This window comes from Anopheles marshallii, chromosome 3 (genome assembly GCF_943734725.1).
Source record: "Anopheles marshallii chromosome 3, idAnoMarsDA_429_01, whole genome shotgun sequence".
Classification (NCBI taxonomy): Eukaryota; Metazoa; Arthropoda; class Insecta; order Diptera; family Culicidae; genus Anopheles; species Anopheles marshallii.
Genome location: NC_071327.1, coordinates 21,491,809 through 21,726,155, shown reverse-complemented (window position 1 = coordinate 21,726,155; position 234,347 = coordinate 21,491,809). Strand labels below are relative to the sequence as shown.

General features: G+C 44.7%; 9 protein-coding genes across 9 annotated transcripts; 5 read left to right on the top strand and 4 right to left on the bottom strand.

The window, feature by feature from the left end:
* Positions 1 to 14,009: 14,009 nt before the first annotated feature.
* Positions 14,010 to 148,464, top strand: LOC128715667 (protein madd-4). The gene is made up of 19 exons (XM_053810576.1): positions 14,010 to 14,068; positions 93,809 to 93,878; positions 116,506 to 116,628; positions 117,248 to 117,400; positions 117,509 to 117,636; positions 120,334 to 120,505; positions 131,778 to 131,922; positions 133,261 to 133,390; positions 133,481 to 133,679; positions 136,695 to 137,152; positions 140,339 to 140,554; positions 140,703 to 141,164; positions 141,234 to 141,815; positions 142,380 to 142,476; positions 142,817 to 142,948; positions 146,463 to 146,759; positions 146,842 to 147,174; positions 148,118 to 148,268; positions 148,346 to 148,464. Exons 2-19 carry the CDS (start codon positions 93,849 to 93,851, stop codon positions 148,462 to 148,464), a joined length of 3,927 nt encoding a protein of 1,308 aa, XP_053666551.1. The 5' UTR covers positions 14,010 to 14,068; positions 93,809 to 93,848.
* Positions 148,465 to 161,852: 13,388 nt separating this feature from the next.
* Positions 161,853 to 173,580, top strand: LOC128715602 (sodium/potassium-transporting ATPase subunit beta-2-like). Its single transcript, XM_053810511.1, has 6 exons — positions 161,853 to 162,003; positions 167,988 to 168,128; positions 171,490 to 171,609; positions 172,585 to 172,877; positions 172,954 to 173,122; positions 173,477 to 173,580. Exons 1-6 carry the CDS (start codon positions 161,853 to 161,855, stop codon positions 173,578 to 173,580), a joined length of 978 nt encoding a protein of 325 aa, XP_053666486.1.
* Positions 173,581 to 182,933: 9,353 nt separating this feature from the next.
* On the top strand, positions 182,934 to 190,183 carry LOC128713356 (sodium/potassium-transporting ATPase subunit beta-1). The gene is made up of 5 exons (XM_053808215.1): positions 182,934 to 183,075; positions 189,146 to 189,403; positions 189,471 to 189,652; positions 189,725 to 189,995; positions 190,074 to 190,183. The coding sequence occupies exons 1-5, from the start codon at positions 182,934 to 182,936 to the stop codon at positions 190,181 to 190,183; spliced, it is 963 nt and encodes a 320-aa protein (XP_053664190.1).
* Positions 190,184 to 191,779: 1,596 nt separating this feature from the next.
* On the bottom strand, positions 191,780 to 201,019 carry LOC128713393 (uncharacterized protein KIAA0513). Its single transcript, XM_053808251.1, has 9 exons — positions 200,693 to 201,019; positions 195,683 to 195,803; positions 195,472 to 195,582; positions 195,039 to 195,398; positions 192,818 to 193,071; positions 192,554 to 192,743; positions 192,086 to 192,488; positions 191,923 to 192,017; positions 191,780 to 191,850 (listed from the first exon to the last, which is right to left on the bottom strand). The coding sequence occupies exons 1-9, from the start codon at positions 201,017 to 201,019 to the stop codon at positions 191,780 to 191,782; spliced, it is 1,932 nt and encodes a 643-aa protein (XP_053664226.1).
* A 5,982-nt stretch (positions 201,020 to 207,001) lies between these two features.
* LOC128715765 (E3 ubiquitin-protein ligase lubel) lies at positions 207,002 to 223,099 on the top strand. Its single transcript, XM_053810679.1, has 21 exons — positions 207,002 to 207,058; positions 207,129 to 207,264; positions 207,384 to 207,532; positions 207,912 to 208,082; positions 208,695 to 208,869; positions 208,944 to 209,164; positions 209,416 to 209,826; positions 209,909 to 210,119; positions 210,187 to 211,626; positions 212,293 to 212,618; positions 212,707 to 212,904; positions 213,791 to 214,141; positions 214,230 to 214,355; positions 214,426 to 214,906; positions 215,212 to 215,624; positions 219,708 to 220,340; positions 220,631 to 221,203; positions 221,271 to 221,618; positions 221,683 to 221,855; positions 222,421 to 222,589; positions 223,067 to 223,099. The coding sequence occupies exons 1-21, from the start codon at positions 207,002 to 207,004 to the stop codon at positions 223,097 to 223,099; spliced, it is 6,795 nt and encodes a 2,264-aa protein (XP_053666654.1).
* Positions 223,100 to 223,278: 179 nt separating this feature from the next.
* On the bottom strand, positions 223,279 to 224,119 carry LOC128714999 (uncharacterized). Its single transcript, XM_053809881.1, has 3 exons — positions 224,040 to 224,119; positions 223,755 to 223,971; positions 223,279 to 223,680 (listed from the first exon to the last, which is right to left on the bottom strand). The coding sequence occupies exons 1-3, from the start codon at positions 224,117 to 224,119 to the stop codon at positions 223,279 to 223,281; spliced, it is 699 nt and encodes a 232-aa protein (XP_053665856.1).
* A 523-nt stretch (positions 224,120 to 224,642) lies between these two features.
* LOC128711814 (isocitrate dehydrogenase [NAD] subunit beta, mitochondrial) lies at positions 224,643 to 226,123 on the top strand. Its single transcript, XM_053806701.1, has 5 exons — positions 224,643 to 224,684; positions 224,839 to 224,883; positions 224,961 to 225,545; positions 225,619 to 225,828; positions 225,893 to 226,123. Exons 1-5 carry the CDS (start codon positions 224,643 to 224,645, stop codon positions 226,121 to 226,123), a joined length of 1,113 nt encoding a protein of 370 aa, XP_053662676.1.
* Positions 226,124 to 226,877: 754 nt separating this feature from the next.
* Positions 226,878 to 227,822, bottom strand: LOC128714705 (uncharacterized). Its single transcript, XM_053809583.1, has one exon. The coding sequence runs from the start codon at positions 227,820 to 227,822 to the stop codon at positions 226,878 to 226,880; it is 945 nt and encodes a 314-aa protein (XP_053665558.1).
* Positions 227,823 to 228,447: 625 nt separating this feature from the next.
* LOC128711362 (trifunctional enzyme subunit alpha, mitochondrial) lies at positions 228,448 to 231,325 on the bottom strand. The gene is made up of 3 exons (XM_053806233.1): positions 231,253 to 231,325; positions 229,147 to 230,767; positions 228,448 to 229,069 (listed from the first exon to the last, which is right to left on the bottom strand). The coding sequence occupies exons 1-3, from the start codon at positions 231,323 to 231,325 to the stop codon at positions 228,448 to 228,450; spliced, it is 2,316 nt and encodes a 771-aa protein (XP_053662208.1).
* Positions 231,326 to 234,347: the final 3,022 nt, after the last annotated feature.

The following is a 234,347-nucleotide window of genomic DNA, read 5'->3' as shown; positions in this document are numbered from 1 at the left end:
TTCGGCCCGGTGACCACAAAGATCAATCGAGTGCATTTTCTGAATTGGAATTTGTCTTGCCATTGAAATAATGATAAACAAAGGATGTTTGCTAGATGGGAACGTATTTGCCTAGATTGGAATTTACGCATTGCTCTTTTGGAATTTCTTAACATCTTGAAATGACTAGTACACTAGTGACTTGAAGTCGTATTAAAGGATCTCTCTTGTCATTTCTTGTTGATAAATGTTTTATTTGCAGTGTTGTAAACTACCCTAAATAAACAGAGACTCCCACAAAACTCATCAAATATTTCTTTTTTATTCTTAATAATTTACAGAATTAGGGTTAAAACAAAACATGTTTAATGACCATATCTTTAAAAGTTCGATTTATTCGAAAAGTGGCAATCAATCAGCATCATAGCATCATGGTCTACTTGGTGCACTGATATCACACCGAAAGCCCCTTCACTATCAGTAATGGCGCCTTAAACCCAACGACGGTCTGAGAATAAATCTTTCAATTCGTTCGATTCGGACCTCTAATAATAATGATAGATCCGTGCGTCAGAAGGGACACCATCATCCACGCAACAGCTACACCGGGGACAAATAATGTTGGCATTAGCGTATCTTGTGGGATAGCAGTAAAACACACCGAACCCGTGATGAGCAGTTTAGTTTTGGGATTTTTCAACAAAGCCGTCCAATTTTTCCGACCAAACCAGGCGGACCTGATGGATTCACCATGAAAAAAAAAAACAACGAAAATACAAAAACCGGCAACCGGTAACATTGTAAAGTTCGGAATCGAAGTTTTCCCGCTCACGGGGTCACCAAACGCGCCGGATCTAATCCATGTTCCCTCGGGGGGGGAGAGCGCGAAACTCTAGTCAGCCTAGGCTCAGTTTTACCATAATTCGGCAATCAATCATCCGTGCTTAAACCATAAACCCCGGTTTTCACCTCCCCCCATCGGATGTTGTTTGATGCGTGTCGTGGGTTTTGTGAGGGCGAGTTTTCCGGTCGCTGCAAAACGGTGACGGACGATGTGTGGTTCGGTAGGTAATAAAAACCCGCTACGGCACATCATAAAATCCCGATTGACCAGATCTTGAACTCACGGTTGAGCGAGCGCGGCTTAGACGGTGATAAAAACTGTGCGCAAAGGTCGAACAGGAATACCCCGCAAAGTATGCAAACTTTGGGGAAAAAAGTGATGTTCCAAACAGCTAAAAAAACAAGTAAAAAGATCATGAAAGTTGTTTGTTGTAAATTGGAATGTAGCTAAATAGCTTACAATCATAATGTTGTTCATTTTTATGCAATACCACATTTGACATGGTACCGTGTTTGGGAAAGCTGCAACGGCCATTCGTTGGAAGAACGCCTAGAAAAGCATACTCGTGAAGATTGAGTCACTTAGCCAGCCGTCACGAATTGCCACCAGGCTTCCTGACACAACTTACTGTCCACGAGGCCACAATCAATCATCTTAATGGGCACCATTAATAGGTTAAATGAGCAATTACGGAGAGTGCATTGTTGAGCCATGCAGATATATTTTGTTGGCCGGACGCTTGTCCAAGCGGACAGTTTGCCGGACAATCTGGTAAAGGCTTTTTGGGTGGGCAACTTTTTGGACGCAACGCGTGTGGGTTTTGTTTTTTAAGTTCAATAATCCAATTTAAACGTTGATGAATGCACCAAAGGACAGTAATGGCGTATGGTGAGTGATACTGCAAAAAATAAAGAACTCCCGGAACAAAATCGGCACCAATTTATCGGACAAAAGGGATGTTTGTGATAAATGAACTGGCGGGGAAAAAAAGTCTTTTAATTTATTTTTGCCGGACAATTGCACTGCAAATCATCAGAGGATTTTGTCTTGGTGTATGTTTTGCGAAGAGCAAAGACACATTTTGAAGCCGTTTGTCATTCTCACATAAAGGCTTCATAAATAAGGCAACGTAATGAGTGCGGGTTGGCCATTCCGATTTATTTCCCGATGAGTGTTTTAAAATGGAAGGATAGAAACTGAGATCCAGTTGCATGGAACGTCATAGCATCCGATAGGGATTCTATACATCGAGGTGTTTGAAATGTCATTCGATATGCTTATAGTTGCACAAACGATTTCATTAACCTTATCTTAACAGATTCTTAGCTGCGCAGCATCGTAGAGAGAGAGGGATAAAAAACAGGAATTCTTTGTCTTGGAAGGCATTTTGCCTGCCGAGTCGAGAAACAACCAAAGCTCACTCAACCACCTCAACATTCCCGTTGACAGTGAACAATGTTAACGAATAACGAACAACTTTGTCATGCATTCTTTTCGATCCCGGGGCTCTCATGCCACAGCGCGGATAAGATCTACATCGTTGCACCTGAGCGCTGGTTGGTGTGTTTGCAGCAAGAACACGACCGAACGTCATCGCCGTGTCTTAACGCACGAACTGCATCTCCGGTGGATTTAAAACGAATGCTCATCAACGGGCACCTTTAGCCCGAGGGGTATCCGTTGCGCCGTCCGGAATTAAAAGACTTTTGGGAAGGGGCCGGGCTAAGCGTGAAATAGATCGTACCCCGTTCGTACCTATTCCTGTCCCGGTTGATGAGGAAATCTCGTTGACATCGGGTTTTGATGGTACGAGCAGCACCGGCACAAACTAGACTAAATATGGAGACAATCCAGCTGACAGATATTGATTGTAATCCAGATTCTGGGTGTGTGTGTGTGCGGCGGATGAAGGTGGTATTATTTTCGTAGCAAACCATGGCGAAGGTGGACCGTATCGGGGAACAGTGACACACAACCCGGGGGGTTCGGGCGGTATGGGATTGCATGCGATCGTAAAGTTTGATCGTAAAATTATACGGAAATGACTTTCGACAGTTAATTAAATACAACGTCCTATCCCTGATGTGGGTACATGTGTGTGGCGAATGGACAAGGTTTCCTATTTAGCAGTTACTCTCGGAAGGTTTGTTAAAGAGACTGTTAAGATGGATCGTGTTTAAGATGGTTCTAATTTTGATTTTAGACAACAACATCAATGAAATGTGTATGTGGTGAAAATTCTTTTATACCATAACATTCTTTACCTTCTTTATTCAACTTCTTTTCTACAATCTTGACTGTTTCTCCGAACAATCGTTACAGTCGATCAAAAGAAGCGACCAAGACAATTGATTATTCAATTCGACCAACTCCTCGAAAAGTGCAACATTCCGTTGATGGTAATGCTCACCGTTTCTCGTGATGATTACAACCGATGTCAACGCACCCGAACGCATCCACAAAACCGGTCCACCAGGGGTTTGTGGACCGGGAACTGAAGTTGTAATGTGTTTTTTTTTTTGCGCTTCACTTCTTCGCCAAATTGTACTGGCCAATTGTCGGGGCGCTCGCCGCTCGAACATGGATGAAGTTTTTCCGACTGAATTTTCTCCCTCACTTGCGTTGTAATTATTCAATTTCTGTGTGTCCGGCATCGTTGGTTAGGCCATCACGGTGGAGTGTACTAAATTTCCATAATCCCCCACCGTGGGGCCATTTCGTGCGGGTTCCTTTCCCTTTAGCCAGCGCCAGCGCACGGAGTGGGGGAAATAAAAGTCTCCCGGTGTCTTACACTGATGACATAGTTAACAAGATGGCGATATCCTTTGCGAGTGGCTGTGTTTGGGTGTGTGTGTGAATGATGTGAGGGTTTTGGCTTTCGGTTTAGCCGGCCAGCGAGCCCCAGAGCTTGGCAGAGCAGCGTAAAGACAAGAATATTCATTTATTTTCATTACCATTACACCTCATAATGACTGTTATCGCGTGAAATAATTATCCTAATTAGCATAATTCAGTGCCATTTTTGGTGTTTTTTTTTTGGGGGGGAAAAAGACAGACAAAGGGGAACAAAGGGAGGTTCGCCGAAATGAGATTAGGTTAGTGTATTTTTTTTTGAGGTTTTGTTCCCTACCCGAGCGAAGATTTGGTAGCTGGACAGTGTAATGTAAATTTGTGGGTTGTTATGCTTTATGGGAATGTAGCTAGCGCTTTAAAGCTGTTTTTGCGTTTAATTTAAAGGCCCAGGTAGCAGCGTTACGCGCGAATCTATTTTCCTTTCATTATGAAATCGAATGGAAACATAATTGATATTTGTTTGTTGTAATCATCGTTCATTGATTTTTCTTTGGTACAATGCTGGGTGAACATGATTTAAATTGAAGATTGATTCCGATGAATCTGAACCCCGAATAAGAAGAATATTTCAACAGATTTAATATTTTTAAAGCTCGAATTTTTGAATAAATGATGAACTGATAAATCATTAACTAGTTACATTGCGACTTATCAAATTTTTACTCAAGAACGTTATGTTTTAAAAACTGTAACAGTGTCACAACAAAATACAGTGTCCATCTTGCATCAATTTTTTTCAATCATACAATTTGAATAAAATAATATTTAAGTCAAACAATTGTAAAATATCATATAGGTTTCATTGTATTTCTTCTGTAAAAAGCTTTATCTATCGAAGTAAGATTGACATTTTGTTTTAAATCTACTAGAGTCATTAACACTTCGAGAAATCTAATTTGGTCGATATTGGATATAGTCGGTAAAATGGTCATAAATGCCTGAAGATTGACGACGTTCTGTTGGTTGGTTCACGAATCTCCAATGGAACTTTGTATGTACATGGAATTACCCAAGTTCTGATATAATCTACGAAAGTCGATGAAAATCCATGCAATTGTTGGCTTTACTTAGGATTTTCCATCAGTGATCACACACCATTTAGGATTTTATTGATCTTCAATACTTCAACTTCAACTTCACTTCAATACTTCCATGAGTCTAGAGATTTAACAATGCTTAGAGGTTCACTAGGCTTGTCAGGACTTTTAAGATATTCACGAATCTATTGAGATCCAATTCAAAATTCCTGCTCATGATTTAACTCTGGACTGAAGATTAATGTTTTCAAAAGAATCTTTAAGCTAAACCGTCGTGTCAAATGTTCCTAATTTATTTGTGATTGGTTGTCCAACAGAAAGTAATTACTACGCCCTGCCACGAATGCAGCTGAACGATTTGCTATGCTGACATAATGTGTTTGCTCTGCAAATAGCCCAACCATTGTCGTCCGTTGATGCTTCAACAAAAGCTGCTGTGCGCTGGAATTGCAACCGGTACGAACCGCAAATTCCTCCAGCAGCTAAAATAAACACATTGCCAGCTGAAGGGAAGCCATTCTGTGGGGGCTTGAAATCGAAAACAGGACACTTCATTAATCTAAAAATAACGCTTAAGCGAACCACGGAAGCGGTCAATGTGTCATGCCGCTAGGTGTCCGACCGGTCGAAAGCGATGGTAAGAAGGCAACCGTTTTGCGCTGAATTACTCCTGTCCCAGGACCGGTCGGACGGAAGCTGCAGTGTTTCGGCTGCCATTGCATCGTTGCACGGACCGACATCGACGCGCATTCCGGCACAATCTAGAACATCTGCAGAGCGTGTCGTCCCGGTCCGCTGTTGGCAGCATGTTGTCGAAAGGCGTACCGGCTGGTGCGGTGGCACACCCTGCGTGCAGTTCCTTACCCGCGTTTGCAGTTCGGAAGGCGAAGGAAACGTTCTATTTATGCCGCACCGTGACGATTGTGGAGGAGGCACTTTTCCGAGAAGCTTTCTCGATTTTTTTGTGCCTTGTTGCTGTAGTCTTGAATATTTTTCCCTTTTTTCACTCGGGGAGGCACTATTGATAGAGACACACGATATAAGCGGTGCAATGAGGCCATATATGAAGCCATGATTTAGTTTTATCGCATCGAGCTGTAGGTTGGCGGCGGTGGTTTAGTGATGGTGTGGTCGCGGCAAGAAAATAAAGGCTGTGAAAAATCGACCTAAATTTCCACTCAAACCCCCTTCCCCACCCCAAATGTTGGCACAATCAGCCCTTTTCGGCGACTTTACTTTCTTGGTGTGTGCTATTGAAGGGGTTTTTTTTCCTTTTCTTTTGTATCTGTTCTTGCTTGCTTAAACCAATTTCACCTTTTTCGTAGAAGCTGCTACAGCTGAAGACAGTTTCGGTTCGACTGCTTCGGTGGTGTGCGAAGTTTGTGCACATTTTTCTTTTCAGCCGCCATCGCCGTTGCTAAAAGAAAAGAAAGTACTCGTGAAAACCCACATCCACCGGGCAGGGGTTCCATTCGTCTGCCACTCATCTCGGGCGGGTTCCATTTTTCATCTCACCAATCAAGCAATTCACGGCTTTTCACCAGCTTCGTTTCGGGAGGGGCAGTTTTTAGTCGGGACCGTAGTTGCGTCATGCAAAAAAAAAACCCCGGCTGACTCCGTGTGGAGGTACGGGATTGTTTGGATTTGTGTTGGTGGTTATCGTTTATCATTGTGCCTAGCGTGTGCGGATTGGGACGGGATCGGGAACGAAAGGGAAGTGTATAAAAATTTCGTCCTTTTCTCTGTGCACAAGTGAATGAAAGCCCTCCGCTTTGCCGGGGTTTTTTTTGTGGGTTGAAAGGAATTTTTCTTAGACTGGGGTTTGCCCACCGATCGGTGCCCGCCCGGAAGACTTCATATTTAATGCTCGCGTTCCGGACGTGGCGTAAAGTGGCAAATTAAATCGCTTTCCATCGTTCTTCTGTTGCATTTCAGACAGCGTCCTCTACGAGATCTGCAAAAGGGAGAAAGCGGGTGCAAATAGAGCCCATATGCATTGGGCTACAATTGATAGAAATGATTAAGGAAGTTTTGTGGAAAAGTTTGCCTCCGCAATAAATTGCCTCAGGCGTGTGAACGGTGTTTTCAATTTCGTTCCCTTCGGTTTGTGTTGGAACCGGTGCAGCTCTGGTATCCTGCCGCGTAGCCGTGGTTTTTCCCCCCCGCGTTATGACAATCGATATTAGTTTCTTGAAGAAAACAGTGGAAAATCCCGTCGATTCGTTTGTTTGCCTGCATCACAGCATCACAAAAAAACGGGGCAATAGCAATTTTCACTATTCGATGGAATGCGGGAAAGGGCAAACGAAATTTCCTATAAAGTATCCTTTAACAGGGGCCAATTTATCTGGAGCGAACATTGTTACACACGGGAGATGCGTCCCAACGTGCCCCGGTTTGCGTCCCCGCAACGCTGTTAGTAAAATATATTTCCCACTTGCCGGTGGTGCTGCAATTGGTCGGTGCCGTTAAGGAGAATAATTTCCAAAGTTTGTAAACGTTAAAAACAAACAAAAGTAAGCGAGTGTGAATTCTTATCGGAAAATGGGCAAAACCAGTGCAGCGCGCCGTTCCAAAAAAAACTCCAGCACCCGAACAGAGCAGCGCAGCAAAGAACTTCGGTTGGGTGGGAAAGTTTCAAACATGTTTGTCTTGTCGGCAAACCTTCACCGCAGCAAGTGCGGGTTGTGGGAAAGTGATGTAAAATGTGAGAAAACAGGGGGCGAATACCCAACCATATGGTCGCCATACCCGATCGGAAGTGCATGTGATTTTGACAAAAGAAAGGTTGGCGAAATAAATGTATCTTCCCGGAACAGCCAATTATTGTTTGCTGCTCGTTAACTTTTGCGGAAGTTTTGGTACGGTTTCTTCGGGTGGCGAAGTTCAGGTGCGACAAAGTTTTGCTTTTTCCTTTCTTTCGCCCAATCTGTTTAAGGCGGATGTCATTGTTTGGGAAGGAAATTCAATCATTTACTTACGAGACAAGCGATGATGAATAGGAAAATCGATTGGAAAGATATTTTTAGAACAAAAAAAAAACGGATGTTTTTTTCCCAACAATGTTTTCTGGGCAAGTTTAACGATAGGTGTTTTGAAGAAATAGTTGAACTACGGCAAACACCTTGCATCCCATCCGTGGTAAATCACAAATGGCAGCGCTAGTAGTATGTAGATGATTTAAAAACTTCTGTTCCTGCTGGTTCTTGAGAACGACCAAGTGAACTTCATTGAAAGTATCACTTAACAAAACTTGCCCGAACCACAATCATTTACACACCAGCCTTCATCGTACCGCTCCTTAATTCCCCTGTTCGGTCTGTGCCACCCAACCGTCTCCATCCCTCGGCACAGCATCACAGCCACAGCGACACACTGTCATCCTCGCACCAGCAACCTGTAATGGTCCACGCCGGTCGCATACGTAGGTGAAGTTCTTCGTGCGCAAACTGATTGCACCATTATTTATGAGTGTAATAAAAATTAACTTTCCATCCGTCGAAAAGTTCCCAGCGTGCAACGGGCGCATCGGGGGGCCCGGGGTTCGGAGAGGCCAGGGTCGCGGACGAGTCGTGCTCTAGTTATGCTGCCAAAGCGCCACGAATATGCACGCCTCCTACCTGGTGGTTGCTGGTGCAGAGGGAACGGGGAAGATGGGTAATGCCTTTTTTCTGCTTACACAGCCCAACTTAAGATGTGAACCGCTATCAAAATGGTGGTAGTAATGGTGATGGTGGTGGTGGTGGTGGTAGCTATTTAAATGGTCGCCATTAATTTTGCTACAACCTCTTTTTTATTGATTTTAAATCCTTACCGGAGGCTTCGTTTCTCCAGATCGCACACGGGAAGAGACTCGTTTCATACGGATAGGTGTGGAACATGCCATATTACTTTCAGTTAGGGAATTTATTAACATGTAATATGTTTGTTCGGAGGTAGTCTAAGAGTTAAAGAAGCATTAGTATCACATCTTTATTTATGCAATTAAAGACCCTAACTGCAAAAGGGTTTGTGCGATGAGAATCTACATTTTAATCATCATAAATCTTACTTTTATTTAACCCAACACCTTGAAGCTGGAACAAACAGATGACTAAAGCTAGAAGCTAAATTATTTGAAGTAACGTACTCCAGGGCTTTTATACACTTTATTAACATTTGGACGACAGACGCTCCAATTAAAGAGACACATACCCACACATACTCATGTGTGTGAAGATTGGTTCAATTGCGAGATTTTAAGCACTTCTAGTCATCGTGACACAGTACGCAATCTCATTAGCCGCGTTTCATTAGCTAGGAATATTAAATTTTATGCATCTCGTTGAATTGCACCACATGAAACGGTGGTCACACATTGGATGATCTGGACGAGATTCTTGAAAGGTGGTCTCGGTGGTGTAAAAAAAGTGTTGAAAGGTCTCTTGATCTGTACTTTAAAATTCTTCACTATGTGATGCAGTTTCGTTCAGCCATTATTAAATGCCGCATAAAAACACACCACGATGTAAGCGTTTTTCGTAGTACAAAGTAATTGCAAGAGGCTGTATAGACAATCGAATACAAATTGTACGATCCTTCCATTTGCACCAATTAAAATCACGCAATCAAATTGCCATCATGAAACTGCCATCAAATCGTCACCATAATGTTTGCCCCACGATAACAAAACAAACTTGCAGTTTCAATCGATCCAGAACAGCGGATTGAAATTGGCTTTTCGGATGTGGCACAATTTTCCCAATACTCTGCAGCAGCTAGTTGTTTTTCAACCCAACCCAGCGTCCTACGCGGGTGGCGCATGTTTGGATTAATTAGTCGTTTGTGCGTGAAATATGTTCCCCTTTTTTGCGTACCGTGTCTGCTCTCCCACTAGACAAAAGGATGGGAAATCGCGAGAAAACCTCCAACTGGTTGGCGAGATATTTCCGGCGCGGTATGTGCCGGTCGAAATATGGAAGATAATTAATGAATGTGATAAATTATCCCTTGACCTCCATTCTTGCTCACATGATCTTGGTGATCCGAGCCTTACCTAGGGCGTCGTTTGGGTAATATTGGTGGGCCTTTTGACATGCCGCGATGCGTGAACGGTGACGCACTGCTGACGACAACGATGACGTGGCCGTTTGACATAGGGGGGGGAGAAAAAAACTCGTCAACTTGGTGCATCATGCAGGATGCGCCGCTCCGATGCTGGCACGTAACGAATGCAATAAATTTCGGGACTCCCAACCCAGCGAGCCGCATCGTTGGTAGTGATTATGCATTTGTTGCATCGACTGTTCCATTCAGCCCGGGGGCCTGATGACGCTGAGGTTGAACGTGAGGGGTCGGATACATTTATTGGGGCCAGCAGTTTAGTTTTTCCCGAGCACCCGGACGGCTTAAAGGACGGGCGCACAGGTCTAATCGCATCCAGATCGCACCGGGCCGATGCCGATCGTAACAATTTATTGCAAGCATGGGAGTATTAAAATTATCCGACATCATTATCGTGCCGATTGTTTATGTGCCATTTGCAATGAGCGTCAACGGGGCAGTGGCACACGTGCGCCCCCGAACAGAGGACTGGGTAACAGATGCCAATAAGGGCTGTGCGCTGCTGGTTTGATGAATTTATGATGCGATGCTGTTTGTTAGTCGATTTGTTTTGACGAACGTGAATGGATGGTTGGCTGGATGTGAAGGGGGAAACGGCTTCATAATCGTGGCAGGTTGACAAATTAGAGTTGGAATCTTCTACAATGGGAAGTAATGCACGATATTTTTAGGTGGCTTAGTGGCAGCCAATCAAAATGATGTGACAACTGGAAAAGAATGACTAGGGCAGTGACTTGCTTTAGGTTCGTGGAAGGCTTAGGTATTTTATAGACGAGCTAAGCATTACGCTGAGTATCAAAATGTTAGCCTCACCCAATTTTTACGATCAGGGTCCAAGACGGATCCATCGAATATTTTTTTTTTGCTTAAAAGCAATACTTTGCATTAAAGAAATGAAAATAGAGCAACAATAACCGTAGGAATAGAAAAAAAAGATAAAACATGATGTACCATAATGATTGCTCTCACTTAGGTTTGTGCAAAACCGCATGAAAACAGTACGAATCAATACAAATTCTTTGATTTTGTTTGAAGGATGAAATTTTCTTTATGCTTTCTCTAGAAATATAAGGAGAAAATTGTTCACAATACAGTGGTTTAGCATACATTCAACCGCAAATCGTTCTTAATCAGCCGACAATTTTTTTTGTTAAGTGCGTTACAGCTCTAACTATCTTCCGATCATCTCGAGGGAAAAGATTTTTTGGGCGGCCAGTTGTCTTTCGAGTTCAATATGTGTTTGGATCTTTTACATAATTGTTGATAACCTTCCTGGATCGCTTCAGAATGGCGGAAATTTCACAGTATTGACTTGCCATTGGCAATGTGTGAATCAATTTGGCCTTTTTGGTCGCTCTGTTAATGTTTCTGATCCCATTTGCTTAATTTTAGTCTTTTTTTACAAATAAAATTTAAACTGCTTTCTTAACGTAAAACAAGCATATATTTAATTTTTGGATTAGAGTAAATCTTAACAAAAAATTGGTGAGTCTATCATTTTGGTATGCAGTGTAGTCCTCTATTCTTGCATCGATTTATAATTTCATTCTTTCGCTTGCTTTACAAACAGTTCAACAGTTTATAGTGTTAGACTTAGCCTGCCCAAAAGTTCCGAAAAACGGCAGTGATTAATCGCCACACGCTTTATTGTAAGATCTTTTTTCCAAATAAAACATAAATTCGCATTTTATACAATTTTAATACGCTGAGTGTTTTAAACGCGTGGAACACATCTGTCGGTAACTCATCTTCTCCTTCACGTTTCCCCTTTCAAAGTAGCTCAACTCTCAATTCGCTCCCGTTTATGCTGGCTCTCGTCCCCTACATAAATCTATGCTGCGCTCAGTTCTCGCGCGTTCTAGCGGATTCTGTGAGCGAAACGGTCACTGTTCGGACTGCTTTTTCTGATGCTCGCAGCCAATCGATGCAGTAGTGTGAAAGAGCGTGTGTGTATGCAGTAATTAATTTTAATCTTGTTGTTATGATAAATAAAATAAAATCGCAATTGATGCACTGGAAAATGTGTATCAAATAATATACAAAAATGTTGCATAGTGCGTTTTGTATTCACATCCCAAAACAGCTGAGGTAGAAGCACAGCGGTTGTGCGAGACCGCTGTCACGAGAGAGCTTTTTGGGAGAGAACGAACATCGGAAACCCGAACGGCCGCTTTCTCACCACCTTCCGTTCACATCCCCTCGGTGGACCGGACAATCCTGCTATCCGGCCGATTATCCGGCCCTAAAACGGCCAATCTTCGCTTCGTGCCTGGTTCGGCAATCGCACCCTGGTTTCGGCCCCAACGCTCGGCACGGAACGCGCCATTCGTACGCGGGACACCGTGCCATCGGTATCGGGATTTTTCGCAGCTCCGTTCACGTGCCGTGTCACCGTGTGTGTTGTGCATGCGTGGGTGGGTGCATGTCGATCGGTGTATGTGTGTACTGTGGAGGAAAGGTATGTGCGTCAGTGAGTTTGACAGTGGCGCCCATTTGCGTTGGCAATCAATTGGTGTGCGGATCGAATTGGCTTGACGACGAAACATCAAGCGGGCAATCAATTATGCTCCAAGAACGTTCGCTGGCTGAGGTACTGGTAGGCAAAGTGAGTGCAAGCCTTGCTACAATGCAAATGCAACGTGTTTGTGATCGGTAGGCAGTGATTGTGCAACGGTCAAAGTCAGCAGAGGCAAACAAATATTCAAAGCAAACACGTGAAAGGAAGCCAGTTGCCTGCGAAGATACACCACGACTCGAGCTCATTAATTATTAAACACAGTTGCAGGTGGTACGGCACCAACACCCAGTGTCTTTCGGGATGATCTTGTGGACGTTGCTTCCCGCACAAACAATGTGACGCGCAGTGTATCAGTGTCTCGTTAAAGGATAATGCAGGTCACCGTAATCATTTGCATCGAAATAATGAAGCACTTTGGCCGTACCGTTGGGGCCGCACACCGATTTCCACCAATCTGTGCGTGGCCAGTGACCATAAAATAAACAGCAGCCCTGCCTAACGTGCACGCGCTGATGGTTGTCCAATTCCGCTAAGTGGTTCGTTTCTCTTTTTCCAGCGCCTTTATTACAGGTTCGCAATTGGTGTGCTTTTTTGTCAGTGAAAGTGAAAAACCGGTGCGGTGAAGTTTAAGTGAAGTTCCGCGTGTGCCGAGCGAGGCTAAACGCGTGGCTTTACGCTAGCGCCATCAGGTGCCGGTGATCCGGTTGATCGATACAGGCGCGCAAAGCCCGCCAATTAACAGGATAATCTGGTGCGTCGCAGGTGATTTGAATGAATTTCCCGGTGCTGAAGGATTCAGTTGGCCAGGAGCGGTTGTAGCTTGGTTTGTTTGTTTGCATAAGCATTTCACCGGTGGAGTGGTTTTAGTGGTGTGTTGCTTTGCGCACTAATTTAATTAGTGAGTGTGCAGCGGAGGAGAATCCGAAACCGAAATCGAAAAGGCTGCCGATTGAACCAGTAAAAAGCTGGAAGCAATAGTTTTTGATTTGTGGTTTGCAATAGAAAATTGTGGTATTGTGAAAAGTGTATAGAGTCAGCCCTTGTACAAGGTTTGTTTGAAACGCTTAAACTGCGCAGAAAGTTTCCAGTGATCCATCTTGAAGAATATCGAAAGCAAATAGAATTTCTAAGCGAAAGTGTTAGATAAGTGAAAAAAAGTGTTGGGAAAAGCTGTTCGGTATATTAAAAAAAAAACATAAAACCTGAGAAATTAATACACAACTGTTTAAAAAATAACGATTATAGTGAACAGCCTAAGAGCAAATTCGTAAAAGCACCCGGAAGTCTAAGCGAAACCGAACCAGCAAAACGTAAAGCGAAACAATTACACAAAAACGGGAACCGTTCAGCAGTAGCGGCAACGAAAAGAAAAGGATTACTTGAAAATATTATTCTTTCATCAGCCGGGCAAATTGTAGCAACAGCAGCAGTAGCAGCAGCAGCATCAGCCAAGGATAATAAATCTCTTCCATTTTTCCGACACAAAGCTTGTCGGTCGGTGGTTTAACGGTTCCAACGGTTACTGGCCACTTGGCTCAGTGGTGATTTTTTTGTTTCTCTCTCGCTTCTTCGTCCGGTGTCTGAGTGTTTTGTGTCCATCCGTACGGAAGTGAGACAGAGGAGAGAGAGAAAAAAACCCCTCCACCGGCGAACGGCTAGCGGCTGGATCTGATTTTCTTCGCTTGGGATTAAAGCAAACACCGCGCAGGCTAACAAGGCCTCTATAATGATTGTGTAAGTAGAATGCATAAAATATTGTAACGAAACGGTTCTGGTTTTATTTTTTATTTTTGGCTTGCATAATGGGGTTCGGAAAAATCGGTGTTTTGCACTTCCGAAACAGACTCGGTTTCAGATGCTGGTTATCGGAAATAATCTTTAAAATGGGTCATTGTGGAAGTAAAGAGTATTCTACTAGCGAAACACTCTGATAACATTGTATATTTAGTTCGAAGTAACAGAAAATTAGATATTGCAAGAATCTACACCACGCACGGGTTAGGTTTAAAACTTAGCTAAGAATGGGCATTGAGTTACTTTAAGTAATTTATGTATAAGAATTCACAGCGTATTCAATCTCGAAATTTAACAATTGTTATCAGTTGAATAAAAATATTGACTTTCTTTTTCTGAAACGTGGCTATCCAAAGTTTTTAAAATCAATGTCAGAGCACTCAAGCTGTAAGGGTGCTTCAATTCGCACTATCATCCGTTCAGCTCGACATGTAAAACTCGGCTCCAGCGATTGTCTACTAAAGAATGAAGTTGCAATATAGCAACCAATAAAAGACTCCTTCTGCTGCATCTCAGCAGGATGGAGTCGCTTCATTTCACATCGTTGAAACCTGCTTTTTCCCGGGCACAACCATCCCGAACGACCCTTAATGGGACATTGAGAGATGTACTCAAACGAAATGGGAATTCAGTCGACCACTTGGCTTCCTGTAGCGCGCATAACCAGCCAAGATAGTAGGTGAAGATTTGGTCCAATTAACGGCAAGAAACCCACCCCCGTTCGACGCGAGTCACCGCTCTTGTTGGCGTGCCTGTCAAGTGTTACGCTATTCCCCAAAGCTGCCATTGAACAACGAGCTGTCGATGGAGGACTTCATCTGCTTCGGCTGTCCCGTCCTGGGCAGGTACGATCGAGCAAGTGCGAAACACATGGCACCGAAAGCTCCCATAGGAGTACACGTTGGCCGGTTGCAGTGGCACTGTACGCTGGTTTGCCTTTTTTCTTTCTATCCATTTCTATCAGCACTTGAAACAGAAGTGATGTTTTCACTTCATTGCGAAAGCGCCACCCGGGAATGAGCGTCCGCTCCCTCTCGGGAATGTGTTTCACGAACGATTCGGGGCTTTGGATTCATTTGCTAGCGACAACTTTTGGGCTTTCGAGCATTTGTCGAGGACAAGACAATAATATAATAGTGGCAAAGAAATTGATAATCTACCAGCCAAAAAAACATAGGAGGCCGTTGGGATGCAATGTGCACAATGGGAACAACTCTTCTTCAATGGACAAAAAAAAACAAATCCTTTAGTACCAGCATTATTGCAACATGCCTCACCCATAAAAGAACAAAGATTCCCGTTTTGAGGATGATGTTTTTTTTTGTCGCTGGGAAAATATCGGGAAACATTCAGCAGACGAGTCCATTCCACTGGGTATAGAGTTCGGTTGCCAAAAAAAAAAAGCTGGGATACAGTACCGGTCAACCTGTCCGGAGCGGACCATCATCCGGAAGGGACTTGCAGCAATTGAATTTTTCGCTATCACAAACCGGTAAAAGTCCACTGCCGAGTCTACCGCAACCCATTTTGGGCACTAATGTGCGACTCAAATTTATTACTCGGTAATTGATATTACCGGGCCCGACAGATAGCTACAACCCCCGGGAACGTGGTTGCGCCCTGGAATGGGAGTGAAGCGTGCCACGAAAAATTTGTAGCGCTTTGTGTGCTGCGCGCAAACACCGGTAGCGTCGGAGAGCATCGCCGGTGCAAATCGGGCTCAGATTGTGGGACAAAGTTTTTGTTTCCCAATTTAAAGAACAAAAAACAAACCCAGTCTCACAATCCTCGAGTACGATGATAATCCACCAGTGTGATCGGCATTGGGAAGATGTTCCTTTTTTTTGTGTTCCGGTAGTGCTCGTTTGTTTTCCACGGTGAGTCGACGAAGGACAGTGATAAAATGAGCGTGCGGTAATCGAGGCAAAACCGAGTTCACGTGCTTCCACTGTGAGCGATGGGCGCGGCAGTAGGCAAGCCTTGAGGAAGGACTTGAAAGCACGTAGCGGTCCGAAATGGAGCGCTTTGGGGTAATAGTGAGGCATGACATAAATTTGCTACTTGTTCATGGCCAACATTAGCTCGGGAAACGTTTGGAGAATGTTAAGTGATGGTGAAAATAATATAAGGGTAAGTAGTGAAGCATGAGCATAGCAATCAAAGAGTACAGCAGGAGGATTTTTTTGTTTTTTTTAGCGACGAATTGAATCGTGAGAACAGAGGCTACAGTTCTCGCTCAATTAGTTGTCTTTGTACTTCTGTTTATTATATATTCACGGTACTTCGAGAAATTCTAGCAAGAACTTTAAGTTATTCTAGGCGTTTTCTGTAGGTACTCCGGAATCGATTCATGGGTATTAATTAACGAAACAAGCCGGATTATTACACTCTGCACAGGAGTCCGCTTGATAAGTAGAGCCTTAATGGCAGATCAAGATCCTAGACCGATAAATTAACCGCTCGACAAGATGCAATCATCCAGCAAAAGTGCACAAAGGTACGATCGTGTGTGTTGTGCGGGTGAATATAGACAACAAACCGCCGCGAAAGGCAATTTATCAGTTCATTATTGTACTCACACTTGGAAACTGTGATGGGGCAATTACATTTAAATTCATTGCATCTAAATAATTGAGCAGCCGGGCAAGCGCCCTGCCAGCCGAACCAGAGCCCTAGTCTTTTAGATCATTTATTTTGCAGCACTAACCAGCACTTAGCAGTGGACGGTCCAGCACCGACGGGATCCGAGCTGCAAACGGGAGGTAACTTTCTTCGCTGTTCCGTTCGATCCCGGGTCCCAGCTGGAAGATTGAGGTGGTGGTGGTCGTTAGGTCGAGTTGAAAATGAGTCGAAAGGCACTCGGTGAGTTATGGGCAGTCCGGCATTCGCTGGGGCTACATGCAACGCTGGTGCAAACAATGCACCGAGGACTTCACTTTCACGATTCCACCAAACAACGGCGGTCAGTGTGCAACTGTTTCGATGCAGGCGCGAGACCCAAGGCGAAAAGTTGCTCCATTTCGGATCGTGAATAGCGCCGTGCGCCCCCTTCAAAATGGGTTCGTCCTTTCCGCCAAAGTGCAAGAATTCGCCACTGCCGGTGCGAACTAGCCAAACGGCGGACTATTAGCAAACGTTTTGTTTCTGCTTACCGGTGGTGTGTGTGTGTGTTTTTGAGCGCTTTTCCCGGTCTGGGTGGTAGTTTATTAGATCGTTTATTAAATGGCTAAAACGGCCGGTTTGCTAGCCGTGACCATTCCGCGAGAAAACAACCAAATGAAAAGCTTGCTGGAAGTGGAAGTGTGCCAGCTTTTGGGGTTGGAGGCTGAAAATTGAATTCTCACCTTTGTTCCGATGGAGAAAATTCTGGCAGTGAATTTTACAGCACGGTGAAAGAAAAGTTTGGCAAGTGATGGCGATGGGAGGCGGTGGAGAAGATGCGAAACGGGGAAAAGAATTTGCCAACGTCTAACCACAAACGGACGCTTTTTCCGCCCGCTCGTTGATGGGGAGGTGGAGTTGGTTCGGGACCTGGGACGATTCAATAGGAGGCGTTTTTTATGGCACGCCAGCTTAGGGGGGGAGAATGGAATTTCGGGCTGATGATTTGAACAACGCCAGCGCCACTTAATTATTAAATGGCCGGAATCATTCTTCGAGGCGCCTCAGAGTGGCAGGATATTATTTGAGTTTAATTTCAATTAAACGATGCTGCCGAATGTTGCAGATGGAAATAGCGGCAAACCTTTCTAAATGATTGATTTTAGCAAATATTTCTTCGAACAAAATTCAATAATTAAATTACACACCAACTTCGCTCGGCTTGTACACACAAAAGAATGATTTGTACTGCTTCATGCCAGATAAAGTTCTCCTTTGCTCGTCTTGTTGGCTCACTAACGCAAGAATGGTTGTATCTTTCGTGATTTGAAATTTATTGACCGTAGCCAACCGGTGGCCAATTTGTGGGATGGGCCCACCGAAAAGCCTTCCCTTGTAATTCCGTTTAAATTTCAAAATAACGATCGAATTACTACGCGAAACCAGCCCGACTACAACCAGTCCCAACTGGCTCGGTACGACCAGTGCACAGTCGTAAACTATCAGCTGAGCTTGGTACCTTTTAGCAAGGGTATTTCGCTAAACCATAACCTCACTTACCGGCGACTAAACAAACCCTCGGCGCGTCCTTGGTGGCTATGTTCGCACAAAAACCCGGGCGTCTGTAGCTCTCATTTCGGTACGTGCAACCGTTCCTCGGTGCAGAGGTTTCACCATGGAATCTGGCAAACTCTTCCTTTGCTCGGTTCGGGTTTCCGTGCCTACCAAAGCCTAGACACACGTACCAACGAACCAACCGCACGGTTCACGTTTTTGATGCGCTAGCCGTGTAGCACGGTAGGGTTACAGCGTGCCACTGCGGGAGGTTCTCGATACGAATCGGACAGACAGCCAGCACCGGAGCACACTTTTGTGGCGCAACGAAATGGGATGTCGGAAGTCCAAAAGTACACGTTTATGACATGCGGAAAATCAATATTTGCCCGCTCATCATGTCATGATGGTCGGAGGGCGATGGCTGGCATTCAACCTCCGCGCGGGTTACGGTTGGGTTTGTGATGCAGGCACGGGTGTAGACTGTTTTGATTTCGGTTCTGTCTAAAGCGGCAAAAACGCGCGTTCACCATTCGGGCGGGTACTTCCAGGTGTACCACAGATCGTGGTCGTGGTGGTTTCGTCTATCATCACACGGTGGATGGGAACAGACATTCGGCAAAACGGTACGGATTTGCAATCGAATCCCGTCGACGACGTAACAATCTTCCTCCCCCGTTACTCCGAGCGATACGGGGCGGACAGCCAACAGGGGGGCTTAAGTAAATTTATAGTCACAGGTTAATTGGCACGAATAAAGTTTGCCAGCGGCGGCGATATCCTTCGGCAGTGTGGCGGCTGGGTGGGTGAGTGTGTTGTTCCATGTTTTCTCTTTTTGGTGTGTGTATTAGTATTCCTTCGTCGCTTTTCCCTGTTCGATAAGAAGCGTTGTGCCGGTCGGTAAGGGAACGGCAATCGTAAATCGGTAATGTAAATGGGTACGGGAGCGCGAGGCAACAAAAAAAAAAGACTACAATATTGCTTCCGCTGCAGTAATGGCTGATTGCTTTTTCCGGTCGAACTGGTTCGGTTTTGATCGCGGCTCGTTCGACGCAGGACGTGAAATACGTTGTAGAATATTCCGCCCGGCTAATGTTTGCTGGAAATGGAACATTATGCCTGAAAAGTACCTGATTTAAGTGTGTACTTTAAGGAGATACCATTTGGTGCCGCGCGTTGGTATTGAATGATGTGCTCGATTGGTTCAACTAGAGAGAGAATATTACGTTAGTTATGTTTGAATAGGTGGCGTTTTATGCACGAATGATAATTTATCATTTAATTTGTTTCAATTAGTTGCAGAAGTACAACGATGCTATTCTCTTCTTCGATCATACATTTAAATATCGATCATACCAAGACAATGTATCGATGCGATAAATTATTGCGATAAAAGTATAAATTGATTGTTCAAAAATGATACAAAAGTTGAAGAAAATAAAACCTTATTCAACCTTATTAAAAGTTGTACATAAATGGTTGTTATCTGCCAGAGGAACAAGGTGTGTGAAGCGAGGATCAAATTAGTGCAACGTGTGATATTTGTCTTGATGGTCTTGATAAATTTACAGACTGATAACCAATTCTTGGGTAGCCCGGTGGTGTATTAGAAGCGGTGCCAGTTTTTTTGCATGACAGGACCGGGACAAAATCCCACTATAGTGGGATTTCATTATATATAGTAAATAAAGACAAAGAAAAGCAGAAATGGTAGGCCTTAATTCCACTTGAGGTTGTTGTACCAATAAAGACGATAGGCTAAATCTAAGAGAAGATTCATAATACCTCAGAATGCTTCAGTACTTTATGAAATAATTATTCATTTCTAGTAAAATTCATACTCTTTTTAAAATTCTTATTCCGATATCTAATTTCATTAGTTTTTATATTCATCCAAGAAAAAATATAATGTAGAATGTCTATTTTGAGGAACATTGAAATTGCAGAGTTGATCTTCTAAGAATGAAGACTTTTAGTCAATAGAAAGTAACTGAGGTAATATTTGTGTGGCAAATAAACTTCAACTCCAACAAGACAATTGAATTAATTTATTCTATATGGCTGTATTGTTTTGAAAAATAATTGAGCATCCAACTAAGCACCTTAATATTTAGCTCTTAAGAATGCCTAAAAGTCATTTCCAAGTTGTTGAAAGCCGCTAAAAAAAGCAACAAATCCTCGAGGCTCAATTTCAGATAAAGTTTTAATTCTCTAGAAATACTCTTCGTGAATGAAATCCACCCATCTAGCATGCGATTAGTGAATTCCTGCAATACCCCAATGATGCAGCTTACGCAAATACGGTTAAACAGCATTTTCCAGCAGGCCCCTTTGTCCAGTAGGTCTGAAATCGAATTCGGTGGAACCTATTGAAGCCGAAAGCTATCCTTCCGGATGTTGTTGATCTAACCTCGGCTCGGTCAAAGAGCACCGAATGATGCCGGATGTATCGCGCCCGGCCATGTTTGTTTTGTGATGCCTGCGAGTCCACCAGCTCTGACGCTTAAAGTTCTTATAGCGTGGTCGCGGAGCATCATCGTCCGCTAGGGCCGCGATGATGGGATGCGAAGCAAAAAAAAAAACCTCAAAATTGTCTCGCGTGCAAAATCCCGAAAAGCGAATAATGACTACCCAACAACTTCATCGTCCAACGGAGTTCAGCGTATGAGCCCGGCTTGCATCGTCGAGTCGGGCGCGACCTGCGACAACCGTGCACCAACCGGTCACGATCATCAGCGCCGGAAGTTTACGATGATTTACGCTGAATGCATTTTTCTGCCACCACCCATTTTGCACTCGATCAACTCGCACGCTGAAGCACTTTGTGCAGTGAAGTTTCAATTTTACTTGTTAGCGAGCGCGCGCGCGTGTGTGTGTGTTTCAGGTTTTTGTTTCGGTGGCCCGCCATGTCACGAAACGATTTCCACAGTTTCTCACACACGCTCCAAGTCGTTTGGAGTATTTCCTGTGTGCGATGTGTACGAAAGTTCAAACTCAAAGATGGATGGAGATGGTGAGGGGGAAAAATAAACAAAAACAAATACAAAAAAAAAAATGAAAATCACCTCCCCGAACTACAATCAACAAACGTTCGAGCGGAAGCCAAACCCGAAAAAGAGCTTCGTTGCCAACAACGACACATGCACACTAGCGTACAACGTAGTACAAGACTTCACTTCCGGCAAAGTCACTGCCAAACTGTTAGTTTACCACTATTTCCCGCGCACCTCGCCCTAATCCCCCCGTTACCGGGGGTGTGGTATCGAAGGGAAAATTGCTGACCACCGGCAATGAACGCCAGTTCGACTGGAACGTTGTGGAAAAGCCGAAATTTGTTTAGTTAAAGTGGTCGAAACAGACGGAGACGGATGACGACGGCTGCCAGACGCGCGATGCTGCGGCTGCAATGCGCTTTTCCATTTTCCCCGACAAAACCCCATGTCACGCCCTGTGCCCACTCGTGATGAATGTGATCTCCGGGGTTTGTATGTTGTTTTTCCCCTTTGCCATTCCCGTGGGTAAGTTTCTAGTATTTTTTTTTCTTGTTCGGCCAAAAACCCCAAACGTAAACAGCGTACCTCCCCGCCCTGGGATGTGATTTTTGCCATAGCTCGACAACCCTCGAACCCCCCAGTCCCCCAAAAGCTCTCGGTCAGTTCGCTGACCAGAATCCAAACCATGCCGCCACCTCGCCGTGTGCCGGTGCGGGATTTCCCTTCGCCATGGTTTGGTCGCGTGATACCCGGTAATGGTTGTCATGTCGTGCAACGATTCGTTTTTTTTTTGTTCCTTGGCAGCCCTCCAAGCGCCAAAGAAAACGACGCCTTTTTTTAATCATCTCCAACTTTTATCAAGCGCTTTGGTGGTGCGTTTGTGTGTGTGTGTGTGTGTGCGTCTCCTGCTTCTTCCGGGCCTTAGCTCTCGAAAGCTCCTTGTTCTACCCTCCGTTTTTTCCCTCCTAACCGCAACACTCCGCTATTGTTTCCTGTCTCAGTTTCAACTTCTTTTACAAGCTTCAATTGTTCGCGCTGGCTTACACTGCCTTCATTTACTCACTTTCGTTCCGCTGTGCATCATCGTTCGCGCCCGCTCGCATTGCTAGGGTTCTGCGGGGAAAAGTTCCCAATTCGTAAGCGGAAGAGGCACCCCAAGGGTTAGGAGCAGCGCAAGCGGTGCTTTTGTGACTTGTTCCTCGCCTGGAGCACAGTTTTGCTTGCTGCTCGTAACTCAATTGAATTTCTATTGGTTATGTATGTATTTCGCACTCTGCCAAGCCCCTCCTTGCCACGCTCGTTTGCTACAATAGCACGAAGTTTTCTTTTATCCACTCGCGAAGCGGTTTTTTTTTTGCTGTTGTTGCCGGCGCAGTTTCAGTTTCTATTTTTTTCAATGCTTCTATGAGACGTAATAAGAAGAACAGTAAGGGAACGAAGCATTGCCGGCGTTGGAAAATCGTCGTTGACAGTGGGCGCGCACACCACGCGCGGACAAAACTGGAAAATAGTGTGTGAGTGTGTCCTTCTCCTCTTCAACCCCAAAAAAAGCACTGGGGGGGGGGGGGGGGGGGGGGGGCAAGGGAGAGAACGAGAGAGCGAGACATGCTTTTGGAAGTGAGTGAGAAGAGTTGCATGTGTGTGTGTGGCCATAGGGGAAAGAGGAGTACAAAGGGGGCCGAATATGAGGCAAGGACGCCGAGTAGTAGCCTTTTGGCGTGCCGTGGCGCCACGGCGTCCCGGAGACATAAAGTAGATCGTTACAGACGCGCGTTCGCCCAATCCATGTGAGTGAACTTTTCGCCACCGCGGCCGTACTCCACGGCGCGCGACACATTCCCACTGCAGTGATCCGCGAACAGAGAGAGAGAGAGAAAGAGAGTGAGTGAGTAGAAAAAAAAGGTTTATACAAACCCCATCCGAAGCTGAATCCTATCGGTCGTCAAAGAGGACGGGAATGGAAGGGGAGGGAGGAAAATTTTCCCGTGGCGCGTCACCCAAAGGGGGATGGAAAATGGCAAACGGGTGGTGGAATGTTGCCGCCGTTGCGGAGATGCAGCAAGCATAAATTTACTCTAGTCGCTCGACTGGAGCTTCCGATGGCTTTTCTGTCTGCGGCGGCGATGGCTGTGAAGGCACCGAACACACCGCACATACAACCGTAGACGACATCGTACACACACACACACACACCCCAAACCGGGCAATCGAAGCATGGTGGCGCACGGCAAGAAGTTTGGCAATTGGGCAAGCGTTGATTTATCCGATAAGGAACCCGGCGGAGGCAAAGAACGCCAGAACCGATTTGCGTTTCGGGGAGGGTTTTTTTTTCGCAACCAATTGCACCCGTGATGGTAACGCACACACACACCCAAAAAATAAAGGAGTTGAAGATGTCGAAAGGTAAGACGTCGGGGAAGACGGGGTGGGCAGAACTTACCGACAAACCCATCTGACCTCCATTCCGGGGATTGGAAAATGGAGAGGATTTTTTGTATTTTTTTTTTCGGGACTCCTTCACGACACCAGGAGGATCGATCGTGGAGGACGATTACAGCGTTTTATCCTTCCTCTGCGCGTAAAGTAAGTTGCCCGAAGAGTCCGGGTGAGATCTCTTCCTTCCGTTAACGCTTAACCCCATTGTTGTGTTTTATCTAAGGGTGATCGAGATTGTTTTCTGGCTTATCTCCTTATCAGTAGATGTGTAGCCACTGGTTTATGCTGCTTAAAAAAGGGGTCTTGAGTTTCACTTTGCATATCCTTCCTCCATCCCTTTTCACTGCTTCGGTAAGACCCAACCCCAAGCTGGAACTACAGTCGTACGGCGGAACGGAAAGGATTCGCCTCCCATCGAGAGACAGTCGCAGCGTGGTACCATCGTAAACATAAAATATCAGTGCGGGATTATGTTTCGCTTTATGACTCAATTGTACAATAAATTTTCGAGCATGATTCTCTTCGGCCCCGGTTGATGGCGTGTGGACGGGTGCTTTATCAAGCGGATGGTTGGGAAAAGTCGCAACAAAACAAAAAAAAAAAACGCAAACACACAAAACGACCCGAAAGCAGAGAATCACTTGCAAACGGAGATGTACAACGAACGCGTTTGTATGAAAATGGATACAAATGGTAATACGGCAGCAAAAAAAAGCTTGTCCGATGATGTTGAGGACGTTTTGTCGTTGGGAGCGGGTGCTTTTTTGCGTTGTGCTACAACAGATAGTGCGTTTTTGCTTGGAAAAGCTGGAATCAAACGGTACTGGAATGGAAACACAAACACACGGCCGTGTGCACTGGACGGGGAAGAACAAATTAAAATATACATACGAGCAAACGAATAAATAATTTAATGGCAGAGTGTGATGAATTTTACTGCGGTACGAAGCGTAACGTATTAAGTGAAACTTTTCACAGTCCCGGCGAGGTGTGTGCGTGTGCGGAAGGATGGGTTTCGCCACATTGAATGTGCTGGTCGTCGACATAAAATATGTGTCACCGCGACGGAAGCAATGGGGCGAGGGTGCGGCGGGACAAACCGGGTAACCACAAACGAGAAGAAAATGGGCTGGGAATCAGTCTCAGTCGAGAACTCCGCTGTAAAAGAGGGGCCCGTAAAAGCCTGATGGTAGGGCGGGTTGATTGGAGCTTGAATTCAAAAATCAATCCAGAAGTGATGAAACAACAGTTTTGGCCAATTTTTATTACGTCGACGATCTTGGTGACGATCGTCGGGCGGGGGGGAACTGGATAAATTGCACAACGTGTGCTATTAAAGATGAAGCGGTAAAGGGATTAGATCGTTAAGGTTGGAATTGGGTTAGCTTCTGAATGGCTTTTTGATTGGCGGACCGTTGTTGCTGGACTTTTCATTGAGCAGATATAAACAGCAAACTTTGTAGGTATTTTAGATGCAGTACAAAGCAGATGTACAGGAACTATTCGGTTACTAACATAATAAGATTGTTTACTAATAATTTTACTAGAAACATTGTTGTACTCTAGTTTGGATCCATCAAAATTTGGTTTAGCTACTGGACTATGGCGAGAAGCTTTGAGGCATTCTACTCGAGAAGAGAATTTTATGCGTCAACAACTACTATTGGTGAGCTTTACTTACCTTACTTTACTTTACTTTACTTACTTACCTTTACTTAGCTTACCTATAAGACACGGACTTTATCCAAAACTAACGAAACCCTCTTAGCCGCGTTCGAGAAAAAGATGCTCAGAAGGATTTTTGACACCCGTATGTGTGGAAGGACAATTGAGGAGCTGCTATAGTGACGAGCACAACGGATTAGACTCGCCAGTCTTCGGTCTATTGGTCACGTTATGAGAATTACACCGGACGACCTAGTCCATAAAGTCCTTTTAGGCCGTCCACATGGACAGAGAGGGCGTGGTAGGCCCAAATTGTGATGGAGTGATGGCGTTGTTGCATCCGCCAGAAAGACCAAGATAATGGATTGAATAGCTGAGATAGAGGATTCCTGCAACAAGCCAAATAAACAGGACACAGGACAAATAAAAAAGTAGGTTCTATTAAGCCATTTTAAGGAAATCATCGAAATGGTTTGTTATAGTCATTATATCATTTTGTAAGACACAAAGCATGCGGAGAGCACTAATTAGAAAACAGGTTAAGAGTATTTGGGGATGGGTTTTGAACAAGAAAGACATAGAGGATCAAATATTTCCCCATCAGCGGCGTTCATTAGAAAGCAATCTTAAGGCCATTTAAAGTAAAAAAAGCACATTTTCGGCATTTAAGACCCAAAAATTGCTAGTGAAAGTGTCTAAATCTTGAAGTGTCTAAAGTGTCTGGAACTAAAACTCAATCTATCGAACTTTACTTCAAGAGTATCCTCTCTAAGGTAACCTCTTCAGATTCTTCAGATCGACAGTCCAATTGAATATCCTGCTTTATTCTGACTGATTCCACAACAGTTGAGTCCTCCTGGCCCGTATAAAATAACCAACAAGCGAGATGGGAAATATTTTCACTATCGTTCGCAATTGACTTCTTCCATTTATTTGTTAGCTGGTTAACTGTGATTTCATCTCAGAACAAAAACCTTAACCCGCAGGAAGTTAATGCACGAAAAACTAGTTTTAAAACACGAATCTCCCGAACGCGTAATAACTTGAGATGAAAGTGGGCAACTTTTAAGTGCAATCACTCCCACCAATTGAGCGAAATCACTTATTTCTCATTTCACCAGGCACAAGCGGTGCAATATAATATGCTAATGCTTATGCTTTGACTGTGCTCGAACTCCAACGCAACAATCGTATCCACTTTGTAAACGATGCAAAACCGCTTTGCATCTGATTCAAAATTCGTTTAAAACTTTCATCATGCACCGAACAGTACCAGTGTCGACACCGGGGCAAATGTAATCAGACAAAACTTTCCCCGTGCACTGTTTAGGGGAGCGGGCAAACATAATAATTTTCTCGAAAAGCAATTTTCTCTGCGGCGGCTAGGTGTCAATAGCCGTTTGATGGGGGGAGGGAGAGAAAATTGGTCCTTTGATTTTCAGTTGCACCGTTTGCAACGCTGGACATTGCCCTGCATCGTGAGTTAGGGGTGTGTTGGCCATTGTTTTTTGTTGTTATTTCACGCCAAAACACAAACCAATTGCACTTTTTCCTGTCAACTTTTTTATTCCCCGTCCCTTATTGGGAGTTCTGTTGAAAGGGATGTTGGAAATGGATGTAAAATTTGCATTAACGATCAGCCACTGGTAGTTGTCCGGTGCGGAACAGAGAAAGAGTGGAAGCAAAAGCTTTAAAGCTGCATCGAGCTGCAGCCGGCAAGCAATCTGGGCCGGGATGAATGGATGGGAGGATTACGATTGCGACTTTCGGTTGACTACGATTGGAGGAATAAGTAATCAGTAAAACGTGGTCTAATGGACGTGTAAATTACATTTTCATGTTCCTTCCGCCCATTCTCTACTCGCCGTTGGGTTCGGTAACATGCCGGAAGATCTATTTCCCAGACAGGTTTGACAGAAGTCGGAAAACGGACTCGGTAGTTCGGTCTCGACCAATCCTCTCGTCGTCCTCTCACACCGTCCGGATTGTCAACTCGACCCCGACCCGAACCGCGTGGAATTGGATTGTCGTACAATAAACTGTAATTGAAACCATTTTACGGGTCGCTTTCACAAACCCTTGTTTCAAATTGTCCCTCAATGTCCCCAGGTTTACGACTAAACGGTTCGAGTGTCTGTGTTCGAGGGCCTTTATTCCTGCTTTACTTCCAGGTACATCCTATAGCCTATTTTAACAACCACCCGGTCTGTGGTGGAAAGTGTTTGAAAAGTTAACGTGCTGTTGGCAAACGTTTGTTTAAGCATCACACATCGTCACCTTACCCGCTGATGAAGTACGCGAGCGCAGTGACGATCAAGTCAAGCAGTCAAGAAGGAGCTCATAAAAGGAAATAATCACACCTTCCCGTGCAGGTGTCATCCAGGCCAGTCCCAGACCAGTGGAACGGTAGTAAAAAAAAGGGATCCTTTGCATAGCGTTCAAGAATCACAGCAGCCTTGGCGAAGGTTTATGATCTTGCGTATCGTTGCGCATAAAGCTACCGAAAAAGTGCCATCCCGCGCGTTACACGCCAACACTTTAATGTGCCATCCGGAAGCCGTTCGGCAGGAATTCGTTGTGGAATTTTACGGGTGGCAGCAGTGGCAGTTGCGAAACGAAGCAACAGAAAAAAAAAACAGCCAACAAAACCCCACGGAAGACGCAAAGCATCTTGTGGAACATCCATCTTCACAAGCGTTGGTGAAACGATTTGTCAAGCAGCCACAAGGGAGCAAGCCAGCCATAAGAGGAGACACACCATCAATGGTCACTAACTAACGAGCTTTGGGTTGGGGGTGGTAGCACGCTGTAAAGATTTAAACGTAAGATGGATCGTTTCGGTGTACTCTAAAGTTGTGCTAACCGTTCTCCGTATTTTTTTTTTGTTCTGCCGGTGCATGTGTCTATAGATCATTTCGGTCCCGAACCGGGCGCTTGTTTGTCCATGAAAATGGGCCTTTCGAGATCCTTTCAGTGCGTACCCCGTGGTGGGCGTTCCGATGGTAAGCATAAAACATGAGGTGTTGTACTACCAGGCCACATGAATTGTGTTGTGGATGATGATGAAAATTTCATCCCCTTGCGAGAGAATGCTTTGCATAATCACGGTACCGCCCGGTGGTGGCCCGTGCTGGGGCCATTCTGCTTGCCATTCAGGGAGCGTCGTCGTCGTCGGTTGGGTCGCCCTCGACGCATGATACGGCGATGATGAGCCCGTGCCGATATACAGTGTGATATATATTTATTTTTATTATGTTTCCTGCCTTGCGCATACACCGGCTCCTTACACGCGTGTGACAAGTTTATTTTCTGTACGGGGCGACGGCACAAAAGGCTGGCCAGAGCGCTATGCCCGCGGCTATTTGTCAATCGTCTCAAGTCGTTCGCTTGGTGACTTGGTGGTTTTGTAGAACGTTGGGCGCACTGTGAGGGCGCCCCCGGGCAGGTGCGTCGGTGTGTACTTTTTTGTTTGCACTTTCAGCATGCAAGGCAATCGTGCATCGACAAGCTCAAAGAAGCATGAGGGCCCATGAGGACCGCCGAAATGGTGGCGAAGGAGAAAGAGTATCAAAACGGCAACAAACAATCTACCAACCTGCAATCCTGGTGCCGCATAAAACGCAGCCTATTCTGGGTTTTACAGAAAGGTTGGTTCCTGAATTACGGAAGGATGAGGATGTTGTGCTGTGGCTATATCCCAAAAACCGCCCCCGGGGGGAAACTCTTGTGAAAGCTTTCGGAAATTGTCTTCGGGTTCGACAAATCCGCAAGATAAGCTTCGACCTCGAGTGTATCCTGGGTTTTGACGGGCCCGTCCGTTGCCTGCTCGTCTAGACAGGCTTCCCGCGGTGAGGTGGAAGAAACAGTGGAATTCGGGGGTTGCATGTTTGGATGCCGATTTTTGTGTGCTTTTTTTCTTGTGCTTTATTGCCCACGAACGAACACAACGCTACCGGGAACAGGGATCCGGTGCTGATGGATGAATGGGTCCTTCTTTGAACTGCTGAAGGCGGTCGCCGGTGCGGGGATGTATGATTTTGTTTCACTTTGTATGCTGCTCCCATGGCAAGGGATGTGGCGTTGGTACCGGCGGAAGGGGGTGCAGATGTACGATGACGATAAGAACGCTTTAGGAAACAATTTAATAGCGATAACGTTTGATGGGTGCTAGCCTTTGGGTGTGGAATTTGTAGTGGAGCCGAAAATTTTCGTAATTTCTGTTTCTGGTTGCTGATGGGTTTTCTTTGATGGGCTTCAAAACAGTCTTGTGTTTTGTCGCACAAATTGCCATTTTGTTTGGACCTTTCATTGGATATTATGAGGGATGATTACCTGTTGCAAGTGGCAACATAAGACTTGGAGTTTTTAAAGATATTCGAATTTTTTATTGTTGTGTTATTTTTGATATGATAATTTGATATTTTTTAAATGTATTGTAATGTCATGTTGCAAACAAAGTCTACACATCATAAGATTTTATATTTTTTTTAAAGAACTAAATGATCTGGATCTGAATCTAGACCCATTACAACTGGTTAAACGTTAGAATAGATAATTATATGAATAAGCAACAATAAAAGAACAAGGATTGGTCGTAAAAAGAACTTTCTAAAACAATATCTGAGTTGAGTCATGTGGAAATCAACTTCAGATCCTAAAATCTACATTACAACATTGCTTAAAAGCGTTATAAGAGCACATCATATGCCCCGAATGGCTGGATTGCTAGTACAATATTTGGAGTTACTAAAGTCTGGTCATAGCAATTGTCCTGCTCTTAAAGTATTGAACCTGGATTTAAGATAGTTATGAAATTGAAAATAGACGAGCAATATACAATTGTGAAACAGAGAGGGTCGTTAAAGTATCTCGTCGATCTAAGCATGAAGCCTTATACAACTGTCAGAACAACATTAGATGGAATCGTTAACGTCTTGTCAAGGATCACACCGAGATTGCGAGCTTTTTTTATGAGAGACACCGTTGATCCTGCTCTTTTCTGGTCATAAACTATTGAACTCTGTTTTGTTAAGGTTTTGTCGCTTCATCGTGTAAAATTCAGGGAATTCCAGCAATTCTCAACATGTTGAAGTTCATTGAATAATTGAAGTTGATTTACTGAGGTGAATTGTGTGAATCTGGGTTTGATTAAAACATCTTAATGATGTTATGACTTAAAAATTTACTGTAAATATTAGATTTATTTCTTGGAATTAAGTTGAAGACGCGCAATCCTATAGAGATCAAGATATCCCCAAAACCGCTTAAATCCTTAAAACCCTTTAGCGAGTTGCCTCTTGATTTAAATGACTCTTTAGTAAATTCATACGAGTCCCAAAAAAAATATTAATCTCTGAAAATTGAATCTTTGCACAATCTTGACCATGCATTTCCAATCATCTTAATTTTCAAATGATTTTTTTAATACTCGATTCATAATTCGAGTTTTATATGAACTGATTTTTCATAAAAGATTGATCTCCAAAAAAATCTTTTTGGTGAATCTTCAGCAATTCTCTAAAATTGAATCTGAAGAGTCTAGTTAGTAACACATGACTAGCCTGTATTTCTAACATCAAGTACTGGAACTAATTAAAAAACTTTCATGAGCAAAAACTCGGTAAACACCAAGCAACCATTGAAATATTTGGCAGCTGCTCATCTCACCAGACAACAAAACAAAACGCATCGAGTGTACATTCAGTTTGTAACGTTTTGAATTAAACTTTTGCTTAGTGTAAACAGACATTTCATGGCTTTTCGGTGCTGTTTTCCCCCGCTCGCAACAAGAAAAGCCTTCTCGCGCTTCCGGTGTGTGCTGCCATATTGGCCATGTTATAATTTGTGGCGCCGTTTTTTGTAGATGGAACAAAGGCGGGCGTTGAGGATGTGCTGCCATCGTTTGCCTTTTCACGGTTGGTATTATTTTTCCACCCTCTCTTCCTCTTCCCTCTCCACTGGCACGACCGCGCGCTATTCATTAGAATCATCTTCAACCATTCAATGGTCGGCAAACCCGAAAAGCCGGAAACAACTTTTCGCTACAATTTTCAGCCATGCAAAATGGGCACAGGAGGTATACCGGAGTGAAATGAGTACAAGTGCCAGGCCAGCTCCGTACCGCGAAGGGTGCTTTTAATCATTGCTTATGGATCACTTGTCAGCAACGTTTTAATTGAATCACCCATCACCATCATCATCATCATCATCGTTGCACGGATTGGCGCTCATCATTCACAGAAGGATGAGCTTTTCCACGACCCTACAGCACACTCGCGGACGAAGCAGACAAAAGTGCAACTTGTTGTGTATTTTTTGGCGGCCTTCTCATCACCGTTGCTTTGAATCTTTCGGGCTCGTTTGGCATTTCAGACTGTGGTTTCGTGCTTTTTTTTGTGTTGTTGCTGCAAACAGAGCAAAGAGTTCCTCGCGAGGATGGAAAGTTTTGCAGGTGGAAATTACATTTCCTTCCAGTTTCAGCGGCAACTTAAAAATCGTATCATAACAAAACGGACAACTTTTGCTACGCTTGCGGGCAGCTCTTTTAGTTGCGGCAAAGTATTCACGGCTGCGGTTTTCAGAATTTCACATTTCTGTTCCCACGTGATAAAACAAACAAATCTTGTTGAAACAAAAAAAACAGAATCGTGGCACGCAAGGTACTCCTTTTCGTTCAAATGATGTTGTGAATCAAATCGTATCATAGTAATATATCTGCACGGAGGCAGTAATACAATCTTCAGCTCAAAAGTATACTGTACCCATTACAGTGGGCAATTAGTAGTTAAAACATCAAGCACATTTTCGCCCGCATTTCATAAAATATTGCCTGATTTAATGCGAACGGCCCCAAAGTACCGCATTGATTGCCCTCTATTTCTGGTGCAATAAACCCACGTCCGTCCCCACAACAACCGAAAGCCCCACGAAAACTCTAATCTGTGATGCAAAAGCCCGAAAACAATAACTTCAAAACATTGGATGCCATTTTCGTTAGCCCTGGCCCCAATTTACGGTATGCGAAAACCCGGCCCCGGTCTAGATCTACTGGCGTGTGTACGTTTCGTTCCAGGCATTATTGCAACCACTTGATGGAAAACAAATTCAGTACAAATATGCCACCGTCGACCGTATGTACCATCCTTCCGCCCCCTTTTTGCTAGCCCCCCACACGGAGGTCATGAATCCAATCACGAAAAGTATTTGATTAGTTTCGGATTCGGGGCCATTGCCAGGCGCAGTCCACCAATTTCTCGGCGCCTCGTACCGGCCAACCGTGCGTTCGTTTGGCCCCGTTCTGGTCGGTCCGGCGTGCCTTGCCGGTGGTGCTCGACTGGACGACTATCGATTTAAATATTGACGAGCGAAGGTTCATTTATCATACACGCCAAAGTTAACCACGTCGGAAGGGGGCAGGAGCGCGCAGCTAGGCGAGACGAAATCCTTAAACCAATTTCTAGCAATTTAGCCTTTTGCTCGAACGATACCGTTCAACCGTACACGAGCTATGCGAAGAAAATGTACAGACAGAAATAAGCTGCACCAAAGGCAAAAAAAAAATACCAAAAGTGATAAATCTCATAGCGATAAAATCATCCGGCAAAGAAAGAATGTACTGGAAAAAGTTTTTCCTTACGATTACTTCTTTTTTTGTGAGTGGGAAAAATTTTCCACAAGAATATTGGAAAAGCTAAACGATAAGGAATGACAACGAACGGTGCATCGGCACAGGAAACCGGTTTTGCCGGAAGTACATCCAAACGGTGTTTCGTTTCAATAATTGAGCAGCCGTTGGAAACTGGAAGGAAAATTGGATAAATGAATGATGGCGCCGGCCTTCGGCAGGGCGATTGAATATGGAATGGCAGTTGGGGGTGGAAAGAAAAAAAAAGTAATGAAAATGAATATTGTACCGGTTAATAAGGAGCGGATAATAAATTGAGTGTATTTGCCTTGATGGGGTGCCATGAACAGTGAGTGACTCGCGATTGAATTAAATTTATGACTATTTGTTGGACAAGAGTGAAAGAATTCAGCAAAAAGCGGTATTTTTATTGAGTTTCCAGCAAAAATTGCTCTATTTAAAGACACATTACAGTATCATTTAGCTAAAAAAACATCAATAAAACATTAAAGCATCAATAAACGATTCACTAAAGCATATTTCTCTGCTTGGTAGACGCCCGCAACAAATCAAAATCTCATTTCCGAGGAAATTACGTGCATGTCTAATATTTTCGACAGCACACAAATAGGAAATGACTGTTTTCCTGCATCGCTGGCTGGCGGGGACGATTGGCGAGCTGTCCCGACGACTTTAAGGGCATTAAGGAAAGCGATTGGAGATAGCTCGGCTCCGCCTCGGTCGAAAATCCTTCCGAGAAAACTAGCTTCCCACTAGCGGCAGCCGAGGCACGTTCGCGTTCGTCGGCGAAATTGGGAGAGCGCATGATTATTCTTCCTGTCGGTTGGCTCCATTTTTAAGGCACGGAAAAGCATTTTCGCAAAGAAACCTCCCAAACACTATTCCGCTCGAGACGGTACGGAAACCATCGGCGAAGACGGTGGAGGAGGCACCGAAGAACATTGATTCGCTAACTACTGCTGACAGTGATTTTGTAGCAATCCACGTCCCGGTCTAGCCAAACAGTGCTTGTTTGAAGAACGCGCCGCGCTGTCTTCGGGTAAACGTAACGGAGAACTCGCTAAACAACGTCGGAAAAACAACCATTTTTGGTCGGTGGTTTGCTGTTGGTAGGCTCAGGACGTCAGGAGACGGCCACTAATGTGAAGCTCGATGGAAACAAAATCGATCTGTGTTGCGTTGGGTAAATGGTGTGCTTTAGGAGGCGCTACTAGCTACGCTTCTGAGATTGGAAGATTATCTTCAAGCGCATCGAGCTGGTGTGGAGACTGATGTAAGGGGTGAAATGGGACAGGTAAAGGAATCTTACTGATCATGAACGAGAAGGGAGATTTGTTATATAAGTTCAATTAGTAGGGTAATTATCATCCAAATCCTTCCGATTAGGTACTCTTGAATAATCTTCTTCATTTACTGAGGTATAAAAACAAATATTATTGTATATCGTTGCTATATGCTTTAACATAATCTTTTACAAGCTAACGAAGCAGTACCAATTGTTAGCAAACAGTGTGAAACATAAGCGCACGGCTCGATTATTGTGGCTTCTTCAGCATCCCGGGTGAGAAAACACATTGTAGCCCTTGGACAGACACGTTGGGACACGTTCTCTTTCCTCATTACAAGATTTATCTACTGTGAAATGTACGGTTGAGTAGTATTTCCGTTGCTTACTTACCAGCTTACCAGCAAACCTTGTCCCGTTCGCCGTTCTTCGCAATGCGTTATGGTGTGGCTTAGTAGTGTTCGCAATGTTGTCTCCCTTTGGTGGAGCGAGTCCGATCCTGCCACCAGCGTGGTCGGAACCGGGCAGAAAGGTACTGGTGGCAGTGTGCGATAAGCAAACAAGTCAACGTCAAAGTACATATCTTCTCATTCAAGTCGGTGCGCGCAATGAAAAGCACACACATCACACAAACTGCTCCTAAGAGCGTAATGAGAAAATCCGTGCCACTGCCGCTTACTGTTCTTCACGTGCGACATCCACCCGTCCCCATTGCGGTCCCGTCCTCAGATGGCGTAATTTTGATCCTCCCAGCCCGTCTCCGGTCCGATTTGTTTTCCGTGCCCATCCCCGAAGATATGTTCCGTTAAAGCGAAAACGGAGTGTATCTTCATCAGTTCGTCGTTCATTTGACAGGGTGACAGCTTGCGAAACAGAACTGTTCCCCGGCCTTCCGGGCGGGAGGGGGAAAAGGCGGATGCGTGTAGCGCCGGCATGAGGCCCGGATTTGCTACCATTTAGCATTAATCCATTATCCGGATAAAAGCTTTAAACGGGAACGGGAAATGGATCCGTCCACCAGCCCAAACGGATGACTGCACGGCGGCTTCAGCTCGTACAGATTGGACTGTCAAGAGGCGTTAGATGACGGGTGTAAGGGAGCGTACCAGGGGCGGTGGTGATTTAGGGGACGAGCTGTGATACTTTTTACTGATGTCGGTTAAGTGGAGCAAAAGCAGGTCGAAAGGCATTTACAGTGTCGCGTTGGCTTTCGTTTGCAGTTAGTTCTGAAGTCTTCACAGCGTTTGTAAAGAACAACCCTCCAAAAAGGACAATAAAAAACAATAAAACAAAAAAAAGTGCAGAAACTCCATTAACCGTCAAACGGAAAATAAATCCAGCTGTCATAAACAGCTGTGTTTGAGTTCAAATGTTCCTGTACCAAGCGAAACAAACATCGGTAGAGCAGAAATCAAAATATAAAAGAGTTTTTATTGAGAAGTTTTGTCTGTGACATTTATTGTTAAGGGTGTGTTCAATATAATTTAAATTATATTTTATTATTCGTTCAGTTTTGCTTGATTTTAGTGCAAAATGTTGTTGGCTTTTGTTACTAGAATATAACTTTAACCCTCTTTAAATGATGCCTGCTCATCGTCACACTTACCATATCATAAAGATTCCTTCTCACCGTCGGGTTTAAAGCGAATTTTAAATGATACCCAACACTTTCCGTTAATGAAATATTAAACTACTAACTGGTGATGGCGATGTTTCAAAAGGTCCGCAGAGCCCGCAAGACATGAGCAAAAAAAATGCCAAACGCTAATGGACAGTACCGAAAATGGAAGATGGCCTCGCAAAACCCTTGAGGCGGTTTGCCACCGGGAAAATGGCATTCCAATTTTAGCCCACACTAAGTGGCTGATTCTCGATTAGTGGAAGAATTGGACAGTTTGTACCTCACTGCTTGCCGTGGTTACGCTTATGCCGTAATGATTTATCGCTCATTGATTTCGGTCTTACAGGGCACGTTCATGTTGCTGCAGTAGAAACATTTTGGTTTGGTGAGCAAAATTTAAATGCTGAACAATAGCAAATCACAAAAGCTGTTAAATACCTGAAGGTGGTTAATATTTTACCACGACCGGTACCGTCCAAAAAAGGATTTCAATACACAGCGGGAAGGATTTTCGTCGTAAAGCACTTTTAAACCATGGATTTACAGGCACGCGTTTTGTGTATTTTGGGGACGGGGCTTAAGCGAATATGCATGAGTGTTGAATGGTAGATTTGGTGTGAACCTTTTTTTTCGAACGGCCAGTACCATAAACTAGTGATGTGTTGTATCAGCTATGGGAAATTCTGGGTCGCTAATCCTGCTTCAACCGGGTGAAACACTACGCCGTAAACGTGGATTTAGTATGTTGAATAATTTACTAGAATAAACAATATTTTAACTTAGGAAGTGTTTTTTCAGGTGAATAAGCTTACATTGATAAGCATTATTAGAAAGAAGAATGAAAAAGTGGAGCTTAGTTGTTGCTTGATGAGAGCTTGAAATAGTTGCTTAGATATTTCCCGACGGAAGCTTACTTCCACAGTCGGTTGTTTTACCGCTGGTGATTAATTTTGGGTAAAGTCCAGCATCAAAAGTAACCGATTCTCAGACTCATAAATCAAACCATCACTGCGGTCTATTTCTAGATTCCCCCGTTCGATCTCACAAATTGTTGTGATAAATTGAGCTCGTTTTACATTTCCTCCTAGAAGGGAAAAGCTCGTCCATTCTTACCTTTTGTCGACAGCTTCCTTGGCTCGATAAAACTCTAGCAACAAAAAAAAAAAATGGGCCGTCCTATCGGGGATGAGAGACTTAAATAAAATCATAAAACCCTTTAGCCCATTTAGCACCTTTCAGCTTTACCCAAAACCCGACGCGTCTTATTAGCGGGCATCAGTATAATTTTGGGCAGCTTAAAACCTTCCACCGCAGCTTTTTTATTTGTCAGGTTCTCGGTGTGTGTTGTTTTGGTTTCTTTTCGATGTTTTTTAATCGAAGAGCGCTTTCCCGTTGCAGAAATAAAAAAAAAGTGGACTACAAGAAAATAAAACTGACCCAGTCCGGTGTGAATGTTGGACCGCCACCGTGCTGTTACCCCAGTAGATGGAGGGTTAAGAAGCTTTCTTTACAGCACAACAACAAGGGTCGTTGGGTTGCTGCTTGCTGCGGTGGGAAGTTTGTTGCTCGAAACACCTTTTCTGGGAATGTGTCTTCCGGTGGCGGTCAGTAGCACAAAGTAGGTTTTCTTAACCACCTGCCACCCATGCCCTTCCTCGACCACGTCGGTCCGATCCTGCATAAATTATGACTGCTCTAGTTCAATTTATTGACGGGGTATCTCTCCCGGGATGATAAGCCCAGAAATTGTCGAATTGAGCACCGGGTCCCCGAGTTAAGGTAGACGAAAGAGGAGAAACAGGGTAGAGAAAAGGGGGGGAGGAAAAACCCGAACTCCTTATGAAAGGTAGCAGCTTTGTTTTTTGCTCTCCTTTCGGCTTCGTGCAACACACGAGATTGGCCACCGTGGGCCAATAAGTTTTATCTCGGGGGCCAGAATTCCGGCGGACGCATCCCTCCTGGCGGTCCGGCCTGATCGGAGGGCGCTTTTTTCCTTGGGACTGTTTAGGGGTTTTATGGTCGTCGCTCCACCGTAAAACAATTCTCCCGAGGAATGAGTTCATAAAGCAGGAACAAACACCGGCTATGCTACCACGCTTTTTTTTCGGGTGTTCGGCAGCCGTCCTATTACTTCTACCTTTTTTTTACCCGTTCCAACATCAGTCGGCTGAGGTGAACCGTCCACACTCATCCGCTTTAGCGTGCGGGACGAGCAAGCAAAAAAAAAGAACTCCCCCTGAGAAGTACTATCATAGGCTCACATGCGGCACCCGAATCTGCTCAATTCCTGGGGCCAAAGTCTGCATAATCAATCGTTAGTCGATTGATTGACTTTACGCATACGGATTTGGATGCCCGGGTGGAAAGGTCCGTTGGCCTTTTTTCCCAGCGTCCAAAGTTCGGACAGCATTCGTACATCAGGGATGGTGATGTTTTAAACATAAAACACGGTTCAACTGAAGGATCGTAATAGATTCCAGGATTTTATCCTTCTCAAAATGGACGAATGGACGAACCAGGATTCGGCTGCAGTGATCCGTACCGGGAGCGCAACTCGGCACGGTTAGTGGTGGTGAATCGGACATGAGAAACTGATTTTGGGTCCTGATCAACTTAACCTTCTTTGACCATTACCATGAGTTTGAGTTGATATACGCTTTGATCCGGCCTCAATGAGGGTTGCGAGATTGATTAATCTGATGTCTGATACTTGCGATCTTGCGAATTTAGTAGACGGGAAATAATGTTTTCATTAATGCCTCTCATTCCCCCTGCCAGGAAAAGCATCAACTCAGCACCCATTTTAAAGTTGCCCATTTAGCCTTGAAATTGTAATTTTAAAGCTTCTTTCCCGAATGACTCGTTAAACCCCAACAAAACATCCACATCGAAATGCATGACTTTTCCGCGATAACGATGGCATCGTAGCACGCGAATGTACGCTCTCAGTCCTATCCGTTGGCCTCACGGTGTTGTGTCATGTTTGAGCGAGCCGGTTCTCCCCGAAAAGCGGCCAAAAACGGCTAACGAGTGAGCGCGGAAAAATCACCCCGAAAAACCTCGGGTGGGTTTGCCGATGCTAATTCGAAAACATTTCCCAAGCCCTGCGGGCCTCGGGCTTACGGTTGCTGCAGTGAGTGGCCACAACGGCGTGAATGTTTATGTTGCGGTTAGTATTTGAGCACGGTGCCGGCGCAGGTGTGTGTTCGTGTGCAAAAGGTGACAATTTTCACTGTTCCGTTCATTTTTTGTTATTGGGAGCCATTTTTTTGTGTCGCTGCTGTGTTAGGGCAACTTGTCCTTTCGGCTGTACATTCGAACACGGAACGATGTTGATTTGCGTTAGGCTTGGTGTGGTACGATAGGATCAGTCGATAGGTATTTTTTCCCTCCCGGTTCTACTGGGTCGGGTATCTCTCAAGGACGAGCGTATGGAGCGAACGCGACGCTTGCATTCGAATTCATTTCCTGTGACTAACAAACCGTCAAACCGTCAAATGTCATTCGAATAATCAAAAGCGAAAACCACAAGAGGCCGGGAGCCGGGTGGTGGATGGCATTGATTTGATAATTGGATTTCCCATTGGCAGGTTTTGGTTTGCTGCAGGAGGGGGAGGATGAGTTTGTTGGTTTTATCGTATGATTTTGAGGCTCGTTAAAGTAAGGGATGGTAATGAGCTTTTAAACAAGTATCACAACAACAAAAAAGTTCGTTAATTGGCTATAAACTGCGTAATTCAAACAAATCGTGTAATAAAATACACTGATTGCTTACCCGTTTAGTTATTTATAGAAAAAATGGCTCTATAATTGCGTCTTACTTTACTACCAGGGAAGAATTTTTGTGTCAAAATGCCCTAAATTTTTTTCTTAAACATACTTTATACAATGAAACATATATATATATATATTCTAAGCATACAACTGATATCGATTTGGTTTCGTATTCTTCATGGCTAAATTTAATTTGCGCTACGATAATACGATTTGATGTCTGTTTACGCACGGAATTACAGGGCCTTAGTTACGTCTGATCCAGTCAATTGCTTTGGTGTTCCATATGAACAATTTCACAAGACGTAAGCTGAGCACAAAGAGTCTTTAGAAGGATATTCTACATTACTGTTTAAAGGATATCAGTTGTTTGTGTTGGCTTCACTAAGAAGAGGTTTTTTGGGGAACCATTCAGGAATACTGCGAATTCCAGGAAATGGAAAATTCAAACGCCATCCCGATAGCCAGATGTCATGCCGGGAATTCTATCGGGAGTTTTTCCCGCTGCTGCGGGGTCAAAATCCAAACCTTCAACCCAACACGCACGCACCGGCACGTTTTGATGAAGGTTGCTCCGGTCCGCTCAAGTCCGAGCTGTCTTGTCAGTGTCAATTTCCGTTTTCATTCACCGGGAAATGGGAGCGATTCTGCGAGCGAAACCAAGCTGATCCAGAGCAGCCCGTTCGGGCGCTCTTCTCTGATCCTTCTGGACACTCTTCGAATGGAGAACAGCGGACGCAAACGGTACTAAATTTCCACGCCGACCCAAGGTCTGCCGGAAGTTCATGCAAAACTTAAAATCCCAAAACCGCATTTACGGTGGCTTTGTGTATTATAGTGGCCTAACATACGCGTTTTGTTTTCTATCGGACAATGATCCGTTTCGGGGAAGCGATGAAACTTCCCGTGGTTTCGCTTTCGAGTGGATAGTGGATATCAAAAATACATTCACTTTCACGCAGTGGGAGTTCATTTTGTATCGATAGGGGGAAAACTATGCGCCGGATCGGTTGTGGTTGGAGGAATTCCTGCAGGAAATCGTGCAGGATGGGAAACTTGAGCAACAAACTTTACCGGGCCGGAATGCTGCGGAAGGAATGAAATCGTCTGCACATAGCACGAGGAAAGCCATATTGTTTGCCAACCATTTTCCATCCTTTCAGCTGTGTAGTGCAGGTGAACGTTGCACGAAATAGTCATTGTGTAGAAGTACAATTTATTACGAATATCCTGCAGTGAAATATAGCATTCGACCCACTGCATCGGATGCAACAAATCGTTTCCAGGTTAGTACATTCAGGAGAATTAACAGCTTGGGGTGTTTCTGTTCCATGTAGCGTTCAGGATATATTTCACTAAAGACAAAATGGAGCTACAGCTATGTTGCAAATGTTTGCATCCATCTTTCGATGCCTCACTTTTATTGCCTATAGCTGCCATTGGTCTTGTCAAGCTTTCCTCTGGGGAGCTGGGCATCTCTTGATCGAGTGACATGGTGATAGATGGTTTTTTACATCGAAATAAAGCTTGAAATAGGAGTCTTTTTCATGTACCCTTGCTTGAGTTAATCTTTCCTGGTGACGTTGTCCAATGCCGTTCAATGGCGTTAGCAATTTATGGTGAACATGAAGCTGGTGAAGACGTGGCATTAGATGTCTAAAGCCGCCGATCGAAATGGTTGTAATAGTCTGTAATGGATTTAGAAATGGCGTTACATGATTCTTGCAGCAAAGTTACACCTTTAACTTCAATCCGGGTTCTTCCTTTCAACGTTAATAGTAGACGATTTAAAAGAAAACTCTGTGTTTTAGAAGTTAATCTATAGCTTCCAACAAAACGATCAGCGTCCTCGTGCGCTCAGTGTCCCAAATTGACCATCGGGTGCCCTCCCGGTGGGCCAATCAAAGTCAATTACATTCGTCAGGCACGACTGCGCCGCCTGGGGGGAAAAGTCAACCCACGACCGTCCGGGAATGGCACACCGAGAACGACCGCAGCCGGATGTCGTAACCAATTGAGTGCGCCGCACATTAGCAGCTGGCGAACGTGGCACAACGATTTCCGATTCCATGCTGCACCGGAACGCGAATTCCAGTAACGGACCGTCCGCAGCAGCGTGTCACGAGAAAGAAAACCGTTTTGCGACTGCAACGCCGTACTTCATCGTTTTGACTGCAACATCATCATCATCATCAGCCGTCGTACATGCACCTAGCTACGGTGGCTCCGTGTGCCAAGAACTCACCCACAGCATTCGAAGCACGTGCGCACCAACTAGAGCATTATTTCACGTTCATCATCTCGCTACGTAATAATCGTGGTCGCACGACGAGTGTGACACGCTGCAGTGTACGTAGCTGAAATGAGGTTCCTGTGAACTCTCGGCACCGCAATTCAGTCACTGAACTGAAAGGACACCAATTCGCCCTGGTGTGGCATTCTTTGTTGCAGTGATTTTTCCACTGCCTCGCTTGCCAGGGCATTTGATTCCGTGCTGCTTTATTTAACCAGCCACCTGCCATTTAGTTGTGGAGCTGCTTGATGTTGATAGTGCGAGTGGCCCAAAATGGGTGATTAGTAATGCAGTCTGCAATTTCGGTGCATCATTGCTGCAGTGTGTGATCACGGTGTTTGGAGGATGAGTTTGGTTACGGTTTGAGTGTTGGCGATGCAGGATATCAATAAATTATGAATTGCTGTTAATGTGAAAATCCTCATAAAAAATCCTTTATGAGCACTTGAATTCTGAACTTTCAAGTTGCTTATCCCTTGGTTTTACCTTCATTCGTCTCTATAAACGGCGACTCTTTAATACGCATTTATGAGCAGTTCAACATGTTATTCCTAATTCTATTCCCACCCACAAACATGGCACGTAGCTCACAAGTCAAGTAATCGTCCTCAGTGTGTCAATTGAAGGGCAGAAGTGACTCTTCAGCTCTGTTCAAACTAAGCAGCAAAGGCGATGAGTAACTGCTAATGACAGGGGCTTTTGAAGTATCCACCCGGCTAAAGTGTGGTCCCGTTTAGAGTTGCACAAGCCGCAGTCGTGCACCGTGAGCCAGGTAATTTACGACCATCGACATTGGATCCGCTGATCGATTGTTGTCTGCACCGGTAAATTAAGCCAATGCTCGAGGCACCGAAGTGCAACGCAGGCATCCGGACGTCATGTCGGTAACTTGATTGGCTTTGATTGATCTGCTAAAGGGCGGAAAAGTCATCTGACAGCCGTTATTCATTTTCTAATGATTGCATTAATTCTGGCCCATGCTGGTGGTGGGATGATGTTGTGTGAGCCTGGCAAGTGGTACGCATTGGATCCTTAATGGACTGGAGCTTTTGGATCGGTTGAGCAGAATTATGAAGGGAAATTGCTTCCGTTCGCAGTTAATATGCCCTTTATCTCTTCAGTTAACGATATCTAGATGGGATAATGGCACAGAGTTAATAACGGACATATTGGAGGACTTCTTGTGTGACTTTTGCTACTTTATTTTAATTTGTTTCTTATAACATTTATTTATATATTTATTTACTCCATAATGACGACACTTGCCGTATTATCATTCTTATATAAACGCATGTTTCTCTTTTTATATTTCCAGGTAAGCATTAATATTTTCTCTAAAACGGAACGTTTACTAGACAATCGCTAATGTTCTTCAACTTCACACGTACGTACATAAAGGTTTAAGTGTCATTAAGTGCCACAATTCGAAGGATTGTAAATTAAGCAAAGATTGATTTGAACGTTTTCCTCAAATAAATTTCTTTTCTCTAATTCTAAACGACACCAGCTGTTTCGGTGGAAAAGAATTCTTTAATAGCTCGAATCTCGCCCAACGATAAACTCCCAAACTCGCAACCAAAAAAAAACCGTGCAAAAGTTGCGTCACGCAATGGCATCACAGATCCGCACAGGATACCAGCAGGATTCGGTACATTTAATTAGTGCCTCAACGATTATGTGTGTTGAAGAGGAAATGTGAGAAAGTTAAAGAGAGAAAAGGAGAGAGAAGAGCGAGTAACGAGGATAAAACCGCCAAGACAAACTGCATCGTACTGAGTGAAGCGTGTAAATCAACAGCACTAGAGCCCACGCCGGACCTAGAAGCTCGGACGCGCCGCCACTGCGCCGAATGGTCCGGGCCGAGATGGTTGTGATAAATAATCAAAGCGAAGTGGGCAGCTCCAGCGACGCGGTGGCTGTGCATGAATTAATTACTTCCCGCAACGCACCCACTAGCTTCCCGGGGACGGCCCAGTGAAGCCGCCCCCCGGGAGCGGTGTGGATAACTTTCAAGCAGCTAATGAACGAGCCGGATAGAAGTTTCAGTTTCAGCGTGCATAAGTTTGGGTTTTCCGGTGGGAGCTCTCACCGTGTTGCGGCGTTGCAGGGCGAGTTTCGTTCGAAGGCGAAACTTTGTACGCCCGTGTTGGATCCCACTGGATAGGGGTGGCGCATAGATCTTTCGGACATCGTTCGAAGGGCGCAGCATCAATGGGAGCATAAGTGTGGAAAGTAACAGGCAAAAGGCGTCAGTAATTAATAGGAATGGTCATGTAGGCTAAACTTTTGGGCTCTGTTATCCTACCGACGTCTTTGGAGATGTGCGGGTACTACGTGAGCCATACGGCAAATGGAACCTGCAGGGCTGTTTTGGTTGTTTGTGGCTCGTGCTGCATTTAATTTTTCGTTTATTGTTTGGATTTATTTAAAAGCTTCGGGTAAATGTTATTGTGGGTCGTGTGGTGAATATAAAGACATTCAACAGTTACCCCTGAGTGCATGATAATAGCATCCAGGCGTTCCGGCACTGTGTGGATGCCAGACATCTTACGGACTAGAATTAAATGTTATTGAACGATTGGAACGTGTGCTCTAGCGAGAATGACACTACCGTTGCGAGCAAAATCGAAAAAAAAGGAAAGCGAAATGGCACAGAAAATGAGCCAATCCCACCAAACGATGGTCTCGGGCAAAATTGGTATTGATTTTAACGGTCTACCTCACCGAACAATACCAATCCCATGATCTTAATCTTAATTGTATGTTTGCTTCTGAGTCGCCCATTAGTGCGACCATTTTGCTAAAACCCAATCGCCTTGAGGGGGCAGAGTTTGGCTAATTTGGTTCGCTTTGTGGTTTCGGGCGGCGGTCTGTTTCGCACGCCGGAAGTGTCACTAAGTGAGGCACTAAAGCCAGAGCGTAGCAGTGTAACTACCTACCGAAGCTGCAACAGACGATGGCAATGTCTTGGCCGGCACCGAAACCCGGGCCAGTCAGTTAAATATTTCATCAGCTCAATCACATAAGTACGTACTTCAATATTTATAGCAAAGTTTAATGTACGTTGGACACCGGGTCTGTCGTGTGTTTGCGCCGAGTTCCGAAAAATCTGTACCATGCGAGAAGTTCACATGAAGAACAAAACACACACACACAAACAACGGGTTGAATCCTTTTTTTTTCGTCGCGGATAAGCCAAGCCTCTGCGGAAAGTCCTTAGGTCATCGTTTTGTTGCCTGGTCAGCCGCTACCGATATAATCTGCACACAGTTTCTTCCGAACGGCGAGAACCAAAAAAGGCCATGCATGTCGCGACAAACGGATACCGTTTGCTGGTCGGGATTGCACGTGACCGTACGTGTGATAGGCAGCCCTGGATGGTGTGTCCGCGCGCGGTCACAAGCGCTATGATGTAAACACATTTCTAGCCCGACGCCACAAAGTCCCCTTTTGCCGGGGCCCGGGAAGTAGTAAATTATTTTCACCGAGCCCATTTCGTCCTGAGACCATTTTTTTTGTTTTCGTTTTCGCCTTCCCAGCGGTCCTTTTTTTTCTTTGCCCGGAGAGATCGGATTGGCCCCGAGGAGACTGAGCCGTCCGTTTATCCTCGATAGTGTTTTGTGCTGTTTGTCTCAGCACGGTACTCTGCACTTCCTGTTTCGTCTCGTGTTTTGCCACCTCCATCCTGTCGGGAGCGTGTGGCACTGTGTTTTACATGCGGAAAGTCGATCCGGTTCAGCCTATCTATGTGTGTCCCTTCGTTAAACTACCCATTGTGGCGAAGCGCCTCGGTGGGAACACGGCCGAGCTGAGTCAGACGGGTTTCCAACATCCCCCGTCGTCTACCCGCAACCAAAACAAACCAAAAAAATAGGAATGCTTCACGAAAAAACAGAACTCGCCCGAAGTTGGCTTCCTGGGAAAGCCTAGCGAAAACAAAACTGGAGAAAAAAAACATCACCTGCAAACAAAACAAAAAAAAAGTGGCAAACAACGACATGATCTTTTTTGTTGATATCGTCCGTTTTGTGGCACTACTTTCCACCATTTTCCTTTCCCCCATAACGGCACCCTTTTTTTTTTTGCTCGCCGGGCTCCTCGTTTACGGTGCCGTTTGTAGAGTCCTGCGGCACTATGTTAGTGTGTCCTTTCTATTTTTTTTTTGTTCCACTATTCACTACACTAGACGACCCGCTTTGGTGTGACTTTGGTGCCCTCTTGGGTGTAAATCTCACTACGTTTTCCACCCCAATCTGCTCCCTCCCACACCCACCTTGCTTGCGGTCGTCCGAATTTCGTGCAGGCAAACAGCGATCGGGAAGGAACGAAACAGAAACCAAAATAATAAAAAAGCGAACTCCTCCCCCTCCCCCACCTCGTTTTGGCCAACGCCAAAAACTCAGGGCTGTGCAGCGATTCGGCTGCTAGCTCCCCGTTTTGCACCATGGCCATGCAGTCACCTAAATTTGTGAACTGTTATTGTAGCTTACGCAATTGATTGCGAATGGTACCCTCGGGACGAGGCCACGAGACGAGTGCGAAGGTGCTAAAACTTTATGTACGCTTCTAGTGCTGGTAGTGCAGGCGAACACACACACGGTGTCGCTTTACGTTCCGGGAGGTGATTTCGTTTCGATGTGGCTTTTTTTTTGCTTTGCTTTGCTGGAATGCACTGCTCCCCACTACAAAACCGATGCCAGCGTCTGTCAGCGACTAAATTAACGAGTTGTTGCAGGGGGTGGTAGGGGGGGTGGGGGGAGAGGGAGAGAAAGGTTTGTAGGGATGCTGCTGTGGCTCGCTGTTCGACAAGCGTTCGGCGACAAACGGTCGCTGATGAACGGGTTCCGATTTCCGGCCATTGCATGCAACCTGCCGAATCGGTTTGCGAATGCATGTTTGCCAGTGGGACTATGGTGGCGCATGAAGATTTGAATTAATAGCCATCGTTTTTCGGCGCATTAAAGCTCGGTTGGAATTTGCCATGTGTCCATCGCCTTCTAGGAAGCGAATGGCTATCATTTAGTTTTTCTTTTCTTTGTTTTGCGTTAGAAACTTTGAAGTACATTTTGTTGCCGTATAACGTTTCCATCCTATTCTTCTTCTTATTTTTCTTCTTCTTCGCTGATTTCTTTGCTGTATTTTAAGCAGGGTTTTTCAAGTATAGTTGAGAATGTTGGATTTCTTGATTAGTTGCGCATGTTGATTTGAAATATTTAGAGGCAAATGTGAAACCTTTTTCGCTATTGATTTAAATTAAATTAGTTTTAGTTAATTAATCAATTAGATAATTTAGATTTGGTGTTAATTTTACAATAACACTTAAAATACGCTGTAAGAATTAAACAAATTTGATGTTGAAAAGGAAGAACTCGAAGGGAGAATCATGTCTGGAATCTTTTGAACTGAACTGAAATGTGTTGCAATCGCAATGACTTAGTTCTAGTTTTTCCAGAATCGATACAAAGCTGACATAACCCTAATGATCCTACATTATCTGTGTTAATTAAGAAAACTTTGCACAGAATCGATTTCTCCATGCCAATTATCGAAAACTGAAAAATATTCTTTACTTTAATGCACAAATCTTACTCCAGCTAAAAATTTATCAATCAAACTCAACTAGTAAAAATGGAGATTTTAAAATCGAATTGAAATATATTGAAATAGCTGTGAAATCTTTCCTTTTGACTAATTAAATTGAATTTGCCCAGAGCTTCCTCGACCGATGCATCCATCATGTCAGAGAGCTTTTCAAATGAGTGATATGAGAATGATTTCACCTTGAAAAGGAATTGTGGATACTGTTCACATCTACTTGCACCAATTCCACTTCTACTTGAAAGACCCTTTATGTATCATTCAGTATAGAAGAAAATTTAAAATTGTTTTGTTGTAAAATTGTTAAATTGCTATTTAAATAACTTTCAATACAAAAGCGTCCAAAAAGGTTGTTGTTGATTTTTCAAGGTCAGAATTGGTAGCTTCAAGGACAAATGAGAGTATTTCTTCTGAATACAATGTTCAAGAACACAGTAATTCTCGTACCACCGACAAAGCACCAACCTAAACCGGATCAGCACAGGCACGAGTGCAGTGAAGTTTGGCGTTCCATGTCGTTGTTCGTCATGAGGGAATCATTTCAGCGCACGCAACATCGCACAATCTATCTCCCGTTTCGTCGGGACAGATCAGGCCGTATTGATCCCTGTAGCTCGTAATCATGTTTTTGACGCAAGGCCGCTGGCAGAACGAATCTGTTCACAATCCGGGCGCAGAAATCACTGTGGCTTGACGCCTAATGAGATTAACGTGACGAAGCATCGCTGAGCGTCTCGACGGGCGTCTCATGAATCCGGGACGACGCATCCCTACCAGCGAACGGGACCTGAATGTGAGGGTTTTTTTTTTGTTGTGCAGAGTGGGTTGGGGCATTGGACGGAAGCCTCGGCTGCCACTGGCACAAATAATAGATGAAGAAAAATTGCTCTCGGGGCCACTTAATTTGGCTCGTTGTCGTTCACCTATATTTTCGTTAATTTATATCTACGGCTCCATCGGTTCGGTGGTTTCTTATCGTTAGCCAACGACCGGGTGGAACGATTCGAAGATTGAAGCTGGGCAGGCAGGCAGGAGCTAACGGTTCAGCTCGCAGGACAATGAAAAAGGGCAGAACGCCCAAGGAGACGATGAGCTGTAGGGCGCATTGATTCCGCTCTCGCCTTTACCCGAGTTTTATCTTCTCCAGTGCGTCTAGCTATCAGGGAAACCCCCGGAAAATGGTCGTAATTTCTGGAGCTTCGGTTTCGGTACTACGGGATACCACTCGCGGGGAATCTGATGGTGATGATCGCAACGATAACAATGATTATGGCTTCGTTTCCAAGGTGGTTCAAAGATATTTGTCACGATAGTAATTTCTGTGCGCTGAATCGTGATATTTTCAGTGGAAAACGAGGGCAAAACGAAGCTTTTCACAGTTTTTTGGAGCTTTTGATAATTTTCGACGACTGGAATAATACCGAAGACCGTCGCCTATTGAACGAAATACCACGAATGATATGATTCGAATTTTTCATCGTCTTCCAGTTAGAGGTTTGTATTTCAAAACAGTATTGTACGCATAAATAAGGCGCAATCTATTAAGCATCTGATAGACAGACGAGATATTCCCACGACGGTGAGCTTCCAGGAAGGTCCAACTGCTGGTCATTCGTGGTATTTTGTGCGCTTCCAAAATTTCTACTGCTCGCAGAATGTACTCCTTGACCTGATGTGCAAATGAAAAGCAAGAAGCGATGCGCCTTTTCCCTTCTGATTCCCACGCTGAACCAACTCAACATCAACGTGGTATCGAGAACGTCACACGCCAGGTTTGAAGTCTTGGCGAGAGGAATGCATCCTTTCCATGTGGCCAACATCAAACGTGGCCGGGATGTCATCGAACCACTAAGGTGTGAAAGTATGTGAACACATTCGAACGATCGAATGCGATGGTATTTACCATTCGTAGGAGCATCGTACAGCGGACGACATCGAAGCCACGTGGGCTGAGACTTCTCGCTGCGTAGTTGCTTCACCAGGGAAAAAGCGGACACTCGTCACCCGGTGCCACACGACCGATGTCTTTGATCACATTTCGCACCACGGGTGCCGAGCTCGAAACCCGCTGATTAGTTAGTGGTGAAATGCTTTTATGTCGATATTTTCCATTTACGCTCGGGCGAGTTCCAGCCAGCAAGGGTTTTAAATTTATTACGTACGTACGGTGTTCCAGTTTCTCGCAAATAAGATTTGAATTGTAACTTTTCGAAAGAAAACCTGGAAGGAAAACTCGGGTTTGCCACGCTGGCAGTGCTGCATCCTTGTTGGGAAATTATTTGTCTTTCTAGTATCGCATTTGCTTACGGTGATCGATCGCTTACACTGGCGTGACGCGAAGTGCACATTTTCACTTTTCCATTTCAACATACACCGTGGGTATCGTCGAGTTGACAAATTTCTAGTTTCATTGGGACGCTTTCGGATGAGCTTCCCGAAATGCATCGTCAATGCAATTGGTCTTCAGGGGGTGGTGAAAAAAAAAAAACCCGGAAACCAATAACCGTCGATTTGTCCTCCGTCGGATGTGTGTTGAACTTTGGTTCCATCGCACTATTCCTCACTTCCCTCAGCAAACGGACGAACGGTAACAAATTGTGACAAGGATATATTTCATCGCCATGTCACCAGCATCGATGGAGCATCGCTTTTTTGTTCCTTGTTGTTGCTTTGCTGCTCCACTCAACAAACCTTCACAGCTTTATTTTCTACCAGACCACTTGCCCACCGCGGAGGTTGTGTTACTTCATCCGTACCGTGCCAGGGACACATACACACGCTGTCAAAAGTTGCCGTCTGCTTACCATCCCCGGTGGGGTTTCTGTCCACCGCACAGCGCTTCTGGTCCCGATTGCTGAAGTTTATCCTGCCAGCGATGCACGTTTGACGCGAGAGGATGTGCATTGTTCGTTGTCGGTGGTGCAGCAGCATAACGATCCTGTTAGTTTGATTAGGAAAGTTCGTTCACACGTAACGGGGTTTGACTTATTGGTGCACGGCAAGTGGATGGATTGGTATGGTTTCTTTTTTATGTTGGTGGGTGTGTTTTGATAGTAAAGTATGCACCACGGGAAGGTTACTGATGAGATTGTGAAAGCTTTGCGACATCCATTTTAACTGGAGAAGTTTTAGCATTCATCGTTACTGATCGGTTTGTGTGCATCTCACAGTTCCCTGCCGTACATGGTGGTGCATTTTATCTAAATATTTTTATTGAAGCTTAATCTGTTTAGCAGCGATGGATGATTGTTTTGGACTTCAAGCCAAAAACCAGATGAAATTTTTATTTTTGTTGAATGTGTAACTTTTCAATAGTATTGGGAAATCTGATTCAGATTTATGAATTGGGATGAATCTTTGAGTTAAATGAATCTGAAATCTGAATTTCAATGAAATTTCATAGATTGAGGAATCGCTCTGGAATCCTTGTTGGAATTTTAGGATTTTTTCCTTTTTGTTTCAGAAGTCAGAATTTTCGATTCATACATTTCAATCGATTCAATTTTAAGGGGATCATGAATCTTTATGAGTTCATGAGTCCTAGAGCGTTCATGAATCTTGAGGATGAATGAATCTTTCTTGGTTCTTGCATCTTTTGAAAAAGCAACTCCTAATTTGAATGACTTCTCACTAAAGATTCCTATGAATGACTCTTCTCAAAAGATTCATAAGGCACACCACTGCTGTTTCTTGCAGTTACCTAACAGTTGATTGTTTAATATTCCAATACGAAGCAGCATTCTCCATGAAATTGAACGATCGGTTTGAAAATACTGTCAACACATTCCGCTAATATCGTCCGACATGGTACACACCGAAAACATTCTCCACCCTCAAAGCAAGTTCGATGTGCTGCAGTGAAATTTTGCGTGATCGAATGATATTTGCCCGCGTTCGGTCGCCGGATCCATCCCGGGGGCCACTTAAAGCAACAATCAATTTTATCGATCGTCCCGCGCCTTCGTGCACCATCCATCTTCACCATCGGCACGCCGGCATCCCATCCGCTCATGTTGTTTTGATGGTCTCATCAAAATTTCATTTCCATCCCGAAGCCACAGGTTGCCCGACGACCGGCACGACGGGGCACGGTGCAGTTGCGAACAGAAAGAGCATCAACCAAACGAGCCGTGGCAGCAAAACATTCAAAAAAATAAAACCTAAACCATCGTACTGGAGTTCTGGATAGAAGCGCACCAGCTGGCCCTGCTCTGGACGAAGGATGGCCATTTCCAACCGAATGTCTTGACCTCCGGGAACGGACAAGAAACGCTTTTTTTCTGTTCCTCGGGAATCACTTGAGCGGTGAGTCAGTACAGGACTTCGGCATTCGCGGACCGGGCGGTTATTTTGCTTCTTCTGTCTGTGATGGTCCTTCTGGTGGTTGTTGTACCGTGCCGTACCCTGGCCGGGTGGTTGCAAATAAAAAATAACTGATTTTCCACCTCACGACGCTAAACATCGATTACCGGGAAATCGATTTTCTGCTGCGTACACGCCCTTGCGTTTCTGCGTCCTTCCCGAAAGGAAGGACCCCCCTGCTCGTTCTACCATCGACCCCAGCCACAAGGTCAATGCAATGGAAATGCTGGAAGCGGTCCACCTGCGAGGTATTGCGTCCGATGTTTGCAGTTTTGTCTTTAAACTCCAACTCCGGTTCAGTGAATGGTGGGCGCGCTGGCTTCTTATGGCCGGAGCCGTCAATATGGGCGAACAGCCAACACATTCCTACTGCAGACTGCACTCCTCAAAATCTGAAAGCTCCGCAGATACTGTTGGAAGGGTCAAAATGAGTCGGAAAATGAATTGCAAACACGACGACCCTTATGATGAGAAGCGCACGTGCAAAGGGTGACGTGTGCCAATCCGGTGGATGCCTTTTAGTTTTAATGACAAAATATTCTAATGAACCATCTCGGTGCTAAGATATTGTAGACGCCGTAAAATAGTACCTTGGAACTCTTCGCTTCTTCACTTCGAGGTATTCCGTCTGATATTCGTTGTTACATTCTTTAATTCAATAACTAACTCCATAAGAATCGAAATCCGGATTGCGGGAAAATGCGGCAACAGTCGCTGAAGATGCGATACGACGAACACTAGTCCCGATGATCGTACTAATTGGTGTTCGATCCGCTGCTCATTATGCGACGCTCGTTCTTCATTACCATCCGGCGTGCGGCGGCGCGATAATGACTATCTTTGCGCTCTGTTTGCTGCTAACCGTTTTTCTGCTACCGTCAGAGTTCATGGAAATTGTTTAATTAGCTTTTCGCCCACGGTAGTATTTTTAGCTGTTAGCCACGGTTGGTGAAACATTGACGACATCAGCCCGCCACAGGGCCAATCACATGCTTTGCCGTGGTGTAAGAGCCGAACGACACTAATTGCTAAGATTTGTTTATCTTCGCTCGCGGAACAAAAAAACATAATCCGACGTGTGGTGGCACGCTGCTATTGACGTGTTCGGTTGAAGGCTGTCTTCGAGCGGAAAGTAATTGACTGTCAAATAAATTGATGCTGTCGAAATGTGAGCTTGCGAATGCTTTTCACTTTTCCACCAACCGGGATGATACTTTCTTCGAAAAGTGGTATGCAATAAGCATGCAAAGTGGGTGGGTGTGTGTGTGCGTGATCCCAGCCCGCATCGTGGTACATTGTTCATTGTTCCTTAAGAATGTGCTCCCGGTTTCTATCGAACGCGAAGGCATCGTTCACGGAAGGGACGTGACGACACGGTGGTACAGTATTTACTCAACCAACCAAACGATGCAATTCAGCAAGTGTTATCTAGAGGTGGATGTGGAATAAAATACCAGAGCAATGCTTGCATCCCGACAGGCCACCCACAGGATCTCGGGTCTCCCGCTAGAGGTTGCACTTCCCTGTGCAAACTGGTAAGATATTTCGATTCCCGTCTGATTCGCCACTGTGCTTAAGCACAGTTGAACGGGGAAAGCACTGCATCTGCTGATGTCGCCGTACCGCACGTACTTCACAAACGCGACCGTAAGGAACCGCGTGTACGCGCGTACACGCCGGCTTGGTACGCCGGAAAGAAATCAAGAATTGCATACAGTTGAGCGGGACGATCCCCAACAAACCCCTAATGCAGCCGGGATGGCAAGAAAAAAGTGAATGCGAGAAACGCTTAACCGAGATTGCCTTCATCCATTCGGCAGTAGACTTTGTACGCCCGTAAGCCTGCAGACTGTTTCTGGAGGTTAAATTTTATTTAAATATTTTTATAATGGAAAATAGTTTATCCCAGATTTGCTAACCTCCTCACTCGGCACACAGTTCCAGTTTCTCTACCATCTTCCGGCTAGAATCCGTGAATACGCTGTGGTGTATTTATTTTCCCGCTGGAGCAAAGCTGCGCTTCATCCTTTCGCGCGCGGGATGTGAAAGAAGGCATGAAACAAAAAACGAAACAAACCACGACACAGCACAACGAATGAAATGCAAGTGCTGTTTCCAGTTTTGCATTTCACATCGTTGTACTGTGGATAAAGCTGGGCGGCCTCGAATGCTGGAGGGCCTGGTGCTGTGTGTTTTTTTTTAAACACTATTTGCGTTTTGTCTAGCGGAATTTGTTTCGCATTTCTTCGCTTTCTCGTGGTGTTGTGTGCTTTTCCCTATGCTAAGTGTTTGCACAATCAATTTTCCTTTCGTGGAGCATGTGTTGATCGAGTCGTTATTGAAAGTGTTTGCCTGCCAAAGGTTTTGAAACATCTTTTCGCTTGTATTAGGTGGTATCTAGTAGTGGGTACTTACATATACTTACTTACTTACCGAATAAAAGAAGAGTGCCGTCGTCAGTTAATGTCCTATCCTGGCATATATCGTGGATGTATCAACACTATCGCTCCATCTCCATATACGTATTACATGTCTCCTATGGCCATGTCTAAAACTTTGCTAGGGGTAGTCCGGTATCATTCTAATGACAGGATCACAATGACCAACAGTGTCTGGCGAGTTCGATTCATTACACGGTTGGGAGTTTAACATAAAACTCATAGAGTAACTCATGGTCCATATCGCGGAGGCGCAGATGAGTACTGGTATGAAGGATCTATTATATATTCAATCTCAATAAACGACATAAGGGTATTCAGTGAAAAAGTTTCTGGATCTGGAGTCTGGGTGGACCAGTTGGCAGTCATAGAAGTGGTTACTCACTTACTTATCTGGTACTGCAACTGCTTCGTGGTCTTGGTCTGCTGCAGAATTCCTTTAACCGCTCATAGTCGGTTGTAATTGTTTGTCATGTCAATAGTCGGGACTCTATACATCTACATCGATTCCATCACTCCATCTCGATTTCCATCTCCATCACAATCTCAAGGCCTACTATGCCTCTTCTGACCATGTACGACTTCACGACTCTCCTGAGCATGTGAACGACTTAAAGTGTCATTCTCATTACGTGACCAGCCCTCAAACCTTAAACAGCAGACCGTTGATCCAAGATAGGTGAAATTCTTGATGACTTCAAAGAGGCGCCCATCTAGCTGTACGTCCTATACAAGTGAATGTTTCTACAAGTAATTAAGACACAGATAAACGAAATATTTTCGTTGCGCAATGTTCTTGGAAATTTCAACAAGATTTCTTTTTACTTTCAAAGTAGATAACACACGGATCTGCAAATTTTTAAAATGCTTCCAAACACTGTAATTATGCCACACAGCTTATCCAGCTATGCAGCCGTTCAGCAAATGCAATAATAAGCTATCTTCTACCATCTGCAGTTTCAACCAGAGGCTCATGTAAAATTTAATGTGTCCAGGTTTACCTTCCCTCAATGCATTAAATGCTGACAAACATACAGCGAAGCCCCGTCCAATCTTCATATCTCGTGCTGTCCGCCTTCAAATGGGCAAAGGAAAAGGTTCACAAGGTCAATTCAAGTGTAAACACGGTACCAGCTTTTACCGAGGATCAACTTTACGGTGGTCATAATTTTCCCCAAAAATTCACTCCACGGTGGTAGCTTTGGTGAATTTTCTCCACCCCTTTTGGGGGTTTTACAATATAAAAATGTAAAAACTCATATTTCCTTGACATGTCTCCCAGCTGCCCTCACAATATTCTGCTCGGCGCACCCGGAGTTACAGGGTTTGGGGTCGATCGGCCAGTTAGGTTACCGGGTAATGGCTTCGGTCCTTCCATTTCCGTCACATTCCATCATAAAGGCTTCCGTAAATCCTATTAGCACTGCTTAGAACGCTGTCATTCTGTAATGACACCCATCATACCGGCGACACACGAACCTCTTCCGGACGGGGTGACAAAGTTTATCCGGCAGGGAGAGAGAGAGCACAGAAAAAAAGACGGGTGAAGCAAGTTATGGGAGCGTTATGAATAATTTTCCACTTCAACAGACCGACCGGGAAGGAGGCTTTGCCGCCGTTGCCGGAATGCGAAGGTTAGCTAACGTTTCGTTTCCATGGGCCCGAAGTCTTTGCCGGTGGGTAGTGCGGGAAAAAGGCGCATTTAAAAATGCAAAAGACGCACCGTTGTATGGCTTCGTAAATGAACAATCCTTCTGTCGACGGACCCAATCTCCAGCGCTCGTACATTTGGGGCGTATGCTCTGGCACGTACGATAAATCAGCAGACCACGGGTACTCACCGTACTTGCAAATGGAGTACGAGTAAAACGTCCACTCGACAGAAATTCCAATTCACGTCAGCCGTTGGGGACGGTTGGGGGCACACCAACCAGCTTTCGGGGTTGGTGGAGAAGGTTATTAGAAAAAAAATGTCGGGGCAGCATGTCGGGGAATGAATTTGCATAAGAGTACATCAGTTTTGTATGGACTGATGTGTCATGCGTTTTGCAACAACACTGTGTCTTTCTTTCTTTTTTTGCTGCTCTGGCCCCATCAAAGGGGTAGTAAAGGGTTGCCAGTTTGACGCCATTTGTCTCTTTGAATGAGGTCTCATTAGTCGCAAAGACATGGAATGTTCTTACATTATGAGATCATTCTTGTCGATTGTTTCACTTTTTTTTAAGGAAATGAAGAATGATTGCAGAAAAAATGTTTACATGTTATATTGTTTTCGATGTTTTGAAGTTTTGGACTTATCATCAAATTTAAAGAGAAATATTTAGCCGACATATTCTAGGTTAGGGTTTTTTTTTTGCTACAGTTGTTGAAGGTTTTCTGCGATAGACTAATAGTTTTCAAAACCATTTATCCACCCTATAATGAAGGCAAAATAAAAATTCTAGACATTCTTCAACTCTTTAGAACTTTGAGACGACATGTGATCCAATTGCCAATGTTTCACCAGGTGTCCTTTTTAAAAATACCTTATCTCGTGTCCTTTTGTTAAGTGAGTTTTGGGTGTTGTGAGTGGATGTTTAGACAAAATACTTACAGATTTCGGACGATTACCGAAAAATACCCATCCTCCATTTGTCGGTCAACCATATTGATGTTTAAATATCGCTCCCTGCAATGGAAGACATTTAAAATTTCTATTTAAAGGGTTTCTTTTAATACATCTTTATTCATTTTGTTTAAAATATGTGTTAATTTTCGTGAAATAGCTTCCAATCGACTGTTTTACACAATTTGTCTGTTAATAAATCACGAAAAGGCCATGTTTTAAAACTACTGTCTGGAAGAAGAAGCTTTGGAGTAGAAATTATAAAGTTACTTACTTAATTAAATGAATACAAAATTACTTCGATACTTGGTTTTCTTGTTTCATTTCAAATACCTACATTGTTTATTTCCTTTTTTCGCACTACTTTGTGTATTTCTACTGCTGCTGTCCAACACAAGAGTGTTTTATAATTATGTTACAACCTCTATTACGTTCTTCTGTTACACTTTAAAAACTTTCAGCCCGTTTCATATTCGTGTGTTTCTACACCGAGCGGATTTTTTTTTTTGCTTCGCCGTCACATTCTTCTGTCGAAGCTAACCCCGCGCAAACAGGGGAACTCGTTGGGGCTTTGCTAAAATTGTGTTTTTCCCTTGGAAAAAGTTAGTCAAAACATGCCCATCGCAAAGCATAGTGCCGTGCTTGTCATACGAGCTGTACCAATTTACCTTTGCCTTCTCCACCAGGGACCAGAGTGGTGGCTACCAGAGTGACCCCGCACATGAAGCGGGATCTCAATTTCCGAACGACCAGTGAAAAGTTTTGTTCCCCGCTCGATGTCACGTGCAGCTTCTGGCCGGTTTTTTTTTTTTTAGCGTTGCAGTGTTCCGGTAGGAATGCTAGCAAGGATGTGTAAAAATTAGTACACAAGTGGCAGAAAGAATGGAAACAAACAGCAAAAAAAGCTCTGCAAACCCTAGTTCTAGTTGCTCGATGGATGGGAAAGACAGAACAAAACTAAATAAAAAAAAACGCTCCGTTCCAGCGTGCTTCCTGTTGTGTGGAGGTTTTTCACAAAACATTTTTTAATTCTATTACAATGCCCCGGCACCGTTGGGGTTGGCGTGTGTGTTGCAAGCTAAACCAATAAAAAGGCAAGCGAGCCAGCGAGAGAAAATGAGCGAAAATCATCAACCGGGGGAACGAGGCAAAGCTGGACGCAAACAGGCAGCCATATATAATACTGACGTTCTCCTGTACGCCAACGCCAGTATCGTTTCCTCCGGGGAAAAGTCAAACTTTTGCCTAGTTTTTTTTGTTTTATTTCCAGACCCCGATGCGGCATGCGCCATCACCGCATCACCAAGGGTGTGTGTGTGTATGCACACACGTCGGGATCGAAATAAAGATGGAACAACACACCGCCTCTCACCGTCAATGATGCGGTTTGGGAAGTTTTGACAGTTATTTTTCCATTCCTTTAATGCCGGACAGAAATACGCAATGGTAGGTGGAGTCGTTGATAACAAGAAGAATAGAAAAAAAACGCACACTCCTACACACACCCATACATACGGACCCCACGTACAGTGGTGTCCATGGGCAAAGCTGTACTCCAAATCAACCCCGGCAGGTAGCGCCGGAAGTTTGAAACATTCCGACCGGCCGCTAGAGACATTACCGTTGCTTGCGATGAAAAATTACCTCAAAAAACACACTCACAAATACGATGATGTCAGGAACTGGGTCGTGGAGCAAAATGATGCCGAGACCGAAGGAGGACCCCAAAGAAAAAAAATCAAGAAAAAAAGACAGAAGCGAACTCCTGGTGGTCATCCGTCGGACTACGAGATCAGCCTTTAAATATGTGCTGGCTTAACTCCAGCAACTCTCCAGTTGCAGATAAGAAGCTGATTTATGATGACAGTTTTTGTTAGGTCGGTGGCGTATTTTTTTTGCCTGCCTTTGTGGCGGCTCGTGTGCGAGACAGGTTCCTCCTGCAGTGCGTGACGTCTTGTGCTTTTTTTCTCCCACAAGCCAGCAAGCCTCCAGAATGTCTCATAGAACCTGGCCTAACCTGTAACCGTGTGGTGTGTCGTGCGTTTGGGCTGACTCACGTTCAGAATTCGGTGGCACCTTACCATTGGGATGGGAGTTCTCGCCAAGAGTGAACGGGGAGGGGAAAAAAAAAACTTTGGTCAAGTCAGATGCTGGATGCTGAGGTCAGGTGTTCTGGAAGCTCCGAACACCAGCGATGGGGGGTAGGGTGTCTGAGTGGCGTTGTAAATGTAAATAGCTTTCTTTGGTTTGGGTGGTCGCCTGGGGTTTTTATTTTTTGGGCTACTGCTGCTGAATCATTCTCTGCCCACTACACGCTGCTCGGTCGGCATCGTTATGTGCACTGAATGTTAATAAAAACATTTCACTCCCAAGCCCTCTCGTGGGGTGCACGATATGTACGCCGTGGTGTGTATCCGTGCCAGGGTCCGGACGACGTTCAAGAGGTGAGATTGTTGACCAGCGGTCGGCGGAAAGCTCATGAACTGCTAAAATGTGCATGTAACCGAGACGGTAGCGGTTTTCGGATGCCGTGAGCGATGAAGTTGTGTAATTTATCCCACACGCAGGTGTGGGCGTTTAAAGCGTTTGCTGCAAGGCAAACATTCTACGCTCGTGTAGTTTTGCGTCCCTGCGCCTGCCAAAGGAATGCAACGTTCAGCATAATCATTAGTGGCGATGCCCCACGGGAAGGACGGTTTTTTTTTTGGGGGGGGGGGGGGGGGAGTGTCTACAGCTGAATAATTTGAGCTTTGTTTAGCTTAAAAAATGCAAGTGTTCTAAACATATTTTTTACTTAACGTTAATAATGATAATGAAGTAGATAGTTTACGGCAGTAAAATAAAAGATTGTGCTCACAGGGAATTTTAAGACCTCAAAGTAAGTATGCAAGAACTTTGATAACACTTTCAACAATTTTTGCTCATAATAATGAAATAATATGGCTTTTTCCTGCCAAAAAAGAGCAAAACGATACCTAATTATGAAAACACTTCCGGGAGTCGTTTGCTATAATTCCACTACACGTTCTGATTTAAAAATTCCAACTCCATTCTGACGTACCTTCACTCATCAGTTGAAATTGTCCAGTTTTTTCGTTGCCTTCATTAAGCATTGATTCGATTTCGAACGAGCTGTAAAGATATCCCATCGGCCCAACCGGTGGCTTATCCGAAAGGGTGTACCTTACCTCACTGTGAAAACAAAAAAGGCATTCCATCTTCTCATTCAACGGTAAACAATAGAGCCCCGTCCTTCGTTACAAAGCCACGCTTCCACGTCTCGAGTGGACCCCGTGTGCAACAAGAGAACCGGAAAGTGTCTGCTACAAAAGCCTTACCCCCGTGAAGAGCTGCCAGTCGGATTGGGTGCCTGTAAAAGGTGAGCCTCACTTACTGGGAGGGGGCGAGCGAAAAGAACAAACAAAAAAAACAACCCTTATCTCCGTTGGACTACTTCATTCGGACTACGGTGGAATGCGATGTCCTTGGCCGGACACGGTGCACTTGAAGTGGAGCTTACCGGCAAAGAGGTCCTTTTCAGGAATTTTTCCATTGGAGCGAACCTATGAAAAAAAAATATCGTCGAATGGATGGAATTTCTTTAGGCCCTTGCTGAGGTGGGGTCGTAAAAGAACTTTCCCATTGCGCACGACCCCACGGCACGGAGTGTTCTGCTTTACAGTCGACACCCTTTAAGTATGGACGTTGTCGTGGGTCAGAACCGTGTTTGCCATTTCGAACGAAAGTCAATCCTCTTAGTGTGTTGTACACGGCAAAGGTAGGGTAAAGCATAAGAGTGACAGCGCTGGAAAGCCAGATAGTCTTTTATTCCAGTTCAATAGTTATAGGTTGCTCTGTGTGTGTCGTGCCCTTGCCATCAGCCGGAATCTGGCCGAGGGATATCTTTTCGTACCGAGTTCCGGTTGTGGGGAACTGATCGTTGCTCAATACGGTTGAAGCCTGTCTAATGAATGAGCTCTTTCGGAGAACAAAACCAACGCCTAAATGGGTTCGATGGTAGGGCAGTCGACAGTAATGGCGGTGGTTCCAAAAAACGAGGTGCAAAACTGATCTCACACACAAAAGGAACTTCATCGGTACGTCTTTTGTTAAGCCAAAGTTCATCAATTCCATCATGCGGAATGGAATTGGGTGTTAAGGGGTCTTTTTTCGTTGTCCTAATGCAAGGAGTGTAATAATGCTAAATGGAAACCTCATTCAGTTTCGCCTAATCACTATCATGGCGTGATCGTTTTCGAGTTCATTATCACAAATCACGAATTACTCAAAAATCTGACACTGGGGGTGCTTTTAATGATTCATTTAATCACAATAATGTCTAAAAGAGTTGTTTAAGTTATATGCTGATAAAATTATTTTTTTACTATTTGTCCCCTTTTTTTTGACACCCATCAACCAGCTACATCATTAATTTCGTCGTACGTTTTACTACAAATTTCCCGTCGGCCGTGTTCCGTGTTCTACCGTTCGAACAGCAAACACAACTATCCACCAACCTGTCGCGGGTGGACTTTATCGAATTCCACCACCACCAGCACACGACAAACCGATGGGAAATTGATTGATCCTGGTCCGGTCTCCCAGTCGCTGGTGACTTTTTTTTTTCCTTTTTGCACCACACCCCCATTCGCGTTCACTTCGCAAAACTTTCGATTTTCCCTGCACCATATCTCTTATCGGGGCGCATCTTTTCCGCGTGGAGAAGGAGGAAACTGTGCCGAAGTTTTGGTGCGCTTCGGGTGAGATTGGTAAACAAAATTAATGTTGTCATAAAAGTTGGCAAGACAAAGCCCCCGCGGAAGATTAATTGATATTTTATTTCGTCTGGCCAGGTCCGGGTTTCCTGGTAGGAAAGCTTGCCACGGCAACGTAAACCGTGATATGTTTTTATTTTCTTGCAGTGCTTTTTTTATTCTGCTATGCTTTCGTTGCTCAGTTTTTTCCCATCCATCCACCATCCCGACCGTGGGGAAAATTTCTCGTAGCGAATAAGCCGTACGTCCCTAAGTGAGCGAAACCGTTTTTGGCAATCGCTTCGCAGTCCGATAAAGCGTGGGACAAAAGTTGGAAAATGAGCACCGATTTTGATTTATTACGACCTTCATTAACATCTTTCCAGCAAAGTGTGCAGCCCGGTACGTTTGTTCCTTCTTTTTTTTTTGTTTGCAAACGTAGCATTGGATTCGGTGTGCTCTGGTGTCCCATTGCCACGTGATGACGATCAGCGTAAATGACTAACAGGTGACCGGATTTCGGGGTCGTGTCGAGGTGGGCAAGCAAACCGGCGGCAAACTTTCACACACAACCCCAAAAACCTGAAGGCATCGGGGGTTCCGGTCGTTGGCACAGGATGGTGCCGCGATCGATGCAAATGTCGTTATCGTGGCAATCGTGGCCGGGCGCGCAAACTCATTGTGCTGTTTTGGGCTGCCCCGGATGAACGGCAACTTTGTAAGTCAATTATTTCCTTTCCATTTTTGCCGTGGCTCACTTTTAATGATATTTTTTCGACAGCGTGCAATCATTCAATTAGCTTGATTTAATAACGGCCGCTCATCGGGACACGGCATGACGATTGGGCGGTGCGAAACGGTGCTACAGTTGATGGTCTTAACGTTGCCGACGGTAGGTGATTCCGGGGAAAATGGTGTGAATTAAAAGATCGTTTGGAAGGGAAATCATTGGCCGGCACAATAGAACTACAGCGCCCAACAAATGATTTGCAAAAAAGTTTTTTTTTTTACACTTTCAATAATCCTTAGAGAAGCTAAAATACTTTACATCTTACCCAAAGTTGTTCCAATGGTCTAACAAGATACACATTTTCAATCGTTAATGGATGTGGAGGATATTCTGACAATTCCAAGGGTAACTCCTCCGTGTCGGTTGCTAAGATACAAAAGAAACCCCTCGTTTTCTAGAGCAAAATCCCGATCTCTTCGAACCCAAAATTGGGAAAACCCTTAGAAATCAATGGCCCAAAGCTTCATCCGTAAAGGTTTGGCTGGAATTTGTGAAGAACTCCCTAATGTTGGGAAGCGGGCCAGTAAGAACTCGTACCCAAACCGCATCACAGTAATCACCATCACCATCAACGGATCGTTTGCACTGCGGAGCAAAAAGGGTTTTCGCACGATTTCCTTCAGCTAACCGAAAAGCTAGCAATTGTGTGGGAATTTTCGCCATTCCATTCTTCACACTTCTTGGACGTAGACAATCGATGGCTGGCTTCAATGTTAGGTTTCAATAGCGAAGACAGTATCTTACATACTGGGAGCAGTAGTATGGTAGAAGTGAAAGAAAATTTCTTCTGTTAGATCACTCAAAACATTACTGTGAAGACTAACCGAGACAAAATGGCAGGACCCAAGATGATTTAAGAACTCATCAGTCTAATAGACAAATCGATTACCACGTGAAGGATTTGATTGAGGATTGAAGATTCTTTAAGAATTCGCGTCGGTTTTTAGCCAGATTTTCGAATCTCTCATCATTTCGCTATCCGAATATTCCGCTTTCGTGCAGAGTTATATGGCGTGTTCAAACTCATCACAATCTCATCACTGCTCGCCCTAGTTGTCCCATCCATTTGAAGGCTTCAAGGTCTGGGAATTCTACCTTGGCGCTGATTAAGTTTAACCGATGCCAGAAGACAAACGACGTCCTAGTGGATACCCATATTTCCCCCCGGAAAGTGAGCACTGAAACACTCGTTTCCCATGTACGCCGCGAAGAGGGTGCCATATGATCTCGAGTGTCAAACGACACGCTGCCCGACAAGAAGCTAATCTTGTTATCGTATGATAATAACTCAGCTTACAGCCCCAAAACCCTGTCCTCAGGCAAGCAGTTTCCTTGGTCAGCCAATGTGTTAAGCTACCGGCAACGGTAACGCCGGAAGACGCCCATTAGATACCGGGGCAACACATTCGCCCAACCACATCCGACGAAAGCTGGCAAACGGAAGGACGAAAAAGGCGGGATGACACTGGTTGGCGCAAAAAGGAGCGGGGGGTTGGCTGTTTCGTTTGGTGCGCAACGTTCAACAATCGACTTGTTAACAGGTTGTAGTGGAACAAAGAAGCACGTTTGGTGCTTTGCAGGGTTGACTCGAAATCAGGACACTTGATCAGTGACACCTTCCGCTCGGCAGGCGAGTAGCGGCGGTGGTTGGGACATTTGTTCACCGTGCACCTTTTCCGCCCAGCAGCTTTAATTGCTTTGATGTTGGGATCATCAATTAAGGCGCTCAGGTTCGTTAATTTTGACCGAGTGGAACTTTTACTTTCATTGTCAACGCAGGTGTCATGTGGTGATAGGACATTAGGTATGCGAGGAACTTTCTGGAATCTTCATATATGAGGAAATATCTCGCCAAATAGGAATTTTCGATTATTCAATTCAAAATATTACACATCAACTACACATTATATTTATATATACTTCAGTTAAGTAGCTACTTATAAATCCTCTGATGCATTGAAGTTTAATATTCCGTAATAGTTTCCAACAATACAGAAGTTTGCACCTCGAATTACCTAACTTCTGCTAATGGACTTGATCCGGCACCCTACCTTCTTGTCGAAACGCTGCAACAAAGGACAAAACTCACACACGACTTCTGCACTGCTTGGATGAAACATCCGGCATCCATGCATAAAAGATGAACGAAGTAAATTCGGCATCCATTCGGGTGGCTTCTCGCTCAACCGTAACGTCCGCGGCAAGCAGGCACCGTATTTAGGTCAGATGCGGGTGCACTCACCCAGCTACCGCTCACAGCACCCCATCCGCACGCCTCTTGTCACATTAATGCCACTCGAGCAAACGCCACTGTTTGCTTTCGAAATCTCCGTACGTCCATCATCGAGTGCGTTTCAATAATCAGACAACCAAAGTGTCGTTAGCATAACAGTCGCGGTTGGCGTGTACGTAGCGAGGTGGAGTTAGCGCACCAGCGCAGCTAATCTTGTCCGATACCGGGCATCCAGCCGGGCCTGGCGGAGACACACACAAACAATCGGCCATTCAGTTGTCTAAACAATTTACCTTTTGCCTGCGCATCGAAAGCACACACCAGAAGCATCGGTCACCTTCCAATCTGAAAAGCCGTCAAACACTTGACTGACTGTTTGGCTTTGCGACTGTTAAATATCACTCACGACCAGGGCGACGGTCCGACACGGTCCGTCTTTGTTCGTTTACATTTCGTTAATTAAACTTCACTCGCGGACAGTTGGGATTTCGTGTGCATCGCCCAAACCCAAACCGGGGGGGTTGTATGGGAGAGGCATCATCAATGATAACGAGCCCAGAAAACATTCAACCGAAGCGCCAGAGTGTGTTCCGCCTAACGACCAAAACCGTTGAAGGTCTTGCCCTCATTACCAGCCATCGTTCAAGGCGTTTCCACGACGCAATACGGTTCCTGCCAGCAAAGAGCACTTAATCTCCGAGTTCTAAACCCACCGAAGCAACCCGTTTCCGGGGATTATTATATCTACATCACCTTCATAGAGTTAATTCTCGGTGCGGGAGGGGTTTCCATTACATTCTTGCTTACCGTGCGGCATCATGCATCATGACGGTGTTGAAAACTTCCACCAGCGGCCACAGACCAATGTCAGTGTCTCCGGTCCTTTGCACATCGTCAGAGGTTGGGTCTTTGAATTAATTCCACCGCTGAAAGAACGTGCTTCAACTTTATTCTCTCCGAACAACAAATTAAATTTTCACCTGACAGCGTACCGTCCTTCAGGTTCTTCTTCGCTGCTGGCCGCCAGAGTTAAAATAGTTTCCTGAAGGCGGCACGATAGGCACGGGATGAGCCCATTCCGTATGCATCGTCTGGCATCTCGAACATCTCTCTTACAATTCAGTAAAGCATCATCGCAACGGATGATTACGAGCTTCTGGTGCTACTGACAGAAGGTTCTGTGGGTTCGGTTTTAGAAGGTGTGTACCCGTGACCCAGCCTCTTTGCTGTGTCTCGAGTGCATTGTTTCGCTCCGGAGACATGCCAATGCCCATGCTACATTGCACTCCATTTTCTTGGTAATTTCCATGACATTTCCCACTCGGCTGCGTGCAGCACCCAGTTTGGACGGATGTAATGAAGCATAATTTAGAGACAGTTGCCGCCTGACTGGGACTCGCACCGGCCACAGCATGACGCCTTTAATAATGATGCTACCCAGTGCTGAAGATCAGATTTGAGGCAAAAACAAAACGTCAAAGGCAACAAACCGATGCATCTGATTGTGTCGTTCGCTGGAACGATGCTTTTGCACTGTAAAATCGTAAAGGCATGATGATGATTGCGCAAGGAACAGAAGCTCTTAGCGACTTCCATCGAAATGCTACTTGTTTCGAGACGTGTACGAACCATCCAGCGGCGGTATTTGGATAAGCAAGGATTGAGCTGGTCTGTTTGGTGCCCAGTGAAAGGTAAACAACTTCAAGCACTGGTGTTTAAAGCGTTTTCCATTCCTTTGATATTCGGAGAAGCTCATCAGCATAGTCCGGCCCTAGTTTGAGTAGAAAATAATAACTTAATGCGATTACAATGATCGATCATCGTGATTGCAGTCGGCGTAGAGCAATGTTGGGCGTAAGGCAGCTCAGAACGAGAACCTTCTTGCGGAGGTTGATTTTTCACTTGAACCTGATAGTGTTTTCCAAGAACCATTGGAATAATATTATCTGAATCGGTGAAGCTTCTGGGAAAGCTTCTGTTACTGTTGGTGGAATACCTACATTTGTTTGGTATATTTAACTTTGTGAGAGCATCAATACTGAACGCATGCAGGTATTTACATTTCAATCGTAGGTTTGGTATTGAATACTTTGAAATATTCAACGAAGATATTGTAGTTATGCTTGATATAATATTTCATAACGATTATTTTTCCTGATATTCCTTCCTTTTCTCATTCATCAATCAGCTATTAATCTATGCACCTGCTCTATTAAACCATAAAAAATGGTCAAATTACAGCCTTTTTATTAGAGCGTTAACCAGACCCAACTCTTAAACGTTCCCCAGAACATCCACTTTGCTTCCAAAGTCCAAATCTTAAAGCCTCCTTCGCTTACGACACTCAAAAATAATGCCTCTCGGTTCGGAGGTATCTAGTTTAACGGCATTAATTGGTCACCGGCCGCATTCTCCGAAGGGCTATTTTCCTCCCTTTGCCCATCCGATGCGATAATGAGATAAACATTATATGACTCATCGGAAGGCATCTTTCAAACGGCGTCCAAAATCTTCGCATCGGCAGAAGAAAGCACTCCTCCGCGCAGGGGGTTTTTTCCATTAGCGACGGCACTTGGCTGTAAGTTGTAATCTTCGTCCCTTTTCAACCAATCTCCAGCCGACCGACGGCACGAAAGGCACTGGTACAACTGCAGGCAGCAAGATAAATACGCCCGGTGGTCCTTGTGGCGTTCGTCGTTCGCTGCAGAGATTCCTGCCCGGACCGGACCCCGGTGTGCCCTGGTGGGAAAGGATCGGTTTCAGTCTCAACACTGTCACGCTTCATTAAAATTTACCAACAAACGCTCGGCAGTCCATTAGAGGAGAGAGAGAGAGTGAAAGAGCGAGTGTTGCGCGTTCGGGCCGGGACCTCTTGAGCAAGCGTGCGGTGTACTGAAGTACCGGGTGGAATTGTGGGAAAGCGAATGGTTGTCTCAAGGTGGGTTGCCTACCTGCGCCACTATTTGACACCTTTCCGGCATTCCACGGTTTTCGACCATCGACACCGCAACAAAACGTCAGGTTGAAGCGTGCAGATTGCGTTATTCAAGTCGTTCGCCGTTGAAACTCACCGAGTCAGCTGACCCGCCGGGAAGGAATCGCCCACATCGTGCCCATCCACAAATCCTATTGTACACAGCATTAACCACGTGTAACAATGGTTGTCTGGTTGTCGAGGTAACGAAAAAAAAAACGAAAGAACCAATATTAGCTTGTAACGCTGGCCAACGAATGCTTTGAAACCGTTTTTAAAGCTGGGAAAACCGGAGCGTTGACGCGCACAGAGCAGAACGTGACAATGTGTAGGAGTATGTGTTACGTTTGTTTTAACACTTGAAATTAATTACTATCATCAGGCTTAACCGCACACCGGCCATACCACGATACGCTGTGCACCAGCGTATCATCGTGGTAGACCACCGACCGCGCGGTCCGAAGGAAGTCTGCGCTCGCAGAAGGTCCGACTCGAGTGGTGCCTCGTGGTATGCCGGTGTTGTTTGGCGTTTATGTTAGTCCACACGTTAGTTCGTCCGGTTGGTTCGTCTACTCGCCTGGCGGTCGGTCCGTAGCATGCTCCGGTTTGTGTAGGCAACAGGGCGTACAGCCGGTCCGACAAGCTGGCAAACCGAGCAAAATGTTGTACGCATATGGTCGGGATTTTGTTGTTAGCCGTGTTAAAAGTATTGTTTTACCACTGGTAATGGCCCTGTGTTGGTTACAGGTACATACTACGAGCAAACAGGACGCTTACCCCAAAGACATGGAGCTCATGTGAGAACAAGTGCTGTATGGTCCGGAATAAGTAGTTCTTTCAAAGCTTACCAACAAGTTGATTGAATTGTTTTAAAGAATTGTTGTAGTGTTATTCAGCAAAAAATTTGGGCTGTTAAATTGTGGTTCTATTAGACGTTCAAGCACGTGTCTTTCTGCCTGTTTTGAAATTTTGAAAAGAGTTCTCATATGTGCAACTTATGTGCTTCAATAATGTTTATATGATCACCCTTGTTTTTGTTCAATTTAGTTCAAAGTTCCTTCTCACCCACTTCCAAGCGCCATATGTTCGCCCTGCCCTGCTGAAACACCAGCTGCAATCGGTAGAACCCTGCCAATATGAACCGGACCGTCCCTTCTCAAAAGCGTTATGAAACAAGGATTTGTTACCGAAAGCGTTTAGTCATCATCACCACACATATACGCACATTAATCTTTCCCCCTTTGTTTGACGCCACTCCCCGATGGCGGGCAAGGATCCTAAGACGTCGCGTAGTTTGTCTCCGGCCGATAGTATGAGGGGCAGTTCCAACGAACCCTACGATCGCTTCACGGTCCTTCGAGAACGCTCGGAACCAGAGAAGAAGTGCTGCCCTGTCCTAACGCTTGGTGCGTGAGGTTAGGAATCTCATTAAAGTGTGTAAACACCAATCAAATTTATCTCAACGGTTATCGTGGACTCACTCGGGCCAACGAAGGCGTTTCGGATGGAGGCGAGTTTGGAAAAGCTCTCAGTAGCTTTTAGACGCCGTCGTAGGCATTTTGGTGGGCTCGGTTGTTCGCAGTGTCAGCCTGACCGAGGGAAGAGGTCATTTTTCACCGCACAAAACAAGAAGGTACGGTAACGGCTGCAGGGGTTTTGGTTCGATCCCGGCGTGAAGGGATCATAATTCATCGTCCTGTCGGTGTCGGGCTGCTTTCTGCTGGGTCTGCCGATGGTGTGGATATTAGAATGCGCGAACAGAAAGAGAAAAGGTGCTAAGCATTAAATCATACGCTGTTTTGGCTTTGTTCAACGCTTGTTGCTCGGTGGAGTGCTGTGCTACAAACGAGCTCTAAAACACTCAACAAAAGAAACACAGCGGGGTCGTGCAGCTAGTGGATCTTTTCAACAGATCATTTGTCGTGCGTTAATTTCAACTTGCAGTAGGCTCTGACGTTAGGCATCAACAGGCCTACTTGGAGAAGAATTAATTTGATAAAATATTTGACAACACTTGAACCATCTTTACTGAACAATTTTATCTTTCTTTTTACTTTCAGGTGAGTACATCTCATCAGGAAATTGTACGAATCTTTACCGTCTTATCGTGCCCTTATAGCGAGAAGGTATTGTGCATCACAACAATCTTTATAAATTGCAATTGATAAGCGCCGAAACGGCAGGAAAACAAAAAAGCAAACAGCAATAATGTGATGGATTAAGTAACACTGTTTAGCTGAGCATCGCGGTAATGATCACGTTCGTCTTTGGAGCAGTGAACAAAAGCTGCCCAAACGAACCACCCTGCAGAAAACAATCCCCCGTCGCAAACGTCCCACTCCGGGGGGATTTTTTTTTCGGGGTCAAACGTAACACAAGTAAGCAGATACATTTACTGTTGGCGCGTTGGCATCATTTCACTTCCAATCTATTTCGCCCGGCGTGTGCCCGCGTACAGCTTAGTCCATGGAGGGTGCCCCACCCTCGCCACACGGATTAAGGTCATTTTTCGGTAATCCGGGAAATGCTTCTCCCTCATTCGGTGCTTTTGCACAGCTGTTCATTTGTTGCAAACGCTTGTTTTATTGGTTGCCTCTTAAACGCACGTGTTTTGGCAGTATTTGAGATACTTTTGATGTGCTGCTTGACACGTGTTTAGCGGGTATGGTTCGAGACTAATGAGTTGTGATGTTGGATGGGAAGAAGAATATTATTATGGTATAAAACAACGGCGATAGAATTGTTTCCGGGATGCTTGTCTGAAAGGAAGCATTTTATCATTGTTGAAGAGTTTTGATAATCATTTCATAATAAACAACGAAAATTGATTGCTCTCTGTTTCTTATATATCGCCCGCTGTACCGATCGTCCCCTTGGTTTAAGCATATGACGTAGTACGATAAACGATGAAGGATAAAATCTGTCCAAAGTGAGCAGTTTTTATGTCATTTCCCCCCATTGCCATCACACGCTCGCGTGCACCAGTAAGCTTATGACGACGAAAAATGGCTGGTATTTGGTGAGAACTTCGACCCACCATAAACAAACGTCAACGTTGTCCAGCGCCGCTATCGGTCGGTTACGGTTAGAATCCGGCAGGACGTACTGCACCGGACCAATAGTAATCCATTTCCCAGCTATAAATCCGCACAATTTCGCTTCCCACCCCCAACCCCCGGCCCGTTCTAGACGAATGTTGGGCGTGAGGAGTGCAAAACAGAAGGAAAAAGCCGAGCAGATTAAGGCTTGGAGAAGCCTTATGCACGGGACCCTGAAAATGACGTTCAGATGGACAATGCAAAGAAAAATGAACCACCCAAAGACCGAGGGATCATGACCCTGCGGTATTGTGGTGGGGTTTGCCGGTCCGCCATGATGAACGCCACAAAACGGCATAGATAAGTATGCGTGCCTTCGTAATAAATTTGCTCCGATTTAACGGATTTCGGTGGGATCACAGCAAAGGGCACACCGTCGTACAACGGTTTTCTGGGCACTTTTGTTCCGCACCAATCAATTGCGAGCCGCACACGTTTATCCCTAATAGCTGGCCGGCCAATTTTCATCGTGGGTGATCGATTGGTCCCGCAAGTTTCGCCAAGCGGACAAGCTTAACCCGTGCAGCAAATTGAATGGTGGATTGAATCTGCGGAGTCTTTGGGAGTCTTTTTAAAGACTTTTCGATACACTCGGAGTGTGTCGGGAGTGGCCCCGAATGGGGTTTGATTGTTCGTTGAACAACGACCGATTCCCTGTGGGTGGCATGCGATGCACCGCTGTAAACATCAACCGGCGCACGTACACAAACGGGCACGGTTCCGTCTGCTCGGTGTTTTATCCGACCCAGACTTAAATGTTGGGTATCATTTTTGTCCCAATTTAATCGGCTCGCTGAGTGATTTGGGTGAAGTGGATCGAGTGCGGAGATTGGGGAAATTTCATCGACCTTGCCGGCGTACAGCACGAGGCAAACGAATGTACGTTGTCCGCAATTGCACACTGCACTCCTGAACAGCAGTCGAAGCGTAAAGCTTCATTGTTTGCACCTACATTTTTTGCCTTCTTTTTGTGCCTCATTTTTGCAAAGCACCCGTAACACTTCCCCCAAAACCCCTCCCCCATAATGGGCTGTGCGTTTGTGCACGCGCTTCGAATAGTTGCAGTGGAGCATGTTGCCATACCGATCTACCATAACTCCCTGATATGCCCGGTAGACTATTAAGCGATTAAAATGCATTATCGAGGCTCGTTGATGTTTGGAGGCCTATATTTTTTTGTCGTTGTTTTTATTTTTCAACCCTTAAAAATGAGGAGGTGCTGAAGTGCATAATTTCCGTGCATATGGGCAGGAATGGTTCGTGTGAATATACACATTTTTTTTTGGGGGAAAACATTATCACCATCACCTCGCAGCCACCCTAGACCAATCATACCGTCGATAGAACAATAAAATAAGCGATATTGGTGGTGGCTTGTTTTAATTTCCGCTATTGTGTCGGTGCATATCGTAGGCGCAAAGAGATGATCATTGAATTTACGCGAAACGTGTTCCGGTGGCTTCCGCTGGTGGATGGTTTTCTATGAGCGGTGTAATTAATTTTAATTACTTGCACCTGAAGGATTTTGCAGCACACGAAATATGGCCTTTTTTGTGCAGTTTTATGCACCTGAATGGGTGTTTGTACGTGTATGTGTGCGGTGATGATGGTGCAATTGGAATGTAATTGGTCATCAAGTGTAATAGTCATAATTGTTTAAGTTTAAGTTACATATTTCAAGCGATTGTTCCCTGCGGTTTAAATCGTGTTCGATGTTATAAAAACGATACAATCTATATTATTGTTGTGTTTACAATTAACCCGCTTACAGCGAATGAATTTCGTTGCGCGATTGAGTCTTTACATGAAAAACTCGGGAAATTCTATTTCATATAATTTATATGTACTATAAAACATTTAATTCCACGCTAAAATGCAGAGAGTTTGAAATTAAGCGAAGAAGTTGGATTCATTTCTGATTTCATTCCGTTTCTATTTTAGTGAGAAGGAATTCTTCTCACTTTTCACTAAAATCGGGTCTGTTAAAAGTTCCTTCGATTGACATCCCAGTCATGTTGGAAAGCTTTTCGAGCGTTAAAATTGTGAAAGCTTTGCGTTATATTGAATTCATCTTGCAAACATTCTGGAGGTAAAGGTAGTTCAACTTAGATTTCAACTTCAGAGATGTCTCCAATTTGTCCACATTTCACACCTCCTGTAATTGTGAGGGGGTGCCAAATGCCAAACAAATACCTCTTCGATGGCATTGTTGTCTCTTTTCTAAAGTTTTCGTTGGTCAGTCTTAAAAGATCTGAATTTTTCACCTTTCAATACTTGACAATTGGTCAGTGTCTCAAGTGTCTTTGCGTCGGCAAGACATATATGAAAATTGGAACGATACAGAGAAGATTGAGCATGATCCTCAATAGCTCTTTTCTAAAGTTTTCGTTGGTCAGTCTTAAAAGATCTGAATTTTTCACCTTTCAATACTTGACAATTGGTCAGTGTCTCAAGTGTCTTTGCGTCGGCAAGACATATATGAAAATTGGAACGATACAGAGAAGATTGAGCATGATCCTCAATAAGATCATGATATTCCAAATATTCTAAACGTATAACTATAACGGTCAACAACCATTTTTTATATCGAATTCCACACCGACCATCTAAACTAAAGTACGATATAAGACTTTGGAAAGATTAGTTTCACCTACAAATTGAAAACATTCTGAATGTGGTCATTGACGAAGCTTTACGAATGATCCATTGCACCTATCTAAAGTCCCAGAAATTGAAAAGGATTGCTGATCTACCTTGAAGAGTTCTAATTATATATAAAAAGAATTCAAATGCCACAAGAACTTGAAAATTCTTTTAAGATGAACACGTTAAAAAAACTAATGTCTTTTATTTAAAATGTAATCTTTCCCTCTGTTTGCAGTGTACATTTGTCCATTTTATAATCCGTTCGCCATGAGAAGCAAAAAGCGGACTCCACATAAGACATTTCTATTAAATAAGGTATGCAGTAGACGTACGACCTCGATTTATAGTTGCTTTCAGTTTTTACTATCCCCCGTACAAAAAAGCACCTCTTTTTCCGTACGGGGTACGAAGAAAAGTCACATTCCGAGCCGAGTTCACGATTATCCGCTCACAGTTGGTCATAAACTCACACGTCATCGTCGTCGTCTGCTATTAGCGTTGATTGTTGGAACAAAATGTACATTCCCGTTCGCTTTCGCTAGGTTCTCGCTATGAGGTAAGCGCGGTAAGGTCAAGTGAACCGTACAAAAGAAACACTCAAGTCCTACCGCAAGCAATAATCAAGGCTCGCGGTACTTAAAGGGCACCAGGGTTTTGCACAGGACCAATCTCCGTCCGGCTCGGAGTCGAAGGAATGTTCGCCGCGTACTATCGTTGGCGCACTTTTGCGTGATGCTTATGATTAATGTTGTGTAATTTCTGGCAAATTAATTCCAGATTACGATAACTGTGGGCAATGGTGCATGCAGCACGACGCCCTGCCATTCGGACATGGGGTAACGCATGTCCGAGTCAAAGGTTTCGGTTCGGCTTCTTGCTTTGCTGATTTCGGCCGAGATCGTTGGCGAAGCCTTTAAGCCTCTGTCTACGACTGAGAAAACAAACAAAAACGCATTAGATTGATTTAATCGTTTGTCGGTGACCATTAATTTCCGCTTTACCGGGCACCGGGCAGCAGGAAGACGCTTGTCCCTAGTATTAAGGTGAAGGACGTTTTCCGCGTCGGGTTGAAAAAAAAAACTACATTCACAATCACACGCACGGAAGCAGTCTACCTGAATAAACGATTATTTTCTCGCACAAAATGACACCATTTTCTGCCACCGTGGTGGGATTTCCTTCGGGTGGTAAATTTCTGGCCACAGTTTGTTAAAGCTCGCTCGGTACGAAATCTCCACTGCGTGCCCGTGCATGGCACGTCGTGGCAACAGGAGAAGAAGCAGCAGCAGGAAGAAAACATATAACAACACAATCAAAGCACCACCTGCCCGTGAGCAATTTTCTCATCACCAGCAGCAGCGAAAAAGCCGCCGTCACCCGTCCCGTCGGTTTCGGTTTTGTGTTTTCTAAAATAGACTGCTGTGCCTTTTTGTCTCCTATTATGTCGCTCTTTTGGTTTTCGGGGTCGTCTTTCCGTTTCCATTCTTTGCCCGCTCAACCATCAAGCCTCTCCATTCGCGACGAGTGAACTTTTCCCATTTTCCTATTATGCTAATTTAGGTCCCTGTGGCGTAAAATCAATTCCTGCTCCCGAAATTAACTCACCCGGCTCGATGTCAGGCTTCCCGGGTCGACGGTGTCTCGGGGACGAGCTGCTCGAGACGATGGGCGTGAAGGAGTGGGGCCCAGGGTTAAAATGGTTGAACAGGTCGGTAATGGAAAAGGCAGAGATGGGCCCAGCGAGTGGTGTGAGCATGTTTAACGAAAGGTCTCATGAAAGAGCTCCCGGTGAATCCGCAAAGGGAAAAAGCTACGAAAGAGTACTTGAGGGTTGCTTTTCCATTTCCCAGCAAACACACATTGAAAATATCTTAAAACAGATTAAATGGAGGAAATATGTATCAAACGAGAGTTGTTAATTTTGAAGAATGATTATTATAGGAAGATTTGTAGTGTTCGAAAAAAGCGAATGAAGGAGTTTCCCTATTTGCAGTACGAGGTATTAGTAATATCTTGTCAAAAAGGTTTTTATCATGATACCAAATATCGGGGTTACAGTTCAAAGAGTTGACTTTTCCAATTGCGTACATCTTCAATGTTTGAAATTGCCTTCTTTACATAATTATTTTATAGGTGTTCTTTAACCCTTGTACTCGTACTTTTGGAGTTAGTTTTTGAAAAAAATAATATCTGTTTATGCTATCACATATTTTTGTTACGTGTAACCAAGCATGCCCCGTATAAGGCAATAGACTGGGAGAAAATACGTTGAGAAAATTGTATTTTCCAATCATAAACGTCTGAAAATATAGTAAAGAGCCGCCATTATAAAAAAATAAAATAGAAAAATTTCTTTTTGTTAAGTGTCCTATTCTGACTGAACGAATTTTGTTCATAAACTAGGATCACTTAAGTGGCACAACCTTGTGAATTTCACATAATCTTTTGAAAACGTTGCATTTATAAGGAATATTGTCTACTAGAAAATTCATTACGATAAGGTTTCTTTTATGTCGGTGAGTAAATCTTCCCTTAAACTTAACTTTTAAGTCTATTTCGAACGTGTTCTCGAAGCCTCTGTTGACCCGCGGGCTTGCGTGTTTTATACAAAATTTCGTGAATTCGAGCATCAGAGTGGGGCGAATAAAATCTTTTCCACACCCAATTTAGTAAAACGATTATGCTAAGGAATGTTTGCGTCTCCCAATGGAATAACGAAAATTATAGCTCATAAGGACTGAGTTGGCAACGTAATTAGTGTAATGTAAAGCCAAACATTTACACACATTTCCACTGGTGATAATCTTCGAGAATTTTCCTTAATGGCTAGAAAAATAAATTATTACAACCCATAATGGGGTACATACATTTGTTCAAACATTTCCTCCCATCCAATGTGCACGTCACATATCACTTTTAATTGACCGAAGTATTTGAATACAGAATTTGTTACTCAATCAAATGGACCTTACTGTACTTCAATCACCATTACGCGCATGTAAGCCATAAAATACGTTACATGGTACCAGCAACATTCCTGAGGCAATAAGTGCACGGTAATAATAACGATAGAGCAACAACAACAAAAAAACCCAATCCCACTTTTGCTTCGCCCAAAATCGTTCCATTTTCCATAATTGCCTGCATCAGCTGTACCAGCGCCGGCTACCGTTTTGCCGATGTAAATAAACATATTAATTGCACCGAGCAGAAACGATCGATTACCGTACACGGGACACCTTTTCGGTAGCATATTCACCCACAAATCGTTTTGTTTCCATGATTGATTTATTGCTTATATTGACCCATTGTGCGCTGATAAAAGCTCCCGCGAACGTCGTGAACCGGGGGGCATTCTGCGTACGAAATTACGTACGACAGCGAAGCCCATTGCGCTTTTCCCGACTCCACCATGGCGCGGGACCAATGTGCAGGGTCGTATGTTGGCGTTTATTGCGATGCTGAGATTGTGGGACCGGTTCGACAGTTAATGGTGTACCACTGGTGTACGGTACACGGTATATTAGGTCAGGTCGCACAGCGCACCGTTGCGTACGGTAACATTTTCATAATTAATTATATCAATTTATATTTACATACTGTTAACCGCAGCCATACAAACCTGCACCACACACACACACACACACACACGAATCGGGAAGCTTTTTTCCGCTAAACGGAACAGCGAACAAACGATCCCCAGGTTCCGATCTTCTTGGCAAGTGGCGCACACACCCTGCTGCATTGAGGGTGGTAAAACTTTGGGACGATGAAAATGTTAACCGATTGCTGTCGTGAGTGTGCGTGGAGGTTGCCACCGTATTTTGTGCTGCGCAGCAGAAGGAGAACAGCACTTCGCCTGGTGCAGTCACCGTTTTCCACTCGAGCTGAAACCTCAACGCCACCGGGGGTTGTTCTTTTCAATGCCCACACATGCACCGCGGGTCGTGACAGTGGCAAGGACAAAATGGCACTCGACAGCAGTTCCAACTCATAAACACTCTAATCTGACTACATGCGCATTATGGATTATTATAAGTGTATTAACGAAGCATGTGAGATCAATTTACGAAAATGCTAAACATGTAACCATACGTGTAGCGTGCTCGGTGGCAGAACCGGTACGCTAGCGACTTGGGAAAAAAGGGATAAACGAATCGCTTCACTGCTTGGAGTAATAATGAATCCATAACATGCAACAAGCTTCTCTTATGCGACGAATAGTGGTTCAAAAAAACGGGCATCCGATGAAGGCGCTTCATACGGGGGGAGAATAATGGCACTTGAGCGCGTACTAAATTGCTCTGTTTTTTTGCTATAGCACCAAGCATCCTTAGCGTGAAGGAGCTACTGAGTGGAGATTTAAATTAATCTCATTAGAATAAAATGTGTACGGGTGTGGAGAATAGAGGGTTTAATTATTAATATAAAATAATTGAAATTGCTTGTTACAGTTAGGGCGAATGTGTTCTATAGTGATTCGAATATTAGAGTACAACGTTCTAATATTAATTAAAACAATTGAAAATAGGATATCCTAATGAAACATATTTTCTTTATATCCTGCATTCATAAAATCATTAAGAAAATACATCAATTTCAATAAATTTAAAAAAAATTTTTTACTGCAATCCCCAGAGAAGTTGCAGGACTAATTCGGTGATATCACGGACATTGAGGAGGCTTATAAACTGAAACATCTAGCTTTACCATTCCGTGCGACATCAGCTGCAGTGTTCTCACGATATCAATGAAAGAGGTGTATAAAACGAAAGATCCTTTTCTTAATCCTATTTCGACCTCTTACTTGATACAACCATCAAACCTGGCGACACTTTATGATCATGACTCAATTAGCCGCAAGTCTTGAAAGGAAGAAAATTTCCTCTCCTCTGATGTCAAAGTACCGGAATACCTTCAAGAGTATGGTGCAGCAGCTGATCTACGCTTATGTAATAAGTGGAGGACCTAATGTTATTCACCCACTAAGAAGTAGCGCTTCGTGGAAAAGACAGAATCAAAGTGCAAATTCAATCAGATCACTAATCAGATGCAGTTCGCCTCGATTGACTTTTATAAATAACAAAGTCTATCTGATTCTAGGATATTATCAGACAATGTCTATCCTGAGCCCTCCTTGTCCAGGTAGCATTTGTTCGATATCTCCGATTCCTCGTGGAAACCAAAGGAATACTTTACCAAAGATCATCGCCATTAGCTTCTGCTCAATCTGCTCATGACATGACATGACATCTGCTCAATGTCAATCTTCAGAATTCCAGAACTAGCCTTTTGTTCAACGTTCTGGCTAGAACTTCAGTAGAAATTTAATGAACACCAGAACGACTACATTTACGTGGACTCATAGTGCCTCTAGGAAGATAAAATTTAATTCTTAACTTGGAGAAGATGTTTGGATTTCGAACAAAACTTCAAAAGTAATTACCTAAGGCTTTCCGTATTGGATGTTACAAGGTAGCTCAAAACGTTATCAAGCTTAGCCTTAACATAATAGAACAATTATAATAGAATATGAATATAATAAACTCTAGTGGAAAGTAGCAAAAACTATTGTGTTGTTGGTTAAAAATTACTTTCCTAAGTGTTTATCCACCGCCCGACACATGACCCGTGTAATAAAAATCAATTCCCTGTGCATTCCGTATGCTGATCTGCGGTTGACATGGTTGTTGGAAAAAAAAGTACCAAAGTAGCATGCAAAATAAAATAAATTTAAAGTTCACAATATGCTCCCCGTATGCAATGGTGGCCAGCCCTGGGAGACCCCATCTGTCAGCGTAACATCCCAGCGTCATCACCCGAACACGTTGTCATCGTGCCGTGATCGTCGTCGGTCCCGCACCATCATCGGTAGCCATTTGTTTTGCTGCGGTCACCATAAAATGCCACAATTTATGCCGAAAACATTTACATGGCATCAATCAAACTGGCAAATAGTTGGATATCGATCAAGCAAACCCACAACGCGAAGCGTAATGCTTTTTTCGTACATTTCCTCGTCCGCACCGTTCGGTCCCGGCGTTCTCGGGGGTTCGAAAACGGTGTAGCTTCCGGTTTCTCGGCATCGGTTCGTTTTACGATTGTGCCGCAAAAGGTTTCGGGCTCGTCGCACCGACATATCGGCACCATAAACAGAACGTAAACATCCATCACGAGCTCTCGGCACACATCCGCTCGACGCCATTGCACGTTGCAAAATCGTGCCAGGTGGAATTGGGCGGGCATTTCTTCGGGCCTGCGGTTTTTAGTAGGCTGCTTGCTCCGATGCTATCGAGCTGCGGTTTCGATCGGTGGCTTGTGGCGCTGGTCGGCGTAGGTCAGTGTGCTGCTGATCGGTAGGGCGGACAGATAAAACGATGTAAAACTACAGGGTCGATGAAAGCAAACCCATAAAGCTGGAATAATAAATCATATGCAGAACTCGGTAGAAACGCAAGTGAGAAACGTCGCACCTTTTGCTACACTGCTGTACTTTGTATCTATTCGTTTGGTGTTGAATATTTTTACTAAACCTTTTAATATTCTTATAAATACAACTCAAGCCGACGATTTTGCCGAGACTTTGCTACACAAAAAAATTCAAATCACGCTTTCGGTCAGCGCGTCTAATCTGTCTAATGAACTTTTCATCTAATGCATTTGTGCCTTTCGGACTACGGAAAAGTTTTTGCTACTTGAAATAAAAAAATCGAATTAAAATAAAATGTGAGCGAAGCGACGTGCTTCACGAGCTTCATGTGCTATAAAATATGCTGCTGCTAAACAAAGAGGATTTCTTTTTTTTGTGCTACTACTATTTAAGCTTTCTTTCTTTTCTATTTCCCATTGCATTTAAAGTTTGTTGCCACGCTTCATAAATCTGTCGCAACGTGAATTTTGAAGGGGGCCCAAGCGGTGCATTGAAAAACAATTTTGCTAATGCAAATTTCGGACAGAAGTCACGTTTTATCTGCTGCAGCCGCAAGAGATTTCCGGCCTGTTTGCAGGATGCAGCGAAAAAAGAAAGTTATATTTTGCCTTCGTTCTTGGCTTTTTTTTTTCGTCGGTGAGTGCTGCCTGCCAGTTTAAACGATCAACGAATATAGGTTAAGAGCGTTTATTCTACGGCAGCTACACAGTTTGGTGGTGCAGTGTGCGTTTATACAGAAAATGAACTATGAAGCTGCATAATAAACGGATGCACGGTTCGTATTGAAATAAGTGAAGCAATTTCCGGCGCTTGTGCAGCGCCGGCCATCAACTGTACTTTCGGTTGACGATCGACCATTTACGTACCGGCGAGCGTACCGGTTGACTCCGCGACACTGGAAGAAAGCCGCGTTCGAGGAGAGTGATTTTTTTTGTTTGGTGTGTGGAGTGCTCTCCCCATTCAAAATGGCGAAGAAACAACACCCAACCAAAGCAAAAGTGTCGACCGGCGGGAGGAAATGGATTGAAAAGTTTTGCCAACTTTGTCATCGTCCAGTGTCACTCGGCTCACAGCTGAAGCTCATCTGGTGCAAACTGCTGGCCACCGCCGCGTGGAACGCCAATGACAGGGAAGTGCAATTTTCCGCAATAAAACAGCAATCAAGAGTGCACTTTCAGGGGTTTGTGTGCATCGGGTTGAGTTGATGACAAAAAGGAAAGATTGCCCAAAGATGGCACGTGGGAAGTGGACGAACTACCGGACGAACTACCGTGGCGGTTGTGCTTAATAGCACAAATGATACCGAAGTGAAACTTTTGCCGCGTGCCATTCGATGGACAGTGCGCAGCACAAATGCCGTGCTTGGTTTGGTTGAGTTTTATTGAACGACAGTTATAACGCGCCAAGATTCGTGGGATCGTATCGTTTGATACGGGCGAGACGTAACGGCGTGTATCGTGGTGGACATTTTATGTGTGTTTGGTTGATTGTGTTGCGGCGAAATACAGCCAAACCATTTACAACACTTTGTCAACGATGCTGCATTGGATCGTTTATCAATAACATTGCTGAATGATGGCTTTATTTCAAGCTAAAATAGGAGAAAATCGTTTGTGACAAAGGATGTCTCCAGAGGCAATCAAATACAGTGATCTCGTTTAATGGTTGATACATTCCAACAAGAGAAACATTCACGTGATTCAGATAAATCAAATGAAGTAATACGGTTCAAGTTTTGGGTGTTGTTCGTGGGGTTTTTTAGACATCCGGTTTTTGAAGTCCATTTTATACAATTAGACATTAGAAGTCAATATGTGTCGTTCTACCAAAACCAAAATGTTTAATATTATTGAACGATCAATTCAAATGTGATAGCTGACTTCGAGTGTTTGACAGCAGAGGGCGCTGCATCAAGCGACGAAATCGATTCTGCCGAGGATCTCCAAGCTAAGATGATCAATTACGATCGAGGAAAGGACGAAGAGGACAAAGTGGGATCAAAAGCGGACACGAACTAATCAGGCGAACGAGGATTTTTTTGTGTGCTTTACTTCGTTTGTGCAGTTATTGTTTTATTGTTGGGAAAAGTGCTTTGCTAGAACTCAAAGTAACTTTATTATATTAACATATTTCGTACTAAATAATGATCGATTTCCATTTCAAGCTAAAGGTGGTCTATATACGTTAGATGCGCTTGGAAGCCTATGGTGTTTATGTTCCAACTGTAAAGAACTTAAATAAGATGATTCCGACAATTCAAGGGTGGCATTTTACATTTCAGGAACTTTAACCATTATGAGACGAGGAATCGCAGAAATCGTTGACTAGTGAACCAACCCAAAAGGCATGAAAATGTCTTCAGAACCGCCAAAGGTCTCTGAAGTGCCAACTTGTTGTCGTTTAAAATTAATGGGAAACAAATCCAAATCAATCACATTTCGTCTTGAAGAATGAGTGTTACATGAATTGAGCGAAGGGTAAATACAGCATTGCAAACCCGTGAAATGTTATTCCAAATTTGATTTCAAAGGAAATCGGTTATGCTTCGAAGTGTCATGGACGAGAAACAAAGAGGGTTTTACCCATAAATTCTAAGAAAACAAGATCATCCTGGATTAAATTCGCGTAGATCGCCCTTTGCAAAACCAAATCATTACGGTCGAAACTATGGTAGATGGTGTACCGTGAATATCCTTGAAATATCCAACAAGATAGAACCATAGTACTATACTTTAAACATATCGATCATCAGTTAATCGAATATTGGAAAATGGGTCGATAAATAGCTCCCATTGAAATCAGATCATTTGCATGAGATTTGAGATGAGTTATTAGATAAAGTCGTTTTGATGTTATCCTGGAAATTATGTGTATTCTTCATTGAAAACCCCGAAAATTTTCAACTTGTTCACCTGGAATATACAGCAATGTATTCCCATACTTGATGTGCTAGAAACAAACAAACCATTCAAACCTCGTTTGGTGTATTTGTTGCCCTACTCTATATTTTATTTAAATTGTTGAGTCAATCAAACCTTCTCGGCTATCCATTTCCAGCTCGAAATGCTGCAGTACCACCATCAGTATTGATGGAATAATGTGGAATTCAAACGCATATCGCCGGCTTCACAGCGCGTTTCAAATGCTGCACTAAAGCAGGTCGATTCTCTGCACTGGTTTTCGAACTGTTGTTGAATTATAGTGATTTGTTTTGATTTCTCAATTGCGTTCGCCAAACCGAGCTCTCCAGGCACGCGGAACGGACAGCGGAACGAAAGTGCAAAATGCCTTTGGACTATTTTTTTTTGTTCGCCCAGCCAAAAAAACCTTTCCCACCATTTATCGCCTCTTGAGTGATGACGTTGGTTTGAAACAAATGGCAGTGGGAAGAAAATGCGAAAGCAAGAAAGTGAAAAACTTCGTCCCAAAACTCCCATCAACACTCAATTTCTGGGGGTTCTGTTCCGCCCCGTCAATTGCTGCGGTTGGAAGTTAAGCGTGTGGTCGTCGCCTTTGAAAAGAATTCTTACCAACAAAAAGAAAGTAAAGTAAACCGTCCACGCCTGTACGTAGGAATTAGAAAGTAGCCAAAAAAAGGAAATAACGAATTCCGCTTGGGTGAGAAATTCAGTGAGCAAACAACATTTTTCTTGTTTGCAGGATGGCCTTTCCTGCTCTTCCTCTATCCCTATTGCTGTCTCTTTCTATCCAAGGTTGAACAGTTCCGTACAGATTGATCGAGGATTTGACTTATCAATCACATTTCGTTGGTTTTGATAAAGAAAGGCAAGGGTGGTGGGAGCTAGTGGGCGAGTTCCTGAAGGAATTTTTGCACCATGAAGTGGGGAGGCCATGAAGTCGACATAGAAATAAACCATTTCCTTCCATTTCCGGATGCCGATAAGCGACGCTCCACTGATCAGTGACATTTTGTGGCGCTCGAGAAACTTTATTCGCCCGATGGCGACGGCATTCGTTCAACAAATTCATTAAAAAAAATCGCAATTTTACCATTTTAAAGCAACATTTCAAGGATTTATTAATGGAAAAGCTTTTGCGCGTGCTTATAAAACGCTGGAGGGGGTTTGGAAAACAGGGATGAAAAGTAAACGCTAAACCCTTCCGGTTGCGGGATACGAATTATTTACTTCAGTACATCTTCAGCTCTGTTTTTTTTGTTTGCGAACAGTTTGTAAGCGAGTTTCTCTGTGGGAAGAAAATAAAATCACCCCTATTGTCCTCAACTTTTGTACCTTCTAAAGGATTAAACTTGACCGGCAGCAGATGGATTTCGTTTCCCTTTTTCATTTCAACACAACAATGTGTGTCAAGTGCGTGGCGCCCTTCGAGGTTCGTCCGGTGCTTACTGCTTTAACCTTTTGGCGGGACGTACCCGTACTCGAGAGAGAAATAAAATGGATTCGCTCTGGAGGATGGCAAAGTTGCGAAATGTGTCGATTATTGTTGGCCCTCAAAACTTTGACCGAAGAAGTTTTTCTACCAGTGTCAAGATTTTTGCACACTTTTTGGTTTGTTCCACTTGAACCGGTTTGCCAATCAGGTGTGTTTTTTTTTGTTGTTGTGTTGCTCTTACTGTACTTCAATTGAGATCTTATGAAGCTTTATTGAGCGCTCGACCTTCATTCTTTCCGGCACAATGAATCAACGGTGTGCCCTGCGTTCGATAGCCAACCATCAACATCCGTCCATCAATCCATTTGCTCGATTTGAACCGATCGATCTATGCTGAAATATATATTGTTCCAAGTTTTTCCAATCGTTTTTTTAAAAAGAGGGAAAGAGGGTTTTTTTTCGCCCGCAATACGATAAGAAAAAGTTTAATCGAAATGCTCAGGCACAAAGGCCAACGTACGTGAGGGAAAAAATCAGTTTGAAATTGCTACCAACAACCGCTACCCTCCGCTTTAATCCCAAAACATATCGTCTGGCGGTCGAATTCTTCAAACCATTGGGCCGAAAATTTTCGGCGAATTATTATATTTCCAACTTTTGAAGATGACCCACGGACGCTCTTGCTTCGCAAATTTTACCCAGCGGGGCCTAGCCCTGTATATCCGTGCCGGTAAGGTTTGGCTCCGGACGGGTCCGACACTGGTCTGCCCGTGATTCCACGAAACAAATGGTGCACAGGAAATTCGGCTTGAACGGAACCATTTCCTAGAGCATGAACCGTTTCTTCCTTTTTTTGTGTGCGGGTAAGTTTGACGATCCGATCTGGCGCACCATGGGCCGGATGTTTTATGAGACTTGCGGACTTAGAGCCTACGGATGAAGAAATGGGCAGATAGCTAATAGTGTACCCAAATGTTAGCATTCGGTCGAGGTGAGGGTGCTTAAGTTAATTTTGGTACGAATTTATAGCCACTCGGTTTTGTTCAGGGTAAAGAAATAGCATAAATAGAGAGAGAGAGAAAATTAATAAAGAGTACATTAAATGAAGGTTTTGTTCGTTATCCAGTCTATAAAAGAGATTTATCTCTTTATCTATTCAACATTTTATCACAACAAAAGGTTTCCAGCGTTTTGTTCTATTCCTTTTATATGAGCAAACACATTGCTAATCTTTGTTTTACTCTCTCTCTCCAGAATAAACCATACAAAGTACAAGTTAAACACATCAACATCATCACACTCCAGGAACGAACGCTTTTCCCTTGGTAACACGTCGGAAAAGCACCGGCCCATGTAATCGATATGCCGTGCTCCGCAAACAGTGCTCAGCTCCCGTGTCCTACAAATAACAAAAATAAACACTCACACACACACCAGCAACAAAACATGTCTTATCCGAAGCATAATATTCCGCCAGTAAACAATCACTGCTTGTCGAAGCATAAAAGCTCGCAATACCAACCGTCCGTTCGCATGTTCACAACATGTGCACCGTACCTTACGGCCGCACATATGCCAGCAAATTTCCACCCATGTAGCCAATTTTAATTAAATTCAAACAATTATCTTCTAATCTACCACAAACCAGAAACCCGTCCCGTTCGGCAAAAGGCAAAAAATCGATAACAATTCTGGCAACCAGACTTCCTAGCGGTTGCCTGCGACCAAGCCAGCACGTCTGCCAGAACCAAAACAACAACAAAAAAACCCAGCCCAACTAATGCGTCTCCGAAGGTTCTGCAAACGCACATGATGTTTAACTTCACCATTCTTTACAAGAGATTTCACATGAAATTGGTGAGTGGGTTTTGTTGCGTCTTGTAGGAAATCGAAATAAAACGCCTTCCGCCATGGTAACGCCATAACGCCGGCAGTGGGTTGGAGTTGGTGTGCTTTCTTCCCGTCCACGATCAGCAACTGGTGCCGGGTGTGTCGCTCTACGGGCGTCCCTGTTGTCCGTTTGTTTAGGACGGCGATTTGTTGGGAAAACAATAGGCTCAACTGTTTGCTGGAGTCGATTTAACTAGAGAAAGATAAATATTGTATCTGCAAACGCTCCTGGGAGGTTGGAAAAACGTAACGGAACGAAACAATATCTTCATTATTCAATTGTTGAAACACCTTGGAGTGCCTGCGTACGAATGCTTTGATTTTAAACAATTCATTAAACTGTATTAAATCATTGCAAGTTGTTTGAGGCTAGCATAATAGAATAAAAAAATGCACATTGATTAAATCTATTCATAGGACTTCATGTTAGGAAAGATTAGACGGCAAACAAACACGCAAAAGATTTATTTGTTGAACAGATTGCATACTTTAGGGAGTTAACACAGCTCTGTGTTATTAACAAGGTCTTTGATTACCTCAGAACTAGCTCATGCTAGAAACTCTGTTTTACAGTTCTGTTTTAATATTTAGACCCACTGTTATGTAAAACGAGAATATTGGAATAAATTTATTGAGTTATTGTCATGCCAATTAAAAGCAAAACTCAATTTCAATAACAATTAATTAAAAAAAAGAGTGCTTATAACAAAAGCTTTTAAAACGTGTTCACCGTCGCTAGAATACGACAATAATTAGCTTACGTTATCAAACATAAATCAAAATTATGGAGTTTGGAGACTTCAATTCGAATAAATGAATTGGCTTTGTGAGGAGAAGAATGTAATTTTATGTCATTACCGTAGGACCAGTAGGCTATTATAGATATCAATAGAAGAAAGCTTTGCAAGTATGCAATCCGCAATACAACACAATTATTTTCATTTGATTCATTTTTGAGACGTGTCTTACTCGCTAATAATTGCAGAATTAATCCTGAAATACAGGTTGCATTAACTAGATGTTTTCCATAGAGAATGATCGCTGAAATTTCCTCACAAATCGTGTACAACCATCCATCAAAAGTCGTCCCCGAAAAAAAAGGTGACTTAGTACCCGTAGTGCCCATAAAAAATCCAATATTCAAAACTCCGTCTGTGAATGTACTTTTGCCATACCGCTCAATACCAGTCATTTGCTGTGGATTCGCATATTTCGTGCAGCAGTTTACCGTTCCCAATCATCAAAACCCGAAACATTTTCCATTGCACTACTTTTTTATTGCTCTACCCACTATAAACTCTGCTCTCAATACGTTTCCCACCGCCACCGGCGGGTGTGGAGATTGTTTGGTCGCGTGCCTTGCGAGTTCGGAATCGATCCCATACCAGCGCGCTACAATGCGATAAAAAATGCCTTATTGATAAACACTCACTAACAGCAGGATTTGGACGGTGGATTTGACAGCACGAAGCAGCGACTTTTCCTTTTTTGGCATATTCACGCATCGGTGAGATAGCAATGACGATACCTACCCCCAAAACAACCCTCAATCATGGTGATGTTCGCCTTTCGCCCAGGTAAAACGCGTCGCTCCGGTCGGAGTGTGGGGAAAGCGAATGAATTTGAAATAAACAATGTCATGAAATATGCTATCCAATATTGTACACACCTCCTACCCAGGGCCGAATCCACCATCCACGGTGCGGTGGGCGATTTGACGATGGGAAATAAAACGAAACTAGTGACAATGGTCAGGGACGGGCCCGGTTCACTCGGTGGTGTCTGTGGAAGACAAAAAGAAAATACAACCTAACAAAACCCCCGAATGGTGGAAGTAAATATGAGTGTTATTACATCCCCGTTACGATATTCCACGCCAGCCGGAGCACCAGTTGGAGTTGGGTAGAGTGCTATTTTGACATGACATTTTCCACGCAGATCGATGCTATCGTCCTTGCCTGTAGGCCTGTGCGCATGCATGTGTGTTTGTGCTCGGGAATGTGTGGGTGGAATTGTGCTTTTCAAATAGGATTTTGCAAACACCGCCCGGGGCCTTTTGCGCACCATGCTTTATTGAGTCGATAGCGCCAAGGCAAAAAGTAATTCAACAAAAGAAGTCTTTACCTACCCCAATAACCCCCCCCCCCCCCCCGGAAGGATCGTATTTCGGTGGCAAAAAGGATTTTATTTCCAACCGGTTCGTGAGACTTATTTTACATCGGCGAAAGCTTGACTCGGTTGGCTCAAAGTTGCAAATAGCGTACACGGGCACACGTACCGCAGCGCGTGCATTACGTTTGCATTGCATGGTTTCAGTTTGTTTCGCGCCGAATGTGGCTGTTGTTGTTGCCCGAATCACCCGAAACTCGGTTTCAATTGACTTGTGATTTTTCACCCCATGGCATATCTTGATGGCACAACCTCCCCCACCCTCTCAAGCACGTGGTACTTGATGGGTTTTGGTGGGGGGACCGATGATCGCATACCGTAAAACTTTCCCCACTCAAACTGTGTCAACCATTTAGACGGACATCGATCAGCGTCGTTTTTCATCGTCGGTTTGTCGGGCGAGTAGAATTTTTTGGGAACCGAGGAAGAACGGGAAGTCTTTTTTTTTTGTATCATCAGACATGTTTTTTCTTCATTTGGCCCTCCGTTCTACACTTGTGATCGATCGTACGTTTCTTCCTTTGCGCAGCCTGACGGAAGCCATTTGTTAACCGGGAAGTCAGCTCTTTTGCATTGCCATTCGCCACCCGCTCCAGGAGCTCTCCGTGTGCTGTAAGCTTTTGCCAAAACTGGTCATATAGTTTGCTCGGTAAGGATTCAGATTTATGGACCAAAATCCTGTTAGCTTTGACTCTGACAGATGTACTGGTTTGTATTACTGGGGTTTCCCCTTCCCTTTTTGTGTTGCTGCTGAAGGATAAATTTCCCGATCGAAACACCAATCCAAATTTTGGGCAGAAATCATTTTCAATATGATGGGAATAGTTTTGGTAAAGCATGATGGCATATGAACGTCGGATGCTCATCAAGACAAAAAAAAGGTGCCCATTCAATTTTGAAAGGTCACCATCCAGTTGGCGGCCACTACGGCACGTGCTCGGCCGTAAGGATGGGCGCGAAATGCGTATGGCCCTGTTTGTAAGTCAGCACACATGTCCATACGGATGGTACGGACCCTTTCGCATGCACAACAAACAAACCAACGGTGGACAGAGAAAAAAAAAACCCTTTTCGCGACACAATGTGATTTTATATTTTTGGCCCAGCCCAGCGACCGATGCAAAAGGAGCCGGACACGCGGGAACGTACATAAAATATAAAACGCTAAACCCGGGGACGCCAAGCCATATTGAATGCGAACAAAAATTCGACCCAAATGAAGAGCATCGAACGGTGATGGGGGGGGGGGGGGGGGGGGGGGGTGTGGGGAGAGAACAGCAAAACAACCAACATGTTCACAACCTGAAAACGTGATAAAATTTTCATACCAAACAAATTGGATTGTTTGAGGTTAGTTTGCCTGTTTTTTTTTTTTACTCTCACTTTTTTGTTTTTCTGGTTGGAAACAGTGAACTCCAAATAATGAATGAAAAGTTTTAAAACGAGAAAAAAGGCGTTTGAAAAGCTAGAGATAAAGGGGCAAAATGAGTGCGGGAAAAAAGGGAATGGTATAAATTTACTAACAGAAGTGAAATAACTATCGCAGGAACAAAAACAAAAAAGGATAAAGCGAACCAACCACCGAAACAGATAATGGACTGACTGACAAGCGTGGCCGAGGATTGCTTTAAATTGTGCAGCGGTAAAAAAAAGGAAAGCTAAATGAAGGCGTGAGAAAAACATTGGAACAAACCAAACAACAGCACACAAACATGGTCGCCGGAAAGTGCACGGGTGAAGGGGACACGAGCAATCCGAAATAAACAACGCATTCGCCAGATAACACGCCAGATTGGAGTTAGTTTTGGGTGTACGGATGGATTAAAACGGGTTGGCCGGTGATTGAAAAAATGTGATGTGATGAATATTTTAAGAGTTTGATCAAATTCATCGCTGGTTGTTGCGTTGCAGCCGCCCTAGGAGGGGTAAATTTATTTAGCTCGTTTAAAGTGATTGCTCAAAATTTCGCATTAATCAGTCCTTTTCATGTTAACGTTTTAATAATTCATTTAAAGTTATTGTATTTTTATAAATTGAGGTTAGTTTCTTCTTTTATTAAACCCGCCGAATGTTTTGGAATTTCTATGAATAACAGGACTCTAAAGGATTTACAATCATGGTCTACAAATTTGTTTTTTTAACAACTTCAATGAAATGTTGAAGGCGAAGATATGACTAAATTCCTTGAAAGTCGTATAAATGAAAGTGATTGTTTTTAAGGACCCATAGTCAGTATGACTACAGGAAATAATTTATTGTGTACTTATAATGAAGACGTGGGAGGACTATATGTGAGAGTAAACAGCAAGCCTTTTAAGTAAGATTGAACGATCAATACTTCCAAAGAGTTGATTAACCACAACCATTTGTTATGCTATACGATATCTATCCCAAAGTTGCTGAAGGTCTAGGGGAGTTTCAGCCTTCTTGGGTGGATGTTGACCACCTGATGGCCTGGAGGAAAGTGAGTAGCAGGAGAACTTACGACTAAGAATCTCTAATCTATATAAGAGACCTTAAATTGAAGACATCCTGACTATATATGTACCTTCAAGAACTGAGACCTCGAGAGGTCTACATGCTCTCCATTGTTGTCTTTCTTTGACGGGAAATTGGTGAGGATGATATTTTGTACCGTTCCTGTCATGTGACGCCACTACCAAATACACCATGGGGTTGCCTAGGCCGACTCTAGGTAGATAGGTCCTTAGACATTCGAAGTACGAATCCTAGTAATTCATGGCAACGAGTAATAACTTATCCATGCTAAGGATCATGAACAATATGTAAACAACAATGTTAAGTTTCTTCGCAATTTTTCTCAAGTTTTACATCCAAAGTCAAATCTTTATAGATCCGCTACTATCTCTACGTTGACCGTGAGCTACTCCGTTGCTATGAATTAAAATATTTGTTATCTGCTTTTCGTTATATTCTGGTACATTTTCGTGAACTGTATAGTTTTTCTCTTCGATTTTTTATGTTTCCAGGGGATGCCATGTAATATTATTCTATATTAAATATTCTACTTTGGTATCTGTAAATAAAGCTTGACACTACTTAAAGCATCTTGGTTTTATTAAACATTGCGTTGTGGCCTCCGTTAGAGCTTATCAAAGATCCAGGAGAGAATTTTTAATTTTGCAGAGCATACTTAATATTTATCATCACCCATCCCGTCAAAGTTAGGATGTTATGACTGTATGTCGGATTGGAAACATCATTCAGATTAGGGTCATTGCTTCCCAATTCAAATAGATCATTATCCTTAAGGAATTTGGTAGAAAATAGCTGAGTTTTTGAATTTTTGCTTCATCTTCATTTCCTCGCCATGCAATAATGTTTTTTGTTCCTATTATTGATTACTCCGAAATCCTTTTAAAGCAACTTAGCCATTAGCGGTACTGCATCAAACACTTTTTTTTTAATTTCTTGTAAAAAAAGTCCTGTTTGTAGAGTGCTAGTGGCATGGTGGGTAGAATGTTGCAAATAAATGGAATTGATAGACTGGTTCTACGAATTGCAAAGATTTATCCAACATCTTTGCTGTGCAAGTAGTTTCGTTCAAATCATAATATCGCTACATTATCCGAACGGAATCAAGCTCTGTTGAAGCTTCTTGCCTCAATTCCTTCCCGTCTAATGCGATTGATTTGTATGCTTTGATGTTGGCAAACATTCGACCAACCCTCCCCGAACCAGTCAACCAATCGTTACGGTTAAATCGTTTCGCAAACGGTTAGCATGTTGCGATGAGAACTCGAAACCATACACCGAAGTAAGATGTTTGCATAGTGCTACGGTACCTTTCATTTTCCTCACTATGTGCAAAACTTTTCATGTCGAATGCACCCGTAGCAGGGTACGGCAACATTACCCTACTGTTCCTTGCATCCAAGTAGCTTTCCCCGTGCAGCCCTCGTGGCCTTGTTAAGTGACTAGCTCGACGAGCTTTCTTCTGTGCACACTCGAAGGCCCAGGAGTTACTCGATGTTCTTTATGCCATGGTGCGCAACTTTTGATGCTCTCTTGAGCGTCAACTTGTGCTTGTTCAGGACGTCCCTTTAACATTCGGCTGACCGAACGGGGTGTAGCAACATTTTTCTTACCTTTTGCTTCACCTTTTCCTGGACATGATATTTTCTTACCCGAAACTATCCCCCATCCCCGAAGCTGAAGTTTTGGGGCTTAAGTTTTGCACTATCGTTATGGTATTAGCTTGCAGTGAAAGTTTCCGCCCCGAAGGCAAAAATCATGTATCCCTGGGAGAGTGTGCTACGAAGAGTAGTTGCTTTAGCGTGCTCTGCATCAAGTTGTGGTTTCGGTTCTGAACACGTTCGGTACACTGTAGCCGGCGGAAGCTCAGTCGTGATAGCGGAGGGGTTGAGCATAAAAGCATAACTATTTCTGAAGGAACGCTTTGCTTGAATGCTTACCTTTTGGCCCATCTTCTTGCTAATAGTTTCCCTGATTTTATCTAATATATAAACACTCACACATTGAAAATTGTAGCTTGAAAAACAGCAAACAACCCTCGAATCGGCGAAGAATTGTATTACTTTGAAGATATTTGCGTAGTGCAGAAGATTTTGAACATTCAACCGTTCAGAAGTTCTCGAATAGTTATTCATAATTAACTTCATAAAATGTAGAAGCTGCTTTGTCTTCGTTAAGAAAAGAATTTTTTTTTCTAAAACTTAAACTGTTACTTAAGTTATGCAGATCAAATTAATTCTTCTTTAATGATACATCAGCACTTCCCCAACCATCTCTTCGCACAACAAGAACTTTTTCTCTCAACCTGCTTTCAATCAACAGACCATAAAACGAATGCAAATTAATTTCTTCACCAACAATTTCTTTTCTTCACACAAACAATCAACCACACCATAATATCCCTAGCGTTCGGTGGAAACAACACCAAACAGTATGATGCGAACGGGGGGATTTTGTTTCGCATTTTTGGCAAGTTTGTTCAAACACTGCGCAGCGTTTGGAACCATCTGCAACCACCTGAAATGAAAACACGCCACCCATCATTATCGAAAAGTTGCCAGTGCAGCTTTTGCAGTGGCGAATGACACCAACCGTCCGCGTCATCGCGGCCATAAACTCATGGGTCGATTTTTAAGAGTCACTTTTATAGTCACAACCAGCACATCGTGCAGTTCTGCTACGGGGGCTACTAAATTGCATCGAAATTAGCTGTAAGTTTATGGCCACATCTTTACCATTTGCAGGTTGGCATTAAGCAGAACCGCTACGTCGGGCATAATCCTTTGGCACTGGGTTTAGTGACGTTGGCTCGAGCTAGTGAAGCAGCGGCAGATAATTTCCGTTCTCGAATCATCATCCTGATAATGCGCGTAGTAATGCGCGCAAAGACCATCGGTAGATGATGTACAATAAACTTTTATCTTCCCTCGTTCACACTGCTCATTATAATGTTTTATCTTCCTTTTTCTACTTGCAGATAAGAAATAAAAAATGGTAGCCGATCTAAGTTGATAAAAATGGATTTCAAGGAAATAATATTGCTGCTAGTAAGTATGGAATTAATATATTAGACAACAACAAAATATTAGTTATTGTTTTACCTAATTTTTTGCATATTTCGATTTAAAAATTTCTTTGCAAATAATTTAAGAGTTCCATTTCTAACTCTCATTCTACTGAGAATGTACAAATATAAATGTCGATTTGTAATTCTTAAAGCGCCGGCTGAGCTTATATTATTTTCGATTATACGCAACGACACGTTAAATGAATCATTATTAAATTAGCCTTTCAATAAACAAAGCCGAGCAGCAATCGTTGCTAATGCAGGATGCCCCCACAACCATACGCCGCGTCGTTTCATTAGCACTTTGCCGATGCGAAAGGTTCGTTAAAAGTGGGCCACACAAGTCGCCATTCATGGCAACGCCGGCGCTTGTGGGCGCTTCCTGTACAATGTCCGCACGGTCGAATCCCGCCGGCGACAATGTATCGAAACTCGTAACAGTAGCAAACTAATTTGCGTTCGCCCGAATTTGTTGATCCTATTTTAAGGACGACCAAATGAGGGGCTTTTGTTTTTCTCGCCGGGCGCGCTCGGGGCGGCACCCGCTCCTGTGCAAATCGCTCATTTCCATTAGAAGCTTATCGGGGCTGGCAGCGCCACGGTGTCTTTCGGTTTCAGAATAAAATGAAGCTTTTTTGTAGCGAAGAAACACAAACAAAATACTTACCCGCCAACGCTGCGCGAAAAATGCGCGAACGGTGGATTAAGGCGTATTTGTGTGCTACCAATCTAGCGACGCGACAGCCAAACATCCGTGGCGTTTTGTTAAAGGTTTTTGATTTTCCACCCACACACCGAATTGAATGGAACAGTCGGGAGTGTTGCAGGAACTCGGCAGCAGATTCCGTGCCCTTGCAGTGTAAAAATATGCACAAACAACTCGCCAAATTCGTGACAATAGCTGTGTGTATGTGAGTGTGTGGCTGTGTGTGTTTTTCTAATTCTTGCTTCCTGTGTTCTGTCTTGCGCCTAAAATAAATGTGCCGGAATTGATTTCTTCGCACATACGGCGGAATATAAGCCCACGGACAAACAAACGCGAAACCAATTCGAAGCTCTATTTCAATCTGCGATCGGGCTGCTGCTCAGAAACCAAATCCTGCCGAGCGCTTCGATTCGTGCGATGTTTGCTATTTTCCTGTTGATTTGCTTTCGAATTGAGAAGCAGCGTTGGGTTTGCTTCCATTTTTTTTGCTTCGACGTTCGGATCAACAATGCGATCACCAAACACGAGCCGCTTATCGCTGTCCAGCTGGCAGGATCGTCGTGCGCGCTGGTGGATGTTGCGTTGAATGCCTGTTTGATATTCTTGTCAAAAAAGAAAAAAAACAGAACCAACTGCCCCTTCGAGAGCCAAACCACGGACAAAACGGAACGACTGCTCGCAGGAACGTTGAACAAATTAATCAAAGTTATGTAAATATTTACCGCTTTTATCTGATTTTATCCCTGTGCATCGCGCCAGGTACCGAACCGATGGCGAACGTTAAAAAGGGAATGGCAAAAAAACAGTTCGCCCACCTCGCCGAATGAAAGGCAAATGATATGTATTCGAACAAAAAATAATCCAACATTCCAACAGCAAACCCCCCACCCGGAGGCATCCATCGCGGTGCATCCATCCTTTCCCACTGTGGTGAAGAATTTCAAACCTAAAACGAACGAACACGAACATTTTTGCATTTGCCGCACACAAAAGGAGAACAAATGTAGATGAATTAAGTGAAAGGAAAACAAAATCATGTCGATGGAAATCCTGCCGCCCGGGGTGGAAAAGCCCTGTGCCGTGTGATGGATAAATGTTTCTGGACCAAGCAAGCAAGAAAAAAGGTGAGGGGGAAGGGGGGAGGAGGGGGAGTCCTCCAACAACAACTGCACCCTCACACAGTCACCAGATGTAGGTCGTTGGTACGTGAGGATTACTTTCCTCGATGAAATATGGAAACGAAGCATTATTATAATTGCTGATATTTGTTGAATTAATTGATATTGGTGATGGGTTCTGATTTTATCTGGCTGAAATATGGTGAGCGACGTGAAGGATTTTTTGGACGAGAAACGCAAAGCGAGAAGAAAAAATCTGGTGTGGAATGTTGTTGTTTGCCTTGGGACTTCCAAATGAAGTTCATTCATCAATCTTCGGAACACTCTGCCATCGGACGGATTTTTTGCTAGAATGGAATGAATGCACTCCTTTGCAGAGCTGTGCAGGGGAGAACTCAACTGTTCTGAGGAATTACATGAATCCTGGGTTGACTACGAATGTGTCAAATTAATTACTGAATACCGCAAATCTTTAAGACATTCCGAGGGCATAATTTAGAATTTGTTGGTCAATTTCGATCGTAAAGAGGATACTGCATTCACTGATTAATTTCAAATTAGGTGTCTTTCTAGCTTTATTTACTAGTGATGGTAATTGTATCGAAAAGTGTGTAACTGGCCGGTTCTAGGTTAGTTATAAAATGCACCTGGGAACTTTGGACCTGGTTTTCTAATGGGAGCGTCCCGATTAATTCTCTTTTACTTTTGTTCGATTTATTAGACACAGTTTCTATCTACCTTATCACCACTTTAATTAGAACCTTTGAAGTGATAACTAAAATTGAAAAACATTTTATTTCCTTTTAACATCCTCTGTTCATTCGATTATCATACTCTATTACAATTTTATGTTGTAATTAATTTTGTTTAAAATTGTTAAATTAAAAATAAGGAAAAAAAAACACACCACAACAATACTTTAAAAACAAAATTCAAAGTTTTTGTTATGAAAAAGTCCATCAGATAATGTTTCGCACCCGTTGTGCAAACACAGCTTCTTGTTGCTTCCGACGGCTCTGGCTACGTGTGGCGAATTCATGTATGTCTCCGGTTTCCGGCATCCGATGAGCTGTACCTTACCCAAGCCACCTTTCCGAAAGATACACCAAACAGATAACGCAAACAATATCATCGTATCAAATTGAAAGCCGAACCGAAGCCACCGTACGGGCAAAAGACACCCGCCCGGACGGATGGAAATGGGTGAATGGTTCTTTTCTTGATCGTAAGCTGCAAAATCTGCACCTTGCCTGCACGACCGGGCGTATCGAGGTAAATTACGCTTCCCTAAAGTGTAAGTAAAAGCAAAATCTATGAACAGGTTGCCTCCGAAATTGATAATCGAGCTGCCGGAAGCGTCTGTTCGGTTGGTACAGGGCCCGGGCGCACGATCAACGTGCTCATCGTTTGCTGGAGTGCGACGAACCGCCCGGTCCGTACCGTATTATCCGTTCCGTTTGTGCTTCGGGTTTTGCCGTAAAGCGCCTTACTTTATGCGAGAACTAACAGATAGAACGCTAGGCGGGAGCGGCAAGGAAGGAACATCGCGGGGTGCGGAACCATTTCGGATCGGAGCTGATATCGTTGGATTGCTAAGCTGGGATAATGCGATTAACATGTTGTTGTACAGTTTAGCTTCATAATGAAAAAGATGCCAAGTGGGTTTTGTGGGCAACGTGCTAAACTTTTGTGTGTGTGCTTAAGCAAGTGGTGTGGTTTTTGGTGTGTGTGTGTGCGCGCGTGCGTGTGCCCTCACATTGTGCTGGTTGCTGGAGCGTAATTTATGTTCCTCTGACCCGGGTGTTTCGGTTTCCATATGATTAGACAAATGAAGCTGATCATGTCTTTCTCTGGAGATGAATTTATTAGACGGCAAGCACCTCGTTTCAAGGAATAATATGATACAATAAAGGTGAGCGGTCTATTGAAAAGAGAGCACTTCTTTTAATCACATATCGTTGCAGAGTCTGCTAAAAATATACCGTTGAGTAATTGAAACCGCATTAACCTCGGTTGTCCCCATGCTTGTCACCGGCTTGCAATGACACTGAAGCAACCCACCGCAAAACAAACTCCCTTACCCTTACGATTGCATCACGAAATCGCTCGATTAAGGCAAAACTATCACGCGTCTCGTTTGCTCAATGTCATCCCCGCTGGGATGTGTACCCCTTGTTTTGCATCGCTAACGCTCGCATTTAACCAAACGCTCACGTTTAGCCACATCATTTTACCGCCACCGTTCATTGACAGGTAACCGAACCTCGTTCTACGGCAAATCCACATCGAACCGAGTATAGAGCACAAGAAAACCACCCCACTCTTAGGCAAACAGTTCCCGCTTTTAATGGAACGTATGGGGCTCGTGTGACTTTAGCACGTTGGATACTAAAATTTGATATTCGTTCGATTTAACGATCGCTTTGCCCGCACCAATCAAAATCTCTACCCATGCAGCGTGGGCACAGGGAGTCGTGGGGCACGGCCACGTGTTTCCACTGAAACAGACATCCAGCGTGTAAGTGTGAATCGGTTGTAACATTTCGTCGGCATCCTTTCCGCATGCCAAGGACGCTTGGATTTTTGGTTGCGCGCATTTCACATCGAGCTTTCATCTTGTTTGCAAATTTCCACCCACTGGCCCTCACCCTACTCGTATGGGACCTCTTCATTGCCATTACCATATCGCATCCGCTTCGGCATGTAGGCATTGCCGCAGACACGGTGGCGTCTTAAATGTTTTAGTATGAATTTATGTAAGTAGCTCTCGTTTACTTGCTCCACCACAATCCTTTCACTCGTCGCGCGTCACCATTGTGTTAACCGCCAGCTTTCTCCAAAGCGTGGCCACCACTTGACAACCAGCTTCCGAACGACTTGATTCCTTCAAACCACCAACCCAGGGTTGAAACCGGGTGGCCGGGTGGCGATTGTCTTGGGCTAAAAGATGATAAGATGAACACCGTATACCGTCCGACCGTTCGCGTCAAACAGATGCAGCGGGTGGCACGCGCACTGCTCTGGATGTTCATGTTTATGCTGCTAGCAAAGTGTCATTAAGATGCGAGAGGGTTACACTAGCAGCTGTCATCTAACACCAAGCTCGCCAACCCACCCCCCCAACCAAGGGGGAGGGCGTTGAGTACGTTGGGCACACACTCCCATAAGGGCACCTTAACCCAGCACCGGTAGGACCGGGCACGGGGATCTGCCGTTGTGAAACGGTTGGGTTATATAATTTTTATGAAGTGTTTACGGCGAGCGTACACGACGGGCGTAAAGCACACACAGCGCGGAATGACTTTGTCAAAAGGCGAGCGCGTGTATCCCGCCAGCATGAAAATTAAAACACATTACCCATCGCACAATCCATCCGAAATAGCGTAATTAAAGGCAAGTTTTGAGGCGAAATCTTCGAACCGGAGTGTTTGTTCGGAACAGTGCCGCGTGTCCCACCATGCTGATGGTCGATAAATATTAGCGAAAAATGTTCAAACACAATCTGCCATAAGATGGTTCATTAACCGGCGTTGATTGTGTTTGGGAAAGGTTAATGACTTCTAGAAGGCGGTAAGGTTTGTAAGTGTTCCCCGTGGCATTGTTTGTTTAAAATGTAGTACTGTTTCTTGTTAAAAGATACCAGGCGCCTCCATTAGTACCACACACTAGGCGCCTCCATCGAGTACAAAGTACTGGGCGTCTCCATTGGATATTCTGCTGTGACTTTTTACATGCGCAAACGGTGTATACAATTCATTTTTCACCATGTTGCACGTGCGAAATCCAACTTTAAAAATATACAGTCTAACTTTGATTTAGTTGGAACTCCTTTCCGTCCTAACCTTCGCATAAACAACGGTTTAAACTACAATCACGATCTCTCCATCGTGTGACTTGAGTCGATCAACGGAAAGTTTTATCCTTTCGTCATCATCAACACCATCAACGGGTGGGCATGCCGATTTAGGGGGAAATCTTTTGCGTGACTTTTCACTTCCCACCGGAACGTCAGCTCGGCTGGGCCAGAAGTACCATTGCCAAACCGTTTCGACACGGCCGTAGCGGCGCAAAGCGAGATTCAACAAAGAAGGGAACAAAAATCCTCCATTTCGCCCCAAATGATTATTCAAAGCCGTTCACAAGTGCGAAAATCCGATAGCTACCACTCACCGCCACCGCCACCACCAATGGCAACTTTTTTTTTAAATTGGGTCGGATACTTTTCGCGGACAATCGGGCGGCCCGGCCACCATCACATAACCGTTTGCCAGTGAAGCATAACGATTGTTTTCTTCCATTTCGGGGCGTTCTTCTTTCTCGCGAAACCCATCTATAAAGCTGAGCGAGTGCGTCGTTAACCGGAACTGTGGTGTGGCCTTCCACGTTCCGACCAAACATTGACTGACGCCCCAACGTGTTTGCGCGACCGAATGGCGGTCGTGATCGCTGAAAGTTTAATCTTTTGCCTAATGGTTCCGGATCGTTCGCCATTTATCTCTCGCAACCGTACCTTAACCAACTCCCATGGTTGCCGTGCAGATGGGGATAAAAAGTTTCGCCCCATTTTGGGAAAGTGCTGAAAGTATGCGTGCGGTGTGATGCTCAGTGCTCAAAGCGATGGTTTATCTTATCTGTAGCGAGCGTGTAGATCTTCTTGGGTGGGAGCAATTGCTGTTGACAAGTTGGTTGATTGTTCGGTTTTCCTCATTTATTAAGACGGCTTTGACGAGTCCTCGGGGTAGCTTGGGTTTTGTGTAAAACTTCATTTTAAAGAGTCAGCATAATTCCTCGGGAAGAGATTGAAATCTTGCGCGCACGTGTCGCCTAATTTGAATGACTTTTATTTTTTGCCATAAAGTTGAACTTTTAGAAGCTAATTTTGTTGTCTAATGTAAACTTGGATGTAAAGTTTCGCCCGATCACAACGATGTATTTTTAAAGGTGCTATCAAGTGTTCGACCGTACGTGATAGATAACTTTATCTGTGCATCTTTTTGCCACGCGTTCGTTACGTGTATGCGCTACCGAACAAGCGTCACTGTACAAAATAAAAACTCATGTAACTTGATACGAACAGCGGCAGGTAGGTTTCTTTTCTGCTCACCATCCCTCTACTTTGCTATGAATATATTTACTCTTTCTGCCCACGGCTCGCGCAAACAGATCGTATCGACAGGGTAGATACAATAAGCACACCCGTGCACATCCATGCTTTCCTTACACACATCGCCGCGAACGGCCTCCGGAAAGCGATTCCATGGAAAACCGGTGACACCACATACGCGAAACTTCCATCTTGCTCTGTCGCGCTCTTTGTGCTCCCAAAGCAAGACAGATCGGCATCACCCATGGTGAAAAATGGATTCACCAAATTTGAATAACATTCCATTCTAAATGTAATATGACGATCAATTTTTGGGGCCAAATTTCCATAGCCAAATTGGTGAGGCACGTGAACAAATGATGTTTTACCGCACTTGCCCCCACGCTTCCGCCATCCACGCTGCGGCGACGATACACGGCGGAACTTCATTAAGTACTCGACAATCGTTGCGCTATTTTGGACGTAACGTGAAATTGTCATACATTTTCGTGCAAGTAGCGACTCGTCTTTTCCACCGATGTGTTCCACACCAGCGCGAAGGAAAGTGTTTTTCCTGCTGTGCTCGCTCAAAATCAAGTGTCTCTCGTGATGAATCCTGAGTGAAGTTGCGCTCTTCAGGTGTACTGGTCGCTGCTCCTTGACGGATTTGTCGAAAATTGCATCGCACAGAAGCATCCACCTTCTTCTTTTATGTAACTCGCACAGAAGCACCTTCAAGCCCAGGGACTTTATGCAGAAAAGGTGAAGGACACTGGATACATGACCTTTGTTAGGGTTGATTGTCGCTGTACATCAGTAACTGCAGGGCGGTTCGTTCTACATGTGCCGCTCCAGTTCGCTGGTAAATTATCTCTAACATATTACATGACGCTTGTCAAATTTGGTGTACCTCGCATGCTTGGGGTTGCAACCGGTGCGGTGAATTATGCATTGCGGCAAAGGAAGAATAATGCCAGCTAACAAGCCATCGTAGCTGGCTGTGACAAGCTGGAACGTGGCTTTATGTTTCGGGAATGTGGGAAGCAATTTTTTAGTTAGCCAGAATGATAAAATGAAGCAAAGATTGAGGGTTTCATTGTCATTCCTTTTGTTGGTTCCGTTGCTTTTACTTGCATATTAATTTAACAGATAAAAGTTCCGAAAATGATCGAAATGGATTCAAAGTTTACCTTTTTTTCCGATAATATTTGTAATAGAGTTTACAGTTAGAGGAAAATGTTGCAGGAAATTTTATCTAGAAGTAAGATTCCAAGGATTTATTGGAGTTTATGCAGGTATTGCGAGATGAATATCCGTTGTGATATGGCTTTTTTATTGTTTGAATTTTCTGGTAATAACATTGTGTAATTTTGTCATTGACTAAGTGTATGTTTTCTCAAGAATTTATAGCAAATTTTACGGCTTTAAAGTGTCATCAACTGGAAGCGTCTCTTCCATTCTTTGTTATGAAGACAATAACGATTGATATCTGACGTTTAATCCAGGAAACCTCAGTGAGCAAGCTAAAACTAAAGCTAAAAAATCGAATCGAAATATTTTTTCACTAAAAAACATGCAAATGGTGGAATTTGAGGAATGTGATGTATATTTCGAGTAGATCCCGACTATTTCAAACCATCACTAGGGAACGCTATCAAACGCTTTAAATTCATTGAAGCTCGATCATTGAAGTAAAACCAGCCTGTGTATAAAAATAGTCACGAGCCAATAATTTTACATCACGTAAATGATCGATGTTTAGCTGATGAGAGACTTTATAGCACAAATGTGGTGCCGTTTGATGTGGAATACACTCTCTCACAATTACTTTACTACAATGACATATCTCACAATACAATTGCTCTCGGCCTATAATCTAATTATATTCCAGAAAGTTGGGACTGAGTTATAGTTTATGGTAGACTATCCTTCGTAAAATCAATATTTAACAATTTATTAACAAAAAATCTTCAATTTTATAATAAATATAATAAATATTTTTTTTCATATTCATGACTTGAATGCTAAATTAATATAAATTTCAATATCGTGAAGGTTTTGACAATAGAAAACAAAACTATTACAAAATAAGAGGAAAATTACGAAACAAAAATCAAATTCTACTTACCTAATTAACATCAGACTGGATTTTGCAAACGAACCAGCATTGAATATGATGTAAAACGCAAAGCATAACTCGCAAGATTTGTTTTGCGCGAGTGCATTGTAATAAAACAGCTGCCATTCCATTCGTCGTAAGTTGTTTTTATTTGCTATGCTTTATTTGCTATTGTACTACCGAATCGGATCGAAACACTTTGACGCAACTTTTTCCAGAGCACAACTTCAAGGCTACTTCATGCTAAATTTAACGTTCTCACTTCGACCAGTTCGAGAGCGAATGTTGTGCTAAATTATGCACTGCGCTATGGTCGCAACCCTATCGCAGACGTATCGTTTCGCTGTTCGGGGGCGAGAACAGATCCCACCCGAAACATCTGTACACATTTGGTTTTGTTTCTAGTTGTGTACATCCGTACGTACCCAGGCAGGCTGGCGTATGTCGTTCTTCATTACGAGTAATGCGAACTTTTCGACATGGAATCCATCGTGCTCTCATTGAACCGAACACACGCACACACATCATGGGAAATAGTTCCACAAGGAGGCTTATTGGCTACGTGTAGCGACTACATTCTGACGCCGAACGAAGGCACACACTGATCACACTCATTTGTACCGTAATCGTCAAACCATCGTTGATTTTGGTTTGAATCGACCGAAAGCAACGAGCGTTACCGGTTACCTGCCGGAATACCCACCACTGCACCTGTCCCGGGACTAAAATGGAACCACCCTCCCCCCCAAAACAAATGTTTGCCATCCTCGGTTGTACCCCAACGTTCCACGGGCAATTCGGCCAGGGGACTAAACAAAAAAAAACGTGGCCGCGTTCCGGGCACAAGAAAAGATTGATAAATAATTTACAAACACTGTCAGCCTCCGTCAGTCAATTAGATGGGGAATGTTTCGCTTCGCTACGTTCGAGCGCGCGACTATTTCCCGGGAATTTTGGCTTCCATGTTTTTCCGCCTTTTTGCTACCCATCCCCCCCCACCGGTAACATGAGGTAGAATGCTCCCTTTTCCCGCGATGTGTCCTGATTCATCCATCCGAATCGGAGCGCCCTCCAGTTCGCTTCCACCGTAGCCGTTCGTGTGAAGCACAAAAGTAACTCACGGCTTGCTGGGCCCCTTTGCCCTCGCGTTACACAACCAACCGGGAGAGCAGTGCGGCCAAACTCCAAATGGCATCGCCTCCATAATGTATTAACTTTTATTCCAGCCAATCTCGTTGGCCACCGGTACCGGAGTGGCTGCCTGCTGACACTTTTGCCGCACGGCAACCGAAGTACAACCAGTTGTGCGGAGACATTTCTTTTTCTCCCTTCCGAGGGATTTTGGAAGTCCCTCGACCTTTCGAACTTTGGTTCGGTTACGTTCACTTGCGCTAACCTAGCTCAATGTGGATAGAAGTAAGAGAACACGCTCGTAATCATTCCCGGGTCTTGTCACTGGTACGGTACGGAGACCTCGCCAACACAATTTCGCACGGTAGGCGGCACACCGACAGACATTCTTCTGCTGGGTGCAGTTCTATTTTGCGCCGCTCATTCGAGCACAGTGCTACATTCTTTCTGCCATTCGCAAACTGGCGATGTCCTTTTTTCTTCGCTCCTGCCACCTGCGAGTGACAAACATCGAGAGCACGAAGCTCTTAAAATTCTATCAAATATTTAAAATCAATATGCACGTGCGAAGCGAAAGTGAGATGTGCATTGGGATTTCAGGGGGCAAGGCGCGTTAGAGCAGCATTCCACCCGGGGCTTGACAGGTTTATTTGATTATTTACAGTAACCGGGTAAGGCCGGGCGGCCGCACGCTGGGAAAACCCCTTTTGCTTCGGAACATTGGCGTCGGATTACGGCGAGTGCTTTGGGAATTTCATGACTCGTTCCTTTCGGACGACCCGGTCCGTACTGGAAGCTTTTCTTAACCGTGTCAACATGTTCAAGAGATTGACCGGATTATATTGTTAATCAGAGAGTTGATGGGCTAAGATATTTCAATTGCTGCTGAGAGAAATGGGAATCGTACTCTAGTTTAATTTCATGTGTAGTGAAATATCGATTAGATTTACTCAACAAATTAGCAAAAATAGCAAAGTTGCATTGCCCAAATTGTATGTGTCTTATAAAAACATCTAGTTGTGAAATCTTTCATCGATTTTGACATTTTTGCATGAAATAATATTTTTTTTTAGGTATTTTGAATGGTATACAAAAGGAGTCTCTAAGCTTTTCGGCCCACGGGCCGTATTGATTGAAACTATCGCAAGTGAGGACCAATTCTTCAGCATTTTACAGGGTCGTTCTCTCTCAAGATATTTTTTTATTTAAAATTTTTCGCCCTTCGATTTAATGCACTAAAACAATGTTTGTTAGATGAACGTTTGTAAAACATTATAACTTTGTTTAAATGATCCAGGTTCATATGTTCTAAATCAGGGATTTTCAACCTTTTCAGACCCCAGCCTACATTGATTGAAACTGCGTCAGCGTGAGAGTCACTTACGCACATTCTTGTGGAGAATTTACTCTAATGTAGCGCTCGAGATGATTTATTTCACAAATTTTAGCGTTAAACCTTACCATTCATTCTAGTTATTAATATTTGAACAGTTAAAACATATTACAACAATTTTAAATGGTCAATTTCATAAAATGGCTCTAAAACATTAGCAATAGCGTCGCCACTGGAGGCTCTAGAGACCGCATGCGGCCCTTTGGGAACCTCTGGTATAGAACACCACAATAATAAAAACTGCCATAAAACCATTATCGAAGATTGGTTGACGGAAAAAATAAGTCTGCAGCAATAATAACCACTATAGACGTTGAAGAAAAACAGCATACTAAATTTCTCACAATCCGAAATTGCAAAAATTTACGAAAAATATGTAACAAACAACAACAAAATTTGAGGAACATACGAAGAAAAAAAATCAGGTTTGGTAAAACCGTTTACGAAAAATAATACTTATCTAAAGCAGTTTGTAATTATCGCATTGCAGTTCATTTTTTAATTTCCCAAAGTAGCTTATTCTACTAGTTTCATATCAAAAGTATCAATTTTATTGTAAATTCATAAAAACGTCACACAAATGAGGGGTGACGTGGTACGGAACGTGTTGGGATAGCAATGAAGTGAATTACTCACAAACTTTTCAAAATTAATATCCCATAACAAATATTGAAGAACTCATTTTCCCGGGATATAGTCTTTTTCGCGACATTTTTCTCGACCTTAAAAGTCAATGTTAACCACAATCTTGATGTGCTTCTGAATGGTACTACATCGAGCATAAAAACGAATCATGTGGCAAATTATCGTCTGAATTACAAGCTCCATTTTACACCTCACTTTCCCAGTGTACACATACGCAGGCTTTGCCCATCAACACGGCTCACTGTTGTTAACACGCCTCACAGCTTGTTCGCCAAAAAAAAGGCACCCCGAAAACCGATACTAAGAGCCTTTGCTGTGCACCATTAGCCTACAAGTTCATGGCACGCACGCCTTTAACACCTCTTTTCCCTTCAACACACACACACATCTAACACGCCGCTCAAGAAGAGTAAGAGCACATACACACGCATAAGAAAAAGGGTCGACAATTTGCATAACATCCAATCTACAAAAATTCGCATCTGCTTTGGTTGTGCCACACGCTTCCGTCCCGACCCCGGGTTGCTAACAAAACAAGCGCAACTGAGCAAAACACTTTGGCCAAGAATGGCTGTCCTGTCGCTTCGCTCGGTGGCTGTTTGGTCACATTTAAACTGATTAAAATGACCCTATGTGTTCTTTAATAAACATTGTTTGCACACCCTTTCAAAGGTCGATTTTTCAGTTCTAAGCGTACCGTTCCGCAATAGTGCCCTTTCGACACTTCGCGCCCAAACTACCGGATAAGCCGATCAGCCGGAAAACATTGCCACACATCCGGTAAACAGGGGGAGAAAGGGGAAAAGTACCTCCGTTGGGCTCAACGGTGGTCCTGGTGGAGTACCGTGGGAGCTTATGAACAGGAACGCTCGGACACGAACTTTCACTACCAGCTTGCGGGTTTTGGGTTTTTGGAACATGTCCACCGAGAAAATTGGATTAGGATGGTAAACTTTAGACTTCACTTCTTCGCCCCGGATGTACCTCGGCGCAACTCGGCGAAAGGGATTTGCTGCTCGAGTTTCCCATTCTTTCCGAATCTAAACGGTACGGAACGGGAATTAAATATTCAAACCAATGTGGCTAATAAAATCATGCTAACTTTTAATAATTGATAAAATATTCATTACCTCCATCGCTGGATGGTACGCTATGGGCTGGAATTTCCGGCAAAAATCCTAACACCACCCGCCCCCTGTGTCCTGTTGGGCTGTGTGTTTTGAAGAAGTGTATGCCCCATGTTTGAAGATTGCGTATTTAAACGAGAGATAACGCTGAATGGAAACACCCCCGGAAGATGGTCGGGACCGGGCGGGGTTGATGGTCAGGCAATGGAGAAACGAAACCAAAACAAGCAAAAAGCGTCCCGGAAATGTGGCCTACCCCACAAGATACCGTCGGATTATTCACTACGAAACGGGAAAAAAAAGCACATAAACACGGGCACGAGGCGGTTGGTCGGGCTTTTGAAATATAAAAATCCTCCCTGGAGCACCGTTACTGTACCTCCTGTGGCTGTTTCAGGGTGAGAAAGAACCCACCGAGATGGATCCCACGATCGAGTGATAGAAAGAGAGCAAGCATCATTCCGCCCAGCGTAATTACACACAGTGTGTATGGCTCGATTTCATCTGCCCGGGTCTGATCCTTTGATGTGGAGCCAACCGAATGGAGCTGTTGATATAAAGCTCGATATTTATAATTACATTACAGCATTCGATACTGCGTTAAATACCGGGAAAAGGTTTAATGGAAGCTCGTGAATGGTATGAATGGAAATATGACAACATGTTGCATGGAGCAATTAAAATAAAACAGAGGATTTTTATCGCTTTTAAACAGAACTTACCACGAGTTGCGTGGAATTGATACTGTTTTGTGCTCTTTTTGTTTGTCTAAAACTCAATGTAATTATATTCCGAGTAGGCTGTTCTTGAGCTCAACACCTGACGGTACTTAGCTATTTCCTTGACGACACTCAATCGTTTTATTTTAAACTCTTGATTTCTGCCAAATGAGAACACTTTTAATCACCGACGTGACAGTGACACTTCTGCCACCGTGCAAAAGTGCAGTGTAAATTGCTTGACATCTGTGAAACCGTACGAAAACGATGAAACTTTCACTTTCCGCAACTTAATCTAACTTGCGCAGTTACTTTCACAGTTCCACTCGAACGATTCAGCCCCACACCACCGTTTTGTTTTTTTTTGGTGAAAAACTCACGCGCAAACAACACTTGGGAAAACAACCGCTTGGGAGCAAAATTTCGCTTCGTTACGAAAAAAAAAATGGAACTTTTCATCGTCACCGTTCATCGACCACCGTAAAACAAAACTGGTGCTCGAGCATTTGCGCGTGTGCCCGAAGCCGGGACGGGAGCGAAAAATTGCATTGTCGTCGTAAAACATTCCCCCTTTCGTTTGCCGATGCAATCTCCGTGTATGGCCCTTTCCCGGCTCGTCAAGGTACCGTACCGACTGGTGGAGCGGAGTTTTATGCTTAATCATATTCATGAATTTTACTACTCAAAGTGGAAAATATAATAAAAACAGAATAATGCATCCCGGCCCGATGGGAAGCTCGTCACTCGTGGAGGCGGAGAGAGCGAGAGGGCGGGCGAGCACGATAGAGGAATGGAATGGAAAAGTGAGATGAATGAAGGATTGAATGTTCCCGTGGCACGTGTGACATGCAAACGTACCTCAAGGCCGAAAACACTAGACAAGCGGAGTCGTGGAGAACAACGGGAGCCCAGTGACGAGAAGCTTCCTGCAAAGAAGCGACAGTAAAATGATTCACAACAAAGTGCAAAACTCACAAACAACTTTATATGCAATGTTTTCCATCCAGCGTGATACACGTCAATCCACCCCATCCTCGTTGGGTACGGACCCGTGCCAGGTGGTAATGTTGTAATCATGGGAAGCATCCAATGTGGCTACGGTGTAAAGCGATTACGACGCAAATGCCCAACTCCACCGGAAGGACCCATGTGGGAGCATTTTTTATTCCCCCGATTGGGTGGCGAATAAGCTGAGCTGATATTTGTAGCGAAGCACCGGAGCAAAAGCAAAAACTTCGCACGAAGAAAAACACTCAAAATGTAAAACAAACCTATCGGTTCACGTGGACCACCAGAGCAGACTGACTGCAATAATTGCAATATCACGTTCGGGAATCCGATAAATCGAACCCCGAAACGGAACGCTGGCCAACATAAATCTGCACACCAGAAAATATCACTTTTCGTTAGATTGACTCAATCACGGCCAAACAGATCGGCGCTGTGGAGTGGAAATTTACGCTGTTCCCGGATAGAAAAATGGGCGACCAGAAGCCATGGAGAGGAGATAGAGCGATTTCGTCAATGAATCGGATCTGGAACGAAGGTATCAATTGATGTTGCAAATTGGGAAATCGTCGATGTAATTAATTTACTGACTGAGTAAGGGATTTTGCTTCCAATGTTAGTGCACTCAAGAGCATGTTTTTTTATCTTTAAAGGGGGTCTGTATGGAGGCACTGGTCGATCTGAAAAAGGAGGATTTCTGATAACTTTTTCAACTTAAAAAGTTTGATAAACATGAAATACATAAATATATTTGACTATTTCTGGCACCGAAAAATATACTTCTGGTCTCTATAATGCAACATTAGACTCCAGACACGCATCGGCATTAAGGAGATCTATTGGATACAGTGAAAACAAAATCAATATTTTTTCATGAATTTTCAACTAACATTCTATCATCGTACGTAGGGATTTTATTATACATTGAAAAATAAAACATTGACAAAGTTTTGAAAAAATTCATCAGCATTAAGCATTCGGCATGTAATTTTGTAATGGAATATCTACTAATATATAAGACTTTTCAACGATTTTATTTTATTCTTCCACAATGTTCAAGTCCTTAAATGATGAATCATTCATAACAATGTGTAATTGGCGCATATTTCAGTTGATTGAAAGTTTATTCAAAGATATTAACAAGATATTGAAAGAATAAACTCCACTCATCCATTTCAAGAACGCTGCAATAAATCAACCTGTGTTCCAATGCATGATAAGATCGTCTCAATTGAAAGCCATTAAAAATTTGTCCCAACCACACGTTTGGCCACTGGTACTGTGGCCAATAAACCATACACGATGGAACGAAATCAACTGTATGCGCACCGTCGGATACGATAAGGATGCTTTCTCTTCGCTGCCTCGGCAAGAATATGAAGCAGCGTATGGTTCATAACGCCGGTTCACTTATCTTGTTCCCGTCCTTCACCGAGTGGTATCCTCTGGAACTCACCTGTGGCCACAAGCAAAACCATCGAATTGAACCCGCAAGTATCATCCACACAGGAAAAAAAAAAACCACACCATCGAGGGTTCTTCTAGTTTTATTGCACATTCCATTTACAAAAAAAAAGGGCAAGAAGGACAGATCGGAAGAGTCTATTTTAAAAATATCCTCCCACCGCCAAACTGCCTTCCAACGGGCCACTCGATCCGGATCCGTGCAGTGCACGGTTGGCCGAGGTCGGGCATACCGGAATTCGAACGCCGGAAAATGAATGGGAAATAAATCCCGCCAGTAAAAAGGCACCGTGCGATAAGAGCGAGATCCATTGGGCTGCCTGTCGTTGCAGGCAATGTGTACCGTACCCGGTCCGGGACATTACAAACGGCTGGCGGTGGTTTGAAGTGCTTTCCGGAGTCGGGAACGGTGTGTACTGCCACCCCATTCCCAACTCCCTCCCCGGGTTCGGTACGGTGCAGGTGAAAGTGATTCGAAAAACCGCATCATGGCATACCATCCGGCACACCACCATTACCACGAGCCCGCACATCCCGATGGCTACCGCGACCCACCCATCCCACCGAGCCGGCTGCAACTCGAGTGGCCTTTATCCAAACACTTTTATGTAAATGCTATTTTTGTAAAGTGAATGTGCTATAGATCTGTTTGCCGAACGTTCCCATCCCCGATGTGGACGGTGCGCCTTAGCGTAGGGCTCCCCTGGACTGGACGATGTTTGCACGACGACGAACATGCCAAGCAGCCGGATCAACTCGATGACCACTTTTCGCAGTCATCATCGGGTCGGCTATGGTAGCGTGTGTGTGTGTGTGTGTGAGTGTCGCCGCTACACGACAAGCAGTTTAGATATCCAATATAATTGACATACTCTCGGGTACTTGAGACACGAGACCGAGAAGGAAACCTTTCCAGCACCTTATTTACATTTTCAATCTCACATACTGATGCGGCGGATGGTGGAACGATCCCATGTTTGTATGTGTGTGTGTGTAGGATGTTGGTGGTACATGCTCATGCCAGAGCAAGTGACCGACCGTTCAACACCTGCCATCGTCGGGTCCATGACCAACCATAAGCTAGCGTTCCTTCCGGTTCCGGACGAAGTTGTCCTTGAGGGTGGAATATTAATATGAAATTTTCACACACAAATCGTTCTCAAAAATGTGACCGAAATTCGGAATAGCTATTTTTTTATCAAAAAATATATATTTACTAGAGATTAACTAAACAAACTACAAATATCAGAATGCTGAAAATAATTGGTTAGATCTTATAAACAATTCAACACCTCTATATTTTGTTTTAAAATAAGTCAAATTCTTCCAGATTTATATCATTCTTTGATACTGATACTTCATATAAGTTAAGGACATTTCATCCATCCATCCTGTAATAAAATTGATCCATCGTTTGAATGGATTTCAAAGATCCTTACTAAGCCGTGTTACGGTGTGGTTTTGCTTGACATTTAGACATCGAGTAAGCCACAATCGTTTCAATTTGTTCCCAGATTATCGCAACAGAAGGCCTGAGGTTTATTAAACCTGGCCATCTGAGAAGCACCACAATCTTGTGACCCCGCAATATAAATATCAATATGATAAATATAAATATCCCACAAGATATTTAATCTGGCGCCATGGTCAACTTGATTGTCGATTTTTGGAACTTTGCAACGAATTTCATGTTATGGAGGTCATTTTAAGGTCACCATTTTAAATTTTTCCATTAGAAGTATACAAATTGTATTATATAAAGATCAAGACCTTTAAAATGTTTGATATTTTAGGGTTTTTAGATTGTTCAGAGTTCAAAGCGCAACATTGGAATTGCTTTCGGTGAAACTGTCCTTTCATGTTGGATGAAATGTTAACAAACACATCATTCAAATAACAATCAAAACGTGATGAAAATCCAGCCGTACAGTGGGCCGGACATCGGCACGCAAATCCCCATGGAATACAAACCCGACTCAAGCATGTCAAGCCCGCTTCAAGGATGGTTACGGTTATAACAAACGGCAACGGTCCGGTAAGCTATCAACTACCGCACCAACCCAACGAGTGCCTGCAGTTGAGGGCAACTATCAAATGAAGAGCCATTGCTGAAGTGGCCCACTACTGACGAGGGAAACTATTCATCGGTCTATTCAGTTCGAATTCAAACGATTGAAGTCTGGTTTGGGCATGTTTCAAATGCATTGTGCGGCAGGGGTGGGTCCCCACCACCAGAACCGTGAATGATGTCACCGTGACGGGGATGCTTTGGAACGTCATCAGCATTATCAGCTTCACACAGGTCAAGCGTTATGCGATGCTGGGATGGCTTAAGCCTTTCCCACTTGAATGTGTCCAGGACGTTCGACGCGTTGCGAAACGTGCGGAGGTGACGTTAAGCGTACGCAGATAAAGTTTGGAATGAATACAAAACAAAACCCGACAAAAAAGCCTCCTCCGCCGTGGACCATCGGGGAAAGTTGGCGAAGTATCGCCACAGTTCGCCATTCAATGGGACCACTCAGCTTCATCATCTTCATCAACCGGTGCCATGGTCATTCCACTGATCCATCACTGTAGCGGCCCATCAGCTTGGTTGAATGGTGGTGGGTTCTCTGCGTGGTAAGCAACGACAACCAAACGAAAAAAAACAGTCATCTTCATTCATTGGCACTTGCTACAAAATCATAAATCATGCCTCGAGACACTCCAAACCTATCAGCCGGAAGCCGGTTCACCGGTCCACACTGAAGCGGTGTCAAAAATTACGTCTAAAGGCAAATACAATGCGCATCCGGATTTCAGGGTTGCCGGCAGGGAACGTGGGCCCTACCGCACGGAAGTACCTGTCCCTTTCGAAAGAGGATACCGATATCATGGCATCCACCAATTGAAGGCTTTCGGGGCTTCCTTTCCCAACATCACCCAATAAACCAGGATGACAAGGCTTTCGATGTTTGCGAATAATTCGTTTTTTTTTTCGGGGGATGGATTTTCCACAATCCATCGATCGCTCCGAATAGGCTTTACGGCTTAGCCATAGCGACGGGGCAGAGCTTGGAGGGACGGTGAAATAACACTGGAGGGAATCCTTTGCACGTACCTTTGCCACAAATCGCTCCGGATGCTGCTTTAAAAAGCGAAAACTTACTGTCATCGTTCGCAGCCCAACTCTTGCCTGCTTCATCACCGGCATCGTTCAGTAGCACAGCCTCTGGAAGCATCCAGGAGTATTATCACCATAAGCACCGAGCAATCCAAGAACCCAGTGCTTTTCTCATTTGCGATGGGTTCTACCATCCGTTCGAAACCTACCTTACGCTCCTTCAGAATGGATACAACATGTGCTACCTTTGGCTCGTTTGTCGTCCCCCTTCTGCTGGCAGCTTTCCTTCCCCATTCCCCAGCAGAAGCACGCTCCGAAACGAGAATGTTGCTCTGTCACGTGTATCAATCACATCAACCGAAACGGAAGTGCCAATGCCATTTATCGAGCGTGCTGGATCAAAGCATTCCCAGCACCCCTATCGCATCACCAGCGAAGGAAGGTTGGCTTTTTTGCTTCCCGTCGCTGCTGTCTGTTCATCCTGCTGCTGTACGAAATCGATTGAAGCCAAAGCCAAAGCCGAACAACAGCAAGAAAAAGTGCCCGTAAACACAGGTGAACACGGTCGGTGTAGGTCAGTCCCCGGGTGCAGCAAGGTGAAGCACGGTACGAAGCGAAGAAACCCACTCCAAACGGCAAAAGGCTTTCCGGCTATCCGTTCCGATAGCGAGTACCGGGTTAGTCCTTTGCATTGATTTCAAGATACCAACGCCATCCACCATCCCCGGGGACGCTCTGGAGCCAACTTTTGCTTTTCTATACGTCCCGGGCACGTCCCAACGATGCAATTGGAGCGAAACTGGACTCATAATTGAATTGTGTATCTTCACCGTCATTCTTATTGCCTGCCTCTTTTTTGAGCTCACCGTCACCTTACGCCTTGGCTAGCGTAGAGCAATCGATGAAATGAACCTGGGCTCCATCGGCCATGGAACATAACGACGCATCTTTTTCCCCGATTGAAGTGATGGGAGGCTTCTTTCGTGTTTGTTACCCCGTCTTTTTCCACTGTGCGTTGTATCCACTTACCTTTTGGGGTTGTTTTTACCGTTTGTCTCCATTCTCGTGGGAGGGCCTTAACAATGCAATCGACTGCAGTTCTTTAGAGTACAACCACTATCATCAGCAGGTGCGTCAATGTTTCGATTGCTGAAGGGGCCTTTGTGGCAGCCGGATGGTCTTGTTTGATGATGAGGTCGATTTGCAAAAGGAGATGCAAAACGAAACGAATGGTCTTATGGTTTTGGGTAGCTAATTGACTTATAGGTCTTTTCATCCATTAGAGAAAAACCTTTCTTGTTTAATGGATAAAATAAAATTAGAACAATAGTATACGGATTTTGTATCGTTACGAACAAGTAGAAAGAAGGGAATATTCTTAATTATTTGATACTATTAATATAAAATATAAAAAATGAACTATTAAAGACATTCAGAATTACATCTAGAATTGTGGTACCTTGAATAGTATAGAGACATTTTTAAACAATGTTTTAAAGTACCTTATAGGTTCAGTTATAATATTAGAAGAAATCAGATAATGAAAAAATATGCATTTGGATTGCGATTTTTACGTCATTTTTGACCTTCAAATGACATCAATGTTACAAAGACCCTTGGAAATTTTATTAGTAAATTCTTGATATAATTCCAAATGAAGCAAAATATAATGAGACGAAATTAAAGGTGGAAATACCTTGTAATAATTGTACAAAATTTAGTACAAAATGGTGTTGATTTTACGTCAAAAGCCCTCTTATAGGAAATATAAGTAATAAAATACATTAATATTCCTTGTATAATATCCAACAGATGCAAACAAATATAACAATCGTAGCGCGACGTTGGCTCGTACACCATCTTTAACGTAACGCGAAACATTAAGTCTTTCAAAGGCATAATTTCCTGCAGTTGATGCTGCCACCTCACATAATGCAATCACAAACATGTAACAATCACCCCGCAGTGTTTTACTGTCGATAAACACAACCGCCAGCATCAGCTGGCTACGCACGGAATTGTTTAATTAGCTGAAACCAGTCGAATGACGGTTACGAATATTCTAACACTTCCCCCCACCACCCATCAATTCACATAATTGATATTTCGCTCGCCGTGTCCTCACATCTCGAGCCAATCTTCTGACTCGGAGGTGGCTTAAAGAAGGCTTATCGATGGCGCTGCCGTGCACTTGATTGCGTTGCACATGCAAGCCAGCTTTCCTGATGCTGTTGCTTGCTGTTGTTCCGAAAGCTTCCACCGAAAGCCCTCCCACAGAGGCCATCGAATAGGAAAACGCATAACCCCCATAAGAAGTAGAGCAGCGTGTCGAAGCGCCGGTACAAACTCCGCACTCCCGCCATTGTCGGCTACTTCGAAGCGCATATTGAATCAATAATACCGACACCGTCCGGAAGTGCATTGGCTTTGCTGCTGCTGCTGCTGCTGCTGCTGCTTTGGCGCGATCTTTATGCCGCACGACGGCGACGAAGATGGCACCGGCAAACAGAAACGGTCAAGTACCCGCACACTGCATTGCTGCATCTCCGTTCTGTCCCCGTTACCATCCCGGGTAAGAAATGTCACATTAATGCCATGGCGTGGTCCGGGTTCTGTGCTGCGAGGCAGAGAGATGCCGTTCAATTAACAGCTCCCATCAATGAGAAGTCAATTAAGCGCTCAAGCGCCACGGAAAGTGCCATTCGATTGGTACGATGGCGCTCGGAGGCCACTGTTCCGCATCCCTTCCGCTGGTGAAGGATTTTCGATTATTGTCAGCTTAAAAATCAATTAATTTAGTTTATTTTCCCAATCAACCGCTTGCTTGCGACTACCAAGTCCCACCCGTTTGCTGTCGATGTTCGCTTTATTGTTATTTTGCCACTGCCATTGCGGTCGATATTGAGTTTAGTTTAGTTTTTTTTTTTTATTTCCGATTTTCCCGTCCAATACCTGTGCGCTAACCGTGCCATTCGCTTTTCTTTGCAGTGTCTGATCCTAACGTTGGCCAAGGCAACACACAAAGATAACCGAGGTGGTTCAAATGAAACCCTAAGCACTTGGTCACCGTCGGGCGTGGATCTGGAGGATGAAGACGACGAGGAGGTACAGGTAAGCACATTCGTTCGTGGAGTTCGGGAGACAAAAGGAAAGTAAAATGTTTGCCACTACGGCACCGTCGGTCAGTGTACGGAGATTCGGGAAATCTCCAATTTACCACTAGTTGAGATGCAATTAGTCCCTTTTTTCGTCCCCCCACAGCATAAGCGGGTTTTAGTCGATTTAGTTTTCGATTATCTTGACACAAGGCAGGTTTTTCCGATAGCACTGCCAGGATCAGATGGAGAAAGAAACGCAAATTGAAGTGGAATATCCTTTTATCGTTTTACCAATTTAACAGGCAATTAGATTTACATAAAGAAGCGTATTAAAATAAACTCAAGGATTTAATCGATTTTTTAACTTTTTTTTGTTGGTAGGACGCTTCAATAAATACTGGCAAACAGCTGGTAATACAAATTCTCGCTCCCCCCGCCATCAGAAACCTTCAAACCAATAAATCTTCCAATAATCGAAGCATAACAATCTACCCGGGGAGGGTCGAATTCAATCATTCACTTAAAAACCCTCAATTCTTATTGTTTATTAAAGTCGCCCTTTTTCGCTTATCGTATGAATTTATGCTCGATTTACGACGCTTCTGCGTTTGTTCCTTTTCTTTCGTTTGCAGAAACGAGCTAAAGCTCAAGGTTGGTCATCGTGGACGGAATGGTCAACCTGTTCGCGTTCGTGTGACGGTGGCGTTGCGTACCAGCTGCGCCGGTGTCACGCACCCCACGGCTGCAAGGGCGATGCGGTGCGGTACAAAATCTGCAACATGCAGGTATTGGGATGGTGCTCCGTTTGCGTCGCGGCAACCGAGTCGTGCATAATTGTAATTGAGCATAAATCCTCATTTTCATTTTGCTTTTTCCACCCGGTTTTTGTGTAGCCCTGCCCGGAGCAGCAGGATTTCCGCGCCCACCAGTGCTCGGCGTACGACGACGTGCCGTACGATGGTGCCCTGCTGAAGTGGACCCCGCACTACGACTACTCCGAACCGTGTGCCCTCACCTGCCGGTAAGTGCTCGCATTTTCAATTCCCTGCCGACGGTCGGTGCGGTCGTTCGCTTTTCCTGGAAGCACAAGAAAGAAAAAAGCGCGAGCGCGCCCTCCCCTGCAAGATCATAATTTTCCGACGAATTGTAGCGTCTCAGTTACGGTGCGCGTGTTTACTCGGGTGATGGAAATGCCGCGAGAACCCAAACACGAAAAAAGTATCTCGAATCGACTGGAACTAGACTTTAGTGCTGCTGCTGCTGCTGCTGCCGTGGCAGAGGTAGCATTAATAAAAAAAAAATCAGATTCTACGAAAAAAATGACGATGAAATTCAACAGTCTGCTCATAACTTGTAATACCGGCGCTTCAACAAAGGCGCTTCAGTTTACGCGTCTTTGTGACCGCGTGCAACACCACCGAACGCGACGCAATGTTTACGATCGTTCAAAGTGCCAGCTTAAAAAAAATGGGACGGTGGTTTCAATTCGCCAAAAATTTAAGCTTCATTGTTTAAAGCTTCATTGGCGCAGTTCACGAACACATCGTTACCCAAGCCGTTTATTATCCGTGAAACATTGACGAACAAATTTGAAGTTAAATTAAGTAAAGGATATTTTTAATCTAAATTTCTTGAAGATTATGGTGTGTTCTAAGATAGGCTTCCATTATTTCCATTTCTAAAATTTTCCAACATCCGTCCCATCTCGATCCTTCTCCTCATCTCCACACAGCATTAACAAATTGTCTGAAAGATTAAAAGCGAACCATTTGATCCCGGACCGATTCGGTCGGAAGGAAATGCCCGCCATCGTTGCGCGCGTTCGGCTTAATTCAATCAAACGCAATCTGGCTAATTAACTTTTATCATCCTTCGAGCCGACCCACGGTACGATATCCCGATGTGCAGTCATCTGGCAGGAATCAATTATTTGCCATTGCTCCCCCAAACGCTAACAGCAAATGCCCGCTGTACCTTTCGGTTCTTCGACTTCTCTAAAAATAGCACAAGACCACATCCCAGGAGTGCCGGAACCTGCTGGCGGAAAAGATCCGCGCAAACCTTGGAATCTATCGATAACCGGGCCGATAAAAGAGCATCGATCCTTCCAGGAAATCGGCGTACAACATTCAATTTCTAGCCTTTCTACAATCCCATCGCTCTATCGCTTTCCCAACTGGGCGCGTATCGCACGAGAACGGATCGAGAAAAGTTTCCCTTTTTGGGGAGGGAAATTTCTACCACCATTTTGCAGCGGTCGCTCTCCTCTCCGATGCGATGATTTACGTTTCGGGTTAGTCAAGGTAAAGGAACATCTATTTCCGCCAAAACGGCCATACGGCTTCGGAGGGCCCCATATTGTTTTGCCGAAATGTTGGAACTTTTTGAACTTACTCCAGCATCCGATCAAAGACACTCGAATCTCGAATGGTTGAACGCTCGCCAGCTTCTTATCTTAAGCCCTACGTTCCACGGCAGTGATATATCGTCACCGGCTGCAAATCTTTGTGCAGCATGGAGAACCTTTCAAGGATGGTTGTGAGGGTTTGCTGCTATTCACGCTTCGCTCGATGCATGTGAAGTGATGGGTGGGCTGGTAGAGCGTCGATTAAGTCAATGGATCATACTGGCAGCACGTTGGAATGTGGCAAAGTTCGGAAGTCTTCCACCTTTTTAGGGAATCGATATGAGCAAGAGCTTGAGATGCACGCACTGTTCGCTAAGAATGGCAACCATGTTTGGTTTTACAGACAGAACTTATATTGTCTAGATCAAATAGTTACGTTACCTGTACGTTAAGGTTCGTAAATGACGACGTTTGGTACAGATATTGCATACCTTGAGGGGTTTAAATAATGTTGTATCATTTTTGCATACATTATGGCGTTAATTCAAGTTTTTGATTAAAATTTCCATAAAAGCACTATCAAAGAACGGTAAAAAATACACAAAACTATACAAAACAATTATTAAGTATTTTTGCTTTTAACTTGTACAAGAAAAAAAACCTTTAGCTCTTTGTTAAAACTCTACAGAATGAACGCTCACTGTCACTGCAGTGAGTGCCAAAACTATGCAAACGAGTTTAATCTCACCCCGCACCGAAACATTCGCTTGCAGTCAAACTAACGCTAATTCAATAAAACTTTGTTTATTCCAATGAACAAGACCATCAGTGTGTTGATCTTGGGGCAGCAAACTTTGGTCAATCTTTAGCCCGCCGTTCAAAACCGCTGTTAAATTCACTTCTTCTCGGTTTGGGTGGAGGACACGGCACACGGTGAAACACAACCCTGAAACCGAATCGTCTATTGCAGCATCATTAAAGTGCAGTTCTATGGCTTCGGTCGACGACGAACTAATGAATTTACTTTCGGCAAATGCAAGTTTGATGCTTCGCCTTGCTTAATCTCACACAAACCATCTTCCATCGTGGGCACGATCGTGATAAAGCTCGTGCGCTTGTTTCGACAAAGTTTTAGCAGGGACAGATTCCCACCCTACACCTGCGTCAGGCTTGGCTGGCCATCATAAATCCACCCACGATGGTGGCACAGACAAATCCGACTAGTGCACACGGTAGATCCAAAAAAAAAACCGACCGACCAAGAACATTCCAACTGAATGAGCTTCTAACCCTTAACTCAACTGCATTACTCTTCGGATTCAATGTTTTAACAACTTTTTCTCACAACTGTCCCTGCCACTATCGTTACAGGGGCCGACCACAGCACCTGCTGGAGGATATGCCCGATTCGGCCGGTGCCAGCGAGTCCTTTCCCATCAGTGACGACGAACCGAGCGTCATCGTGCAGCTCTCCAATCGAGTGCAGGACGGTACCAGATGTCGCCCGGGCAGTCTCGACATGTGCATCCAGGGAAAGTGTCAGGTAAATGCAAAGATCTTTTAACCCGTTCGCGTCCCGTTTCGCCTGCCGGGCCATATCGCAGCCCTGGCTGATCATCTTGTAGTCTGCCAGATTTTGGGCTGAACGGTAGAACTATCTACGTCCTGCTAACTTCTTATCGCACACCTCGAACAGGGCGTAAGAGAGGCAGAACTGACAACACTGAAGCAGAGCGACAGATTTACAACAGTTTCTTCAGTACTTTAGCTTAAAAAGTTGTTCCATTCCATCGCTTCGTTCCTTCGGTTCGCCTGAATCGCACAGTCCGGATGGATGGAAGGCAAAGCTCGCCAAAGGCTTTTGTGTGGCAAAACTTTCCCCATCGTGCCACTTGCCGCTATTGTGTGCTGAACCTGAAAGCGCCTGCAAAGCACCACCATCGCAGCTTCCCCATTCCAACGATCATTGACGCTACGGTCAATAATTTCCACGGCCGTTGGTTCGGTATTGTGTTGCATACATTGTGCTGCCGGCGTACACCATTTCAATCCGACAGTGCCAGCAACTTTGCGCACAACCTGGGCACCCAATTCATCCCACGCTTTGTCCTGTCAAGTGGGTGTAAGCCGGGTTTCTTCCATGGTGCAAAGTTTTTCGATTAATGCATGAAAATGTCCCGCTCACGTTACAGTCGGGAAAAAGTCGATTGTTGTGGCCCAGCGCCCAAGATGTCACCATCAAGACTTTCCACGGGTAATTGCTGGTCCCTTGCCTGGGATGGAATGTTTGATTTACATGCCGGTGATCGTGTAGACAAAGATGATAATGATGATGATGGTGTTGCTGATGACATTTGGCTAAAGTTGTTGTTTTTTTTTGGCACTGACACTTGGTTGCACTAGCAACAAAAAGCTTCCGGCAGAGAGAGAGATGAAAAAAATACCATATTGCACTCATGGTTTCGTGTGATGGGCTGTACGTGTGTCGTGATACGCCCACTTCTTCGGACCACATGAAAGCAAAACCAAACACCAAAAGACGAAACGCCGGTCCAGCCGGTCTGCTGGCAGTAAAAATACATCCCCAAACGTCTGTGACGATGAGTGTGCGAGCTGGGAAAAATAAAGCTCATTCGACACCGTTCCGGTGGTGTGGTTTTCCATTCAATATCGACTGCGAATAGTGCTAGTGCCTTTTTATAGCATTCGATACGAATCGGTGTTCTACGGTTCCATCGTGCACTGCAAGGTGCCCACTGTAGGGTGATGGTTTCTCCTCGGGTACACCACAAAATGAAACACCAACCGAAGGTGATGACGTGATGTGTGCAAAAACCGCTCGGACTATTTCTAATGCAACGCCAAACGGTAGACGCCCTTTTGCTGGATGCCGTGTAACAGGCAATCGTACAACTTTCGGGTGTCGTCCTGTCGACTCACAAACAATACCGCACACGTACCTTTGTCGTTCGGGTTTGCAATGCTGTGAGACATATTGTACTTATCAGCCAACACCAGCTGTCTTGGTATTTTCATCCGTTTTTGCACGATCCATTCTTTGCTTACCACACGGCGCAGAGAGAGAGAGCGAAAGAGAGAGCACTCGTGGGGAGGTAATCCTTACCGAGAACCAGGCCAGTGATAGGTACAGTGGGTACGGTAGACAAGATTGTGACTCCTGACCAACGCTCCAAAAGTGTAAAAGCCAAACCCATGCAATCGTCGGTTCATGACCCAATTACACCAAATTGGAATGGACAGAATTCTAAATGGCTCACTGCGTCAAGCGCGTGTTGCTGTGTGGTGAGGTGTGAAGCTTTCCTTCCGAAGTGGTAGAACAAGGGCTAATTGACTCGCATAGCAAAGCTAAAAATATGCCACCAATTAATTGATTCCAAAACCTTCTTAGTGGCTTCTAGACAAAAAAGTTATTCATGAAGTTTGGATAATCAAAATTGAAAGGATTTTTCCAAATAAAACTACAAGAAGATACCATTTTTATCCATATACGATGGGAAAACACCACTTACCACAATCGTACAGGGAAAATATACTATTTGTTTGGGGAACTAAACCAACCCATAAACGCAAGGACTCCGTTGCGTGTAGTTGCTATTTAATAAAACCAAAATATCCATACAGCAATGGCGTAATACTCCCCCCCCCCCCCCAACACTTTCCAGTTCTTGCCTGTCCCTTTTGCCCATAAAATTGACTACTTGCATATGGAACTATACAGTACCGAGCGGGCCACAAAAAATAGCTGTTAAACTCTTGGATAAACTACGCCTGATATGCATTTGACGCTTTTTTCGATGATCCGGGTTTTCTTTTTTGTATGTGTGTGTTCCGAGGCACAACTCTTCGGAAGCATTCGGTTTGAATGTATACGATGCAAATAGGGGGAGGGTACGATCGCCATAAAATATGGACGCAACTTTACGGCACTGAATATGTTACGAGGTTTTCGCTGCTCTTTTTTATTTTGTGCTAGCTGAGGATTCCTCGCTTCCTTCCCTGTTACAAAACACATCAACTCACTGGAACGTTTCGTCTGCCTTTGCTGGTGGAATTAGATTGCTGGGTTTTTTTTTTTTGTTTGTTGTTGATGTGGGTCTTCACGCTTAACCTTGCTACTAACTGGTGTAGAAATCTTCACCAAACCAAACAATCACGCATCACGGCCAACATGGGGCCTAGGAGAAAACAACGCTGGAATAATACATTTGTTGGTAAACGAACACACTAAACACTACTTTTCTCCATATTTTATCCGAACCCAAGGTTTAAGCCTGCTTCAGTGGAAACATTCCCACAGCTCCATTTGGTTCATAGGCGCATCAGAATCAGGAGTGTTAGACTGTTAGAGACACTACGAGTCTCGAAATGGTCCTAGTTTGTGTGAGGTTTCAACCCCTCGGGGAACGAGATTTTCCTTCAGCGAGCGAATGCTGTTGGGATAGGGCTCTACCGACCGTTCTTTTACAGCCGAAACAGCCAAAAACAAACCGGGCTGCTAGAAATAGTTCCGAGGATAACAGAAGACAAGCGTGGTACCTCGCACACTAACAAGGACGGCTAACCAACGCGATAATAATTTTGCTAAAGCGTAGATAAACCCATACGTTGATGAGATCAACGGGTGGGGATAAGCACCGCAAACCACCCCACAGTGCAGAAATAGATGAAACGCTCCGTAATAGCTACTTGCCTTCCTTCCTCCGGAACTCTCTCTTTCCAACTTACTATCCCTTTCGGCATCGGAACGGAAAATCTTTGCTATCTTTTACATCGTAAGATAGGTGAACGGGTTCCCTAATAGAACCGTGTACCGAGAAGTACCTTTCGGTGCCGACTCGTGGCACTACACTCTGCTTCCCGTGAAACAAAAGCCATCAAGCAGACATAACCGGAACGAACCATTTCGATGGCTCTGCGCCGAAATTGGATGATAATTGGGGTGAAATTAAATTTGGTAATAATTTATTACACTTACTGATAGTTGGGGGTGGCGCTTCAAGGAAAAACCCCTCACGAGATTGAAGTTTGGTGCAGGTAAGCCATTTGCCCTTACCAAATGGATGAAGGTGTGTCACAAGACGTTCCGCTCTATCAATATTATCATCAATTTCGCCAAATTTGAGCAATGTTTCTAGCGCTCGTCGCAAAGGCGCGGGGAAACAAGAGGGCGAAGACAAAAAGTGGCCTCATGCCTTCATTTGAATATAGATTTGATTACACACAGCACACATTTGCTGGAAGCTGAGGATGGCCTTCTCTATTTGACCTCGCACACAAGAAATGGCACGAGCGAGGCTAAATGATGCCAAAGTTCCACTCGCACAACATCTCGTACGAACATCTCCTAGCTGCTGCTGCTGCTGCTTGCCCAGCAAAAGCACCAGCCCGGGATGCTGGTAACGATGTACTGTTGGAGATTGCTGGGTGGAGATTGAATCATTAAACGATTAGACCACATGCCCCGGGTGCAAGTAGTGCGGGAAAAAAAGGTCAAACGCATAAAGACCAATACCGTACGGACAGTGTCCTGAACAACGAACCGGAAGATGGCACCCATGCTGCTGGTGCTGCTGACCTAAGCCTGTCGGGCCGTTGCAAAAAACAGATTGTCCATTATCAGCTTCTCAGGATCAAGTGGTACGGCCCTTCAAGCAGTGGCCCTTTTCTTCTTGCCAGCAACTGCCACTGGACGAGCTGCCGGGACGAAGCGAGACGGAGCTAAAACAAATCCATTCGGTCGTTGTTAAGTTCTTCCCGGTGGCGAAGCGAAGAAGATTGGGTTTGGTTACGTGGTTTAATGGGAGCGGAAACCCGTCGCCCTACGGTCTATGATTACATGATTGTTATTGGGCTGCCTGATCGAATATGCGTCCAAAACAAATGGCAACCCTCAATGATTGATCGATTGTTGGGCTCGGTGTGGCCACCACCGCCACCGATGAATACGGCTCGAAGGGAAGCAATGTGGGTTCTTGCAAGGGGGAGGGAGTATCGTTTCTGTTCTGTCGTGTTGTCGGTACGTATCCACGTGGTTTAGGCTTTCTCGGCAACCACAGCCATCGAAATCGTCTGTGCCATGAAAATGGAACAAAATCACACACAAAACAACCGCTCTACTCCTGCAAACGTCGTGGCTTTATGTAACATTATACAGCTAATAAAACGTCTCGATGAATTATTAATACAAAAACGAAAACTATTATTTAAAAGGAACGCTTTCCATTAAACGGGGTGGGAATTTTATTTGCCGCGTAGTACACCCAACCGAACGAAATGAGTTGGCACTTTTCCGTGGGTTCTCTTTCTCTCTCTCTCTCTCACTCCCTCCTTTTCACTCGAACCGGTAATTTGTATTCGTTTTTTAATGACGCACAAATTAGTGGAATTGCGTACCCGGGTGGTTCACCGTTTGCGAAGCGGTTGCGAGCGGTCGATCGCGAATCGGGACGGCACGGTGCTATAAACCTTACGCTTGCATGTGATGGAAAACTCCTAACAGGGAAAAGACTTCGCAAAAGGAAGTGGTCAAGGAACAGGAAAATTAGAAAACAAATGAAGCATAAATACATCCGAATGAGTTATGATAATATATGGCTTTCGTTTCCTTTTCCAAAGGCTACCTTTGCTCCTTGTGGACCTTATGGCGTACGATCGTTTTCAACCTAACATTAAAAACATTTTAAGAAATATTAAAATCACATAAAGAGGCATATGTTCTGATGGGCTATGTACATTATTTAAAATGTTGTTATAAATTTTTATTTATAAGAACTTGTTTTCTGGATAATGAAGTTTATTGCAGGGCTCTCGTGCTCTAGTGGCAAAGTTGGAACTATACTAGTTTATTTGGAATAAATTGTAATAGATCTAGTATTCTTTGCTCCTATTGAATTTTTTGCAAGCTGACACCGGCACTGTTAAATTTTGTCTCAGTTCAAATAGTTTGATAGATTGTAGCTCTACCTTATTATTACTATTAATATTACAATAGTAATGATTTTAACATGTTGATCTCCGTGTTCCCCAATTTCGGGTGACAGTAATATTTCTCACAAGGCCTCGTCATCCGCTTTTTGGGTGACAGTAAACCGCTCAAAGCAAAACTCGACTATTTCACTAAATTTAATCTCTAACGCATGAATTTTCGTCTCGTAATTATCAATTTTCGCGGTATGCATCAATTTTTTTTATCGTGATCGCCCATTTTCGACAGTGGGCATTAATGTTTGTCTCAAGTTGTGAAGTACTCGACATAGGAATAAAATGTGAATTTGATAGAATTAGATCAATAAAAACATTAAAAAACAAATAATGTAGATGTTATGTTTCATTCAACATAAAAGAATACTACTACTACTCACCTGGAAAATCTAAAAAAACGGTTGCAAGGCTATTTCAATACCGTGAAAGTAACGATAAAACTCAACGTTTTAATTAAGCTATTTATCCACACCAAATTAATTTTTATTAAGCCATAAAATATAAACGTAATGCATTTCGCTAGATATTATGAAGATACAAAAATTCATGAACAAGCGATACTCCTGACTCCTGACTTTGAGAGAAAAATTGGTAACTAGGGAGTAAGAATTGCTACCCACCGTAAAAAATTGTTGATCACGAGACCAAAATTGATAGTCGCTGTCAAAAAGCTGCGAGACAAACTTTAGCGACAGCGACTGTAAGAACCACATAATAACACAAATGATGGAAATGAGTTGGATCAATATAAAAAACAAACAACAGATATGTTTGGATTGGTATTTAGCAAAGCAGAACACCACAACGCTAAGCATGACACTCGCAAATGCTCTGGTCTGATTTTACCTCAAAAGGCTTGGCAGTCAGCTTGTTAAACAAAGATTTTAAGAGCTTATCCTCCCTTTGATTACAGCCGAGACAGTACACAAAATCTATCTGCTTTTAAAGCAAACCCACTACCGAAAAGATTATCCTTTTTAAGAGTTTTCCCAATCACAGCACCTACTCTCGTCGTTCGCTTATCTGTGCAGTAATTATGCTGCTACAACCCGAGCAATATGTAACGTTTCCACCTTCTTTAACCTTTGCCAAACAAAATGGCAGCAACTGGTTAGCTTTTTGGTCTCTCTCGCTCTCTCTCCTCCCAAGAGGATGTGGTTTATTTTGGTACATCGAAAACCCTTCAAACGGATAAAAGTGGTCTAAAAAATGAACAAACTTTTAACTAGATGCTGTACGTTGGCGCTGGTGTTCAGGCTCGTTTTGCTCGTGTGCATGTAGCTTCGGCAAAGCATGGCACATTTGTTGCGTGTGTTTATCAGTGAAAATTGGAAAACTTGGCTGGTAAATATTTGATGTGAAAATTTTCCACACTTCATTTGAATTCGTTCGTCGAGAGCGAGCGGGTCGATGCGGTTGCAATGGTGGACCTTAATCCTTGCTGTAAAAGCTTTAGATAGAATGGAGGAAAAAACTTTATGGAACTTCGGAAAAGAAGCAATATTTGCTGTCCCTTAAAATTACGATCTTTGGATGGAAACATTACTTTAAACTGTCCATAAATTAGCAGAAAATCCAATACAAACTACAAAACAATTTTCATAAAATTATTCCAAGCAACAACAAAAAATTCTCAAAAGTCACCCGCTTGATCAGACACTTGCATCAAACGGTGTGGATACGGTTCGACACGTGCCGTGCGTGACATTGAACTTTTCCTCCTTCGCATCTAATCGTTCCAATCGCACTTAATAAAACACTTGGCCAACATCCACTTTGGCGCCTCGGGAAAAATTAAGCCGAAAGCTCTCAAACACATCCTTCCCTTGCCAACATACATAGGCGGGAAAGATTTTACGAGACGAAAGAAATCACGGTCACGATGTGTCGACCCCGCGTTCCCGCGTCACAAACATCGGAAAACTTTCCACCCCTTGCGAGGCGCAGAAAGTGCGTCATTATTTGGCAAATAAAGCAACTCCCACGCGGCGCGTTTTTCCTCCTGGTGTCTTAAAACGTCACGGCGTTTGGCAGATCACATTTGGGGCGGATTGACAAGGTTTGGTGTTTTTCTTCCCACCCCGCACCCTGCTAAGATATTGCCCATTCGGTGCCAGAAAAGAAAAGCCGAAAACGCAATGGCAGTGTGCGGGGTTTTCTGTTGCGATCCACTTGAATCCAAATCCGTCTGGTGCCGGTGCGTCAACCGTGAAGCAACACCGATTCCACTGGCAATGCACGATTACGACCGGGAACGCGGATGCTGCTATGGCTGCTTCTTTTCTTTTTTGAGTAATTTACTGGAAAACTTTTCCCACCACCCTCCTTCCCCCCACAAAAGACTCACTCCCCCATTCCACACCCCCGCGCCCGGTGAAAGATTGCGTGGAAAAACAAACACGGAACGTGCCGCAGCCAGTCGCTCCCGGGCACGAGTGAAATCGAGCGGCGAAAGAGCTTTACCCAGTGTGCATGATATCAGCGCGAGAAAGAAAACTTACCGTTTTGCGGAAAAAGTTTTGTAACGGGATGGGGGGGGTGGAAAAAACCAACACCAAACCCCCCGCATGGTGTAACACCTTGAAAAAGTGCAATTTATTTATTTCTTTCCTTCATCCGTTTTCTCCGTCACGCTCGCACACGCAACGGAATTGGATGCGTTTCCTTCCGCCGGGCTACTTTGCTTCAATCTCGAACCTCTCGAACAAACATTTACCCAATGTTCTACCAATCGCACATTTGGTTTACTGGGTTCTGGGGTGGAAAAAAAGTTTTCCCCCACCACTTCCTACCTTTCCCGCCTCGGTTTTCCCCGATTTTGTGCTCATCATCAGCTCTGTCCCAATTGCCATTCCATTACCTCGGGGCTCGTTTTTATGCAATGAATATTTAAACACCGCACCGGGAAACCACGGTCAAACAAGTGCCTCTCGGTCAGCGGTGGGGCTGGGATGTGCTGGCGGGTAGAGAAGCGAAGGGGGTCTGCTCGTTGTTCGGAATTGAATTAAAGCATTGATTTCGATTATTTCAGCGCCATGCGGGCCCGTTTGTTTGCACCGATCGCATCGTTCGCTTCCTGATTGAACGTGTAGCTTTGTAGCGTATTTCTAGAAATTATTGTTTTACTTTATTTCCCATCCAAAAAGTGCTGTTTTCCAATGGTTGGAAAATGGAGATTTTTGCTATGTTTTTTTCAGTTTGTTGGAGAAAACAACAATCAATTGATCAAGCGGTTTCGGAAAACGTGTCGCTGCAGAGAACTAGAAACATTCGAAACATTCGAATGAATGATGCAACATAAAGTTGTGAAAATTGTTTTCACATGTAAAATGTACAGTGACTTCCCGGGAAATTCGTGGAATACGCATGGCACAAAGCATAGCTTATATTGTGTCAGTGAATGGAAAATTTCGATTCAAAGGGAGATATACTTTTTTAGGGAACAATCTCCTCGGTTGTCGAAATGGTCGTATTTACACGAAAACAGCAGAAGCTGTACTTGCTTTATTATTGTCAAGTCAGATTTAAAAAAATAATTTATCGTTGACGTTTATATTTCAAAAGCAGTTTGACGTTTAAGTTGACGTTGACGTTTTAAGTTATACAGCAGTTTTGTCCAATGTAGCATATAAAACAAAGTAAAAACCAGTTGATTTACAAGAATTCGAGAAATTCCGGATATGCAAAACCATCTTTAAATTGAACTTTTACGTGTATACCGGGTCTAGAAACATAAAACCGCTGTTTTATTTCTCGTAAATTGTCAAACATTTATGATATCAAGAAATTGCCGGTGCTAGACACACATTTTAACTATCTTTCTGGTTATTGTTGAATAGCTTACCAGGGAAATAGCTCGTTTATGGACTCAAACCATTCATTGAGCCATTTTGCCAAACATGGCCAAATATTTCTGGGTAGCTTTTGTGCACTGGTCGTTTCAGGCGTAATCCGCGGTTTAACCCGGCCAATTATTGTTGATAATGTAGACCATCAATTGTTTGTTTTTAACTGATACCAAATTAGACCAAGTCGAGCATACCATCAGCTAAGCGACTTCTAGTTTTTTTTTTGTTGACCGGTTGCCGTCTTTGTTTCTAACAATAAAATCACCTCTTCAAAATTTTCTAAACCATTTCGCGGACTTTTTGTTTCACTTAAGGCATGTCTGCCGTAAGTTTCCACAAGCATTCAATGTGCCTCAGCAGTGGTTTTCTGTAAGTGAAAGCAGAATGTCAAAACCTTCCCAAAAATGGGCAAATTCTGATCTGAAATCCGACCGTTTTCAGTCCACTAAATATTGTCCTATTGTTCAAAACTTTACACTTTATGTATTGAAATGTGTTACCAGGTGTCAAAAAAAACTATTATAACAATTGTATATGTCATACGTATAACACTAGTGTCATTTTTAACTAATCAGTGGTTTCATATTTGTAGTCCTGGTAAATGAGTTATGATGAAAATTTCAGTTTAAATTCTACCACATATTTATGAAGGCCAATTCTTCGTACGAATGCATTGAAAGTATTCGATTTCCTTGATGCATCTGCCCGATGATGCGATAATGTGTTCTGATCTACATGATATTAATTTATGTCTAAGCCTCATGTTTCTGGTTGGAAGAATCACTAAGAAAATACTTTTTCACATATTTACATCAGAAATCTTTCATAAATGAACATAAGTACCCAATGTATCTTACCACATAAGTTAAAAATAACTTCCCTCCTTCAGAGAAATGCATTTCAGACGTGCTTTTCCACATTCATCGATACTTTGTAAAAGCTACCAAGTCCTTCCACAAAACCCGGCGGAACCTTGAACCTTCGGCACGAGTACATCAAACGCGTCCATCCACCACCCGTCCTCACATTCGGGGACCAAGTGGAGAAAAAGCAAAAGTTCAAATATTCATGATTTTGATATGCATTGATTGATGCTCCTTCCCCGGGGTACATGCAAATTTACTTCCCAGACCATACATTAGCAAACACCGCCGCCATGTCCCATCTGCTGCACTAACCGGCACTTTGTTCATCCTGCTCGGGCAAAAGTCAATTTCTATGTTCCCGATGTGGCCCCGCCGGGTTTGCCGGGAGTTTTCCCGCCCCGAAGGAATCAAAACCGCACACCTAATGCACACCATTACATCATGCGACTGATGAGGTAGAATATGCAGCGCAAAAGTCACTGCTCTGTCACTCAAAAGTTCATCTTCGGTGCAACTGCGTGTGCTCGGGCACAGCGCGTCTCGCGCCGGGCGAAACGGAAACGGAACACATACCGAACGAGCGAAAATCCAACGTCACCTACGGGCGTAAGCCTGGCTCGAGCCAATTTAGAGCACCGGCAACTATAAAAGGCACTGCTTCTACTACTACTATTCACCCGGGCGGTCTCATCGCCGTGTTCTCTCCGTACGGAAGCTGATGGCACGCTACGGCACTAAGTGTTTCCTTCAATAATCATCAACTTCCACTTCCGTGTGGCATTGTGGCACGGGCGGTGTGTGAAGGAGAAGGTACGCGGTACCTGATTTATCCTGGGTGACATGAATTTTTCATCGACTCGTTTGCTTCCGCCACAGCCGGAACGACGATGATGACATCTTTTACCTGTTACTAGCATAGTCTTGTGACAGCGCCGCATTTTTTGCTTATGTTTCGTCTCAAAAACCCATCTTCGTATAATTTCCTCGTTCGATGGAAGCGAGGCACCGATTGTAGGTGGGATTTTTGGCAAATGATTCACTTTTCGTACTCACCATCTCACCGTCCATATTGTTTTACCGATTTGTTTCTTTTTTGCAGCGCGTCGGATGCGACCTCAAGATTGGTTCTACGAAGAAGATCGATGTGTGCGGTGTCTGCGGAGGCGATGGGACGTCCTGTACGCAACCGCTCTACCAGTGGGAGATAGCCCCGATGTCGCTGTGTTCCGTAACCTGCGGCGGTGGTAAGTAGCTTGGACTGTACCTTCGCGAAGGTGAACCGATGTGACCGGAATGATCCCAGGATGGCATGTTGGTTGCTGCTGGGAAAGGCCTTGCACAACAAACATGGGAAATGCGATACGTACACGGGTATCCGTTTCATATGCCATTCGCCAAGTCCAATTTGAAATGTCAGCTGGAATGAATGTCTTCATTAGGGTGTTTGCTTTTCTCGACCAGATCCTTATGATAGCATTACAGGGTTTTCTACTACAATCTTACGTATTTTTCAAATCAAAATATTAATTAAGAGCTAACCTTCTTACTGTGCGAACTTTGTAGAATATTACGAAAAAGCGCATTGATTGGAATAATTTCAGTTACTATATTTCATAATCAAATGATTTCACCGAAACAGTAACATCACGCGGTGAGCCGTGTAAGCTTATTTTTCTTTCACATTCCAAAGACATTGCTCCGCGACAGCATCCGTCAAAAGCTGTCTCTGTATCATATGTTCACCTCGTCGCGTTCGCGCCCCCACGACAATGCCATCCTGTTCCAAATTCAGTACAATAAAAAACCCACACACCGATCGGAAACGGAAACTTCTGCCTACCAGACAATGGCACACGATCTGACACAGACGGTGGTAAGAGATGTTACGCCGCACGTCTTTGTCGGCGCGCCGGTGCCGGGATTACGTTTGTCAAGTAAAATAATGATCCATTCGATTGATGGCATTTTTTCTTCCCCCCGCGGAACGCATCTCCACAGCCATTCCTTCCAGCAGGGGGGACACACACAATCCATCGATATGTTTCTGCACTGTTAGAGCAAAACCGTTGCGAAAAGCTTTGATCCAGTTTGTTACCTACCGGGGAAACGGCACAGTCACAGACAAATGCTCCACAGAGACGACACCGTAGCAAAGAAACAAACAAAAAAAGGCTTAAGGTATTAGACTAAAAATAACACACAAACGGTGTTTACGAAAGAAATTCAATCGCTGGCGAATGGCGCACCAGGAATAGAAGGATCAAAGGCACTGAGCGGAAATTAAAACCAAAATATCATCCTTTTCCAACCCACCTCGCAACGCTGCCTTATCTGTGCTGGGCGTTGTGGTTGCTACAATTCCCTTTGAAGACATTGAAGATAGGCATGCGGTAATGATAAAAAAATTCCCAGGAAGCGAATGAACAAATTCCCCCACGACGGTGTAGCAATCTGTTTGCAAACGGGAGCGTCCCTGTAGATGACAGGATAACAATTTGCGGGATCGCAAATAATCTAATTATATTCGCTTCGATCGAGCGCCGATTGATGGTTGGGTTAACCCTTCTTAACATCACTTACAGGTTACAAAATGGCCATGCCAACCTGCCGGAATCGAGTGACCGGAGTGGACGTGGAAGAGTCACTCTGCAATGCTTCCTCCCGGCCGGAACCGACAGTCGTACAATGCAACACCCATCTCTGTCCCCCGAAGTAAGTGTGTGGACATAAATCGTCATGCCCTCGCCAGTCCCTGGCAGAGATCCGCAACAACTGTACGTATCCTTTGCTCCATTCAAACAGATGGGTGACAGATGACTGGCGACCGTGTTCGAAACACTGCGGCGGTGGCATCCGGGAGCGGGTGGTCGTTTGTGCGGAGGAAAGCAATGGCGCCAAGAACAAAGTGCCGGACGAGGCGTGCCGAGGAGTGAGACCGAAAAATCAGGAACCCTGCAACGTGCAAGAGTGCCCGAAGTGGGTCGTTGGCGAATGGAGTGGGGTAAGTGCCGGGTTGGAAAGTATAAAACCGTTTAAGACATGGCCGAAATTATTTAACTACCCATCGAAGTCCAAGTACAGGGCAATATAAGTAATATGCTAGTAAACAGTAAGTTCGTTTTTAAAACATACACGCAGATACTCATGACAAAAATAAATAACGAAATGTCCCAAAAAATATATGCATCTCCCTATCCCGAACTCTCATTCCTTCTGCGGATTCGAAAATGGTGGACCATCTTGGTAGTCCCTTCGCTATTTTGGGCTCCCGGAAAGGCTATATTCCTTTTATTGCCTCCGCCGTAACGAATGCACTAGCGCACTTCCATTGACGAACGCAACCATAAACACCACCATCCTTCGAATAATTAGCCATAAATCGTTGCCCCGCATCCCGTTTACGATGCGAACCCATCCACGGTCCCGGCTCCGGCAATCCATCTGCTTCCCCCCGCTTGGAGCCTTTTGCAGCGCGCCCGGAATGCATATTCCACGCCGCCAAACCATTGCATTCATCTCATTCAATCCGGTCCAAATTTATCATTCACATTTGCTGCGGCACGGGACATAATGATGCCGGAGCCGGTGGACGACGCTGACGCCCGGCTGCCGTTTGGCCCATGGTGCTGGCACCGTCGCACTGAAATTGTTTTACTGAAGAATGTTTTACGCTGGGAAATTTGGCTTCCCAACTACCGCTGGCTGGTGTTCCCGTTCGATCGCTTTATGGTGATGATATGCCGCTGTGTGTTGTATAATGGCCATGTTTAATGTTCCTACAGCAAACGGCAAAACCCATCAATAATGGAGCGAAATCCATTCAAGTGCGCAGCAATTAGTAGCGGCGTTATTGTACTCGCCGCCACGCTGTCACTTCAATGAGATTGGGCCTGAAGTGGGGCCTTGACGACCGGTAGCTGGGATGGGTGCTGGGAATATTAAGGTACACGGGCCACACCACCAAACAATCGATGCCTTACACTCGTCCCGATGAATAGCTACCATCTGTGAAGAAGAACATTTGACCATTTTTTTTTTTTTGGTACTAAATGCTTCCCCGAACAGTGTGTTCCGTTCCCAGTGACGCTCGCCGTTGGCACACTGCTGGTTTGTGTTATCCAACATGGTAGTCAAAACACCCAAGAACCAATACTACTGAACGTTGATGTGCTTTTTACCACCTGCTGAAAACAAAAACAGAAAGCAACCAGAATTTCCCAATTTGCCCGCTCGCTCCGTGTAGCTTCGTGAGACTACGTGAGTCCGGTGGATGTGCTCCAAATGATGCAACGTTACATTCCAGCTACACGGCTCGGCACTGCCAAGTATGGAAATGGAGCTGTGTTCCGGGAAAGGCCTTGTGTATGGTTGTTTAGATAGCTTTGTAACTAACGCAACTGGATCCTTCCTGTACCACGCCACGCGTACCGCATGACAAAGGATCGATTTTTAAACCACTGAAATGTAATTGAAAACTGGTTCAGACTCAGAATCTGTGGGTTGCGGTGGTCAAATGTATGAATCGCATCATACCGGACATGATTGTTTATGCTTTCGAAAAATTTTATGCGGAAAACTCAATTTCCATACAAGCTTTTCCCGACGAGCTCAAAGAGATACTTGGAATTTATCATTGAAACTAAGCTATTTTCCCCTGAACTACTCTATACGGTCGCATTATAATGATCAGATGTCGAAAAACTCCTTCGTTGGGATAATTTACTACCGTTCAGTGTACAGCATTAAACAATAACATTAATATTGCACACAACGATCAACGGTTCTCGCCCCCAAACACTGTGTCCCCAAACAAATTACCATTGGAAAACAACGACGAACAACACAAATCATCGCACCCTGCCTCGCCCACACGCTGCGGAACAAATATGTTTCCGCGTTTTCCCCGCGTGCAGTGCGGTGTCCCGTTCCCTATCTATGGCCAGTGCCCCATCCGATCCCAGGAAAACACTCCAGACATTTACATTTCGATACGTACAAACATGCCTGCCAACAACATAATACTGCACTGCAATGCTGATGGTGTGGTGGTGCTGGGCGGTGGGCACACGCAGTACAGCCAAGCTTCAGAAGCAGCAGCACCAAAACACCAAATCATTTACGCTCACACAACGACACACACACACACACCACACAGGACACAGGGCTCGGGAGGCGCAAGATCAAGAAAACGGCCCAAAAGCGGAATGGACACATCGAACCGAATATGATCGAGTGGGTGCTTATGGTAACAACAGTCGTAAAATGGCCGTCTTTATGGCTCTATTTAAATTTGCCCGACTGTGAATTTATTGTCCGTCCCACACACGCCAACTGTGAGACCAAAAATCACCCATCGTCTTATCGGTGAAAAGGAAATTGTAAGAACAATAGCCACACCACACGATGTGAGTGTCCTGCCGGGGAACTTGGGTGCGCATTAGTGCGCGTAGGCCGAACGCCAAACCACTGCTGCGTCCCACTCAAAATTCCGGCTGATCGTTTTTTCGTGTCACGGCAAGGCGTTTGTTTGTTTGGACGTTTTATTAGTTTATATTCGGCCCATTCGCCCGTTCGCTCCTCGGGCAGCAGAGCGCCAATCGTCCTCCCGGTCCACCGGCGTATGCTTGAGACAATTTATAGATTTATTGAGGCAAGCGCGTGTTGTTGTATGACGCGTCTCAACCGTGCGCCTTGCCATGTTGCCGTCTCGTTTTATATGCCACCAATAAGTTATATTAAATCGAAAATATATACACCCATACGGTTAAAAACCCTCTCACGTTGCGTGCTGCTGCTACCCAACGTCGTAAAGTCATTCGATGTTTGTTCCTCTGGTTTGGTCTAGTTTTATTACCCACGAATCGAATTTTTCCAATTCGAAAAAGCCCACGCGACATAAGTTCCCAAAATGTTGGCCGCCAGATGTCAATTAGTTCCATCGAGAGAGCTAACTATAACTATTATTGCAAGACAAAACGCGCTGCCTCCGCTGAATGAATTCTTCACATTTTCACAGTGTTCCGTGTCGTGTGGCAGCGGTATTCAGGTGCGCAGTGTAGAATGCATGGACACAAACGGCCATTACAGTGCGCAGTGCGATCCGGGAGCGAAACCACTGACCGGACAGCCATGCACCACAGGAATCATCTGTAACGCGGGTTCGGTTTCATCTGGGCTGAGCAATGGCGGTGGTTCCATTACGGGCACCACGGTTTCCGGCAATTCCAATGCCGGCATCATCGCGGTACCACCTTCGTCCGCGTCCGACTTCGAAGGGCCCCCGGTGGGTGGGGACGGTGAAACGGATCGGGCTAGCATTGCCGCCATGATGAAGGAAAAGGCATCGATGCATCACGAGCGTGATCCAACGCTGATGACGTACAACGATCAGCCGTACTATGCGCAACCGTTGCGGCAGGACCGGCTACCCAAGGCGGAGAAAATTGTTTCCCAGCGGGTGCCAAGCGAAGCCACGTAAGTAACATCAAATACATTAGCATCCTATTTCACCGCCTAATGAGTGTGTGCAACGTGCAACATGCATGCGAATGTAAGATTTTCTGTTGGGATTGGCTCACTGCTAGAATTATGTTTGCACCGGGGTGCATGATCTGGTGCTGCCTTTTTCTGGGTATGTTTAGTTAAAAATAATGCTACTTGATGTTAAAGAACTGTAAGAAAAACTGATAAAAAAGGTATTTCTCTACTGAAGTTACGATGTACCAGGCGTCTCCATTTCCATAGTTTTGTTTATCATCAAATAACTAATGGCAACTGAAGTTTTTAAAAACATGAATAATAATTAACTTAGCATACTATGAAACAGAGGAATGTTTTTTTTTTCAATGCTTCTAATTCGTAAACTAGTAAATGATCAGTTACCACACTATTTAGGGGAAAGGATAATAAGGGAGTTCCATCGATACAGCACGCGCAAAGCAAATGTGCCCTTGATTTTATTCCTTCGAGTAACGCTAGAAACTCCTTGTTATTCAATGATATATAGTATCATTATTGAACCTTTAAAGGCACATAACCAACGCTAGTAACATACCTATTTGACTTTCAGCGAGATACCTGTCACTTACTTATTCTGAGTTGGTATTGACAGTTGATCTAAACTTATTCACTTTAAATCGTGTTTAATAATGTTGACTTTCTGTCAGTTGTTGTTCTTTTGGAAGGATAATCAAAAAGAGGTTTGGTCGAGCTTAAATTATTCTAGTTTGGCACGCGGATCTAGAATATGTTTTTCTTTCAAACAAGACACTGTGCGTGCTGCTACAGCCGCATGTTGTACAACTTGGCCAGATGTAGACTTTATTCCTGAATCCAATACAAACATGTTTTGCTTCCCAAATGCACCGAATTAGCGACTTGTTGGACAAAGAAGTGGGCTCCCACTTCCCAGGATTTGAATCCAAATGCATCATATCCGTGAAGGTTTGATGATACCCCCTTGGTATTCTTTGTAAAATTACGCCAAATATAACGAGCCGCACTCAAACACAAAGTTTTAGGTACATAAATTTGCTCCAAATGAACTTAAAAACATTGAATAGCCTACAAATTATCACCGGTATTTGTTACCCCAACTATAATTGTTTCCCTTACAACAGTAAACTACGACGCAAGCTCAACAACCCCAAGCACGTGCTTCAAATCATTTTCCAAATCGATGCCCTGCGAACAAGTGCAGTGTAATTTAACGCTCCTAAATGACAGGATTTCATTGTTGTTTCATAGCACTTTCGCCCAATTGAACGGTGCATGAGTTGACGAAACGTACCCAAAAGGATTGGCGAGGAACTTCGGACTCGTTTTTATCGCTCTATCCATCCCGGGGAAAATCAATTTCTCACCAGACGTGCAGGGCTTTTCCGAAAGCGCATCTGGCAAATCATGCTACCATACCTGACGAAGATGAGAGCGATTTTGATGATAAGTGCTAAGTAGCAGCGAGGTTAGCGAGGCATCCAAATCCCCCCCTTCCCCCCATTTGCTTGCTTCCACAATTCCAAGACCACTCAAGTTGAATCGACAAATCTAATGCCATTCCGGTTTTTGGGGTGAATCTTATCGTAGCAGCTATCCAAACCCAGAGCATTGGGGTCTTGGGGCTTGTTTTTTTTTTAAGTGGCATTATTCACCGACCAATTTTCTTATCCTTCGCTCTACCTTTCTCAAAAATGGTGGTGCATGAAAATATGATTCTTCTCCGTGAAGAATCTGTTGGATAAGAAACTCTCGGGAGGGGCAAAAAAAAAAACCATGTTACCCAAGCCACAAGTCGCTGTTTGCGAATGGCTCTTTGCGGTGCCTTGTTGTGCCTCGTCATCATCATCATCAGCAACGTGTGCAGATGCATCATTAGGGACCGCCGCTGTGTTTCGTTGCTGTTTCACAAACGCAAGGGGAAAAAAGAACCCGTACCCAGTCGCATCTCGCCGCATCCGAATCAAGTCATTCCGATTGTAGTAGGACGCAATTGAATTGAGGCGAAGCGAAAGCAAAACGCAAGCATAGGAATGAAACGATCAGAACCTGCGGATGAAAAATGGATGCCATCGAGTGGCAGCAGCAACAGCATGACACGAACCAACACAACCTGCACCACGATCGCCGGGCTATTCGCACCGGGTTTTTGCAAAACCTCGTCAAAGACATTCTTTTCTCCGTTACGCGGAAAATTCCACGAATCCCTGTTCGAAGCCCTCGCCGTATCGCATATGGGTTTTCCCTTGGCGCTTTGACTTTCGCCTTTCATATCTTGCTTTGGATTGAATGTAGAAGGGGTGTTTTTTTTTCTCCCCGCATTGCTCGCTTCGAACGAGAACACCTCGGGAGGGAAAGAATCCCGTGGCTAACGGCCGGCATCACTGATTGATGCTTTTGTTTTTCTCGCCTCGCTCGACACACCGGTCCGGCACGTTGCAATTGCACACGGCTTCCGACATCAATCATAGCGTTTTGCACAATAATGCCGTTGTCCGTGCCCGGTTGGATCGCTGTCGGTGTTTGCCCTCGTGTTATTTGATTCTGTACTTTCGTTTCTCCTCTTTGAGGGTTTTGTATAGACGCTCGAAAAAAAAAATCTTTTAATGTGAAGCGTTTCGCTGGGCCAAACATTCCACGCGGAAAGTCAAAAAGCAATGGGAAAGTTTGTTTATTTCATCAACTTTCTTCTAAAGCATTGAATTATGTTTTGTTTTAAACGTTTCAGAAAAATTGTTGATTATTTGATTTCCATGCATGGTTATATAAATGTCATTAATCACTTTACACTAAGATGATTCTAATGATAAGCACGACTTAAAATTAAACCGTTTATAACAAACTTCCATTTGTTAGCTACTAGTAAAAGAATGGTTATTTTAGTAACAATTTATGTAACTTATTATAACATCTCAAAATTCATTCCATTACTATTCGCTTTCATTTATCGACTTTCCTTACGTTTTCCATTCGTTCTGTCCTCGTCTATTCCTTAATTATCTACTCTGTCTTGCTAACTTTCACCTCTATTTCTACTCTTTCTCTATTTCTTCTGCTCTCTCTCTCTTTCTCTCTCTCTCTCTCTTTCTCTCTCTTTTACCTTATTTTCCGTTCTTTCTTCACGCTCCTTTCCGATGCTATTCGAAACCGCTTGCGGACTTGCAGCTTCATTCAGGACACCGAATGGTCACCGTGCAGCGTGACGTGCGGCGAAGGGATCCGCCGGAAGCCGTTCCGGTGCAAGATTTTCCTCGAATTTTCCAAGCGCGTCGCGGTGCTAAACGATTCGCTCTGTCACGCCTACAAACCGCTGGACGAGGTGGAACGTTGCGTCATGGAACCGTGCTCGTACTCGCACAATTTCGAGGACACCTATCTCAAGTACTGAAGCCAAATCATACCTACCGTTGTTCATTTTCCCTTCTCTTTTGTGTTCCTTCTTTATTTATTAAGCAAATCCCCGTTGTGCTTGTGGTAACGCTGTTATGCTGATCCGCTGTTCCTTTTACTTTCCATTCCCCCATGGCAGGGATGGTAATCGGCAGAGCTTGGAAAACATCAAGGTACACGTGTCCGTACCGGGCAAGACGTACTCGTGGCGGGAGGAAGGCTACACCAGCTGCAGCGCGTCCTGTTTGGGCGGTGTCGAGGAGCTAATAATCAACTGCGTGCGGGACGACACGAGCAAGATCGTGTCACCGTTCCTATGTTCGCCCGAAACGAAACCCGAGGCACGGATCCGCACGTGTAACGACATCCCGTGTCCGCCGCGGTGGAATTATTCCGAGTTTACGCCCTGCTCCAAGTCGTGCGGGTTTGGCATACAAACGCGTGAGGTAACGTGCATCCACGAGGTGACGCGTGGCGGCGAAAACACGATGATCGTCCCGAACAGCATGTGCACCACGAAACCGCAACCGGACCGCCAGTACTGCAACATTATTGACTGTCCCGTCCGGTGGGAAGTGTCCGAGTGGAGCAAGTGTTCCAAGTGAGTATGAACATCCGGTGCCTTTTCGTTATTCGCACTACTAACTGTCACCTTTCCCCTTTCGAACAGATCATGCGGTGGAGGGTTCAAAGAGCGACGTGTCGAATGCAAACAGATCATGGCCCAGGAGCACAAAGTCGAACGACCGGCCTCGATGTGTCCGAGCAGTAAGCCACCGGATAAGAAACCTTGCAACACGAAAGCGTGCGCCCCGGAGGACCAGCGTCCACCGATCGCCGGTACCAATTCGACCTTCATCCAGCACGATCCGAAGAAGAACAAAATCACGCTGAAGATCGGTGGCGCAGCGACCGTCTTCTACGGCACGCAGGTTAAAATTAAGTGCCCGGTAAAGCGCTTCAATCGAACGAAAATCCGCTGGACGAAGGATCAGCAACCGCTGCTGAAAACGAAAAAGATCAAAATGTCCAAGAAGGGTGCACTGCGCATACTGGACGTGACGTTCCGGGAGGCTGGCATCTACACGTGCCACGCTGGTTTGAGCCATGCGGATCTGAAGCTAGCCGTGAAGGCAAAACCGGGTGGAGAAAATCAACCGAACGAGGAGCATGATCGACATCGGGGTGCGGATCCGAATGCACTGTTAGCGAACTCGTACGCAATGGCGAATGGAAATGAGGATGAAAAGAGGTATGTCCGGGAGAGGCTTTTTGCATGAGAAACATATCTTTCAATGTAGAATCATCACTGCTGTCAAGCAATGAGCGACGCGAGTCCCCTTTGGCCCAAGTAATTAAAGTCGTGAACAACTAAAGTCGTTGAAGTCACAGATCCACGAGGGGATGCATGGTTGACCCTCATCAAAATTAGAGCCTTCAGCTCGTATTTGATCCTGATGAAAATAAGTTGACTCAAACAAACTTTCGAAAGCATTATCTCAATTCTAACCTCACTTAACTGAGTAGTTTGCTCAGCTCAGTTGTTCTAGTTGGTTGAAAAAGACCAATTTAAGTCGTTGAAGGCAAATATTCAGTAGGGTTTTAACGATTTAAATTCAAAAAAATGAAAACCTTAGCATATATTTATGAGCCTTACAAAAGTTCATGAAAGCTCATTCATTGACTTAATATAAAATGGACCATCAGGACTCATCTCACAGGATCAGTCTATGAGATGATAATTCCAACTCTAACCTCACTTTATTGAGAGTTTTACTTAGTATAGTTAGTCACTAATATTACTCTATATTCGCAGTGGGAGAAAGAATCGTGATCGAAATCGGGGGAGAAATCGACAACGGCAGCAACAGGACACACTTCTAACCGAGCATGGTGAAGGAACGGAGGATGAGGTAGGTGTATGGGTTTTTGTTTAACTATGAAACATTACTATCTGAAACATAATACAACGACGCTAACAGCCAAATGCGCCTTATGTAAATCGTAAGATGTTAACTTGCCGCTAGTGGTATTGACTCTCGACAAACCCTTCCTAAATAAGCTATATTAACCCACCAAAATCTGTTCTCTTTCTCCCTCTTTCTTTCTCTCTGTTTCCTTTTAAATGCTTAATATTTCCAACACAAAAAAAAAATTTTGAAACCTTATCAAAAATTCCGTACATTAAACAAATAATCCACCTGCAACTCCACTGTAACTCGGCTTAAACTCGCGTTTGCAACAAAACACTAGGAACCGCTGCGGTCACACTCACAAATGACCGTGTCCGGCAGTACGGTGCCGTCGGATGCGTCGGCCGCGGCCAGTTCCGGCACCCGTACATTACCATTGCCCCATTTCCAGCACCTACTGGCCGGTCTACAGGTGAGATGAGGAGTTTTACCAAAACTTTCACCCGAAGCTACCCTTGAAGCGTGGTGTTGTTTGTCCGCAGTGCCCAAGCTGGTTGGCAAAAAGGACCAACCAATTAGCTCCTTAGTCGTCACCAAAGTTCACCAAGCACGTGGTCGTTTGTTGCATGGTTTGCTTTTATGTTTCTCTCTCTCTCTCTCGCTCTCTCCATTTGTCTATCTGTTGCGCACGTTTTCCGTTTTGCACACAGTTTTGCCTGCACCTGCATGTTTATTGTCTTTGGTTGATTTGTTTCACTTATTGCAATGCAAAATAGAAATAAAAGAAATAAGATGAGCATGTCTTGTTCATGTACAGCCTTCAAAAGATGTGTATGATCATTATACTGTGAATAGCCATTCCGGAATGTACCTTTAAAAGCGTATCAGTGTTCCCTCAGTCTATGAGGTTCTTAGCTCTAGGCTGAAGAGTACATTCTATAGGTGCTCCTTAATATTAGCTTCCAGGGCATGATTCTTTCATTTTTGTCCTAAAGTACCAAACAGGAGTTCAAGGGCTGGAATGCGCTTTGAGTAACGTTCAACGTACCAATGATGTGGAGAGCTTCTTCCTCACGATCCAAACACCAACAGTCAGTGAGTGATGTGTTGGATGGCTCTCGGGAGCGAAAAAAAAGGATACCACAAGAATGCGTTCACATTTCCATGCAACATAAATTCTACATTTCCTTTATTACCTTCATTTCTGGAGCAACTTCCAAAAGGTTACCCTGAAGTGCTTTTAGAAAAGGATACTTTACACTTCGTTACCTCATGCTCCACTTTTTAAGTTCGGATCCGTTGTGGGATTAGCCAACGTTACTTTCATGAAATTAATTTTGTTTATTTTAAATGGTAGGGTGCTAATCTTCTATGCTGCCCAAACACAAACGAGCTCATTCGGAGTTTAGGTTCCAATTTTTAAGTTTAGACGCCCGATAATCCCATGCCATTTGTACCGTTTGGCAAATATTCATAACGCCATAACGAGGAATGGGTGCGTGAACCAGAAAGAAAGAAAGATAAAACAAAAAAAAAAAACAATTCAATCAACAAACATATAAATCAGGGTAAAAATAACACAAGAATTCATAATCACCCACCGGGTGCGGGGGTCTCGTATCGTTTGCCAGCGGCAAACACTGCACATACACCGTGCTGAAACCACTGTGCCCGTGTTGGGGAACGGGAATGGCAAAACCGATTGCAGCGTTTTGCGGTGCCGGTTTAATTAAAAGCATTCATACGAATGGAATGTGTCAATCCGGTATTTTTCATTCGTAAATAAATTATTACGGCACATAATTATACACCGTTCTGTGTTAATCTCGGTAACGGGCAATCGGGCAATCCATGCGCACCCAAAATCCGTAATGATCGACCCATTTCCCCCCGGGGTGCTCTTGGTACGAGGTCAATGATTGCAATGGGAGAGAAGGAAGAAAAAAAAACCCTCCAAACCCACCATTGAAACCACCCGCAAAGCGAAGTAAACTTTAGCAAATCAACAAAAGTGGTATTATGGTCCGGCGTTGATCAGTCGATCTCATTGCCACTAATCGCTCGGGTTCGGGTTTTGCAGCTAATGGGGGAGCGTTTATCACTATCATTTGGCATTCGGAGGCGCTTTTTTTCCTCCACGTATCCCGATCTGTTTGTGACAGATAGCGAAATCAAACGGGAGATTTAAACAATCCGCTGGGATTACTAAAACTACTTTTACACTTGCGCCTGTCGCTACCTTTCAGCACGGTCACAATCAATGCTGTTGAAAGAGTGCTCAAAAACACACACACACAGTACCATCCTATACCTCTATCCGTTCTATACATAGCAAATGAATTAATCCTCCATTCACACATTAAATGAAACGATGGAGGTGTTTTTTTCTGTTTGTGATGGGATAATTGTTTTTGATCATCATATTGTGTGGCGTTCGTCGTCAAACAGCTGTCGTGAAAATGAGGCTTAAATCAAACACCCCATCCCGTCGACGGCCCCCAGCAATTGGTTCGTCGACTTAAGGGCGTTTTTTTTGTTTTTTTGTTTCGCCAATGTATATTGCCCTGATGTTATTGAACTATTCGCCAGCAAAACAACATCCACTTCAGCACAGTACCAGTGTGCGCTTCGGCTTTTCCACACCCATTTTGTGGCGCGTAACCGCAATATTCGCGGCTATGGTTTGGTTTGGGCAGTTTCTCTACTTGCTGTGTTTTATTTTTTGGGGGGGTTTTCCTCTTCGAAATGCAATTGCTCTTGATCAAAATTTTACCACCACAACAACCTCGAACCCAAGCAGTTGAGTATCGGGCACGTAAAGCGAAGGGCACATATAAAACAATTATTTTCAAACCACACACACACACACACATACAAGGCCACTCCCAACAGGTTTTTGAAGCTGAAAAGCTCATGGCCGCCACTCATATTTGGACCAAAAAAAAAAGCGCACCTGCAAGAAACACTAATTACTTTAATTAATTATCGTTTCGTTTTGCAGCAGCGTTCAAACGTTGACCGCAGGGCCGAATGGAGGCGCCCGGTCGTTTGTACTTTTTGCTTTGCTTTTGTAGCTGTTGTCATGCGTGGGTGTGTGTGTGTGTGTGTGTGTGTGTGTGTGTGTGTGTGTGTGTGTGTGTGTGTGTGTGTGTTTGGAGTTAATTTTCCCCCAAAATGTGCTGTTTGCACCATGTTTCATTTGGTTGGGATGACAAAAATGTTATTTCAATCACGCCTTTCAACATTCTTTTCGCCAAACCCTGGTAGTGTTATGCTTGAAACACGTTTCATTCGTATGGTTTTTGTTTTGTTTTGCATGCCGTTGCTGCCGTTTGTGTGTTTTTTTTTGTAAAAAGATTGTGTAAAAAGATGCATATCATCCAATTAGTGTACGATTTTGGTCAATGATTCTACTTATCACAGCAAAGCACAAACCCGATATTATACTTTGAATTTTTTCCCTTCTTCTTTTCCAACCAACAAAATGCCCTCTCTGTACGCCCATCCTTGTACTGTCCTTCACCACGAACAAAAAAAAATCCTAACGCATACACACATGGACACAAATAGGTAATTTACATCACTCTTACTGTACTATCCGTTTCATTTGTTCTCATCTTCATCCGCAGTGTAACACCTTTTTTTTTGGGAATCATTCAGGTCATACTTCAATTCTTTGTGCTGCACACATCCTAACTGCACTTTGATTGAAGTGTGTAGTATGTACAGCAAGTCTCTCTCTCTCTCTTCCTTACTGTCACTCTACATGTATAGTGCATACAATTCACTGAGCACCGTACGTAATTTTGATTTTTGAAAATAGAGCTCACCAAAGTCACTTCACTTCTCACAATGATCTTTGGGTTTTTTACTAATTAACTTAACTTTTTTTCCCCTGTTTGCTAACAAAATTTTCGACCTTTCACTGTTACTAACTTGCTTTTCTTATCTTGGTTCCCCCCCTTTGGCTTTTCTTTCTACGATAGCTTCTTTGGCCATTTCAGACTTTCAGCAACAGTAAGAACGCGGGACAGTATCAGTATCTTTCCGAGCACGGGTACGATCCTTTTGATGGTTCGATCGGGCGTGATGGTCCGGAGGACGAAGAACCGCCCCGTCCATTGAACGTTTATCAGCTGCTAAAGTCGCGCCACACCAGCGAATCGGTGGACGAACCGATGATACACGATGGCCAAGCGACGGAGGGCTACGAGTTCGAATGGATGACGACACCCTGGTCCGAATGCTCCCAAACATGTGGTGCCAATGGGGGTGGATATAAGGTAACATACAAGCGGAAAACAAGTGCAATGTTTTCAATTAACACAGAAGATGTATTAACGATCGCTTCTGCACCGTGCACAGCTTCGTTCCGCGCACTGTATGCTGCGGATGAGCAATGCGAGCCGTACGGTGGACAACAGCTTCTGCGAAGATGCAGGGCTGCACGTGCCGGAAACGGTGGACAAGTGTGGCAACATCGACTGTCCACGGTGGGTGACGACGGATTGGAGCGCTTGTCAGCAGTCCAAGTGCTTCTCGTGGCATACGGCACTACAGCGGCGCGACGTGTTCTGCCAGTTTGACGGGGAGCGCAGCGATGAGAAGGTGTGCGAGGATCAGGAAAAACCTGTCACCAAGCAGGAATGTTACAACGAGCTGTGTAAGGGTGTTTGGCGCGTCGAACAATGGTCGGACGTAAGTATTGTTTACACATTTCAGTGGAGAATTACGGTCGGAAACTTCATAACATGGTCCATTCAGTTGATAATTTTAAATGATAATAACCTTAACCTTTTAAATATTGAAAGTCTCTTCATAAGAAATTATAGACCCTCAATACTTTCAAAGAATGAAAATAAAAATTGAAATTATTGAAGTTTATAAAAAATCGAATGCATTGCGCAATCAGAATCATCAGAAACTAAAAGGTTTAAATATCTAATAAACAAGTATCTGGTTTAGTTTTATCAAAACTTAAGTGATGCTAGAACTATCGCGTCAATTCAAGTTGCATTCGAGTTGTCAATTCGAGTGAAATTTACAGGTTTGATTTTTCGTTTTTTGGAATAAATGAAAATTTTGAACGCTTATTATAACATAATAAAGACTCTTGAAACGGTAAATAACTCACTGTGACTCGTCCGTTAACTCTATGTTTTTGTTACGCAAATTCCTCTAAAACGCCTAACCTCAAAATTCGATTAAAAATTAATCTCAGAACCGATTTTTCGCTTTACCATGTACGAAAATCAAGTGAAGAAAGAAAGCGTTGCGTGAAATAAGCGTTGTTCGACAACGCGCTTACATAAAAGATCTTCCATCGATAACACAGGATCTTCGACCTGATCTCTCTTCATCGCAGAGTCCTATGCTATCGATGGAAAAGGAGCTTAATGAAATTGAATAGATTTTTTAGATTAGACCAAATCAAACCAGATACCTCCAATCGTAGACCATCAAAATCTAAATTCCCCAAAGAATAACAGCTTCAGATCAAGTCTATTTTATCAGAAACCACAAACAAATAATTACTTCAAGAAGAAAAGAACATTAAGTTTGTACAAGTTGACTGAATATATCTTCAGAAAGATTTCTCAAAAGCGTAATGTGCTAATATATTTGTTCTCCCATCTTCCAGTGTAATGCAGCTTGCGAAGGACAAGGCATCAAATACAGGATACTGCAGTGCGTCTGGTACGGGACGAAAAAACCGGCGGGCAATGCGTGCCGTGAACTGCCACGGCCAGCCGTCATGAAAGTTTGTAAAGGACCACCGTGTATTTCGAATCGTAAGTTTCTTAATATGTCAGTTTCACCAATACCTCACTTTAATAACTTTGTTCCTACGATGTTGTTTTTATTTCAGTTTCGGAGTGCAAGGACTTGTCCAGGTACTGTAGAAACGTGAAAAGCATGGGCCTTTGCAGACTGCACCGTTACCAGCAACAGTGTTGCAAGACTTGTAGGTTTAATATTTACCACTAAGTACCGCCATCCCGGGGACTGCCAATATCGATGACCGCAGGATGACGCTGGACGGACGGTTCGCGATACAGTCGAAGCGATGCGTCCGGTTTGCAGCTGTGTTTTGTCCGCGCCCTACATTTGTCGACCGGCGTTCAACACCGGCAGGAGCGGGAGCATCCAATGCATCCCTTTCCCGTTTGTGCGCTCACTTCCGGAACCACCAGCAGCCATCATTAGGAGATAGTTTGACCGCGCGAAAGCCGCGTCACACCACTGAAACAAATCAACGAACTTGTGTATGATACAGTATAGCTATTGACACCTATTACCGAAGACTTAGTTAAGATAGTCAATTATGTGTACTTGACTATGCGGACATTTGCCGAAGGGAGAGAGCCAACAAAACTACACACAAACACACACACACCTAGGAGGCAGCAGGGCGCAGTACTACTGATCGGTGCAAATGTTAGACTATTGTTGAGAATTTATGTAGGAATGGCTGCGTCCTAGCGAGGGACAAGTTTTTGAAGATATGAAACAAGCTTTCTTTTATCGTGCAGACCCGCAACGGGTACGATAATTTGGCACTGTTTCACTATTGACTCGACCACAAGAATGACCGGAACCGATGCTGGACGGAGGCGTCTAATTGTTAATTTCGCTGCACTGTTGGATTGTATGTACATAAGTAAACAAAAGTGGAGAGGAAGAGGAAAAAAAACACACACACCCATGGAAGCAAACGCCCTATACATATAAATATACATATATTAACGCAAAACACATAGGGAAAAAATCTACAAGCGAAACAATAGGTTTAGGTAATAATTGACGAGGTAAAGAAGCAGTTAGCGAGGGCGAGCGAGATCTCGAGAGAGAGAGAGAGAGAGAGAGAGAGAGAGCAAATGAACATAGTAATACATAACAGAATGGTCGACTCTACATGAAAGCTGTAAGTCTTGTTTGCTATACAACTATACAAGCACGGTCGTAATGCTTTGATAACAGTTCAATGCTTGTTGATAGTGGGATAGGTAGGTGCTGCTGCAAGTATTACCGTTTGTTAAAAGAAGAAAAATCTACACACCCAACACCTCCACAATTGCCCGAGGAAACCCCAAAAGCCATATGTTTTGATAGAACCGTTTACAGCGTAAATAACATCCCTTTTTGCATGATTTTCACCCGCCAGCAAGGCGAATTTTCTTTTCCAGTGACACTCACTCACACACTCACCGCCATTATACCTACGCTCCTGTCATTAACGAAACAATGGGCCATAATGTACTAGCGGCCATTTTGGCGCCGTGGAAGCTTCGAGTAGAAGTAAAAAAAAGAACTCACACACGCGCCAAGACGATTCATTTAATGGACACATTTTTCCTCATCTCATACTAACACTTATCATTCGGAACTCTTTTTCTCATACCTACCCAAAATTCACGCAAACTATTGTGCTCTCTGCTATACACGTTATAAGTGAACGGTATTTAAAATATCATCCAAAAACAAACAAAAAAAAACAACCAACCAGTGGGAACAGTATAGATGGCTGGCGAACACTTTGCGGGACCACAGTTACCGGTCTGTGAAAAATTTGCCACCACGACACACACACACACATACACACACAAACACACCCTAATCAACACACTAACGATTAATCTCCTCTTTCTTTCGACGCTTTCGAATTATACTATTTACTCTCCCCCTTTCCATTTCCTAATGTTCATAAGTAATCATACTCTTCAAACTAAGCCATGCGAAAAAAAAAACTACGTGCAGCCCGTTTCATTTCGTTCTAAAACATAGGGAAACACAAAAGTAATGCAAATTAATATATAAACCGAAAATCTAACATTGAGTAAGCGGGACAAGATTAACAAACCGGATGGGAAAAGGAGGAAAAAGGTAATAGGAATTAATACCATGTTTTACCGTGCTAAACTGGCCGCTGTGCAAAAATGGGGAAGGTGGATAGCGAATGCAGAGTTGAGGATGAAAATGAAACATGAAAACAAAAACATGAGTAAACAATAAAAAGAAAAACGTAAAAAACAACACAAAACAAATGGCAAATCGTTCTTCTTTACCGGTGGGAGTAGAAAAGCCTGCAAGAGAAACAGACCACTGCAAAGAAAAAAACGAAACAAACCAAGGCGAAAAGCTAAGACCAAACGAAAACACACACACAAGTCAACAAGACAGGAGAATCAATGTGCGAACGTAACAGGTAAGAGCAAATACCGATTCGTTTAGTTTTTCAACTTTAAAAACGATGACTGACAAAACATGTACATAAAACAAACGTAGAAAAAAAAACAAAACACAACAAGTCATTGAGATGGAGATTTAATTGGTTACGAAAATTGGTTTTTTCCTAGATCGTTATGCTAAAACTTATTATTTATTAAATATATTAAACTTTGGACAATTCAATGTTTTGTCTTAACAATGTAATGTTTATCTATTTAACAAAACAAAATTGGTGCAAGTAATGCAAATTTGTATTAAATTGATTTAAAAACTATTTTTATGAGTCAGATGATGAAAGGTGAAAGGTTTGTTTATTTGTCCACTTTGATTTAATTATTTATATTATGAATTCGGTTCACATTTCCCTCGGTGCAAATATAGGTTAAATAAGATGCCATGTTGCAAATAGCAGGAGCTACATAAAGAGAGCAGAAACATGATTAACTACTGTTTGTAAAACTGGTTCTGGTTTGTTTCTCGTGCAGTTCACAGAACTTATAAATCTTATAACAAAAATGTCGATTAAATGAATAACAAAAAAAATGACTAACAAACGTGAAAGCGTGCGGGGGCGTTAATTAAATCCTAAGATCTATTCAATTAGTTAGAGAATAAATGAAAAACAAAGGAAATACCTATATAAACAGAAGAAAAAACAAGAAACCAACAAACCAGCGAATGTGCGACTGTGTTGCGACAAAACGCGTAATAAAACTTATAAAAGAAAGGAAAATAGTATTAACACAATAAAAGAAAAAACACACACACACACACATTTGCAAAGCCTAGTGGACGGAAGTGAACCAAACATGGGAGTTAATTAAGATAAGTAAGTAAAGCGTTAAAACGTTGAGAAAAAAACAAACCCTAACAAAACCAATCCATAAAGCTCCAACCCCCAGCTCGGATTGCGGATCGAAATGGGAGAAGGGGAGCGTTGAAGCGTATTTCACAGCAAACATTTAATCTCTTGCCAGCTAAAACCAAACCGAAAGCAGAAGCCATTGCTATTCCACAGAACTCACACCCACATGCAATCGAACGGAGCAAATAGTTAAAGTAATAAAAATACACAACAGCGAGACCGGCTAACCACTAACGAAGAGATTAATGTACATTTAAGGTAAAAGAAAGGAAAAGAGACAATTTGGAGCGTTTAGGCTTTTGCACTGCGCTGAGCAAACTTTTGAAAAGGAAGAAAAACGATTAGTTGGACATTTTTCTGTCTAAGAAATAGAAAAAAGCTTGACTAAAGAGATGCAATCAGTGTAGGAAAAATTGATGACTTGTAGTGCAGCGTTTAACCATTATTATTTTTTTCTCAAGTTTAATTCCTTTCCTTTTGTCTGGCTTAATTAATAACGTCAATAATAATTTAAAACTAATTAAAAAATAATTAATTTTCACTTCACTTTATTCGTGTCAGTGTGCTCTACTGCTGGTAGAATGCAAATAATTAGAGGGAAAAAGCCGACACGAGAAAATGTATTAGACAAAAGCAGACCCTCCCCTCCTACACGGGATGGCGATATTTTGTGTGCAATAGTGCATTTATGTGAAAAACAAAATAATGTGATACTTTTCACCCAGCCTGTTACACGGCTGAGTCGTGTATTTGAGTGTGGATCGAGTGTAAAACGGTGAAAATGTGAAGAAAAATGCGGTGCGGTGCTGATGAAAGTGATTCCAACTCGAAGTTGTTTAATGCGCAATCCCGTTCGCAATGGTATATTAAATATGGTAAATTGATGAGTAAAAAGGCATTACGGCGTGTTAGAAGAACGATCCGACCCCGAAGGAATAACGATCCTCCGTTTTCAATCAAACAACACTTAAAACCAAAAACTTTTCCCGTCGAAAAAAAATAACACTTGGAGACAATTGCAGAAAGCTTTATCGATGTTTGTTAATTTTCAATGTTTGCCATTAGTATTGCCATTAGGTTTTTTGCTAAAAAATAGCGAACCGATCGGTTGCAACTGAAATGAAATGGTAATTAGCAAAAACCAGAGTCGAGAAAGGGATCGGTTCCAGATACTCGAAACACACACCCGATTAGAAAAAAACACAGAAATTAACTAAAAAAAACACCTAGCAGTATGCAAGAGAGTTCACAAATGTCAGCTGTTTGCGGAACTGCTGTGGAACGCTGTACTTCTTAAAAGTCTCTAGAGCAAGCACAGAACGCTCCGAAACAACAGCAAGGGTTAAAAAAAAAAAAAACAATGGAAAAACGAATATATTTATGATAATTATACATTTCACTGTAATATGATTATCATTAATATTAACTATTATACAACTTAAAAAATCATATATAGGAAGGTTATTAGTTCAAAGAACGATCGCGGGGTAAAAGCAAGACCCCGACCATTGGGCGCGCTGAACCCAGTGCAAGGGGTCTGATGATTATTCTCAATGCTACTATTAGACAGGAGATTAATATGAACAGCAATACACACTCACACACACTGTCACACGGCAACATTCAAACACAAACACTCACACACAACTCGTACACGCTCCTACAAGGAGCAGTGAAATGCAAGAAAATGGGGGAAAATAAAGTATTTTTTATTTAAAAATGAAACCAAAAACAAGCTGCCGAAAGCTGGAGCGTACATCGATGTGTCCATTTGAATGCTGTTTTAATTTACTATTTTATGAACCAATTTTAATTGTTTTGGTAATTATTATTATTTTAATTAATTGTTCAATTATCATTTCACTGATGACAATTAATTTATTTGAATATATTTTTCATTCGGGTCTTGAATGAAGGGAATTTCCATTAAATATAGTTTGCTTCTTTCCATGCATTAAAATCACCAACGATCGGTTAGAACAAACTTATACAGAAACGATCGAAGTTATAGTGAACGGTTTTCCACAAGTTTCATCAGTTTTCCATCAGTTATCCCATCAGTTATCCAGTTTGTTATTGCAGTTTACTAAGAGGATTTCTGACAGTATGCCACAAATTTTGCTTGTAATTTTCTACATTTTAAATTTGGCAATTAATTTAACAAAATGTCTAGTCGATTTCCACAGAATTGATTACAGTTCTTTTTATATTTGTTGTAGAAAATACAACTTATTTCCATCGACAGTGTTTTAAATCCAACAGTGTTTTAAATAATGGTTTGTGACTGTATTTTCACTTTATATTAATTCAGCTACAAAACTTAACTCTATGAATTATTTCGTGTGTATTTTAAGAAGCTTTTAACAAGCTTATGAAATTTTCCTTATAAAGTTTTCTTAGTTCACACTTAGACAAATTAGTTGATAAAAATTTTAAATTAAAATCATTTAATCAAATTAAATCTAATAAATTAATATTCTAAGAGGCGAATTATAACGAAAAACAAAAATTTTAACCGACGCTGTCCTTGCATTGCGTTACATTTGTCACATTGTGCAGTGCGAAATACGTTAGTGTGCGTGAGGTTGCAATGCAAAATCGGACAGTGCGTGACATAACTATGATATTTTCTATGATATTATATTTATTTTCAAAATAAAATGCTATGATTAAAATTTTTAGAAAAACTTTTGGAACTTACGGTATATGAATACTTTCTTACCATTTTCCGGAAATTTGTCACAAATTAGCTATCATATGTATGCAGCGCTAATTTAAATAATTATTAATTCCTCAATGGGAAAAATACGAAAAACTTAGGAATGGAGCCAAGCTATTCTTTCGCTTAAATTCATTTAAATGTTTGCTATAGAATATATGTGTTACAGGAATTCAAAGACATTATCATGCATTTAGTGCAACATTGTTTCCTCCGATTAGATACTCCACTTCCATCCATCGAGCGCTGCTATAATTCAATTACTTCTACAAAGCATCATAAATCCCAACCGATCAACCCTTCGAACACATCGTTCATTCATTGATCAGATTGCTTTTCATTCATCGCTCGCAGCGCTGAGGTTCGAGCGGGCACGCGTTAGTCGTCCGTTCCGCGATGAGTGCGACCAGAGCCGTTGGTGACACACCGCCCGTCCCGAGCCAGTGGCAGTGGGCGGAGCGGAAATCACCTATTGACAAACCAAATGTGTGCACATGCATAAACCCATTGTCAATAATATGAGCACATCCTGCTTCAACGGGCAGCGTATGCGACCGTGCCACCACACACATCGGCCAACACGGACGCACACCACACAGCAGCTCGCGCTAGGTCGCTCGAGATTAGTGAGATTAAAAGAAAAGACATTTCACTTAAGGCGATTGTATCGCAAAACGGACCATCATCATGTTTGATATGATCATCATCGTCCGGTTGTGTGCTGTTCTAGGGCGGTTTTGCCACACACAGGGGGGGAACCGGGCACATTGGTGGTAGGTGGATGGCCATGTCGTCCAACCAGCGCGGGCCGCGTCGGTTTAAGTGTGAATTACGGATGGTCTGGAAATTTATGCTCACCCGTCTAAAGTGTCTCCGGTGTTTGAAGGTAGTTTGAAGCTAGGACAGCCGCGAATCTTATCTAACTGTTGGATAGTTCTGGACCGGTGGCCTTCATGCGGTAACGCGTGGAGAAATTTGAATTCATCGCTGAATGCAATCAACCACGTCGAATGGAGGTTTTCGGTATTCATGTGCTCTTGATTGTACTATTCCGTTCTATGCCTAGGTTAGGGAGACCAACGAACGGATGTTGTCTAGTTGTATGGCAAAAATGTCATAAAACCAACCATTTGTTTGAACTCTTCCAGTATTCGATACATTATTATTCTTTAAATTTTATTATTAAAAACTTATACATTTTGTATGCAAATCTCTTGATGATCCGCTCAATTCTTAGTTACGTTACGCAACTGTTACAATAAATCAAAAAAAAACACATCTCATGAATGACAGGCGCTCGATCAGTAGCAAATACAGCCGAGAAGCTGTTTCGACTATTCATTCGCGATAATCTCCGTCACCGATCGTTATTAACCCCACGGCTTAGAAACGGGGTTGCACAATACTGTCGATTCTTCCCTGTTGCATCGATCGCCTTCCAGCGTGAAGCACACACGATGATAATATCACGTTCCGGTATGATCCACAAACCCGCTGTAATCCCTTCCCCCAACACCACCCACCAACCACCCAACCAACGGTAGCACAAATAGTAGCCTTCCAAGCGATGCCTGTCCAAACTGCCCTAAATCCTCCAGACCTCCTCCCAGGCCGAACACTACCACACTACGCTACACGTAATAAATTACCGCTCGTTTAAGCTCATCATCGTACGGCACATTTCCTAAATTAGAAGATTGCACTGAATTCGCCGCACTCGGTCCAACACTTTCCCTTGAGGATCGTACGTTCGGGGGAACCACGCGCACTGTCGGCTACACCCCCCGCTTTAACGGTCAGGATTAGACCACGGACCACGGACCGGTATGATTCCAGTTCCAGCTTCGCTCGCGTACGCCACGGACACGCAGGCCAAGACACTTCCGATACGATCACCGTGACCGAGACGTCTTCAGTCGGTTCTTGATCGTTCGCGCAACCTGTAGCGGTCTTGGTTTCGATTTCGCCGTCACTCGCGTACGACGTTGGCCGATCGGTGGGTTTAGAGTGGTGTTTCAGTGCTTTAGAGGATTTACCTTATCTGCATTAAGCTTCCAGTGTGTATGTGTGTGTTCTCAGGTTCTTTATCTGAAGAAGTCGAAGCACATCAGTATAATAAGTGGAAATATTTGTTAAAAATATCGCCAAACGAACTGTGAAGTGGATGTGTTTAAATGAACTTCATAAGAGCATATAATGAATAATTTAATATATATAGTCTTAGCAAGCAATGCATCAACATCCCGTTTCGACCAAAAGTTAAAGTATCTCGATGTACCAAAAATCGTACCACGTGCAAGTGCAAGATAGCAAGAATTCGTAACAGCAGATTGTGATATCCAATATGCCAATCAGGCGAGGTTTACGCAACGGCAAGGCTTGTGAGCGCGATTGCCGCTGGGATGGCGACATCCTGCCCTTCCGAACCAGTGTGTGTGATTTGCATTCAAAGCATTGGAATCATGCACACAGCGTGCCCTTCCCCGTTGGGCTAGGTTTGGCCAGAAGCAATCGTACCTCGGGCCCGAGACTTTCCGACGCGCCCGTTGCTGTTTACTGCTTCACTGCAGCACCAGCAGCTAAGCAATGCGAATTAAATGTAGGACATCATGACATCATCGTGAGTGAAACAGGGGCCGTGCGGTTTTCTTTTCCATTTTTCCATGCTTTCCCCGAAGAAAAACCCCAATGCAAAAAGGGTTATAACAGAGATAAAATCGTTAATCAATGGTGCGGTGCGTGTCGCGCGTATTCCATCACCGTAAACCTCCAATGAAGGTCAAAACGGATGCAATTAATAATAGACATAGTTCGGTTTTAACTTCTCCGATACTCTGCATTTTGGAGGGCTAATTTCTTACTATTTTGTATTCTCTTTGATTGTGTCGGGTTTGGTGAAACATATTAGGCGACTCACAGTGCATTTGTGGCAGTGTTAACAGCTTCACATTGAAAAACCGACCATGCCGAAACCAGTGGAAGAGCCGTTCGACCAGTTCCAGCAGTACTACCGAACACCGAGCAATCGGACTACGACCGAGAACTTCCAGCTATTCCTGTGGAATCCGGACGAGGGTGCCATCTTCGGACGGACACCCTCCAGTTGGTGTAAGTATCATTCGTCTGTGTTATTGCTAGAAATATAATCAAGAAGGATGTTTAGCTTTTAAATTAAATATTACGAACAGTTTCATGCCCGACGGGGTCTAAAACGGAACCAATAGCCATCTCAATTAAAAGGCTTTAAAGTCCGCTGTCACACGTGGTTCTCTATGTTCTCCAATAAATATTCGCAAACATGGCACAATCAACAGTGCGTGTGACATCTTCTGTGGCTGCGTCGAAGCAATGCGGGAGGAATTCCTCTTACGAAGAAGGGACAATCGGACGGAAGGGCCAGAAACATGCGTAGTAGGAATATGCCATCCACCACTCCATCTTTCAAGCTCATTCGACCAAACCTACCAGACACGAAACACGGAAAGAGTTGTCATCAACCCCATCTGATTCGACCCTTATCAGTGCCAATAATCGAAATAGTGAAAGCATGTTCTAACCGTACCGCACGCCCAGCGAATGCCACTGGAAAGCAGGTCAGCACGCACCTCGGAATGCTCCTTACCTCCCGGCGGAGCGATTCCACCGGTGCTACCGGACCCACGTTGGACGTTTGTTGTGATCCCACCATTTGAATGGGTGTGCATGCGAAATTACTTTCATTTGAATAATGGATGCTGGGGCAAAGGGAAACCCGTTGGCTTGGGGTATTGGGAATTTTATACTCCCGTACATCGGCGCTGGCGCTTCGGCAGTGAAAAGGATCTAGGGTTGGCGCACCGTCGAATGGAAGCTGCCTGCTGTTTCGGGGCCGATACGACCGGCTGGTGCTATTGCCCTGTTTATCCCATTGTCCCATTGACGCGGCAATTGAAAGCAATGGTATTTTTGCTTTTAATATCCAACAAACGACAGCAGCCCCGAAATGGGTTTACATCGGTACATGACGATGTTACGTACGTTATTGAAGTTGGGACTAACCCCACGCAGGCAAGGGTAGCGCAAGTAAGGCACACTTTAAGAAATGATGTTGTAGAACAAGATTAATTTAAAACCACCTGTTCGGAGAATATAAAATTATTTCAATCAACCAGAGAGCAGAAGGGCTTCATGCGATTATATTTGTTCGCCTGAGAAATAATATCTTATTCTTGAGCTGTAAACTAAGTCCTAAGTTTTTGTGAGCTTCTAGAATTTTTTTTAACATCATCCATCAACGGTCGTATACATATACAGTGAAAAAAAATAAGAACAACAGCTTTTCTTATTAAATCTTAACATAAAGTGGTATTAAATTTGATTTCTTAGATATCAGGAAATCTTTGGATATTAGAAAACTATCCACAAATAAAATAAAAATATCGATGCGTTTCATCCACTACTAGTTTTCTATAAATTTGTTAACAATATATCATTCATTCTCTCTGCAACAACGGTTGCACACTATTTAAAACAACAAAGGGCCACAGTGAAGATAAAAGAGCTATTTGCTTGAAAACGTTACTGGTAACATCAGCTTTCTTGTGCCCTTTACACGTTTCACTTCGGCAAACTTCGTCAAGCTGCTTCTCTTTCTGGCAGATATATATCTTTCTCTCTCTATAATGTTGTTTGTAAAGAACTATGGGAAAATCCATATCGCAAAACGATATTTTTCTTTCTACCTCTGTTACGTTGAAAACGACGTTCAATCAATAGTTAACACATCGGCATAAAGCAGGTTAAACAATACACAAACATTTCAAGTCTCCCAATTTAACTCATTTAAGTCTCAAAGACCATTTAAATATAACTAAACAAGAGCCTATATTAAACATAAATAAATTTACTTAAGTGGATTTACGGAAATATCACTTTCATTGATTAATAATTGCTTTTACTAAAGAAATTATTACTAAAAGGCCATATAACCACAAAAGTTACATAAATTTGTGAACGATGTTACCTGTGTAAATTTGTAACCGAGAACGGTAATGTCAAACTCAATTTACCTACAAGGTACACAAGTACAAGGGCCGAATTGGATAAAACTGCTTGAGGGCCTGTTTGAATGGTGAATGTCTTCTTGCGCATTACATCTTAAAGTCCATACCCAAGTCCATACGGTTATCGTCGGACGAGGATTTTTTAAATTTTACATTTCTATTTGAAAATAGAATAATAAATAGAAAATAGAAAATAGAATTTGAGAATTTTTATTGTGCTACGCAACGTTGAAATCTATTTTCGATCAATTAATAAGACATTTATCCAATTAATAAGACAAACAATGTTTTAAAAAAAACTCGAGCTTCGCGGATATTCGAGGTACCTGGTGTTCTCTGGAATGCATATTTAGGGACTGCGGAATACAATCCGGTATGCTTCATTTTTGTTTTTATATTCGTTTCCGGTTCGGAATGTCAGAATGATTTTCCTTTTTTATTTAATCTAACTGTTGTCTAACTGTGATTCTAACTGTTTTTGACGAATATTTTATTGCTTTGTCATGGTATTAGTAACAAACAAGCGGTAAATTTCCAATAAACAGAACAAAAACCAATTTATAACCACTCGTCACCTGGTTGCAACGTTCCGGTTTAATATTTACACACCTTCTCAAACGCAACTTTACCACCGACAGCGATATGCAGACGCACAGTGCGCATAATGTTTCGGTGCGCTACAGCGTCCGGGTCAAACAAACACTTTTATATGTTACCCTCGTACGGAAGAGACGCTCTTCTCGGTCGGTCGCCTCGGAAGGTGTGTGTTTATATCGGCCCTCTTCGCTGACGAGATCAAGTATTGTGTTCCGCAAATCGGTGTGCGATCGATTTATCCATTGTTTCAATCCGGCGCTAGTAAAGTGCATATTGCGAGGCGCTGGGGTTTTACTTTGCAGTGATCGTGACCGTTTGCAGCGCAAACAAACGGACGGGCAAAGTGATACATTTTGCAAAACATAAAATCGTTTTCTCACGACAGTTTCTTCACGTGTTGTTACGCAGTGTAGTTGCAGGTGTGCAACTGAACAAAGCAGCACCAAAACCACCAACACAGCGGCAACTAAGGCCAAAAAACCCCCGCCGTTGGTGGTGCGTGAGTGCGTGCGCTTTAAAATCGCGATTTAGCAAAATTGAGCTGCTTTGGCAAAAGGCCCGCCGCCAGTGCACCGCTCGAAACTCATCGACCCCGCCTTAGTTAAAAGTGTGTCGTTGGCCATGATTCAGGGTTGCAGTTGGGCGCTGCTGGGGGGATCGAGAAGGGCGGGTTTTGATGGGGCGGGCGCCTATTTACACTTGGTCTCAAAACCAAGCCCCGGGATCTCGTGCGTTTAAAAATAAGCATAATCAGAGCTTGGCGCGCTTACGTTCGTGTGACGATATCAAAAATTGGTGGTGCGCCCCTGTCTTTACGTCGGATGCCAATGTAAAACAAAAAACGCTAGTTGTTTGATCTTCACCTGCGCGTGGATGCGGTAGACCTGTTTAAAGATGCCACTTGAAGCGTTGTGTGCTACGGGTACCGATCGATCATTACCAACGCACCTCGATTTCAAGCGTGTCCCAGCGTTCCGTCTCGCTCGCACCTTCAACGTACCCTTGCACGGCCCCGTTTGTTACCTGTTCGATTAGCTCTGCATGTCTGGCGCAAGGTGATCAGTCCTGGCGTCCCTTGATCAGACGAAAAAGATCTCCCCAGGGACGGTAATGTCCACGGCGGAACATTAGCGAACGGTCTGCGGTTCTGCTTCCCGAAAATGCCGCGCCCTTTGCCGACACATAGTTTGAGTGGTTTACACAAATCTCCCCTTTGCGTGCTGCACGGCCACCATACATCCACACGAACGTGTTTATTTTCCTGATGTGTGTGAGCATAATACCTGGTGCTGTGTGTATGTGTGCGTGCATATCGCGAACGCGTGTGTGGGGAACTGAAATAAAATGTAAATTTAAATTATTGTTCTTCGCCTCAAGCGCGGCGCGGTGGCTTGTCACCTTTCCGTTCTTACCAAGCGCCAACAATAACAACGGCAGAACATCTCGTCGCGTTTGTGAGTTTTAGCGTGCGTCCGTGCCAGGATTAAGGCGGGAACAAATGGTTTAATTTTGGACTCCGTCTTCGACAGAGTGGATGTGGTTTTTTGTAGAATTCGCTTGATTCACCTTGAGTGAGTCCTTGCGGGCCTCACACTATATTATGTTAGTGACGTGACTGCAAGAACAAGGGACAAAAAAAAATCATTCTTATTCGTGTGAGAATGTCCTCCCTCTGAAAAAAAAAACATTTGCACTTGGATCAGTTCCTAACCCCCGCTCATGATCGCTAGAGTGGTCATAGCCCTACCTGACGGTAGATATCCTTGTACTTCTGTTCTCCCCTGTGGTATTTTTTCCCTCCTATAACGCCCTCCGCTCGTTTTGATCCATTCTAATCGGTCAATGTACATCATTTGTTCCGTAGTATTGCGTGTGGTTGTGAAACCGAGTGTGTGTGTTTAGGTTTGGTGTAATTTCTCCAACAATGTCCAAGTCCCGATCGCCGACTACCACCACCGTACCGGAGCCCGAACATGAGGCGTTCGTCCGCCGCAAACCGGATCCGATTCCGTTCCATCGGTTCCTGTACAACTCGAACGAGGGTACCGTCCTCGGTCGCAACGCCTTGTCCTGGGGTAAGTCTGGAGAAGCAACTCATACAGCTGAATGTGAGGGACACACAGTTCTGTCTGGATTTGAACCGAAATATGCTATTCTCCGAAGGCTCATGCTAAGATTCTAATGATCGTTATACCAATAATCGCTCCACATTTAATTCAATTTTACAGACGGACATACAGCAACAAAGGTCTTATCATTAAATTGATGCTACGTAAGAAATTGAATCGATTTGAAAGATACACGATACACACGCCTTCTTGATCACTCTCAGGTGACACTCAGATGGGGCCGCAGATACGCCGCACGCGCCCAAACCCGAATCCACGACCGGGCCCCGGCCAGCGCATACGTCAGGGTTCGGTCTAAACGGTTCCCCAAACACTCGTTACGCGTCCGGCCCCGTAGCGTCGACTGTATTCCGATATCATTAACGACCATTACGGCACCCAATTACCGAGTCGAGTCGTTTTCGCTTACTGTTATTACCTATTCGGAGCCGGCATTAGGGACGACACCGGCTCCTGGTCCATGGTAGTGTAAAGGTTGGACCGAATGTGTCCGTGCTGCTGCAATTCTAGCGTTTGCTGGAGAGTTTTCGCAAAGATTTTATAACAGCCCGTGTCAATACGGTACGAAACAATACGGTTCTGCTACCCACCCGGGGAACGCTTACTACAGCGTGAAGTGCAAAAGTAAAGACGGACGACATCCGGAGCAATTCCGAGTTCTGGGTCCTGAGTGGGCATGGTCGAACGAATCGTCGAGTTGTGCTTTTGAGCAAACGGACGGGCTGTGTTGATAAAAGTGATTGGAAGGAGCACCTCTTTTCGAGTTTGCTCGAGTAAACTGGTTCATTTTCATCCTTCAACAATGAACCCAACCAAGAACAGGGTGTTATTTTTCGCGTCGCCGGAAAATATACATGCCATTATTTGTTATTTTCCAATCGATGTAATATATTCCTTTTGTTTGATTATGCAATAAATTAATCGCTCTTCAGCTGTTCCAGCTGACAATAAAAAAGAAAGCCCCAAACACGAAACCACAAACATGGGAATGCATGAATCCACCGGACCATTTGCAAAATGGCAAGGCTTTAAGCCGATCGTTTGGTAAGATAAACCGGTTCGAAAGATATTTATCAGCGCGAGCGAAATGCCATGCCATGCAGCATGGATTACCACCCTAAATAGGGGATAGGGGTGTTTTTTTTTTTCGCTCCTCAAATCTTCACCACCTTGGCTGTGTCGAAGTGTGTGAGGATTGATGTAGACTTTTTCGCCACATGCGGTACACCATTACTCCTTTCGTTGGGCGAAACCTGTTTTCTTGTGGCGGAACGGAGAACGCAAACTACGCTGAGGGAATCCCCTCTAATCCTTCATACCTTGCCGGTTGAGGGTCGTCCACGGCGTCTACATACCTTTGGCGAATCCTGGCCGAGAGTTAAAGACGCAGAAGAAAAAAAAAACAATAACCGGTGTTTTGCGATGAAGAAACCTTAACACAAACACACTTCATCGCTTCCTCAAGGGCATCGTGCGCTTGTTGTGACGCAGGAGAGAGTTAAGGGTTCGGGTGTTCGGCGGGAGATAAATTAAACCGCATTAGAAATTAGAGAAGGTATGTTTCACCACCGAGTTCTGGATGTTTACACAATCCAGCGTGTTCTGTTTGATGGATATGGTCGAACGAACGTTTGCTAGCTCGCAACGACCACTAGCATTAGCTCATTTGTAACCAGCGCACCAGTAGCCCATCCACGGCGATAAATCCATCAGGTTGAGTGAAAACATACCGTCTCATGACCGGGCAGTGAGAAAGATACTTCAATTTTAACTGAGATACAGCTTCATTGCTTTCATTGAGATGTCCATAAACTTCTCGGTTTGGAACACTAAAATCTTCTCTTGCGGGTCATATTTTTGTCGAATTGCTACGCGAAAACTCCCCATCGTTCGGGATCGTGAGAGGTTGCTGATCTGGAAACGATATTCCAAGTGAGTGAAAATGATGTTTCACTGTGATTGTACGCCTAGGGAGAATGAGATTAACCTCAGCTTATTTAATCAGTGATGAGATATAGAAAAATACGATACAGCTACTTTGATGCTGAGATTTTGGAAGAATAGTTTGAGTGGACGAATAAATACTCGCTAAATAATTAATCATGGGGCGGACCGGTGGTGTATTGGTAGCGTAAATTGGAAATCCCATCCCGCTCAATCCACCGCTCGCAGGACTGATTTAAAGTAAAAGAACACCAGCAATGGCAGGCCTTAGACCTCTTGAGGTTGTCGTTGCGATGAAGACGAAATAATTAGTCGACTTACTTTGCGTGGATTTTTACTGATGTTAACGAGAATTTAGAACTTCAATCTGTCGCTTTATTATTATTTATTTACATATAATCAAACTTTATTGAACACCTCAGAGCTTCACAAACATGCAATAAATGCGGTTTGGCTGTTTATGTTAAAGCGTTTATGGTTCCCAAATAGCACCTCATAAAAATTGGTCCGAGTATAAACAGATCCCTTTTAATGGCATGCAAATACGAGCTATAAACGCCAAACCGGGTCATTAAACCCCAAACGCCACAATTCTGGAAGACACTTCTACAAACTGCCGAATAGTCTCCACTTTCCATACGCTTCGCACCACTGTTTGCAAGGCACACACACATCTCTTATCAGGTTGCATTTACCGCGCCACTTTTGACACGCGCGTTGCATTCCGCGTTCCAGCGTTTAAATTTATAATTCCAACACAATTTCCACCCACCCGTACACCGGACCGCAAACAAACACACCGTCACCGTCCGTTTTCCGCGCGCAATCATGTCGGGGTTGGCGAAAAAAAAACGGTTGTAAATGCTTATCACAGTGCCTATACACGTGCAGCAGCAACGGCAGCCGTCCACACCACCGATACGTGTATCTTTTGCTGTGCATTTCTCATTAGCAAAACTCATGATCAGGCTGACGATCAGCAAGGTGGTAGTGGTAGGCCTCGACCTCCACCGTTAGGCCACCAATGACCACCGTTAGGCCACCAATGTTTTGAGCAATGACTGCCGAGTTTGGAAAATCTTGAGTGAAAAACCTTGAGAAATAATGCAACCCGATGGAGGTGGTAGTGGAACGCGAGTTCTGGTCGTACGAAAGGCGAATCGCGGGGTTCTTGCAAACAGATACACAGCATCTTCAACATCGTTTGAAGGTCAATTAAATGCCGAAAGAAAGAAAGAGAACCAACACAGCACAAACATAAAAAAAGAATCTGTCAACAAAAAAAAATCCTGTAAATAATAGGACACCATAACGATAACGGTCGAGATAATCCTTTGCCTTTAGTTGCTAAACATCATATATCAGCGCTCGGCTTGTTCTCCGCTGCTTCTCGTGGCTGAGAGCGCAAAAGAAACGTATATAAATATGAGCCCATTCCATTTATCAAAACCGAAAATTGGCTTCCGTTGCTCATCATCAGCAGTGTTCTTGGGTTCTGTTAGCGCCGAGGCTAGTCCGTTAAGCCTTTTTTGGAAACAAGAAAATGCCAATCGTAAATCACAATGCCCGGCTGCCCTTGCGTAGCACGCCAACTTCAGGCACAGTACCCGAGACCCGGGGCATCATGCTTCAAACTGCTCCAATTTGACACTTCGCCGCCTTACAAGCGGCCTCCAATAAAGCGGCTAGAACCAATTCCCATTCTAGAGGTCACGACCCGCCAACAGTCATCTTCAAGTTAACCCCGTGACGCTCCCAATCCGGGGATGACCGAACGATCCGGAGGAGTGCTCTGTGTTCGGGGGTGCAATTATTATGAAACTCAATCTTGATTAATTAATTCGATTCGATTCCCCTCGCTGGCGGTTCGCGAATTGTTTGCCCTTTTGTGGAGGGGGAGGGGGGGGGACTAGCGGGTGGCAGACTACCGAACACAAAAACCTCTCAAGGGAGACCTGACCTACTGGGTCGCGAACGGTCCGAAGGGGAGGGTTTATTCAGCTTCTAGGGTGCGGTACTCTAAACACTCCACACGCCGTTCACACTGACACACGCGCAACGCGTTCCGGCGGTGGAATGATGTGGGTTTTTTTTTGTGTGTGCCCCTGTCTTTCTTTACTGCACCGTGCAGCATAGTTTTAGGGTGGGCTAAATGTATGAATGGGGAGGCCACGCGTTCGCATGGCAACCATCTGCGTCCACCGACAGTTGTGTGCGTGTCTCTCTGGAGCGATGGGCGGCTATGCACGATGTTTTTGTTTTTAATTTTCCACCCCATATCCAACAGCTTGCCGCCTTGCTTATCCCACGTCCCGGTTGCCGAATTGCATCGGTCGCGCGACCGGGATTGGGAAATGTGTCAGGGGGTTGTTTGTTTGTTGTTTCGTTTCTTCTATTGCTTCTGTCTGGCATCGCTGGCCGTGTGTTGGTTCAGGTACGATACAATTTTACCGGTTCTCTTCTCCTCTGTTGTGTGTGTCTGTAGTTGTACTCCCGGTGACTCACCGAAAGAACACGCTTTGCAGCGTGTTAAGGTGTGTGCGTATCTACGCGATCACTCGATCGTTCCAACCCCTTTACAAACAGGTGGTATCATACCCCGGGAGCTGGAAGTGTGATGGGTGAATCGTAAAGTTACTTTTGGGTAAATGAAATTAGAAACATTCCATATCGCGGTAAATCCATTCAAAGTTACTAAAGTTAGAAAACTCCCTACCTTTACTCATTATTATCTACAAATCCACGATGTCTCTACGCGTGACAAACCCGCATTCAACAAGTGGTCGGACAGTGTCGGACCAATGCCATAAATAAACAAATTGTGTCTCACCACTTTTCCACGAATGTCCGCAAATTGACAACGACAGCAGCTGTCAGCATATTGGATGGATAATGTTTCTCGGTGTCATGTTATCCAAATCCATCCATCACCGAAACCCAAACCGTGCCCCTTGCCGGATCGGGGTTTTAACCCCCCCACCCCCATTGAAAGGAAATTGGAAAACCCCTTCCAGGGCCAGGAAGGTTGTATTTTGATTTTAGTGTGGAGGAAAAGGAGCTGAAGGAAATATTCTTCCCTTATTTTGGGCATTGATACCGCAGGACGGTTCGATGCATTTGCAAAAAGGGGGTAGGTTTGCACATCTGTATTTTTAACCCTGCATGTGCATCGATGCACCTGTTGTTGCCGTGTGAACGATTGACATTTTGTTCGAGTTTTCAACCATCGTCAAACGTGCTAGAGTTGCGACTGTACGGGAGGCGACATATATCTGGTATAATTTTAGATTTACCATATCCGTTTACGAGACTGACGGTACATGCGAGAAGGCCACCGAATGCTTGTTCGTGCTATTTGGTATTAATATTCGCATATTTTTTGCCAACCAACCAGATAAAGCTCACCGTACCGAGGCTCGTTATGTAGTTGTTCAATTGCACAGGGGCTACCCGCAAGTTGATGAAAGTGACTTCGTCCATATGTCGGGGATCACCTTGTGCGGTATCGTAACACTCTGTCCGCATGCTGGTATGGAAGCCTTCATGAACGAACACCCCTTCCCGCACCACAACTCCCCCCCTTTACGTGGTACATCCTTTCCGTCCAAGTGAATGTCTAGTGTGTCGGTGTGATCGAGCGAACCAAGGCTGCCCCCCCTCCCCCTTCCCCCACTAGAACCTGTCAAAGGTGATCCACTAGCTCGATGCAATTCACGTCCCTAACCTCAAAACGGACAAAGCGTTGCGTTTTTTTTTGTCCGTACCACTATGTTCCGTCCGTTACGAGTCGTTAGCTACTGATGACAAGAAGCGCCCGGCAAAGGAAAAAAAAATGCCAAATCATGTGAAGGATGTGAGGGATGAGTCTCAAAAATGCAAATGTTTGCTGAACGTTTAAAGTAACACATGAGACTTAACAAATTGATTTATGCGCGGCATATTCCATCGATTACTCACTATTATTCTATCTGTTTTCCTCTTTACAGCGAAGATCGGCACGTTCTACATCGTCTTCTACAGCGTACTAGCCGCGCTGGTAGCTGTGTGCATGTGGGTCTTCTTCCAGACACTGGATCCCCGCATTCCCAAATGGCAAATGGACCAGTCACTGATCGGCACCAATCCAGGTGAGTTACCGTCGATTAGCACGCGCTAAGCGTAGATCTTCATTTTTATGTGTTCGCCGTCGTCGCCTTGATCCGCGCATCGGTCTAGGGATCGTTGGGAGTATTTTTAACAAAAAACCGGCGACCCTATCTCCACCCGCATCCCTTAAGTAGTTCCTGCCCGGTCCCCACCCATCCACCCACAGCCACGCTGACCTGCTTCCGTACCGTGCGACGAAACGGGGAGCTATAATTAGCTAAACGGGTGGTATAATTTTAGCGAATTTTCATCAATGACAGGTCAGTGCTGTTGGGCCCCGGAGGGGGGGGAGGAGGTTGCGGTAGGGTATGGCTGGGCAAGGTCCGGAGGATCAGGTCTAGCGCCCGTTCCATTGGATATGTGCACGATTGCGATCACGCATGGTGGCCGGTACGCGATTGCCGTCGGTTACCGTCATGGTTGAACGCTTTTCCATACGAGAAAACCTGTATCGAGGTCACCGTGTGACATTGTGCGCTACCCGGCGGGCCCGTACGTAACGAGCCCAGAAGAAAAATGATCCCCGTGCGCTGTGTGCGATTAACTGGACGCCGTTTCTCATGCAAATCAACCATTGTTGCGAAGATTCGGACATTCGGCAAACGATCAATCAACGTGCCAAAAAAGGGGCTATAAATTTAGAATAAATTTAGCTGATCTCCTGTTAGCTGCCGGAGTAATTTCAATATGTAAACGTTTGAAACTTCTACTTGAGGAGATCTTTAAATTGCGCTCATGTAACAAGATAATAGCGATTAATTTTTAATTAAAACCATTTCCGCCAGAATAATAATTGGTGAGTTTTGAATACCTATGAGCACTCGCACGCTGCCGCGTACGATTACGATCGAGAATAAATTTAATGCTCAACGTACCGCTCAACAAACTCCCGCACTGATCACGCATTTGAATGTGATCTCTGAATGAATTCTTCCAGTTTTTTTTTGTTATATTTTTGCCCATTTGTTGCAAACGCGGCAAGGTCTGCCGAAGCAGCATCCGGATGACGGACGAGGACGTTTCACGTTCAATTGGTGGCGTTGCATAATGGCAGGAAGCTGACGATCAAATTATTTCACATCGTAATCAGCCGCGGTCTGCTCACGGGGCAACCCTGAAATGTGATATTCGCGGTACGCCGTAAGTGTTACGCGTGATGTGACCACAAAATGGTGTGTGGTTTGGAGAAGACACGAACAAACAAAAAAATGGTGGAAAACAGTTTCATTCCGCGAGGTGGTGCGCTCGCGATAAGGATACAACACAGAAACCGGCTGTAGGATGTAATGTGATGCTGCTGCCGTTGTGGCATTATTGTCAATGAAGCGAGCCGCAAAATGGCTCATTGTTCTAGCAGCGGAACGCGCGAGAGCAGTATTACCCGGGAATAATTTCCCGAACGGCAGCAAACCAAACCATTACCGTCACGACTCGGACACCCCCCCATTATGCATGCCAATCAGTCAAATTTGTTTAGCAAATGAGTTTGAAATGCACTTATTGCACACAGTGTGGTTGAGAGTGATGCATATTCATGGTTAAATATAACTGTTAGCTCCATTTCTTCTTCAAGGCAAAATTCAAATAAAAAGCAGCGAAAAGATGTCTGCAAGCCCTGTTCAAGCTTCAAAACTCCACTCTAGACATCTTTTTCTGCAAACTTTAGCTGTGTGTACATTAGTCATACAAAACTTTCTGCATAATAAATGTAAAATCAATTTCATATTCCACTCTCAAAACACCAAATTTGCGATGAAAGTTAGCGTCCCACCGCGGTTTTTATTTTGTCTTGCCTTTGCAGTACTTCAACTGAATAATATTTTTATTTTTCAAACTTTTTCAAAAGTATTTTTCTTCCTTCTTTTGTGACATCCCGGGCGGGGTAGGGGGGACGTTTGATTCCTTACCGATACAATCCCACCCGAAAGGATTTTCTTATCAGCAAAGGCCACACAGCGTCGCAGCATAAATTTACATTTGACTTTCATTTCGAATGCACAAAGCAACGCAACGGGGGTGTTCTTCTGTACTTCTGACATTGCCAAACGAAGGATGAATGGGAGAAGAAAAAAAACCCTCCACCGATTACCGTTTAAGCATTGGTGAAAGCTTTTTGCTGCTAGCAAGAAATCAGTAGAATCAGCCGGTTCGGGCGAAACACTAAGCAAATTGATATGAAAACACACGATTGAGCCATTCGGGGAGGCATTTTCTTTTTTCGGTTTTGTTTTTTGGAGTGCCAAAATGGAATTGGAATGCAGCTGATCATTCAATTCGGACGAGTGTCGCGTGATTGAATTTCCTTTCCGGAGATCATTCGCGCTACACAAAGCGATAAGCGCTTGGCTGGGGGTTGCAGAAATTTCACACCCGGACGGATAAGATTTGGCAATGGGTCGTAAAGGCGGAAGAATCATTGGGGTTTTACTGGTCTTTGCTACCGAAACACCTACCACAAAAGGGCACGGAAATGTGTGCACAATGCGGGTTCAATGTTTCCTTTTCTGCTCCCATTACTCGCACAGGTGTTGAGCCAGCAGCGTTCTGCAGGGTGCTATCAGCGTGCACAGTGAAGAAAAACAAACCAGCGGGCCCGGAAAATCCCGGTGCGTAAAGCTTCCACACAGCACAAAGAAAGGGAAATTAACCTACTTTTGCAGGAACCAGAAATGGTAGCCTTTCTGCCTGGTACAACTACGCTTGACGCGGGCGATGCTCCTGCGCACAGAATTTCCACCATCAAACGGTTCTCAACCATCCCCCTCACACACAGCGCACGTACTGCAGAAGGCATTTTGCCCCATTTCCTGCGTAGAACGCACAAAAAATCCCCCGGCACGAAGGCTCGCCCTGGCGGAGGCACAACAAAGAACGCACGTACGCCACAGCGGCCCTTTGATGATGTTCTTCTCGGATGCTGTAGCTGAACCGTACGGCTGCACTGGGGAGGGAAAGAAAGAAAAAAACACACGGACATGCTACTCGCTACGCGTCGGTACTTCCGGATAGTAACGACCGTACGGTCGGGAAAGCTTCACCGTGGTTGGGCTCTTCTGCGCGTCCGATCCGCCATAAATTGTGCATGGTAATTCCTTCGTACCGCCGACCATTCGGACCAGTGGTTCATATCCGGAGGGTCGTGTTTTTTGGACGACAAAACAAAAAAGGACGACTTTATTAAAGGGCGATACGCCGAGCTGATGTCGCGAAGCGAATGGGAACAGAAGACGGAGAGAGAGTGTTTTATACGATTAAATGTTAGATTTAGTGCGCCTTACTTCTGCTTATTGTGGTATTTCTATTTTTGTGTGTATTTACTTTTGCTGTTCCTCTTCCACGCAGGATTGGGCTTCCGTCCGCTACCGTCGGAGGATAATGTCGAGAGCACGCTGATCTGGTACAAGGGCACGGACGAGAAGAACTACAAGATGTGGACGGATGCGTTGGACAAATTTCTGGAAGGTAAGAACCCCCATTCTACGACAGGTACCTCTATCAGCTCGTAAAGCAGACATGGTGTGGGGGCAGATTATAGCCGGGCAGATCCGGGTTTTTATGATGGGTGCACGTAGCTCTGCATGCTATTTCACGATCGGTATTATTTTTCAGGCGACGCAAACGGGGCCCATGCTGAGGAGCGGGCACATGCTACACTCGCATGATATTTCGCTTAAAACAGCGAACTAATTAATAAAATAATGGACCAATGGAGCGGTGCCAGCTGTTCATGTTCGTGCCGGTCTAGGAGACGGTACCGCGTAAACAGTAGGAGCATTGAAGTGAAGCAGCGTATTTCTATTTTCGTATTGTTTATGACATTTACACCCCGATCGAGTTGAGAGTGTCCACTGCTGGGAAGGGGTACGTACCAAGATACACACGTCTGGTACGGCCAGAAAATCAGAAGAAGGTGCAAAGATAGAAGCAGAAGCTATTGATGGAGGTAGAATTCCTGGGTGAGACCGTGAGAAGCAAAGCACACCCAACAAAACCAACAAACTCCCGAGCTCACATGATCGCAATGGAACGATATTTTATGCACGGTCTATTCCCTTGTTTTGGCTCTGTTAATTCAGCTCCCAGTATCATGCGGGGAGTTGTTTTTTTTTTTCGTTGACACTCAATCTCTTCACTCCCTTCCCTTACCCCATTCCCCGTTCAATATTTGCTCCCCAATTAAGAGAAGGACGTCATCTGTCTCGTGCTGAGATTTGTGTCGGATCTGAATGTGAAATATATTTATATTTAGACATTGTTCCCAGCGTGTCCTAAGCTAACAAGTGATCTGCTTTATTTTTCTCGTGACGGTTGAATGGCACCTGGGACACCATACGTTCTGGGAGGGGTTTTTTTCGGTAGTCAACAATTAGGGATATAATGCCGTTTACGAAATCGTCCTAATGGTTAAACCAATTTGCACCCTCCGTTCCGCTCCAGATTACCGAACACCCGGCCAGGTGTCGGGTCGCGGTCAGAACATCTACAACTGCGAATACAATCAGCCACCGCCGAAGGGCATGGTGTGCGACGTGGACATCAAGCAGTACGGGCCGTGCACGCTGGAGAACCACTACAACTATCACAAGAGTGCACCGTGCATATTCCTGAAGCTGAACAAAATCTATGGCTGGGTGCCGGAGTTCTACAATGAATCGTCCAGCCTGCCCAACAACATGCCGAACGAGCTGAAGGAGTACATCAAGGAGAAGGAACAGAAGGAGAGTCACACGGTAAGAAGGGGAAGGCAGGTACCCTGCGTTGTACAAGCAGCACTGCACCGACTGCGCGTTTCTTTCCATTTTGCAGATGAACACGGTGTGGGTAACGTGCGAGGGTGAAAATGCGGCCGATATTGAGAATGTTGGACAGATCCAGTACTATCCGCGACGCGGATTCCCCGGCTACTACTATCCGTACGAAAACTCCGAAGGATACCTGAGCCCGCTGGTTGCGGTGCACTTTGAGCGGCCAGTTCGTAAGTACCTTCAGGCGGTGATGTGCTTTGCTAAGTTTTTGAGTTCAAGCGGTACAGTTGGAACTATTGCTGGACTCTTATCAAGTTGAAGTAGATGTACAGGAAGATGTTCGATCTTTCTCAATATCTAGGACTTGTCCGATATGAAAGATGATTATGTAAAAAGAACACTCAACTGAGACACCAGTAACCTTCCAAAAGCTCAGGAAAGGTGAGAAGATTCCACATCTACTCCCGCATATTTTACTTCAACTTGAAAAGTGTCCAGAGTTGCCTTGAACTTAATCACTCGAACTAGAAACTCCTGATTATTGGAACAAATATATCTTACCTGTTGGAATCTCCTTTTCTAAGGTGGAATCATCATCAACGTCGAGTGCAAAGCCTGGGCCCGCAACATCAAGCACGACCGGCACGAACGATTGGGATCGGTCCACTTCGAGCTGATGATTGATTAAGCGGGTACGGCTTTTACGGTGGTGTTCCAGTGGCGCAAAGCGATCGTGCGCCAACGACCCTCCGTGGTGGGACACCGAAGTCTTTCGAGGAGATACAAAAGACTCATTCTCAACACACCCAAAAAAAAACCCCGCGTTGTAGCTCCCGCGTCACCAGCTATAAGCGCAACGGAATCTCTAATTGCAGTCGAGGATGGCCTGCGATGGGCGGGTTAGAACAGAGCAACAGGACACACGTTCATACACAGCAAACACACACCCCCCCTCACAACACATACACCACACACACCTCTTCCAACAGCGGGTCGCGTGCATTCTCGACGCGCCAAACAACAACAAAAAAACGTTAATATGCAAACGTTTCGTGTGTTTTCTATTGCAATACGGGAAAAGCCATAGGGGGGCAATATTTTATCCACCGTTAGGAGCACCCAATTTTACATAGATCTTTATTGTTTTCCCTTTCCTTTGTGCTGCCTACGTGTTTATGTTTTTTTTTTTTATCGTTAAGACCACTTTTGCAAAGCGGTTCGTGTTTGTTCGTAAAGCGTAATCTCTTTATCGTCATCTATGAGCTTTTTGATATCGAAATGAATCTCTTTCAGGGTACGCGCCGCTTATGGCAGCTTACTAAGAATCTCGTTACATCCAAATTGTTCACTTGTTCAAAGGCCAATTTAAATCTCATACTCTATCGCGCTAGCGTACACAGTGGCATACCATTCTTGATGATCTCAGTGATCAAATTGTCGAGAAACAAAATCGGTATTAGGTCTAATCCAAGGGTCTAAGTAAAGGGATTGTTAAAGAACGGTTCTTGTACATCTGTAAATATATGATCGCGTGATAAAGATCACATCTCAGATCGCTGCGAGTATTATAATAACATCGTAAAGCTACGTGCCGGATTATCAAATTACGCTAGCAGGGTGCGTATTCGATGGAATGCTTCGAAAGCAACTCCATCGCGGTACGGCTCGCTACCAGTCACACCATATTACACCTAGCTACGTCACACGTATATTATCTACACGTTCGATTTTGTACTACTGCCAATTGAGCAATAATAAGCGACTAAAAATATCTCATCCCAACCGTTCATAACCGCTCGAACGCTTGCATCGCAAAGTAACGCCTTGAAGGTGTTTGGATCGCTTCTTCCTCGGCAAGAAAAAAACCTTGATGACGTGGTTCACTCGTTCTAGTATTAACTGTTGTGGGGAACTTTATTGTTTGTTGCACTCGGGCAGCAAAATAAGAGCAAAGAATGTCACACAAAACTCACCTCCAAACAGCAGTTTATCGTCGTTCCGTTCAGCAATGTCCCACGCGCAGATAATCGCATCCACCTTTAGGCCCGATTACTGTTCTTTCCTTTACAAAATACTGCACGCTAGTGTGTCAAAAAAAAAACAAAACAAAATGATCTAAGGGAACAAATCTTTGTAGCGTAGTGATAATAGAAACAAAAAGATATATTATATTTAATTGTGGAGAGAAGCATCAAGCTTGATGAAACGCTGTCAACCCGGCAGTACGTAATGTACGGATGGAAAACAGCTACAATCTTACAAACACCACCTAAAACAAAACGCGTACAAAACCGTCAACGTAGCAATAGTTCACATTTTTGGATGTCTTTTTACCGTGCATTGCTGACTGTGTTCAACTCAAGTGCCAATCAGTAGAATGATTATCGTGTTTTTGTTTGCTAAACTAAACCTCTATTCGTTGCATCCATTTGTTCGAACAAACAAACGCTACGGCTCTGACCAAAAAACAGCGCCAGTTTCTAAGTTTAGCCGCCAAGATGGCGCCACTAGCGCAGTAAAAAGCTTCGGGCAGGGCTCGTCAACCTAGTAATCGAGCGATGCAAAGAAAAGTGTTTGCGAGGAAAATTCACCGCCGTGTGGAAAACATTCAGCAAAAGTGTGAAATTTTAACACAATTTCTTATTCAAAGTTAGATAGCCGATTTTATCACTAAACATAGCTGCTCTCACCTTTCAAAGACGTTCAAAAAGTCGTAGAAAATTGCAAATGCTTTTAATATATTTTTTTTATTTTTCAACACACATTTTAACTAGTAAACGTGCATTTGATATAACCTATTTCACGAAGCATCCACCTATTGATTACCATTACCAAGGCCTTACTTTCTATCGGTTACATGTACAAAATGCGTTCATCCGGTTTCAACACTCCCTTGTAGAATTAGTTGTACAGTTTAGTTCCCTCGGTGTGCTCCCTCCTTTAAGGTATCTCAGCACGAGCGCAACGTGTGTGTTTGTATGCGTGTATGATAGATTCGCACTAGCAGAAAGTTGCGTGTTATGGGTTTTTTTTTAAACATTTGAATCACAGAAATGTATGCTTCTACCCACCAAAAAAAAAAACAAAACGATGCATAAATTATTCTCGCAAGAATCTAGACCAATTCTGTCACAATTCGTCCAAGGAATCTAAATTCCGCTCTAATTTGTATTTGTTTTGTTGAAAAATGCGTTAACTATATCTACCATCTATCACTCGCTCGTGAAATAGCAACATTTAGGAATGTTACAAAAAAGATGTTTGTTTGTGCGTGTGTGTGTATTTTTGCGCCCGATAGCAAAGATTTAATACAGTTTTGATCTAAATAACAACAAAAGACAGTAGTATGGTAAAGCGCAGCAGCAGCAGCAGCAGCAACAGGAACCAACGTTAGGTAGAAAAGCTAAAAACCGAAACATACATCTCATTAGCAGGCGCCATTTTATCTTTCTCATCCCTAAAATGTGCTGCGAGTAAGGACGAATTACACAAAGGATGCCAAAATTGATAGTTAGCATTCGCAGTTTAGTATTTTCCCTATATCTCTATCTCCCTCTCTCTCACATCACAAGCTCCAACAAGTAAGATTTGCAACGGTGCGTTAGAGGCAAATCGGTAGCTTACCGTCTTAGAATGCTTTCAATGCCAGCAAAGGCCGCTCTGCTGGGACAGCATACCCCTCTCGCCCCAAAAAGTCCCGCACAGTGCTGCCATCGTTTTGCCCTTTCGCAAGTGCATTGCTATCGAATAGTGCGATAAAAGCGGAGAACGTGAAGGAAAAACTTGTGTATCTATAATACCAATCGATCCGAATAAAGATTACAAAATGGAAAGACCATTTCACGGCGCTCGGTGTATCTGTTCCGGGGGGTGGGGGGGAGGTTTAGGACCAGAAGGACGTCGAAGTGCTCCCATCATCGTGGCGATATGTCGGCGCCACCGGGTGAGTGCGTGTCGTGTCCGTCGCATGTGATGAGACTTCTATAAAATAATTCCCGCTCAAACACTTGTGGCAGCAAATGGGACTCATCATCATCGAAAGCAATTATCACGGTCGATTATCATCGGCCCGGTTGTGTAAGTGCTCTGTGTACTGGGCCTTTACCGACAAGCTGGTGATACTAGGATGAGGTGACTGATAAACCATGAGTTTAATACGTGTTGAAAGAGCTTCAATGACAAAATAAGAATATTAACAGGAGTGGAACATCCGAAATCTTCTGCTAAATGATAGTTTATATTAATTAGTCAATGGGTTAAAGTGTTATAAGGCACTACAACTGTTTCGTATTAATGTAACGCAATGGTTAGTTGTCCGAGAAGAACGCTCGGAACACTGTCAGCGTGCAGCGATAATTAATATAGACCATCGTCACAGCATGAAGTGATACTTAACTGGCAATCGATCTTCCAACAAGTGTTGTGTGAGGCAACGGCAGCAGTTTAACACATCCTGCTGGTTTTGCCTTACCGCTTCAATTAGATAAGCTCGGGGACGTCTTGTTGAAGCACTGTAGGTAGTCCAATATCTTTAAAACCTCCGTACAACCTCGTAAACCTCGTTCCAGAACACCCAATGTCTGTATCTCTGATATCGATTCCTGTCAAAACATTATGCAAAATGAAATGAATTCAGCAAATGGATGCCGAATGCGAGTACTCCGTAGACAAATTAAATGCATTTCCATATTTGCATGGCGCCGGCAAAGGGCTGGCGCGAGTGTACTGACTCCAAAGGTTCGGTGAACATAAATTATTATATCATCGGGTAGCGCACCGCCGCGAATACTCGCATACGGTTCTTACGCAACGGAGTTGTTGATGGATGGGACTATTATTTATGCTTTATTTCTCGTGCATACTTCAGCCGCCTTCCGAAAGCAACAAGTCGACCATAATCGGTAACAGTTACGATTGTAACCTCCACGCCCTAGCGCAATGTGGAAAAAAAAATTCCAACGCAGATACCTTTTACTGTTCGACGTCATCAATGCTGAATATCGTCCGGCTAGATAAGAATGACGTCTATATGTGCTAACATTCGCCTTCGACACGAATTGTAAAAATTCGTATCATAAAGATGGTACGGCAGTACGGTGCTCCTTTGGCGAAACCTCAATTACATCGATCGAGATGAAAGGCGTATAACCTCCAGGAAGTTCCGGTCCCCTTACTGCAAACCGTAGTGAATCCCTAATCTGTGATTGACACTGCGCCAAAAAACGAGGCAACCCTGCGGAACGAACGACCGATCCGATTAGATAATGCTTTATCGTCGCACCACGTTTGAGTGGAATTCGTGCGAGTTCGATCGGTTTCGTTCGTCCGCTCGACTGATATTGGGTGTCCCCAGCTATTGGTGTACACCAAAGCTAGTTTGTAAGAACTTCACAGATTTGTGATTCATTGGGATTTTGTTTTCTAAATCTTTGCCTCGACGCAATAGAGCCTAATTAGAGGGGCTCGAGAAAGAGCAAACAGTGGAGCATAGTACAAACATGTCTGGCATGGTTGCAAAACAGCAAACAAACTCGTTAACAGCTTGGGGTTAAGATATTCAACCTTACTGATTTATATTGGGGCAAACAAAAACATGGTAACGTTACAGATTTGGATGAGATGCTTTACAGAGCAATAATTTAATGGGTCGATATCAAGGTTTTCCATTTCAACGCTCCTGTGAGGCACTCAATTTATTTTCCAATTAGTATACACGAGCGAAATTAGTTGCATGTGTTAAGTTGTCGTCTATTTCGTGGCCAAAAAAAAACGATGTTCTCCGTCATGACTGGTCTGGAGAGCTCTGGATTTGGTTGAATTTTATGATTCATTTATTCGTATCATTCACCTTTCTTTGCGTATATTCATTGATACTCCAGAAGTTTGTGGCTTAACTCTCTAGAAACGACCAGTTTTATTATATCAGATGCCAAAAGATCATCTACCACTTAAGAGGAAGCTTTCTTTGCCTCCCAATAGGAACCTACAAGTACGAGTCCCAGTCCGAGTTCTTTATTTCTTCAACATCTGAAGGCAGCGATCAGAACAGATTGAACCAGATTGAATTAAGTGAATTAATCTGAAATTCTATTTCAAAGATTCATCCATCTTAGAGGATTCTTCCAGGATATATGACCTCTAGATATGACGATGTCCGTCGTGTACCTTATCCCCTCCTTCTCCTCCCCCACATCCATCAGTTGCCAAAATTGGTCCCAACCATCATTTCGCTTCAGATATCCAAGGCCTCCACTGCTCTGATGATTGATGAATCTTTTGAGAGTCTATTTCTTGATTTGAAAGACTCCTTACCAAGGATTCATATGAATGACTCTTTACCAAACATTCACATGAAAAACTCTGTTAAAAAGACTCATTAAGCACAGTTCTAATGTATAGTCTATTAATTGTTAACTCAAGTAGATGCGGAAGATTGACGTACTACAAAGGGAGGGCTGTATGACATATTTGAATACTTGAATACTTGGATGGCCCATGGAGATCCACGCTTGCGTGGAAGTTCTCTTAGTATCCCAAATTCATTTCTGATGAATTGTGGTTCATCTTCCGAGAACTTCTCGGAACCAACGTATGGAATAAGAGGATAATAATATGATGTTATGATGCCATAGTACATTTGGGTAAAAATTGTTTAAATATAGGAATAGTGCCTTTTCTTATAAATGCTAAATATATAAATTGAGCTAGCTCTTCAATATCTCGTATTATATATCTTTCCTTAGTCAATACACTTACTCAAAAACAAAACCGAAAAAGAAACTTTATAAAACTATAAGCTTCGACACGCTTTAAATCCAACACCCAAACGTATAAAGGGCAATGGGGCAGCATATCCACATGGTTATTCACCGTATCGCCATAGCCGAGTCAATCAACTCGGTAATACGAACCTGGTCCAATCCGGTTATATCCCATTCATGCTTGTCCGCATGCGTGCTTCATTAGGTCGATCGCGAGGTGTTGCGAGGTGCGTATCCGGTTTGACCGACGAAGGTGCTGAAGTCCTACTACCGCGCGAAAAAGCAACAATCGTTACCATCGTTTTGCTGAGCGTGGTTGACTTTTACAATGAACGAGCAAAGGAAATGCTGTGGTTTTGGTAATGATTCTAGTTAAGAAAACGCATTTTAAATAACACGATCAACAACGTTACAAAATGAAGCAGGAAATCATACGGCTGTGTACAATTTACAACCGGCACGCATTCGGCGCTACTTGCATCCCACAACCGAACCCGCATGCAGTTTGTTTATTCCGTAAATACACCGTGTAAGAAGCTGTCTCCCAGCTTTTAATTACCCTCCGAAGCAGTAATGCTGTACACGGTGCAATGTGATTTCTCCTACACCCACACGGTCCCGGGAAGAGATGTGTTTCAAGGGCAGCATCTGGAGGGTGCGAAGACGGCCAAAATAAACGCAAACAGTGTTACGAAAACTGCAATGCAGAAATTTATTTGGCAGCATCTTTCAAAGTGTTTGACACTAAAAATACAGAAAAATGGCTATGCTTTCGTTTATCGAGCATGGTTGGAATTTTGGTCAAAACGACATGATTACTGATCGCTTAAAACTCCAAGTGTCTGGTGCTCTACAAATAGAGCATTCTACCAAGTGACAATCGACATCCCTTTATGAATTCAATATTGTTTGAATCTATTTTAAAATTTCACAAAATCATCCCGAGATATAGCGCGCTATCTTCTCTTCTTACTATCAACCCATGATATCAGCTACAGACATCACATCCCGAACGTCGATAATTACGTCAAATGTATGTACACCCCGGTCAGCAAAAGTCCACTACACGGGCCTCCAATTGCAGCGAGAGCAATCCCACCGGTAGCCTTTAGATGCACCCGGCTCAAACTGAACGAAACTAGTTCCTCCCGACTCGCGTCAGTCAACAGCGCGCCAGGTAAAACCTGAGCCGTACAGTGCCCAGCAAGTCGACCGGCCCATTGGTTGGCTTAACATTTCGAGGGACAAATTGGGTGGCGATGGCGAAGACGCGTCCGAATCAAAACAATGTACGACCTGCTCCACATAAGCCGGGGACGGACATTTGGTGGTAAAACTGGTTTTTAAAAGTTTGTGGAGAGAACAATTTAAAACAAAAAAAATCATCCATTTCGAACGTTGCTTCTGAGAAACAATTTAACCCTGACCAAAAGACGTGTGCACCGCACGACCGTACGATCACGAAGGCCGCCCAATTTTGTTGGAGCCCTTCATTATGTGGGGAGCTCTAGGGAGAAAGGGTGTGCAGGGTGGGTGATGTTTTGACCGGTGGGGATTGAACATTTGGAAGGGAATGGGCCCTTTTGGGATTGGGATGGGGATTGGCGCCTTTTTGGATCTCACACGATCGCGCGCTAATCGTACAGTGCGGTCCACAAAAAAATACACTCTGCTACTATGTAATTAAAAAAAAATTAGAGAATTATTTAAATTAGCAATTGTTACATCTAACGTAAAGGAAATTCGTCTTTTGTTTAGAAAACTATCATTTCAAATTGTGATATTTTACACTTTTTGGTAGTGACAAAAACACACACACAGTATGCTCGTGTCTAAAATATTACCAAAACCAGTTCTATCAACCTACCCCTAGCAGTTACGACACGTTTCATAATAAAGGAGATATAATGGAAGTAATTTCGATTTCCGCAAAAAAAGGTGCATGTTCAACTTACCCCGGTTACCGTTTTTATGGGCTCCCCGTTTAGCTGCGCTTATCAGCCAAAGCTTCAAAACGGCGTTATCACTCTGCCGTACCAGTGCCATTAAACATACCGTCGATGGTGACGTCACTGCTCATCACAGGCAGCGGCATCTTTTGCGTGCCGTACTGTGACGATGGTGCGCCGGTTTCGTCTTTATCAAAACGATTAAGTCGCGCTGCGTGTGCTGTAGCGAGAGCGGGAGAGATATCCCATTGAAGGGGTTCGCATCGGCTTTGATTAAACTAGATGTGAGCCAAATTTTAATGAATTTATCAACTTTAAATTAATAAAATTCCGTTACTAAATACTAAACCATAAAAACTGACACACAATATCCATTTTCCACTAGCTGTCAAACGAGCTTTAAAAACGTCACACTTAGCGCTTCGCAGTAGTAGCCAATCGATGCACTAACCCTGCACGATTGGTGCTCGCGCTCGCATTCACACATCGGGCGCGGCCGGTGAATCGGTTTTCGAAACGCATCGTAAACAGGACTGGCGCGATCAAACAGCTGTCAATTGTCTCTCGGTCGTCCACACGTGCGTACGCGTCTGGCAGCAGAAGCGCGCCCCGAAAGATCTGTTGCCCGAGCTCGTCGGAACTGGAACAATTTGTTTCGAATAGTGTGAGTGTGTGTGCGTGACTGTGTTTGTGGGGTTTTTTTTGTTTCTATGTGTGAAACTTTTCTAATCCATTTTTCCTTCTGAAACGCGTTGTCAGAAACACACGAATAAAATATACAATCGCAGTTGGCGGTGTGCGTAATTTCGAACGCGTTCGAACCACTTGACAGTTTGCACACTCGTTTTGTTAGTTGTTATTGCCCACGGGTGTAGTGTTGTTGTTTTGCTGTTGTTAATTTTATAATACCTCTGTTTAAGTAAAGAAAACCTAGCTAATAGTATCATTTTAATAGCTCTAGCTGTATCAGTCGTACCTTGTTCATTGTGGATTAGTTTCGGAAGGTAGAGGAAGCGTTCTTAGTTCCTTCTTTTCTCTTCGACGGTAGCAATTAATGTAGTGCAGTTGTTAGTATAGAGAAAAACAAAACCGATAGTATTTATCTAATTTATATTCGCCTTTAACCCCAGCAGCATTCGTATCGGACGACTACCGGCCAGTAATTTTAGCGTGAACTTTTCCCGTGTGGTTGGAGCAGTGAGCGAAACATCGGGAGTTAGTAAAATCTCTCGCCCAGAAACAGAAATAAACAGTGAATCTGATCTACAACTGCCGGTGAGCAAGTGTCCCGTATCGGTTTGTTGTACAGCGACACAGCGTGGACTTAAACAATGCCTGCAGAAAAGCGTTCCAGTCAACCACGGATCGTGCGAACGTACGAGTTCCCAACGAAGCCGGAAAAGCAAACGATCGGACAGTATATTTACAACTCGCAGGATGGCAAAATTCTTGGCCGAACGGCAACCAACTGGGGTAAGTCATTACTGTGGCCAATAATCTGAAGGACAGTCAGACCTTCGTTGACATCTTCATCTTGAGCGGGACTGGAACATAGCGGTGATCCTTTGCTTTGGGCTCCCCGATGTACCCATTTTCCGTGCCGATGGTCGGGTGGAAGGCCTTGGACGTGTGTTCAAACACTTCCCCCCAGGCTGCTTAGCTCGTCCCGTGGCTGATAACGTTATCATCAACAAGGGTGCTGGGGATGGGTTTTACGGGCGGTTTGCTTGGCTGCGGATGCATACACGCGCTCTGGCGATGGCATAGTTCCGTGATAAGAGCCAGAGTGAAAGAATTATGCCTCACCGCACCACTCATCCCGGCCTTGCCCGGCCAGTGCTCAGGGCGCGCGCGGGTTAAGCGTTCGGGTGTTCGGATTGAAGCAGGTCGAGAAATTGCACCACTACCGAACTGATGCGACACGGTCACATGGTGGTGCTACTACATCTGTGTCTGCATTTTTACGTTTGAAGTGATTTTCTTCACTGCGGACTGCTATTTGCTGTCCCAGAATATGCACCATTTCCAGCAGGCACTTAGTGGTGGGGTGTTTGCACTTGAAAGCACTTCAGCCCCGTGTCATGAGTTTTAATTCGCAGAGCCAAAGGAACGAAATTACTCGGCGTGGTGGTACATAAAGCACCTCCAATCAAACATACGCGCGTTTCATCGGGCTTGATTACACGCGAAAACTTCACACAAATTACCCCCACGGCTCTTGCTACTCGAACGTTAGTTGATGATCATTATCTTCGTTGTTCGATCGTGTATGGAAAAAATAATCGCTCATCGCTGTTTACTACATCAATTATGGGAATCCGAGGGGGTTTTGCTGCGATGTTGAAAGTTAATTTCCAATATGTTTGGGCGGTTTTTTGCTGGAAAATGTCAGGGAAATTTCGTGATGGACTTTGGAGATTCCAAGTTTTGCTCGAAAAGTTCTTGTGAGACATTTTTCTTTCCCTTGTCTTCTTGGGCAGTGAAGGACTGGTAGACACGAGCACAGTCATTTCGCCATTCGCCATTGCATCCCAGCTGGGGTGATGTTTCGTTAGGATGCTAATGTTAATGATCGTCCATGCGTATTGATTATCACTCTGTCTACACCTATGAAATGGACCATGGGACGAATGTTTTTTTTTGGAACTGTTGTCCTCGTGTCCCAATATCGATTGGTTCGGTAAACAACATTATTTAACTAATTAAAGTGTCTTATTCACATACTGTTTTTAAATGAGTCTTAACCGGTTCGAGCTAGTTTCTGCATCTGGATTTATCCGGCAGAACAGATGGCTGGAGTTGTCTTCGACAATATCTTCCCTTTGTGCGATGCAACGACACTGCCACCGAACGACTTTCCTCTAATTACCTCCTTGGCAGCCTTGGATTCTATCAGCAAAGCCTGAGACCCGCGACGCGGTACGAGACGATGCTGATGATCGTGCGTGTGGGACAGCCAATGTGTACCGATCTACTTCCTACGGATATCTCAATTACTCCCGCAAACCGAACTGTCTGGTGCTGTTTGAGGAGTTAATCATGTTTAAAGCAGCTATTTGTCCTGAATTTGATTTTTGCATTCCTTCACTGCCCGCAACGCTTGGTTGAAGTGGAACATCACGAATATGGCACCATCATCCACCCATCTGTGGCACTGTCATGGTGGTGGTTTTTTTTACCCAAAAATTTTGGAAGTCTAAAAATAACGACGCGCCAAAATCCATACCGTTCGCTACTTATCGCTCCATTTCGTCGCCCGGTGAGCCACAACTATAATTTAGCACACCCAACAGGTGTCTGCGGTGTAGCGTTGTGGCGTTCGTCCATAAGACACCGTCGGGGGTGGGTGGACCCTAAGATGAACTTGTGGGCGCATAGATGCATGTGGTGCGGCGATAGAACCAAGGTCAATAAACAGTATAAATGGGTCGTTGTACGTACGCCGCTGTAACGGAGCCAAGTTAGTCAAACAGAGGGCCTGGCACGGTTTGGAGGCGAAGTACATTTCGATATGTATTTAAGGGGGGGGAGGTATAGTCTTGAAGCAACTTTGTAGAACTACTTCTCTATACTACTGCACGTTTTATTCCACTACCGTCTGCAAACCAAGTTCCATGGCAACATCTTCATCTCTCGCTATAATAATCTTATCATCGCTCCAGTTGAGGTTGGATGAATCATTCGTGGAACAACAAACCACAAAAAAAAATACCGAGAAACGATTAGGCTGCCATTTTACTAGCTTTCTTAGCGTCGGAAACAAAAGAAGTGCAGAAAAAAAACCACAAATGGAGTGTTAAGCGAGAGTATTGCAATTGAACGACACCTTCTCTGCTTCCTTCCACCGAGTGTCCGGAGTGTCCGGGCCGGTTTGCTTCACACATTCCGAAGAAGCGCTGTCCCCATGGCCCGGCATGGCTGGCGTTATCTTGATGGCACTTAATTCGGTCGGTCCCTGTGTGTTTGTCACACCGCTCGCTTGCCATTTAATTAGCGGATACGCCAGTTTCGGCTGCTGGCCTGCTGTTTGCGAAGTGGTAAAAGTGTGAACAAAAAAGAAAAAAAAATAATACACACACGCACACACACACCCGCCTTTGGACGACAGAATCGGAAGAACCCGGATCAGGCGTCTCCATCCACGGCCGGAACACCATCGCACCATCCTTCGCCATGTTTGCCGCACGTCAATGGCAAGTGCATCTGTAAGATTAAAACCCACAAGAGTGTGGTTCAGTGTGTGTGTGTGTGTTTTTTTTTTCGTCTTATTTCACACGCGTTAAATTAGCGATACAACGGAAATGCACCGCATCTCGAATGATCGAACTCCCCCCCGCACGGGGACAGACTGTATGACGTGGTATGGTAAAGGTATGTTGTAGCATCGTCCATCTCCATTTTGGCACAGATCGGAGCTTGTTTACGCAGCGTTTAGTTCCAACCCGGGCTCGGCCAACGCGGTGGGCTGGAGCGAAAAGTAAATTCCATCCGTGTCTATATGATGAACAAATTAGTGATCGAATGATAGATTCGTGCATTATGGGGTGAGCAGTATTTTGTTCCATTATCGATGGTGTGTTGAAGAAGAAATTAGCTTGGCAGTGTGTTGTGGAGGGAAACGAAGACTCATCGCGAGATGGTGCAAATAGCAGTTTAATGTGTATTTACTTTAGGGAGCCTTTTTATTGTCAACAGAATTGCAAGATTCGTTTCCTAGGGGTGGAGAGGTTTAGATGACCTTAACCTGAGATGTTGTAATAGTAGCTGTAACTGAATAACCGTATTGCCTTCACTGATTTGTGGCAATCTACAATTTACTATGCAAACAAAGCTTTAAGAAATAAATTTTCTCTCGTAAAATTAAACTTTGATTCTGCTTAATTTAATCGATTTTACAGAGGTTTTTGTCTATCTAGGCTGTTTACTTTGGTGAGTTGAAACTCGATTCGAGAGTTGAACCCTGTGTGCTGCCACACACGATCTAGTCGAGAGTTGAACCCAAACCCGGCCGTGTAGTGGAGTCCTCTAATTCCGACTCCACTAATTGGTCGACTCCCTACAGCAACGCTATCCGATGATAAAATAGTCATCATCTGTTATTTAACGAACCGAAGGTGTAAGGTTGCAATGGGATAGGAATTATTACCATGAGCAACGTGTTTTTTTTTCTCGATACACCCATATTTCTCATCGTACAGGTCAATCGAGGTGCTATAATTACGATCAATATGCGTTTTTGCACTCGCGATCAATTTGCAACCCACCACCGGTTGATCATAATGCATGAACCTCCCACCGTCATGCCATTCAGCTTCATCTGCATACAAATCAATGCCGTTTTTGTTTTCTGTACTGCCTGCACCGTGCACGTCAAAACTGCATCGATCGCGTTGGTGGTGGTGTCGCTCGTGTCCACCACTAGAGCATTTCCGCTTGTATCTCACACCTCCCCCCTCCCCGCACAGCTGCCTCGGAATGCGGTTCGTTCCGCCCGTCGCGTGGGTAGAATCGCGTTGGGATGAAAATGTTGGAAAACTGTGACAACATTCCTACCCACAGTATTCTCGGCACGCTATCACACACAAGGGACAAGTGTCTACCGGCGACAATGTTTGCACCAACCGATAGTACATTCGCATGGATCAGCAAATAACTCACGCGTGCAAATTATCCGCTTAAATTTCACCGACTTTAACCGTGGCTTTGGTTCGTTCGAACGATTCGAAATCGTCTCCGCGTGCAGGGCTCGTGTACCCATCTGCAAAAGCATAGGACGCAAACGCTCTTTGCCCACAACAAAACACAACTCACTTTCTCACTGCTTGTTGTTCGCTGTGACACACAAACACAGCCAGCAGACAAGAGCTAAATTTAATCGTCCAATTTCAACCGGTGTCATTTCGTTCGCTTGCCCGATAGCTATCAGGTTGGGTATCAGTGTAATACTTTTTCTCGCCGTGTAACCTCGCCTAACCCGAACTACTGGCGGTACTGGCAACACGGAAGACGGCGGAGGTCTTATTGCGGTTGCATCGAACCGGATACGGGTGGTTTTCGGTTTCTAAATATACAAAAACCGTTTAACTCTTCAACACTAACGACTAACGACGGTTGACGTTCGACTCGGTGTTGTTGCGCTTGTTGTTTATGTTGGCCAATGGGTGGGTTGTTCAGTTTACCTGTTGATCTAAACATTAAAGCTATCGAATGGGCTCGCGGAGGGTCGAAAACTAGAGGTCCATATCGTTAAAAGTAGCAAAATGGAAATTAAAATAACATCAATTCCCACCTCCAACTGGTTTGCGGTGGTTTAATCAACTACCAACCGCTTACAGGGCGTGCAGTGCAGCGTCGCGATAGGATGGATAGCTGGCCATCACCAACGATAAACAGACTGTCAACTTCCGATGAAGCTAATAACACCATCCACTGCTACACCCCGGGATGCATTTTGCTAAATGTACGGCTATTAGAACGACATTAAAGCACCATTATGCCAAATACTTGACACCAGCGTACACGGTGCGTTGATGTATGTAATTTACAGTCACCCGATAACGAGTTGCATTTCTGGTAACTGCAACGGCATGCAAGCGGGACCGATCCGAGTGCCCGTGGGCGCTGTTGATCACATTAATTGTCTGCGTGCTAACAATCACGGTTGGGTTGAGATTGTTACTATGTGCTCTTTGATTAAGATACCTTCTGTTGACGGTTGATCCACTTATCGCGATATCGGGAAAAGATCCACATATACGGTCTCCGTTGTTTGTCTTCGTCTCCTTGGGTCACGTTTTGAGCATTTCGTTATGGAAATATGGCTAAGTCGCTAATGTATGTCCAAGGGATCTTTAGTTGAAGTACTTTAATCAACATACACCTGCAGGATACAGGCTCCATGCAACTCGTCAGATCTGTCCCTGCCCGTCTTGCTTACACACACACCCCAAAGTGTAGAACTTGATGTTCGTGTCTTGATGGAGTCTACTGTGTGATAAGCATTTGTGGAGCTCTTGGAAGAACTCATCTACCACCTCACATAGATTATGATGAAGACCTTCATCAAATTTTGAACTCTCATGCCAATCTTTAAGAACTCGCCAGGCCAAGACTCTGCAAAATCCTTGATTCTTCTCATGATATTCTTTAGCGTTATCTTGAGCAGCCTACAGAGCAGTGTGTCCTTGCATATTCCGGATAGTTCTATGGTATCGAAGGTCATGTAGAAATTGATTCGTGCGTGGAGACCAATTATTTCCAGAATATCTAGGAGATCCTCTGACTGATGTAATTATTGTTGGATGGTGATGCGTTTATTCTTGATCCTCAACAAGAACCTTTCCCCATGTGATCTGCTAACCAGCTTCGAGATGTGCTCATGATCCTGTAGAATTGGGTAATTTTTCTCCACTAAGAACATTTTATTCCGTGATTTATACTGATTCTCCAAGAAGAGTGCTGACTGTCCAATTTTCAAGTGTTTCTAGTTTTCTCTCGTTATGCGCAATTCCCTTTACTGATGTTTTCTTTTACCTCTCAATAGCCCAACTTATGCTGTTCTATACCTGCTTCTACATTGTACTGGCGGCACTGTTTGCCATATGTATGCAGGGTCTTCTGGTCACGCTAAACCATGACCACCCGAAGTGGCAGCTGGATGAGTCGCGCATCGGTACCAACCCCGGCGTTAGCTACCGTCCCCAGCCGGAGGATGCGGAAGGTATCAATTCCATACAGTATGTGGCGGCCAACAAAACGGACGTTACGCTCTGGGTTAACATGATCAACGAATTTCTCCGACGTAAGTGAATTAGAATTTGGTAAATGATGCGTTCGAAGAGATTAATTGTTTGTGACATTCTTTGCAGCGTACAATGACCATACACTGTTACCCGGCGGGGGCAAAAATCAGGTACTCTGTGATTTCAACACACCACCATCGCAGGGTAACGTATGTGCCTTTGATGTGAAGAACCTTGGCGCTTGTGCAGCAGTGGCAGGATATGGATACAATCGGTCGGCGCCTTGCATTTTCATCAAGCTTAACAGAGTAAGCAGCGTGCAAAGATTGCTCTGAACTCCTTCATATTTACTGATGTGGCTCATGTGTGTGTTTTTTTAGATCTACGGTTGGCAGCCCGTATTTTACGAAGATGTGGATGATCTTCCCACCGAAATGCCGGATGATCTGGTGTCCCACATTAAATCCCTCACCGCAAACGAACGTCGCCAGGTGTGGATAACGTGCAAGGAACTTACCAACAGCGACGAAAACCAACTCGGACCGATCGAGTATATGCCGAGCCGAGGATTCCCAGCGTACTACTACCCGTACATGAACATCGAAGGCTATCTGAGCCCACTGGTGGCGGTACATCTTGCCAGACCGAAGCGTAAGTCGCCCTACGCCCGCCGGCACGTAATCTCGCACTGCATTACATTATCTCTCTACTCACCTTTCCCGATTGCAGCAAAAACGACCATCAGCATCGAGTGCCGTGCCTGGGCGAAAAACATCGTGTACCGTGGGGGAACCCGTGATCGAACTGGTTCGGTACAGATATCGCTGCGCATCGATTAGATAGCGATGCGGCTGAATCCCAACGAGCAAGGCATTGGGAGGACCAAACGCGAAACATCAGTACCTTCCCCGTGTCACAATGTCGAATCGTTGTTGTTGTTGTTTTTTTTTATGTTGATTCGTGGTCCGGAGAGTTGGATCAAATCAAACGAGTAGGATGAACGTGTGATATGAAATGAAATCAAGGAAATGGCATACAGCTGCAGCACAAACACAAACATCCGCGAACTACCCGTGCTATGAACGAGTTTACTTAAGTGTTTTAGTCAAGTGAGAGAATAAAAGGAAAAATATGGAAATAATCTGTTCGCGGTTAATTTATGTACGATAATGCGAACGGCAAGTGCGCACGTGAGTGACGTTTCGTTGGAATTGAAATTGAACGTGAAATGTTTCATGCACATGCATGCGATGAAAAGTTTCACGCACAGCCGCCACATGCGAACGTTCTTTTCAGTCGGATTTAGATGATAATATTATTTTAGAACTTAATCCAAATAGTTTTAAATTGCCTGGTCGAGATAGAACGTAAACAAAATAGAACTTAAAAAGCTTCCACCAATTGCTAGGAAATGTACACTTACGAGTTTCGCATTTCATTTTCTGGATAGATGGATTTCCCATACGTTCCGTTTGATTTGGTTTGAGGGGTTTATTCTGTCTTGGTTTAGTTTGTGATAGGCGAGAAATCTGTATTACTGGAAATAGATACGGCTGCGCTGCTACTGCACCCCGTACAGAACGTGTGTTCGCTTCTTGCTGCAACCGTCGCACCGCGGGCAAATACTTAGGGGAAATATGTTATGAACTAGTTAACGTTTTATCACGATTATGTTATTCTTTAACGCGCCTTTGCCGAAGTTCTTCTCACTGCGTGTACGTGTGACGTTCCTTATTGCTTACCCGGCATAACAACTGGGTCCGTGTGGTATAGGGGGGCGCCACTTTACGTCCATCTTTAACCCTACTTAAAGCATTGCTCATATTATCGCTTAGTTTAACGATCTCTCGATCTGCTGATCACGTCTTGTGGTTCACTTGTTATTGGAATGATATACAGAAACGCAGACTACCGTATCCCGTCGAATAGGTTGCCTGCGTCACATTGAACGGTTCCTTTGCTGCATCCGTCTTCATCCCCTGCTGTATGCTTTATTGTCAAAACTTTTGCACATCACACCCCGATTGCTTCTATTGCTTGCTTGACCCACTCATAAGCCGCTCATAAGAAAGAACCCCAACATGTTCAGTTCCATCTCTCCCGTGGTTGTTATGTGTTTGTGAAATAATAAATCGAAATAGTGCAGCGTAACCCTGGACCGTTAAAATCCCGAAGGAACTACCGCGTCTAGCAGGCAATTCAATGTGTCTGTGTGCGAAAATTTCTAGTTCAAGGATACAAGGATTGTAGATCGACCTACACCTAGGCTTCTTTCCGTCGCTGGACAGTGAGCGTTTTTTTTTTTCTATTTAGGACGCGATCGACTCGTTCGCTCATTCAGCTACTGGACATCACAAAAAGTTATCACAAAATACTATCCGTTTACTCATCCTGGTTGCGTTGTGTGTTTGTGTGTTTTTCGCTGTTGTGTCGCCTCAGTTCTCCCTCCAGGGGTCCGTTTCGCGGTACATTCGATCCACATTCTCTTGTAGCAGTTTCTGTTGCTCTACAAAAAAAAAAACACAATTGCGTAGGTCAGTGAACGAACGTCATGCAAAAAAAAGGACATATATCTTACCCGGTGAAAGATTAGCGATCACACTCTGCTTCACAAGGAACTCATTGCACAATTCCCGCGAAAGTCCAAATGCGTGCATGTTGCATGTGAAGCTCCTGGTAAAAAAAAAATACACTCATTGCATCATATTTTTAAAGAGCTGTTGTTATACGGCACCACATACCCTAACTGGCCAAAGCTGAGATTCTGATGGTAATGTTTGTCCTCCTGCAGTTCAGCCGGATCCGTCCGATCGCAAGCACTGGTTGATGACGAACGCTCCAGCTCAGGAACGGTGAGGGTGGTAGTTGCACTGGTCGCAACCTCCTCCGCAAATCCCAGAAATGGATCTGCTGTGTTGGGTACGGTTCCACCACCAGCGCCAGCGCTTTTGGACATGTGTTTCACCTGTGACGGGGGTGCACTGGGAGAATGCTTAACCGTCGGTGGCACCGGCCGATGTTTCCTTTCCGTTTGCAGTGCATCGAAGAAGGCCGCATTCCAAAAGCGCAACGTTTGCCAGATCGGTTGATCGCGCAGATAGGTGTACAGGTACTCCCGGTACGGATCACAGCCCGGTACATCAACTAGCAAGAGAAAGAAAGGCGCCTATAGTATTTCACCTTCCAGAGAACATCGTGCGGATGCTTACTATCGTGGTAAAAGGTAAAGCACATGTTCATAAGCGTTTTGGCCGGAGAGTAGTCCTCGCTTTCGGCACACTCAAACAGCACGATCGCAAAGTATTGTATCAGCGAGTAGAACGTGGATTCGTCCACCCGCTTCGTTTTTGCGCGCTGTGCATTAACCAGGCGTGAAAACCACAATCGTCCCGTTTCCGTCTGCGAATGATGAAACATGGAATTATTGGAACTTGCTTCATTTACCTCTCACGTGGAACACCTCTCCTACTCACCCGTGCGTACTGCCCAAAGTCGGATTTCAGCTGAAGCGTTATGCTGGAGCTATCGTGGAAGAGAATGCGCACGAATCGCTTCATAAAGTCCAGTACCGCTTCCTCCGACTGGCTGTCGAGGCTGATCGAGGATGCCCACGATGGTACCGAGTTTTCCGACTCCGACCGGATCCACATCTTCAGCTCGGACGACTCGAGCGTGCCACTGAAGGCACACGATTCGTTGTCGCTGGTCGAGGCACTGCTTGGAATACCTGTGGACGGTCGGGTGAAGAATGAGATCACGATGATAAATATCCATTGTATGCAACCTTGAACTACAGAAGCACCAAATGATCAAATGATTCAATAGCCCTACCTCACATGAGTTATCTATCTATCTCTATCTAGCTCCCAAACTCTTCCGTAGAAGGAACATTGGGAGAGTTAGCTCATAAACTCAGTCTCACATGTTACCATTAGGTATCTTTTGGTCTGTAGAAGACAGTTCTATCATTTCTAATATCAGATAAAACTTAAGATCATCAGATATTCACGACAATCTCGCGGATGTCATCAACGAAGTATGTATCGGGACCAGAAGTAGAAAAGTACCAATGAAGGGAACAGTGATCACATTAGTGATGAGAAGTTGGAGGTGGATCGGTTGATCCGATCCGATCCAGGCTTGAAAAATCTGATAAAATCCTATAATATGGGATCAAATGATCCGGGATCACTGTTGAATAGCGCCGTTGATCCCTAACGATCCGGGATCATCGTTGCATGGAAATAGTGACCCCTTGTATGGGGATTGTGATCCCTACCGATCCGGTATCATCGTTGCATGGAAATAGCTCTCTCCACCCCGCCAACCATTTCACCAGAGATCAGGGATCATTCGATCCCATCCGATCCCGGTATCGTGTAAATTTACACGAGCCGATCCCAACTTTGGGATCTTTTCCGATCACTAGATCACATGCTGTTAGTGTCATCACTTCCTCTTGTTTAGATTCAACATTCGAAGAGTTCTGATCTCATGAGCTCAGTCACTCAAATTGAAACTCTTGACTTGTAGAGGACAGTTTTATCGTTTCTAATATCATATAAATCCAGAGATCACCAGATGTTCAAGGCAATCTCACCGATATCATCCACAAAGGAGGTAACTTTATTGGAACAAATGGGACAAGAATAGAATAGTGTCAATGAAGGAAACAGTGACCATATGCCTTTAGTGTCATCACTTCCTCTTGTTGAGATAGAAAATTCGAAGTGTTAGCTCATGAGCTCAGTCTCTCTAATGGTAACTCTTGGCCAGTAGAAGACAGTTCTATCATTTCTAATATCAGATAAAACCTAAGATCATCAGATGCTCAAGGCTATCTCACCGATATCATCCACGAAGGAGATAACTCTATAGGAAGGAACGAGACCGGAGGTAGAATAGTACCAATGAAGCGATCAGTGATCACTTGTTATTAGTGTCTAATGTTCAGATTCAACATTCGGAGAGTTCTGATCTCATGAGCTTAGTCTCGCAAATTGAAACTCTTGACTTGTTGAGGACAGTTTTATCGTTTTTGATATCATATAAATCCAGAGATCACCAGATGCTCAAGGCAATATCAGCGATATTATCCACAAAGGAGGTAACTCTATTGGAAGGAATGGGACCAGAGGTAGAATAGTGCCAATGAAGCGATCAGTGATTACATGCTATTAGTGTCATCACTTCCTCTTGTTCATATGGAACATTCGGAGAGTTCTGATCTCATGAGCTAAGTCTCGCAAATTGAAACTCTTGGCCTGTAGACGACAGTTTTATCGTTTTTGATATCATATAAATCCAGAGATCACCAGATGTTCAAGGCAATCTCACCGGTATCATCCACAAAGGAGGTAACTCTATAAGAAGGAATGAGACCAGAGGTAGAATAGTACCAATGAAGCGATCAGTGGTCACATGCTATTAGTCATCACTTCCTCTTGTTCATATGGAACCTTCGGAGAGTTCTGATCTCATGAGCTCAGTATCGCTGATGGTAATTCTTGACCAGAAGAACACATGTCGTTCATAAAAATTCAGAGTTCGTCAGATATTCGCGACAATCTCACCGATAACATCCACAAAGTAGGTTACTCGATTGGAATGTGCGTTCCTGAACGTACTCGCTGTACGTGGACTCACGTCAATTCACGAGTTGGCTCAGCATGTGATTGCTTTAACGCCACCTACCTAACCGTGGCTCCCGACCTTGGTAGAAGTCCTTGCCCCAGGGAAACCCTTCCGGCGTGGCGACGGTGTTGATGCCAAGAGGTGCCGCCCTGCCCACTGGTTCTCCACCATCCGTTCCGCCAGCCGACGGTTGTGGTGACTTGGAATCGAGCGAGTACGAGTTCTGGCTGTAGTTGCTGTGGCTAAAGTCGGCACTGATACTATGCGAAGGGGCCCGCTCCGTTACACGATCCTCGCCGTCGCCTTTGCTAATGGCTGTCGCTTTGACCGTAGTCGCCGCTATTGGCACCGGTTGTGGAGCAGTACTCAGAACAGGTGGTAGTGGTGGTGGTGGTGGCGGAGGAGGTGGAGGCGGTAGTACTGTACACGAGAAAAAAAAACGATTAGTTTTACTCAAACCACTGTTTTTCCCTCGATTGTTCGCTGTACGTACGATGCGAAAAGGCAGGATTGCGATAGCGTCCAGATAGAACCTCCTCGTGTGCCCGTCGCTCCTTCGCCCGACGCAGCTCGTAATCGATCTGATGTTCACCACGGGTATCATCTGCCGGGAGAGTCAATGCGGTATGAAAAAAAAAACAAAACGTTCATTTGTGTGTGTAAATTAATTTAGTAGAGACATGCTGAAGGGTTGGTTGTCCGACCTGGGTGCTTCATGTTGGACGATTCGTACTTTCGCCGCAACATATCGTCCACCTTCATCTGGTTGCGGTTGGCCGTCGTTTCGGTGTCGGAGGACGATGTGAGACTTAGGGCGGCATCAATCTGTGGATAGGAAGGTAAATATTATACCCACAACTTTGCTCCTTACACCTTTGCTAAGTTGCAAGACTAAAAAAAGGCTCACTTTACAAATTGTCCAACATGAGAAGTCGCTCGCACCAATTCTCAATAGTGTTATAATTTTCCACAACCCAAGGTCACTCCTTTCACTCAACTCCTACATTAAAAACCACCTCAACCACGTACCACCAAATTGATTGTGAAAAGCCTTCACGGCACTCGTCCGCAGCTACATTGTCCGTGAAGCAATCGTAACCCTCGCGAACCGCTCACTTAAAAATAACGTCGAACCATCCAGCAGGACACCACTTGGCTTTTGCTAAGGTTGAAGGATGTGCCTCGAGTAACTAGCCGCTATCATCCATCGGCGCTTTTGCACTTTAGCACATCCCTTTTTCATCCCTTCCCATTGCCGGGACGCACACCCTCGTCAAGGTTCGGTCAAGGACACTCCAACTGTAGCGAACCGTTTGTGCGAACGGTACGAAAAACCCCATTTCGAGCCATCCAGGCATCGCAGCCGTTCCATTCATCTTCGGGACCGGGCCCAGGATTCAATTGAAAACCAATCAGTGCAATGAATGAACGAACGCTATCGGATGGGCTATGGGCGAGGGGAGGTGGTGGTAGATGGGGCTTTTTTTATAGACAACTTTTCCCCAACGTTTGCGTTTTTTGTTTGTTTTGCGCTACGCTTCCTGGCGTGCCACAGAGTATCCACGAGTCGAATGGTGGTTCGTCCTGTTTTTCCTCGATTCGCTCGATCTGTACCCGGGTGGACATAATGGTGGTCGTTAGTTTGGCCGACAGACCTCCCATTTACCTGTGCAAGTTTTGCTAGCGGCGATGAATTATTTAGCCAGCTAATTGACGCTAACTTGTTGTCGGAAGATTACACAAATCTTGTACCGACAATTCCAATGAAAATGATAAATAATTCCGCACTGATGCATTGTTAACCATCCTTGTTACGATTATGTGTGCTACATGACACATCTCAATGGAATTCCAGGAACCTTTCAATGTGTAACGTCCGACACAGTTCTTTCAAGAGTCGTGTAAATACTTTTTGCTAGAGGCACGGGATCGTCCTTATCGCTACCAAGACCGTGGTGCCATCCGTTCACACCTGCCCCAAATGGTTGGACACGATCACCGGAAAGACCACAAGGAAACAAACCTCCCAGCCTGCCTGTTTTTTCCTCCCCCTTAAAGCAACCAATTGAACGATACTACGGATACAAGTGGCAAAAGGAAGGCCGTTGTCTGGTACATCTTATCGCATCTTGCCTGCCAATGATGCCCCCCGGCCCCCGGCACGGTGGTTTGTGACCTGCCCAATCTACACATCTTCGGCACACGGTTCGGGTGCATGCTCTCATGCGCTTTGCTGCCGTAGCGTCAGAACGATGGCAGGCCGCACCGTACCATAAACACCGATCAATATCTCGGCAAAGCCCCGTGAGCTCGCGGGCATCGTACGCGGTACCGCTGCTCGAACGGTGACTTTTCCGCACCATAAATTTCGAGATTCTACCGCAACGGCCGCAACCGGGAATGGTAGGGGATGGTGACCATGAATGTAAGTGAGCAACAGTGAAAATGACTATAAACACACAGACACACACACAACGGGTGGATTGTCGTTGCAACCCGCAAAAGCACAAAGATCACATTTTACCATCAACAATGGTGCGGCTCATCCTTGCCCAATGGTAGTGGCGCGCGCGTGTGTGTGTGTGGTGAAGTTTAGGGCTTGTTCGTGTCTTTTTTCGCCTCCCATCCCAAGGACGGACATTGCTCACTTCATCCTATCAACCGGGGCGCAACCAACGGCCCACCGGGGAATCGTTTGACACTTCACAACCATCGGCTTCACTGGGCTGCAATGCGCTGGTGTGCGTGAGTGTGTTGGTCCCTGTTTTTTTTTTTTTGTTTTCGCGACCGGGTTAAGCCGATACATAATTTATGCAACCGGCGTGCACCATTCCACCACGTGCGATCTAAAACGGCCGAGCTCGGCATGTTTTTTTTTTTGTTGTTATTACGGCTGCGGAAACTCTTCGATAAATCCGTGAGTGTAGAATCCGGGGCCCGCAATTTGTTTTCTAATTAGACGCATAATGGGATTTCGCTTCGAATTGACCGATAGATGGGCGGTACGTGGGACGAAAAAGGGGAGTGCAAACGAGGACACAGCCATTACTTCTGCCACATGCGTTCCATTGGAGTTAATGCGTGTAAATGGTGAGCAATCGACGATGAATGAATTATCCATTTTGGGATATTAGAGGAATTTGGAATAATTTATTTAAAAAGAGGTACGGAAGAAAGCAACCTAACATCATGGTTTAAATGCATTTTGCTTCAAAAAACATTAATCAGATTTTGCTGATTGATTAATATTTATCAAACGTTTTGTCCTCTCTTGTTTTGACCGTTGGTGAGTGTGTGGATGTGCCTTTGAATTATTTAACTACCATCATGAAAAAAGTGAAGAAGGAACGCTTTTTCCTTATCTTTCACCATTAAAATTCATACAGCTTGCGACAGACCTTTCCGAGCGATACTTCCACGGTGGATCGATTTGGAACGCAGATTGATGACTCTCAATACACCACTCCGCTGTTCGGATCGTCCGAGCAAACGAATCTCCGAAGGGATCGCACTGAAAGGGTATCATCAAAGCTTGAGGCTTTCCTTTTATCCATGGCCGACAATGGCCGGACCCCTCATAAGCGGAACCTTCTTTACGACTGATTGTATCGCATGAAGTGCATTAAGCGTTTTGGGACCATCCCTGTTCCGTTTTTTTCCCTGGGATGATTGCAATTCAATGTTGGGGAACTCCGTTTTTGCTTTGCTAATCTGGCAAAGAAAAGGAATAATACTGAAGTTGGAAATAGAAACATACATTTTCCTTACCGGGCGGGATAATTTTTAAGGACAAATATATTTTTGTGTCGTAAAATCAACCCTTCTTGGGGATAAATCAATCAAACGCTATTTCCCATCACCTTACGCTTCATCAATTATCCTCGAGACAACGATTTCACAATCGCTTCTACCAGGTTTCCCGGCCAGGTTTTACACTCACCTCCCCTGCGGGGGGGTGCCATCGGACGAAACCTTTCACGATCGATCGGGGGTGGTTTTTCTTTTTTGGATTCCTGGAAGCGCATATCTAAACTGAACCACGGGCATAAAAGCACCGTGAAGCGGAAAAGGCCCGTAAAAGACGCCGTTTCATAACGGGCCAGCAGCAGCGTTTTGACGCGGATGTTTGCTCGTTCGCTTATCGGCAGGTTTGCTTTACTGCCTGCCGAAGCAGTACCGATGTCTTCGACCTGGGTCTCCAGCTATGCGTCCTTGAGTATCGGGCGCCCCGACACCAACACGGATCGATTATCCGTACGCTCACCGTTCACTCGTCTCGAACCGGAGGTGGTCGCGTTCACCATACGTTTTCACCTTCGAATTTGATTAGGGAACCTGATTTGCATCCTCGGCGAGCGGAGTTCAAAGAATTGTACCGCGCAGAGACTGAATCGAAGCGGAAAAACTCCCGGATGTTTGATTTCGTACGCTGCCAGACATAATCCATTTACTGCTGCTCGAAGAAGTTGTGCTTCAATGTGGTCTAAATATCTTTTTCTAAGAAAACAAAACACTACCACCTGGGTGCTGGCGCTTCACTCAACTTGATTTCCGAATAAATAATGCAAACGTTTTGTGATAAAACAAAACCAGAAAACAATTCCACCGTACCTAAAAGTTCGCGCTCAGGTAGGTGGAAGATAATCGCACTTTAGACATATAGTTTTTCACACTCCGAACCGAGAGTCACTTTCACTCGACGAGACTTCAAAAGTCAAAAGACGCAAGGGAACTTTTGCCTTCCAGATACCTTCCCGTCATCCAGCGTTTGGCGAAACTTTGCACCACCACCCGTGGGGTGATAGTTTTGAAGGTAACAATAACAATTTTGATAAGCCTCCAACACCATGGGGCCACATTGTCGAACAACAAGTTTACGCACCTGTGCGTATTTATCGTTTGTCGGCGTGACACCTTGACACAGTGTGGACGGGGAATAGAAACGGCAAAACCCCTAGTGGTGAAATGTGGTCTGGCCTTTGTGTGGAGTGACCTTTTTTCTCTATAGAACGAAGAACACCTACTCAAGAACTTTGATAACTAAGCCGACATACAAATTATCTGTTCTGTCATATCATTCCGTCTAGCTCTTTATCGGTGGAGGTTACCTTTTCATTAATTTGTGGCCCTAAAACTGTTGTCTATTGCCATTCTAGTAGCACAAAAATCACCCAGTATAAGAATCGGAACCCATTTCCAAGCCGAGATTTGAACCCAGACGGTGTGTGTTGTTTCACCATCGCACTACCATCGCTGCTATTTGATCGACTCGACGAGGTGCTTGTTTGAATGCCATAAAAAGTCGTACATCAATCAAAATAGACTAAAAATGTTAAATTTCAAGCGCTAGAAATCCTGAAGAATTGCATAACTGACTCATTATTACAATAATAAACACTTCCTCGCGAGAGAGAGAATGTTCGAGTCAGCTGATTTAATTAGTGCATCTGCTCCATTCACCATAATGGACAACTTGGAAACACACAAACATTCACACGTACACGCACTCAGCATAATTAAGACACGTGTCTCCACGCTAATCCATCACCACACCAGCCTCACCGGTACGACGTATGCGCTAATGCTAATTAGTGACACCCGACGGGAAAAGATTTGCCCTATTGATTACACCTCCCCAGCTCCATTCGTGACCTTCCCCAAAAAAAAATCGTCTTCCCCAACAACAACAAAATTGACATCCAAATAAAGCTCACCTTGTTGGAGATTCCGTTAATGATCTCGGTACTGTTACCCAGCACGGACAGAAACTTGGACTTGATGGCGCTCGGCGTTTTGCCCATGAACGTACGGATCCGATTCGTGGCTGGTGAATCCCGCGACGAACTGTCCGGCATTGGTTCCCGTGGCTCCCGGCGTGGTTCCCTTCCCATTGCGCCGTTCGCCAGTGATTCACGGTTGCCATCGTATGCACCATGGCTGGCGTCGTTGGCGAGCGTTGTGGCAGCCATCGTTTGGCTTGCGGTTCGCTTCGGGCTTAAACGTGATGCCCGCGAAAAGGTGGAAAGGGCCGATCCTTCCATCGTACATATGCACACACACCAACGAATCGCAACGGTACAGAATTAAACTCTCAAATGTGTGTAACTATTTGCAAACACGGCGACGGATTAGACGACGAACTTCGGGCACTAGTTGGTTGGTGCATTTGATTAAAATTATCTACCGTCAGAACATTATCCCACGAAGTAGGCGTACTTCATTTTTTCGGGATGTTCTTCAGCTTTTATGTTTATTTGCCTTCTTTGTTGCTGGTTTGTTCCCTTCAATCGATCCATTAGAATTTATATATTCATCATAAGCTCTCATTCATTCACCTCAAACGATCGTATCATCGTGGCAGCAGTTAATCCTCCTGCCGGATGCATGAAAGCGCATTCCTTCTAAAAACACAGCTCGCTTGGATGTGGGGAGTTTCTTTTTCCCTTGCTATTCTCTTATCGCTCTCTTTCTCCTTCTGGAGTTCGTTCTTATTGTCAACAGGACAACCGCAACATGTCCCTCTCAACGTTTGTGAGCGTTTTTTTTTTTTTGTTGTGTGTGTTATCGACGGGAGACGGAAAATTAGTACGTCCAATTTATGACCCAGTGGATAAACCGTTCGCTGCCGTTTAGACATTCAGTCCGTCCTACTCCGGAGCACACCGTAGCATCGGTTCACTGTCGAGACGAGCATACTGAACACGGGTTTGAAGTGGGTCCCGATGCGTGAAACCCCCTCGGGGGAGAAACCGATCGGTGCCGCATTATGTCACAGCCACAAAACGGGGAACTTTGCACAGCTACACACCGTAGCACTAAGTCGCACGGGGTGAAAAATAAAACAACACTTTCACACCACTTTCACAACCTCACAGCATTTTCATAACAGTGATTTATTAGGCACACACAGTGTAGCGTTTTGCTCACAAACAGAAAAAAAACATGGCGCTGAGCTACCTTCCAGACAGAACGTTCTCGGTTACTACACTATTGCTGGTGTGAATCGTAGTAATTAGAACACGGCGAGGAGAGAACAGAACACTCGAAAGCGACACCACACGCTGCGGCGCCACTGGGTGGTGGTGCTGCGGGTTTAATTTTCCGGCCCCACTGGTGGACACACACACACTGGTAAAGCCCGATTGACCGATAAGCTTTTGGTAGCCTGGCAAGGAAAAATAGATAAGAGGGAACCGACAAAAGCGCGATGGAGCGAACACACAGCAGAAGGTTATTTCTTTGATGTGCGGTGTGTGGAAAAAATTGGACCAAAAACCTAGCCAACCTCTCCGGCGACCGGGTTACGGTCGCTCCATCTAACCTACGGAAAAGCTACGAAACAACTGACTGCTAATGCACTGCGGAATCGAATGCTAGCGTGTCGGAGGTTGTTCGTGGAACAATGCAGTGGGAAGAGAGCGACCACACGCTCTCGGAGCGCCAAACTGTCAAACTTCGGACCACGAGTGTTTATTTTGCAATGTAACAAGCACAGGGTGACATGGGTCCCGCTTACAACACACTGCCACGGAGCACTGGCTTCATTCTGCTCTCCCTCTCATTCTATCACCCTGTTGATATACCGGCTGTTTTCCGGAGAGGTTACATACTGCGCACACTCCCCGTCCATCGAATGCCGGGTCGAACCAACCGAAAGAGAAATGTCAAACGGCAACGACAGCGCTGTGTGTTTTCCACCGCAGAAGAGATTTCGATTTCGCTACTCCTAGTACACTCGTAGCCGAGCCAAGCATGTTTGTTTTCATCTATCAATCAAATGGCGCACGGCGAGCGCGTCATCTTGGTGTGTGTGTGTGGGACACTCCACTATCGCACATTGCACTTGCACAGTATGCGTTTGGTCTGTTTCGTAGATATGTGCCTGTTGAAGCTTAACGAACGAGGTCATAAAAACAAAACACGAAAAAGCTTCGCCTGAAGTCTAGCGCAAAAGAGGTTATTGGCGCGAACCCACGTAATCTGTGTGTTTGTGTGGGACGTCCGCAGCTCGTACAACTGTGGCAAAGGTTAATGACGATGAAAATGGAACGCAAGGCTCAGCGCTGTCAATGCTCTTCACGGTTCGATGTTTCACTTTGAGCAAGGTCTATGTTAGACCTGGTTGGTTTATTTCCGTATCAGTCGGGTGACAGAAAGAAAAACTCACATTGTAACATTTCACCACGTGCTTCGTGCGATGGAGACACCTGGTGTTTTGTATAAATTACCGTTTATTTGGGGGTGTGAGATGGTTTAGTTTAAATGTATATATTTAACATAAAAATCATTTCAAATTAAGTATAATAAAATATTGATTTGGCTGAATTTCCTTACACAAATACCCAAATGCTGCAAATATGTTTCGTACTACTGAAGCGTACTGGGCGCCTCCATCGAGCATTGTCCTTGAGCGGGTGACAATTTAACAACATTGATGAGTGATCAAATACCTCGCTCGCGGCACCACTTCCCTTCCCTTCTTCCTCCCCTACCTCAACACACCCATCGAACAGTTGACGTGACACCGATTATGACGCAAAAGTGAAATCGCGCCGGTTTCGAAACGTGCTGCCTCTGACAAGTAAAAAAGGAAACGAATGTGTGTGCGCCAAAAAAACATGATCCTCTCAACGAGCGTCCGAAGCGTGTGGGCAAGCTTCTGCCGTAAGTCAAGCGGAAAAGTTTGGCTAAAATTAGTTTTCAACATGCACAATGTGGCCGTCGTTGTGCGTGTGTTTGTGTGTGTATGGCAGGAGCGCTAATGGACGGCGCAAAATCGCTCACAATGCAACCACGTAGCTTAGGATAGTTGGATTTTATAGCGAAAAATGTACAGTTTTTTACATGATTTTTTTCAAAAATTCTACATTAGAAACTACGGGATATAGAGAGCAAAATGTTATGTTATGTTAATTTATTTTCTAACATTTTTCTACATATTATAAAGTTAACAATACATTAAGCTTGCTTGCAGCTGCTGGAAGGCTGGTTAAAGACCATTTTGTTTGAAAAAGTTTCATCATTTATCTATCCTTTTAAACATCATACTTCGTGTTTAGAAATTTACAATTTGATTACTGATCACACAAAAATTAATATGTTAAATGAGAATTAAATAAACCATTCAAAATTTCCACCTTGAATTCCAATGTGCCAAAACTCAGACCGCACGAGAGCAAGTAACACTCATCTGCTCACAACATTGCAAACTCTCTCAGTTTTGTACCATCGACTTAGCTCAGCCACTTCCCACCAGTAAGTGATTGAACGTCGGCGCGTACGCATCTCGGTCTTCGAAGTTTCGGCACAGGCCTGCATCATCCGGTGGTGAAGTTATATAAAAAAAACGAGAGCAAATTTTCTATTTTCACTCTCCCGGTGCAAGTCGAAAAGTAGGATCGTACGATCGAAGAAGTTTCGCCTGGAACGTTGCTTTAACTCGGTGAATCTTTTCGAAAAGCATTGTACTGAGCAGTAGGCAAAGGTAGTGAAAAGTAGTGAATAGTGCTCAGGTGGATATGCCAGTGCTGGTCAGATATTCTTCCACCACCGCAAACCATCCCGATTTTTCGGCTTAGCTCACGGCTCTCTGCACTCAGCCCACAAGAAAAGGTGATTGAATATATAAATAATACTGCTGCTGGTGGATTGTGGAATTTTCGCAAGCTAATTATCAACGCCATTTTGGGGCGACTTTTTTGCCAAATCAGCTCAACATTGCTCAAAGTGAAAACCAATAACCAAGCAATAATGGTTATTTTATTAATATAGCGCTACCCGGGCAAAACGCTCGATGGGCGACGGTGTGCGGATGCGATTGCGATGAGCGTAAGTGTGCGTCGCGGTGTGGAATTATGGTGCCCGTGCATCGCCAAACGAATGTGTTCGCGCGATCTGTGTATGTGCTTGTGTATGCGTGTATGTGCGCCTACTGTCTGTCCCTCGTGTGTGTGTGTGCCTGCACTAGGATTATATTAAAAATAGAAAATCGGTACCATTTTAGTGGGTCTCATACGCGTTTTGTCGCACGGCCTTCTTGTCCTCATCCCGTACCGATCTTTCGTACACTTTAAAGCCGTGCCTCCTTACCTTGTACGATAACGCTGCCTGAGCGTAGTGTTGAAGCCGCCACAAGTTGGACGCTGGTGGTCATCAACGCAAATGTCTGCTGCGGACGATCTCTGACATTACCGGGTCTGTGAGAAGTGATTAGTGCCGTACGGATTTGAGAGAAACGCTGGGCGGAGTGTCTTTTGGGACTGCATTTGAAGTGACATTCCTTTCGCGTGTGGTTCGTCTGGAGAGACGATTGCTAATAGGTGTGTGGCGCCGTCATTGCACACGCATATCGGTGCAAACGAGAAGCCTTTTTCGGATTGAAATGGAATGCGGAAATCCTTCGCCCTGCAACTCATGCTGATTGCAATTAATTCACGTACTTTGTGCACTGAGGAACTCAAAGCAGTTTTAAGAATAAAGAAGATGGCATTATGTAATAAATTACGTTCGGGAGGTTTGAGCGCCCCATCGTGTAGATCTACCGAAATAAGTGTGATTAATAATTACTGCAAGATTTTTTTTCCCTCATTATAATATTTTTAAACCCAACCAACACCTGACACACGCAAGAGTGGGTGTGACACTTGCGGTCTACTCCATGATCTACGTCAGTTACTGTCGGGGCGTTACTGTATCTCGGCATATTGGACGATGTTCTTGACGCAGTTCCTTATTTTAGAGATTTTTCTATTTCTCCGACATGTTGGCGTTTTTTTTGCTCGTTTTCCCTCGCTGAAGGTAAACCGGTACACTCCTGAACTTGTGCAAGGTGCAAGGTTTTCGAATCGCACTTTCGAAAGCAAACAGTCAATGAACGGGAACCGCTGCGAATTGGCTTTAAATATAAATGCGGCCCTACTTCGCCGCGGCATGTCGCGTGATTCTAATTTCGTTTGGCCCACGACGATTCGGCGCTAGTGTTCCCGTTTGTCAGTTTGGACAAATGGTATTGCTTCCGTTTTTAGTGGTGCCGATGCTGGGGCCGGTCGGGCCCGTTCCTTTCCAGCAGCAGTGGGAAACATGTGGAATGTTTTATTTTTGGCCACAGCCGGATAGAATTTCTCCAACCGATTGTGAATGTGATCGTGTGCGTGTGAATAGAGCTCAAAACGTCTCGTCTCGTCGAATTTTTACAAGTCTTCCTGTTTTGAGGTTTGATCATAAAATAAACATTAACCTCCTTTCACCGGGCAACCATGCAACAGATGTAGGTCATTAAAGAAAAACATTAAGAGTATTGCATTGAACATAATTAAAAACATTATGTTTCGTGAATGTATGGGAGCTATTTTCCTAACATTTTCACGTGTTTGCCCTTTCCGCAAAAAAATATAAAATCAAAAAGTCAATTTTCTCGCACAAAAGATTGAAAAGTACCATGCGTCTCCACCAGTGTAAGATCGCCTTTATGGCACTGCTTTCCCTTTCTCAATACTGGAAGCGAATTAAAACAAACAAAACATAAACTCTCTTGTAGGAGAACAAAAAAAACAGAAGAGTAAAAAAAAACATTAGGCATAAAACAACTCAGCCGATAAGTGCAACGGAATGCTACACCGCGCGCGTACATTACCTTCTCAACAACGCAACGTTGCGCTTGCGGATGCGTGCGTGTACAGCTTTGCAGCTGAATGTAAATAATGTTTAAAAATAAATCACAATCCCATAGGAAACCGGTATCGACCGTTGATTGTGAGGCAGCAAATAGACATTATTTTTAATGTTTGTTGTACTTGATAAGTGATCCGAGAGAGTAAACAACATGATCAATTGAGTGAAACGCGTGGCTAGAAGGATGTAATGGGAGCTCTTTGATTTTTCTGTTAGCATACTTTAGTGTTTTATTAAATTTTCATTTTTGTTCGCAAATTTAAAATAGTTTTTACTTCAAGTTTTTAACGAAAAATGTCTCCCTATTTTCTTCCAAACAGAACAATTGATCAACTACAGCAATCTCGTCCAGTATGGCCTCAAGTCCTTCGAATAGATTCCGCAGCGTCCGTAACATGCCAGCATGGGTGGTAGGAAGCAGGAAGAAGAGATTTGGTACCGCTTGCAATATCTAACCATTACTCTACTTTTCACATCCAGACGGAAAGCAGTGATCGTGTTGGTCCACCGCCTCCACCACCGCCGGCCAATAACGATCCTGAGTATGAGGTCATCGATGTGGCGAACCAGCAGCAATATTCCAACGCACCACCACCAGTGCCACTCAAATCGCCAGGTAGGAGAAAGCACATCCCTCTACGCAGCGAAACTGTTCTAGCGCTAATGGAAATATTATTCCATCTCCATTTCACGCCTCGAACACACCCGGCCAACAACATTGAAACCCCGGCCCAGACATCAAACGGCTCACCGTGATGAAGTGCGATCTGTGCGGCTCGGTATCGCCCGTGGTACGGTGCGAACAGTGCGATCAGAATCTGTTCTGTGTGTCCTGCGACGATCGCTACCATCGACACCCGAAACGTCAAACACATGTCAGAAAGGTGGGTAAAACGCAGACGGCGAGTTGTGGTGTTTTTGCAAAAATCCTCCCTCCCCAAAGTGGAAAAAGAAACTCCCATTCTCACTCACCCGCTTAGCCATTCGGTTGTTTGTAGATCCATCCAGTGCATGTTTTATTGATTCCATCGAGCGCGTTTCGACCTCATTCCACCGGCAAACGCTTTTCAAAGACTCCGCTACGAGACGGTTACAAAAAGCAGTGCAACTGCTTGGGTCTTTGCGATCACACACGACATTTGGCATATTCGTTTCGTGCGAAAACCCATTGCGTCATGCCACTTGCTCCCACCCCCTGCCCCATTGCACCTTTCGCCGGTCAACTCTGTGCACTTCCGAACCGTCTTTTTCTTCTACCCGCAGCCGATTGAACCACCGGCGGTTGTGTCACCGGGCGCCAGCACGGTGAAGCCGCCCCTGCCGCCCAAGGGTGAGGCCGGAGCGGGTGGGCCACTGCCGCCGCCGAGAAGGAACAAGCGCCCCGGAAGCTTCCACTTTCCCAGTCCCATGTTTGGCCGCAAGCAGGACCAGCAGGTACGGCGCTGCATACTTTCGTGAGGACGGTTGTTGACTGGCCACCCCATTCACCCACTTACGCTAGGGAAAGGGAAATTCGAGCTAGAACTCCAACCAAACCCCACAACACAAAACTGCACAACTAAACTCGTTGTGGAACGAAACAGTCACATGTAACTAGGGTGGGGAAAACAAACTCACACCACGTTAGCTTGGTCGCTTCACTAAATGTCCAACTCTTGGAATTCCTCGTTCTCAGACGAAACTTTCTTTGCCAACGGTTTTTTTTTTGTTTTACACCAAACGCTTTCAGATAAATTCAACTAATCTAAAATGTTCAGAAACGTAACGAAACCGAAATATACTTTACCTTATCTTGCTTTTTATTTACAAATGTGTGCATGTGTTTCTTTCTTTCTCTCGCGTTATCAACAACCTTTACGTTACTGTCCGACGGCTTTTTTTTTGGTTAGTAGAAGCTCTAACATGTAGTGTATTGGTAATAGAAGCTTAAGTAACGTTTGATTCTATTTTGCACCGATTGACGATAGTAAAACAAAAGCTAGAACAATGGCTTTGCTGCATAGTTTGGTTGTTTCCAATTACATTCCCGTCCATCTCTTCCTCAAGACAATCCCCACGACAGTTCCCCAAGGACAGCCGGAGCAGCAGCAGCAGCAGCAGAAACCGCCCCAACCACCGCCGAGTCCGGCCCTCTCCTTGCGGGAAAAGATGAACTCTCTCAAGCGCTTCATACATCCCTCGAACAGGCCCTTACCTGATCCGCCGGAGAATAAAATTCATTGTAAGTTACGGTGGCCGTTGCGGAAAAATCCCACCGACGCATTATAATTCGGACCACCATTTTCCATTGCTCAGCTTCCAACTCATCGCTGGACACCGTCTCGAAACGATCGCCCTCCATCGGTCCATCGTCTCGGTCCGTTTCGACCACGATGGAAAAGATCCAGAACAATACGGCCGCTACGCTCGACCGGATGACGTTGCTACAGCAACGCTACCGACAGCACCAAGAGGCGATGAAGTCGGATGGAGATCGCAGCAGGCGGGCGAGTCTTACGTCCAACACGGACCTGCAGGTATCACATGCGACCTGGGGAAGATGTTTCTTGATGCTTTTTGGTTTGGAATTTTGGTTTTTGTCTTTTGCCATTTTGTCCGTGTAACTTCCATTTGTGAACTTTGTGTCTCTATCTCTCTCTCTCTCTGTGCTCAAAATCATCGCTTTAAACGTACGATTTGAAACGCACTACACGTGACAAACGAAATGTTGCTTTTTTTCTCATCATCTCGTGCTTCTCTCTCTGTGTAACCGTGTCCTGTTCTACAGTCATCCGCCACTGAATCATCAAACAGCTTCCGTACCAAGCCAACAGGTGCTTTTCACCAGCAGCCACCATCACAGCAACCGTTCCATGCGGTGCCACCATCGCAACAGCTGGCCTCGCGGTGGCATAACCCGCCGGCACCCAGAATACGATCTGGCAGTGTCGCGTCCGGCATTAATCTGCTGTCCGTCCCGGGGACACCGAACGGGCCGGGCACCGGGTTTGTGCACGATCTGCGCATACCGGGCAATAGTAATGCACCGTCTATCTCTCCTACACAGCACTCGGAGTTTGGCGATCCGATGCAATCGATGGGGCCGAATGGGCCGCGAAGCCTTAGCACGTCGGTGTTTAATCTTCACCAAGCGCCACCGCCACAACCCAATATGTGGGGTTTCAGTCCATTGCATCAGGTTAGAATACGTCCCTTCCGTAGCATGTCGTGACATTAATCGGGGCATTTCTTGCTGTCACTGTTTCGGTCCTCTTCTTCAGGCTCAGTCGATGGCTCATTTCAATCCGATGCAGTGGAATCAGATGAATGCCTGGATGGGACGTGGATCGCAGAATGGTTCCAACATGAGTCTCAACCTGCCGCAACAGCACGGCTATCCACCGCAAGATCCTGCTGGATATCCACCCGGGTGGGCCAACGCTTGGAACGGCATGTATCCATACCCGATGGGCATGATGCCAATGATGCCAGGTACGTTGGAAGAGGGCGAATCCCTCGAGTAGCTCCATTTCATTGTCATGTTTGCTCTATTTCTCAGGTGTCGCAATGCCACCGCCAAGATCTCGGGCCAACTCACGATCGCGTGCCGCCTCGCCGGCACTCAGCATCAAGTCACGCAAATCTACCATGTCAATGCGCAACCTGAACCGGAACAGCTACATCGACGATCTTACCGACGACGAAGACTCGGACGATGGATTCCACCGTGCACGGGGTCGCGGTGGTGATCGGAGGCGTCGAGAGCGTCTCAACTCGACCAGCAGTATGGACTTCGAAGAGCCCGAACCACCGACACAATCCTTTGTGCGTGCGTCCAGTGTCAAACATTCACGATTTAACCGCGAACGTCGTGGTGGAGGATCGTCGGCTCGGTCATTAATCGACTACCCGGTGTCGAGAAAGATCAACGCTCCGGCCGCTCGCTACGATCGTGAAGAGCTGGTGCGGGACCGTTTCGACAAAATGTCCCTCTCGGCACCGCGTAAGGAACCTTCCGATTCCTTCACAAACGAGTCCGATCTAGAGGCGGAAGGCCGACGGGCAACCTCCAACCGATCGCGCTCCGGCAACGAAAGCCTCAGTTCGCCGCGCAAGAACAACTCGGACTCGTTGACGAACGATTCCGATGCGGACTTTGAGCGAAGACGGCAGGCTAAATTGAAGGCGGCACAGAATAATCTTTCCGCTTCGCGGCGCATGACTTCCGACTCGCATACGAACGATTCCGAGCCGGATCAGGACCGTCGCCGGCAGCAGAAGAGTAAGGTGGCTCCCCAAGCGCCAACACCCAAGAAGCCCTTACCGAGCTCCGATTCGGATGGGCGTGAGAAGCAGCGTCGGAAGAGTGAAACCAAGACGAGCGCTAAAGCTGTCACTACCGCACCGAAGAAGATTCCCTCCGATTCGCACACACCGGACACGGACGGTTCGGACCAGAGGAGACGGTTCGCCTCGAAGCAACAGCGCCAGCGCAAGAACTCCAGCACCGAGTTCATCGCCAACGAGTCGGACGAAGAAAAGCCGGCGAAGATCACCAATCCCGAGCAGGTCGTAAATGGACTGCTCGAGTTCCGTACCATCTCCCCAGCGAAGTCGGATTCCGACGAGCAGCGGCATCTGAAGACGGTCGAGATCAAGAACATCATCAACGACACCCGCTCGGAAGCGGACTATGATCACACGGACATCCCGGAACAGTCACCACCACCGCCAGCACCCGTCGCACCGGATCGTGAGTGGGAATGTGAGTTCTGCACGTACGTCAACGAGCCCGGCGTGAAGATATGTGCGATCTGCTGCAAAACGGCCACCATCAGCGTGGTGAGTGGGGTGGCGAGAGCTGACGGCGATCTACACACCAGTTCACCACCACCGGACGTCGTGCAGGAGACGCCCCAGGTTACCGAGGTGAAGCTGCAAATCGTGCCGCCCCAGAAGTCAGCCAACGGTAAGCCCCAACCGGAACCGAAGAAAAAAGGTAGGATTCGTAAAATATCCTTTTGGCCCGGCACTAAAGCGAAGTAGTACGAACCTTCTCACCTCTCCGCACTGCAACCCCATGCCGGTACTAAGCACGCAAGCACCCGCATTCACCTGCACCTGCACCACTTGTTTGTTCGTTGCATTTGGTCTAAGTCCAGAATACCTCCATTGATAGACAACTTCTAACAGATGAGATGCTTGTCCGTTGATATCGAACCTTCTCCTGCTAATAGAATCGTGACGATTATTGCATTACTTGTCTTACGTTAAGAATTCGGGTATCGATCACGCGTAGATCCCCCCACCCCTACAGCCGTCCATTTTAGTCGTAGTGTCGTGTTTGTGAGTGTCTTGATTTCGTTTGTAAACGCACCGCGTTTTCGCATTAGTTTCTGTTAACCCAACGTTTTATCCACGTAAACTCCCGATCGAAACCCCAAACCCTATTTGTAACCTAGACGAGCGACCACCATTGTGGAATTTTATGTTTACCATAACCTCAATAAAGTGCCGCACTGTTTCACGTGCAAAACCACACCAGCATTGAACGAGATGCGAGAAATTTCGAAACCCCGAAATGTGTACCTCCCCAATCCCCCCCGTTGGTGGCTTTGGAGTTTTAATCGGACCTTGTCTTTTCTCGTGTTCTCTCTCGTTCTAGATGTTGACGACGAGATGGACACCGAGATGGACCAGGTGGTTGGGGGCGAGGTTGTCGAATCAAATACCGACGGTAGACGTGAAGCACAGAATGTGTTCGAACGATCGGCTGTTAGGCAAATGGTTGAGGTTCAACAAAATCTTCCTCCCCAAGCGGACAACAACATTGAGAAAAAGGTTGCAAAAGAAAAGGTTTCTACAGGTTGTGGTCCTTCACCTCCCAGGGAAATCGTAAAGATTACTGACTCCGAAGATGCGGAAGTTGAACGATCACGGTCCAGGGCTTCCATTGGGACGTCGCCACCACCACAGGACATGTCCACACAGGTATGAAGTTATAGTATCTGCTATATCCCAGAATTAATGTCTTTATTGCACCTTTCCATCCCTCGTATCGCCTATCACACCTCATCAGACGTATGACTCATTTGAGCAGGTGCGTCACGAAATTGCCACACAACAGCAATCCGTCGATAAAGCAGACGGCGAAACTACCCAAGAGCAAACCTTTACATCTTCCGCGCTGTACAAGCGCTCCTATTCGCTCGCCACACCGCAACTGCTCGAAGTTGAACGTCCCGCCAGTCGCAACAGCATCTCTAGTGATACGCAGGTACGCAATGGTAGTCGCAAACGACACCCTAACTAACGCTACCCAGACGCATCCCCACCGAGACGATGATCATGATGATTATGCATCGGTGTTCATTATCGCGACACACTTCATTATTTCATCGCTGACAGGCGCTTCTGTTGATCGGCTATTTTTGGCACGCGGATCGCAGACGCATCGCAAGATCTCCCCTTCGATCTCTTTAATAACACCCGACCCGACCACTTCGGTTGACACCAGCCGGCCATCCACCAGACACCTCATTAACAAGACGCTTCCTTATGGGATGTTTCCCTGTACGGGTCGTCACACCGACTGTTTGGCAGGCCGCTGTATCGAAAACGTAATGCTCAAAAATAGCACTCACAAGATCTGCTCGGCCACTCGGTAACGGTTACACCATTTTCGTCAAATATGCGGTAATGTGAATGTGAGTCGATGCTGCTGCATAGCCATTTCCTTGCTAATGTGTTTTGTGGACGTGTGGCCATGACGTCATGTACGCATCGTTAGTAGATATTGATGCTACGCTCAACTACCCGACTGATAAACGATCGATTCCGATGGGCTTACGTTAGAAATAGGCGTGCCGTACATGCAACACGCGTCAGTGTAGTTTTGAGTGTCGTTGGCTATTTAACTAGAATCGGTAAGATCAAGAAGCAGAACTTAATTAACAATTATTATCAGTTAACACGTGATGAATGAAGGTTGGGAATGTTAACTTGATGTAGGACAGAAATTGCCAAGTCAGTGATCTTATAACATTAGTAAGCAATGTGTCCCATTATGGAAGAAATTATCCAGAACTAACAGTTTTTGAGTGCGTAAGATTGCTCACGATAGACATGTAAAGTAACCGGCCAGTTGTTTGATCACCCTCTAGAGTCTACCACCATCACCACACGAACTGAGCCCTCAGCCAGGTCTGCAGAGCTCGGCACGGTATCACGCAAACCAAGCACTGAATCAACCGTCCCATCCGACTCAATCATCCACATCGCATCACCACGGTCAGCCGCAGGATGATAGCCTATCCTATCTGGACCGTGCCATCCATCAGATCATCCAAACGGCCGCTAATCAGACACTCGGCGCTGCGGGCCGCACTGCTGCTGTTCCCGAGGAGAACATGTACCGCACGTTTAACGATCTGCGCCACATAGACTCAAAGTCGTCGGCAAAGGTCAACCCTCTGCCAGTGGGCGGTGGGAACGTACCACCGAAGCAACCAATGGTGACGAGCGTGTACAGAGGGACCGGTGGTTCCGTTGGCCATCGGACATGGCTATATTAATGTGTGCTTTCCGTTCCTCAAATTCTAGCAACCAACAACGATGGACGATCATCAATATCCAGAGGAAATGCCCCAGCGGAAAGAGAAATCGACGGATCTCCTAAATGGTGCCGCGGTTAAGGAAGAACCTTCGGAGATGACACTACTTTTGCGGGTAAAGCTTGACTGGGCGATAAGTTTTGGGCGACACCTAACTAATATTCAGCAAATCTTCCACCGTACAGGAAGCAGAACGTTATCACTTTACGGCGGAAGAGTTGCAGGCGGCCATGAATCACTGTGGCGAGAAACATCCGGTCCAGTGGCTGCGTAGCAATTGGAGCAAGCTGATCGAAACGGTACAAACGTTGGCCACCAAGTATGGGCACGAGAAGCGGGAAAACACGATCGGTACGATCTCGACCGTGGAAGCACGGGAGGCACTAAAGACGCATAACGGCAACATTTGGCGCGCGATCACCGAATGCATTGAGCAGCGGCAGCGCAAGTATCGCGAGATCGCCTCGAAGGGTAACTTCACGCGGGAGGACATCGTCACTAGTTTGACGGCGCACCACGGCAATCTCGAACTGGCAATGGTTGAGCTCAGCAAAACGCAGCTCAAACCGTTCCTGATGCGCATCTGGGGGCCACCGAACGGGGCCGACAACGACAGTGGCAACTTGCTGCTGCACCAAGCGCTCCAAGAGGATCGCACTGGAATCAGTAAGAACCGATCGCACCGGCTGTAGCGTGGAGGGGTAGTGTGGTCCAGTGGTATTAATGCTAGTTTTTTCTTTCCCTTTTCCCGTGTTTTTTTTTTATTTGCATTGCGAAACGCGTCGAACGCTGGGGAAAATCCTGCACGAATGCTGTGTGTTTGTGTGTTGCGTGTTGTGTTGATCTCCCGAATGTACTGGGCACCTGAACACCTGTAAACATCCCTCTATCCTTCCGTTTTGTGACATTTGACTCCTTCCTTCCTTGATCGAACCTGGATGGATGGATGTTTTTTTAACGAATACTACCAGGCAGTGAAATTCAACAGTTTATCAGTGCCCATGTTGAACAGGAGCTGTTGGGAGTAGGTACAGTGGACAAGGAAAAGCAGCCTCAGGAACCAGAGGCCCCTAGCACAACAGAACACACGGAGAAAGAAGACACGGAACCAGAACTGCTAGCGCTTGGCGAGCTGGAAAATGCCACAACCGTCTCACAGCCGGATGAAGAGCAACGCGAAGAGGTATGTGAAGTGCAAGCGACAACCACGTCCAATACGGAAATTCTGAAGGATATCGAGGCACTGATCATGCAAATGGAACGGAAACAAGAATCCACCAACGGATCGGTCCTGCGCAACATACAGCAGCTGCTCAGCCAGCTTGTAGACGGTGAACACTCCTGCTCCAGCAGGCCTCCATCAGCCACATCGATACGTTCGCAGGCAAGTGATCAGCGTATCATGAGCAAAAGTCCCATTCCTGTTCGCAACGGCAGGACAGCAGCCATCCACCAACCGATCCACTCACCCGATCCGAACCGAACCATCGAGGACGATGTACGTGACTTTGTACAGGAAAACATACAGGACATCCTGCCGAACCTGGTCCAACAGGTGCGGCAGGAGCTGGACGCGGTAAAAGTGAATCTACGGACAAACCCGAAATCATTGGAAGATGACATACGTGAGACGTTGATGAGAGCCGAGTACACTGAGAACGATTACAGCAACATTCATTACTTTCCATTTGATAAAACCACTGCTTCCCCGGTCGTATTCCCCGAGCGCCATCTAGCGACAAAACCGTCTCAACAACCATCACTAACGGAAGACACGGACGAGTATGCCAATATTCAGAAATTCCTGGAGCGTGCGATTAGAAACGAGAAAACGACAACCGTGTTTGATCAGATGAAGCGAAGCACCAGCTATCTGATCGATAGCAGCTCCGACGAAGCACGGCAAACGGCGGAGTCTACGGATTATTACGATTTGGTGTCGATCAATGAGAAGTTAATGAACCTGTTCACTAAGGCTCCTTCGAAGGAGCTTCAATCGGTGCAACAGAACGAGATGAGTACGAAGAGTTCTCCCACAGAGGCAAACACATCAACTCCAAACGTTCAAAGCCATGTTCCATTGGCCGTTAGAGATGAAACGGAACGAACTCAGCCAGCTCTGGAAGAGCAAACACCACCAGCAGATGTGACAGCAGAGAAGAAAGCGACAAAGAAACGACGAGGATCACGCATTCCCGTCAACAAGAACAACTATCTTTACAGACGCCCCGTGAAAAGTTCCTCGGAAAGTGATTTTGAAGTACTGGCAGGGAACGGCAAGCCAAACCAATCCACTATGGTTGCTATTGATCATGTAGCAGAGTTGCGTCACGTGGTGGACAACATCGTGCGCATTGAGCAGCAAATTGAAGTGGACAATGCGGAAAGAGAAGGAGAAGATGACGAAGAGATCGTTGATGAACCTATCTATATAAATTTACCTGCAAAACGTGATTCTGATACAGGCGTTGTGGAAGAATCAAAACCGGTTGTAGACACGATTTCTGTTGGAATAAAAGAAGCTGGTTCTGTTACTGAACTAACTGTAGAACAATCTACACAACTTACACCACAAATTCCTACACAAGATGGTTCGAATACGATTGAAGAACAACCATTATCTGGTGATGTTGCAATTAGAGAGTCTACTGTGGAAGAACCAAATGCACAAGAATCATCACCAGATGTCTTAAATACAGTTCAGAAATCTTCTCTCCAAACAAAAGAAACGACTGTTCCTACTGTTACTGAGTCCGTTGTAGAAGAACCAATTAAAGAGGAACAGCCTGTTATGACAGCAAACAACTCTAACATAAATCAAGAGCTTCCTATCGCAACAAGTCCTGCAGAGGTAAATCTAAACGTGGCTGAAAATAGAGCATCAAACGCAAGCGAATCAATCGTGCCTCCTCAACCACAGGGTGACGAAATTCAAGTAACTCCCAACTCGGTGAATGAGACTTCAAATTCAATACCTACAACATCCAACCCAACCACAACCGATTCAGTGCAAGAACCGTCAACAAACGTACCGGAAGAAGATCAGCAGGAAGACGTGATCAAACATAGTTCTAAGCTGGCCAATAACCTATCAGAGCTAGTGCTGGACACTAAGAGGCTCATACAACAAATGAAGGATGAGATCAATTCCGACATAGCAACGTTCAATGAGGACGATGCTGCCTACGAGGAAGATTATTACGAGGACGAGTACGAAGATGAATGGGAAGGTGAGGAGGAGGAAGAGGAAGAATGGGACTCCAACGAGGAGTACGATGTGGACGAGAACGGCGATTTCTACGAGTATGAGGATGATGACGATGACGGTTCGGTAATGTTTTCCGAGATGACCATCATCGATTCTGCCAACGGTAAAACGAGAAGTGTCGAACAGCCGCCAAATGAAGGGATACCAGCGCAAGAACCACCGCAGATGATCTTGCCCATCATCAACATGGCAATCGTAAGGGAAAACGAACGCAACAGCGCATCGGAGGTGAGTGATCTTCCGTTGGACAGCGACTTTAACGATGCTATGAGCGTGATAGAACAATCGGTTGGTGAGATGCGGAACATGTTACACCTGACCGAGGAAGCGCTTGGGCCACTGGGATTCGCCACTCCGCTGCACCATGCTTCCAGTGTCGAAACGCTACAAAACAGCCCGGAACAGAGTGAGATTAGTGAGATAACGCTTGTGCCTGAGTTAAACAATACGACGGCGGAAGAATCAAGCGAACGGACACTCGTTGCGGACGAGAACCTACCGATGACGATGAAGGATGTGCAAACGTTGATGAACGCTAAGGCAGTGATTGGGGGCTTTATCAAGAATGTTCAGAAAACACAACAAACCGTTGAAGAACAGTTGCTGGATCATGTAACGATACCGGAAGATTCGCCAATGGTGATATACGATTCAGTGAAGACGTCCTCCACGGAAACTACAGAGAATAAACCACCATCAGTTATCGAGAGGAATGCAATAAATGGGACAATAACAATTATTGAGGAACCAATCGATACAAAGGACGAAACACAAGGCCAAGACAATGGTGAGATGAGGCTTTTTAGTACCGATTCTCCAGATCAAGTGCAGGTCATGGAGAGGAATCAGAACGATACACCCACCAGAACAGCAGTTATTGAGAGTAAAGATGTGAATATATCATCGCCTACTGTTGATGAAGGTCCCTCTCAATCGCAACCAGTGTCTGAAGATGTTAACAGAGAACAAGTTTTGATAAACCCTATGTCTAATGGAGTTCAGGAAACAAAGGTTAATGAAGAACCTACAACCACCGATGGCATAGCTGTACAAGATCATTTAAATAATGAAGTCCTCGATAATTTTAAAACAATCGGAACCACAGAACTTGAAAGCATGGAGAAGCTTGTAGAATCTGGGCACCCCGAACTCCTAGAACCACCATTGCCAGAAAATGTATCCAACGGTGAATCGCAGCACATTGTCCCGAGCCAAAACGCAACACCCGAATATGTTAATGCAAATGCCTTAGAAATGGCTAACGCTAATGGGTCTAGCGGACCTATTCCCGAATATGCAACAGTATTTAAAACAGGCTCAAAGCTACAAATAATCGAGACTCAGGTCGACGAAACAGTTACTACCGAGCAGAACTTAAATAATCAAGAATCAATTACAAATGGAGAAAGTGAGCAAACTGCTGCAGTTCAAGTAGATCATGCGTCACATATTGATTCTCCAGGTGTTCCAAATGGTACGTCAGTAGTTAGTCCAATGGTACTGCCAAGCAAGGAAGACCCAATCGTTGATGAGACTCCACTACCCGTACCAATTCTTAATGAATTAAGCACCGAACGTTCGCAAGTAACAGAGGAAACTCCTGTAACTGATGTTGTGGGACGTACTATGAACAACTCACAAACTGAGAATAGCATTAGTTCACCTGTACAAGAAAGTGTTACACTAGAAACTGCACACGCACAACAAGATCCTGTGGATACTTCAAACTCATCGAAAATCCACTCAGCAATCACAGACGATCACACTGAACCATTGTCACAGATCATCACACCAATTCCAACTGCTGGTGTTGCTGTTGAGCAGGTTCTTCCTGAGCCCACCACGAGTCATTTGCCTAACGGACACGCATTGGACAATCGTACATCGTCTCGTGCCTCTTCCGAAGAGCCTTCATCTAGCTTCGTTGAAATACAACCATCACAGGTCATTGTTCACTCACCGCAGACGGAAGCTCTGCCGCAAGTCGTACCACCTGAAGCACCTCCGCGCACCACAAACATCTACCAAAATGTGGACATGCATCCTCCCACTTCAGCTGTCGTAAATACCACTACCATCACCACCACCTCCACCACTACTACCACTCCTGCTACTACCTCCATCAAGGGTCCACCAACCCGCTCAAAAGCGAAAGCCCCCAAACTAACCGTTAAAGTTACATCCGCCGCTACTTCGCAGTCGGAGGATGGTGCCTCCCCGACAACACCACCAACTCCCACTGGTCAGAAGGCTAACGCCAAAGCAACCGCTTCCAAAACTAAAACCGATAGTAAAAAGAAAAAAGAATCCGCCAGCCCCACATCTCCCACGGCCGACCCTAACGGTCGGCGGCCATCGATCACGCGCAAAAAGTCCATCGGTGGTGTGTTTGGGCCGGTGCAAACGAACACGGTCAAGAACATGCAGAAAGAGTTCCTCAATAAAGCGAAAGAATCGCCCAAACCGAGCACGTCCAAGGTCACCCCAAAGCCGGCCAAGCTCGTCCAACCGAAGGCGTTCACCGCACGTTCTTCTGCTACACCGTCCGCTTCCGGTAGCAAAGCGGCCACACCGGCCTCGGAAGATGCCAGTACCTCGGCCCGCTCCACTCCCGGGCCGAGTGAAGCGACCGAACCGATGCCGGGTACGTCCCGTGACCCACCGTACATGTGCGAGAAGATGCTCAAGAAGAAGTATCGCGAAACGTGCTTCAGCGATGAGTACCAAACGACGGACGATGAGGACGAGAGCCGGATGACGGTCACGGAAAGCGAGCGCACCATTATCAAGAGCCTGGTGAAACCGTACGAACCGAACAGTGAGCCGCCCGAAGTAAGTTGCGTGCGTGTGCTTGGAACTAGTTGCCCCTTTCCGTAAACCGATCGCCACATTTGTTATTACTGCGCATATACAGAACTCTGTCCTACCGGGAACCACGGTACGGGATCTTGAGTTGACTGTTATGTGAAACTGATCATCAAACATTCAGATATTGGATTGGACTATTCGTGATGTAGAACCAATATTCACATTGTCACTTTTTTTCGTTACACAAAACATTGTTTGGTCATTCTCAGTAATTCCATGTTTCCTACCCTTAACCTGTGATTTTTTGTTTCCAGATCCAAGCGAAACAGTTGTTGGACGATGGTTTGGTGCAAACTCTAGCCCAAGCGGAGCTCGCCGTTCAGCTGATTGAGCTGCGATACGCCAGAGATAACGCAATCTGGGCCTCAACGCAATGCCACACCATCGATGAAGCGAAAGATCTGTTACAAAAGGAGTGCGAACTCTGCCTCGGTATATTCCCGATGAACGAGATCGTTTCGATGCTCAAATGCACACACACGTGCTGTTTCGAATGTGCGAAGGAGTACTTCACGCAAGAGATCACCAACCGCTCGATCACCAACTGTAACTGTCCGTATTGCAAAGAGCCGGATCTGAACGGGCCAGATGTTACGGAGGATGACGTGCTGGAGTACTTCTCCAATTTGGACATTCTGCTGAAGAACATCGTCGACGAGGAGGTGCATGATCTATTCCAGCGCAAGATACGCGACCGAACGCTGACGAAGGATCCCAACTTCAAGTGGTGCGTCCATTGCTCGAGTGGGTTCTTCGCTCGGCCCAAGCAACGACGACTCGTCTGTCCGGACTGTGGTTCAATCACTTGTGCCTCGTGTCGTAAACCGGTACGACTTCTGGATTGGACATTTTGGTTTTCAAGAGCACTGATCACACCTCCTTTCCTTCACACAGTGGGAATCCCAGCACGAAGGACTGACGTGCGAAAAGTTTACCGAGTGGAAGGAAGCAAACGATCCGGAGCTGCAGGCTGAAGGTGTCCAGCGTCATCTGCAGACGCACGGTATTAGCTGTCCGAACTGCAAGTTCCGCTACTCGCTGGCCCGTGGTGGCTGTATGCACTTTACCTGCACGCAGTGCAAGTTTGAGTTCTGCTACGGTTGCAACAAACCGTTCATGATGGGGGCCAAATGTAGCGTTTCGCCGTACTGTGCCAAGCTGGGTTTGCACGCTCACCATCCGCGCAACTGTCTGTTCTACTTGCGCGACAAGGAACCTCGAGATCTTCAAAACTTACTACTGGTAAAGGAGGCTTTCATGCGTGTGATTGGGAGCTGGTTGTAGCCAAAGCTTTCTCTTCTTTTAGATGAACAACGTGTCGTTTGACACCGAACCGTCGGAGCAAATGAGGCAGGAGCTGACGAATGGAGAAGGTGCCATCTTGAAGTGTCCCATTCCACTGCAAAAGGAAACACCAGCCGGTCTGATGGATATGATCTGCAGTGCAGATGTTCCCGAAAAGCATGCCGGATTGTGCAGGTAATGGGATCGTTTTCGATTTGCCACGGGTCAAATCGGGACAGATGATAAATTTTTCAAGTCTTTCAACACTTGCTGTGGAGTAAGTAGACGATAAGATGGTAGTTTTGGATGGGGTGAACCGCCAAGTGGCAGTTGGCGTCATGAAGGCGCAGCCGTTATCTAGTTCCTCTTTTCGTTTTATCATGTACATCACATCAGGGATGACTTTGCAATAGCCTATACGACCTGAAATTGAACGACAAACCTGTTACTGGGACATGACCAGTACTAATACATTCCGCTCATCCTTCCCAACGGTTCCCCTTCTTTTAGACCGCATTATATTGAGTACCTTAGCTTCCTGGTGACCCACAGTAGCATTGATCCCATCGACATCCTCAATGCGGACGATCTCGAGTCGATTGTGCGACGCGCTAACAAGCGTATGCCTCCGCGCCCATATGGCATGGTGGATGGCATCTATCGCGAATACTTGCTGCAGGTGAGAGCGGCCTCCAAAGCATGATGTCCACTAAGCGTTGCGTTTTTTTTTTCTTTTTTTTTCTCTATCTGCTTCTTCCAGAACCCATTACGTTGAATATTTGGTCGGTACGGTATCGAAAGCGCAGATCGATCCGCTACCGATACTGGATCTAACCGATTGTGTCCAAGAGTTGCGCCGCCGCGGCATAGAGCTCCCGGAACGGGGTCCTTGGGACACCGATGAAATTTATCGGGAAATGTGCCAGAAGGTGAGACGACGCTTCATGCTAACGCTTCGAAGGCAACCCCCCGGGTGGATTGCGTGCCCAATGCACTTACGCACAACGCACTCCCGAACGGTGGTCACGCCCGTTTGCACATTGCTCTTGCTCACTGTATCTCCTTCTTCATGAAACAACTGTTGAACCCACTGGACACATACGGTAGCGGATTCTGACTGCACTGACTGCCATTTCAATGGACGATACTGTTCCATACCGAACGCCAAAATATATTTTATGTTCAATGTGCAATTGTTCCTAAGCACCTTCCATTAACAGTAGTAAGCTGTTGTGTCTACTAATGAGTAGAGTTTAGAAAACGTAGCACTAATTCTAACTAATGGTCCTTTGCTTTACTTGCCATTCCTGGGGTTGTTACTCCTCGGCATTCGCTGTATCTGTTACACAAATTTGTGTCTTAAATGATTCTAAATGAATGTTGTTTCTTTCGTTTTATCTCTACAGCTCGTCAAGGAGAAAATTCCTCTTGACAATTAGATCGATTAGTTCCTGAAACATCCAACTATCAACGAATAGGATAAGCATACTTCATCATCGTTTAGAAAATGTCAACATGAACATTAAACAGGGTTTGATTAAACTAAGAATTATATATATATCCAATAAATCTATCTTGGTATTACTCTTGTACGACTTTTTATTACACCTACTCTAGGCTAACTTCTGCCTAATCGTAAACGTCCAACTGGTTGATTAGTTTTAGACTTCTTAGCCTTATTATCAGCGTTAGAAGACACGGAAGATTGGAGGAGCTGTTGTATTAACTTAAAATCGGTAGGTTTGAAATGTGTCGACGTATTCCTCGGTCCAGAAGGAGTGTTGCCTTGAGAACGAATGGCATTGCCAGTGTTATTGTTCGATTTGGGGGGAATTTTCAGTCCGGCATTTGATTTTCCATGACGCTTCTTTTTCCGCTGTGTTTCTTCAACCCATTTGTCGTAGGACGCCTTGAATTCAATATCTTTCGAAACTGGTACCGGCTCGATACGTTCAGCCCATTTCACTTTCGCATCCAAAGGGACACGCGTTTTGTACGAACAAATTTGGCACGTATATTTCTGAGGTAAATAAACATTACGAAAACTTACAATGATATATGACTGAAATGGTACGTACCATTAGTGTCACTTACCGCAATTCGTCCAACTCGTGTCTTGAGATACTTGACCAAAGATTGCTGCTGTTTGGTAAGTTTACGCTTGCTTTCTAGCTTTTCTATGTGCTTTCTGCTTCGGTTACATTTCGGTACTACCGCAACCGAAAAGTACCCATCCGTCCACGGTATAAGACACTTTCGACACATTTTATTGTTATCGCTTACGTCTGCTTCCTCGTGCTGTAGCGAGTGCCTTCTAAAATGAACGATCAGCTCCATCAGGGCAAGAACTCAGTTGGGTAAGAATCTGTGTATACTTACAAATATGCCATCTTTAGGACAGCCTGAAACTTATTATCTACGGGAAACTGTTGCCCAATTTTCCACAATCGTTTATTCATTTTGGACAAACACAAGAACAAATAATCTCACAATTAGTTAACTTCTGAACAACAAACGGGCTGCTGGTACGCAAACGGGTGCAGAATCCGCATGGTATGTAAACAATAACAAACATCCTTGTTGACAGCTGACCGTGCCGAGCTGACAGCATTCTTCCCACAGCATTTAATTTGCAATACTTTTTGCGGATTGAAATTTGATTTAAATCATGTTGTATTTTGTACTTACTTGAAAACTAACAAAACTTAAATGTGTTTTTCATCATCATTGTAATGATTAAAACTGAAAAAATATATTTTTCCAGGTTTTGATTTGACAGCTCCCGTTCGAATGACAGCCTACCGGTGTCAAAATTCTTGGCAGACAGATTTTCACGCAATTTTCTCGTTTTTTTTCTACGTTCGTTCTGCGCGCCGCGAACAAGAAGGACCGTGCTGTATTTTTCCTCGTCCGCTGAAATTCTTCGTGGCTTGCTAAGGCCCTAAGCCCATCCTCCTTGGATTATCGCCCGCCTGTAGCAAAATGTCGTTCATTGCTCGAAATGTGGCCAGAACGCTGGTGCAGGTGAGTAGCCGAGGCGACCTTGTTTCGGGGACATTTAATTTGTGTTGATCAATGTTTATGTAACACCCGTGACTGGCTGTGTGCTGATTTTCGGGACGAGTTTAGCAAATAACGGGCAGATAAATAATGTAATTATATTTCATTTTGTTTGTAGGCATCATGTCGTGGCATCCATTCGACAACCGTAGCTCAAAACCCGGTAAGTAAATGCAAAGGACCTGACCTACATTGGTTTGTTTGTGTCGCACTCGTATTCACTGTCCATACGTTTTCCAGCGTCAAGGAAAAAGCGAAGGTCGCATTACCTGTACTCTGATTCCCGGCGATGGTGTCGGTCCGGAGCTGGTGTACTCAGTGCAGGAAGTGTTCAAGGCAGCCGACGTACCGGTCGACTTCGAGACGTTCTTCCTGTCGGAGGTGAACCCGACCTTGAGTGCACCGCTCGAGGATGTCGTGCGCTCGATTAACAAGAACAAGGTATGCCTGAAGGGTATCTTGGCGACGCCCGACTTCAGCCGCACCGGAGAGCTGGAAACGCTCAACATGAAGCTGCGCAATGAGCTCGATCTGTATGCGAACGTTGTGCACGTCGTGAGTCTGGAGGGCGTGCATACGCGCCACAAGGGCATCGATGCGGTCGTCATTCGTGAGCAGACGGAGGGTGAATATTCGGCGCTGGAGCACGAAGCAGTGCCCGGGGTGATTGAATGCCTGAAGGTCATTACCGCCCAGAAGTCGGCCCGCATTGCCAAGTTTGCCTTTGACTATGCGACCAAGCATAACCGCAAGAAGGTCACCTGCGTCCACAAGGCAAACATCATGAAGCTGGGCGACGGTTTGTTCATGAGGAAATGTGAACAGGTAAGGCAACGACCGTGGTGTGATATGGGTAATCAACTGACAACGATAACTTTATTCTGGCCTTTTATTCCAGATCGGCAAACTTTATCCGAGGATTCAGTTCGAGAAGATGATCGTCGACAACACGACGATGCAGCTGGTCAGCAATCCGAATCAGTTCGATGTGATGGTCGCCCCGAACCTGTACGGCAACATTATCGATAACATCGCGTCCGGATTGGTCGGTGGCGCCGGTGTCGTAGCTGGTGCTTCGTATTCTGCCGAGCATGCCGTCTTTGAGCCGGTAAGTAGCAAACAGCGCGCCATGAAGCGGGCACCACGTTAACGTTGCTTTTTCGTCCAAAAAGGGTGCACGACACACGTTCGCCGAGGGCGTTGGTAAGAACATTGCCAACCCGACGGCAATGCTGCTGTGCTCATCGAAGATGTTGCGCCACGTGAACTTGTTGCCATACAGCCAAATGATTTTCCAGGCCGTGCAGAATGTATTGCGCGCCGGTAAGGTCCGCACCAAGGATCTCGGTGGTCAGAACACGACCAACGAGTTCACCCAGGCTGTTATCCACAATCTGCGATAAGCTGTACCACCGTGTCTAAACAAACTCCCCACAGATGCAACTTACACCCCGAAATCCCCAAAGAACGGTCCGATTGTGGGGAGTTGTGGTATAAAACGGAGCTCAGAACGAATTGATCTATATCCTCAGCCCAAAAGTACCACCATCTTCTGTGTTGGAGTCTGTGTGCTGAGCAACACGATCGTACTTTTTTGCCATCTTTCTTTTCAGTATCCTTCCCGCTTTAACTTATTTGCCTCCCCGTTTTTACTCCGATTTCTTCACCGCCCCAAAACAACAACAACAAAATGAATGCAAATGGCGCTGATAGAGACTACCTAGTGAAACATTGTTTGTAAAACAACGGTTAGCCCTATTTATTGAACCTACCAAAGTAGAGAAGCTAGCAAAGCACCCTTAAAAGGACGCTTCCCTTCAGATCGACGATCAGTCAGGCGCTCCGCTCCGACTATGTCGAGAGTATTAAACGGAAATGTAGACACACCTCTCTTGAAACCCCGACGAGAAGGCCGACATCAGGCCGTTGCATGTTTCTAGTGAAAATGGACGAGTCATCGAATAATAATAAATTAAACACGCGAGTGTACCCGGTTGGTAAAGCAACATCCCATTGGTTTTAACAATTCTATTCGCGATCTCGCTGTGTGTGATCAGTGCCATTCTTAACGCTTCCAAAACATATAATTTAGCTAATTTGCCATAATTGAGAATTCGTAGTGCTCAGTGATTTCAAAGATGCCTTACAGCAATTCGTTCACTTTTTCGCCTTCTTTGGTTTGGCCAGCTCCAGGATGCGATCGGACGCCTTTGCCTTCAGTGCGTTCGGTTCGACCGTGAACGGTTTATCGCGATATTCGTTGTTCACATTCCGATACGACTTCGCAACGGCCAGCTCGGCCACACGGCTAGACGCGACGGCTTTCAGTACATTCTCCGGCAGCCGTGTGTCCTCCGCCACGGCACCTTTGGCACGTCGACGACGCTCTAGCGGTTCGGCTAGTTTGGCCACATGGTCCGATGCCAACGCTTTCAATGCGGCCGGTTTTGCCGCGGGACCCATCTTCTCGGGGCCAGCAAACTTCTTCCGTGCGAAACGCGGTTCCGACAAACTTTCAATCCGAGTAATCAACGCCGCCAGCGGCTTTCGCTCACGTTTCGGTTGCTCGCAGGCCGGCGGCTGCTTTGGTTGTGCGTTGCGTACAAGCCAATCCTGATGCTTTTGCCATTCCTCCGGTGACATGCCCTTGTACTTGTCGACTTCCGGCAGTTGCACATTCGCCAGCCGGCTGTACACCGTGAAGATGCTCGTCTTGATGCGCTTCTCCAGCTGGTCCTGCTGACGACGGCCGATAAAACGGCGGTACTCCTGCTGGGCCGCAACTAGCTTTCGCACGTGTGGTAGGGCAAGTTGCTGCAGGCGCTTCGAAGCGTACGGTTCCTTGTACGTGCGGCACACTTCCGTTTGTTTGGTGGTGCGTATCCCGGCACGTGGTTCGTACCTAGCGCGAGGCATACGAGGCTTGGCCAGATATTGCGTTCTACGTGAGACTCGGCGAACTGTGGGCATGCGAGGTTTTTCGCAGCGTATCAGTTGCTGCTGGCGCAGTAACTTCCCGACCGGACAGTGGCAAGGCGTATAAAGAAAGGAATTTTCACCATGTTTCGAAGCAACACCGTTCTTCAGGCATGGAATAGCCATATTTTACGCGTGATGTTTTTTTTTAACGAAGCGAAGCTTTCTTTTCGCGCACTCAACTGAAATGATTTGATTGTCCCAATAAAATGGTTGCTATGATGGTTTTACGTAAAGAAACAATGGAACGGGGAGCTTTTTTCGAGTCACTAACGTTACCAACGACCTACTAACGTGGTAACGCAACGGAAAGACATCGAGTCAGTAACGCAATTGCAAAGGAGCAGATAGCAATGTGGGAAAACACTTCGATTGGCCACTTTTTTAACACGCAAAGAAAGAAATATATCCATACGTTGTAAATAATAAATTTTATTTAAAAATGCAGTTATAACAGAAAGCAAACCAAAACAATATAAAGAGCTCTACTAAGATGTTTTTTATACTAAACAGGAGACATATGTGATAGTAATCAAGCATCGAGCCCCGGGACGTAATTAACACGATTCAGCGATCCAGAAAAATTGGAACACTAGAGTTACACCACAAAATAACGCTTTCCTTTCTAGGTACTTAAGTGCTAAACGGTCCAATACACGAATAGAAGGTTGGTGATTGATGATGTTGGGTCCTTGAATGATACACGATAACGCTTAACGGCTAGATTGAACGGCACCTACCACGATTGTCCCTATTTGCTCGGGTAAAACTTCTTGCCCGAATCCTTCGCCATGTCGAGCAGCGTTTGGGCCGGCACGAACGGTGCACCGTACAGGTCGGCGTACGAGCGCATCTTGCTCACGAGCCGCTCCGCACCGTACTGATCAACCCAGCGGAATGGTCCACCGGTGAATGGTGGGAAGCCCAAACCGAACACGGCACCGACATCACCCTCCAGCGGACTGTCAAGGATTTTCTCTTCCAGGCACAGTACCGCCTCGTTTACGAAGCGCGACACCATGCGCAGCTGCATGTCCTCCACGCTGTTAGCACCACGTGACTGTAGGGCGTACTTCTGCTTCAGGATTGCCAGCGCGTCTTGGTTCACCTCGCGGTTCTTGCTACGGCCGCCCGAGTACACGAACACTCCCTTGCCCGACTTGCGCCCCATAAAGCCGGCCTTCACCAGATCCTCCATCACGCCCAGATTGCCACCGGAGAACCGATCGCCGAATGCCTTCGCCAGATCGACGGCAATGTGGGCACCAACATCGATACCGACCTCATCCGCCAGGGTGGCCGCACCGACCGGGAAACCGAACGATTTGGTCATCTTGTCGAGCTCCTTCGGATCAACACCCTCCTGAAGCAGTCTGTTGTCATGATACCCACCAAAGCGAACGAATGTTAATTAATTCTAGGCATTTCTTCTGATCAGCGGCTTTCTTACCTGATTGCCTCTGACAGCATCGTCGAGAGGATGCGCGTCGTGTAGAAGCCGGGTCCATCACCAACAGTGATGACCACCTTGCCCTGTCGCAGACCCACCTCTACGGCCGCCGCTGCCGTTTCCTTCGAAGTTCCCGGGTGCGTAATGATCTCCAACAGTTGCATCTTGTCAACGGGGGAGAAGTAGTGCATGCCGACCACGTTCTCTGGCCGAGAACTGCCGGCAGCAATTTTCGTGATCGGAATAGCGGATGTATTCGTGGCGATGATACAATGTTTCGGTACGACCTGCTCCAGCTCCTTAATTACACGGTGCTTAATGTCGATGTTTTCAAACACGGCCTCAATTACGATATCAGTCTTACGGAACGGTTCGTAGCTCAACGTGGAGGTAAGATTCGACAGAATCTGATCGCGCTCGATCGCACTAATGCGCTTGCGCTTGATCGCACCCTGCAGACCGGTCTGGACTTGGCCAATGCCTCGGCCCAGCCCCGCCTCGGTCGTGTCTTTCATTATCACCTGATATCCTTTGTCGATGCTGACCTGGACAATACCGGCACCCATCAGACCGGCTCCCAAAACACCGATCGTTTTCGGCGGGTTCGCTGGCTTACCGAAACGATTCTTTTTACACTCGGTCTGTCCGCGGAAGAGCCCGATCAGACCCTTCGATTGCGATGTCTGGGAAAGTTCACCGAATCCTTTACGTTCCGCCTCGTAGCCTGCCTCGGCACCCTTATCCACACCGACGCGGATCACGTCCAGAATCTTTAGTGGGGCCGGATAAAGACCACCGGAAAGCTTCATCACCTGTTCGCGTGCCTTCTCGAACACCTTGTTCTTGACCCATTCGATGCCGAACGCAAACTCGGTCACCTTCGCCACCAGGCCCGTCTTTTGCCGGTTCACCTTTAGCTTTTCCGAGGCGAGGTCTTTGGCGACCTGAATTGCAACCTGTTCCAGGTACTCGAGGGTGTTCTGGTCCGCTGGCTTCAATCCGGGACCGAGCGGGTTTACAAGCAGATCTACGATGCCAAGCTTCTTGGCCTTGTCGGCCTTAACCGATTTGCCGGTAAGGGCCAGATCCAGTGCCGTCGGGATGGAAGTAAGCTTCGGAAGTCGCTGAGTGCCGCCGGCTCCGGGCAAGAGACCTAACATCACTTCCGGCAAACCGAGTACCGTCTTCTTGTCTTTTAGTGCCACACGGTAGTGACAGGCCAGTGCCAGCTCGAGCCCTCCACCCAAACAAACGCCATTGATGGCGGCCACGACGGGTTTGCGAGATTTCTCCAACTTGCCAAACTGAATTTGTCCTTCGTGCGAAATCTTCGTTGCCGATTCGACCGTTTTGCACTGCTCCAACATGGTAATATCGGCACCGGCCACGAAGCATCCCGGCTTGGCAGAGATCAGAACGGCCGAACTGACCGATGGGTTCGTTTCGACCTCGCGCAGGATGGCATCAAACTCGGACTGTACTTCGGCATTGAGCGAGTTTACCTTAACGCCGGGCGAATCCATCGTGATCACCATCACGTTATCCACGAGTCGTGTCTTCATGTGCTTGCCGGCTGTTGCCGCCGTGGCCAGACAGCGCATATGCATCTGAGATTTTAGTGCTGCGGAAGAGACCGGAAAGTAAGGAAAATTAATAATCATGCACTTCCGTGTCGTGTTGAAGTTGCTAACTCTTGCAGTATTCCCAAACTAGTCCCAATCAGTCGGGTATCAGCAGAATCACAGGCACAGGTTAGATTGTTTTGAAACTAAGCTGATTTCATAACGATTTTCAATGCCTTTCCGGTGGCAAGTTATCAGCTGTAAAAATGTACAGACGGCGCGGTCGTTACAAACACAACCAACCACGGTGATCCGTAAACTCGTGATACGTGCGTGTGAGTATAGGGAAGCAACGAGTCATGTTTATGCACCGCTTCTCACACTACCTTCTTCCGTCAATTCGCCCCGTGCCGTAACAGTCGGTCAAAGTCCAACGTGTAACAATCCACGGCGATTAGTACGAATCTCACCGGGTCGCCGATAAAAGAAGCGCGTCGCGATTTCGCTTTGGTCCCGAAATACATGACAAATATGTAATCCTTACCCTTCAACCGAAGCGCCCGTCCAAAGGTCACATTTTGCTGCATAGCCGCACCGATTAATCTTACGCTGGCCATCTTCCTTTCGTATTATGCACTTTCTCCTTTGGTAGCTTCTCGACCCTTTCCAGAGCCTGCAATGGAGCGCCAAAACACACAACAAACTGATAAATAACCACTCCATGCGTTGATACCATATTGAGGTAGTTAAGCATACTTACTCTTCTAAAAAGCTATGCACAAAACGAACATAAATAAAATTAAAAACTCTTGCCTTCGGTCTATTGGTGGCCGCCGCGTATAAAGTCAAACTTCCGAATAACCGGACGGGTCCACGAACTTATACACACACACACACACGGATAATTTACGGTCACCGGATTAGCGAGACGGTAGCCTACTGTCAAAATCAGTTGTCGCGTCAGTTTGACATCGATTTGAAAAATAATTTACTTTTGTCGTTAGAAAGTTGTGTGCGAATACGGTTCATATTGCATGCAATGCAGGAAGTTTGCTAGCCTCTGGTTTATATTGAGATTTATATCATCAAAACCGATGAAAATAATGTGAATCTTGTAATTGTTTACTAGTTATTCGCTGAGTGTTCTATTCCATGGTCTATCAAATAGATTAAAGATCCTCCAAGGAGTGGAATAAATGTTCTGTTTCATCCAAAAACCCAGTCTCAATTCCATTTTCTTTAGAACAAACTCTTCCCCATCCTTAGTTTGATGAGAACAATTAATCCATAATTAGATCAAAAGGTTAAGTTATCTCACTTCAAGTTTGTTTAGTGCGCTTCGCAGCGTTCGTTTCACATTCTTCCAGCCCACAAAGCACCGACGGATCAACGGACGGATTACACGAATCCGGACCGAAAAGAAGCGCAAAGTAAATACAAATATTTGCGCAACAAATTCAAATCGAAGCTTGACGACAAGCTGTACAAATAGCAGCAAATTCCCGGTCCGCGCACTTTCCCGACAAGTTTCTCTATTTTTTTTTTGTGTTGCTGTATCCCTTTGCATGGGGTGGCGTTATGTTCTCGGTCTTCCGCCACTAGACACGGTTCCTGTACGGAATGATGGAGTGTATAAAACACTGAACCCACGCCTCGCAGTGTGTTGAAACACTACACCTAATCAACGGCGGCCGTAGAGCGTTCGGGCCATTCCGGTTTACGTCGGAGTCAAAGCGGCACAAACAAGCGGGGGTGCGAATGATTGGTACTTCCGAACAGCGCGCTCGTTTCCGCTCGAGCGATCTAAGCATCCGATTTCATTATATGTGAATTAATATTGATCTAATAGATTATCGGTGGCACGTTAAATGCCGGTAAGGAGGAAGCTCGTGCCCTGGTAGGGGAATCGGTTGCGAACAACGAAGAACGGTGGCATCCGATACTTGTGTAACCGACGGTACGCAAACAATCCGCAGTGAAACAGGGAAACCACCGTTTGGAAGACAATAGAAGGGATGCGCGACTATCTGGTCTTATGCATGTCCCCTGTCGGGAGAACTTTTCTCTCGCGTTCTGCCTTCTGCCCTCTCGTGTTGATGTTGATGTTTGGTATTACAATCGCATTTGCCACGAGGATCCCGATGATATCCTTCCTCCTGCAAGCACCGAGTGGCGTTTGATGTTCCCATTGACATGGTCCTTGGAAAAGGGAGTGAACTTAGGGAGTGTCCGCTTTCCCGTTGATGTTGCTTCTGCTGTTGTTTGCTGTCATTTGTACCTTTTGTGTACGTGTGTGGGTCTTTTGGTCTCTCGCAACAGCCAAACACACCCCCTTCGCACACCTCTTTCCCGGAGGCCCTTTTCGGCCAGGGAACGGAGCGGTTTGATTGAACGATGGGAAACGATTCGTTCGGAAAGGTTGGTTGGTTGGTTCGATCACCAGTAAAACGATTCAGCTGTCTCGGCACCGTAATCTGGGCGACGACCAGAGATGCACATTCTGGCTGTATAAGCACCGGTAAATGGAAGGATAATTACATTATCTTGTGGTAAGCACCATTGTCTGCTTCCGTTTGGCGACTCGTGCGTCGCCTCCCCGGGATGGTGTGCGGATGTTAACAGTGATTTGATGCGGTTTTTGAGAGGAAAGGATGTTGACGGTTTTGCAACATTCTAGACGATTTCATCAAATAGTTGCATTGTGTAGATTTATCTTTCGCTCTTAAAACATGCGCAGATTGGAACACACGGATATGATCGTTTATTTTTAAATGATTATAAATGTATAAATAAATGTATATAATTAAAAATGCCAATGTTCTGATTTCATTGGATGTTTCTTAATTATATAAAACTTTTTTTTTGCTGTGTTCTAATTTAACTGCCCGGAACTCCAAATTCCAGAACTGGGAAAATCTGATAAAAATTAATGAAAGCTTTTGGTTTTGACTTTTTCTTGGCTTTGTACATTGACATTGACCTCGATATAACTGAACTTTATACTTTTGTTTTAGGTTTGCCCAAAAATGTTATGCCTATCGTAACTATGAGTCATCTGGGAGAGTTAATTTTGGGTAGAGGCTATTACAGACAGACAGAAAAGATAATTTAAAAATCAGTAGAAGAAGCATAAATGCTTATCACTTTTGGGGAAATACTAATCTCCCATAGCATTCTTCACAATATGAAGTTGGTCTCAACTGAGATCAAGACTTAACGATATGCCGGAAACTTGTTTCCAGTATCTTCAACCTCAAAAACAATTAAACAATTGAGAAGACCTTCTAAACATTTGACCGCAAGTCGCTACCTCTTGAACAGACTGCCCAGACTCCGGTTCCGATTCTGACTTCCATTCTTGATGTAGCTTGGACTCCGACTGCGACTCTGACTTCGACTGCAGGTCCAAATATGGCTCTGACTCCAGCTCAGTCTCCGACTTCAGCCCCGACTCCGACTCCAGCCCCGGCTCTGACATCAGCTTCGACTTTGACTCCAGCTCCTACTTCGACTCCGGCTAAAACTCCGGTTCCCGCTCCGGCTCTGGCTCTTTATGTCTGACGTAGGAGAATGACAATAGGCAAGTGTGGCCAGTTTAGGTGCTCCGGGGACAATTTCATCTCGTCATCTTTTGTCATA

Coding starts and splice junctions, on each gene's coding strand:
- LOC128715667 (XM_053810576.1), top strand. CDS start 93,849: ATGGATTTCAAGGAAATAATATTGCTGCTA. Junction 142,477..142,816: donor GTGAAGGAACGGAGGATGAG/GTAGGTGTATGG, acceptor ACAAAACACTAG/GAACCGCTGCGGTCACACTC. Junction 142,949..146,462: donor ACCTACTGGCCGGTCTACAG/GTGAGATGAGGA, acceptor TTTCTACGATAG/CTTCTTTGGCCATTTCAGAC.
- LOC128711362 (XM_053806233.1), bottom strand. CDS start 231,325: ATGGCCAGCGTAAGATTAATCGGTGCGGCTATGCAGCAAAATGTGACC. Junction 230,768..231,252: donor ACGGGCGCTTCGGTTGAAGG/GTAAGGATTACA, acceptor TCTCTTCCGCAG/CACTAAAATCTCAGATGCAT. Junction 229,070..229,146: donor ATGCTGTCAGAGGCAATCAG/GTAAGAAAGCCG, acceptor TCATGACAACAG/ACTGCTTCAGGAGGGTGTTG.
- LOC128715765 (XM_053810679.1), top strand. CDS start 207,002: ATGGCCTCAAGTCCTTCGAATAGATTCCGCAGCGTCCGTAACATGCCA. Junction 207,265..207,383: donor AGTGCCACTCAAATCGCCAG/GTAGGAGAAAGC, acceptor ACCCCGGCCCAG/ACATCAAACGGCTCACCGTG. Junction 215,625..219,707: donor CCACATCGATACGTTCGCAG/GCAAGTGATCAG, acceptor GCTACTTCGCAG/TCGGAGGATGGTGCCTCCCC.
- LOC128711814 (XM_053806701.1), top strand. CDS start 224,643: ATGTCGTTCATTGCTCGAAATGTGGCCAGAACGCTGGTGCAG. Junction 225,546..225,618: donor TCATGAGGAAATGTGAACAG/GTAAGGCAACGA, acceptor CTTTTATTCCAG/ATCGGCAAACTTTATCCGAG. Junction 225,829..225,892: donor AGCATGCCGTCTTTGAGCCG/GTAAGTAGCAAA, acceptor TCGTCCAAAAAG/GGTGCACGACACACGTTCGC.
- LOC128714705 (XM_053809583.1), bottom strand. CDS start 227,822: ATGGCTATTCCATGCCTGAAGAACGGTGTTGCTTCGAAACATGGTGAA.
- LOC128713356 (XM_053808215.1), top strand. CDS start 182,934: ATGCCTGCAGAAAAGCGTTCCAGTCAACCACGGATCGTGCGAACGTAC. Junction 183,076..189,145: donor CCGAACGGCAACCAACTGGG/GTAAGTCATTAC, acceptor ACCTCTCAATAG/CCCAACTTATGCTGTTCTAT. Junction 189,996..190,073: donor ACATCTTGCCAGACCGAAGC/GTAAGTCGCCCT, acceptor TCCCGATTGCAG/CAAAAACGACCATCAGCATC.
- LOC128713393 (XM_053808251.1), bottom strand. CDS start 201,019: ATGGAAGGATCGGCCCTTTCCACCTTTTCGCGGGCATCACGTTTAAGC. Junction 195,583..195,682: donor GTCCAACATGAAGCACCCAG/GTCGGACAACCA, acceptor CTCTCCCGGCAG/ATGATACCCGTGGTGAACAT. Junction 192,489..192,553: donor CTTTACCTTTTACCACGATA/GTAAGCATCCGC, acceptor TTCTCTTGCTAG/TTGATGTACCGGGCTGTGAT.
- LOC128714999 (XM_053809881.1), bottom strand. CDS start 224,119: ATGAATAAACGATTGTGGAAAATTGGGCAACAGTTTCCCGTAGATAAT. Junction 223,972..224,039: donor GTCCTAAAGATGGCATATTT/GTAAGTATACAC, acceptor TCATTTTAGAAG/GCACTCGCTACAGCACGAGG. Junction 223,681..223,754: donor CACGAGTTGGACGAATTGCG/GTAAGTGACACT, acceptor TATTTACCTCAG/AAATATACGTGCCAAATTTG.
- LOC128715602 (XM_053810511.1), top strand. CDS start 161,853: ATGTCCAAGTCCCGATCGCCGACTACCACCACCGTACCGGAGCCCGAA. Junction 171,610..172,584: donor GTTGGACAAATTTCTGGAAG/GTAAGAACCCCC, acceptor GTTCCGCTCCAG/ATTACCGAACACCCGGCCAG. Junction 173,123..173,476: donor GCACTTTGAGCGGCCAGTTC/GTAAGTACCTTC, acceptor TCCTTTTCTAAG/GTGGAATCATCATCAACGTC.